At 37.2% G+C, this 240,590-nt stretch overlaps 1 protein-coding gene and 1 pseudogene across 1 annotated transcript; one reads left to right on the forward strand and one right to left on the reverse strand.

Annotated features, from left to right (window-relative positions):
* Positions 1 to 47,562: 47,562 nt before the first annotated feature.
* Positions 47,563 to 209,287, reverse strand: LOC140695203 (thrombospondin type-1 domain-containing protein 7B-like). The gene is given in 11 exon segments (XM_072958061.1): positions 47,563 to 47,704; positions 49,437 to 49,716; positions 55,942 to 56,136; positions 142,069 to 142,172; positions 146,225 to 146,354; positions 171,993 to 172,105; positions 179,672 to 179,905; positions 181,519 to 181,564; positions 181,567 to 181,710; positions 182,826 to 182,985; positions 209,222 to 209,287. Coding segments are annotated over 11 exon segments (1,614 nt in total).
* On the forward strand, positions 138,897 to 140,186 carry LOC140695192 (apolipoprotein E-like; annotated as a pseudogene).
* Positions 209,288 to 240,590: the final 31,303 nt, after the last annotated feature.

Raw genomic sequence — 240,590 nt, forward strand, 5'->3', positions numbered from 1 at the left:
GATCTGAGTTATATCACCAGGGATGAAGATCCGGCTCCCTGCATCAACAGAATTGTTGGCCGAGGGTGAGCAGCATCCCAAATAAACAGTAGAAAGAGGTTATGAATATCAGTTACAGCCTTGGGATTCAGTTGCTGCAGCAGAGAAAGTAACAGTGAATATAAGAAACCAGAGAGAACGTTAGATAAATGTGAGTAATACACGAGCAATGGTATCACCTATAAACATTTGGAGATTACAGCATTGGCAGAGGCAAACTTACATGTTCTGTATCCAATATTGTTTTATTTCCTTTATTTTCTGAACCCAGTCTCCAAACTTCCTGGCAGTTAGATGAAGTGACAGGGTCACAGACAATGGGATGTAAATAAAAGTTACGTTCACCTGGTCCTTGATAGTATTCCATGCATTTATTCAGACTCTCCTCCCTTGACATTATGACCTAAAAGCTGCGTGCCTGATTTCAGAGCCCCCAAATAAAGGAAAGTTCCTTAACTGGCATTATTTTATTAAGTCAATAATAATTTATTACTGTATGAAGCCACTGAAAGTTCAAGGTTAATTTGTTACCACAACATTGCATAGCTTAACATGACTAATAATCATTAAAAAGAAGAAGAAAGAGAAGAGGGAGGAGGAGGGGGAGGAGGAGGAGGAGAAATGCCTCAGGAGATGCACTTAATAGAATGAACACATCAGTAAATTTAAAGGGGCAATAGAAAATTGACCTAAGGGATTCTCTCAAATTGAAATGCAAAAGGACAAAGATGTATGATGTAAAGGAAAGAGTTACAATATACAGATAATTAATCCAGCATTTCCAACAACGTTTAATGGGTAATTAAGGGGAAAGAATGGAGATCAAAAGTCTACAAAAATCAAAGGAAAAAAAAAGAGAAATTTCTCTGCTCAAGGCTGCTGCAAGTCTGCCAATACAAAAGGGCCACAGAATGACAAATACATTGTATCTTAACTATCTAGCTATACTAGAGATGAGGTTCATTTAGATTTCATGACTGACTTGTTCCTTTTTAAAAAGGTATCATAAAAGGGTGACTATGCAAAGGGACAATGTTTATCAAAAGATAATAATGGAATAAGTACAGAAAAAGGAGGAATGTGAGGTTATTGAGCAAGGAAGAGAACATACAGATTCCGGTGGGATTTCTAGTACTAGAGATTTGGCTATATTATGTTTTCTGTCCTTAAAAACCAAAGAAATTTCTTTTTACCTTTCCTTCAGTTTGTCTATTTAGGGTTCTCTCTGCCTTGCAACAAAAGAGAAATATCTAAAATAAACAGTATTTATCAATTTGATCTTTAGCTAACTCTCTGCAGTCTTGTATCCTGTAACTTCAGTACTTCTCTCCATTTTTATTCCTAGAACTTCACCATTTTCCTAGAACATCAAATCCTTTACTAAATACTCGCTTTTGTCTGCCTAAAAATGCCTTTTTCTCTTTCTCTACCAGGCAAATTAATATTTACTCTTTAAGACTCAGATCAATTATATCCAAGCTCTGTGAAATTTTTTCCAATGCCATAATGGAGACTTACTCATCCTCTCCTTATATTTGATGGCCTCATGTTCACATATTTGTCAAACTTCACTGGGTGGTGATGCATTAATTTTGTTACATGTTTGTCTTGCCCATTAGATTTTCAGTCCTTGAGCACAGGGCCCATGCCTTGTTCACTGATGTATATATTCAATGCCTTTTACAATGGAGGGTGTACAGTTCTTGCTCAGTAAATGAACAATACAAGAGATAGCCCTGATCACCTTAAACAGCAAAAGAAATTGTTCACGTTCAGTTATTTTATTATGGCGCACCAATCACAAAATACCAAACTAAGAATGGTGGGTTTTCAATGTTGTGAGACTGATGAAATAATAAAATGCTTTCACTTTAATTTTATTTTTATTCATTTATTCATTTAGCTTGATACTCTGAGCAAATGAAAGCATTTGAGGTCAAGAATGCTGAGAGGACCATTAATTCAACAACCACCAAGGCATATGACAGCCCTCAAGGCAATTTAAGATCTGCTAATCTCACCAGCTGCTTCTGGAAGAGTCTGCCAAGTAGTTAAACGCTGTGGAAAGCAATTGTTCCCCATATGACATCTGTGATTTCAGGTGGGGTACAGTGTTCCCTTGTGACTAGACCAGGGACAAAGACATTCTTTTTACTGTTTTCTTCAATGTTTGGACAGAAAGCACATTATTGAAAATACTTCTTATCCCCCTTACTTAGAACAGCAATCCTGGCTGCACTGCCTTCGTGCACATAATAATTAAGAGAAAATTATAGATGGCACACGTATCTATTCTTGAGGAGGACAAAGGGCACTGTCTGTGTTTGCATTTCACTGCAGTTTTAATCTGCCATAGAGATGTTTTCCCAGTTAGCAGCTTATGGACGTGTAAGCTAATCACACTCATGTGCGTGCATACACTCACAAACACAGACCATCTTTTTGGTTTGAATTCTACATTATGTTACTGGAATGAAGAAAAGATTTTCTACAATTACATGGTTGTAAGCACTTATTTAAGGTCTTTTATTTGTCCTAAAAAAAACAGGCTGATTAAAAATCCAGTATAGAATCATTGCTCTTTTTTTATAAATATGCAATATTTTGTTTAAAGTGTTTTGTATTTCATTTAGAATATTTTTAGAATATTGATTTAAACTTAAACATATAGACATAAATTGCATTCCCAGGCATTTCAAATTGCTGTTTTGAATTGAGTTTTCCAAATAGACTGTTCAGCCAGTTACAGCTTAGTTTTAGAAAAGAGAGCAGAATTATGATGAATTATGTTGAAAAATGTTACATTGGTTTTTGGGTGACCTCTAAAACTAAAATTGCTTTTCATGCATTTCTTCTCACTCATCAAAGATGTTTTATTATATTATTTCTATTTTTGTTGTGATGTAATGTACATAGAGTAAAATTCACCCTTTTTAGTACAATGATATGATATTGACAAATGACTACACTCATGTAACTACTAGTGCAATCAAAATGCAGACTAGTTTAGTTTCATTGCCTCAAATAATGTGTCCATGCTTCTTTGAAGTCAAACCCTAACACCACCCTAGCCACAGAAAGCAATGATCTGTTTTCTCTCTGTATATTTGTCTCTTTAGAATGGAATGAAAATAAAATTGTTTTAGTATATACCCTTTCCCTTCTGCCTTCTTGTACTGAGTATATAGTGAATGTGAGCTTCATCCATGTTGTTGAGTGTATCAGAATGTTACTGAGTCCAAACTCATTCTGCTGCCTGATAACAGGCCAATAAATTGGGAGATGAGATGTTGAGGCAAGGAATAGCAACATTATTTGGAAAGCTGGCAGGCTGAGAGCATGGCAGACTAATTAATGTCTTGGAGAATCATCCTACACCAGTCAGATTACAGGCTTCTTTTATACAAAAAAAAAAAAAGCAGGGAGGATGTATGGTTGATTGTTGCAAACTTCTTGCTGCAGGAATTGTTTGTTCTTGGAATCCTTTGTTCTTCCAGCTGTCCAGGTTGTTCAGGTCATGGTGTTCCTGTAAAACCTCCAACAAAGCAAAAGTTATTCTCTATTTTGCAACTTGCCATCTCTATGTAAGTGCAGCAGTGCTAACATCCTTAAAGGTCAGAGCCCCAAGAATAGGCTCTCCTATTGATTTCAGGCAAAAGGCAACATTGTTTCACAAAAGGAGCAGAGCTGGCAAGGCTAAGCCTGGAAAACAGGGCACAGTGATTAAAACTAAAGGAACAGATCCAATATGGAGTCAAATTTATTCTCCTCTATTACAAGAATTGTGTTTCCTTCTGTTGTTAACCTCTATTCCATTATATGGAAGTGTCACAATTTGTTTATCTATTTACTATATAATGGATGTTTATGCTGTTTCTAGTTTGGGGTAGTTATGAATAAAAACCACTATAAAGATTTACATCTAGGATATTGTGTAAATAAAAGTGTTAATTTCTCATGGGTAAATACTTACGAGTGAGATCGTTCAGTTGTATTGTAAGTGTACATTTAATTTTATAATATTTAATTTTATAAGAAATAGGCAAATTGTCTTTCCAGGCACATGTCACCTGGTCTGCTTGCCCGGTCCTGATCGTTCTGGTGAGCACCCATGGAAGGCTTCTGAAGAGGGGCTTGTGACTGTGAACAAAATATCTGTGTGTCTGTAGCTTCCAAGAGTTATATTCTCTCATGGTTTTTTGTTAACCTGCACTCTGCCTTTACACATGTGTTAAAAATGTATCTGAATTCTCACTACTTCTGATAGCACCTGGAGTACTTTCCTCCATGCTCAGTCACAGGTAATCCTGGGCTCATGTCCTATCTCTTCCAGGAAAGTCTTACCTTTAGATTTCAAGTCTACTTCATGGCTATGCAACATCAGCTTTCTGATTGGTTTAAGAAACCTTGTGATATTTGCAGTCTGTTTTGTTGTTGTTGTTTTTAGAGTGGAAACAATGCTTCTTCCAGTTTTTTCTGTCCTTGGAGGGAGCTTAACTGAACTCAGCTTTTTAATGAGACCAAATCATAATTTCTGATGCTCTATAAGCACATTTACATAAATAATTTTCAGGTAAGGGAGCTGTCTGGTGAAGGTGAGCCTTGGTAGAAATGCATGGAATATTTTAAATGTAAATTGATTTCTTTAGCTTAGTCATCTTGGAAATCTAAGAAGAATCCTCTGGAGTCGAAGTGAAGTTTTACAAAACATAGTAATATAATAAAAGAATGGCTACCATGATCATTGTACATTCACATCATGAAGACAGAACTGCATATAAAATGGTCACATATATTTAGCCAGTAGGACTTGTTTTAAAAAGATGGTGAGGAAAGTCTATCCTTGCACTGAACTTGTTGGTTCCTGGTCGTGTTATCAGTTGTGCATGATCACTTGCTTTCTCTTTTCCTTCCATATCATTTGCTCAATTCAACATCCAAGTTCTTCTGCTGAACAGCAGACTTGGAAGAGAAACCCCTTTCTTAATCTATTGTCTCTCTGGTACTCTCTACTAACAAAGCATGCCATCTGCCACAGGAGAAACATCTACAGGGTCCAGATATATTATTTCAGAGCAGTCATTTAAGGGTGGTTTGCAGCAGAGAGGCAATGCACTGATAACAAGAATATTACATTTTAATGTCTCCCAAGAAAAATGCATCTGGAAAAAAAACACTGTCAGCCATCTGGTCTAGTGAGAGCCACACATTTTGCACTACATGCACTTGCTATTCTAACTATTTGCCAATAATAAGGGGAAAGAAAGAGACAACAAAGAGGAAACATTCAAAAGCATCCCAGAGCTGGTTATGTCAGTGCTTTCAATTTGTGAAATCTCACCAAGCTGTAAAGTCAAGTTTTATGCACTTGTCTTATCATTTCTATATTTCAATAATGACTTTTAAAGTAAGACATATATGTGGCAAAGTTTAATTTCTGATTATGTAGCACTCCATAGAATTCATGTATTTAGCTCTATTGGCACATGGATTTCTTTATATTTCAATTGCCAATTCAATTGCAATGACTCTGAATTGAACATAATTGTATTTCCAGGCTCCCAATAAAGATTTTTTTTTTAAATTGAAGTATGAGTGTATTTTGGAAGGAAAGACTTGTCAATCATGAAAAATATGTGTTTTCTTTGACTTCTTAGAGGTTCCTAGGTTGCCTCTAACTGAAAGTTATAGCCATTATAAATGCGATCAGGAAGCTAGTAATTATTGTATGGTAATTACTTTATGGTAAAAAACCAAATGACCCTCATTACATTCTCTAAGTTCTTTTATTTTAAACTGAAGTATTTTTGACTTACAATATATTAGTTCAGGTGTACAGCATGGAAATTCTATATTTTTATAGATTTTACTGCATACAAAGCTGTTATAAAATAGTGACTATTTTCCTTGTGCTATCCATTAGGTCTTTTTGTATCTTGTTTTATGCATAGTAGCTTGTATTCCATAATCCTTTATAATAGCTTTGCCCCACCCCACACCCCTCTCTCCTGACAACCAACAGTCCATTCTCTGTATCTGTGAGTCTGTTTCTGCTTTGTTATATCTGTTCCATTATTATTGTTGTTGTTGTTGTTGTTATTATTATTATTATTACTATTATTATTATTATTACTGTCTTCACCATTCAGTGGAGAATCAGTCCCTGTCTTAGAAGACATGTCTTCAACAGTGTTATTAACAAGTGAATCACCTTTTGTGGTAGGCTAATTTGATTCATGGTCTCATTAATTCTTTTCTAAATCCTGTCATTTTCTTTGTAATTTTCTGCTCTTCTCTTTGACAATGGACTTTTCTACATTTCAAGCTCTGGTCAAAGCAATGTTAACAAGTGTGATATAAGCTGAAAATTCATTGAAGATAGAAGAGTGCACTTTGGCTTGTCCTGTTCATGACATGACCTCCTCTCTCTTGAATCCTCACCATCAACCTGAGAATGAGCTGAGACTAGCTTCCTGGCAGCTAAGAGACCGCATCAAGCAGGGTTGTCACCCCAGCTAAAGCCAGCCAAGTCTGGTCATTCACTACTAACCCATAAGCTTATTATACAGGAGAGAGAACCTTTAGCAGTGTCAGTCCAACTCAATTCAGATTAGCAAGACCTCCAAACTGAATCAAAACCTTGCAAAAAATAACAGGTAGATGTGATTTTTAAGTCACTATATTTGGTATGTCATGGGAAAATATCTACATAGCATAACTTTTCACTTCTGGCAGAAGTTTTCTCTCTCACTCAATATTTTAAAATTTAAAAAATTGTTTTTTTATTTCCTTAGGAAATATTATTCATAGGACTCCTCTTGAGTTTTATGCATTGACAAGGAATTAAGAACCAGAAAAAGCAGTGATATTCTTACACAAGATGGTCATGTGCATTTATTATAGTTAGAAAACATTTTTCTTCATACCAGCAAGAGAAATTGTGAATCTAAATTTCACTATAACTAAGATACAGAATATTATGTACTATGAACTTGTAGGGTTCCTTGGGAAGAGTTAAAAATTTAAAGTTAAAATCTACAAGTGTTGAGTCCACCAAATGAGAGAATTGATTAGAAAATAATAATGGTTTTTATTAATTACTTTTGGACCTAGAGATGATCATATTATCTGAAGTCAGAGAAAATCAAATATCATATTATATGCTGAATCTAAAAATGATACAAATGAACATATTTACAAAACTGAACCAGACTTAGAGACATAGAAAACAAACTATGGTTACAAAAGGGGAAAAGGCAGCAGAGGGATAAATTAGGAGTCTGGGATCAACAGACATGCAAGGTATAGCACAGGGAACTATATTCAATATCTTGTAATAACCAATAATGGGAAGGAGTTTGAAAAATTATATATATATATATATATACTAAATCACTATGCTTTACAATTGAAATTAACACAATATTGTTAATCAACTATACCTTAATTTAAAAAAATTAAATAAAGCCAGCAACCTCTCAGTGCTGGTCATTGGCAAAACAAAAACAAACAAACAAAAAAACAAAAAAGACAATACTGGTGATCTGATTCCCTCATTAAGAGATGTTGCAAGAGTTAAGTGAATTTTTTTCAAAATTATTTAGAAGTATTTTACAATAAAAATGTGATACTTGAATAAGTGTAGGCCTAATCATTGTTACACCAAGTGTGCATGAACACATAGGTTATTAATTAAAACAGGGCAAATTTAATGACTGACAACTAGGGCAATAATGATGAACAGCTGCCCAAACCAAACTGTCCCAAGTCCTGAATCATTGTGAAACCTCAGGGAAACAACCTGTGACTTGATGACTGGCCAATAAATATAATTTATGTGAGAAATATATTACTATATTTTATGAAGATTTGTGTGTGTGTGTCACTCGGTGATGCCACATGTTGGGCTCAGCTGTGATTCATGGGTCAAGAGAGAATGGGGAGCGTTGTTCTGTTAATTGCACACACAACAGCTAAAATATACATCATATTCCAAAACAATGACTTTTTTTTATTTTTATGCTGTCTGTCTGTTTTGGAGATAAGAATAAACAAGAATTTTAAAAATGAAGAACACTCAAAATATTCTCTAAGACTATTTTTTTGAGAAATTTTTGTTGAGCACCTCTTCTTTACCAGCTACTATGAGTCACAAGCAAAAAATGCCTAACTCTCCTTGCAGAAGTTGGATGGGAAGAAATAATATCCTTTTAACTAATCACAAAGAAAAAGTTATAATTGATGTTGAGGACCTGAAAAAAGCCATCTGATTCTTATTCTACTTCTAGTCTTAAGTAATTTCAACTCTCCAATTTTATGTTTGCTTATATAGCTAAGAAGATATTTACAGTATTCTTGAATGATGATTATTTATCATTTCTAAATGTTTTTTTGACCTATCCTTTCTGCTTCTTTGAGCTACATTGGATGATATTATCTACCCACATGTGCACAATAATTTTCCCATGAAAATTAAGCTTCTTAGAGAAAATCTATTGTTGCTTGGGTTAACTTTACACCACTTCAGATCCAATTATTTATTTAGGCCATTAAGTGTTTGAAAAAGAAAGACTTAGATTTGAAACCCAATTTGGTCACTGACTGGTTTCAAAAAATTGGAGAAAATTATTTCCTTTCTCTCTCAGCTTTGATTTCCATACGTACAAAATTGGAATTAAAACATTTGCTCACTTTATCTCACAGATAGGTGTAAGAAGAACATGAAATGCAGCTTCAGAAAGAAATTAGTAAATTACAATGAAACGTGAAGCATATTCCCTTAATGATAAGGAATTAAAAGTTCATACATTGACATATCTGATTTCTCATGCATTGGAGATTTCTAAATGGGAGTAAACCTGTTAGGGTTGTAAGGATGAAAGTTTTATAATTACTTTTAGCCATTCATTCCAATATCACATCCGTGTATTCTTTGTGAGGTTAGTAAATTTAAGATGTTCTGGGTTCCCTTATAAGTGAAGCTGCATATTCTTGCTTTCTCAGGGAAGGACTACTTTTCTAAGGGTCTCTTTCATTTTGGCTGTGAGGGATCAGACAGCTTCATTGTTCAGATGATAGATTAACATTCAGAGAAAAATAGGAAGGCAAAGAATAACTGGAAATCAAACTATTTTCACAATTTGGAAAATTTATGCACATTTCTAAAATCACGAAAAATCATACAGTAAAAAGTCATGACTATAAATCTTAAAAAAGTAATCTAGTGGGTTTCCAGACTTTATATTATACTGCCTTTCTAGGAAATCATTAGTACATATCACTAAAATATTATAATGCCTTTCAAGGAAATCATTAGTACATATCACTAAAAAATATTTTATACCTTAGGTTAATAGTTATAAGGGGGGAGACATATGGTACAATAAAAGAAAATGTCATGAGTGATTTTTTTTCTGAGAGTTTTAAATTTTATATCAAAAAAGAATATCTGATTGCCTCTCCACTTTTATCTCCTGCCATCAGGCTTGGCCCAGAGAGGCCTCATCTAGACCCTCCAGCAGCCCAGGATCCTTGGTATCTTTTGGTCCACATATATGTGACCTGGGATACACTTTTCAGAATATCTCCTATGCATCCTTGAGACATTAAGTCTTTTCTGGGATAACATAAATTAGGTCCCCTTTGTAAAATCTATCACTTGACATGTTGTTAATAATAATAATAATAATAATAATAATAATAATAATAATAATAATAATAATAATAATAAAAAATAAAAGTCCTGTGTTTGTGGTGAACATGAGGTTGTAACATTCTGCTGAATACCATACTCACGGTTATATATTTATAGTTGTATAATGGTATATTTTTGCTGAATATCTTTCAGGTTAAGAAATATTATGTTGCTTTAATATCCTTAAATCAAATCACTTGTATATTAACACCTCTTCCTTATGTGGTGAGAAATATTTATTCTATTCAGCCCAGTTACTCAATGAGGAGAAGTTTCCTCCTCACTGGCATTTTTACATTTGACCCTTGGGGACTTTCACTGGCTGGTATGTTAGACAATGCACTCCCCTACACACAGACTCCCTCCCTGACATGATCTATTCAGCACATAATCTTAGGTCTCTGTTCACTTTGAAAGCATCCAAACTAGTTGGCTAATGTTCTATCACTACTATCATTCACATAGACAGAATTGAGGTTGTCAGGCTCCAGGCCAAAAACCTATGTCTAATTTAAGTCCAACCATAGGCAATTGCAAAGGATTTACTTGAGGAAACTCACAGGGGAAAGCTGCTCAGCCCACACAGTCTCAGTGCCCAGCCAATGAATTGCAGTCTCAGAACCCAAGGCCCCTAGTCATGCATGCCTTTACACTTACCTCATTTCCTGGCCCAGGCCCTCCTCTTGGAGGCTTCATCATCAGGGTCTTACTGCAGGGGAAGCTCTCAGGCACCTCTGCCCAGATAACCTTATCAGGGACCCTTGAAAATATTTTTCTCCATGCTATCCTTGCCCTTACCCAATGGCTCCCCACAGACCTCAGGTCCAACGTGAGAGGAGCATTCGGTTTGGGGGCTCCCTGGAAAGTAAGACAAATATTTTCACTGATCCACCTGACCATTGTCTTGCACAATATCCTGGGGGAAAGTGAACCACCATGGGAGCTTACACTTTTTCCTGTTTAACCTCTAACTGTGTCATCTCAGCAAGTGATAGAAGGCTTGACTGTTACATTCATCTGGACTTTTGTCTTGATCAACTACTTCAACATCAGACAACTTATATCTCTTTAGCTCAGAAAGCTCTGGGCAAGGTCCAGAGACGGTGCACAGCAACAAATGATGCACAGCAACAAATGAAGTGTGTAGTAATAGAGCCAGAGCTTAGGAAAATACTCTATGAGCATCATCATTTTCGGCCATACAGCTGTCTTTCATTTATACCCTTTTTGCCTTTACACATTTTGAAATACTGTAATTCTAAAATTTAAATATTAAAATTAGTTTCTCACCATTGTCCTTTTAAGTCCAGAATAGCCACAATTCCCAGGACACAATGCTTATCTGACTTTGAGGAGGGTTACCATGGTCTCTCACTCTTTGCTGTGTAGGATACAGTTGTAAAAATAAAATAGAAATTAAAATTTATTAAACTATCCTGTCAAATGTGTGATAGGAAAATCTTCTTTCTATGTTATCCTTCCAAGTCTTAATCTCTCCAGTATCTTAAGTCAATTGCTCTCTTTCTGGGTCACACCTGCTTCTCTTTCCTGTGTGTTTAATATTTATGCTAGTGGGTTTTTGACAGCATTATCCCTTATGATCTTCCCCTCCCCTCTACTCCTCTTCTCTTTCCTTATTTTTGGGGTTTGTGTTTTGCAATTGTACTTTGTTTGTTTGTTTGTTTGTTTGTTTATGCATGTATGCTTTCTGATGGAAAGGATAGTTCACCAACTTCTGGCCACTCTGCATTGTTACATAGTGTGAGAAGTTAATGACAATACAATGGGAAAATGGAGAATGTGCACACAATCAGAAAAGTGAATCTTTTGTCACTCTTTTTGTCATGCTTTATTCCTTTTGACACTATATTTTTTATATTCTGGAATTTGCCATGCATCAATGTTTCATGCAGATTGATTGGGTGGGAGCAGTACAGGGAAAAAGACACCATTTGTACTCTTGACTCATACAGCATGGTTCCTTGACTCTGTTGAGAAATTCCAGATCTTTTTTAAAATATAAATATTTTTCCCTAAGGGAAAAACTAGATTTTAAAAGGAATAAAATCAGAAGAATATATGTCCTATGGAAAAACATGACTGGCAGCTTCAGGTTTAAAACAAGAAAGAAAAGAAAATTATAGAACAAAATATATGGTTATCCTTTTTTTTTTCTAAAACTGAGTTTCATACTTGTTTCTATTTATTTACAATCCCCAAGTTTGAAATGGATAATAAAACTAGTCTCTTAAAATATTAATTCTCAAATAGATTTTTTAATATTTTAAAGAAGAAAATATTTTGAGTTTATTCCTTTAATAAACTTACAACAATTTTTGAATGTCTTAAAAATAGCTTTCTAATGCATCTGAAACTATATACAACATCAGACATGTTATTAGGATCTGGTAGTATAATATCAATAGATGAGAAAGTGCATCTGCAACCATTCTTGTCTTCCTTTATGAGTATGGAAATAAAATACTGTCAAATATCTCTTTTCAATTATCCATTTTCAAATATCCATTGTCAATTGCTCAAACTTTTGACATTTTCTGGGGATTTTTTGACTTGTAATAAATCACAATTGTATCAGATCCAAATTTTTTAAAAAGCAACTTCCTTAGAAAAGAGTGTTCCCAAATTTGTATTAAAACCAGATAAATTAAACTGCCTTTTTTTTCTTTGATGTAGGGCAGCTCTCATAGGGTATTATGTCCCTTTGGAGAATTACTGAGGAACAACACTGATAGAAATTGAATACTGTTTGGAAGAAATCTGTGAGAATCAGATTTGTAAGAGGACAATAAAACATGTTTTACTGCTGCATTATTCACTAACCGTTTGGTTAAAAGTGACATTGACTCAAACTAGTTTAAGCCATAAAAGATTACTTATCAGTCCATACATTGAGAAGGATAGATACTGTGATAAGGGAAATAAGAATTACCATGGTTCTTAGTGAACTGAAAAAAAAATTAATGAGAGACAGAAAGTGTGATATAAGCAAGATGTTTATTAGTAAAGTAAAAAGGTACTAAAAGAGAGTACACTCCTGAGAATTGGGAGCAGGCCAACCGAGGGGAGAAGTGTTTATTTAAGGTGAGAATGGATTCCAGGCTTCAAATATGTCACTAGCAACTTGTATCATTTTCTGCATCTCGTTTCTGACTTCTTTCTGAGACACCCTCTCTTCATTTTTATGAATGCTTCTCATAGGGTTCCAGTTTAACAAGGAACTTATTTTTCAGGACCTCACATGTAGAGAGAACCCCCTTTCCAAATTCCACCTTGAAAATCCATATATGTCTACTTCTACCACACAGAAAAAAGAATCAATCAAGATAAATCAAATTAATCAAGCAATCAGGCAAGCAAACAATCACAATTCTGTCTTGCTTAACTTAAACCACATAATCATCCTTAAACCAATTGCAACCTGTGGAAGATACATTCTAACAGAAATGTTGGTCTCTGTGTTTTGCAGTGACTGCTTCTTGACAAATTATCAAAACTTTAGTTGTGAAAATTCATTTTGCTTGTTGGTTCTGTGGGTCAGTGATTCAGACAGGAAATGGTGGGGAAGCCTTGTCTGCTTCACTTGACATCTGCCAGGGCATCTCAGAGGCAGGGGTCTGAAGTAATCTGAAGTCTCTCTCACTCATATGTCTGCAGATTGAAGTTAGAGGGAGTTGGACAGCTTAGGGACAGAATAGAAAGGGATCCTACGGCATCTCTCTCTTACTCCATGTGGTCTCATCACCTGACATCAGTATGAAGCTTAGGGTAATCAGGCTTTTAATGTGTCAGCTCAAAAGTTCCAGAACAAGAGATCCAGGTGGAAGGAAGCTGCGTTTCCTTTTTCTTAGAGTCAGAAGTTATACAATGTAACTTCTGACACATTATATTCATTAGAAGTGAGTCAATAAACCAGTCCATATTCCAAAGACTCATATATCTTGTGAGAATTTGAGAACATGTTTGAAACAACCTCAATGTGCCTAATTTCAGGAATGGTAAGTGACACATTTTGATAGAAATTTCCACAAAGTAGAAGAATAGATAACCAAAAAAAAAAAAGGGGGTGTATATGTTTGTTACAACCATGTAAGAAATAAATACATAGTAATCACAATCAATTTTAGTTTTAATAGCCCAATATGCTATAGATATTATCTTATTAATTATAATTTGCTATTACAGTTCTAATAAATTTAACAATTATTTATATCATCTATGAATTATCACTAAGCCTTGTTCATTGTTAGACATTTTAATCAATCTCTATTTATGAGTATTAATTTTCATTTTTCTATCAATTGGTTAAAATAGATCTTTATGATTTTTTTTTTAGGCAAAGTAAACAGGTTCAAATTCTTCTTGAGTCCTGTTTACTTTAAGTGGATTTTATCTTGAAAAGGAATATCTGATCATAAGCTTTTATTTTCAACATTAAACTATGGATGATGCTGTGAGTTTGTTTTTTCTTCTATCATTTTGTGTTTCAAAAGAAAATGTGAGGAATATGAGTTTGTTTATATGCTATTTTTAGTATGAAGCTAACCTTTATCTTTGACTTTTCTGTTATATATTTTATGGGATGAATTTCCTTCATCTCTCCTCTGTGTTTACATGTAGGTGTCTTAAGAATTATATTACATGTACCATAGTGAGCATTTCATTACACATGCAATGATTTTTAAACATTTTTATTTGTCTAGAAAACATATCCACACTATAATTTTGGCTACCACTTCTTCCCTTTTTGTTCTGTTCTATCAGTAATCACCTGTAATCTGCATTTTAGAATCACCAGTTTACAGCTTCTATAGATACTTGCATCTTTTTTCTGTTAATTTCATCTTGTCCTTTGAATTCAGGGAAACCTTTTCAAATTGTTCCCCATGTCACTTAATCCATAACATTCTTCTGAGAATTCAAAACAATTTCCCAAACATTTTCCAAATTATGGAATAGGTCATTTTCAGAATTAATATCCTCCTTTAAGTGTTTTGTATTTTGTTCAATATATTTGATTCTGTACTATACTTTCATGGCTCACAAGTTGTTAGTAATTATGTTCAAGAGGTGGGTTATGTTAACTTGATCTCTATTCTTCTGACAGTGCCACACCATCTTGAATAATGTAATTTACAGAAAGTTTTGAAATTGGGAAATGTGAGTCTTCTACCTTTGTTTATCTTTTCCATTTTTGTGGTATCCTGGACCCTTGAATTTCCATATCAATTTTACAGTCAGTTTATCAATTTCTGTGAAAAAGTTAGGTAGAATTTCAATAGGGAATTCACTGAATCTAAATCAGTCTGGGAACTACTGATGCTTCAAAAATATTGTTTGCTAATTTATGAATATGATATCCCTTTCCACTTATGTAAGTTTATCTTAATTTCTTTAAAAGAGGTTTTACAGTTTTCAGTGTAAAAGTCTTGTTGTTCTTTTGATAAATAGATTTTAAACATTTTATCCTTTTATATGCAAGATCATAAATGTATGGAATTTGTCCACTGCTATTGTATAGAATTTCGACTAATATTTTATACTGTATTTGATATCCAACAAACTTGCTAAACTCATTTGTTACTTCTAATTGTGTTTCAATGTGTGTGAAATCCTTTGTAATATCTGTATCCACTCACATGTCATCTATAAGTATATGGAAACATTTTTATATTTGACAAGGCATAACTCTCATGTTTTCCTTTAGTTCATGAAACATGATTTACTTTAGTTCTTGGGAGATATTTGTAGAAGTTGATATAAAGTCTTTGTAAAGTGTATCCCACATCGAAGTTTTCTCAGGGACAGTTTCCTTATTCTTTTTTTTCCTTATTGTGTAGCATAGTTTTGTGATTCTTTGCATGTCTCATAAACTTGTTTTTTTTTAAACTGAACATTTAAAGTAATATAATGTGACAATTGTGGAAATAAGATTTTTGTCTTACTGCTTTTTTTTTTTGGTACATTTCCTGAACAAATCTATGAAGTCTGTGTTCTATATCACTTGTCAGCAGAACTATCTCTTTTGTTAGCTTAGCGGTCACCTAATAACTTCACACATTTTACTTAAATGTGATGTTCCAATAAGTCTCCTGGATATTGCTGAGGGGTTTTATCTGCATGTTAGACACATCTTTAATGCTCCTTCAGTTTACAGCTATGCTTCATCTCTCACTTTGGAGTTTCAATATCAGCCAGAAGTGAAATATTAAAACCTTCTCAGTTCCCCCTGGGCTTAAAAACTGCCCTATACATGACCTTCCACATTCTCAGGAATATATCAAAGCTATTTAAAACCCCCTATGGATGTCCTAATTTCCAATTTTTTCCTTTTAAGTCTTTTGGTCATCTTCCCATTTGCCCCAGTTGTTGTTATTGGCTCAAGCAGTTGTGGTACTAAACAATTATGGCTGATGATTTTTAACACGTGTCCTGGAGTAAAAATTTCCACTCTACATTCTGACTCATATCAAATAAAAAGAAGCTGTTGAATTTGGGTTTACAGCAGGCTGCCATGCCAAATAATAATAAACTATCTGTAGGAATGAGACTCTATGGGGTAGTCCAAATCTATTCTTCCCTATTGGGACACCAACTTCAGAAAGTGCTTCATATTTGTTTATATTTAAATAGATACATAAAAGTACTTAAAGATTATTATCCTATTAATGCAGTGAACAGAGGGTAGCTATTTTAAGATTGTAAATGATATATAACTTTCTGTAAAAGTTAAATGTATTAGAAAATTTTATATGGATATTCTTGGTACTAGTTTCAGGTATGCAGCATAATGATTCAGTATTTTTGCAGATTTTATTCCAGTATAAGTTATTACAAAATATTAGATATAATTCCCCATGTTATAGAGTAAATGCTTATTGCTCATCTATTTTATATATTGTAGTTTACATTTGCTCATTCCATATTTTCTTAAGATTAACAATAAGACCAGGTCACCCATTTCATCATAACTTCAGTGAAGTTTAAATTATAATTCCTGACAAATTATTTTTAGTAAATACTCAACATACATACACAAGAGCATCTATTTAATAATAGTTCAATCATTTAAAAAAAAAAACCTGGAAGTCTTTTCCTACCTGAGAAGATGTCATATTTTAAAGAAATAAAACAATGTAGTATAAACATCACAGTCAACAAATCAGCTTCTTGGAATAAAATGGAAATTTTTAAAATAGAAATAAGACGCATTTGAATGAATCTATTCTGTGATAAAAGTATCACAAAAATTGGACATAGTGCAGCTTGTTTAAGGGAAGGTATTGGAAAAACTGAATCACAGAGAAGATTATAACTTTTGATCTCTACATATCAAGATACACAAAGACCTATATGGAATAGTAAAATTGTAAAAGTAATAGACTGAAACCAAGGAAGCTATATGCAACATTGTGTTCAGTAAGGGATTTTAATAAAACATTTGAAAGCACATATACAAGGCCAGAATTTAAAAATTCTGGTTCAGTATTGGCAAATTTAATATTGTTCAATCAAAGGCACAATTGAAAAATAAGCTGAGATGATAGAGAAATGAAGGTATTTGCAAAATTAGTATCTGAAAAATACTTCACATCTACACTATACAAGTTTATATCAACATAATAAAAAAGAATAGAGACCAAATGCAAAGAAGACAAATCTCACTAATAAGCAAAGAGGGAACTCTGTACATATTCTGTACATGATATGTCCTTTAGTGTATATTTTCAAGATGTTTATTACAGCATTCTATGTGAAAGCAAACAATTGGAACCATCCTTGTTAGTGATTACTAAAAATAACAATGCAAATGTAGGATATTTGTAATACATACGATGCCATAATAGATAGCAAAGCAGATATGTATAAACTAGAGATCTTCAGAGCATTTTGATGAATCTTAAAACATGAAGTTGAGTAAAAACAAGAAGAAAAATAAAATGTCATTGTATTATCATTTCTCAATCCCATTTATGCATGTAAACAATGAAGATATGCAAGAAAAATACATTATACTTAAAAGGATACATAATATTCAACATATGTGTGTAGACACATATATTCAATTATTCATGCCCAAAGCATTAGAATATCTCTGTTGGGGGAACTGGGGATATTGAAAGCATGTAGAAAGAAGAATTGGGAAATATGTACTTAATTCTTGTATTACAAGTCTGCAATAGTGAGAGGAAAAACAAAAATACAGCTATTCTAACCTAATGGGTAATACTTAAATCTTAACCTGTGATACACTGGTTTTATACTTTACCTCCTACAATCTTTTTTCACAATCAAACTATTATTTATATAACAAATAAATGTTAATTTCCTGGATGCTGATGCCCAATATCTTGGGTGTGTTTTCCTATAATATCAAGATAATAAAGAAACCTAATTCATTGTGCTGTTTTAAAGATTACATGATTTAATATGTGAAAATATTTATAACAATGTTTGAGACATATTAAAAGCTCAGCAAAATTGCCTTCTTGAAATATTTGATTGTTTATATGTATTTAAACAAAATTTTAAAATAAATAAAAATATATGTATACTATACTATGTACAATTTTTAGAATAAATGATATTGCAATGTTATTTCATCATTATTAAGTGATTAGAAATCTGAATTCAGTATTGTTTCACTTACTTCTAAGGCTTACTGATAGTCTCAATTTTGAACTTGCTCTTTGAAAAATTTGAGTCTTATAGTTAAATATGACTATATACATAATATATTTAATATATGAAATATTTGTAATTAAATGTATATATACTCATTTAAATAAAAAGGTAACTGATTAGATCACACAGCAGAAAACCTTAAAGAGACCTGGATTCTTTTGAATGTTAATTTCCACATTCACACATCCTCAGAAATTTTGCTTTATTTCTGTGTATTCTGTGATGTTTTGGGCATTTTTTTCCTCTGTGAGTCACTTTCATCATTAGGACAGCTCATCTGATGAGTAAAATATACATAGGTGTTCCTAAAATCCCTATGCTACTCCAACCAGCCCAATATTCTGTTGTTGTCAAGGAGTTAGACAGAGCTTCTTTCCTTACTGCCTTAGCTAAGTGTTCTCAATGTCACATGCCCTGGATTAGATTTTATGGTCATCTCAGAACTAAATTCTGTGGCTAGGAGAATGGGAGTCCTTCACGGAGCTTAAGATTAATCATTCCCATCAAACTCAAGGAGAGAGTGGAATGGAAATGCCATTTCACAAAAGAAAAGCTGAGTGCTCTAGTTAGAATTCTAGGGAGTGAGTCTTAAGTAAAGAACCAACAAATAGAACCTTTAAAAATGAATACACAATAGTTCTATACATTCCCTCTGGAGTGTTCTTCTTCTTCTATTTTTCTTATTATAAAGGAATATTCAAGATGTGTATTTCCATTTAATCTGTTTTCCTCATGTTTTTAAAGACTTTCCCAATATATCTAAGTTCTTGGCTTCTCCTTATGACATTTCAGATATTGACAAATCCATTGGTTTCATTTTTTTCATATTGTTTGTGGAGTATTTAGAGGCTCTGCTGTAACAGGCAAAAAAAGAAGAAGAAGCACATATATTTTCCTGAAAAAAAATCTGTCCTACAAAGATATTCAATGTTGTATTTCTTTGTTATTCTTTAGCTTTAGATGAACAAAACCAAGTGCATATAGTTTGATGAAGTCTAACTGAAATTATCATGGTCAAGCTAAAGGATATAGGTTGGTTGCATATTCAGTTTTCCCTACAGTGCAAGCATAAAATCACTGATGCTGACACTCTGAAAAGGCCTATCAACATGATGCTGGAGATGTGCCTGGTGAGGGAACCAGGAAAATTTCAGAGGATGTACTATGCTTTTCTTTAGAGGCATGATATATATTTGAGAATGCTTTCAGAGAATTTGTATAAAGAAAGAAATGAGTGTAGGGTTTTTCTCTCTCACCTATAGGTGTCAGATTGCAGAAAAAACACAAGCAAAAAGCCTCACATTTGGAGAATTGAAAGATTGTTTAGATAAAATTAAATATAACAACATAAGTAACCATAATAAATTTATCTCTGACCACTGAATGGCAAGGATTATATTTTATCCAAGAAACTTGGATTTTTTTCATAATTAGTCTAAGCTGCAAGTAAATATTTTACTTGATGTTGCAACATGTACCATGAAAATCACTAATTCAGCTTGTTTTGCTCCTTTCACAAAGTATTTAATAAATAAAGAAGGTACAAAAATTAGAGGAGCATATATCAGTACTGCAAATTTTGCTGTTTGAAAATAAAAGTTAGAATATATTAAGGTACAGATTTTAAGCCTTAGGCCATAGTTTATAAAATTCAAGAGTTAGATACAAACCTTCTACATCCCAGAAACAATATTGTAAGGCAATAAAGTCCATCAGGGAATTTTCTAGAGAATCAAGCACAACAGGCCGGTACATATTGTTGGATTTCAAATAACAGAAGACTCCAAAACAATTTGCATTTAACTGTATGTATATTATTTGTATACAGGATATTAAGAGACAGGACATCATGAAACTGTATTTGTTGACATGCAGTGACATCAACAAAGACCCAGTTCTTCTCATTTTTCTTCTCTGCCATCCTGAGGGTGTTTGATTTGTCGAGCCCTCAGATGAGGCTAATGGCTGATGAACAGGAAGGAAGTTGCTGCATACTGGTGTAGCTAAGGTGGGTAAATTCATCCTGCAGTAAAAATTTATTTTTCTGAAGACAAAGTCATTGAATTTATCTAGAACAAAGTCCACAAGCTGGGATTAATAGCCCAGTGGCCTGCATTATCAAAAACTCATGAAAATGATCCCATAGTGCCTTTCACAGCCAAATAAGCAGATGAAAGTCTGGTCTAGACTAAGAATATCAATGAGATTTGTGTCCTGAATGGGTGAATTTTTTTTCTGCACCCAGCAGGGATTCCTAATCAATTGAGAATTTTCTTAATAAATCTGAATAAGAATAATAACCTTTCTCATCTAGTGTGATATTGGAGGTCATGAATGTGATCATTCTTTGATTCCTATGTGTTCAATTCTGCTTTACAGATTTTTTGGTTGGCAAATTTTTGAAGCTGGCTTTACTTGTTTTTGTCTGGGATTAATTTTTCAAATGTCAAATCTGTGAGTAAATTTTAATCTATTTTGCTGATAGAAAATTTTACTTATTTTATATGTCTTGATGATTTCATTAGAAATGTAGAAGACTAAGCCTGTGGGTGTGAAAACACATCTGATTTCAATATGTTTTACTCTTTACATGATACCATGTGAAGGTTTCATTTTATGCATATGGACATTAATACATTAAAAACATTTTGCATTAATATGAATATTTTGATCAGCTGTTTTATCTTAAATTACTTTATAGAAAAAATGAACTGTCATTGATTGTAGTACTATAGGATATGTAATTATTGCTATTCATATAATTCATTAGGAGGAAAAGATAACAAATTATTTTGATGAGTCTCCCAGACATAAATTTGTTTCAATCTACAAACTCATGTATGTTTTTGTGGTATATCCAAATTAAATTGTCACTCTCTGATATTCTCAGAATTGTTCTTTCTTGTAAAGTAATAAATATAGCACATAGATCAAAACAATTTCTTTACTCAAGTGTTATAGCACTTCCAGGAAATTATTAACACTTCCGGCAAACCTTCTACTTATGATTTTAAAAAACAATATTATTATTTTCCATTCAATATGGTAAACTCAGACATCACTGTATGATGATGTGCAGTAGAACCATGAGAAGCCACTTATCTAAAGAATCTTATTTAAAATATTTCATAATTATTTTATCCAAACAATTGCAGCTATCACTACATTAATGTACAAATGTTTAAAATAGTAAACTCTAGAGTAAAGTGCGTGGACTGAAATTCTGGCTCAGGCATGTTCTAGATATAATCAAGTAACTTAAATCCTTTATGTGTTAGTTTCCTTATCTGTAAAACTAAGGATTAAAATAGTACTTTCCAAATGAGTGATTATGGCAATTGACATTACAATACAGATAAAATGCTCATTGAAGGCATATTATTTTAATTATTAAATACATTTTCTTATCTTGAGTGTATGAGTATTTATGAAACATAGGATATATATTTGGTCTTTGCTGCCAATTTCTGACACAGAGCTTCTAAATCTCTTGTAACTTCTTGGATGATGAGAATATCTTTTGTTCTAATGAGTAAATTCTTGGTGGCTTTTGGATAGCTTCAGCATCAGAGCTGGTCGCCAGAAAGACCAAGCCATTATCAGAATTTTGGAACTTTCAGCCTCATCCCCTGATCTCCAGGGAGGAGAGATAGGCCAAAAATTAAGTTAATAATCAGTCATTTCTACCTGTACCTCAGCACCTCCCTGTGTCTCAGGGCTGAAAGCTTTTCCTTTTCTATGTGAAAAGAAGTGTTTCCTATGTTCTGTGCATTCTCTGAAAGGCAGAGAAGGGCTCCTTGTTTCGTTTTTTCTGGACCACTACTTATCATCTACTTCTAAGCAAAGATCACTCATGCTATTTAAACTTGAAAAGATTCAGTGCTACTATCTTTAAGGTGTTAATAAGAAAGAAAAAAAAAGAAAACAGACAAAGATGGAGAGGACAAAAGAGAAATAAGCAAAGAGAAGAAAAGGAAGGAAAGGAAAGGAAGCAAGAAAGAATGATATAGGGAAAATGATAGGCAACAAAATTAACATTTAACATTGTTTTGTTAGCTGAACTATAGAATATAGGATACAACAGAAACATCAGTATTCTTTGATATGACCCTTTAACATCAGATGAGAAAACTGAAGAACTGCTGTGCTTGGTATCCTTGAGTTCATTCATCAGTGCTTATTTAGTGCTAATAAAAGTCAGGCTTTGGTCTAGATGCTAGAACACAGCAGTAAATTAAAGAAAGTCCCTATTCTGGGGATCTTCTTAGCAGAATTAAGATTCTTGTTCTGATTTCCCAATTCCCAATTACTCTGCCTACCTCATTACACCCATGCCCTAGTGAAAGTGGCCTCAATGATGCCATGAGCCTGGTGTGTATATTTGGAAGAAGTGGCTACATTTATCATTTTAATATGCTAAGAATCTCTGGTCCTAAAAGTAATTATTTAAAACACCAAATTATTAATTAGAAAATTATTTCCATAACATGTATTCTACTGAATGTGTGCTGACCTCACTAAAAAAAGAATAAATGACTTGCGGTTGGTAGATAAAAGCAGCAAAGGGATCATTCTTAGAAAGTTACATTATTCTTTGTTTATGTTTCCAGTCTTTTAGTGTGCCAGTTAGTCTGGCAAACAAACAAGCAGCCCTTAAATACTGTTACAACACAGAAAACATGCTTAGAAAAAGATAAAGGCTATATTAGAGAGGATTTTAAAATACTTGGAAATATTGCATATGCAAAACAGATAGAGGATTTGCAGAAAATGCTACATTTTTACTTGTGTTGATTGGCATAGGTAGGGGAATGTAAATTGCTTGGGGTCCATCAAAACATGGCAGGTGACATAAAGATGCCCCATATGACATTGTACAAGCTAGACAATTTGTCACTAGAAACCTCTTTCCATTTTTGAGTGTGTCTTTGTTTGGAATCTTATTGTTGAATTATCACATTTTATAGTGCATTCAGTTTGCATTTATGTAAAAAATAAACATTATTCTGCAAAAAATGTTTTCTGAGAAGAGATTAAAAAAATGTTTAAGAGCTTTGTAGCAGGAAAGCGTAAATTGAACAGTCCTATGTCAGGAAGGTCTACAACCTTCTCCTGGTTTTACCTTCTTTTCTTCATATCAGAGTCTCTGCCTTTTCTTTTCACTTTTTACCCCCATGGGGAAATGTCTGTCTCTTTATCAAGGTCAAATTTAAATGTCAGCACATTGTGAGGCTGGTCTCACCTTCAGTTCTGTCTTTCTTTGGTCAATCTCTTCATTTCCTGCCATTCTGAATCCTTCACATTTACTTCCTATATAGTAGTTTAGAAAGATCAGTCCTGCAGTGTTGATAGGATTAGAGTAATGAGATGAGGAGGCAGGAACACTAGTTAAGAGTCTGATTGCATAATCCAAGTAAGGATTGATGCTGACCTGATATAAAGTAATGTGGTGGAGATGAACAGAAAACAATAAGACAGGTATTAGGAAATATAAAATAAAAATATGAAATTAAACAAAGTAAAGCACAAAACCAAAAAACAAAATAAAGGCAAAAACAGAAAACCAGATGAAATAAACTAACAAAAATCACTTGATTCATCAGACTAAAGAAAAACAGTAGAATAATTTGAGTGAATATATAATATATCATCTGAATCAGGAAACAGTTTAGGGTGAAAAGGAACACTATTGATAATTAAATCAAACAAGAAGCTTCTAACTACAGCAGGCTTGTGAAAACCTGGGCATCTGGTCACCCTGAGGATAATGGAATCATTGCTGAATTATACATTGAAATGTATTTAAATTCTTATCTTACTTAATCACTACTTTTCTGGGAAAATTTTTGAAAATTAGCTACATGATTTGAGGGTTAGTTTTATCTTGCCAAAATTGGTCTAGATGTACTGAAGAATGGTGGGTGAAAAGGACTAAATCTAAGCATCTAGCTATATTTCTAAGATTGTATGAAAACAAAGAGGATAAAAGCTCTCCTTCCTCTCCCTTCCTTCCCCACCCATCCTCCAACTCCTGAACACAGATAAGCAAACCAGACCTCCTCTGAAGAAGCCAGGTGCTCACCATGATCACATTGTCAAACCATGGGAAGATGTTACTCCTTGCTAACCACACTCTTGAATCAAATGATTAAGTTCCAAAACTTCAACATCGTGTTTTTACTGATGCTTTCAAAATGTGTATCTCCAATCTCAATATCTCCAATGAATGGAAGACAAAATATTTTATGGGGTACTCAACTCAAATTTTTGAAAACTAGCATGTATTTTGCACTTAAAAGATATCCAATTCAGATAGTAGATTTTCATCAATTACTTGATCTGTATTTAGATTTTATAAAATTTACAGTTCAGAAAGTAGAGTCACAACCTAAGTTGATCCAAATACAAGGAAAATTTTTCAGTGAGTTGAGTAGCACCTTTAAATTTAAGTTTAACTTCAGTAGATTAAATAAAATGTAAAATTTGGTCTCTGCTAAGTACCAGAGGCTACCATACAAAACAATGTAGGAAAAGCAGGTGTCTCAAAGTTACAGATTCACAAATTGCATGTTTACCCTACCCTCAAATCTGCTTCTCTCCTAGGCTTCCCAACTACACTACCTGGCACTGTCATTTACCTGTGGGCTAAGGTCAAAAAACTTGAAGTCAAACTTAACTCTAGGCTATTTCCACCCCTCATATCCAGTGTCCAGGAAATTGTGTTATAAATGTAAAAAAAAAAAAAAACTGACCACCATTCATCAGCTCTGCTGTTAAAGCTCAAATATTTATTGATTCTTCATCTTTCACTTTTAGTGCCTATATGCTATTTCCCAGGCTAACTAATCCTTTTCATCTGAATATGCTACTTATTTGCTCAGAGTTCCTCAAAATATTTTCATTACTCATAAAAAACATACTGCAATCAAAAGTCTGACATGATCTGGTCATCCTTGCTCTATTGACTCATCCACTATCTGCAGATCATCCAAGGTGTTTTCCTGATTATGCCCTGACCACAGGAAGCACATCCCACAGTAAGGCTTTATCTTTGCAGACTGCTTTGAAGTTATTTCTCATCTAGTTACTTGGCTAACTCCCTTATCTTCTCATTGAGGCTCTCCTATTTTTTTATTTTATTTCATTTTTTTAATTGAAGTATAGTCAGTTACAATGTATCAGTTTCTGGTGTACAGCATCATGTCCCAGTCATGCATGTATACATACCTATATTCTTTTTCATATTCTTTTCCATTAAAGGTTATTGCAAAATATTGAATATAGTTCCTTGTGCTATATAAAAGAAATCTGTTTTTAATCTATTTTTATATGTAATTGTTAACATTTGCAAATCTCAAACTTCCAAATTTATCCCTTCCTAACCCATTTCCCCCAGTAATCATAGGATTGTTTACTATGTCTGAAAATCTGTTTCTGTTTTGTAGATGAGACCATTAGTGCCCACTTTTTCCTTTTTCTTTTCTTTTCTTTTCTTTTTTCTTTTCTTTTTTTTTTTTTTTTAGATTCCTCATATGAGTAATATCAGATGGTATTTTTCTTTCTCTTTCTGGCTTACTTCACTTAGAATGACAATCTCCAGATCCATCCATGTTGCTGCAAAAGGTATTATTTTATTCTTTTTTTTTTAATCACTGAGTGGCATTCAATTGTATAAATATACCACAATTTCTTTATCCAGTCATCTATCAATGGACATTTAGGTTGCTTCCTTGTCTTGGCTATTGTATATATTGCTGCTATGAACATTGGGGTGCATGCCTCTATTTAATTAAATAAAAACTCTCACCTTTCAAATATTCATTCTATTTTCTTTTCACAAGTTACACTCTAATTTGTTTTCAGAACTCTTCTTACATGGAGAACTGTCACAGCATAGTGGTTAAGAGTACAGATTTTTTGGAGCCATATTTTCTGGGTTTTACTTTTTAGTAGTTATGTGACCTTGAGCAATTTTACCTTACCACTCTGTGTTCTGGTTTCCATAACCCTAAAAATGAGGCTAATAATAGTACCTTGATAGTGATAATGTTACTTTATCTAAGGGGCTTAAAACAGTGCCTGGCACATGGAAAATACCAAATATTAAGTTATATATTTATTTGTTATTATTTATTTCTCACATTAGAGTGAAAGATACATGAGAAGGGGCAATTTGTCAGTTTATTTACACAATCTTCCTAGATCCTAGAAAAAATGCCTGGCCTATACATGAATAGAAAGGCCAGAGTTAAAAAATATACATACAGATGCAAGAAGACATCAACAAATAATTATAATTAAATAAGATAATGCCCAGAAGAAATATTCAAACAGGGAATTGGGAGATGAGAGGATTAAAAAGAAAATCTATCTGTACTGTTTTGAATTAAATTAAATTGTTCTTTTAGTTTCACTCTTTTGTTAGCCATTTCTGCATCCATCCTTCATAACATTTTACATAGGTAAGGCTAACTTGCCTTGGCTTATCAACAGGGCAAATCATGTGACATCCAAGATGCTCCATTTGAAAGCATGCCATGTAATGCAATTAAGAGAGGACCATGTCAGTAAATAGGAACCTGGATTCATTTCTTTACTGTACCACCACAAGGGATTGATACTGCTTTGTGTCTCTCATCTTAGTTATCTCATGAATGGAACTGGATTAAATAGTTACTATTAACCTTCTAGCTTTCTAATTTGTTGCATTTTTGTGGTATGCTCTGACTTTTTCCTGAATGTTTTCTATCTTTGTCCTCTTTCTGTCCTCAATTGGCACCAGTAGAAGGCATCAAAGTAATTTTAATATCATGGTAAACAGAGCATAATTGCAAAAATAAACATAAGGCGCAAAATTATATGCTATACATGTGTACTCACTGATAGTTGAATGTTATGCTATTTGGATTAGCATGGGTAATAATTTCTTATCTTGCCCAACCAAATATGGTAATATGAATTGATGTTAATTGATAGCATAAAGCACATGAAAATGAAGCAGTAAATGTAAGTGAAATAGAGAAAAGAAGGGTACCAGATAAAATTACAAATGGACAAAATGAGGGCAAGCCATCATAATTTATATATTTCCAATGGCTTCAAATTCTTTCTTGTTTCACAAATTAACCAAAACTGCTTCCTGGTGAAATAAGAGAATGGAGAAAATCAACAAATATGTGTAATCCTGAATCTGATTTCCAAATGGGCATCTGATTCAGTGAGGATGTGTTGTCTTCAAGTTGTAGAAAATCTGAATAATTTTGGCTTCTACTGTAGGCACTTGTATGCTTTCCTTTAATAGAGATTTTAGAAAAAGAGAATCTCACAGAGGGTGCTCCAGTGATGGAATGATGGAATCCTTTTCAAGCATTCTGCTGACTAGTCTGGTTACTCCTCCATTCATCAGATGGTGCTGGGGATTCAGCATCACATCCTCAGTTAACAACATCTGAAAGAAGCAAGGAAGGAGCGTGTAGAGGAGATCTTTCTTACTACTCTCCCTTTTCATCAGGAAGAAATAATGTTCCCTGAAACACCAAGTATTTTCTCTTATGTTCTCTTTGAAGACAATCTCCAGCAAAATAAGCCAATTGGGCTGAATATTGGTCATTTCCTGAGTATAAGGTGTCATCTGAAAACACTGATATCCTTATTAAGTTTATTTGTGTTTTTTAACAGAGAAGTGGGAGGGAAAGACAGACTGTTGGGATCAAAGTGTGTTTGTTTATTTGTAGTTGTTCTTGCTTTTCACATGTCCTTTAATAGGTAATAGTTCTAAACAAGGTCTATATTATTTTGGGCCTTGTATAAGATTGTTCTTCATTTCTTTAACTTTTATTTTAATATGATTTGCCCCTCAGGCTGAATATCCCCACCGCCTTCCCAGGAGCAGGAGGTGAAAAGATGGAGTCCTTTTTTTGGAGTTTTGCTGTATATTTTTGTATAAGTAAAGCTGATAAACACACATGGGAACATTTCTGGACCTACTCTGTGTTGGTGCACTTAATGATTTTTAGATTTTTAAGTATCACAACTGCTGACTTCCATTGATCTTCACAAAATGAAAAATAGAAATAAGTTGTGAACAAATCACTCATAAACTCTTTAGCCACAGTTGAATCAATCATTTCCTTGTGATGGAATTTTGGGAAAAGAGGGTTACAAATAAAGCAAAGTCCCTACTGGGAGAGTTTCAACCACAAAAACAACAAAACAAGTGTTAGATATGACACTGTCTTCTTAAGAAGGAGCCCTTAACATTGGCCAGTGTATGATTTTTGTGTGTTAGTGTGTGAGTGTATGTGTGTCTGCATGTGTGTGTATGGACTAAATTATTAAATATCAGGGATGCTGTTAATTCTTAGGATTATTTGCATTATTAGGAATAAAGAAGTATTCCATAAGGGCAAAGCATTTGCCATAATTTTTTGTGTCCTTTATTATAGTATTTTAATAATTTTTCAGAAAACTAAATACCTATATATTTTAATTAATTATATAATTTCTTGTAACTTCATAAATAGTAACTATATAATTTATTAAAATAATACTTATAATAACTTATTAGAAAATTTTAAGGTGCTCAAATGTTTTATTATTGTGATATATAACAGAAATATATGAGAAATTATCATTTAATATATTAAAAAATCAAATAAGGATAAAAATTAAAATAAATTCTTAAATGCTAAGTAGTACACAAATTTCATGTTGTCATGGTAACCTAAATATCAGAGATCAACTGGAGTGTCAGAATGGCAGACAGCTTTAATACATTTGTTTTAGAATTTTTGCCTCATGTAGTGATATTTTATGCATTTAACTACATTTTCATTCATGTATTATCATCTAATGAGTAATATAAATGACTCAATGAACCAAATATGTTACTGTAGAAAATATAATTTTAAAAGACGTGAAATCAAAGCGAATATTGTACAAGTACCATAAATGCAGACTTCCTTCTCGTCGCACATTAAATAAATATTATTATATAAATTCTCTCAGTACAATGATTTTCAAACAGAATAACACATATTCAGCTCTTAAAATCATCTTTATATGAGTGCCCTGTTTTCCTGTGGAGTTTCAAGTTAAGTGACCATTTCTTCCTCTTTTGCTGTTGTCAATCAGGCACTTATTCAAAACATAGAGCTTACACAGACATTGTCAAATGAAGAGCCAATCCGAAGGAAAACAAAGAAAAATAATTATCACGGACATCCTTTGAAAGCAGAATCTAAATAGCTGAAACTAATGCCAAGTAAATTCAAGGGGTTTTTTATTAGTTTTTTCTCTCTCTCTCATTACTGCTGTGTTTCCTCTGATAGCAAAATTCTTTTCAAAACTGCTATATAATTTTAGTTTTATTGAAAAGTCTCCAATTGATTCTAAATATATGAGAATTTAAATCAACCTATCTGAGACAAGCCTTTGGGGGCAGGAAAACGGACATTTCTGCCTCGAGGTCTTGAAGGTTTTTACGAGTGACAAGATGACAAATGCTAAGGTCATTGTCCTGGATGAGCATATCAGTGATTTGATATATGACAATCCGTTTTGAACAACTTGTTTGGGATATTGAGATTGAATGCTATTGCATCTATGTGATTGAAATTTTATTAAATTTTATTCTCCACCCCCCATATTCACAATCAAATAACAGGGGAAATATTAAATCAGTGGTTATAGATTATTTCATTATGTTTCATTGATGGATTTCAGAAAAACACATAATCCTGATACTTATCACAATTAAGTCTCGATAAATACTCTATCCTTGTTCACACTTTAGGGAAAAATATATCAAAGTATTGTGAGAGAAGTCCTTAGTGTTTATGAATACTAGCTTTACAATTGGTAGCCTCCACACCAGTGTTTGTATTTTAGTGCCAGCCTAGCAGTTTGTCCTAGGATTTAAATTTCCTAATGTCCAAAATTACTAATTTTTTGGCTTCAATCACCAAATATGTACTGATGTATCTCTCATCTTTATTTCCAGATTAAAGAATCTTTGCATTCATCTTAATTTAATGTTGTTAAAATAAAAAGCAAGGTGAGTTTTTAGATTTACCAAATTCTCTGTAACTCACAGGTTACATTTTAGTGGGTCATTTTAGGATAAAGTATAAGAGACTTTGTTCCATTCTAAAGAATGTGTTATTAACCCTTTAAAATAATAGAAAAATTTTAGTCTTTTCTCTTTAGAGCTTGAACTGAATGTAGGCATTAAGAAATAAAGAAATTGTGGTAACAATAGAAGTTACACATAGAAAAGTAAAGAAAATGATCACTTTTAATTCCTAATTTTAATGACTTTGATAATGATAATAACATCAAACTATAGTATAAAAGTCTAGATGTTCTAATAACTTAATGTATTTTATCCTTTTAAGCCTCCCTGATAATTCCATGAGCTAGGTTTCATTATTAATCCAATTTAACAATCAGGAAAACAGAAATTAAGAGTTTAAGTTACTTGTACAAGATCACACTACTTATAAATGACAAACTTAGTATTAGAGCCAAAGGAGACCCGGCTTTTTACACTACGTTGATACTTCTTTCTCATAAATTTCAGTCTTCTTTGGTGTCCAAACATCACAAATTTCTCCCTGCTTCTTCTTAGTCTATCCATTGTTTTTATCCTGCTACCTTTTGAATATATATGAACCAGAGCTTAGTTCTAAGATTTTATATTCTCACCTTGTACCTAGTTAACTTGTTAATGTAACTAGAGTAATTTACTTCACAAGACAGCAATCTTTTGGAGATTAAGACATTTTTACTCCATATTACTCGGTGGCTGCTGGAGGCATCTTGCCAATGATATTAAATCTTAAATGCGATTGAGCTCTGCAGTCATCACATAAGGTAATACAGGCAGACTTCCAAGTTTTCATGCTGTTGGGTGTAAGCCTCCTGGGAACCATGTGATAGCTCTGCCTTGTTTGCCATCAAGTAGAATCTCATACAAATCAAATCCTTCTTGCATTTCATCCAAGAAAATTTGCAAAGATTTGTATGCAAAAATCCTTCCCTTTAATGTATCAAGCTTGTAAATATCTGGTGAACATGTTTGATGGCAAGCTGTTTTCCAAGGCAGGGCAAACTTCTTCCATGAGGAAAATTCATTTTTCAAAAAAAAAAAAGCATAAAGCAATAAAAAAGATCAACTTATATCACCTTTAACAAATGGATCTAGGGGACTTAAAATTTTTCCTGAATGTTTTTCCTTTGATGAATGTGGTTAAATTGTATATCATATCTAAGGACAAAATGATGAGTTTTCATTCTTTGATTTACTAAGGCCTCTCATCTGCTTCTGCTCTCCAACACACACTCCACTTTCCCCTTCACAGGATAGTAGGGAAGAGAGTTCTGGATTTAGAAATAAGAGATCATGGAGTAATAGTACTATTTAAAAAAAAAGATCAACAATCGCTTAGGCTCCTACATATGGATATGTGTAATGCAGTCTTTCTTATACGCATAATGTGTTTTAAAAATAAGATACCACGTGGATAGTTCACACATAAAAAAGGTAGTCCTCTATATAAGTTTACAAATATATATAATGGATATTTTGTGTGTTTGCTTGTGGATGTGAAACTAAGTAAATGTATTCATATACACACATATATACACATACATATATATACACATATACATATATATATTTATATACACACATACACACATATATATATATATATTCAGTGCTGTTCCAGAAGGTGATTATTACCTACATCTTTCAGACATACTGGAGGTACAAATACACTAATAAAAATTTTTCAAAGACATTAATCCATGCATAAAGTCTCTATCAGTTATCTATTTGCTTAGTTTCATCATTTATATTATAGCGGGCCTCATGATGTTAGATATGAATGCAATATGGTCAATTATGTCAGGCCCCAGGTTGTTAAACACTCCCATTGAGCTGGTAATCTTTTCAGAAAATTGCATTGTCATAATACTTGTTAACCACAAGCAAATATTAAGAACTTACTACTTCATTGTGCATTGCTAAATGCAGGATAATTAGTTGAAGGGTTTTGTGACTTACAGAAGCAAAGTCCGTGATCTCTCTGGTATCATAGACACAGTTACATAACAACCTTAGGAAACAGAGATAGGAAATGTTAATTAAAAATGAATATTTGGATAAGTACTAGAACAATATAAAACAGACATCCAGGAAGCTTTTCAGATAGAAACACCAGAGAAGAATGCCATAGAGGTTTGAAAGATTTTGAAAAAATTGGTAAAGTGAGCTGGGAATTAGACATATATTTTTAAAGGAGGAAGGGATATTGATTTGGAATTGGATCAAACATCTACTTTCTTTATGCGATTTAAAGGACTTTTCAAACATTTCTTCTTCAATGATTTGATGAACTCAACAACCACAAAACTAGTTTCAATTAATTCCTGTTAATCCACTGAAGAACTTCGTTCTAACTCAACCATCCACATATATATGAGTTTTAAGTTGTTATTAGCTTGTACTAGCAACCATCACCCATAGCTAAATAAATAATTGTACAACTATTTAGATGTCACAATTTACAATATTTTCACTCTTACATTTGAACCTCAATATAATGTGAGTTAAGGAGGACATGGTATATATTTTTTCAATTTTGCAGATGAGAAAAATGAACATGGCATCTTGAACCAGATATACTCGATTTCAAATTCTGGCTTTATAACTTACCATCAATTTGCATTTCCATGCATTCTTCAGTATTTTTTAAATAAAATGTTTTGAACAGTTAAATTAAATAGGGGAAGTAAAGCTGTTAGTACAGTCTAACAGATTAAGAAATGGTAGTTATTTTGTTTTAAATTTAAAGCGAACATTTTCTCACTCTGTCAAGTTGAATGCTAAATCTCAATCATTCAGGTAATTTAGAATTTTTACATACTAGACAGGGTATTCATAATTATTCATGCAATTTAACTTTTAAACCCTGAACTGTATGTTTTGGCACATATTCTATTCCATATGTAATGACAAAGATATGTGAGTCCCAGTCATTAAGTGGAGTTAGGTGAGGCAGAAAGGAGAAATGACACTGATAAATAATTCCAGGCCATTTCTGTGAACCACAGATGTTTACATCAAGCTATTAATACTTTCATAATTCACAATAGATTAATTTATTGTGGGTTGCCACCTCCAGCTCTTTTATAAATCAAATTTTTAAAATTGTATTTAATAAATCACTTTCATTTTCTAAAAATATGTAAAAAACTTAGCTGTCATATTAACATATATTGTGAGTCCACAAAGGAAGATTTTTTGAACTCTAACTCCCATAAAACAGAAAGAGATTTCATATATTGAAATACAGACAGCCTTTGAAAACATTTGTACATCATTATCAGATAATAAGTTTAAGGCAGATGTCATCTTTTCATCTTTATCAATCTGATCAAGTTTGTCCAAATATTGGTCAAAAGAGGAATCTGAGTCTATAATCTTATTCCAGTCTCCTGCCCCGACAAAGGTTTAGTTTATTTTCTTTAGAGACCTCTGTTGGAGGTACATATTTCTTGTTAACTACCTTCTTTCATATATGTATTCTCTTCTCTCACATTTTATGATTATAGTTTTCATATTATCTTTAAAAATATGAGCAGATTATTCAGAATGATTTTGTAATCAAGTAAGTTAATTATTCATACTTGACCCTAACTACAAGGAAATCTATAAACTAAAAAGGCTGTTAAATAATTGATTTCCTGTCTTGTTTTAAGCGAGTTGCTCAAACTGTGATTGTTAATTTTGCTGGAAATTTCAATTTAATCGCCTCTAAGACAGTATGCAGTTATTTTACTAGGTTCTTCTCTCCCCATTATAAATTTTTAAAACAATTTTCTAAATGTATTATTGATGAACTTTACCTACCTATCTGTCTATCTATCCCTTCCCTTCCTCAGGATTTAACTAATTTCTCATCTCCACTCTTCTGCTTATCTGTTGTGGACTGAATTGTGTCTTTCTAAATTTCATATGATGTCATATGATGTCCTAACCCCCAATGTAATTGTGGCCATACATAGGACATTTATGAGGTAATTAGTTAAATTAAGTCATTAGGGTAGGACCCTAATCCCACAGGACTTCTGTCTTTATCAAAAGAGGAAAAGATACCTGGTCTCTCTCCATGTACATATGAAAAAGGGGACATATGAAGACACAGAGAGCAGATCATCATCTACAAGGCAGAAAGAGAGGTCTCCCAGAGACCAGCCTGTTGGCAACTAGATATCAGACTGCCAGCCTCCAGAATGGTATGGAAATAAGTGTGCCTGTTGTTTAAGCCACCCAATATGTGGTATCTTGTTATACCAGCCTGAGCAGGCTCATCCTAAGCCACTAATTTCTACCACCCTTTCAGATATCTGTGTAAATATCACCTTTTCCAAAGCCCTTTCTATCACATCCGTTTTCATCAACACCACATTACTAGACTTGCTGCATTTTTATATGTTCTAGCTCATACTGTTTTGGATTTCTGTCACCTGTGACTGATTTAGAGGCTTCTTAAGTTTAGAGACTGTTTCCCACCAATTAGACATCCTTAAGACCTATCACAGGGAGTGGTGAATGTTAGGCTACAAGAAATATTTGTTGAAGTGCATTTTTGGAGACATATCAGTACCTGGAAGGCTAGCTACCATAAAGATGTCAAACAATTGTACATGTTCAATTTAACTTGAATTGTAATTCTAAAGACCTTTTTTATGTGGTAAAATCATGGGGTTCTTCCCTGCAGTGAAGTAAAATATCTACCAATGAAAGTATTAATTATATTATGCTATATCAACTCAATAGACAAAACTATTTAAGATTTCTTATTTACAAGATTATCTTATGTTATCTACCAATAGATACAGTTTCACTTTTCTCTTTTAAATCTAGATTATTTATCTTTCTTGTCTGCCTTAGCTAGAACTTCCATTAGAGTGCTGATTAGTAGTAAAAAGTAGACATCCTTGATTTATTCCTGACCTTAGGGAGACTGAATTATTTTTTAAGGCAATATAGGCAGGGAGTTATTTTGAATTTCATAAGATATCTATGTGTTTGACTCAAAGGAAAAAAAAAGAGTATCGGACATTAATTCCTTTAAAAAATCAGTTTCAGAGTTCTGTTTACTTTCTGATTTAGAGTAACATATCCCATTTTTTATTTCAGTTAGGTTAAAATAAAATTATACATGGATTTCATTATGGACCCACAATTTCTCCAAAGAAAGGTTACAACACAGAGCCTTTTCTAGAAAGGTGCTCCAATCCAATCCACAGGTACTAGGCTATAAGGCTTAGCCATGCCTTCTCTCACTGTCCACCTCTAATCTCCAAGAGAGAAGTCTTTATCCCATATTTGGACATAATTCTGGAAAAGAAACACAGACTATATGAAACTATTTGACCCATTGATGTCCTGAAGTTTTTGTTTTAATGCAATTCCAAAAACTACAGTACGGTCTGACTCAGAAAGGGAAGATAATCCCAAATTCGGAAGTCCCTGAAACTGTCCTGCATATTAGACTGAATATCTCCAATGAGTATTACTTATTTATCTTTATATACTTTTACATACTCTAATGGAAACCAGATGTTCCTTTGATGTTTGTTAAACAGAATAAATGAATACATAAACAAGTGAGTCACCGTTCCCAACGTATCCCTTTCCTAGGTGAGTTCCTGGAATAGGACTTCCTGAGACAGTTTCAGAAGCAGAACCCTCTCTTCAAATGAAACCTTATCCATAAGCCTTTGTCTCTGGCAATTGTTAAGAAGGTCAAAATTGGAACATAAAATATAAGAAATAAACAAGATAAAGCTAATATATGCCCTAAAGACAAGGGGATACTCTGAACCCTAATAAAAAAAAGAAAGGAAATACTGATTCCATATATTGTTCAAATGAATAACTAAAAGCCATATTTGCTTTCTTTGTTACATTTTAGACATTATGACATTTTGCCTCATAACTTTCCAGATTATGATATCAATTGTCCACATAAATCCCCTTGTGTAGACAGCACATATATGAAGACATAAAGAAAGTAACACTATGTGTGCCTCTAATACTTGAGAACTTTCCAATTCTTTTTCATTTGGGTATCTTTAAAAAGTTTAGGTTCAAAAATAGAACAGCCTTCACATATTATGGTATGCTAAATAATGATCCCCAAAGATATCTGGTCCCCAAAGCTATTCTAATCTCTGGAACCTCTGAATGTTAACTTCTGTGAAAAAAGAGACTTCGCAGTTGTGATTAAGTTCAGGATATTGAGGTGGGAAGATTACCCGGGATTATGAGCGCAAGCTGGGCCACCCTAAGTGTCCTTAGGAGGGGGAAACCAGGAGCACTGGCCCAGAACTGACACCAATGAAGGTAAAGACACTGAAGCAAGAAACTATGCCACTGGCTCTGAAGACACAGCAAGAGGCCATGAGTCCAGGACTGCAGCTCTAGAATCCAGAAAAAGCCCAGGAGACAGATTCCTCTCTAGAGCTTTTGAAGGAAACATGGCTCTGTCTACACCTTCATTTTGACCAGATGAAACCATTTGTGGACTTCTGTCCTTTAGAACTGTGAGAGGATACATATTATTTTAAGCCACCAAGTTTACGGCTTTGTTATAGCAATCATAAGAAACTAAGACATATATGTCCATTACAATTCTTTATACACAAGCACAAATTCCTATTCTGTGTTTCGCTAACAATTATTGAGTAAGTTTGATGTGCTTACTCTTTACCAGATGTTTGTGATGACACAATGATGCAGTAGACACCGTCCTCCCCTCAAAGATCACATACCCCTCTGGCAGGACAGACTAGCAAGAAGGTAGGTAAACTATGAGAAGTGCTAAGACTGGGGACCTGTATCTTGTTAATGGACACAAAGCAGATATACTCAATTCCTAGTAGTTCCTAGGGGTTGGGGGAGAGCTGACTGGCAAGTATGCCTGAAGTTTCCCAGAAAAGCTGACATTTCTACCCTAAGTCCTGAAAAGTTATTAGGAATCAACTAGAGAATTAGGTTGCAAGGGGGAAAAAATAAAGTCACAGCAGGATTACAGTGTCCAGGTGGAGAAGGCAAAAGCCTCATAAGAGTGTGTGTTATGTACTGAGATATGCAAGAGCCCGAGGTGGGTGGGAAGGAAGAAGGAATTTCAGGGGTAAACAAAGGGTAAAAGCATGAAGGCCCCTCAATGCCGTGCTAAGGGGCCCGGGCAATGGTTGATATTAACAATTTAAAACGTACAAGAGTTACAGTCAGATGGGCCTTTGGAAAGATTGCTCTCATTGAAATGGGACAGAAGGGTGATGAAAGGAAGGGCTGAGTGAGGACAATGGAAAGGCCCCCACTGCAGTGGACCTAAGGGAAAGGTGAGAAAAGTCTGAGCACATGAGGGAGAGCCCCTGGGATGGAGAAAAGCCCCTGAGGTGGATAGAAAACATCTCTAAAGGAGTGACATCACATGAATTTTTTTCCAGCAACATTTACATGAAACACAAATGAAAAACAAAGGAAGCAAAATCTCAACATGAGAGAACAAACATATTCATCTTGTCAAACTGAAATTTCTTTGCCCCAGAGTAGGCACTATGATTCTCCTCAATTGGTGATTTGAAGAGCTTATCAACATCCCAGGAAACATAAAGGTGCAGAAGATTTAGGAAACAGGTCATTTGGCAAAAATTTCAGATCACTGAAGGGTTTCCATATCTTTCTGCAAGAGATATAATTATTTAATCCTCCTGTGCAGTGGATTTATGAAGAGAGTTCAAAATAGTTTAAAAGTTTGTGTAATCTTTGACATGCACAAGTCTTTGCCAGGACACTTCATAAAATGCTCTCTTAACTAACTCAGTTCATAAAGATGTAAATTTCAGTCTCCTATCTTGGCCACAATAAACTTGTCCATACACAGTTGTGATAAATCTTTCAATAATGCAAAATTCAATACATACACAGAAAATATAAACTTTCTAAAGGGTATTAAGATTAAATTCACATTTTTCCAGTAACTGCAAATATGTGAAATATTATATTTTGAATCAAATATTCTTTAGTTTATTTTGCTTTGTCTGCTATCCATACCTTCTTATATATGACAGCAAAGTAATGAAACTGCTGTACTAGAGTTATGCATCTGCAAATACCAAGTTATTTCTCAATGAAATATTAATGAAGATAATTAATTGCCTATCAAAAGCAGTAATAATTTATGTGGGACCAGATATGAAACAGATTACACTTTGACTTTATAATCTGATGAATTAAAGTTTTATTCACATAGTTATCACTGGATCACTAGAAAAATTGGTTTTTCTGTATTTTTCCATTCTTTCAGAAAAACACTCCTTGTCCACCAGTAGCAGTACAATTTCATTTCCTCTAATCCCAAACTGTATATCAAGGGCAACATAGAACCAAATATTCTGCAGTGTCTGCCTGACCATGTACTGTACAACTCAATTCTCTCTGGGTCTGCATTCATTACACACATCTGTTCTACCCAGAGAGCTGTAACACACACACACACACACACACACACACACACACACACACACAAATTCAGAACTTCTATCTAGGCATGCATGTTGATTCTTGCTGTATCTAAACTAGTCTTTCATTCATTCAGCCAACATTTACTGATTGCCTGTGATGGGCCAGACCCTGTGTTAGGCACTGGGATGGAGAAATAAATCTGATTCTGTACTGGATTTCAATGAACAACCAGATGAGTAATAGAGCTATAAAGATACAAGGGGATTTAAAAAAAAAAAAAGGTCAATGAAGTCATAAGGAAAAGCATGAGGAATAATGGGAACCCTCAGAGATGATCCCTTCACCCACCCTCCAAGTGGAAATAGGGGAAATGCCTCTCGAATCACGCATCACCTGGTCCTATCCCCCCAAACGAGGGGTCTCACAAAAGGAAAGTAAAGAGCATGTCGGGCAGACTCCATAATTATGTAGCCCCTTTGGTGTCCTATGAAGGGTGTGAAGAAGAGACCAGGAAAAACTGCCAACAGAACCATAGCATGGCGGCACTAGCCTTTACATATGGTGGCTGATGGCTCTCGGCATAATAGCTATCAGGTTGGTAGGTCAAGATGCTACTGTAACATCTACCACTGGGTGCAGCAGTAGCAAGAGAAAAGAAAAAAGTTTGAGAAAGACTTAGGCTGCAAAATTACTAAGACCTGATGATACAGTCATGTATTCAGAAATACGTTTTGAATACCTACTAACTTTCAGGCACCATTCTAGGTGCTGTGAATACAGTTGAAAAAAATTAAAAATATAAGCAGTTCTTTGTTTCTTGGCAATTTACCATCCAATCATAGAAGGGAGACAATCAGCATATATTTAATGTAAATACATAATATTTTAGTTGGTGATTAAATACTACAAAGAAAGATAAAGGCTGGGAATTGTGAGAGGAAGTGATGAAGTGAAACAATTCATTAGGGGACTTTGGGAAAGACTTGCTATGAGCAGAAACCTGGATGAAGGGAGGGAAAGGAAGAGAGAAGAATGGAGTGTTTTGGGTGTGACCAAAAAACAAATCACTGGGCTAAGAGACATAGTTGGAAGTAACTCACCTCAGGTATCTTTATTTGGGCACATGCTATGGTGTTGCCTGAAATAGGTAATCAGAGTCAACATCCAGCCTGTTGTCAATACAGTGGGGGAGCAGACTGAACACTGACACTAGGCAGTCACGGGACTCAAGAGGAGAAAACAGTTGCTGATGGGATCCAGATACAAACTGCATTCTTAAGTTTTTTTCTTTTTGTTTTTTAAACCAAGTGTAATTTTAATACATGTCTCCTCAGTGATATTCCTCAAGACAAAAAGACCTGGCTAAGATCATCTGTGGTTTGAATCTTCTATGAAAGCCATTAGTATTGATAATTCAGAATTTACTCAATCGTGTTGTGCACAGTTGTATGTACCACCAAGGGACACACAGGACACCTCAGCATGAGGAATAATTACCCCATGAGGAAATCTCGATGCTACAATCTGGGGGAATCCCATTTGTGCCTTCCAAATGCAGATGGAAGGTAACACTCATGCTACAGCTTAAAAGGGTAAATAAAGTAGTTTTCCAGATCGAGGTCACTGCTCTCTGCTTCAGTTTGTCCATGATGAAAACAGAATTCTTATGGAACTCATGGAAAATTTAAAAGTGTCTGTTAGTGATCATTGAAAGATCTTTTTTTTTTAACTTGATAGATGGATATGTCTCTTATCCTTAGAAGTGATACAATGTGCTATTTTCACTTATTATCTTTTTTGAAAACAGTGCTATAAAAATATCTTAACACAAATACATTAAAAGTTATATACATCTCTGATGAATCTTGATCAATGTATTGTTTTCATATGGTAAAAATCTCTTAGAATCTCTAGCAGCTTTTGCATTGCTCTGTTAACTGGTTCTATTTCCAGTGCCAATTCTTCCTTGAGAACATTTTCTTTTCTAACCTGAAATGATTATTTTTAAAATTTTTTGTGAGTGGGGTAAAGTAATTAGGTTTATTTATTTTTAGAAGTACCAGGGACTGAGCCACCCAGGACCTTGTGCTTGCTAAGCATGCACTTTACCACTTGAGCTACACTCTCCCCAAAACTGAAATGATTATTTCTAAATTAAACACACACATACACACACAAACATCTGAAAAATTAGAGATGAGTGATAGAATTGACAAAAGTATTCCAAATAAAAGTCACCTTTTCAATATATTTTCTATCTCCAAATTTTATCTTAAAACTGTTTCCCCTATTTCTTTATTGTTGCCATCCTAAGTCTGATCTAAAATCATGTCTTCCCTTGGTTATTTCAACAGTCTCCCAATAGCATCCTTGACCCTTTGAAGCCAGTCGATACACACTATTCTATAGTGATTTTTATAAACACTTAAATTGAATCACATTACCTACAACTCTTCCCATCCCCTTCCCCTTGAATTAGATCCAGACTCCTTGCTTTGTTCCATAAGATTCTGCCTACTTCAACATCATTTCAAACAACTCTCCTCACTCCCTAGTATTCAAACCACAGAGCTTCCTTTGCTTTTGGCCAGTATTTCTTTCCTGCCTTACATCATCTGGACATGTGTGTCCCACTAGCTGAAATTACCTTGTGTGTATTTCTCACATAGTTGTCACCTACTTACTCTTCACATCTCAAATTTGTGTTGCTTTACTGAAGACTCCCCTAAAGTCTCCAGATTTTCTATTGATCATCCTAAGGGCTAACCAAGACTTGAAATCCTTTTTATTCATTTGTTTTGCTTCTATATTCCACTAGAAAATGAACTGCCCAAGTCCCTTATTTCCCCATAATTGTATGCCCAAATCAGAAGAGGACTAGGAATACAGCAGGTGTTCAATACATAGGTGTGATCAAATGAATAAATAAACCAAGATGCAGGTGACATCAGATACATGGTGGGGCAAGGCATTCCTTCTCTTCCCTTTTTGTAATAACTAACTAGACACCCATAACCAAACAAAAGTAACTCTACTATTACACCAAGGGACCTGGAGATTTCTAGTCCACCTGGTCATCCAAACATAAACAAAGGGGATGTCAGTGGGGGTTGTGAACACAAAGGAGTTGGAAAAAGCTGCCATACTTCCACTCACCGAGATCAGAAAAGAAAGAACAAGGAGAGGGCAAAACTGGGCACATACTCATGGACAGGAGAATGTTTGGAAGTACAGGCTTCCTAGGGGAGATTCCTGAATGCCACTGGAATGGAATAGAGAACAGTTCAGTTGCAGAGGAATGGGAGAAAATTTCTGAGGTGCTTCTCCCTCTCCAGTGTGACGCAGCAAGGGCTAAGTTTCTGGAAGTGGCAGTAGCTACCTCTCCAGCAGAAGAGGTTAAAGAGTATTGATCTCTTTCATAGAGGGAGTGGTAACCACAAAGCAAAAATCTAGAGTAGATTCACAAAAACATCAAAAAGGGCCAGAGAAAACATCATCATGGAAAACCACCAATTTACAAAGACAGGTAAAAGAGTAAAATAATGGGCATACAGAACAACCAGAAGGCAAACAAGATGACAGTAGCAGATCCTTACATTTAAATGTAAGTGAACTGAATTCACCAAACAGCAAAGAATATCTGAATGGATTGAAAAAAAAGGGTCCAATTATATGATGCCTACGGGAGACTCATTTCAGTTCTAAAGACACATGGAGGCTCAAAGTAAAAGGATAGAATAAAACATTCCATGCAGGTGGAAACCAAAAGAAAGCAGACATAGCCATACTTATCAGACAAAATAGACTTCAAGCCAAAAATGAACACAAATAAGGTCATTATATAATAATAAAGGAGTCTCTCTCTCCCTCTCTATATAGGTAGATACATATTATTATACCATATATATATTATCATATCTCATATATACATATACATACATGTATACATACATACATTATACACACACACACACACACACATATATATATATAAACAATCATGACTACATACACACCCAGCCTTAGGGCACCTAAATATATTAAGTACTAACATATCTGAAGGGAGACATATACAACAATAGTATACCTCTGTCAGCAATAGAGATCACCCAGACAAAACTGATGCAGAAATGTTGGAACTGAACCATACTTTAGACCAAATGGACTTAACAGATGTATATAGAGTATCCATTCAACAGCAGCAGAGAATACATTCTTTCAAGTGCTCACAGAATATTCTCCAGATTAGATTATGATAAGACTTATCTTGTGTCCTAGCAAATTTAAGACTGAAATCACATCAGCCATCTTTTCTGACCACAATGGTATGAACCTAGAAATCAACAAGACAATCTACAATGATGTGGAAACTAAACACACTTCTAAACAACCAATGGGCAAATAATGAAAACAGAAATAAATTATCTTGAAACAAAAAGGAAAGAAAACATCAAATCCTAGGTGATATTGCAAAAAACAGCTCTTGGAGGAAAGTTTACAGTAATAAGTGGCTATGTTAAGAAATTAGAAGTCTGAACTACCTAACTTTATACTTCAAGAAACCACAAGAATAAATTCAGCCCAAAGTTAGAAGAAAGCAAATAAAGATAAGGGAGAAAATAAATTAAAAAATCAGAGAAACAAAAGAAATGATCGATGAAATTAAGCTGGATATTCAAAAAGATGAACAAAATTGACAAACTCTCAGCTAGACTCAAAAAACAGAAGACTCAAAATTAGAAATGAAAGAGGAGACATTACAACTGATACTACAGAAATGTAAAGGATAATAAAAGACTACTATGAACTGCTATATGCCAGCAAGTCAGATAACCTGAAAGAAAAAGATAAATTTCTAGAAACACGCAGCCAACCAAGACTGAATATGGAAGAACAGAAAATCTAAAGAGACCAATAATGAATATGGAGACAATTTATAACCAAAAACCTCCCAAAGCAGTAAACTACATAACCAGATGGCTCTATGTGTGAATTCTATCAAACATCTGAAGAATTTATGCCAACCCTTCCCATACTTTTCCAAAAAACTCAAGCGAAGGGAACACTTTCAAATTCATTCTACAAGGGCAGCATTACCCAGATACCTAAATTAAATATGGCCACTAAAAAACCCCCCAAAACTATACACCAATACTACTGACAAACATAAATACAAAAAAATCAATATTAGTAAACTGAATTGAACACATTAAAAGGATTACACACCATGATAAGTAGGATTTATCCCTGAGATGCAATATGCAAATTGATAAATGTTTTACATCTCATTAACAGAATGAAAGAAAATATTTTCACATTTCCTTCCACGATAAAACCCTGAAGAGATTGCATATAAAAGGAACATACCTCAACATAACAAAAGCCATCTGTGACAAACCCAGACTTAATATTATACTCAACAGTGAAACACTGAAAGGTTTTCCTCTAAGATTAGGAACAAAACAAGGTTGCCCATTCTCACCACTCTTATTTAACACAGCATTAGAAGTCCTAGCTAGAGAAATTAGGCAAGACAAGGCAATAAAATATATCCAAGTCAGGATGGAAGAAGCAAAACTCTCTACTTGCAGATGATATGGTTTTGTATACAGAAAATCCCAAAGATTTAACCAAAAAACTGTTGGAACTAATCAATGATTTCAGTAAAGTTTAAGGATATAAAATCAACAAAAAGAAATCAGTTGTACTTCTACTCACTAGTAATGAAACATCTGAAAAAATAAAGAAAACTATCCCATTCACAATAGCATCAAAACCAATAAAATACCTGAGGATAAATTTAACCAAGGAAGTGAAAGATCTGTACAATGAAAACCACGATACTTCACTGAAAGAAGTTAAAGAAGACATAACAAATGGAAAGATATCTTGTATTCATGGATAAAAAGGATTTATATTGTTAAAAAATCCATATCACCCAAAGCCATCTGCAGACTCAACACAATGTCTATCAAAGTTCCAATGGCATTCTTCACAGAAATAGAAAAAACAAATGCTAAAATTTGTATGGAATAATACATATTTAGCTAAATAGATAAAGAAATCCTGAGAAAGAACAAAGCTGCAGGTATCACATTTTCCGATTTTACACTGCATTATAAAGCTATAGTACTTCAAGTATGGTACTACCATAAAAATAGACAAATGGAACAGATTAGAGATTTCAGAAGTAAACTCCAACACATTCAGTCAACTAATATTTGTTTAATATTAGTTAAGGAGCCAGGGACCACCTGATGGGGAAATGATAGTCTTTCCAACAAATGGTACTCAGAAAGCTGCATAAACACTTATAGAACAATTAAATTGAATCCCTATCTTACCCTACTCATGAAAATTAACTTGAAATGGACAAAGCCCAAACACAAGACCTGATACCATAAAACTGCTAGAAGAAAATGCAGAAAAGAAGCTGTTCAACAGTTATCTTGGATTGGAAGAATTAATATTGTTAAAATAGCCATAATACCCAAAGGAATCTACAGATTTAATGTGATCCCTATCAAGTTACTCAGGATATTTTTCAAGAACTAGAACAAATCATGCTAAAATTTAAATGAAATCACAAAAGACCCAGAATTGCCAAAGCAATACTGAAGAAAAAGAATGAAGCTGGAGGAATAATCCCCCCACACTTCAGACAATACTACAGAGCTACAGTAATCAGAACAGAATAGTATTGGTACAAAAACAGACATACGGATCAATGGAATAGAATAGCCCAGAAATAAACTCACAGACTTTTGGTCAGTTTTTTTTTTAATACAAAGGAGGCATGAACATACAATGGAGTAAAGACAGTCTCTTGACCAAACGGTGCTGGGAAAACTGGACAGCTGTGTGGAAATTAATGAAGTTAGAATACTCCCTCACCCCATACACACACACACACACACAAACTCAAAATGGCTTAAAGACTTAAACATAAGACAAGACACTATAAACCTCTTAGAAGAAAACATAGGCCAAAACATTAGCTGACATTAATCTTAGCAATGTTGTCCTAGGGCAGTCTACCCAGGCAATAGAAACAAAAGCAAAAACAAACAAATAGGACCTAATTAAACTTATGAGCTTTTGCAGAGCAAAGGAAACCATAAGTAAAACAAAAAGACAACATATGGAATGGGAGAAAATATTTGCAGAAGATGAGACTTGTCTAGAGCTTAATTTCCAGAATATATAAGCAGCTCATACAACTTAAAAACAAACAACCCAATACAAAAAATGGGCAGAAGATCTAAACATGCAATTCTCCAAGGAAGACAAACAAATGGCCAATAGGCACATGAAAAAATGCTCAATATAACTAATTATTGGAGAAATGCAAGTCAAAACTACAATGAGACTACCTCACACCAGTCAGAATGGCCATCATTCAAAAGTCCACAAATGATGAATGCTGGAGAGGCTGTGGAGAAAATGGAGCCCTCCTACACTGTTTGTGGGAATGTAGTTTGGTGCAGCCATTATGGAAAACAGTATGGAGATTCCTCAAAAGACTAAAAATAGATTTACCATATTATCCAGCAGTCCCACTCCAGGGCATATATCCAGAGGGAACCTTAATTCAAAAAGATACATGCACCCAAATGTTCATAGCAGCACTATTTACAATAGCCAACACACAGAAACAACCTAAATGTCCATCAACAATAACTGGATAAAGAAGCTGTGATAGATTTATATAATGGAATACTGCTCAGCCATAAAAAAAATAATAAAATAATGCCATTTGCAGCAACATGGATAAACCTGCAGATTGTCATTCTAAGTGAAACAAGCCAGAAAAGAGAAAGAAAAATACCATATGATATTACTTTTATGTGGAATCATAAAAAAAAAGAGACAAACTTATTTGCAAAACAGAAACAGACTCACAGACATAGAAAACAAACTTACGGTTAACAGGGGGAGAAAAGGGTGGGAAGGGATAAATTAGGAGTTTAAGATTTGCAGACACTAATATATATAAAATAGATAAACAACAAATTTATACTGTATAGCACAGGGGACTATATTCAATATCTTGTAACTTATGGTCAAAAAGAATATGAAAACAAATACATGTATGTGCATGTATGACTGAAACATTATGGTGTACACCAGAAATTGATACACTGTAAACTGACTATACTTCAATTAAAAAATAAGGAAGACTATTAAACAAAACAAACAAACAACAACAAAAAAACCAATGGTCTTGGCGATGACTTTTTGGTTATGACACCAAAAACATAAATGATAAAAGTAAAAATTGACAAATAGAATCACATCAAACTTAAGATTTTGCACAGCAATAGAAACAACTAACAAAGTGAATAAGCAACCTCTAGAATGGGAGGAAACTTTTGCAAACCATATATTAGATAAGAGGTTAATATCCAAGATATATAAAGAATGTATACAACTCAATAACAAAAAACAAACAATCCAATTAAACACTAAGCAGAGGACCAAAATAGACTTTCTGAAGAAAACATCCAAATGGCCAAGTAGTGCATGAAAAGATTCTCAACACCACCAATCATCAAGGAAATGCAAGTCAAAACCACATGGGCTATCTTATGACCCCGTTAGTATAGTAATCATCAAGAAGACTAGAGACAACAAGTATTGATGTGGGTGTAGAGAAAGGCAATCCCTGCACACTGTTGGTCAAATGTAAATTGGTGCGGCTACTATGTAAAATACGCAGATTCCTCAAAAAAGTAAAAACAGAACTACCATATGATTCAACAATTCTACTTCTGTGTATACATCCCCCAAAAGTGAAAACAAGATATCAAAGAGATGCAGGCATTCCCATGTTTACTGCTGCATTATTCACAATAGCCAAGATACAAAAACAATCTATGTGTCCATCAATAGATGAATGGATAAAGATGTAGAGTATATACATGATGAAATATTATTTAGCCATGAAAAAGACATTCTGCCACTTGTGAACATATGAAAGATCTTCAGGATATTATATGAAGTGAGATACATTAGTCAGAGAAAGACAAATACTGTGTTATCTCACTCATAACTCATATCACTGTTACATCATACTCATACATGGAATCTAAAAAAGCCAAACTCATAAAAGCAGAGTAAGAGGGGTTTCCAGGGAATGGGAGTGAAGGGATTTACAGGGATAGGATAGTTATTTAATGATACAAATTTGGAATTAGCAGAAAATAAGTCCTAGAGATCTAATGCACAGTACAGTGAATATGGACAACAATATTGTGTTATAATCAAACTTGCTAAGAGACTAGAATTATTCCAGCCACTAAAAGGGAATGGTAATTATGCAGTGTTACAGGTAATAATTTTCACTATAATCACAATCACATTACAACCTACAAATGTACAGAATTAACATGTCATACACCTTAAATGTATGCAATGCTATAAGTCAAATATATTTTAAGACAAAAATTTTAAAAATAAACTAATATGTACATTAAAGGTGAAAAAAAGATTTGAGTTGACCAACTTTGGCCTCTGTAAAATGGGTCCATTACCTGCTTACGATGTGTTTAATGTTTCTGAAAGTAAAATTACTGAATAAAATTCTCTAGACTAACTGAGTAAGCAGAGCAACAACCATACTAATTAAAAAATCATTAAACCTTAAATTGCATTCCTATAAATATCCTAAGCAAAATGAGCTGTTACACTGGCAATAAAGAATAAAGATGAACTATCATTTAGTCGACTTGTGTGTAAAAACTGAATTCAATTTGCCATTTCTGGCATTATTGAGAAAGTTTATTAGAATACAAGACCTTGATGACAGAGACAAAAATCTACTTTTTTTTTAAGAGTTTGTCACTCAAACATCAATTCTCTCTATCCATACCTTCTGTAAAATCCCTAACTTGTTTAGTTTTTTTAAAAAGGTAATTAAAAACCAAAAAATAGGGGAGGAAATTCATAAGCCGCATTGTAATCATTAATCTCAGCCTCTTCCATCAGTGTTTACCCTGACCATATTTAACCATCATTCTTTTCTCTGTTCAACAATATCTTTTAAATCATCCCAAGGTTCCCCATCCCCTCCCCCCAAAAACAGTCTTCACCCAGATTAACATCATAAAAACATTTCCAGATTGCCTAATTTCTTTTCTACAGTTCTAGTCTATTAATTTGGGTGTACTTATATACTGCACTGTAAAACATTTAAAATTAAACTTATTCTTTGGTATTCTGTCCACATCTTTAGAAGAAATCCAAGGCCTGATGCCTTCTAAATATATGACCAGAGCACCAATAAAGCATAAAATATATTTGTTTGTACTAGACTTTGGCTTTCTCGGAGAAGAGTGAGATATGGATATGTGCATTTCATACGCCCATATTGTATGAGAGGCAGTGTGTTCTTGCCAGAGGAGAAGGGAAACATTACTAAGAAACAAAGCTACTAATTCTAGACCTGGGACAAACCTCCCCATCTCCTTACCAGAGCTGTTGCAGTGGGCGGGGTCAACCAGCCTTCCATGTTTATCAGAGTAGGTCATTGCTCGGAAGCGCACGCCTTTTCCACATTCTTTGCTGTCTCCTTGAACCCGCAGTCCTCTGTGAGGCTCCCTTCTGCCTTCAGGAAGAAGGAAATCTGGCCAATTACCATAAGGTTGAGATATAAACACATCACAAGGACATGGTTCTGTTTCCACCAGAGGGTACAGGTAAGCATCTTGACATTTCTCCTTCTTCCTGCTTTTGCCTGTTCCAACAAGAGACATTCATGTATTAATTTCACATCTGCTGTTTTGTTAAAAGTCACTTACATTGTATTAAAAGCTATTAGACTATTAGTTCGTAATAAAGTTTTTTCACTCTTTTTTTCCACACGGAAGTAAATCCTAGGACAATGGAAGCAGGTCCCAGAGCATCTGTGAAATTAAAATTTATTTGGGAAAAAAGTTTCATGTTGAATACTGGCAGAAAATACTTAGAAGATGTTTGCTATGGTGGCTCAGCAACTAGAAAAGGTCTTGGTTGATTTATTTACTATCAATTTCCCTATGATTTACTGATAAAAACAGATTGATTACCTTGTCTCCATTTTCTTGAAATTAATGGTCGCCAGGGAAACCAACAAAATATTGTAAATATTAACTCCTTCTGTGTTTAGTCAAGTAGCTTTTTAAAGAGTTTATGTATTCAAAGAACAAAATGGTATCCTCCCAGACAATGGCCCTGGAGTCAGGCTGGGTGTCACATGGGGTGGTGGGCAAAGTGGAACTTATTTTGGCTCCTGCTGTTGGGCAGCTCACAAATGCTGCCAGAAACAACAGATTGCAATAAATGCTCAAATCACATTGGATAATTTAATCTGAGAAAAAGGGTATGCCTTCCACTTTGAGAGACCTTTTTATCTCAAATATTTTAGAATATGACCTTACCTTGCCAACTGACTTTGATGGACCTTTTTGCTGTAATACTAACTTTGAGTAATGACAATGCAAAGTCATTTTTCAAAGCTGTGAGTTCTTGCTAATCATGTTCAATGGATTCCAAGACAGCCTGCAACTTGACTCAACTTAGCTACTAACACAGTTCCTCTAGATTTTTTAAAGGATTTCCTAGATCTAATAATTTTACTTTGTTTCTTCATTAGTAGGTCATTAGCTAGAGCCTTGGCTCTGATTGTGTGGGGGGGAGGGAGAGAAGGTGGCTTTATTAGTCTATTTTCAGTTTTTATGGCTGTTTTGGAAATGCTGGATACAAGCTGATGCATAGACTACTTTCACTGGCAGATGGTTTACATTACACACAAGTCTACAGTTGTCACCTGGACACTTGGCTCTATGTCTTCTGTGATGCTTATGGTCACAATAAATGCAGGACCTGAAATGACCTTGTGAAAGCTCAGCCACACCAGTGTCCTGCTGGGAGGAGTTATTCACTTACCTCTATTATCAGTGACACTTACTGAGAATAAGTTTGAGAGGCACAGCTTCTACCACAGCTGGGGAATGTACCGGTTGAGAGATCTGTCAGTGGGTGGGGAATGGCTCCTTATCAGCATTTAACCTGCCCAAGTCTCTGGTGCTTTCTGAATTCCCATAAGGTACTGTTATCTCCATCTCTTCCATTTCTGCTCTCTCAACACATGTAACCCTAGATTCTAAGTCTACCTATTCCTTTAAACTACTTCCTCTCACCAAAGTAATAAAACAAACCAAGCCCTGAACTATCTTTTCTTATCTTTTAGACTTGATCATTCAGTGATAGCTGTGAGTACTGACTGCATCATCATCCTTGAAATAACCTTTCCAAGTTTCATCATACCTTAACTTTTTGTCCCTTGCCCCTACCCCACACCCCTACCATCTCTCTGGGCACATCTTTATTTGCTTGTTGCAATCTCCCACCCTACCTCTCTTAACTGATGGGCTTCCTCAGGGGACTGCCCTAGATTCTCTTTTCTGATCCTACACTTTCACCCACACACAGAGTTTAAGTAATCGTCTATATGCCTTTGATCCCTAATTATTACCTTCAGCCCAGATTTTTTTACTCAAGCTCTGAGCCAGACTGGAAAACTACACTAAAGGACCAGTCAAACTCAATGTGACAAAACCCACCCTTCTGAACATCACAACTTTTCTCTCTCCTTCTGTGTTTCCCAGTTCTAACAATATGGCCAGGTCAAAAAATGGAGTGTCACACTTGAAACATATCTCTATCTTTTAATGACAAAAATAATTTCAAATACCTAAATATCTCCTGAATCAGCCCATTGTATCCACTCTGACTGATACCACCCATATTTAGCCCACCTGCAAATCCCCAGCTTAAATCACTACAATGGCTCCTTCCAAGATGTCACTGCCACCACAACCCCCTCCCTCCCTTCCAACTATTCCCCACACTGCAGCCAGGACCAACCTACAAATTTGGAAGTCTGATGACAACACCCATCTATTTAGAACTACGGTTCATGGAATGAAGTCTAGACTCCTCAGCCTGGTCATCAAGGCTCCAAAGGATCTGGGCTTATTAGTATCTGCCTCCTGCCTGTGCTGCACCACTCTGCCTCCAGCAGGTTACAAACTAGCATCTTTTAGCTCCTAGAAGCCACTCATCTAACTTCTGGCCTTTGTATGTTCTACTCCAGAAACTTACCAGTTCTATCCTCCCTCCATAGCCTAGCTAATGACTGCTTGCCCTTTAGGTCCAGAATAAGAGATTAGTCCCTCCAGAAAGTCATCCTTGAACACACTCTTCATCTCAGCCCTAGAAGAGGTGTTCTTCTGTACTTGTGTATCCTGTGGTAGGCAGAGTAATGGCTCTCCAGCAATGTTTACATCCTAATCCCTGAAACAGGTGAAAGTGCTACTTTAGACAGCAAAAAGAACTTTGTAGATGTGACTAAGAGTATGGATTTTGGGGTAAAGAGATTATTCTGGATTATTCAGGTGGGTCCAACATAATCACAGGATCTTAAATTCAGAGAACATTTCCTGGCCTCCAGTAGAGGGTCAGAGGGAATATGACCAGGAAAGAACAACCCAACAGATGCAATGTTACTGAATTTCAGGACTTGGAAGGGAGCCATGAGCCAAGGAATGTAAGTAGCCTCTAGAAGGTGGAAAAGAAAACCCTTTCCCCTAGAGTTTCAGGAAAAAAATGCTATCCTGCCAATCTTTTGCTTATAGGCATTAAAACTTATGTCTGACTTCAGACCTTCAGAAATCTAAGATAATAAATCTGTGTTGTCTTAAGCCACCAAATTTGTGGTAATTTGTTACAAAAGCAATAAAAAAGACTCACACAGCACCCTGTAACAGCTACTGTAGCAGGTACTACACTGTACTGTGACTTCTGTAGCAAAATTCTTATCTCCCATTAGCCTGTAAGCTCTTAAATCAGGGTCATGTCTATCTATTCCCTTGTAATGCCTAGAGCAATAAGTGGTAAGCAAAAATTGTTCCTTGATTAATTGAGGAAAGTTTTTAAGAAAGAAGGAAAAAGGAGGAAGAAAGAAAAGAGAGTAGAAAGAAATAAAGAAAACATCCACATACAGGGTAACCAAAAGTTACTGGCAGAGCAAATATTCTGCACATATATACACTGTCTCTGTATTTGTAATATCCTTCTTAATCACATGGCATTGCTGTTTGAAGAATTTGAGCAAATCAGTTAATGAAGAGATGGTTCTCATAATAAGAAACAAGTTACCAGTAGTTTGCTTTGATTACATTCAAGTCATAATCAGCATTGAACTCTGGATTCAGAACCAGCTAATACTTTAAAAAAATTTTTAAATCAATCCCTACTACAGCTCTAAAGATATTTTTCCCCTTAAATCAGAGAAATTTATAACTGATTCCACAAAAACAAAACAAAAAACTACAATATTTAATGGGTATTAGTTATCCAATTATTTTTGGAAAAAAATTATGAATAACCTAGACAGACCTCCTATTTGATGGGCTGATTATTTACAGTACTGTATAGACAACAGCTTTAATTATCACTGAATCTAAAACTGTGATTTTCTTCTTTACGTACAATGCAGAACACCCAGATATTCAATTAAAACCTCTGGTTAACAAAAATGGAAAAAAGAAACAAACAGCCTAGATGGCCCCCTGTACAATGGGAGGCCTGTATTTATGTCTGTATGTTGCCGTGTGTGTGACTGTGTAGAAGAGAGAGTCACACTGCCTTGCAATCTAAGCCCAGGCCTTTCACTATCATTCGTGTTAGACACCGCTTATTAAGTTTACTACCAAATTACATGGGGAAAATCAAAACACAAGCATTAGTATCACATCAAATAAAGCTTGAGAAGCACACATTTTCCACTGCTTGTTTTTCCACCAATGACACTGCAAACAATGAAGAGTAAAGAGCATTTTACTCTCCGCCCAAATCTACAAAGGTTAACTCAATGCAGTGGCTGACTGACAGTGAACTCACTGTTTCAGGCAGAGGAAATTAAAGACAGTAACAGGATCCTCTGTGCTTTAGATAAACACTCTTAGCTTATTAGGCGCATTTCAGGAAGAAGTGTAATTACCCCCTCTTCTTGCATCTTCCCACACACGGAAAAACATCACGATCTTTAGCTTGATCATTCCTGTTCTTTGTGACCAGCAGTAAGTTTTCATCAAGATGTATGCTAATGCATGTATTCCCCAAAAACAAAATTGCAAGCTAGCCTTCCCCCATACCTGTTTGGAGCAGTTCCTCAGAGCTATCTGAGAGGCTGTCTCCAGGTCTAGAGTCCTCAGTAAGACCTTGCATAAACCTTAACTCACAACTCTTACACTGTGCATTTTCCTCTCAATCAACAGCACTAGATAATTCATTTGATTCTATTTTTAAAACAACTCTTATATCTCATGAAAACAGCCAGTTGTTTAGGTGTCATCCAGATATTAAGACATGCAAAGATCAATTAGCTAGGCAAAAGCACAGCAGTTAATAACCTAGAAAAGAAATTCTAAATAGTCTTTAGCATGAGTAATTCTTGGGATAGAGTTTGCAGAAAAAAGTATAATCGTTTGCCAACATTTACATTAAAAGTTATGCTAAATAAAAGTCCAATCCATTACATTTTTGACCATTCATAACACAAACTGCACTGGTTGTAAAATGAATAAATATCCTAGGATTTTCAGTATTTTTCATTCTCAGTTTGCACGTACAAAGTATCACCACCAATTAAAAACTTTCTTTCCTCTTAAAGGAAATTCTCTCTCATCTCAAAGTTACAAAGAGAGTTGCTAGGATAATGACTTTTGAAGCATTATGTATGAACACGTAAACCAAGCTCCATTAAATTGTGCCTGAAGTTGGAATTATGCCTGTCATATATATTCTATACCAGTATATTGTTTCTCTATAAGAAATCTGTTTTATCTGAGAAACATAAGCAATATTGCATAAAATTATATATGAATAAATTTTTATAGAAGAGAGATCAAACTATAACTTATTTTATTTGATGTTTCCATTTGTGATTATGTTTCACCTGTACTTACAAATGGGATCCTGATGTGGGTGCAGAAATCCTGTTAAAGGCTCTCATGGATTATGTCAATCCATTAGAGTGAGTCAAATTTAAAACAATCTTGTGTGTAATGCATTCCAACAAAAGGGGTCTTGAAACAAGAGAATTAGCTCACGAATTGCTCATGAGAACAAATGTCATCTGTGCTTAATTCTTCAATGTCAACCCTAACTTTATTATCCCAATTGTTATTTTGGCATCTTTCCTTGGGTTCTTCACTCCCTGAATTAAGTTTTCTGCTTATATGAAAAAAACATACAATGAAGAGAAGTTCTGGCATATTTATTTAGACAAGAAGTAAGATAAATTATTGTATCAATTATCTGCATATTATAGGCACAATTTCTCTAGGACCTTGATTAAACTATTCATTGCTTTAATTTCCATTAAATTTCAAGGATGTAAATAAAATCATTAATTAATATATATCACCAAAATGGAATTTATTTATGCAATTAATTTTTTGCCTTCCCCTACTAAAATTTTAAAATATCCAGTTACTTAAAAGGTAATAGTAAAAGATGAAGACATGAATGAGATCTGCCTGTAATGTTATTTACAAATCCGGGGCTGCTTCCAAGCTGGCTGAGATCCTGGCATGAAAACGACACCAGATAATTTGCCATTAACTACTCCCAGAAAGTTGCTGGGTATATTGCCATTTATGACTATAAAGATTATAATGCTGTGTAGAGAGTAACTTTAGAGCTATAGAATGATTCACATCTTTCATTTGTTTCACAAGCATTTAACTGAGTATGTACTATGTAGTAGGTACCAACCACAGGCAAAGAGGATGCACAATGGCAGGGAGGGACGGGGAGAGGGAGAGACCTGATACAATTTCCTGCCCTTCTGGAACTTGATAGGTTCAGGAGAGCATCACTTGTCTGAAGACAAAGAGTGAGAGGCACACCCTACCTGTGAGCTGGCGCCGTCTACTTCGAGTTGTTTCACAATTCGTGGAGCAGGGCGTAAACTTGGACCAAGCACTGAAGGTGCAGTCATCACGACATGGGACCGTACACTCCTGCACAAGGGGAGGCATGCCATTTGTCTGCCTGAGGCATTCCATCATTTCTGCTGACTGGTTGTTATCAGAGACACATGAGACAGCTAAAAAAACAGAGACAAACATTTGTTATTATTTTAATTAAATCAGTCTGCTGCTGGTTCTTTGACAAAATAGCAGAATTTCCCAACATTTGAAGAATTTGGTTATCACAGTGATTGCAAAAGGTGTTCAACATAGCTAACCTTATTCATCTCTGGAAATTAAATGTTTATTGTTGCCAGTGGAGGTTTTTGAGAATTCAATTGGTTTCATTATTAATACAAATCCTGCATTGACAGCAACCAAAGTAACATTTAGTAATTTACTGTATGTCCCACTTTGAGCATCTGATCTCTAGAGGAGATATAAACCTAGAAAAACAGAATCTGTAAAACAGTAATATAAAGACCAAAAAGGACAAAACCATCAAAAAATCATTAAAAATTTTCCTAGATTTGATCTTTTTGTTTAGTTGTTGAAGTGGCACTTATGGAAGTGGTCCTATTTTAATTTCACAGTCAGTATTTAAAAAGGAATTTCTGCTCTCTACAAGTAACCTTCTTCCTTACTAACATTTCAGGGTCAGTGAGAAATTCTAAATCATTTTTTTTCAACTACAAGCTAGTCTATCCAGATAATCCCCACTACAAATATTCTACCAACTGCAGACAATTCTTCCACGTTTCTCACATACATTTTCAACTAGGACGTCTCTAGTCATACCATGAAGTAATTAATAATCTCAAGATAAAACATTTATGAGATTTTACTTGATTTTTTGGGCTAATGAAATTTACTTTATTCAATTATGAATGGATAATATTTTTGTGAATCTTTTACTCACCCTTATTATGGACTCTAAGGATGTATCTTTATTTTCTAGACCAGCACGCTTCAACCTTGGCACTACTGACATTTTAGATTAAATAGTTTCTTTTTGTTGGTCCAAGAGTCTTGTGCATTGTAAGATATTGAGCAGCATTTCTGGCCTTCACCCATGAGTTGCCAATAACACACACACCCTCCCAATTTTGGAAACCAAAAATGACTCCAGGCATTGCCAAATATCAGCCCTAGTAGAAAAATACACTTCTAAGCCAATTCCTAACCAAAAACGTCTATGAGAATATATTCAATGGTGTAAATTCAGACCTACTATGTCAGCATCTCCGGGGGAGAAGTCCAGGAATATTTTTGTCTTTAAGTGTCAAAGGTGGTGCTGACCCAGTCTGCCCACTGACTGGCCACACCTGGCATGATGCCTCTGGATGTGGTATATGTTAATGGCTATTTGCTGAGATCATCATCTTAAAGAAACCAAAGTTTAGGGTCATTTTATTATAGCTCTATAAAATCTACCAAGATACAAGGAATAAAGAGACCACAGCTTTGGATCAATATTGTTAAGAACTCTTTACATAAGCCTCTCTAATACAGGATAAGTGTACATAGGGGCCTTCAGTTGCCCATTACTCTTATATTCTGAATTCCTTTCTTTATTCTGAACACAACAGAGAACAAGTCAATCTGAATCCCATCCATCCAGCCAGCCATTTACTTATTATTTATGAACTGGTGAAAGCCAATCGTACTGAATGATTTAGGACCTAGGAATTAGCTGAGATCACAATGGAGGCACATACAATACTTCCCAGTTTGTACATCTGCTCTGTGGCAGGTGGAGCTATTCATTCATTTTGAATAATTTTTTGTTTTTATTTTTATCCACATCCTAGGAATAAAATTTACTGCATATCAAGCCAACATCACCTGCATTTTCTTTGTTGGGAATATTATAGCCATTAATGATAAATATAGCAATATATTTTCTTAACTAGGATACAAGCAAATGTTATTTGAATTTCATATTGAGAACACTAATTTGGAGTCAATTTAGGGGACTTTTATTGTGCCAAGTTTATTTTTTCCCAAGATGACAATACACTAAATAACACGAAGAGAAATTTTAAATACTTTCAAAAAATACTGCCATTTGAAATTTAACATCTATGAATACACAAATGAAGAGCTTTTTTCCAATGATAATAAAATATTAACTTTCTATAATTTCATTTGAGTAAGTTTAAAATTTGAAAGCTATGATAAACATTCAATGATATTCTGAAGTTCTACAAACCATATAAATTAGAATGTACTGGGTTTATTTAAGTCCATATTGAACTATTTTGCATAAGAAATTAAGAATAGCTTCAGCACATGACAGAAATCACAGATACTGCTGTCACATGGCATGAATGCAAATTCCAACTCAAAACATCTGGGAATTATATGAACTAAGTTATTTAAATTCTTTATGCTTTAGTCTCCTCATCTTTAAAATGACTATAACAAGGGCATATGCAACAAAGTGTGAGAATTCTCGTAACAGTGCCTCACACCCACTAAGGGCCAAATAAATGCTATTATTATCCTTTATATTTGTTTTAAATCAAGCTGATAGTTCTAGCAGGTACACACACACTCTTGCTCGCCACACCACATTTCTTCCTTGGCCATCCTCAGAATCTGAAGGATAAAGATGAAAAGAAAACTGAGGGAATCTTCACCTGATTGCCTACTACACTTAAAATCACCCTTAGTCAACTCATATATTAGATACACCCTCAAAACTTTCACTGCATTAACAGGACTATGCAGAGCAAATCTGAGCCATCACTCCTACACAGACTTATACACTAGTCTAATGGAGACACTTGAGGATTCTAAGGGCCACAGAATACATTCAAAGTTGTAGCATGAAGTCTGATCCATATTACTCTGAAGACCAGTATCTCTAGGATCATTTATCTCAAGGGTTAGTAGTAACTGACAAGCTACAGAGCATGCAATCATCAGTTTAGGCCAGGCCCTGTGGTTTTCAATTTCTTCAAGTTCAAGATTCTAATTTCTTTTCACAAGCAAAAAGAACCACTAGAAATAAAAACATGAACAAGTTAAATAAAATGATTTCCTTCTTGGGACTGATTCGAGTATAAAAGGAATCATTGAATATACATTTATTGAATTGTACTAAAGGGGAGGCAAAAAATGAAGAAAGCACAAGTGAGAGGTAGGCAGGACTAGAAACCCAGCTGAGGAAAGGAGACAGATACACATACAAAGGAAATGAGAAGACATTTAGAGTCAGTGGGAATACACCCATTCACAGTTCCCCTCCACTGGGCAACTCATGGGCAAAGGATATTTTTAAAATGTTACTTTTAACCTACAATATAGTTCTGGGGCCAATATTAAATGTGTATTAACTCCATCAGTTAGATAACTTCTTTTGAGGACTAAATCAGAGGTGGCAGGTAGACTGTACCACCAAATTGTGGGGCTGGTGTCTAACAGAACTAAGGATGGCTTTTATATTTTTATTGTTGTTACCTTGGGCAAATTATGTAAATTCTCTGAAGGTAATTCATTCATCCATACCATGGGAATGATAACATCTACATCAGATGATAAACTGATGCCGATGAAGTGCTTAGCACAGAACTAAGCACTTGGTACATGTTTCTGGAGAGCTACCTATTACTTTGAAGAAGGCTAGTGGAAATGAAACCTAAGACGTGGTTGGAAAGAGGATTCCACCATCACTCGTCTTAGGTCAGGAAGAATTTTCCAAATCCCACCAAACTCTCTTGACCCTTAAAAAGTGTGACTGGACCCTCCCTTAAATTATAATGTCGCTGCAGCCTCTTCCAAAGACTGTGTGGCCCTCCCTGGGATATTGTGTTTTATTTCCAAGTGAAGCTCTGTGCACTGTGTTTAATGTCTATAAAAATGAGGCTACAATGTAAGCTCCCATATAAAATCACAACTCCAGGAAAAGTCAGAAACAGAAATCTAGGGTCTGCTGGAAATTCTTTTCAGAGGCAGCAAGATCAAAATACTTTCATAGAGTTTAATGGGAAAAGAGTGAAGATTTGTGTCAGAGTGCTGTCCATATTTACACCTCACTTACTGAGGTGGTCATATCCCACAGAAACAGGTGCCATGCCCCTCTCTGCTAAAATATACTGAATTCATGAGAATTTTAACACCTAAGTAGTATTTAGGGGTATATATCAAAGCTTTTCAGACCATTAGAACCATTTCAGTTTCATTACTGATCAGAAGAACAATGAACATAAGGCAGAAAAAATAGCTTATGCCTCGGGATTGAGAACAGAACTTCTTAATGTCACTTACTTCCCTGGTGGCCTAGACTTTAGACCACTTATACACATTGATCCTTATTAACTACATCTTCTGCCCTAATACTTACTGAAATTGACCTACTTTTTCATTCATCCATTTCTCCATCCACTCACTTGGTCCCAAAAAATATAAAGAACTAGGAATAATTATAAAAACATCCTGTGTGTGTACACAGATATGCATGTACATACAAATAATTCAGTTTCTGAGAAGCTACATTAGCGGCAGTAACAGGCAGGTAAATAGAAAATAGTAGCATAATACTACAGTTTACCTACTGGCGATAACCAATCGGGAAGTCCTGGTTTACCAAAGTAGGTACCTCAGTCTTGAAAAGATGTGTAAGAGGCAGACAGGAAAAACAAGCCATTACAGAGAATGTACCCATAAGACATCTGCTTTTTAGTTGAACTCTGATTTCCAGATCTTCCGGCTCATAGCATATCACTTACAAGTCATAATCTTAAGAGTTCTCTTTTGGTGCTTTTATGTATTGAAAGTGCTGTACCACACTAGTGAGAAAGGTGCTTTCCATCAGGCAAGGAAGAGGCATTTACTGCTGGCCATGCCTGTCATGTATTTCTACCTGTGGTGAATCGTTCAAGAGCAGTGGCAATTCAGAGATTATATTTTATTTACTAAACCTGAAATGTTGTCATCTTCACTAGAGTAAAGCTGTACTCCCATGTAAAAATCAGCTCAGAGAGCTGCAGAACATTCTCATCGTGCTTTGTTTGAAACTCACCTAAGCTCAGAGTAGCTGCCTGCAACAGCAGGGTCTTCTCATTAAGGGAGAGTCACCACGTAGGTGGGTCCAGTGATCTGGAGCTCTCCAGCAGCCTCTGTGATGCCTCGGGTCCCATTTTTCTATTCATAGTGTCTAGCAATGTATGTAACATATAGAATTGAGTTCAGCATTATCTTCCTCTCAATCAAGACACAGCCTGAGCAAAAATCACCCAAGAAGGAAAACAAGTTACTAATTGCTTTCCCTTGTTACCTGATTCTTTTCAATTCTAGCAGCATGAAAAGGAATGGCCTGGGAGAAAATGTAAAATTATCTGAGAATTTAGCAAAATAAATATAGCAAAGATGTGTATGAATTCTGAGTGTGTCTCAGAGTTAATTTTTTGAATACAGCAGCTTTTATGTGGGATAGTTAGGCAGCCTTCTTAGCCTTTAATGATGACTGAAATCAGCAGATTATTAACCACTACTAAATGGCTAGTCTTTCTGGCCCCATCACCTCTCAACTCTGATAGTCACACATGCCATGGTAAGTTTGTCTTCTTTTCAGTTATGATGTGAAAAGGGCAGGGTTTACTGGCCTTATGATAAGAAATGATAATGTTCTATCTGGAAAGATGAAATAAATGATAGAGCCCAGATCTGCTTATGTTTATCTCCTTCACCAAGGACACCCGCATCACTTTCCTGAAGTCACTTCTTACAGATTTCAACTCTAATAGTTGACAAAAAAGGGCAAAAAGAATTTCTTTCAAGAGGTCATGATTTCCAGGAAATAAGGGTGAGATGCTAGGAAAAATAGAAGGGCTCCATTAGCTTGCTGTCCTACAATCGGGAACTGCTTCAGTTCAGATACAGAGCTCAAGGGACATGCACCTCCAGGAGCAGGGAGGTGAGGGTTAGTTGGGGAGGGGGGCAGCAACTGCTAGATCAACATGCAGACAATGTGCTCTACAGGGCAGACCTTGCACTAGTGGTCTGGGCTACCCAGATGAAAGAAATCTGGAAATAAAAGTACCCTACACCTAGGGTCCCACAAGAACATAACTCCAGGGGCCTCAGACACTAGGCAGTCAGGAGCTTTCCTGGACCATGGAGACGCATGAAGAATGAGTAGGATGCACCCAGCCCAGATGGAGCCCGGCCAGGTGCTTGGCACACCTTATGCCTGTGCAGAGGAACAAACAATGATACAGGCTAGCTTCCTGCCCTTGCTATGCACATTCTAAGATCCTTAGATAAGGCTCATAACACTTGCAATTACACATTCCACATCTGTGTAGCAAGGTCACTAGTTCAATGATACAATGCAGGTTGCCAACATGTGTGGAGACCACAAACCACATGTTTTATTTCATGATTGCCAAAAGTCACTTCAGATTAAAACCTCTGTAAATATAAAACAACATCTGTGGACCTTTAGGTCAAACCCTGTAAACCATCAGCCTTTTTCTTCTGAGTGAACCTTAGAAAATGTATAATACCTTGAATTTTGAAAATTTTTTTAGTAATCAGATTTCAAATAAACCAGTTTGGTTATTATATTTAAAAAAAATAGGAGGCCACAAACCACATGTGGAAAGAGAGAGAAGTTATAATTGAAATGCACAAACGTGTAATAGATCAGTTCTACTCTGCCTTAATGTATCCGTCTTCATGACTGGGAACATTAGGGTCCAGTAAAAACTCTGGGATGACCTGGAGTTTCAGGCTGAAATGGGGCAGTGTAAGGGTTGTGGGCCCGGGTCTCTTGCCGTCCACCTTCTCATCTCACTCCCAGCTGGATTCTACCCCTGGAGGGACGTCCCTGCACTTAGGAGTGGGCGCTACAGTCTGTCCCCCAAAGCTCAATTCATGAATCAGTCACTCCTGTCCACCCCACAGGTCTAGGATATACAGAGAGGCAGTGCAAGTCTTCCTCTGAAGGCAAACTCAGAAGACAGGGCCGGGCCCTGCAAGTCCTTAAAGCTAGCTCAGGGCCATTGGTTTGGCAGGGGATTCTGGGGTCCTGACAATTGGGCAGAGTTTAAATAAGTGAATGGATGGGGAAGCATGGGGTCCTGTGGGGCTCCTCACCTGTGGGAAGGAACAGGCTGGAAGAAGGCCAGAGGAAGGACTCCTAAGGTCTAGAGGCCAGGGCAGGGCAGGGCAGCCCCCTCCACCTCCCTTCAGCCCAAGGCTAAGGGGGGAGAGCTGCACACCATTCCAATTACTTCATTAGAAACAGGTGTCACCCTCCTTAGGCACTCCCTTCCTAGCAGGTAATCAGGAAAGGTACAAATGCCAACTAAAATGTATCTCAGTTTTGGCCATTTTGATGAGTTTCCTTCCTATTTAATTATTTTTGGGTAAATCTGGGTGCCTGCAGCAGCCAGCAAGGGTCTCAGATCTGCATAAGGCTTTTCAGAAGTGCTCTGGGTCTTTGCTAGCATCTGCAGGAAGAGTGGCCACCAGCGAAGTCTCAACTCAGGCTGATGACTCACGCTCAGCCCGGTCAGAGACTGTCCTCTAGCTGATGAGGTCTCAGCCCACACTGGTACCTGCTGGTGTGGAAGATCCTGGGGGACCATGGGACTAGAGCCCTGGGAGAGACAGGGCAGGTTCTCAGGTGAGACCTGCCAGCACCGGCAGCTGCCACGCCCCTTTCTCTCTGGAGCACAGGAAACTCAGGAAGCACCTGGGGAGGCACTAAGGCCCTCCTTCTGGAATGGCATTCCCGGAGGGCATCTCTTCCCAGAGTCCCAAACAGGACACAGAGTAGAAAACCTTCAGCTTTCCTCTTTTTTCCTTAGCCAAACTCTCCACCCCTACATCAGCCCTGAGTCAGGGAAAACCATGACACGGGTTCCTTCTAATCTACTTTCATCTCCCCTCTTTTTCTACCCACCACCTACCTTGGCAGGAGGAGAGCTTTTCATTCTTTCTGACTGATACTTTCCCTGCACAAAGTCCATCTCCCATCTGAAGTGGCATTTGTCTCCTCCCTTTCCCTGAAGCCATAATGGCAGACAGGATGCAGAGAAAGCTGATTGGATCAAGGATACAAATTAAAAAGCATTTAAAAAATACGAAGCCTGACATACACAAGCCGAGGCCCTAGTGAACTAAGCCTGTGACGGGCTGGTGTATGGATGTGTCTCCTAGTAAGAGAGGATGCATATGAAGGCACCCCTAAATACAACAGATGGACTCTCTGAAGCCCCACCATGAAGGAGGAGGCAGGGGCTGCTGCACAACACACATTTGGGAGAGGTGAGGGTCAAGCGCTGAGGGGCCAAGATGCTGTAGAGGACAGCCAGACGCCATCTGGCCTTTAGTTTCAGGAAAGTCCCACGAGATGGTCTGTTTGTTTGTAAATATTAATTGGTTTCCAGGGTATTACTGCTTTTCTGTTGCCTCTGTATCAAATTAGCAAAAATTTAGCACCTTAAAAGAAAAGAAACATTTTTCTTTCAATTCCAGGTGTTAGAAGTCTGAAAACAGGTTCACCAGGCTCCAGTCAAAATGTCTGCAGGACTGGTTCTTCTAGAGGCTCCAGGGAGGTGCAGGTACCTTGCCCGTTGCAGCTTCTGAGGCCTCCGACTTCCTGCACTCCTAGCGCCTCCCTCCGACTTCACAGCCAAGGGAAGCACTACCCACCTCTCCACCTCCTCCTTACTTCCGGCTTCACAGCACTTCCGGCCTCCCTCTTATAAGGGACCCACATTGGACCCACCTGGGTAATCCCGGGTGCTTACCTCCCCCACCTCAATCTCCTTAACTTAATCCATTACACCTGCGAGGTCCCTTTTGCCAAGTAAGGTAAGATATTCACAGATTTTGAGCATTAGGACTTGGGCCAGCCTACAGCACAGGGCAAAAGTACTTCTTCCTAGCTCTCAGGCACTGCCTCATCCACTGGAGTGAGAACCTAGCCCACCTCATCTGCTTCCAATAAGAAAAACAGAGTTGACACAATCAGGTTTACCGTGACTTCCCCATTCCCAGCTCCTACAGCTGGTTGGTTTTCTTTTGTTTTTTAAGTTTTCTATTTATTTATTTACTTACTTATTTATGGAAGTATAGTTTGTTTACAAAGCTGTGTTAATTTTTGGTGTAAAAAATACATATATTTTTATGGAGGTACTGGGAATTAAACCCAGGCAGGACTTCTACCCACCCCCCTCCCACCCTCGCCATTCCTATTAATTCCTTCATTTGTCAATAACCTGCCTGGCTTCCCTCAGTCACTCTAAGTCACAATTACTCTCCCCATGTTCTGTTGCATGTCCTGAGTAAAAATAAGCAGACTTATTTCTTATTCAAGATGAAACATGAGTAAGAATGTCTATCTATGCTAAACAAAAGTGAAGTGCATTTCAGTGACAAAGACCAGTATTTGGGTCAGTCTGAGCCATGCAATATGTAATGCCACTTTCCCCGCATCCAACTAGAATGCTTCGACTGTCAGCTTCATGAATGCATGAAGGGACAGTCTTTTCAGAGAGATACACAAAATTGAAGAGAGCGTGAGAACAGCTAGAAGGAATTGGAAGTTCTATGTCCTAGAAAAGAAGGCTGCCTCTAACCTCTCATTCACAGCAAGCATATCTTGGAGACCCTGCTCTGACCTGTCCACCGTAGTGACAATAGCCCTGAGGCACTCCCACAGGCCACCCCAGGCTTGTGAGCCAAAAGCTGACCAAGGTTGGGGTGCATTCAATGTAGGCTCTCAGATGCTGTGTAGACTAGTCTTCCCAGCTTGTCTGGGCCTAGTTACCCTGTCCATGGAGGAGAGGGAAGGACCACTCTAATCCTTCCCCCAGGTGGCCAGCACTGGTGCGGGGCAGGGCCAGGAGCCCCAGCAGCATAGGTGGGGACAGGGAAGGAGGCCACCTAGCATCGCATTTCCCAGGCACAGAGACTGGGGCCCCCTGCCATCCTGACCAAGCTAACCTGTCCACTCAAGGACCAAGCCCAGGCCCTTCCCCTTTGGATGTCCATCACCTGAGCTCTGCCAATGCCAACCAACCACGGTAACTGCTCTAATCCTCTCAGTGGACACCCTAGCAATTCCATTTCAGGGACAATTATATGCAATAGAAAAGACATTTTCACCTGTCATTATCCAAATGAGTCAATTTAGAAGTAAAAGCCAGTTTTGGCCATATTCCCAGGGTTTTCCTTTCCCCCTTGTATTTTTTTTCCTCTCCTGATGCAGAGCACAGTGTGAAAGCACAGTATTTGGAGGTCTCATTCTTCAAAACTCCCATTTGAATAAAATATGTGCTTATGATTACATGCTGAAAGACATATATGCAAATTTTGAGTGGAATAGCGTGAGTGGTGAAAACTGAATTAAACAATAAACCCATAACTACTTGTTAGGGTGCTTTAATTGACTCATAAGTACAATATGCAATGTTGCGTGGCTGCAGGAGCCCAATTATAAGCTTGCTTATGGAAAGATACAACTCATTTTGCATGTTGGAAACATATTCCCCAATTATTGTTGTTGCCCTCTCAGAAAAAAAAGGCATTTCAAATAAATAAGAAATGCTTAGTAAGCAAATAATGTATACTTAGTCCCTTGGTAAGCTTGGAACACTTTATCTAGCTTCTAATACAAGATCAGGAAATAAATAGTTAAAAATGCCCATTCACTTTATTCTGAGGTATTTTTTAAAGCCCCGGAGCTCTCTGTGTTCACAGCTAACCGAAGAAATATACCTCGATACGGCTATTGGCTTCAAAGGATTTGTCCCCTAACTGAAAAACACCAGGAAGTAATAAAGATTTCAGGAAAAAAATAAATAAAATTACAAATGATTCATAAATTATATCAGAAACAAAAAAAGAAACCAAACAAGAGAATAGCTAATACAGGTGAGAGTCACAAAGAAGGAAGAAGGGAGATCTTGTAACTCTGACTGCTAACCTGGTGTGGCAGATTCCAGAAGGGAAAGTCAGGAATTGTGATCAAGTTACCCAGCCATGGTTGGAAGCAAAGTAATCACACTCAGCTGTGGGCCTTGGGGAGTGGGTGGTGGGAGTGGGAAAGACAGAAGGTCCAATTTGACTACCTGGTAAAATCAGGAAATCGGGAGGTTCTAGACCAAGAGTGTGAGCTCCTTTAAAAACTCAAGTGGAGAAGGAGTCGTCAGTGGGAATCCTGCACCTAATGAAGAAAAGCATTTAATTGCTTTACTCTAGGATACAGGGTAGCCTGACCACAATGTCTGCATGAATACAAGGGTCCTGGAGCAGCTTTAGACCCCCAGTGGCCTCCATTAGCCACAGTGAAAGCATGCCAAATCAAGATTTAAGTACAGAGAGTAGCTCACTTGTTGACAAAGCTGCATGACAGGTCTCTTAATCCCCAACCAGACCAAAAAATATATACACCCTGAATAGAAAGATCAGGCGATGCAAACTCAGCTTTAAAAGTTCTTAGCCTTTCCTTCCATTTAGACTGCCTCCTATCGACAAATACTAAAACCTGTATTGAAGAAAGCCACTTATAAATGCATATAAATCATCACATTCAGCAAGACATTTGGTAGCCATCACTCTAAATTAAGCCATGACAGTGACTCTGAAGGAGCCATCACTGCAACCAAGGTTTTTATACATCAGTGATTCTCTCCCTGATTTTACAACACCCTAGAGTAACTGCATTTATCTCAGCTGACTTTCTTCCATTAAAAATAACTCAGTGGGGAATGACTGCTCATAGTAGAGTGTTTCTTTAGGGGCTGATGAAAATGTTTGAAATTAGACTGTGATGATGCTTGCACAACTCTGTAAACATACTAAAAACTATCACATTGCACACTTTAAAGAGTGAATTTTATCTCAATGAAGCTAGTAAAAACATTTCATCCTTTAAATATTCTGACTCTCAAATAAATAAAAACAATTTTAGAAGAAGAGTTCAAAAAGCATGTCACAAACTTGTGTCAATTAGATGCTGTGTTTCCAGAAATCCTGAGAATTATAGGCATTTACCAGCTGGTGAAGAAATTATTCTCCTGAAAGTTATGCCCAGAACCATTTACATTAACTTTTACAAATAATTAGTAATAAAATTAAGATTTTAATTTTAATGCAGTTCTTTTCTCAAGATTCTGACCTGTAATCTGTTTATTTTTTATATCTTGTTATTTATTTTATAATCATATTTAACATTATGAATTTTATGTATGCTATGATTCTCATCTGCAAAATGGGTATAATATAATCATGATGCATATTATTATTATAGGATAATAATATAACAGTAATAATAAGGTAAGAGGTGTCAATAAATATAGGTTTAAGAGGATCAAATAAGATAATATATGTGAAAGAAATAAACAAACATAAAGCGCTTATATTTTTAATTAATGTCATTCACAATAATGAAATGTTTCTTTTTTATTGAAGTATAGTCAGTTTATAATTTTGTGTTAATTTCTGATGTACAGTGTAGTGATTCATTTATACATTATATATATATATTCCTTTTAATACTCCTTTTTCATTATAGGTCATTACAAGGTACTGAATATAGTTCCCTGTGCTACACAGTAGGACCTTACTGTTTATCTACTTTATATATAGTAGTTAGTATCTGCAAATTCCAAATCCCTAATTTATCCCTACCCCCCTCCTTTTCCCACCTTGGTAACCATAAGTTTATTTTCTATGTCTGAAATTTATTTTTAAATTTTGTCCTACATTAAGAAAAATAAAGAAGACATTTGCCTAGACTGACTTACCAAGTTGGGATTCTACAGAACACAATTTCGAGGATATAGTCAGTTGAAATATGAAACATAACAGACGAATATCAGACAGAATTTCTGCCCTAAGAGGCTCATAATCTGCACAGAATACTCAACTTTCAGCATGTGGGGAAAAAATCCACTAAATACATAAATATCTATGAACCACCTGCATTTAGATGTATTCAGAATGCACATAAGCATTGCATGGTGGTTAGAGTTAGGTTCTTCACATGTTATAAAACTCTGTTGGGTAGGAAATCATGTAACTGCCCTTATAAGCTAACTCCTCTTCTTTTTCTGACTTCTTTCTGTGTCATGGCCTCGTTAGAGGAGTAAACTACCGATGAGGATATGCTCTAGCACGTCCAAGTTGTATTTCTCACAGCCACTAAAAAGACATCAGATCTGATTCCTTCAGAAATATCTCCCACATCTAAATTCAGCATCTTATGCCAAATGAAGTCCTCGAGTCAAACTGGATGAAAATGTTTTTGGCATTGCTTTTATATATCTGGGGAAAAAATTCATAAACACTTCTTTCTCAAAAAATATTGTCTCTAGGCAATAAGCTAGAGGCTTTATGCTCCTCTGGTCCCTATTTTATGTACCTGTACAAGGGGAAGGTGTATTTGGCAGGTATGAAAGAATAAATATGCTAATTCACACACAGCATGTGGAAAGTGATTTATTCCATTTTTAAAGGAATATGGCAGTATTTACATAAGTTTCACCTGTATCTCTGCTAACAGCTGTTGTGCAACCAAATTCCAAATCAGGAGAAAAAATGGGCTGGATATTTTTTAACAGTTGCTCTGGGTTTGACAGATGGATGGTGTTTAGTTACCTGCTGCACTTCTCACAAAGGCACAGGGAAGACTGGGGTCAAATCACTGCAGCAAGTAATTATAGATTTTTTTTCAAAAATGTACTTACTCTCAGAGTATAAGAGGTAAGAGTCTAAAAAGCCTTTGTAAAACAAGAATTTTAACTATACCTGCCATGAAATAAGCTATCTTGATAATGAGTGCTGTATTATTAATCAGGAGGCTAAACTTCATGTCATAAAATCATTCCAGTAACAGTAACTAAGTAACCAATGAGACGTGAAACTCCCATTAGAAATAATTTGGTGTTCTCTATTGAAAATCAACTTCAAAGACCCAGGATATTAATTATTGCATTGCTACAGAGAAACAACAAATCAGCCCAATGTCCACATTTATCTTCCCCTCTTACCAAGCACACTGCATTTTCTCATGGATCTATCTACTTAAGGCATCTTCGAAGGAGCTCTCCTTATTCCACGCCTGATTTCCTCTTTGTAGATCACCATGGGTACTCATGCTTCACATGAAACCATAATCACTGCCATTATAATAAATTGCCTGTTATGTACAAAGCTGATGTCATGTCAAGAAGACATTTGTTTTCATTTTCTTGGGTCTCCTCCCACATAGACGCTGCCAAGATGCTGCTGAAATTATGTTTATTCATTCCCATTTCCACTTTGGTCCCTCAGGAAACCATGCATTTGCTACATCCTTTATGAAAAACAAATTTGTTACACTAGTATCTCAAACTGAATAAAACCCCATAATACAAGTCTGAATAATGGTGGATTCAGAGGATTCTACGCATGGTAAATATTCACTGGTCATACAACTTCGTTTCTCCCCCAAGACTTAGAGAAGAACGACTCACTTCACATAGTATGTAGATGGATTCCTGAAAAGCTGTATGCAAGAAACACAAAGGAAATGAACCTAACAGGGAAGCCTGCTATGTACAGAAAGGCTTTCTACCCAGAATAATGCTGCTTAACCTCAAAGATTCATTTTTCAGTGTAAACAAACAATATTGTGCTTATGTGAAGTTGAATTTGTTTAAAGTGATATATATCCCCAAACCAAATGCCTCCAATTTCTTATGTGTAATTGTTTTACCTGCTAAAAGTAGCTGAATTAAGATTAAAGCTGAAAAAAATGACACAAATGAACTTATTTACAAAACAGAGACAAACTCACAGGCATAGAAAACAAACTTAAGGTTACCAGGTGAGTAATAGAGGTGAGGAGGGATAAATTGGGAGTTTGGGATTTGCAGATACTAACTACTACATATAAAATAGATAAACAAAAGGGTCCTACTGTATAGCCCAGGGAACTATGTTAGTACCTTGTAATGGCCTACAATGAAAAATAATATTAAAAGGAATATATATATATGTGTGTGTGTGCATATATATATATATATATATATATATATATATATATATATATATGAATCACTATGCTGTACACCAGAAATTAACACAAAATTGTAAACCAACCATACTTCAATAAAAAAAAAAGATTAAAACTGTCTTCCGTGTCTTACCAGTGATGACTGAAGTCAGGAACTTGATCTATTTTTATCTTTAAGCACTGAAAAATAATTAATGTTAAGGTGACTAGCAACATTCAATTCACACCTTTAACTACTTTGAGGAAGTATTGGCCTCCTGCATGATTTGAACCACCAAGGCCAACTGGGCACTGTAACCAGATCATCTCCTGACAATACATTGTTTTACAGATTTGCTTCAAGTCCTCACAGTGCCCAAGTGGAACTGGTTATTTCAGCCAGAGTTCCATGGCAATAACCAGGACCCATGCACAATCCGCGAAGGCAACATGGCAAGTCGGGAGAATGAAGCCTGGATCTGGCCCTTCCTGTAACAGCTGCATGACCCAGTGGGCTAGGCTCATTGACACGCAAATGTATTTATATGCAAAATGAAGGAGATGGACTAGGATGATCTGGTCCATCCCTTCCAGCTCTAATACTCCTTGTTTATATTATGCGTACAAGCATGTATAATGCATTCTGGTGTGTATTGTTACAATCCATGATTCTACTGAGAATTTGCAAGACTAGCATAGCCAGCTGGTACTAAAGCAAGCATTTATGTGTAATTGTTTTTATTTCCCTTAGTGACATGTTGTTAAATACACACAGCATCCTAAAATATAATGGAAGACATTCTATAATTTTGGTAAAAACAAATCCCACACTTCATGCAGAAAGGCATTTTATATAACAAATATAAACTAGCTGGACTTTCAGGTAAAGAGGACAGAGTGGAAACTGGAATATACTTCTACTCTCTTCTAATTCTTCATTAAAACTCTGTGAACCCTTAACACATTAAGAGAATGGGAAAGAACAGGATGGTGTCGTGATTTTGGAAGCTGTAAATCCACGGACAAGACGTAAAGGATTAAACAGACTGAAGAAAATATTAAATTCTAAAGTGGAATCAACAAAATCCAAGGATTAATCTGACTTACATCATAGGAACTCTGGAGGTAGGATTGAACAGGGGGAAATGGGTATGCTTGAAAAATCAGAAATTGCCCAAACTGTCTGTGTAAGTGTCAGATCCCCAGCTCACTCTCTCTTGTGCCACACTGCAAGGATACTGACTTCCCCTACCCACCCTTTGCAAAAAACTGGTAGTTAAAAAAGGTATAACATAGGCTCAAAGGGGTGGAAGAGGCAAAGGTCTAGTTGAGAAGATTATTTAATCACAGTCCTACTGAATACTGTAAACCCTCACATTCTTCCTAACTCAGCTCCCAGAACACTGACAAGTAAGTCTTCCTCCTGCAGGTAACCAATTTGGAAGTCTTCTCTAGGAAAAACAAAGCACAAAGGGAAAGGTTTAACTGTTGGCACGAGAATTTTCCCAACTGAACAGCCCAGTTCTATGGGCACCCAAATTCATGGAACTCAACTTTATCACCTCTAATGATAAGCAGAAAACCAAGGATTACCAGGTATCTGAAGCAAATGGCATGAAAAACAGAGTAACCAATAAAAGCCATGAGGAAAAAAAATTTGGACAGATTGTAAGGGGAAGAAAACTGAGAACAAAAGGACTATCATTATAATATTTCAACCATGACTGGAAGTGAATATTTTGAAAAAAAAAGTTTAACAAATATTTTGTATATAAATTAAAACAAAGTAGCCCAAAGTAGCAGAAACTTAAAAAGAAACTCAATAAAGTGTAAAATTAAGTTCAGAAAAATCTTCTTCAAAAGTAGAGTAAAAAGACAAACAGATGGGAACTAGGAGAAAAAAGATTTAGAAAACCTAACCAGGAGGTCTAATGTCTGGATTTTAGGAGTTTCAGAGCTAGGGAACAAAAAAGGTAGGGGTGCAAATCATTAAAAAACATTCAAGAAAATATCAAGAACATAGTTTTCCAAGTCAAAAGATAATACTGAATGCCTAGTAAACACAATTAATATAGATCCATCTGAGGGTACATTGTCGTGAAATTTTAGAACAATGTAGAACAAGATCTCAAAAGCTTCAAATTCCTTGCTTCTACTAAAATCTAGAAGGAAAATATCTAAATATTCTGATGGAAAAGTGTTTCCAAATCAGAATTTGTTACCTCACCTATGGAAGTGTGAGAACAGAATGAAGGCGTTTTCAAGACATTCACGGTTATGAAGACTTTACCTCCAAATCCTTTCTCAGGAAACTAGAGGATGAATTTCACTAAAAGAAGAGAGTAAATGAAGAAAAAGCAGAGGCGACAGTGAAAAGAGAGGATGATACTGAAGAGAGGTCCCATGGTGACAGATTGGCACTAAACACAGCAACTGAGTCGAGGCTGGATAGGTCAGAAAGAGTCATGAGATTTTTTCTGAAATATGAAATGGATGGATCTGATTATCTAGTGAAAACACTTAATCAGTGGAAAGTTTGCTTTTTTTTTCCCAGTGCTGAGAAGATGACAAAGAAAAATAATCTAGAAAATTAATAACACCAGGGATAATAAAATGTTACATGACAGATCATTGTAGGAATGATTATTGTAGTTTACTTACACATGTTAAGGCTTTCAAAAACACTTACACAGTCATGCTAATATAAACACTGAACATACTGACCTAACAAAATTACGTAATAACTATTAGGGGTAACTAGGTACCTGCCTAGTGAGGGTAGGTGAGACAAGAGAGCTACATCCTTATAATTTACAGCAGGGAGGGGATGCTTAATGCTTAAGTCTGCAAATAGATGCAGCCACAAACTAAACACAATTTTTGGGCAATATAGTTGAGAAAACAACATATTAAGCTAAAATAAATTAAAGTGGTTGACTCTGAAGAGGGGCAAATGGAGGCAAACCTCATAGAATTATTTAAACTTTTTATTTTTGTTGTAGAACTATTTGATCCTTTAAATTATGGGCATGTATACACTTGATAAAGATTACAATTAAAATGAGTGAATGAATAAAACAGATTAAATCTAACATCTTTAAAATACTCTCACAAGTATATAAAATCGTATATTAAATCAAGTATATGATATACTGGATCATGTATCATAAATATGTTCCTTATAGGCAAACCTTTACCAATTTGCCTCCTTTTGCCAATAAAATACAATGGAACACAATTCTATACTTTGGTACTCTAGTATTCCATCTATTTATTTATTCTCTTTCTTAACAAAAACAACAGAACAAAAAAGTGGCAGATATTTTTTTGCTTCTGACTTTGTGAAAATAACAAAACAGGTAGTCATTTCATTTATTAATGGCTTACTATGTGCCAGATGTTCTATTAAGCATTATGAAGTAAAAACATAAAAATGAAATCCTGTCCTTGGCCTGTGACAGCTTAAGCGGTTTGTTGGGAAGAAGGTTGGTTAGATGGGTGATGTAATTTACTTTTAACTTCCAAAGGAGAAACTACAACAGGATGCAGAGAAAACTGTTGATAACAGAGGTCAAAATGATGAAGATGGAATGCAATGGTTATTAGCTCATAATGAGAGAAGAGCCAGCAGGAACACCAAAGCCTACAAAAGAGAATAATTATTACTGAGCTGCCTGGAAAGGCAAAGGTAGCTGCTTACGAAGAAATAATTGGTTCACTTTCTTATTTAGAACTCTCCTGCCTTTTTCAGGCCATGCAACCCCTGACCATTACTTGCTTAAAAATCACATAATCTCAGATTTTATTTTCATGCTCCTATTTCTCTTTCTGGGAGAGTAGCTTTAATTTCTGTAACCCTTTAATTTCACAAGTTACAAAGAAATAGTCCAGTGCAAATCCAAGGCACTGGACACAGATTCCTCTGTTGATGGCATCCTGTCCTCCTCCAAACTGTTGTGTGTGACAGCAAATGATGCCAGAAATCAACTTGAGAGACAGCTGGCCACAATTAACAAAGCCAAACCAATGTAATCTCATTCTTTTCTCAGCCAAGACAAACTCATTAGTGACTCTGAGGTATCTGCTTCTTTCCAAACTGTGCAACCTTTTGGGGAAAAGAAATGCAAATGGGCAATATTGTCTGAAGTTGTTTCAAAACAAAACACAACAAAACAAAAACTGGGAAGGGATAATGGGCAAATGCAAACCAAAACATCAGAGAAAGCACCTGGTGGCCTGGGTGCGAAAATGATAAAATATTCTTAAAATACTTAACTTGAACACATTTAGATATTGCTAATATTCAAGTTTCCTGGTAGCCTATTTTCTTGGAAAAGTGGAATCACTGTAAAAGAAACCAAGAGGACTCGGTATTTATAACAAAACAAGAATGAGTTTGAAAAATTCCAAGCAGAGTTCTAATAAATGTCTGTTATTTAAATAAGACTAATGATTACACGATGATAGTCTTTTGAGGTCAGAGTTTCCAATGCAAATAACAAAATTAACACATTTTCTGAGTAGGTAAGAATTGGGAATCAATGAAATAGGATAGAAATAAACACATATCTAATGATGGATATGGAAATTTAGCTTCCTTATAAGTTACTTTCCTAGTGGTGGAAATTTTGACTACATCTGTTTTTTTTAACAGTGAAATGCTCCTGGCTCCGTCACATTCATTTCCGATGGTCTAAATTAGCACAGTAAAAATGTATCTGGAATGAAACCCTGACATCATTTGAATATGACATCATTGATGAAGTGACTTTGCACTAAAATCAGCTTAGTTGATAGGATAGCCTTTCACAAATAATTAAATGTAAGCTAGCTGAAACATTCAGAATTAATTTAACTAATACCCTCTTTACTGATAACATAATTTTCATGTGGCTAGGAGAAACCCAAAGGGTTAAATAAATGCCTAAGCTACTGATCCACATTTATTTTTTAAGAGAAAAGAGGGAGCAAGGAAGAGGAAAAATGGCATAGTCTTTGAGTAAGAAACCTTAGAAGAACATTCCATAACTGTCTTTTAATCTGGAGATTTGATTAACTTTTATATAACTTTTCTTTTATACATCCTAAATTCATCCCGCTTTCATTTAGGAAGATAGTTCCTTTTTCTTTCTGTAACAGACAGAAAGCAGGGAGCTCACCTTCTCTGCATAATCTCAGAGAGAGGAAAGTGTTTCTTCCTTCTCAACCGTCCACCATCAAAGGAAAATGATGCGATGAGTCCTTTAAGCCTGAAGTGCACAGCCCACCCCTTCCAGCACTTTCAGGCAGATGCACTGAGTGGGCCATGCTACGGACTGCATGTTTGTGTTCCCTAAAATTCATATGTTGAAGATCTAACCCCCAATATGATGGAATTTGGTAATGAGATCACTGGGGGATGATCAGGGTTAGATGGTTAGATTACATCATAAGGATGAGCCCTCATGATGGAATAAATTGCCTTATAATAAGAGGAAGAGAGAAAGAACTATCTCCCCCCATGTACATCCCCAGGAAAGACCATGAGAGGACACGGTTGTAAGGTGGCATGTGCATGCCAGAAAGACAGCCCACACCAGAACCTGATCCTGCTGGCATCCTGATCCCATGCCTCCAATCTCCAGAACTGTGAGAAAATGCACTTCTGTTGTTTAAGACCCCCAGTCTACAGCATTTTGCTCTGACAGCCGGAGCTTACTAATGCAAGTTAAACGTATTACAGAATTTTAAAGCTGGAAAGGTACTCAGAGGTGATTGATACCAAGGGTTCAAATTGGTGGCCTTTTGAATTAGCCTACAGACTTGCTTTGTAGGTGTTCATAGAATTAAAAAAAATACTTAAAAATACTTTTGGGGTGATAACTGCAATTTACACAAGCCTCATCAGTGTCCATTGCATTATTTTGCCCTAATAACACCTTTGTGTAATTTGATTCATTTTTGTGACTCTGGTTACTGCTTATACCTCTCCTTTTTTCTTTTTTTTTCTTTTCAGTTTTATTAGGTAGAATTATTACAGTTTGACTGCACATATAATTTATATTGCATATAAATACAAATATACAATATACTGCATATTTTTTAGTTTATATATGTTTCTAAGAACAGATTAGAGCTTTAGCTTTTTAAATTTACACAGTCATCAAAGGAATAAAGCCAACCACAAAAAAAAAATCCCAACAGAATGAGGTAATCCAATCATAAACGACAGTCAAATGTGCTCACACATTTTCAAGACATCAGTTATCTAAGTTACAAACAATAAGTAGCTCATTTGTGTCCTTTTTCTTTTAGAGTCCACATATAAGTGATGTCATATGGCACTTTTCTTTCTCTTTCTGGCCCACTTCACTTAGAATGATGATAATACCTCTCCTTTGCACATGAAGAAAATAGAGTTCAGAGATGTAAGGTGACTTGCTCAAGCTGAGGCAAGCATTTAAAGTGGAAAAATGAGTCTAGAACCCAGATCTCTTGATAAGCTATCTGGCTTTCTACTCCACGGCCTGCCTGAGCTATATGTTAGCTAACCACGGCACCAGGACATAAGACGAGCAAGTAATACGGCTACCTGAAGCATGGATGCTGAGGGAAAATATCAAGCAAAAAGGGAAATAAAATGGTCATTTATTTTATCTCTTCATCTGCCCAGATAGATAAATTCTGAAAAAGTACATAGTAACTTTGAAAATGAAATAACATAATTTGGTAATAAAAGGGCAAGACAAAAATTCTCATACTTTATTCCTTGAAGTAGCTCTGTTAATATTGACTTCAGAAAGAATTTAAAGGTCTTTTGGTAGGAACATGTAATAGAGATAAGATAAAAATATAATAGAGCAAAGGAAGTAACATAAAAAGTAAAAATAATTATGGAAATTCTATATTTTAATATAGAGTGAGTAAACCTATTAAAATGTTTATATTTGAATCTACATTATTTAAGTCCCCATAAAATTTTAAAGAAGTATTGTAATCAATGTTCAAAAAAGTTTTTCTAACACAACCTGTGTGCTATACCTCCTTTTGATATTTCTTCTCCTCAAAACATTCTATTGATAAACAACCAGTAAAGTAAAAACAGTAGAAAACCTAGACATTTATAGCCTTTTCTTTCAACTGTTGAAAGATCTGATAAAGGCAAAAAATCAAAGGATTATTCCCTAGATAATAGGCCCTTGAATTTTTCTCCATAAATGTGTATATCAGTAAAAATGAAATGTAACATTTGTGTGATGTGACAGTTTACCAAGAAATTTTCATACATATTATTTGACTTGCTCCCACCCCCCAATTCTGGAAAACAGATGAGGCAGGGAATTATCTCCATTTCAGAGAAGAGAAAACTGAGGCTCACAGACACTAGACCTCGTGTCCAACACAGACGGCCACAAAGCCACATTTTCTGCAGTCTTTCAATTCCACATTTCACACTTTAGGAGTTAATGTTTCTAAGGACACTGTTACATTCATTAAAAAAGTTCACAGACATCAGCATGTCCTTGCTGGGCAAGTCAACTTCTAGCACTGATTACCTAAACTTAAAAAATGTGGCAGTTACTCAGTTCATGTAGCCCTGCTAGATATATTTTAAGCCCACTTTTATCTATATCCATAACTGGATCTCACATTAAGGTTCCTATATTACAAGTGAATCACCTCTTCATTGATTTATTCATTATTTCAATACAAATAGTTTGTCTTGGGAGCTTATAAGTGTCTGTGAGTGCAGGGTCAGAGGGCTGTAGGGTTATAGGAAGATAAGTCTAGAAGGAACCCCACCATCTACACTGGACCTTACAGCAGAGCAGGAGAGATGCCAAACACACATCCAAAGTAGCACCTGGCACATGACCTGTTTGTCTAGAAGTTCACGGAGCCCAGGAGGAGACTGAACGTTCCTGCACGTGTCTAGGGTTATAACAGCCCATGGCTTATTACTCCTCTTTAAAATGTAGATCTGGAGTCCACTCAGACCAGAGGCCCACGGTAGCACCCTGCCCCTCGGCCCTCCCGCCCTCCTTCAAAGAGCCTACCCTGAAAGCACCACCCCGCCCTTTGGTGGCTTTCCTTGCTAGTGACATGGTTTAAACCCCCACTTAATCCCTCTACATTTCACCTCCTTCTCCACTGCTCTGATGTCTTGACGCTGACTCCACTTCACTTTAATTTAGCTCTCCTGCCATTTTTAGATAAAGCAAGTTTTTCTGTGTCCTGGTGCTAAGCCCCTCCAAGGCTTTTCTTTCAAGTGCAACCTGCCAAAGTTCCAGTCCAGCCCACCCTGAAGTTGCCCCCACCTCCAAAGTGAGAGATGTCTGAGATGCCTGGAGGAAGCAGGACCAGGAGGGGTGCCTTCAATTTTGTCTGGTAACATGCAGAGGGAGGAGATCCTACAGAGAAAGAATGGTGTGGCTAATTAGCCCTCCTTGGATGAAAACCTAAAGCCCATATGGGAAATAAGACAATAAAATTAAGCACGTGTAACACCGTGGGAGGCCCCGGGTACCCTCTTAAGGGCTCTTGTCTCTATAGGTAAATAGGGATCTGTGAAACTTGGTTTGTGTGCTTTTGGCAGAGGAATATGTGTTTTAGGATATGTGATAAATGTCCGTGAGTAAAAGCCTTCTTTGAAAACAGCTACGGGCGCCAGACAATCCACAAATCCATGCATTGACAACCAATGACACTGATTAAAATGGTTTATGAAAGATGACATCCATGTTGTGATGCCTGGAAAGTCACTGAAGCCCTGCTGAAAGAGTCACCCACTGAGTAAAATATTTACTAAGCACCTTCTAAATCCAAGATGCTGTGTTTGGCACGGAAGGTTTCTGAAGTATGACAGATGGCTTCTGCTCTCAATGAATGGGTCTATACACAATTCCTGATTTCTCACACTTCCTGAACCTTCCTGTGGTGACAAGTGACACCAAAAGCAGAATGAGCATAGGAAGTCACTGCAGCTGCCAGGAAGGCTCCTTGTCTGAGAGCCACTCACCCGAAAGCCTTTCTCTTGTTTCCTGGGACATTATCTTTCATAAATCAATAACAGGTTGGTGCTGTTTAAGAGATTTTTTCAAATTAACTTGGAATATTTATAGCCACTCTTAAATAAACATTTTTTTCTAGTTGTACAAAGTTGACATCTAAATCATCTACTGTGTGCAAATTAAATCAGCCCTTAATCATGACCAAAAATGCTCTTGCAGATGCTATTACATGAGATGGAAAAGTCAGGTCTGTTTAAACCATTTTATAAAACCAGAGAAAGAGAAATAAGGTTCTCATTAGAGCCTTGGCTACCAGTTTTTAAAATGCATCTTTTCCAGGGAACACTGTCTATAAGGAAATTCCAGTGGGAATCTCAGAATTCCTTTTAGGTTAAAAAAAAAAAACAACTGACTAAAGAGTCTTCCAACCTGAAAAAGAAGCTTGCTTTACTAGTCCTGAGTTATTTGAAATAAGCAGCAACTCAGATTGGTGCCTGAGGGCATGAATGCTCATTTAGGCAAAAAATAAAATCACCATTAAAAAGGGAAAGTATCAGGGCAAAGGCACAAGAGAACAAATGGAGATAATTTGCTCTGAAATGTGAAAAAGTGGTAAGATTAAAAGGCATACTTGGAAGGAAAGTATTTGAAACACAGGGTAAAGCCTCACTTTCCATTTGAAATGTTCTAACAAGTGTAAGAGTGAGCTGCAGGGTAAATTATCATTAGCGCTCTTCCCACAGTTATGACATGTGCTATTGTAATTTTATCACTATTATTTGCCGCAGCCTACAACACTGTTGATCAATGTCTTGACACATGAGGATAAAAGATTACAGAGTGGGTTAGCAATGCCAGAGCTGGCACTAGTCCTCAAAAGAGAGACAAATTAGAATACCCATTTTCTCCAAATACATTTTCCAAACAGGAATTTTTTCCAGTGGTTTCATTTAAAGTAAGTCCAGATGGCCTTCAAACTGGCAAATGCAACTAGGAAGAAGAGGTAACTTACTAAACAACTCCTAAGGTGTTGAGGGCCCAACCTTTTTTTTAAGGACTAGGTGATGTATTAGAGCAGACAGGTAGCTAGATATGAGCAGAGAAAGGGGAACATGGGGCAAATGACAGGAAACCATACATCTTGTGAACAACAGAGGTCCCTGGGCAGAGAGAGAAAAGCAAGAATCCCTGGACTGAGAAGAAACCACACATTTTGGGATGACAGGTGGCCTGGAGGCAGACAAAGAAAGGTGAGAAAAGACAGGGGTCTCCGGTGTCTGAATGTGACCTTTTACACATTATGCCCTCATTACAATAAAATTACTTTTGCAGATTAGAAGTACCCATCATGCACTGACACCATGACATTTCCGATCCAGACTAAATAAGGACAAAAACCCTTCCTCCCCTCAGGAAGGTGGAGCTGGGATGAAAATTAGGGAATACAAGCCAAAACCCCTCCCATTCATTTTTACACCCTATGTAACCAACTTGTCAAAGAAGCTCAGCGCACCTGCTCACCTGAGCCTGCCTTCCCTCCCCTTGGGAATGAACTATCTATCCCTTAAAAAAATCCTCACTTCAATTTTCTTGTCCTCTGTGTCTCATCTCTGAATTCTCACTGTGATGAGATAAGAAACTACTCTCCCAGAACAGATGTACAATATTAAGTAAGTTTCAGGTGTACAAGCTAGTGATACACAATTTTTAAAAGTTATACTCCATTTATAGGTATTATAAAATATTAGCTATGTTCCCTGTGTTGTATTATACATCCTCCTAGCTTATTTATTTTATACATTGTAATTTGTATCTCTTAAACCTCTACTCCTATCTTGCCCTTCCCTCTTCCCACTGTAACTACTAGTTTGTTCTCTAGATCTGTGAGTATGTTTTCTTTGTTGTTATATTCACTAGTTTATTTTTTTAGATTCCACGTGTAAGTGATATCATTCAGTATTGTTTTCTCTGACTTGTTTCACTTAGCACAGTATCTCTATTTCCATCCATGTTGTTGCATACGACAAAATTTCATTCTTTTTAATGATGACTGAGCAGTATTCCATTGTATATACATATATGTACACACAGATACATTAGTTTATCCATTCATCTCTTGATGAATACTTAGGTTGCTTCCATATCTTGGCAAATGTAAATAATCCTGCAATGAATATTGGGATTCAAGTATCTTTCTGAATTAGTGTATTCTTTTTGTTTTTGGATAAATACCCAAGAATGGATTTACTGGATCATATGGTATTTCTATTTTTAGCTATTTAAGGACTCCCCATGCTGTTCTCCACAGTGGCTGCATCAATTTACATTCCCACCAACAGGGTACAAAGGTTGCCTTTCCTCCACATCCTCACCAACTCCCTCGAGGAGTATCAGGCTTCCTCAAGAGATAGCAGGAGCCTTCCAAGAGGGCATGCTCCAGTGGGCAAACACTTACCAAATCTATGTGTCATCTTTACAGATGTCCTGTTAGCCAAAGTGAGTCACATGAGCAAGCACAGAATCAACATGTGTCCCAAGGACACAGGTTACCAGGCTGTAAGATTCATTAGGAGTTATTAATGTACTATTCTAGCACTGATACTTTTTGGACTTGAAATAAGCTTTCCTTCAAAAGGGTGAGTAAATGAGTAAATAGCCTTGTGAGGATCCTAAAGAAATGACATTTGATGCTTGCTGTTTGAGGATTTAAAGGGAAAAGACATCTAATCTCTAAGTTTGATTCCTATAGAGAGAAGAGGGGGGCAAAATTCTACCCATGAATTGATGGATCATGAACTCAGTTCTGAATAGACACCTTAGGCCAGGTACAGCTCTGAGGTGTGGATATGTGAGAAATATAAAAGTACTGAGCATAAAGATATGCAAAATTGGTAACTCACCACAGTGTTCCCTTGGCCAAAATTCACACTAGGGGTTGTAGAACTGTCTTCACACTTAAGAACCGTGGTAGCTCAGTGATACTCAGTGATACACAGGACCCCCCCAACCCACATTAGCCTTCAAGGACAACTCCCTGCATCACTGAGAAGCCACGCCTGCAGTGGACTTCACAGATGCCTGTTCTCTCCCTGCTTGGATGAACATGACAGGCTGCCACCTCTATAATTTTCAGGAAAGAATAAGTTAAAGCAGATGGGCAAAAAAGCAGGGTGTTGACTTTAGAGTGCTTACTATATGCCCGGAACTATTCTACACACTGCAGTTGGATTCTATTATCATTTCCATTTTACAGAGAAGGAAACAGAGGCAAGAAAATCATGCTGATTTTAAAAAGCATTCATGAATTGGGAACTGTCTATTAGTATGCTTTAACCTTAACCATATTTCTGCTCCCTTCACAGATACCTGTGTCTGTGCAAAGATACACTTATTTTTCTTGACAGAAAACTATTATTTCTTATACTTCTCATCATGTCTGGAGATACTTTTAGAAGAACACGTAGGTGTTAAAATATATCTTTACAAAAGAAACCCTTAATTCCTGTGGAAACATTTCTCTCTCTCTCTCTTTTTTTAATGAAGTATAGTCAGTAACAACATCAATTTCAGGTGTACAGCACAATGTCCCAGTCATATATATACATACATACATATATTTGTTTTCATATCCTTTTTCTTTAAAGGTTATTACAAGATATTGAATATAGTTCCCTGTGCTATACAGAAGAAATCTGGCTTTTTAAAAATCTGTCTTACAGAAATATTTCTGCTTATGAGTGTGTCATTTACTTCATGTAAAAGAAATATCAATCACATAAGATGACTTATTGGTAACACAATTCTGATTGGCTATTCTGATCTTCTGGCTTTTCAGTATTTAAATGGCCATCACATTTCACAGTTACAGTTGATGGCTACTAGTTTATTTTTATTGCTCTGTCTCCAGAAAAACAACAACAACAACAACAAAAAAAATCCCCCCCCAAAAAACCTTACATATAAAAACACAAGGCACTTAAAAAGCTTTAAAGTTTGTGACTCTTAAGAAAGAATAAATATTTGAGGCCTGAAATTCATTCATGACTACTCCTTTCAGAAACCATCAAACACTCAAATCATTCCAAATAAATCTATTAAATATACTGACAGTGGGTGCTTCCTAATTTTTTTTAATTTTGTTGTTTACTTTGCCATTTCCTTGCTCGACTGCAGTAGTCCCTTGCTATTTTTTTTATTTAACAGTTATTTCCAGTCTCTCATAACATCTACTTCAAGTCTCACTGTTAATTTCAGGCAAAATAAAAATGCATTTAGAATATTCCCTTTTGATTAGATGATCAAGACACAGAAAAAATGATGGCTCAGATACCCAGAAGGACCTAAAATTCAAACTTCAGTCAAAATAGGACTGAGTTTATGAGCTGTTTTCTGCACAAAAATAGTCCCACCTTGATTCTAAATTTCATAACTACCAAAAAAAATTCAAGATTACCGTGGATTTCATAATAGAATCTATAACCATAAAGGCAATTGCTAAATAGTCACAAGCGATGATAAAACTTGATGCAAAACTCTTAACCTGAGACTATTTCCTATCTGCCAGATGTACCTTATATTATTTAAAAAGGAAAAGGTATAAAATGAGTTAATTATAGTAAAATCTATAACAGAAAGAATCTAAATGCAACAGTATGTTATTTTTATATTGCTTAGCAGAGGACTTCACTATATGAGTATTAAAGAAAAACCCATCCTTTTGGCTAAACTATGAATATGATTACAAGTTACTGCTTCTTTCCAGCAGTCAAGGTACATGGTATTTAATCAATTTCCTTTTCCTCTTAAAAGAGAGACTTTTTAAAGTTAACATACACCAGAAATTGACACATTGTAATTGACCATACTTCGACAAAAAATAATAAAAATAAAAAATAAAATTAAAGGTAACATGCCATGCATTATACATTTACTAGAATTGAGATGTTCAGAGTAAGGAGTTCTTTTCTGACTGCATTAATTATATTCACGTATTCAACATCCACGGTCTATGAGGCCACAGGAATGCAAAGAGAAGTAAGATACTTATCCAGCCCTTAAGAAGCTCATGATCTCATGGGAAAGATAAATACATAAACAAAGAACTATAATAACAATGTAATGAAATATTTCAGAGGCAACATGCACATAATTGTTTGGAAGCAGAAGGGAGAGAAGTACTAGCTTTGCCTTTAGGGCCAGCCATGAAGTTACAAGCAGGATTAGTCTGAGACAGAGAAGAAAGATCAGACATCAGACCCAGCTGGGGGCTGGAAAAGCAGACCATATGGCAGCGAGATGGCCCTTCTCTAATAAAAAGTGACACAGAAATTGATTTAAATGTGTTGTATTTTTTCCCTGTAGCTACAGCCTACTAATTCTTCCAAAATATACTCTACCTCTTTTGCAACGATGTGCAGAATCTCCTGCAGTATGTAAATTAAGGATTCTGAAAGGTTGAATTGAAGGAAGGTTTCTATGTGGTTAAGGCTTCTGTTTTATTTGGCCAAAGAAAGCATAAGATCCTTTTATTCATATGTATTAACTTATAAGACTTTACCTAGAAAAATGAATAGGTGGATTCAAATGCTAAAGAGTACCAGGCTTGAAGACAAACTACCTAACCTACAATGGGTTCTAGGAGGTCTGGAGGAATGAATCCTCACTCCTGTGATTCTTTCAGGGAAATCCATGGCCCTGTCCAGAGCTACCACCTGCTCTGGACACACTCTAGCTTTTGAGGAAAAGAAGTGTGGTTGGATAGGGCGGTGAAGGATACACAGGGAGGCTGGGCACACACATCATTGTCCATAGCTGAATACTTGACCTAGTGGAGAATGGAGACAAAGCTTCACCACCAATCAAACACCAACAGCAACAGGAAGGAGCGGACAATACTGCTGCTAACTGACACAAGCTGCAAAACTCTCCAGTGAGACTGTCCGCATCTCCCTAAGTTAGCACTCCACTGTCCTCACTACTCAGTTCCCTTCTGACCACTTTTCTTACTCTCCACATCTCCACCTGCTCCTGACTTCTTTCCAAGTCTGCAGCTCTGTCTTTCCAAAATTGAAAGTCTGACTGAGTCAGTCACTGACTAGTACAGAGCATCTGCATTGAACAAAATTCCAGAACTAGGCCAATTAATAGTTATTTAGTGTCTTTTATGGACAATTCACCATTTCTATGGGATTCCAGGGGACAGATACTAGGAGATGATAATTAGAGTTTATTCTGCTATCAAAAGAGCTAGGGAAAATGCATACCAAACCCACCTCTTGGAAATTCACAATATGGACTGATATATGAAGGCTCTAAAACGTTTCAGACCAAACAAACCTCTTTAACTCTGTTTAATTGTTAAATAAATCTGCTTTAAAGATAAGGCCTTTTTGTCTTGAACATGTTGTATCCCTCTGAACATTTAGAAGTACTTCCATAAACAGCTTAACCTTAAGTTTAGGAAACACTGCTTTCATTGGCTCCAACTAAAACACTGAGATCCGCTTCCATGAGTTGTGGGCAGTGCCAGAGACACATGACACTTACTCAGCAATTTACATGTCGGGACCCACTGGTGGACACTGGCCTCAAAAAAGGGCTGTGGTCATGGCGGGAATTTTGAATCCTGTAGATCCCACTCTAGGTAAACCTCATCAACCAGGAGACAGTAACTTTTGGAACAAAACTGGTTAAAGACTCTCTAAGGCTGAAAGGATTCAATCACTCAATTCAGGAGCCAGCTCAGCTTCCTGAGGTCCCCATAAAACCAAACTGTTTTTGAGTGAGAAGAGTGACAAGTTTTTGTCCCTCCTTACAAAGAGACCCATTCAAACACGTAGACTTTCAGAAGCAACTGTGGTTCAACCCACGTGATCCATCTGTTCCTTAACTTCCTTTGGATCATGCTGGCAGGTGAGAAAAGAGAGAGAAGAGTCTCTGTTTTGTCCTGACTAGTATTGAGAATTCATCTTCCTTTGTAATTATATGAAATACTTTTTCTCCTCTTCTTTTTTTTCTCTTTTTTAGGTAAAGTGTTGCTTTGAAGATAGAATAAATGATGCAACCATTTAGTGCTTTGTGGTTTGAGGGAGAATTACAAGAAAACTAACAGGATTATTAAAAGGCCATCCTTAAATAAAACTTGCAGTTGGCAAAATTTATCCCCATGCTTTGCCCGTGTCCTCACTGTCTTAGCTACACCAGGGTCTTCCCTCTACTGCCCATGTGTTCAGTGTTCTCAGGCTGCAAGTTACCCAGAGTCCCGTGCTGTTAATCTTCCACTTTCCCTCTATGTCCTAAACTCAATCAAGACTAACTTATCTGATGCCTTGTTCTATCAGCACTCTGTTTTCTACTTAGCTGGAGACCATCCGTAGTAAAAATGTCCACTAAAGTGATAATCTACCTTGCTTATGCATAGTTGGGTAGACTTTAATTTTTGCTAACAAATAAACTGAAGCTTTAGAGGCCATGACTTGCCTGAAGCCTCAGAAATATTGTATGTGTCCTGCTGAAAATACAATACTTCACTGGATGATGATTAAAAAACAATCTATCAAATGTACAACTTTGATGTTCAGCATTAAACATACTTTGTTAATTACTTATGTAAGTTATTAAATGACACCCAAATTCATACCATGTTCTGCCATCTGACTTTCAATGCTGGAGTTCCTTGAGGCTTGGTCTTAAGCCTTCACCTCTTCTCAGCTAATGTAGTCTGTCTCTTAGTCTAGACGATCTCATTCAGTCCCAAGGATTCAACTGCCATTGGTGACACCAGGGATTACCAGGCTTGAATCTGTAAATCAGTCCTTTCCATTTAGCCCCACTTGTCTAAGAGTCATCTCCTCCAGGGTATATTTTCCATGCAGCCCATGCAAACATGACATGTCCAGAGTTTTATCAATGACCTTCTCTATATCTTCCTGCACTCCAAAGGCTAACTCATTAGTGGTGTCACCATCAATGCTGTCCTTGCTCAAGCCAGAAACCTGAGTGTTGTCCCGAATACTTCTCTTCTTTTTACTCCCCTCTTCCATTAATCTTGGGTATTCTACCTTTTAATGATCTCTGCAGCACACCCTTTTCTTTCCATCTCCACTGGCATCTTGATAATCAAAGCCACTATCATGTCTTCACTGGATTATGAAACTTGTCCTCCACCTGGTCTCCCTTATTCCAGTCTTCTATCCTCCCAACTCATTTTCCACATTACTTCTAGAGTTATCTTCTGAAAGCATATATCTAATCATGCCACTCTCCAGACTAACACTCTGCAGTGGTCCCACTGCTTTCATCATAAAGTCTAAGTACATGACCATAGTTCATATGCTCCTGTATGACCTTCCTTCCCTCCCTTCTGATGTAGCTTTACTTCAGACAGTCTCAATCTCTATGTCTAGCTATAATTTAGCCACAATAGGTCTAGTTCAATGATTCCCATGCACTGAACAACTTCCTTACATGTAGATGGACATATAATATTTCCTTTGTTGGCAATTTCCTGACCAATCAAGTTCCCTTTATCCAGACTCAACATTACTAAACTCACTCATTTCACTCTGAACTTTTCCTTTATAACACTTACCAGAATAAGAATGGCTTATTTAAAATATCTATTTGTTTGGTACATAATTGCATCATTAAGTTAAAAGATCCAGAAGGGTAACACTGCAGGCGCCACATTCTCCATTCTACCCTTGGTACACAGTAGGTTATCAAACAGCACTTCTGTTTTTAAATAATTAATGAGAATACCTAATATTTCAGAGATTGTTTTAGTGTCATTTGAAGCAATATCACTCTTTCCAGCCTCTGTGTTTGCCCTAGGAAGTGTATGCGAAACTCAGTCTAGCAAATTATGATTAACCATTGCTACACCTTATTATTTATCTCAAAATTAGTAGACAAGATAGATACCCTTAAAATGACACTTCTCCCTCTTTATCTCTGGTAGTTCTTTTAATGTTATAACTTTACCACATTACAGTTCTTGTTGGCTGATCACTGAGCAAGAGTTTGAAAAAGCATGGACTCATTTTAAAAATGAGAGACTAGGAATTTGAAATAACCATCACAAGAACTACCTGGGTATTCAAGAGTCAAAGACAAATGGTCTCAATATAATGGTGAACACAGTAGGCAACAACAATAGCCTACTTTGAAACTATAACCAGAAGCAGGGTTTGCAATAACTATAAGTGGGTCAGACAGCTTTGCCCCTCTGGCATAAGTTTTTAAGGCGATTGAAAGGTTCATGATTTAAAGATAGAACTTTCTAAAATATAACAAATTTATAGCTATCACCTGGCACATTATTTAACAAATTGCCAAGGATTTTCACGAAATTTGTACAGGCCAGGCATGATTCTTACAGCACTGGGGTACTGTGTCCCACCCAGCTGGCTTTAATCAGCTGAAACTGAATGCAATCAGTATCACAAATTAATAATATTCCTTTTCATGATCATTTTCTTCCACGAAGAAATGACAAATGGGTAAAAATGCTGTTAAAAAATCACAAATAATGCCTCCATAGGAAACATGTTAGTTGGATTTGCAGATTCCCGTGATTACTTATGCTTGATTTCCCAAAGCAACAGACTTGAACACATGCTTCTGAAGCCATTTTCCATTTTGATCAGAGTCAAATAAAGGGTTTTGCCAGGGGACAAAATGTATCGCCAACTGTACCTAAATGTATCCGGGTCTGTGGAAGTAGTTACACACACACACACACACACACACACACACACACACACACACTCTCTCACGTTCAGGAAATCACAATTTTAGCTGGCCAGAAAACTATTTCATAATTATTTTATACTGCTATTGAGTTTTTGGAAAAATTCAGATTTATTATCACTTTCTAAAACCACAAGAAATGTAAAGAATAATATTCTGTAGCCAGGGAAATGCTATCTAAATGCACAGATTTCTAAACTTTCAAGACAATAGGAATGAAAAAACACAGCATTTAGATTCCAGTGCCTTGACTCTGACCTTGATTAAGTCAAACTTTTGTGCTCCACCACTCCTTAAGTAAAACTGAAAAGGTAAAAAGGAAAACAAAAAGAAAGAAAGAAAGAAAAAACGTGTTCACAGAAACAGGATAATGAAGTATTCTACCCAGCTCGTGAAATATGATCACTGGTTCATATAGACACTTTGATTTAATGTGCATAGGCAGACAATTCAAAAACTATGACTGGGCCCTTATGTGACACACAGGCTCGCTACAAAACTTGAATCACTCATATGTTTATCTCATAAAGCACAGGCTGGTACAACATAAGGGCATTTCTAGCTTACTCCATGGAGGCATAATCTGTAACTGTTTAAAATGATAAAAGGCTAACAAAATGGACTGAACACTTGTATCGAGGGCATATGATTAACAGCACTCAGGAAATCAAAAACTAGAGAAAACGCAAGCATGAGCAGGAGTCTGAACATCTGGCCTTGCAGATACAGATACTGTCACCAGGCATTCATTGGCGAACAATTGCTTTTTAGTTCCTAAATCATGCTTGGCTTTTGATACTACCTAGTATAACCTAAATTTAGATCGTCTCTTGGTGATGCTTTAATCATATCTTTTATTGAGTGTCTACAGCAATAAGATATCCATGAAATTTTACATCTGGTTCTTTCACAATACCTTTCTTCACATGAGATCCTTTAAGATGGGCCAAATGCCTGCATATAGACGTTTCCATATTGCTGAATGCATGCAAACAAAATGATTAATGGTCCAATTTAAGTGCAGCTACTGTGAAACTCTGGCCTAGATTCCTCTAGTCATGCTACGTTTTTCATTTTTGTGGGGTTTTTTGAAAATGAATCCCCTACAACTCAACAACAAAAAGAACAAATGACTTGATTAAAAAATGGGTAAAGGATTTGAATAGACATTTCTCTAAAGAAGATTCATAAAAGGTCAACAAACCTATCAAAAGATATTCAACATCACTAGCAATCAGGGATATGTAAATCAAAACCACAATGAGATATCACCTCACACTCATTAAGATGGCCACTATCAAAAAATGAAACAAAACAGAACAGTAAAACAGAAGACAAAAAACAAGTCGGTGAGGATGTGCAGAAACTGGAAACCGTGTGCACTGTTGGCCGGGATGTAAAATGGTGCATCCAATTCAGAAAAAAGTATGGTGATTGCTCAGAAAATTAAAGATAGAATTACTATATGATCCCACAGTCCCATGTCTGGATCTATATCCAAAAATAACTAAAAACAGGATCTTGAAGAGATTTTTGCACACCTATGTTCACTGCAGAACCTTTCACAATAGCCATGATGTACAAATGACCTAAATGTTCATCACGAGAGGAACAGATAAAGGAAATGTAGCATATACACACAATGGAACATCATTCAGCCTTAAAAAAGAAGGAAATCTGGTCACATGCCTCAGCATGAATGAACTTTGAGGACATCAGGCTATGTCACCTAAGTCACAGTAAGACAAACACTGCATGACTCCACTTAGACGAGGTATCTAAAGTAGCCAAACTTAGGAACAGGAAGCAGAATGGTGGCTGCCAGGAGCTGGGGGAGGGGACACCGGGCATAATGTTCTGGATGGGCAGGATGACAGGTTCTAGAGATCTGCCGCCCAACAGTGTACACAGTTAACACTCTACACCGTGTGCTTAAAAATGTTTAAGATAGCAAATTTCATGTTATGTGTTTCTTACCAAAATAAAAAACACCCTCAGAACAAAGATAAATGGGGTAAGGGAAGGTCCACGAGCAGAACAGCAGCTGACAGCACCCCACCCTTACACAGAAGTAAAGGGGCAAGTTCCCCATCCCACTCTTCCCACCACACTAAGCAACCCAGGACACTTCATCAAGGGCGAGACACAGGAGTTAATTAAATTTAGAAAAAGAATGTCTTGTTTAGATTTTTTTGTCTTATACTGTTTCCTACTCTTTTTTTCCTTTCTATCATTTATTTATTTTGTATCAGCTGAATTGCTTCCATCCCAGATCTTGTTCCTAATCGCACAAATTTAGCCAGTACATGGAATCTACATGCCCCCTCTGACCCCTCCCCTGGTCTAGATTAGCTGTTGTCTACGCTTCATGCACTGCCAGTTTTCCTTGTCTTTTCTTAACTGCTCTTCTCAGTGACTGTTCCAACTTCTTGGGTTCCATATTCTCTCTCTCTCTCTCCCCAGCCTGTCTCTCCTTAAATTTTCATCTACATTCTTGATTGAGCATATCCTTAACAGCATTGATTCTTACATCCCATTATTTTCCTAAATTATTTTTTCTACATTCTGAGGCACATCTTTTCATTTTTCACAGCGAGGTCTGTGTCTTTCTAGATGCATTACATATTCCTGCATGTCTACTTTTTTTCAAGTTTTATTTTCTCTTCACACATGAATAGAATAGTGGGATCTGGCATTAAATTCTAGGTAGCAGGTTGTCTCTCCCTAGCTGTCGGAGGTACTGTTCCATTAACTTTTGTGGAGCCAGAATGCTGAATCAGAAAACCAGCAACACAATCTGCTTTGTCACAGTCTGCTTCCTCAATGAACTGCTTTTTGTAGAAGATTCTTCCATTTATTGAGTTTTCTCCCTTGCTTTGGTATTGGCATCTGAAATGTTGGATGACTAATGACTTACTAGCATTTGTTTATAGTTGAGATTTTCTGTTAGATTCTGATGTATCAGGACACACAGCGTGTCTGAGGGTGGAGATGAGAGAAGGCAAGAAATAGCTTCCGGGGTTTGTATTCACGTCTGTTTTCAGAAGGAGGGAGTCGGGGGCTGAATATGGAGTCAAAGACGACCCTGGGGTCAGTCTCTGCACAGGAGACTACCTGCTTCACTTGGGTATCACCATCCTGTCCTTCCCATTTAAGCGACCACGTGTCAGGCTCCATCTCCTAACATGTACTGCCCCACCACTGTTTGACCTAGGCTGGAGTAGGGAGATTAGCAAGAGTCAATGGCTAATGATAACTACCCTCCCTTCTTTTTGTGCTTGGACACCCCCAACCCAGCAACGCCTCTTCTGTCCTTTACACCCACTCTTTCCAGGCATGGTGCACTCTTGCAAAGGCAGCACTTAATTTGCATGCAATAACTAGAGAAAAAAGTTCTTCCCAACCCGTGATGTTTCCTCCACAGGAAGGAAGTTTCAGTAGCTGTTAACACTTCTGATCTGTCTCTTCCTTTTCATCATCCCTCCCCTGGAAGGGAGGAAACTGACTGGGGCATCTGGAATAATGTGGGCATACAAAACCCAGCACCTTACTTTGTTTTCATCATTCCAAAGTGGGCCTGCCTGCAGAGGTCATGAGGGGTTCTCTGCTCAGCCAGACTGGATGTTACAAGGGCAGCAACCACATCTCTAAATGTGGGAAGGTCTTCCCCAGCCTGTGTTGCCATGGCTGGCTGGAAAGTCTGTTTCATTCTCACATTCAGAAACTCATTTGTCCCTAGATGTAAGTTTAACAAGTGAAATATTTAATCCTGAGTCTTAGCCCATTGTTTTCTCTTTTTTCTTTTTCTCAATTGTTTCAGGACTCAAGGAGTAAAGCGGAACACTATTCATCAAGCACTTCAAAACTGAACATGTGTATTTGAGACCATTGCTTCCATCAACAATCTAATCTTCCGTTTCAGCAATTTCTGGTCCCCCCAGGAGTCAATGTATTGCAAAAGAATGAAGTCATGTGTTAGTTCAATTATCTTTTCTATCCTTTCTCAGGATTAAGTGTGGGAGTGGTGCACTAGAGTATGTGCTCAGCCTAAGACCTGGAAACATATCCTTTCTTCTAAAAATAAATAAATATCTAGTCTAGCCCAGAGGTTCTCAAGTGAGGGTCACTGTGCTTCCCTAGGTAGAATTTTAAAATGAGAAGCATTGTGCTTGTCACAGTTAACTAGGTGGCATTTGGAATCTAGGGACAGAGGAGCTAAACATTTTGCATTTCCCATTTCAAAACAATCCTATGATGTAATTATTAGACCTTTATCCTAGATGAAAGAAAACCGGGGTTTCAGAAGACTCAACCACCTGCCAAATATTGCCTGGTTGGTTAGTAGAGAACCTGGGATAAAATCCCAGGGCTGTCTGATATTAAAAAACAAACAAACAACCTATTCTCTTCCTTCAGGTCACTGCTGCCTCTCTACATTGTTAAATTAAGGAGCGAGAAAAGAGCTAAAGAGGGAGGTATGGCAGGAAGGGGCCCCATGTCTATGTAAGTGAAAAACAGTGAGCCTTTCCGCCTGTCCCACACCTCACAAAGCCACCTAATAAAAGTCTTATGGTGGCTTCATCCCCATGATGGTCCCCGCTCCTAGAGTCACTTCATGATAATCACTTGGCTCAAAGCATTTTCCTTCATTACTCTCATTGAGAGACCTATTTATTAACAATGGCTGCCTTATAAATCTCCCCCAAACCTCAAACCACAAGTGAAGAGCCCTTCCTTTGGTTTATAATTCAATTTAGAAATTAGGGCATCCACTTTAACCCCAGCTCCCAAGCCCTCCCTTCGCAGTCCTGTGCTGTCTCTCTACTGCATCCTTTCCTGTATTCCCAAGTACGGCAAGGCAGACTTCCTCTGGCTATTTTTACTCTTCCTTCTCTCCCGGCATGCAGTCGAGCATTAAGGAGCTTGTGTGCATTTGCCCTTCTCCAGTTATTTTTGCCTCTACTGCAAAAAAACCTGCTCCAGCGATTGCTGGATGGACTGGATGCCCGCCATCTGACAGGAACAGTTGTGCTTACCTGTTTGAACAGAAGGACCACATGTCTAACAGCACAGGACTTTGATTGATCACACAGTTCTTGGAAGAAAAGTACCAGTGGTCAGTCCTTAATTTGTCTTCAAAAGATATTTATCAGGAAGAAAAAGTTTGTCCTTTGTCAGTTTTTAAGAGACAGTTTGGGCTGGTACTTCCTTATGTTACAGAGAAATAGATTGTAAGTTCCTCGAGAGTATGCCACCTGTGACTACATACAAGTAGGTGGCTACAGAATCACAGAAAAGATAACTTCCTGATGCTAAGGGACCTTGATAAAATTGCTAAAGAATAAACATCAACAGACACGACTGAATTATTTTCTCCTGTCCTCCTTTCCATCCATCCCCCTCTGTCAGTTAATTATTTCACGATGTGCAGCACACCTAGAAGCTTTGTGAATTACTTCAGTGATGAGGTTCTGGTGAGTCAGATTCAAAACCTCCTTCTATGCAGCACTTATATCACAACCTAAGCAGAGTTTTGATTTCAATGAAGCACTGTTGACTGTCACGTTAAATTAATCTTGTTAATTAAAAATACATAGGGGTTTTAGTATTTCTGGTATATAACTTGAATTACTGTCTAATTCAGAAGTCCTGTAAGCATAGAGAATATCTTCTTATGGAAATATGAATATATAGGCATATTATGTAAAAAGGAATATGTAGACATAAAAATGACATTAAAATTAAACTAATTTAAATCAAAACCAGGTATGTATGGTAACTAGTCTCCAAGGTGCCATCATTAATTTTTTCTCTCCATTTCGTGTAGGCCATTCCCCTACTGAGGGCCTCCCAACTTCCCAAACTTGAACCCACTGGCCCATAACTGCTTTCGTCAATAGAATATGGTGGAAGTCATGATGCGTGACTTCTGAGGCTAGGTTTCTCAGAGCCTGGTAGCTTCTACTTGGATCTCTTGGGGCATTTTCTCTGGCAGAAGCTACCAGAGGTAGAAAAACATCAGACAAAACCAATCATGGTATATAAGATGTTCAACTATGTTGAGACTCCCATAATCTGAAGAAGCCTAACTAGCCATTGGAAGGAACGATGTGGAGAAAGACCTGAGAAGTCCCCACCTTTTCCAATTTTTGGCCAGGTTTCAAACACATAAGGATGGAGCCTTCAGCAGTCTTAGCAGTTGTCTGTCTGCAACTGTTTGAGGGATCCCAAGTGAAAGACATCAAATTCAGATAGCCCATCCCCAGAAGCATGAGAGATAATAATATAATGCTGTTTTAAGCCATTATGGATTTGTCACACAGCATTAAATAAGCAAAACAGCATCCATATGTTCTTTTCCCTCTTTAGAAAAACATTAATATATTTGGAGCCAACTTGAAGGAGTTCCCAATGGCCACATCTGAGACAATCTGAGCAACAAAATAATGATAGTAATGGATTATAACTCACTGACTAATACAACTATCCATGAGTCCATACTGATATAAATAATTGAATAAATAAATTGATGGGGAAGAGACAGTTCTTCCTATCAGTACTATTCAAATGAATAAATATAGTTAGGATGATGGAAAATCACCACTTGGCAAATATTACATTTGTAATTTTTGCTACTAAGAAGCTTTGATGGCTTCTAAAATTAACAGACAATAGAATGATGAGAAATAGGATAATAACTTTCCACAAAAACATATACTACTTACAAAAGAAAAACAGCCACTTCACAGTGGAGAAACCTGCCAGGTACCACGTTAGCAAAGTGGTGAGAATGTATCTGTAATAAGACATGTGGACATCAGATATCTCTGATTTGATGCTGTTTTTGCCAAAAAGGTATAACCTCAATCTCATCATGAGAAAAATGTCAGACAAACCCAATCTGGAACACATACTGTAAAAATAAGTGATGAGTGATCTTCACAACTGTCAGGGTCACCAGAGAGAAAGACTGAAGGACTATCTCAGATGGAGGGAACAGAGAATGAACTAAAGTGAAATGCCATGTGGAATCCTGGATTGACTCTGAAACAGGAAAAATAAACAAAACAAAAAATGAAATCCATGGGATATCTGGTGAAATTTGAGTAAGGTCTTAAGATTACTAATAATATCATATCAACACTACTTTCCTGGTTTAGATTACTATGATATTATTACATGTAAGATGTTAACAAAAAGGAACACTGGGGATACAAAAATCAATGTATGATTTTGTAACTTTTCGGTAGGTCAAAATTGTCTTAAATTGAAAGTAAATATCAATACATCACAAAATTAGGGTGAAGAAGGACTGGGTGTGACCTCAAAGTTGCTTCATTTTATTCTTGAAGTGGGGTGGGTATAGCTCAGTGGTAGAGAGCATGCACAGAGTGTATCTTTGGCTGTTACTTGTATACTGCAACACTCTGCCCCACCGCTCATAGCAGGTTGAACAAAGAGTTGACAGGTAACTAAAGTTTTGTGGGTTGAAGTGGATTCAGATGCCAGCGTCCAGTTTCAGCAGAGCTTCCAAAGGTAATGAAAGTAGAGGATGGAGAGGAAGCAGATCATTTACTAGCTTTTCCTTCTTCCACTCTTTACATTTCAGCCTTGACAGGCAGTTTTATTAACATCAGACATTATAATATTAAAGTATAAATAGCCCCCAAATATTTAAAGTCACCTTGAATATTTTCAATGAGCTCATCATCATGATTAACTGCTCCCCTGACACATTAGTGTTGATAACTGAGAACTTTCTTCTACTGTCTCAAGAAAGCAACACTGAACTTCTAAAGACCAACAAACTTTGATACGTTATACTTTTTTCATACTCCTCTAATCAGTAAGCAACTGTGTTCTTTGAAAGTTAAGGCTATTAAATAATACTCATTAACGGTTCACTAGTGGAATATCTTACCACCAGAATGAAGTCCTTATGTAAATTAAGAAAATACATAAATAAATAAAGCAGCAGAAATAAACAAACTGCTAAACTTGAAAAGAAAAACAAACATTTTAAATTTGACAGGGCAATATTCTTCATTTAAAACCCAAGAAAATTTTCTCTGAAGTTGCTTTAGTTGAATCCTAATCACCATTCTCTGTGTAGGTAAATTCACCTAAAGTCAATATTCTGGCCTTTCTTAGGCTTTTGCTATCTTAAAACACCAGCACTGGGTCTATTTACTCAAAGTGCACTGAAGGGCAATAATTACAACTCAAGAACATCTTACTATCCTCTCTGTCCTTAATCTGGTTCCTATCTGTCTAACTAACGTAATACACGCCAAACAGTATTTCTCTTCCTCGCCCAATATTATCACCAACTGCTGCTGATTTATTTAGAGGCTGTGAGAATGGGTTATTCACTTTGGCAGGAAAATTCAATGTGCATAAGGGAAAAAAAAAGACTCTTTCCAAGAGGGGAGGTTAAAAGAAAGGCTAAAATAAAACTCCTTGCAAAAGGGGAGAAATAAATTCAGCAAGAATTGATGCATTGGTTGCTAAAATGTTGGTCTATGGACCCTTCATGAAAATGGCAGAAGGATGAAGATCAGATGTTTCCAGAGCCCATGGAAGGCACTTCCTCCCTTGGCCATCTATTATTGACAGCCAGTGCTTCGGTTACCCTATCTGTGAGCACTCAAAAAAACCCAACGCTAGGCAATTCTTGGCTTAAGTAGGATCAAGACAGAGTTTCTAACATACGAATGGCTTCATTCTGAAAGTTCATATGTTATGATAAACTCAATTTGAATCTCCAAATAACTACTGTATTCATCTATATAAATAAATAAATCCTGGGATACATGATAGAAATCTAGTTAACCCAAGTTTAAGTGTATTTAACTGTCTTCTGTAACACAATCTATATGGGAACAATGCATTCAGACGTAACTTTGGAATGCCAGGAGTACATGTTCTTGCCAGACGTCCTGCTGGCTCAGTCATCACAGGAGAGCTGGGGGCATAGGAAGGGATGAAAGCATTTGTGGGAGGCATGCTAGCAATTAATACTGGGCTGAAGAGTCAGGAAGAGTTTGGCACAAGACATGGAGTATGACAGAAAGGCTTGGGAGTGAAGAAAAAGACAGGCAGTGTTTACCCTCCCCCTCCCAGCCTTGCCCTTCTCTCTCTGCATCCACATTCCATCTCTCCTGGAGCTGATGCTGGGCTGGATAATCTGAGGAGGGAAAGAAAGAAGAATGACGGTGGAATAAAATGTAACAAACGTTCTTCTCACTTTCTCTCCTTCTCCTTCGGCCCCTAGCATTGCAATAGAAAAGGGATGGTGCAGAGCAACGTACAGGTCAGATTTGTATGGCATGCCTGTTTTATAAATTGCAAAAAATTGATTGGAATGCAGTCACATCCATCAATCCACATGTGGTCTACAGTTGTTTCTGTGCTAAATGGAAAAGTTGAATAGTTATGAGAGAAGACATCTGGTCCACAAAATCAAAAATATCTACTATCTGGAGTTTTACGGAAAAGGTTTGCTGACTCCTAGTTTAGACCCATACTGGAGAATGGTTTTAGGGATTAAGAAAAGTCATATCAAGGGAGAGAACTTTGCCATCCAACCTTGCTACTTCACCCCATCATCACGACACTGTCCTGATACAGGCTACCATGACACTGGGATTATGCAATGAAGGAGACCAGGGAGACTGAGGGATCGGGGTAATACAGGGTGATAAGCATGGGTATAAAGTGCAGAATGAAGGAGAGAAAGTACCTGGAAGATCAGAAGGAAATGGAGTCTCTTTTGCTATCCAAGGAGAGCTACCTTTCTTACCAAAGGTCAAATGGAGACTCTTTTGAACTCTTGTCTATCTAGTTGTCGTCTATGCTATGAAATTTTAGATGTTTGTCTATTTTCTGGCTCTTTTTAATCCATGTGGGGATCTTATTTTCCCAGCTAGGCAGCAACTTCTTTAATGTGCAAGAACTCTGTGTCTTTTCTGCCTTCCATGGTGTTTGGCAGTCTAGGCACAGGCTAACATAATCAAGAGTGGCTGATTGATGGTTTAGGTCCAGAAGCTATTTATTCATGCAGAAGGGCTCAGAGACAAGAAAATACAAGGTTTAATTTAGTCATGTGAGCATCCTTGAAAATTCTGAGAACGTACAGATTAAAGTATTCTTTTGTATAAATCCTCTCTAAATTTTCCTGAATTTCAAGAAATTTCAACTGGGAAAAAATGTATGCTTATTAAAGATTTTTGTTTCTTATCCATTTTATGAAATTCATCCTGAAAATGTTGAAATTTGAGCATCGCTTTTGTCTTTCAATATTGGCTCTCCATTGCATGCTTGTTCTGCCAACACTCATGACGCTCTGTGTGGTTACAGGCTGAAGAAAAGACCCCCTGGAGACATTTCAATGATGAAAGAAAGCCAGTTAAAAGAGAGCCAGACAGTAGACAAAATCCAAAATTTTACAGCACAGACAACTAGGCAGAAGCAGCAAAAATTCCAAACCTCAAAATTTAAAGCTTAGACAACTAAAGAAAAGAGAGCCAGAAATAATGTTCCATTCCTAATGTCTAATGGCGCCAAAGAACTTCAAAAAAATTCCAATAAAAGACTACATTTTTAACATCATACTGACAGAGCATTTGGCTAGCTTGCTATAAATTTCATTTAAGGGAAATTAGAATGTTGATTAATGCAATATTAACAGAGAGCCAAATATAATAATAATAGCACATTACTGGCAATAAGTGTATTGACACATTATCTAATCTTTACAATCACCATGTGTCACATTATTAGCTCTGTTGGAAACTGAGTCTATGAATGATTATGTAAACTGATCAAGGTTACACAGGTAGATAGCAAGGAAGCCAAGACTGGAATTCCAGTCTGCCTGATAGCAAAAATCAGATCTCACGCCTGCTATCCTCTACTATCCTTCCATGGGTGGTTATTTATTTACAGACACATAAACTAGAGTTTGTAAGCATGATACTAGATACTGGGAAATCAGGAATAGGCACTAGGGACATGAATTTACCATTTAGTTATCACAGGGTTTATAATCTGGTCATCACATCATTCATTAAAGAGTCAGTATTAATCAACTAATCACACAGGTTAATAAATGAAAGTTGTGATATGTGCTACGAAGACATGATATGTCAGAGAAAGATCTTAGCAGTCTAGGGGACAGAGAAGTTTTCACCAACCTAGGACAGTATTTTGGGAAGAAGGGCTGGAGGCTGAAGACAGTATTATATATTCTAGGAACTGAGAAGACATCGGTATGATTGGAGCACGGAGTCGGAGGGAGGAAAGGATTTCCAGGTTTGGAAAAGAGCACTGACATACATGCCTTTGCCAACCACGTGAGGACCGTGCCTTTGTCCTTAGAGTAAAGGAAAATCACTGAAGGGTTTGGGGCCAGCAATGATAGCATTTAAGACACCATCTGAGCAGCAGAGCAGAGTGTGGACTGAAAGGCCGATCTGAACCAGGGCAGTGGTGGTGGGGAGGGAGAGCTCTTAGAAGGCAGATGTGTGGGAACTTGCGGGGTGCTGGGCTGGAGATGATGGGGGAGAGACGTTCAGGATGACTCCTAAACTCTCAGCTTGGGTTAACCTTCTTCTCAGCTCACATAACTGTTTCCTCTACCACACAGACCCTCCCAGTATTTCTCTGGGCAACTTATGGTGAACTGATGCACTTGGTTTCCTTAGTTCTTGTATGTGTATGACTGTATGACTCCATGAACATCTAACTCATTCTGCTGCTCAGGAAACCTCTCTGAGTCATGAGGATTTGGGAAGAGCTGTGGAGAAAAGAAAATGAGTCAGGCATCACTGGAGAGTAACCTACTAAGACCCCTTTTCAAAGGAAGAAATATAATCACTACTAGTATATGTTTCGCTACCATGTTTTCTTGATGCACATTTTCGATTGATAATAAAAACATTTTGATTTTGTTTGTTTGTCACAATAAAATAAAAATAATATCATTGTCAGTGTCCCATTTAATCCTTGTCTTATATGAAATTGCAGAAGTGTTCTCCATGAAAGTCAATACGATTAAGACTTAGAGGAAGAGGGCAATCAAACCCTGCTGCTACTGGAAAGCGGCTACTGCATTTGGTTATGAACATTTTTCTGTCTAATTTTTAGTAGAGAATATGGGTAAAAAAATCAATGAATAAAAATCAGACTTTTTACCCCAAATGTTTTAAAAAATATCCATTCTCTTTAATTGATAGATACATGTTTTTCTCAGGGTAAGACATCAAATCTTATACAACCATGTCCCACTTATGAAAAGGAAGCAGTGAAAAATGCCAATTACTTCTAAATAGCTAATTAGGAAGCAAAGATCCCCATTTCAATAAGGGAAAGACGTTGCGAGAGCTTTGAAATTTTTTTTTTTTTGCCTCAGTGGTGTCTTGAAAATTCATCCAGCTGAGGAAAAAATGTCAACTTGGACTATCTGCTTTCCAAAATGTCAGCATATCTTTCACAAAAAGGCCTCTGAAGAATTGGGAAACTCCAAAGGCCACATCTGTAGAATCTGACAGCTTTTGATTGAAATAAATAATGCTGTTTAGCTATTGTGCTATAAAGAAATACATGTGTAGGACGAGAAATGATCATTATTTCCAGTATCTAACAATCCTGAAATTGTTGCTTGAAAGCATCTTTTTACTATATCTAGCTTTAGGTATTTCCAAGCCAGAGCTCACTTAAAGTGACAGGCTGAACATAATGGTCTCACTCATATTTATCAATCTACCCACAATAAGCTGGCAATAAATATTTAATAATGGAGAAAGGGAGAGGTGAAAGGAAGGGCATGGGGCTGGGAACCACATACAAAGGGAGTAAAGAGAAGGTAAGAAGAGAGAGGGTGGAAGGGAAGGACAGATGGAGGAGACTGAAGGTAGAGGTGGAGAAGAGAAAATGAAGGAGGAGGAGGGAGAGTAGAGTCAGGTGAAGGAAGAGGAGAAAGACATCACTGGAAAAGCATCAGCCAGAGATTGGGCTAACTAATTATAGCAAGGCGACACTGTGACTTTCCACTCCTTGGTATCACACTGTAAGTAAAAAATCCACTATGATGAGATACTTCTGATATTAACAGTAACAAATCAAAACTAGCCTATTAAATCCTGAATCCAAGGATAGTTGGTAGGGGCCAATGCTCTTGGGCAAGACTGATAAGAAGGAAGAGGTGGACAATATTCAGCAGAAGTCACTGAATATCTCGGGAGTGGCAGTGGCCCGGGGTTACCAGCCCCTCGCCTGGCTGGACTGTCCCAGCTCTCCCTGATGCTTGCTTGCTCTTTAAAACAGGGACCTCAGTAGGCAACAGGCAAATAGTGCCAAAAGGACACTCAGCGTTCATTTGGCAATGGCCAATTCTTTACTAGCCACTAGAGGAAGGAAGGATGACTTAGTCAAATAGAAATAAAGCCACTTAATGTGTGGATAAACGTGTTTTCCAGGAAAGAATCAACAATGTAAGTGTTCCAGCATTGACCCACAGAGAGATTTTATGCTTTTATTATTTTCTTCCTTGAACATTCATCACAAAACATATTTAATCATGCTTGCTATGTGTAGGAGCCTGCTCTCTGGCTTATTCTCTTAGAAAGTCTTGTGTTGACAGAGAAAAAGGACACGTGGAGACATACAAGTTAAGACACTGACAAACAGCTTTGTAAACTACATTTTTTTAGCTGCAAGTATCAAGCAGGTGTGTGTTCTTATGACCTTCTTCTATTGATTTGTGCTGGTTTACTTGCTAGTTTGTGAAGACTCAAGTCATTTTCATTTTCATCAACTATTTGGTTTCTAAAGAAAGTTCATTCCAGGGTCTTCTATTCATTTTGATTATCTCCAAAAAGCTCTGCATTTGATAGGCCTGAAAGCAGTGCCTTGGACTAACCAGCAATTTTTCTTACTAAGAAGGACAGTACAGGAGAAACTGTAGGGGTGACTTTGGATGGATTTCATGATTTAAAAAAATTTAAAAAATAGAGCACTGTTCCCTGTCAATCATTTAATGTAAATGGTCCTGTATAACTTGCTATGAAGTTTCTTTAGTTAAGTTTACATTGAGCATCAACTACATGCCTGGCCAAGAAGCAGCTCGTTCACTTACTGTAATAATGCTGTTTGGTTTTTATGTATTATGTATTCACTCTTCCCCTTCTTCCTGATGGAACCCTAGCTTTCCTTTGAGTATCTATCCCTCCCCACTATGATCATGTGCCTCAGAAGAGTTAAGGCCCACACTAGTGCCAAAGGAAGGCTTGAAGCGTCTGAATTTGTTCTTGAACTATTAATTGGATTGAGAACTCAAGTAAAACAGTTCTTGATATTCCCTTACTAACCAGATTGGCTCTGGAATGGGCTTGCAACCCAAGCTAAGTCAGCGAAACATGGGGAAGATTTTCTAGGGCTTCTAGGAAAAATGCTCCCTTGCACTTAAGAGAGGACACTGGGAAGATATGTCTCTTCTCTTTGGACGGCACGGCAACAGATGGATGTTAAGTCTGGAATTGTACAGTCATGGAGAAGCCAGTAAGTGAAGACTGCAATGAACAAAGTCAAGACATTCAGAAAAATATGAAGCAGACACAAATCTTGACATCTGGATAGTAGGATAATTTGAACTGATTTTGCAGCAAAAGAAAAATCCTTTCAAATACAATTATTGCATTTCATTATCAAATATAAAAAGTATTATTCCCATTTTAGAGATATTAAGCTTAGCTAACATGTGTTGAGTGCCAGATACTGTGCTAGTTTTTTTTGGAGATAATCTCACTAAGCTCTCACACAATCATCTGAGATTGTCTCTCTCCATTTTGAAGATTATGAAACTGATGAAGGATATGTAATACCACCATAGTCAGGCAACTAGTGAAGGAAAAAATTGTGCAGGTCTGATGAACCCCACCACCAGGTTTCCTTCTGCAATTTCACTTTGTTGGGCACAAGGACTTTTGATCTGCTTTCACTGCTGTCCTTGCTCTTTTCCATGGAAAGCAAAAATGGGGAATTAAAAAAAAATTCATGGATAAAAAGCAAGACAAAGCAAAGGTCAAATGCTTGACTTCTCTTCAGTTTAGAGCTTTCTTTGTCCCTGCCCCAGACATGGACCTGATTTTTAAAAAAATAAATAAAAATAAAAGAGGAGGTGGAGAAGACAGCAAGAATTCAGAGATGATTTCTCATTAACCAGCATCTGCTTGTCAACTGACAACTTCTTTCCCCAGCAACAAAATCTTGAATAGACACACCACTTAAAGCCAACACCTATGGCAAAACCACAGACTGGAATAGAAATAAAACCACTGACTTTGAGGAAATCTGTCATACCATATCATAAAAACCAAGCAACCAGTGGAATGCAGTTGACTATGAGATGGAGTGGGCTGCCCTCTGTTCACAAGGAAGAGGCATGTACTGATCAAGCTGACTCAGGTCTGAGACTTTCTTCCTCCTGCAAGAAAGCTCCCCAGAAAAGGGCCAGCAATATGGAGCTTTGCTTTTGCTCTGGCTCCATTTTAATTCATCTTCTTGGTTCTGTCTTTGAACTAGTCCCATCCTGCCCTTATACTCTTGATTTAATTCATATTTCCCTTGGTTTAAACAAAACAATAATGTTTGAACTTTTGTTATTCTACAAGACTACACATTTGTTTTCTTATATTTGTCCACTGCTAACAAAGGGAGAAAAACTTCACTTCACGAATCAATATGAATTGGTAGCAATCTCTCCAAAAAGTCTACCAGTAATCATGTCACTTATTTCCCTTTTAACTGTAATCATTTTGAGGGTAGGAACTCTAGAGATAAATTTCTCTTTTTATTATTTCAAAATAAAATTTAAAGCAATGAAAGAGTGGGCTCTAAAATATTTAGTAATTTCTAATAAAATTTAAAGCAATGAAAGAGTGGGCTCTAAAATATTTAGTAATTTCTCACTGAATGGGATAAACATGATGGATTTCATTAATTATTGGCTGACTGAGTTTTTCTCCTCAGGAATATTAATCCTAGCATGGTAAATACAACCAAGTGATAACATCATTTGCTTATATTTTTATCCATTAACTGAAGAAACATTTATTGAGTGCCAACTGTGTGTCCAACTACACACGGCTTAAGGGCTGTGTGTGTTAAAGGGGCTGATTTTGCCTCAGGGTGTTTAGGACACAGAGAAGTAATTTCAAAATTGTAAAGCAGTGTGATGAGTGAAAGAAAAATAGCATTATGTGTCAATTTTCCAGTGCAAACTCTCAAACACATTACATTCCTGAGAGTTTTGACAACAGGGGAAAAGATAAAACTCAGTCAAAAATGATGATGTCTCTTTGGGCCACTCACTGCTATGAGCCTCAGAGAGTGATGTATTTTCCTACTTAAAATTCACTTGCAAAATGATTATGACCCAGGGAAAACATGGAAATAAATGAAAGGTATTACTGCTGACTATAATGCAGCATTTTGCTTTGCCAGAACTGGACCATTTATTCTTGTCAAATAGAATCTCATTCATCTTCCTAAATTTTCTCCTATGAAAAGATGAATATTCATCTGTGAAATTTATGTAATTAATATCTTTCAAAATTATCAATTCACTACTGTGTGTCTACAGTTTGGCTTGGAGATCAATTTGTCATCAGGTTTCCAGTCAAATTCATTCATATAAGCCAGAGACGAAACACTCACCTAGTCACCACTACTTCATCAAAACTGCTCCCCTCCCTCCCTCAACAGTTAATAAGTGTCAAGAGATGCCAGCCCAGACCTGTGTGCAACTAAAATTCTCCCCTTCTCACCACACACTCCCTTCCAGCAAAATCAGTGAAGAACAGACACTTTAATTCATTCTTTTGACTGAAAATAAGAGAGGTCCTTAGTATATTTCAGTGGGGAGGGGGAGAGTGCTATCAGATTATTTTGTCAGGCAAAAATTCAATCCCCATGTACTGAATTCCTGTGCATTCATGGGAACACAAGAGGGCACTCTGAACACCAAGCTTCCAGTGCAAGAATAACACTGGAGTCCACGGTAGCTAGAAGGTTGGACTGTTTGTTCCCTTGCTCATGGGCTGAACAGCATTTCTGTCATGCCACCTCTGCCTCTGCATTAATATTTGCTCCAGTCTACTCCTTTCTCTGTCAGCTGTACTGTGTTTTTTTTTTGTTTGTTTGTTTTTGGTGGGTTTTTTTTTTGGTCTTCTATTTTATAGATGATATTTAATCCCATGGTTTCTGTTCACTCAGTTTTTCTCATTCAAAATTTCCTATTGAACATGATCCATCATGGTCTCTTTGGCTTCTTCCTCATCACATGCCTCGAGTTGCTTCTAAATCATGTGTATAAGAGTGTGTTGACTGGCTGAAGCCAATGAGCTTTTCTAGGAGTCAGGAACCTGGAGCCAAAGAGTAACAAAAGCAGCTGAAGGGCTGCCCTTTCAAGAGGAGCTCTGCCATGACCTTCCTTTACAGAATCTGTGTGAGTGTCAGCCAATATACTTGATGTGACTGTGACAGAGATGACAAAACACCCCCTCCTCTGGGTCCAACTCCCACATCAGCTCAAACTAGGTTTCTATGCCCTGTGATGTACAGCCATGTGCCAAGTCTGGAAATCAGAACGGTTTCGGGCTCTTCTTGAGAATTTCTTCTAACCATCTAAATTTATCATGGCCATCCCTGAGGCTATGGTTAATCAATGTCTGATCAAATCTCAACGCAAGGTCAAAATGATTTTTCTCACCTTTTGTCAAAGATTTGTCAACTACAATTCATGAAGAGAAGAAGGGCAAAGTTAAGGACACCAACTCTGGAGTAAAACTGCATGAGAGTGAATCCTGATTCCACATTTTCTTGATGAATGAGCCTGGCAAATTTAATTTCTCTGAGATTTAGTTTCCTCATCCATAAAATGCATGCAATATAACAGTACTCACCTTACAGGATTTCTTGAGTACTAAATACACCAATCCATATAGAACAGAGCCAGAAAGTAACTTTTGTTCACTATTAATGTTAGTATATGCCAGGCTCCCTGCTACATGCGCTATGCTTACAACTGCATTTAAATCATCATAACATCTCTACTTGGAAAGTGTTACTGCCTATCTTTGACAGAGAAAGTGGTAGATCTGGGACTGGAATTCAAGTTTGCACAGGAACTTCCAGTCTAGTGATTTGCAACTTTATAAAAGCTTCTACTCAAAAAAAAAATCAAGATTAGGGTTTAAATTATGATCCAACACCAGGGAGGAAAAGGGAACTGAGTTTTGGAGTGAGCAAATGAATTTTTAAAGGTTCAAAATTATATTCCCACAGTGGTGTTTCACACTTGGCTACCTTACTGCTCTACACTCTTAAAACCCTGCTTAATTCAACATGTGAGGAGTGTTGGCCATGCATATGCAGCCACAGTGCAGAGGCTTGCAGTGCATAAAAAGCATCTGCTTCCCTATAACATCTCAATGAATCATTGTGACAAACAGATATAAAGCCAATGCATTTCACTGTATAGCTGATGCCACTTTTCTGCTCACAAGGCACAGAAGTTAATTATTATGAAAAGATGTGCTTAGATTGGACAAGAATTTATACTCCATGAAATTCAGCATGGACTAAAACAACACAATCTGGTGGGTAGATTTGTATTTCTTGATGGCTGCTGAAAGGGACGCACTGCTCACCAACTGAATGCCCTTGAGGGCTCGCTTTTCCTGCTGCCAACCACTTCACATGCATTTCACTCCAGGAGAGTCCACTTTACACACACTGCCACATTGCCTCACTCTTAAGGCACCTGTGATTGGTTGGCTCAGCCAGTGGCAGGACAGACTAAAGAAGCCAAGATTATGAGTATCTTCCCCATCTGGGGTGTCAAATTGATGCAGTATCTCACCCCTTCTGGAGCAGGTGATCAGATAAGAAACTTGTAGATTCAGTAGCACAAACAAAACACTTCTATAAATAGTTCAGAGTGGCTGTGCACAAAGTACAAAGTACAAAGCACGCAAACTCAATCATTGACTAGTTAATTCATCCATTCAAAAGATGCTTGTTTTGAATTTATCCTGTTCAATAAATGACCTATTCACCACTTAGTTCATGGCTACTCAAAGGTGAATGAAAACTTTTCCTTCTCTACACAGTACAGAATTCTACCTCTAAGAGACACAATGCTCCAAAGCACAGTATACGTTAAGTGTTAAAAAAATGAAAAGAATAATTCTCATAAGACTAATGAAGATAAGGATGAGGAAAAATTCTATAATTTGAGTGTTAAATGTGGGTTGACATCTTTGTGAAGACCTTATGTAACTAACCTCATTTAATCTCATAGCTTCTTTATGGCATGGGTACTGTTATGGTTATTTTTAAAGACAAGAAACATGAGGGTTAAAGAAATTCAGTAACATGTCTAAGGCTCATGAAAGCTCGAAGTCAGAGAGCCTGGATGAGAGCCCAAACACATTTTCTTGTGGGGCCCTAGGAAGCAAGAGAAAAGGAGGAATAATTCTGCTGTCTTGGAAGCTGGGAAGACTTCACAGAACAAGTGCCATCCGCTCTGGACTTTGAGGATAAGTAGGATTTCATCAGGCAAAGAAGAAGGGAAAGAGTATTCAAGGCAAAGCCAGGTGTAGAGAAAAATGAATGAATTACCTCTAATTTTGTCATACTTCCTTCTAGCTCACCTTTATGAGCAATTCATTTTATTTATACATAAGTGTATATTTATACATAAGTATATACATATACATAATATATATCTGTATGTATATTATATAATACATAAAATCCTTCCATTTATCATGAAAGCATGACCTTGGGCATTTGGAAAAAGTTACAACTCAAACATTACTCCAAGCATTACAGACAAATTCAATATGGTCTAGATATATAGAGAGTAACTCAAAATGAAGGACAAATTCTTCATCTAATGTTATTTCCTTAATCAAAGACTAATAAATCTTACTGAAGTTTTGTGATTTCAAAATTTTTAAAATTTCCAATAAACTTGGATGATTCTTTTTGGAGAAAAGGGTCACTTTTTTAGTATAAGTATGATACAGTAGTCAAAAAATGTTGAACAGTACTGGGCTATGTAACAAAACACATGGATACGTATAGAAAACTACATGATATCAGAATATATGATGATTATAATCTAATCTAATTTTATCTTTAAACTTATATGAAATCATATGCAAAATATGGGTACTATGACCAGAAAAAACAAAAAGGAAGAGTCTATATGGGAGTCTCTGTCAGATAGGAATTGTATTCTGCTGCTAATAACAGAAGTCCAACTACAGCAGTTTGAATTAATTAAATTCTCTTCCTAGTTTATTCTCTCTTATAAAACAAATCCAGTGATAAGTGGTCCACGGTTGCTAGAGCAGCTCCCTGAGGCTCTTTCTGTCTTTCTGCTCTGTAATTCTTGGTGCATGCCCTCCATCCTCTAGGGCACAGCATGGCAGCTGGAGTTCTGACAGTCTCATCTATGAGCCAAGCAAGATGAGGGGCAAGTCGAGCCAGCCCCATTTAGTGATATTTCCCAGAAGCCTTACCCAGTACTTTCTGCTTATAATTCACTTGATAACTCTAGCTTTGAAGCTTCTTGCGGGAAGCCTGGGAAACAATGATTTTTTTAAAAAACCAGGAACCCCTAAAAATGTCAAGATCTGTTATTAGGGAAAAAGGAGAGAATTAAAATTGCGCAGGCAGCTAGAAGTCTCCACCATACTATCAGATGAGAAATCCAAACTGTTAAATGAGAAGACAGCAGCAATAGCAGTGACAGCATCTTTGCAGCACTTCACACTTTCTGAAGTGTTTTTGCAGTCCACACAATGTTGAACAACACAAAGCAGTTTAAAGCAACGACCCCGATTAAAGCAGCCTGAGCATGCAGATACTAACATACAGAAAGTGTCACTGAGGGATTCCTAATGAGAAGTAATTTTTTCTGCCAAATGTGTTCTAACATGACTCAGTCCTCTAAAATAAGTAGTCCAGTGGTTGTATTTCATAAGATGCCTCTATAAGCAGGCAACTGCAGAAAACACAGTCACAACATATTACGAAAAAGGTTTACATGTAATAGACTTCTTATATAATCATCAATAAACACTATCTGAACACCTTGCATTCATAAAGAATACTCTATTTTATCTATGAAACTACTTGAAATAACTGCTCATCAATGTTTGGGTAAAATAAAAATAGGTCAGAAAACTACTCTGTAGGACAGAGTCATTTTTTGGATAAAAATAATACCTGATCAATTCTTTGCAAAGATTAAGGAACAGAAAAAAAATCATGAAATACAGAAAAGGTGTGTGTCAACATCACATGGGAAAAACTGTCAACTGCATTCAAGGACCAGCGTAACACTCTGAATAACAATTACATTTACAAATTATTTCAATTTATACGTGAAATTCTATAGACTACTCCCCCTATGGTTTTACTTTTACTCTTGAAATACAAATTATGTCAGAACCTGTCAAGCCAGAAAATTAAGCAGCCTTAATTATCCACTGGGAGTAATACATTTATATAATGCTAACAACACTTGATGATTATAATTCTGCTTCTTTTACTGGCCTACTCTCTCCACCTCTCCTTCTCCTCAAGTTATGAAATATACAAATCTGATCAGTTTTTCACAGCAACTAGTCCTGATTTAGATGACTGACTTCTGTGAACCTAGATTTTTTTTTTCCAACAGTTTGGGAAACATTATATAAAAAATTGGGGGAAGGGAAATAAACCCAATAGGGAAAATGCTACAGTAGTTTCTTAATTTCTTTTTCTTTCTTTTTCTTTTTTTTCTTTTTTTTTGGCTAAGTGTCAGAGGTTATTCTTAGCATGGAAATGAAGACTGGCATTCTGTTAAGATAAATCATTTAACCTTCACCATGTCCTACTGCTTCTTAGTTTTAAGGATTCATTTGAAGCCACCATTTAAGCTATCTTTTTTTCCACAAAGGCAGCCTATGCAAACACTAGAACTTCTAACATACCTACGATAATATACATCTTGCTGAACTGCCAATTTATTTTCACCAGATTTACCCTCTGAAGTAGTAAATTTAACCCAAGTAATAATCTGACATGATATCAAAGTCTATGGAATGCACACAAAATTAAGTTAAAAATCAAAATAAAAATTTACTAAAGGATTCAAAATGCACACGAAGAACAAATATATAAAATTCTGAAAATATTGTACTATGCAAACAATTTGTCCTAGTAGACGTTAAAACAAATTACAACACTAGGAATATTACAACAGTGGAATTACTAGTGTGTGAATAGGTGGATCAAAGAAAGAAAATAGGGCTCAGAAACAGACCCTAACAAGAAATTTTGATAGGCAGGTTTTCAAATTGTACAGTGGTTGGAGGTAACTGGTTGGCTACTTGGGAAATAAAACATTCAATCTCTATCTCAATCTTTCACCCAAATGTATTCTAGTACAACATAATAATTAAACATTTTAATGTAACAGAAAAAGAAAGTATAAATGGATATTCCCATAATCTTGGGTAGAGGAACTTCTCTAATTATAACAACAAATTTAAAAACTGAAGAGTGATAGATACTCCACCAAAAATGTTTAAAAAATTAAGAATATCAATTCCTGAACCCTGCCCAATAATTTTTAAAAGCACATTTTAAAAAGTCCTATAAATGAAGTTAAAAGCAAATATCAAGTTGGGAATATATTTTTGAAATACGGTGCAAATAAAGCCTTCCCATTCATATTATATCAAATAACTCTTTCAAGTTATAGGGAAAGACAAAAAGACAAAGGGCCATTCTAAAAATAGACAAAGAAATTTGAGCAGCAATGTTCACAAAGGAATATATTTGACTAAGAACTACTAGCAATCAAAGAGATACAGGTACAAAAACAAGTTATCACTTAACAACTAGAACTGACAAATATGAAACATCTTGGCTAGACCTACTATTAGCTGAAGGGGTAAAGAATAGACACAGAAATTTTTAAAGATACATGTTCTCTGACTCAGCACTTCTAGAGGTAAGTCCTAAAGTTAAAAGTGCACAAAAGTTGTAGTGAATGTTGTTTCTAACAGAGAAATACATTCACATCTGTCAGTAATAAATTTGTTACCACAAAATGGAACATTCATATAATCATTAGCTTTGTAATGTGGACAGATAACGTTGCCTGCCATATCAGTAAACAAAGGATGCTGGCCTCCTGACACCATCAGCCACTGCAGCCGCCCTAAAACTGTGCACCTTGAGGGGATTCAGGATGGAGAAAAGCAAGAAACTGGCCCTAGAGAATTAAGGTGCTGATCAAAGGAATGATTTCACTGAGCCCAGACTCTTGCACCTTCCCATCCATAGAAAAGTGCTAAATTCATTAACTTGAAATGTCTGTTTTTCCATTAATTAACAGTAATCTTTTGATGTTCCAACTACTGGTTTTTGTTGGAAAAAATCCTGTATATCTTGGCACCTCCTTTACCTCTGCAGAGCAGTCCCTCAGAGCTATGTGAGAGGCTGCCTCCCAGACTTGAGTCATAAGAAAGTCTGCCAAATAAAACATAATTCTCAGCTTACAGGTTGTGCATTTTTTTTTTAGTCAACAGCATTCATAATAAAAGACTCCTAGAAAGGTCTACCTCTAGTAGGAACTAGTAAGAAGGAAAAATGCAGGTAAGTTTCCATGTATGTATGTATAAAAAGATGTTTGGAAGTTTGTCACTAAAATGTAAATAGTGGTTTCCTCAGGTGATTTTTATTATATTATTTTTTACAGAATTCTGAAAAACAAGGGAATTTTTTCCAATGTATGTAACTTTTTAATCATAAGGCAAATTATATTTTGGAAACTAATTATATAAATATATAAAACAAACCATAAAAACAAAAAAGAAGACGCTTGTCTGAAACTTGTAACTGGACAACTATGTGTTAATGTGTGCTAATGGACAATTTAGGGATAGGATAAATCAAATATTGGTAATGATTCTGAATGAAATCTAAAGTAGGTCTTCTTAAATGTGGCATGTGATATCTAAAGGCACTCCATCACTTATAAAGCCCCTAGGAGACAAGAGGGAAGGGGGCAGGGCACAGCCATTGAAGACCCCTTACCTCCTGCCCAAGATGGTGGAGGATCTGACTTCCAGTGGGCCTTGAACCTCATTATACACTCACTACAATGTATCAGCCGAATGGCACACCCACAGGCACCATGGCAGTCCTAAGACTAACCATAAGACGCCAAAAGGTGGGCAGGGCCCAATTCCTGGTAATCCTCATCCTTTCTCCAAAATAGTTGGAATAATCTTCCCACTTGTTAGCATATGCAATTGCCAAGCTCATAAAAACAAAACACCCCCACACCCCGTGGCCTCTTGTCTTTTGAGATGGCCCACATACTGCCTATGGAGTGTGTATCTCTCCAAATAAACTTGCTTTCTTTTGAATTCCTTTCTGCATAAAGCCAAGGACCCTCAGTTGGTGGGGCACATCCCAGGGACTTGCCCAAGACCTGGGACATGAACATCCCCTTGCATCCCATTTTCCTGCAACACCTATATAACTTCAAAGTAGAGAATCAGTTCTGCTGGATCTCTACTCACAGATGAAAGAAGCTTAAGCAGAAAATAAGCTGGTCTGGAACTTGATCAGGAAACTCAGAGCCACCACACACTGAATCACCGCACACTGTTTGAAAAGGCTCGCTCTCTTCCTCCTGGTGATCTTTTCTGCTTGAAGCTCAGATAGAGCAGGGGCATCTCCATGGCAGCTGGGACTGTGGCTTGAGTTTGTGCAAATGTGATGTGTGCAATGTCAATTACTTAGGGGTAAGTAAGAGAAACAAGAGGGTGTTAACTGAACACCTGGAGGAAAGGATTATGGGAAGCCTCTACTCTTTCCCCTACAGTGCATCACAAATGCTTATCAGATGAAACAGCAAGGATAGAATGATTAAGAACTTGTAAGACAGGAAATACTGCCCTATTTGCACCCCTACCTTCCAGAAGAATCCTTCCCTCCTGCTGGCAGGTGACAGCAGCTCCTGTGAGTGAGCTCTAAGACTTCCTCCCTCATCAGAAAGTCTCCAGAGAGGGACATCCCTGCTGGTCAGATTCTGGTGTCCTCTGACTGACAAGGACACCAAAGTCAAGAATGATAAGTCCTAACATACATGCTAATCCTACAATTCACTCTGAGACAAATTTCATTATGTTTGTGCAACATAAATCCAATTTATGCCTAACAGTGTCCAAGCTGCCCACAGAATAGTAAAATCATTTTCAGTGCTTTATGACCATTGTTCTTTACCTTTTATGAAAATACCTGCATGACTTCCTAGGAGAGAAAGCCTGTAGGATTTTTTTAGGAATATGTTTCATATTTGACATTTGAGCTTGCCATTTTCACACTCTAATAAATAATGCTGCGATTTATCCAGAGCATTCTCACCACTATTCTAGCATCATGTCTTCGAAAGGTAAGTGAATACCACCTTTGGATTCAGGATGAAGTAGAAATTGATATTGATTCAGAGCTTCCTCTCATTCTTGAGTTGTCAACACACATTCCTAGGAAGATCAGTGTCTCTTTTGTTCTTCACTTGCTTGTGGTCACCTCCCCATGCCCCTCGTAGTGGGGTTCTGGGAGTTACCTTGACTGAAGGTGGTTTATGCTAGGAGGGCTGAAAAAGGAGCCTCTCACAGGTCTGCTGGGAGTACCAACATCAAAGGTATTAGGACTAAAAAGTCAACTTGAACTCTTCATCTGTTAAGAAATTGTGTGTTGTTAAACCTGAAAGAAGGACTAATCCCAAAACAATCCTTCCTTTCCAAGGGAGTACACCAATTTGTAAAGCTGCTGCAGAAGCCCACATTTCAAACTAGTCCTTCAAAGCAAATATAAATGAACAATGAAGAATCCCAAGACATATGAGGGAAACCAAGATGAGAAGAGATAATGCAGATTACAGAAAGGAATTTAAGGTAATCCTGTTCTCAAAGATTTAAAAGGGCATTACATTACTTATTTTAAGAGGCTGGTACTTCAAAATTTTGTTATGTGCCATCTATCATTCATCTACCCACCTACATACCCTACCTATGTATTAGAGCAGGCAGATAGCTAGATATGAGTAGAGAAAGGGGGATTCAGGACAAATGGCAGGAACTGGGCAGAAAGGAGGGGTACAGAACAAATGCAGGAAATCATACATCATGTAAGCATCAAGGGTCCCTGGGCAGAGAAAGAAAAGTAGGAACCTTGGGGCTGATAAGTGGTCACACTTTTGGGGGTGATAAGTGTCCTGAAGGCTGACAAAGAAAGGTGGGAAAAGGCAGGAAATCTCCAGTGTCTGAATGTGACCTTTTGCTCATTATGCCCTCATTTAAATAAAATTAGTCTCGAAGATTAGAAGTACTCATCATGCACCAACGCCATGACACTTCTAATCCAGACTAAATAAGGACAAAAATCCCTCCTCCCTTTGGGAAGGTGGAGTTGGGACAGAAAATTAGGGAATATGGCCCCAGACTCTTCCCATCCTAATGAATATTTCACCCATTCATTTTTACACTCTATGTAACCAACTTGCCAAAGAAACTCGGGGCAGCTGCTCACATGAGCCTGTCCGCTATCCCCTTGAGTGTACTATCCATCCCTTAATAAATCTTCACTTTACTTAACCTCCACATCTTGTCTCTAATTCTTTATGGGACGGGACAAGAACCTGGTTACAACTACTGGCAACATATCTACCTACCTATCTTCCTATCTCCTTACACATCTATGTCTTTCTGACACTTTTGGAAAATAGGGGCAATCAGAAAATAAGAAAATATTTGAATTAAAAAATTAGCATGATTGATACTTACAAATAGTCAATAAATGTTAAAAATAGAATTGACACGGCTGAAAACCATACCAGAGATCTGGACAATATATCTATTTTTTACTTCAAAGAGAAAAGAAAGAGACAGACAACAAGAGAAAAATTAAGGTGTAGAAGATGGAGATGGAAGATATCTATCTGTCTAAAGATACAAAAGAAAAAAAAAGAAAAGCAATTATACACACCATAAAACAGAATTCTTTACTACAGAGACATGTAAATTTTTAAATTCTGCCCACTAACTACAGAGAAAATATACAATATAGCAATATCTTATTTTGACAATAAATAACATAGATGAGGATAAGAATGAAGATAATAGTAATAATAAACACATTGGCAAACTCTGGTAAGAAGTTTGGGAAAAAAGGGAATAAAAGGGCACAAAAATAGGCTACCTAAAAAGGCGTGTGATGGTTTTGTATCATGTCAACTTGGCTAGTTTCTGAGAGACTTTAGTACATTTCCCCAGAATTTTTACTTGTACAATTCAGGCTACAGTGATGCATAAGGGAGATATTTCGTGGATTTGAAAGGAGGAAAAGCAGCTGTAGCATTTTGTAGCTCATATACATTGTTACTGACCTGCTGACTTGCTTCCTTGGCATGAAGCAGTAGCTAAGCCTACAACTGTTCTATCTCCCTCTGGATCCTCTTCTTAGTTTTTCTGGCCCCTAGGCCAAGTTGTGTGTTTAATTCTGACAAAAACAAAACAAAACAAGACCCCATCTAGCTTCTGCAAGATAACCTTATAACTAAGGTGAGAGATAGACCAGAGTTTCAATTCATCTTTCAAACAGGGCTCATGAGTTCCAGGCTACTTGTGATTTCTTCTTCCTGGGTGCCTACCTTGTAGACTTTAAGCTTCAGCATCAGATACTACCTTACAGAGACTGACTAACCAGTTTCCACAATTGTGTAAGCCAAGTCCCTTAATAGATCCATATTTCCTACAGATTCTGCTTTTCTGGTTGATCCTAGACTGATACAATACATGTCTGACTGGCACAAGACTTCTGACTCACCACATGGGAAAAATCATTTCAAAGCCAAAATTCCTATACTCTATAAAACTGTCATTTCAGTTTGAGGGGAAAATAAAATCCTTTTTGAACACATTAGATCTCAGAAAATTTACCACCTCAGGACTCCCAAAAATTAAGCCAAGCAAAATGAAATATAAATCCAAGAAAAACAAGGTAGAATTAAATCTAAGTTCAAATCTGAGTTTTATAATCATACAGCAGGTCTAGAAAGTCCCATGGATATGTGTTTACGAAGGCAGTATTCACCATTAAACGGACTGAATAATCAAAATCCTGAAAGTATAATTAAGATACACAGTTGTTAAGAAAAATGCATAACATAAACAAACAAACAAAAAAGAAAACTTTAGGAAAAGAAAAAAATCCTATGAAGAGCCATGGTTCATGGATGAAACAAGCTAAATGTGGTATGACTTGAAGCAATTAACAGTGTATACCGGAACGTTCTGGAAAAACAGCATACACATACCAGTGAAGAAACTGCAGAGATCTGGGGACTTACTGAGAATATAAAGTCATGTGATTTGTCATTTTTATTTAATCTATAAAAAGTACTAGTATAATAATTATCTCACGATGTACTATTTTTAATAATATTTTATTACTTAGAAGAATTTTGTCTTTAAATTAACCTTTCCATATTATTATTTCTATGAATAGATTTATATGTGAAATTTTTTTCTTGTTGTTAAAGTAAATGTAAGTTCCATTAGGCAAGGCTTCTACCTGTGCTGTAATGATTGCATCTACATTTTCTAACATAATGCCTAGCACACAGTACTTAATAGATATTTCTTGAATTATTTAATTAACTTTCAAAATTTAGGAAGATTTAGTTTGCTGCTTAGATGTCAGCAGTATAATTTGATTTTTAAGATACAGTTGATTAAGTATTATTAATGGAAATAAACATATGGCCATTAAGAAACAATTAAAATCATAACTCCAACTAATTAATGTTTCTCTGAATTTCTTTTGAACTTTAGATTAATTTTTGAGAACAAATTATTCCTTTCTTGAAATCAAAATAAAGTATTTGAATTACAGCAAATCTCTCATGTTTGTTTCTTTTCTGTTAAATTTATATGTAACATTTTTCAATAAAAATATTAATAGATTTTTTTCTAGGAAGTGAATTTAGAATAAAAGTATTTGCTGTGTATGATATAGAAATTTTTCCTTATTATCTTTTCTTACTGATAATATGCATCAATTTTTATAATCAGAGAAAACTTATATGTAATTTAAAAAACAAATGAGGAACTTCCATACATAATCATACATAAATGTACTTGTATTATTAATATTAAACAAAATTGCAAAGGTTGTAACACAGTACAAACCTATATTTTTAAAGTGTCTCTCTGTGTGTCTGTGTGGATATTTGTACGTATACTTCTGGACAGATACACACTAAGTTTCTTTTGAGTTTATTTGAGAAGTGAAATTGTGGTTGGAGGAATTGAAGGGGAAGGACTGTATTTATTTATATATTGTTTTTGTTTTCCTCTCTTCTTTAATGGTTATAACTTCATTTTTTCTTTAACACAGAAAAGAATACAGAAGTAAAGCTCGTCTCTTCTTGCCTTTAAGGACATTCTTCCAGCCGTTCTCTTCTCTTTGTCTATCACCAGTTTCTCTTTCCACTGAATCAATCTCTTCAGCTATTATGTTGCCAATATTAGAAACAAACAAAATAAATGAACAAACCCCACTTCTTTATTTCCTTCACATCAAAAGTTGTTGCGAGTTTTTAAAATTTTATTTCATTTTCCCCAGTCACTGTCTCCAACTATCTCTTGAACCCACTGTCATCATGCTCTTGCACCCCTCCCCACACCTTTATGTAACTGTTCCTGTCAAGATCAACAATGACCTCCACATTGTTAAACCTTGTGGACAATTCTCCAACCCACCTTACTTTTTTTTTTCAACAATACTTATCACAGTCAATCCCTCCTTCTCCTGAAATATTTCCTACTCTTGGTGTCCAAGACGCCACCCTCTCCTGGATTCCTCCTGTACCCTGATCTCTTTTCCTGTCTCCTTTTCTGGTTACTCCTCACTTCCCTAATCTCTTAGCCTTGGCTCAGTCCTTGGAATCCTTTGGTGATCTCATCCAGTTCCATGGTTTAAATATCAGCTATATGCTCATAACTTGCAAAGCTTTACTTCCAGTCATCCTAGGATAAGCTATCATTTACCCAATCCTTTTATAGACCCCCTACAACTCTGCTTTCAAAGCATATTCAAAATCTTATGATTGGACTAATCATAGTGTTTTGGTCAAAAGCATCACCCTCATTCCACACATCATTCCAGTAGCCTCCTAATTGGCTCCTTGCTTGGATCCACCCACTTATAGATTACTAACCACTCTACAGACACGTAAGTCAGATCCTATCAGTTTTCTGCGTGAGGACTTCAATGTCTGCCCATCCTGCTCAGAATAAAAATCAAAAGTCTCTTCATAAGTTTGTTTATGTCTGTGAGTCTGTTTCTGTTTTGTAGAGAGGTTCACTAGTGTCTTCTTTTTACTTTTTTTTTTAAATGACTCCACATAAGAGTGATATCATATGGTATCTTTCTTTCTCTTTCTGGCTTACCCGAGGGAAGGGGGTGGGAAGGGATAAACTGGGAGTTCGAGATTTGCAAAGATTAACTACTATACATAAAATAGATAAAAAACAAATTTATTCTGTATAGCACAGGGAACTATATTGTAGTAACCTATGATGAAAAAGAATATGAAAACAAATATACATATGTATATATATGACTGACACATTATGCTGTACACTAGAAATTGACACAACATTGTAAACTGACTATACTTCAATTTAAAAAAAAAGTTTCTTCCCAATTAGCTTCCTCTTCTCCAACATTCTGGCCTCCTTCCCCCCTTTTGTCCTCCTAGCTTTTTGGCTAAAATTTCAGTCTTTTGTTGTTCCCTGAATGCAGTAGGCTCTTTACTATCTCTGGACTTCAGTATTTCCCAGATATAAACATCATTCACTCTATACCCCCCTCCAAATCTTTGCTCAAATATCACTTTCTCAGCAAGAGCTTTCCCTGATTGACATACTTATAATTAAACCATTTTCTTCACCGAACTCCTGCATTCACTATCCCTCTGTCCTGATTCATATTTCTCCAGAACTTATCACCACCCGACATAAACCTTCAGTTAGTGGATAACTGAATTCCCTTCACCCTAAAAAAGTTCCAAGAGGTAACAGATCTTTGTTTTGCTTTGTGTTGTATACCAGAATCTAGAATTGGTGCTTATGACATAATAGGTGCCCATTAAATATTTGTTTTATTAATTAATATATAAATAAGTGAATGAATTAATAAATTTTTGTGCCTGAAAGAGCCAGAAGTGTGTCCTGAAAGCTGGGGTCCAGAGCCAGTTCCTGGAGGGTCAGGAAGAGAAAAGCAACCACAGCAGTTCCACAGGATGCTGCGGGCAGCTGGGTTAATGCCCGTGGTAAATGCTAACAGGCCAGCCATGAGGCCGTGCTGGGTGCAGTCATCTCTGTGAAGAACCAGGAGGAGGGATGTTTTCATATTGTTTTATGAATTATAAGAAAGGTTATAAATTCCAATTATGAAAAGGCTTTAGTTCTTTCGTCAGTGATGAGAACTGCAATTAAGAACTTCCTATCTGGTCCAGGTACTTGCTCTTTATTCTCCACACCGACTTCCAGTATGGTTTCTAGAGCTCTGAATCCTTTTCCTGCACATTCCCTGCTGTCTCTGTCCTCACTGGCCTGGTTGTCCTCTACTGTCCTCAGTCAATGCAAAAGCCCTTTCAATTTTTCTTCCCGTGTACATTTGTCTCACCATCTCTTACTTTTCCCATATTCTAGTATCAAATCAACTACCCAGCATTATAAGTACGAATGTTTTTTCTTGGCTGATTTCACTTTTCTTTTTTCCAGAATGTGCCTTCGATTATAAATATCCTCTCACAGATTTTTATAAATTTCCCATCTCTAGATTTTCAGGCAGGACAAATTACACATTGCGGACATCTTACTCCCTCTAGCCCACATAGAATTGGTAACAAATTTTGAAATTTCACTTTCCACATGGAAATGTCCTCATGAACAACAGTCAGATAGACACACACACACATACGCACTTATCCTGTAATTGCTGGACCAAGTTGTGTCACTAAAAACGTAGATTAGATGAAATGGAAGCATACACCATACAATTATAATTCAAGGAAAGAAGGAAGGAGGTCAGGCAAGCTTTTAAGTTTTCATAGCCTTGTGTAAATTATGAAATAACTCACCAGGTTAAGTTGTTCATCATAGCTGTTTAAATGATATTGCAATAATCAGTATGGATATTTTAGCTGGGATAGCCAACTATTTTTTTCTTTTTTTTTTTTGGTGTAGAAGCTCCAAGATGACAGGGGCAAGTAGGAAAAAGAAGCAATTAAAATAGAATTCAGTTTATAAATGCTAAGAGTGAGGTTCCTATTTGATTTCTCTTAGCACATAAAATGTAGAGGAACAATTTCATCCATGAAACAGATTTCTGAGAAATCATAATCAACCTTTATCTACTCCTATTCATTCCATAAAGCAGATAAAATATTTTTCATCACGCACATAACAGTGGGACACAGCAATGCTCTTGTAAAGAACACTGTTCAATACTTTATTGCCTGAGAGAACAGGTGTAAAAGATTGCATACAATATCATGTTTTATGGTAAAAACAATTGCTCAAAAATATAACAAATCTATAGAGAAAGTTTAAAGCATATCTATCATTCACTGTTGCCAAATCAATTTCCTATACTGAATAGAGAAAAACTTGTGATATAATAATAATTCAAACTTAAAAATATATGTAATGCTAAGGTTTCATAGCCAGTTAAGCTCACGAGTTTAGATATTTTTTAAAGTCTAATAAGGCTGTAATGTTTTTCAATAAAAGATGTTCCCCAAAATCCTTCTATAGATAAATAAAGTAGCTGATGGTTGCAGTATAATTTTACTACTTTGTAACTTTGCCTTCTGAGATCACTTGATCTGAAAAACCTAAATGCAACCTTTCAGTAGCACAAAGAGGAAATAAAATCAATAGCTCTTATAGTTCATCGTATATTTATACATGTTTAAATAAAGACTACAACAGATTAGTTCAGTACAACTGCTACAGAATATTTTCTGTGCTACAGAAGTTAGGCACTTTGGGTTCAGTTCAAGAGCGAGAGAGGAGAAAATGATGAATACCAGCTCCAAGGTCATGTAACGAGTCATGATGGAACTTGGCTTTCAATATTTAAGTTGCCTTATTTATGGAATCACATTTTAGTGACCAATTTAGTCCCTTTTAAATATCTGAGTATTTCTTACTTGAAACTTGTGGCTTTAAAAACATTTCAAATATGATCAGGTTGAACCCAGTATGTTTACCTAGAAAATATGCAGAAAGGCCAGGGAGAGGATGGTATGATGGTGCGGTCACCACATTAGGTATTTTCTGAGATCCCTTTCAACCCTCACATCTATAATTCTTTGGAAAAGGCAACAGATCTAAACAACAGTGCACAAATCTGAGCATGAAAAGAATAATAATAAAAACCATTCACTGGAGACAAAAATAGAAAAGACAAAGCAGTAAACATGAGCCAAGGAATCTATTACGCCAGTTATGAGGGAGTCAACTTGAAGTAGACAGGTTGTTTTTTGTTGTTTTGTTTATTTGTTGTCAAGGAGTAGCTGAGCATATCAGAATGGCCTGAGCAATGAGCAAGGAAGTCATAACATCCACAAATTCCTAGTCACCAGAGCTTGTGCTTAAGGCAGAGCTATGGTTAATTTTATGTGTCAACTTGACTGGGTCTCAGGGTCCCCAGATCTATGGTTAAATACTGTTCTGGGTGTGCATGTGAAGGTGTTCCTGGATGAGACTGAAATCTGTATTGGCAGACAGAGTAAAGCGGATTGCCCTCCCTGGTGTGAACAGCCTTCACCCAATCAGTCGAAAGCCTTTCTGAAAACAGAAAGACTGAGTAAGTGGGGACTTCTCCTGCCTGACTGCCTGAGCTAGAATGTTGTTTCTTTCTGGCCCTTCCTGGGTCTCAAGCCTCTGGTATTCAGATTCAAATTTACGCCATTAGCTCTTCCAGGTCTCCTCTGCTGACTGCACATCTTGGCACACATCAGCCTTGATAATCACGTGAATCAATTCCTTATAATCAATCAATCTTCTTCTCTCTCCCTCTCTGTCTCTATCTATATGGTTTTGTTTCCCCAGAAAATTTTTAGAAATACAGTACCCAAATGAGATGAGGCTCAGGTGAGAGGAGCCTTATTCGGCACCTGACAGCTCCTGCTTCTGTGCACCTACTGCCGACTATGATGATGGAAAGGGAATTAGGGAGGTTCTTCAAAATGGCTTCAATTTATCTGTCCATACATGTACAGAGTGTTTGCTTGTCAAAACTGTCATTTAGCATTCAACTGTAGCACTGGAGTTAATAGACCACTGCTGACTATGAGCTGCTGCACAAAATGATTTAAAATCCTCCAGGCATCATAAGTTTAGAGTCTATGGTAGCTACATGTCTTTTAATCACAATATCTGGAAGGGAGAAGGAAACCTTCTATAGCATTCCTGAGAGCCAGTAAACTAGTTTCAACAGCTTCATAAACGGTGCCTTATAAACTCACAGGCCAGTGCCTCACACTGTGGGGTACCTCTTTTGTGTAGAAAGCTGTATGCTAGCTGGGCAGCAAACTGAGTCACTGCAACAAAGAAAGGAATACCAGATAATTGTCAATAAATAAATAAAGGAAAGAAAGGTAATCTTTAAGTGTAGTAAGAGTCAAACTGAAGAAAGTCAGTAAAAATAATTCTAGTTTGACACAATACAAATGACAATAAATTTGCAAATAATATGGCACAAATTCTCTTCATAGTCTAGGTGCTTATGGGTCAATAGCAAATGTTTGGAAAAGTTTGTTATATGGAATATATGAAGAAAAAAAGTCATTTTAAACCCAAATGGATTTTTTTTTCTTCCAAAGACTCCTAATCTACTTATGACAGGAGGGTGATTGTATTAGACTTTTGATGTTCTGGGTTAACATACTGTACCATGACTTACTGACAGCCATAAAGCATGTATCATAAAAAAATCAAAGGAAGAACTCAAAGAAACAGGTTCTGGTACATCAATAAATTTGGGAAAATCAAAAGATAGAAGGAAGAACTCAACTGTAAGCGAGTGAAAGAAGTCAGGTCATGCAGGACTGGATTTACATAGCTTAATCTAGCTCAGCCAACAGAAGATAAAACATTTTGGGACTCCAGATATTAAAGGAAACAAACCAGCTAACAAGAACCTGATCACCTGAAAACGTGTAAGGGTAGAATTTGTACTAACAAAAAGGACTTTCTCACTGCACTAGGGCAAGGTGTTCCATTTAACACTGATACAGTTTTCAATGTCTGTTTGGCATCTGTGCTCTGTTTGAGGGATAAGAACATGATATGTAGCAAAGTTCAAAATTCCCAGGGGAATTTTATAAATGGAAAAGATACAAAGGGAAAAACAGATAGGCGTATTGTTTGTGTATATTAAACGTATTTTAGAGAAAAGGACAAATCTGTCATTCTAATATAGTATTATAAACTAGATAAAACAGAAGCATTTGTATTTATTCAGCTGACAGTTTGTGATGTTTATTTTGACTATTTCTTTAGCATGTGTTGCTATGATATTGCTGGATGTGCTAGCAGTTTAATTGGACAGACTCTGTTGCTTTTCTATAGTGACTCCAATGAGAAAATGGGAAGAAAATGGAGACAGTTAGAAACTCATCTGAGAAATTACATCTGAGAGGTGTGAGTAAATATCAGCCATGATACTAGGGGCAGAGAAGAGGGCATAAAGGAAACATGAAAGTAGTATGTTGATAATTAGTTAATATGGGTATATGTGTATGCAGGAATTCTAGTTTTGAAGCTCCTTCCAGAATAAAAAAGTAAAATGTCAGCATGAGTTAGAATTACAGTAAGAAAAGACATGCAACAAGTCACCAGTGCTCTAAATACTTACTGGATACCTAGAATGTGCCAGACACTATGTATGTACAGAGATGGATAAAACACAAGTTCACCCACCACTAGGAGACAGATAAGTAAACCAACAATTACAACCAGCAATAAAAGAGCCCAAAAGAAAGATGCCATGGGAGAAGAGAATCTCCTATCCTGAAGGCACCATAAAGAGTCTGAGCAAAGGAAAAAGAGTGGACACATGATCCAGGGAAAATTCAGTGTGTAGCTGAGTTAGGTACTGGAGTGGTAGAGTAAGTATGGTGAGAAATGAGATTAGGGGCCAGATTGTAAACAGCTATGTATGTCATGTTTTTGAAGTAAGCAGGGATATATTTAAAGTGTTAGATAATGCCATAATGAAATATGAATTCTAGAATAACCATTCAGAAATATCCAGCATAGATTTGGAGATTAATATAATACAGTTCAGAGATGGTAATGAGGCAGTGAACTAAACTGGCAGTAGGAAGAAGAGAGAGAAGATCACAGATTTGGGGGAGAATTTGGGATCTTATGCTTAATAAGATATAGTTGGTTAAGAATTGGGAAGATTACAGAATAATTTCACAGTGATACCATTCTTTTGAATATGGAATAGGAATAAGAAGTTGGGTGTACAGATGTATATCAGGCAGAGATTTAAAACTGCAATCGAGAGAACTAAGTCTGGTTAGCTTAAGCCGAAGAGACAGAGGAAGAGAGAGAGAGAAAGGTAGAGAAAGGAAGCATATGAGGAATTTTAAAAATCAGGAGAAAAAAATTATGATTTCACATCATAAAACAAAACCTAGGGCTGCTCTTAAGTCAGAATAGCAAGAAGATTCTATTGAAAACACCACAACTGGCCCATTCAACTTAATATTCAAAACCCAGGAGACTAGAGCCTTGATAACTGGCTGGGAAATCATGCCACCCACACTTTGGCAAAGATAGGGCAGGCGATTTGATTCAGAGTTTTGCCAACAAATAACAAAACTCACTGCTCACATTAGGTTGCTGGTGGGGATATGGAGTGCTAATGTACGAATTTAACCTGGAAGATGAAATAAATGAAGAGCAAGTTACGTTACACATACAAAGGCCAACGCAGGGACCATAATGAAGTCATGGTCTAGAGTCACGAGAGATAACTGGGATGGTGAAATTGCTGCTGGAATTTAGGGAAATGTGGGTCTTTATGCCCAGCAAATATGGGTAGTTAGCATGAGGGAATAAATAGCCTAATTTCAGAAACATTAGTAAAAGAAAACAGCTGTGGAGACAAAGTTCTTTTTTCTGGCAATATAATGAAGAAAAAGTACTTATTAAATACCAACTGTGTTAATGGCAGATTCAATTGTTACAATAACACCATACAAATTAAACCTAGCAGGTTCTAAAATATAAACACAGACTAAATAGCTCTTTACATGGCGTATGATTATATCATTCATGTCACTACAAAACCCAGACTTCCAAGGGTAGTTGCTGATAAGAAGACATAGGACTCAAATTTTCAGTCTACGCAAGTGTTTCATAGTTTAATTATGAGTTTGCAGTTTTGCAAATGTCATAGTACCATCCTCCTTCCCACTGTAAATTCTGAAGTGCTCCAGATCCACATATTGAAACAAATTCTTTATAGAATTACTCAGCACGACTCTGGCTTAAAATACTCTTGTAATGAATTTAGAGTTATGCATGCAGTTAACCAATTATTAACAATGAGCACAAATTGTAAGAAATATGTATATGGGAAGCATTCTGATTAGTTCTTTAAATAAAAAAGTATTTTAAAATTAACTCTGTTTAATCATGAGGAAGTGAAGCTAACAATACACTTCCAGTTCTAGAAGCAGGATTGCTTGATCTCAGCACTAGTGACATGCCAGAACGAGGCCAACTGTACCTCATGCTCCCCTATGGTGACCATCAAAAATGTCTCCAGTGTTGCCACATGTCCCGTGGGGAGCAGATGCACCGATGGTGAAAACCACTACTCTGGAGAAGTGAAGCAACACCTTTTGCTCACTGCTTCAGGGAAGTGGCCAGGTCCTCCCACTTGCACATAAATGCATGGAAAGACACCTACCTGCCTGATAACTATGCAAGTTCAGCTCATGGTCTTGACATCAGAGAATCAGCTTGTACAGTATTTTATCATTGCCTGATTATCTTTCACTAGAAATACACTTATGAAGTGACCTGTAACGTATGCACACTGTGGAGTAAAGCCGATTCAGCCCCCACTCTCTAGGAGGCTAAACTCTCACAAGCGCAGTTCCTTTTTCCATGACTTGATACAAGCTGTAGGGGTATATTTTTAAATAGTATTAATAAAATAGATAAAATATTTTACAACAGTAACTTTCATATGTCATAATTTCTGGTTGTCCCTTTACAGAATAAAATTATACATGCATTACGTGTACTTTGATTCATCACATTTGGCCAAAGTTCTGAACTTCCTATTCTGGTACACAGAGTAAGGATAATTATCACACAAAGATGCACTGAGCAACTATTATGTATATAGTATAGGGATATTTGGGAACACTGGTGATATAAAAATGAATACAGTGCATTCTGTGCATTTAGGAGCTGAAAATTATATTAAGGGGGTATTCAAGGTATAATATAATTATAAAACATTAAATATGCATATAGGGAGTGTACACTGAGAAGTGCTTAACTGTAACAGGAAGAATGGAACTATTTGAAGAAGCTTGTATCTGAGATGGGACCAGGAGGAGGGACAGAATCTCAAGTGCAGGAAGGTAAGAAGAGGATTTCCAAACTGAAAGAGAATCTTGAAACTCATGAGTGTCTTGTGGATCATGGTGGTACCTTGGCAGCGGCTAGTTGGTGGGCACTCTGAGAGACGATAGTGGGAAAAGGGAAACAGAACATGAGATTAGGAGGATATTTAGCGCATAGTAATGGCTTTAAATGGGAAGAGGTTAACCACTGAAAATTCTTTGGTAGGTAAGTGATAAAATCAGATGATTCATTCTACACAGATGGCCCTGGCTTCAGCACTTAACAATGGATTTGTAAGAAACGTGCCTGGAAACAAAGAGAACAGATGGGAGATTACCATGATAGCCAGGAAGACATGAACACTGGTCTATAAGAGAGGGAACAGACTCCAGGGCCTCATGAAGATGGAACTGACAGGATTTCATGGCTGACACTCTACTTGAGATCGAAGAATCAGGAAGGAAAATTCAGCGTCTCGTGGTAGAAAGTAAATTCATCTTTGGAAACAATTTTGAATTTGAATTTGAATTTGAACTATCAGTCTATTGTCTGTATGGTGATTAATGTTCAGCAGGTGAAAATCCTAACCTCTAGTTAAGAGAGATTTTTTTCCAAGAAATAAAGATGTAGTGATCATCTCTAGAGCTCAAATACTGGAAAAAGCTGGGGTTATTGGGAGAGACATTATAGATGAAGATGATAAAAGCAAACAGGAGAACTATGAAGGATGAGGCCATGTAAATGTAAGTGAAGGAAGAAAAGCCATGCTCAGTGACAGGGATATAAGCATTCAAGAGAGGCAGAGACACTCCAGGAGAAAATGGGACATGAGAGTGAAGGTGAGCACTTTCTAAATGAAAATGTACCTTTGTGAACAAAGTTGGAAAGTAAAAGGAAAATTACTTTTTTCCCTACCTGATCCCTTGAGAATTAAGAAACTTTCAGTGAGTCTTCTTATTTTCATGACAATATATTTGTTCACATACGTTCAGTAAGAATCTGTTCTTGAGACAGGATGCAATTAGAAACATTGGCTGTATTACCATGACTTTGACTGGAATATCGTATTTGAGAGAGATGCTCATAGACTCAGATATAACAACATGGCTTCAAGAAACTGCTTGGAAAAATCGACCTGGTACTTTGCTTACACGGTTTCAGCAAAGCAGTCTTAAAAAATAATGTATATGGTCAATCATTATTCTTGCTTCACTTGTAGAAATAATCAGGCAGAGCTTTATACAAACAAATTAGTTTTACTGTGATTATATTTGGTAAACAAATGGGGGTAACTATAGAGAGAAAAATCATGTTTGCACCTTCATAGGTATTAGATGCTAGTCCTGTTAATTACATCTGAGGTTTTGTTATATATCTGTAACCTTGGAACTTGAATTTTTCTAGTTTTCCCAAATATCTAGCTATGATTCACCAAACTAATGTTTCCAATTTTCTCCCACCCTTCTGATCTGGAATCACTAAGGACAAAGGCAAGCTTAGAGCCCCACTGGAAGGGACGTCACCAAGTACCCCTGGGCACTGACACTGCTGCCACACTACAAAGTACTGACACACATCTCACAGTTCAGGAGGACTCCACCCAACACCTGGTCCTGTACAAACGCTGGAGACACTGAATCACACTGACCAGGAAGAGACGGAGCTGATGTCAGTGTAGGTAGACTGCTTCCACCCAACATGCCAGACCAAGATTTCTCCTTTAATTAGGAGGTTGGGATTAGCAGACACAAACTATTACATATAAAATAGATAAACAGCAAGGTCCTACTGTACAGCACAGGGAACTACATTCAATACCTGTAATAACTTATAATGAAAAAGAATCTATATATATTATGTGTATATGTGTGTGTATGTGAATATATATAACACTGAATCAATATGCTGTGCAGCAGAAAGTAACACAGCGTTGTAAATCATTATATTTCAATGAAAAAATAAAAATAAATAAATAATAAAGACTTCCTCCTTTAGCTAAACATGAAAATCTTTCTTCTGTTCTCTCCCTCTCTCTGTCATTGTCCTGGGAAGATAATGCCCTCATTTCAATATTCCAGGCATTGCGAAGGGTGGGGGCAGGGAACCTCTAGAATTTAGGATGACTCTGTATTTCAGGTCAGGAGACTGTCTTCCCAAATGTGCTAAAAACATGACTGACCCCTGGCTTGGACAGGGAAACACAGCAGTCCCTGTGAATAAATCCAGTCCCTGTACTTCCGTAAGAGGAATGAGCTGGGCCCCGACAGATCTTGTCTTTGTCTGTGGTGGTTATCATTTGCCTTGGGCCTTTGAATGCTGAGAAGGCTGGAGCACAGCTGGGCTATGCCTCTTAGGCTGACTAACCATGCCCCTAATGGTTCTAGAAAAGGCCAGCCAGGAGGCATTCATGATTTGAGAACTGCTTGCTTTGGCAGGGCCCTGCTTCCCTGGTCAGGAGTTAATACAAATGAGGACACGATCAGGAACTTTTCCTTAACACTTGCAGACATCGCTGTCTGACAAAACTCCTTGGAATCTCAGGCCAAGCTTGTTTTTGAGAACAGGATAGCTTTTGATTGTCTTTTGGCTGAGCCAGGAGGTGCCTGTGTTGTGATGTACTTGCTGTACCTGGTGTGAGCTTCTGGGGAAGCTGAAACTCAGTCATGGAAGATCAATGACCGCTTAGCTTAAAAGGCTGACTCCTTCAACAGTGCTTTCCTTTGATTTGGGTCTTGGGGATCATGGCTCTGAAGCGCACTCCAAACATAGGGAGTTTTCCTGCTTTTAATAATCACAGTAGGCTCCCTGGCACACCGCATCCTTTCAAAAGTTTTAAATGTATATTTGTATGCACTGACCAGCAGGGAAATATCTCCCTAAGACTAGAACCTCAGAAAAGCAATGAGAATGACCAACTTAGAGATTGTGAATCTGAAGTTGTGGCCTGTAAATATCACAGGCGCTCAGCAAAATCATCAGGACTTACGATGACCACACTCGATAAAACTGCAAAGCAGTAGCTGAGAGTAATGCTAATGCCTTAAATTTTGATCGTCTTTCTCAGTTAGGCTGACAGTCTGATCAAAAGGGGGCACTGTTAAAGAGAAAAAACACAGGCCCAAAATAGTGCTACTTGTGCTAAATCCCATGATACCAAACCCAGGTTTAATACTTAACATGACTGCAGTTTCCACCTTCTTCTCCAGAAATGTACCAGTCTGGAATTTTCTGGCCTGCACCAGTGAAGTCATCTGCGACAAGGGCCCTCTCCACCCCCAGAGGAAGAAGAGGCAATCTTCATGAAAACACTCTGCCATCACCACCACCCCCTAAAAGAAGAGGAAGTCCTGGGCTCAAAATCCTTTCTTTTCTTTGGTTCATAGCTCCAGTGCCCCATCCCTCTTCCTGTATAAACTTGCCATGTTGTACCACCCCGGGGAGCACCCTCCTAGTTCCTAGATGGGAAGCTGCCCCATTCACAAACCACCTAATAAAGCCAATGTGATTATCAAATTTAGGATGCTATTTTTCAAGAATACTCAAATACTGTATTTCTCTCTCTTCCCATTTTTATGTCAGTTATTCATGTCAATTTTGTCAGATTTTTTGTGTCAAATGGTCCATTATCATTAGCCTAACACCACTGAATCTTTTCAGTTCTTCACTTTTCTTTTACTCTGTATACAAATGTAGCTATTAAGTGCCCCTTATTTTTCTCATAAAATTTCTTTCATGTATATCCCTTCTAATCCATTCCCAAAGGCACTACAGGTGTAGAGGCTCTGAAAACCCTTTGTGGTGTAATTACAAAGCCTTGGTGACCTCCTAACCTGACCTTCTTACTTTCCACTCCTACTTTCAGTATCTTGTTAGGAGGTTGATCATCCTATAACTTGACTGAGTTTAATTGGCTGTAATGGATTTTTAATTCTCATTCCTCATGAGTCTGGATTAAAAGATAGTGTCCCACCATGTGAATTCTCCAAAACATAACTGGCCTAAAAAGGAACTTGTTTTGCACCTTTTCGATCCCTTGGTGTATGCAAGGCTTTGGTTTCAGGAGCCTTATTTGGCACCTAAATCCACGGATGCTCAAGTCCCTCATATAAAATGGCACGGTAGAGTCGGCCCTCTGTATCTACCAGTTAAACCTACCAGTTGATGCCTAATCTGTGGATTCAACCAACCATGGATTGAAATTTGATTTGCAGTTGGCTGAATCCTTGGATATGAAACCCACGTATCCTGAGAGTCAACTGTGTGTGTGTGTGTGTGTGTGTGTGTGTGTGTGTGTGTGTGTGTATGGAAATCTGCATGTAAGTAGACCCCTGCAGTTCAAACCCATGTTGTTCAAGGGCAACCGTATTTAAATCCAGACCAGTGGTTTGTCTGTTTTGATGCCCCTCTGTTACTTTTTAGAGCCTCTCAAGTAAGTGTGGGCACCTTTTCCTCTTGCTGCTACTAGAGGAATGTTGAAGTTTCTGATTTCTTTAGAAATGCAAATAAAAATGTAAAAACATAACTCCTTCTGATACAATCCTAACATGGCTTGAGGGCTAAACAGAAATGAGTATGTTGACCTCAGTAACCTGAGAGCTAAGGGAAGCCAGGAGATTCGCATCTATTTGAAGACAGTGAATTCTGGTTCCTGACAAGAGAAGGACCATCCTATTACAGTTAGCACATTTTGCAGTAGACTTTGAAGTTCATATGAACATTCCTGAAGGGATGATGGTTCTGTAAGAACCATGCAGTCAGAAAAGAAAATTATTGCTCTTAGTTTAGCAAGTAACTGTATTCCTCAAATGAAAAAAAAATTACCCCCTACTCATCCCCACCCCTCTTTTCATCAGGGAAATGCCTGCTGGTGATGTGGCTGGGGTGAAGCTGGACTGAATGGTTACTTTTTGCTTTGCATTATAGCTTATTACGTGAAAAAACAGAGAGGCTGGCTCAAGACATCTCTGAATCTGCACTTAGTTAACATTATGCTACTAAAGCATCATGCCTTACATCAATCAACTCCTTTCATATTTATTTTTAATTTATAGCCAGTTTTTGAAAAATGTGCATATTCTACCCACAGCAACCAAGAATGCTGTAAAACTAATCCTACTCTAAAACATGCGAAGGAAATGAAAAATACCTCTCAGAATCATTATTCATTTGTTAAAATGCAATCTTTGCCATATATTCCACACTTGACTCTCTAAACCAATGCCTCAGGTATAAAACTTATTCTTTGGTTAAAATCCAAGGATTTTTTCACTTAGAGAATTGCCCTACACTGTCAATTTAATTACTTCACTCTAACCTGATTTTCCTTTTATTTTCATACTTTAAAAAATTATGTTTAGAAGAGATGTAAAGTTTCTTAAGATATTTATAATTAATCATTTTGGTATCAGGTCTGATTAGTAAGATAAATTAATAAAGATCATGATGACCTCCAGCTGGTTATTCTCATGCTGAAGTCAGACCTGAAACCAGGAAATCATTCCAAGGATGATCTTTAAGACAAAGAATACCGGAGTCTGATCATTTTTCCTATGAGATGAGCATGCAATTATCAAAAATGAAATCACATAAGTTATCGAAAATAGTCTCACTCATTGCCTAGATTGGACACCCCAGGATGTTGATTTGAGATCACAGGCGGTATCAAGTGGAATCACGCCCTTCCTTCTTGAAATGGGCAGGAAAGATATCCACAAATGTCTCTCCCCATTTAAGAAACAATTAATCTGTTGACAGAGTTCCCAGAGGGAGCTAGTGGTACTCCCCATTCTCTCCTGGAAACACCCACAGTTCATAGTTAATGTAGCTTGTTTTTGTTCAAGCTTTGAAGCAAATAAAAGATACTTTACTTTCTTTCCTGGCAAACCTTTCCTCGCCCCCCCACCACCAAATACAGAACAAACATAGAAATGACAGTGACTATCTTTGTCTTTGACTATGCTGTTCTGTCACAGTTAAATCCTATATATTTGTTTTCCTCTCTGGACCTACTGAAATGACTTCTATGTAGATGAACATGACGGACAATAAACTTGTGCAACTCATAAGATTAAATGAACATGACTGCCTCTATCTGGAGGATAAAAAGTCCAGTCACCCAGAGATATTTTCTTAAACTCTTAAAATGCAAGAATACTTGCAAGCTTAACTTCTTCCTACCTATTTCTAACTCCCTGCCTTTTAAAAATAAAAGTAATCCAGAACTTACTCTGCAAGTGGATTATTTTGCCCAGTATTTTTCTGGAAAAGCACTTTTAAATGGATTCCTTGATTAAGAGGTACAGACTGTCATCTATAAAGTAAATGTCATGGGGTCATAATGGACATGTAGGGAATGCAGTCAATAATGTTGCAACAACTCTGTACTGTGATGAATGGTAACCGGTCTTAGTGCTGTGATCATTTCACAGGGCATAAAAATATCAAATCACTATGTTGTACACCTGAAACTAATATAATAGTGTATGTTAATTATAACTCAATATAAAAAAAATAAAGGGCTCCCTTGAATGCAAAGAAAACACACAGAGTCCATCAGAACTATTGTATAAGAAGGCTATACCTCTCATGGTGACAAAAACCAATTAAGGAAGAACAAAAAGATTTGATAGAGATAACAGATCTCCCTCCTTCGGTCCACATAAACATTTTTCAGTGAGAACAAACCAAAAGAGAATTGAGGGTACTTCACAGGAGTCCAGGGTCTTTAAGGCAGCACACTTTCGATTTCCAATACCTACTCTGTATCCATTACGGTGCCATGGATGTCAAGTCTCTCTGCTATGATAGAGTGTATGCACAAACTTTTGAATGAGAAGAAAGTACTATCCTAAAGAAAAACACTGGCAAGTAGCCACTGTGAAGAGTAAAACAAGGAGCAGACCATATCAGCCCACAGACAAATCCAGTCCCCTTCCAGCAATGCCAGCATCCTCACTGTCCCCTGTCTCAGTACTGAAATTTTACCCTATTAAGGCCAGATACATCCGAGTGCATTAGCACTTGTTTCTTCCTCTTACATTTTCATTTGCCATAGAAGCTGAGCTACAATAGCTTCTTTGTTCAGATTAAACACAAGAAAACTGTGAAAAGACCCAGGTGTCCCTGAAGTATGAGGCAGCCAGGAAAACGGAACCCCAAATGCCCATTTCCTTGAACATGGTATAGATGTTTAATGACTACTGTTATCCTATCTGCCCTTCTATATTCTTTTACTTTTCTTCTTTTTTGATTAGAAGACTATTACATAAATGTATTCTTACTGCAAATCAATTAACCAGGTCAGCAATATAAAAACACAATGAGATAAAACAAGGAACGTTTCTATTGGGGGCAGTATTGTGGCTTAGAAATCATAAACGACTTTTGTAATGAAAAAGGGGAAAAAAAGCATTGGATAAAATATCTACCTTCTAAATGGATTGCTGAGATGACCCAGAGGAAAGGAAACTATAAAGCACAAACCAAAGAAAAAGCAGGGAATGCAAGGTAAACAGGAAGGACAACTTTTATCCCGCGGGTTTCTGTTAAATCTTGGAGACCCACTTTTCCACTTTCATGGCTTCAAGGCCTGCTATGGAGAATCTCATAAAAGACAGAATGCAAATGATGACCACACAGGCTGGCCCTTGGGTTATGGATGCACCGGAAATAGACATGCCAAGCAAAACATCTCGGCGAGGCCACTTGAATGGCTATGATTTAACACTGGGTGAAGAGGGGAAAAAAGTCTCTTGTAAGAATTTATAACCTCCGGCTGGCCTTTCCACGACTATATGGTCTGAGTTCATGCTCCCTCTGTGATTCAAAATATTCTCAAAGAGAAATTTAAATTGAAAGCGTTTCCAGACTGCTTGGGCTTCCACGGGACTGAAGAGTGTAAAAGCTGTCTGAGCAGTATGATAAAGCAGGGGAGGAAGGACTGAGGGTCTCATAATTCCTTCTTCAGACTTTCAACTGAACCTCCTGATTTCAGCCTGGCCCCTCGTCTCACCCTCCTCTGTCTCTTGTCTGAAATCCACCACCTCTCTGGTCTTATATCCAAGGAGAATAAACCTCCAGGCTCCTACAAGAGCAGGAAGAGGTAGGAGCCTGACTGTGCAGGGTGAAGGGCCAGGTATGGAGGGTGTCTCTGCCTTCCTCCCATCCACTACACACACACACACACACACACACACACACACACATGCACACACACACACAACCTTGCATAATTCCTTCTGCAGAACGTGATGCCTTTCTGGATTTGGCCAGACCACATCACCCTGTTTCTCTTCAGCCCCCATACCTTCACCTCTGCCAACACTTAGGTAAAATCCTGTTCTCCAAGGTACTTTATCTTGTATCTTCATCCACTTTCTACATCATACATTATGACTGAGGTTTTGGGAGCAATTTTATAAAGGGGAACTCACTGAACATTATTTTCCTTGCTGGTTTTGAAATAATTTTAGAGAAAAGACGAGTGTAGAAATGTCTTTGCTCCACTATCTTCAAACTGGAGACCGAACCTACTGCTTTAAAAGTGCAAATTTCCCCAAAACTAACTACTAGAAATTATCTAATATTGAAGTATAATTTGGGGAAAACTCAAGTAGGTACCTTGCCTAGTCTAAGGACTATCACAGCCTTCCAGTTAGACGCCGTTTAAACTGAGATCCAAAGTAGACTATGTCTAAGACAGTAAAAATAATTTACCATTTTGTGGTAAGATTCTATATAATTTGGGAGCAATGTGTCTGCAGAATGTACTAAATGGCTTTGTAATCAAAACCAACCATTATAATATTCTAGTATCATGGAGCATCGAAGTCTAGGTCACTAGACAGTGTTAAGTTCTGCCCGGTACAAAAGTGCCTTCTTTAAAGCACTTCATTCACGTACATCGTGCTGATCTAGATATTTTATAACAACTTTCCAACAGAAATCAGGCACAAGTCTTGTAATCACAAGATGGTATCATTACAACAATTTTCTGTCATAGGAAAATAAAATGTTTTCAGGAAGTGGTCCCTTCCATGAATTTACAGTCCCTGGTTAGCTTTGTAGCAGCCCTGAATCATACTACCTTGCAAATCAAATTTACACCTGCAAATGTTCTGACAGGGACATCATTTCCAAGATGTAACTATTATGGACCGAACTGTGATCCCTGAAATTCATATGCTGGAGCCCTGACCCCCAATACTAACATAGTTGGAGAAAATTAAGACTGCCAGAGGCAGTCTGCTTTCGGTGGGCAAGGCTAGCGATGCATCCTCACTGTCCTACCTCGAGGGGTCTATCAACTTTTCAGCCCTATTTCACATATTAGTTTGCAGGAATCTTGATCCATTTTCCATCAACAAGTTATCACACTGGCTCATTACCCTGGTGACATTATGCTGACTGGACCTAGTGAGAAAGACAAAACAGCTACTCTGGACTCACTGGCAAGACATTCTCATGGCCGAGCATAAGAAATAAATCTGAGAAAATTCAGGGGCACTCTACCCCAGTGAGATGTCTGAAGGCCCAGCGGTGTGAGGCATGCTGAAATCCCCCTTCTGAGGTGAAACATGCTGTTACTCCTGGACCCTCCTACAACCAAAACAGAGACACAGCCTCTATCAGATGTGCCTTTGCAGATTTTGGAGGCAATACAGTTCTCATCTGGGTGTGTTATTCCAGCCCATTTGCCAAGGGATCTGAAAAGCTGCTGGTTTTGAGCAGGACCCTAAACAAGAAAAGGGACTGGAACAGGTCTAGCACAGGCTGCTCTGCCACTCAGACCACGGGGTCCAACAGAGCCAGTGGTGCCTGGAGTGCCAGGTGGACATGGTGCTGTTTGGGGCCTTTGGCAGGTGCCCACAGGTGGACTGCAGGTCCTTGGACTGAGGAGCAGTGCCCCACTGTCCTCTGCAGACAGCTAGTCTCCACCTGAGAAACAGCTTTTGGCTACTGGGCGTCAGTAGAGACTGAATGCTGAGCTGTGGGCCACTAGACTTACCAGGCAACCTGAGCTGCCCGTCACGAACTGGGTGTTACCTGACCCATCAAATCATAAAGTGGGGCATCCACAACAGCACTCCAGCATCAGATGGAAGTGGTATGTACGTGTTCCAACCCATGGAGGCCCTGAAGGCACAGTAAGTTACAGGAAGGAGTGGCCCAGCTGCCTTCTATGCTCCCAGCTGCACCTACGTCCTCACAGGGAGTTTCCTACCTTCAGCTGACACAGGAAAAGAAGACGTGGGCCTTGTTTACAGACGGTGCTGCGTGACATGTCGGCACAACCCCTAAATGGACAGCTGCGGCACTAGGGCCCCTTTCTGAGACATCCCTGAGAGATGGAGGTGAAGGGAAGTCTCACCAGTGGACGGGACTTGAAGCAGTGTAACTGGCTGTTCACTTTGCCTGCAGGGAGAAATGGTCACATGTATGTTTACGTACCTATCCGCAGGCTGTGGCCAATGATTTTGCTGGTTGGTCAAGGACTGAGAAGGAACATAATTAATGACTAAAAATATAGATTTTTTTAAAACTACAGAAGGCTCTGTGGGTTGCGTTGGTGGTCACGCTCCTGGCCGGATGCCGGGCGGAGGTGGAGCCGGAGCCATAGGTGCAGCTGGGGCAGGAGCAGCCCGAATGGCAGGGCAGCCAGCCCTGGGAGCTGGCTCTGGGTCGTCTCTGGGATTACCTGCGCTGGGTGCAGACGCTGTCTGACCAGGTGCAGGAGGAGCTGCTCAGCACCCAGGTCACCCAGGAACTGACGGCGCTGATGGAGGAGACCATGAAGGAGGTGAAAGCCTACAAGGCGGAGCTGGAGGAGCAGCTGAGCCCTGTGGCCCAGTAAACCCGGGCCCGCCTGTCCAAGGAGCTGCAGGCGGCGCAGGCCCGGCTGGGCACAGACATGGAGGACTTGCGCAGCCGCCTGGCGCATTACCGCAACGAGGTGCAGGCCATGCTGGGCCAGACCACCGACGAGCTGCATAACCGCCTGGCCTCTCACATGCGGAAGCTGCGGAAGCGGCTGCTCCGCGACGCCGAGGACATGCAGAAACGCCTGGCCGTGTACCGGGCCGGGGCCGTCGAGGGCGCCGAGCACAGCGTGAGCGCCCTCCGCGAGCGCCTCGTGCCCCTGGTGGAGCAGGGCCGACTGGGGACCGCCACCACGAGCACCCTTGGCAGCCAGCCACTGCGGGAGCGCGCTGAGGCCTGGGGCCAGAAGCTGCGCGGGCGGCTGGAGGCGGTGGGCACCCGGGCCCAGGGCCGCCTGGACAAGATGCGCGAGCAGTTGGAGAAGATGCGCGCGAAGTTGGAGGAGTAGGCCAGCCAGATGTGCCTGCAGGCCGAGACCTTCCAGGCGCGCCTCAAGGGCTGGTTCCAGCCCCTGGTGGAAGACCTGCAGCGCCAGTGGGCCGGGCTGGTGGAGAAGGTGCAACAGTTGGCTGTGGGCACCACCCCCACACCTGCAGCCAGCAAGAATCAATGAGTGCCCGGGCATCCGCCTGGGGCGCCCCACTACTGCCCAGGTGCCCCCTGCCTCCCTCCAGCCTACGGGAGGCCCTGTCCCTGACCCAGCTGTCCTCCTGGTAGGCCCTAGCTTAATAAAGAGTTCATCAAGCTTCACCGCAAAAAAAAAAAAAAAAAATTAGAATATTGATGGCAAGGAAATTTAGGAAAGTGGTAGCTGGACAGACTTCTCTGAACAGGCAAAAATGTGAAAAATATCTGTGTGCCATGTGAATGCTCCCCAAAGGGTGACCTCAATTGAAGAAGATTTTAATAATCAAGTGGATAGGACAACCCAGGCTGTGGATAGCAGTCAGCCTCTGTCCTCAGCTATGCCATCGTCCAGCGAGCTCACGAACAAAGTGGCCCTGGTGGTAGAAATGAACTTTAGGCATGGGTTCAGTATCACTGACTTCCATTCACCAGGGAGACTCGGCCACAGCCACATCTGAGCACCCAGTCTGTGCAGCAGGGGCCAATGCTGAGTCCTCAAGATGGCACCGTTCCCCAAGGTGATCAGCCAGCTACATGGTGGCAGGTTGATTACATTATACAATTTCCAACATAGAAGGTGCCGTGTCCTGTTCTTACCAGAATAGGTACTTACTCAAATAGGATAAAAATTTGCCTTTCCTGCACGCAGTGCTTCTGCCAAAACTACCTACTACCCACGGACTTCCGTAATGCTTATCTACAGTCATGGCATTCCTCACCACGTTGCTTCTGATCAAGGAACTCACTTCACAGCAAGTGAGGTGCAGTGGGCCCAGGCTCATGGAATTTACTGCATCTTGAAGTAGTTGACTGGAGATAATGGTTAAAAGGTTTTTGGAGACTCATTTCAACACTGGTTAGGTGGCAATACCTTGCGGGGCTGGGGAGAAGTTTTCCAGAAGCATCCAGTATATGGTGTATTATTTTCTCCCAGAGCCAGGATTCACAGGTCTAGGAGCCCAGGGGTGGGAATGAGAATGGCACAACTCACTATTACTGCTAGTCACCCACTCGGAAGATTTCTGCTTCCTGTTTCTCGGCGATCTTAGGCTATGCTACTCTATGGGTCTTCTTTCCATTAGAAGGAATGCTTCCACTAAAAGACAACAACGATTCCACTGAACTGGAAGTTAAAACTGTCACCCACCCATGTCGGGCTCCTCATGTCTCTGAACCAACAAGGAAAGGAGTTATAGTGCTGGCTGGGGTAACTGATCCTAACTAACACAATGACCTATGCAGCAGGAAGGGAACAATTCTAAACATGCCTTTTAGGAGACTTATGAGACTGGTGGTATGCAGTTGGTCCTACAAGGTCTGATTTTGCTACATATATCCCTTTAGCAGCAGAGTATTGGATTTTAGAAAGAAAGCACTTCTTATCAAGCCTCATATCACTGGTATGAATGAAACAGAAAAGTGAGCTATCTGACGAGTCTCTGAGTGCTTTTCAGAGGTTTTGATATGCCACACCTTCTAGACATGGATGATAAAAGGCTTGTCTACCCAGATCCAGAAGCCTATTCACAATGCCTTCCGGAAATTTTAATAGTTCCTTTGTATGCATGTTACATACAAAACACAAAGTAAGTACCTCTATAACAATCAAGTTTAAGCCATGATTAGAATGATTAATTAGTTCATTCAACAAATATTTAAGAACGCCTAAGAAGTACAATATACATTATTGGGTCCAATCTTGACATTTCCTTCATTCCTCAGCTAATATTTGACATGCATTTGGAACATCAGCATCAGAATATGCTAATGGCTGAGAACAGATATTTGCTTCCACTGCATTAGTCCTTATGTGCACTAGCGAGTTATGGTGAAAAGATGGTCTAATAGCAGCATTTACTAATGCCAAACTTAAATTCAAACACGAGTAAGTATAAATAATCCAACCCAATATTATCACAACTTAACCAACCAGAAAAATAGAGCAACAGTTTATAAGAATAACATAATGTTGACTTACCTTTGAAGAGAAAAAACATTTTAAAGTTCCCTTACCTCTGGTTTGTACCCCCTTTCTGCAGGCATTGCTGGTGCCCATTATCCCCTGCCTGACCGACTTGGGCTCTAAGATACTGGAGCTCCATTTCTGTGGCTTCCACCTGTGATTACAAAGAACAGCAGACTAGACATTTCACCAGGGCAAACATATCAAAGAAAGACTTGAAACAGATGAACTGGAAATCCGAAAGCATAAAGAGTGAACTTCAATAAAGATGGAATTGAAACCAAATCTATAAAAATGGACACAAAAGGAAGTGCTGGCACACACTAGGGATGGCAGTAGGACCCTCTGCCCCAGATCCATGGTTGATGCAATCAATACTTTTTTTTTTAATGTGGATATTTTGCACACACATCTTAGTTTACGTAGCAAAGTGATCATAAAAAACATTTGACACACAGATCAAATCTAGAGGGCTTAGCTCTTTATGAACTTAACACTGTCTAAAGAAAAACAATAAAAGAAAATAAAAGAGAGAAAATCCCTATGTCTCACTGGAGCATGAGAGAATCAAGGTTTGAACATCTGAAAATTTGGGGTGCAAACCTTCACACGATCTTTTGCTTTAAATGCTTCATAAGTTGTTGCCTAGAACTTTGGGGTAACTCAGATATCTCAACAGATTATCAAGTCAAAGGGCAGTGGGGAACCATGGGGACCTATCTTATGTAATAGCTCATCTCGGGGAAGAGGAATGGATCTGTCTCTGAGGAATTACCCATATTTCTATTCCACAGAGGAAACAGTGTCTAAGGAATCCTTCTGGTTTTCCAGTATTTGTTTTTAAAGCCAACAAAATTCTCTATTTTTATGACCCACAGGACAGACTATGACCTGTGCCCTTAAACCTGTGTCTTCAGAATGTTTCAGAAAACTTGCACCTTAGATGGAAGGACAGATTCTACTTTTTCACTAAGGACATTTTTATACTTTTTTCACACGAGCCAATACCTCTGGTAAGAAATGCAACTTCAAAAAAATGAACAGAAACATGAAGTAAAAATATTATTGACCAGTTTTGCCAGATGAAAAAAAAATCTAGAGACCTTTTGTTTATCATTGTGCATACAATTAACACTACTGCATTGGATACTTGAAAATGGTTAAGATGGTAAATTATGCATTATGTGTTTTAAAAAAGAAGTCTCAGCAAAAGGAAAACAACGTATACTAGAGCACGAAGCAGGATTCCTTTGCTCAGGAAAAGTCACCTTAAAGGCCCCTCTTAGTTATGTGAATGTAGCTTCACACAAGACATGGAGATCGCTTGGCAGAGCCAGTCATTAACATCAGTGCTCACCACCACTTCTGCCCCACTTAGATTGAGTCTCAGGTTTCTTGGACAATTGGAGATAAGTGAGGCAGTGGCAGCAGATACAGATCATCTTGCAGAACCAAGCAAAGTACATTGAAATGTAAAAGTGAAAAACAAAAGGTATCACTGATCTCATTCAAATGGCCTCCATATTGTGAAGAATTGGGGTGAAATCAGGAAACAGCCAAATAGAAAAACATGTCACATTTAAGGAAACCACCTATTAATTTCAAGTAGTTACATGTTTCCTTCATAGATGCATAAACTCATTAAGTATAATTCCAAAACACAGAAACTGCACTGGTAAAGTGGTTTAATCCGGCTTTTCAACTTTTCATTCATTCAGATCCCTCAAGTTCACAAAAGGCTTTCTTAGACCAAAGTGAGACCAAGGAATTCATTCTAGTGAAGTGCGCTGCAGAGATTGAAATAGAAGGAAGAAATTTTCAGGACTCTCCTGCTAGACTCACAGTTTTAGAGTAAGACTGGGCTCAGAGAAGTGAAGTGACATGCCTGAGATTGCACGAGTCAGGGCCGGCCAGCTGTCAGTCCTAAGTCCCCAGGTGCTCAGCCACAGCCTCCTGGTGACACCTTCATGCCCAGTCTATACAGGGCTACATGGTGTCTTCCCTTTTGCTTATGTTAGGGTCCAGGCTAGGCCACCCCAAAATGTGCCTCAACTGCACGCTGATTATTCTGAATTAAAGTTATTTAAGAAATGACCAGTGCAGGAGGGACATCCTGACCTTCCTTTCTGTCTCCCTGAAAGCAGGAATTAAATTGCCCATATTAAAGGTGCCCTCCCTGCACCTGGAGGAACAAGGGCAAAGTTCTTCCAGAGTTGGGGTATTGGGGACTATACAAACCAACCTTCTTACTTCTTTAATTTACCACCCTAAGCCCAAACTCTGTTTAGATTCTTCACAGATTGAGCACCCAAAACCTACATTTCTTTGTCTTGTCAATTCTTCACAAATTTATTGTCTCTTTGTCTAAGGAGTATAAAAGCTGCCTGGTTTGGCCACTCCTTAGGTCTGATATCGCTGAGATCTCCATGCACATGAATTAAAATGTTTCTTTTTCTCTTGCCAATCTGTCTCATGCCAGTGTTATTATTAGTCCAACCACAAGAACTCAAGACAGGGTAGAGGGGGAACTTCTCCTCCCCAGCACTTACTAACTTTACATGCTGGGAAGTGCTCACATTCACAGGAAAATTTCTGTAGACATTTGGATTCAGCTTTAGTTCAGTAAACCTGTGAATATCTCACTTTAAGGGAGGAAGAGTGATGAATCAGAAGAAAATGATAAAGGTTTACATTAACTTGCCTTCCTAGCATACCAATGAGGGGAAAGCAAACCTAACTTGGCACCATATTGCTCAGAACGTAAGCATGCTTTACTAAGGGGCAGAGAATCATGCTGGTAACTTGGACACATACTAAACACATCTGGAGAAATGATACAATGATCCAGTCCATGCACAGTGGAACTGATTTCTGGGGTAAATGGCAAGAAGTCACTAGGGGAAACTAGTTCAAACATGAGTGGTTAAATTGAAGTACAACCGGAGAGTAAAGAAAGTAGACAACAGAAAGAGCTCACCAACAGTTTCTAGAATCTTCTCTGATTATAAGGGCACTGTGTTCATAAAAAAAAGTCTAATAATATTTTATTTGACTAATTGTTTTCAATGGGCTACTTTCCCTGAGAGCTCTTCTGCTGGGCTTGCAAGTTTCAATTATTTACATGTGGCATAAAAAGGTGGATACTGACAGTCTTCTTACAATGGCCCTGTGGTTGATGGAAAAGCTGGTCATCTGGGTTTATTCCAGGGTTTGTTCAACTCCTCTACAAACTGGTCATCAGATAGAAACAATGGGAGGAAAGAAGGATGAAACTGATAATAATTTGGACATCTTCAATGACATTCTAAACTTTAGTTGATGGAAATTCTTCTTGGAAACCACCCCCAAAAAAACAAAAGTAAATTAGCTGAGTAAATTAGCCCTTGAATTCCACAGCTTTAACATACAGTTTCTCAAATAATCAGGAGAAACATTAGACATTTTTGAAATCAGCAAATCCCAGTAGTGATTAAATTTAATCCAAAAGTACTTTAAAGTGATGTTTCAATCCAATGTTGAAAGAATGGAAGTTAATGACAAAGCACACAAAGGTATTGTGTTTATAAATAATAATCACCAACTTGCCAAAAGGGAACATATGTATTTTAAAAACTACTCATCTTCTTTCCTAAAAAAAAATATTATACATAACTTAAACTTTTTTCCTAAGATTTCTTAAAATATGTATATGATTAAAATTGAGAACCAAAACCATTTTTAAATTAAAATAAGCAACTATTAAAGAAGTTCAAATCTGTCCTTGGTTCTTGATTAAAAGCTTTAGGATGAGAACAACAGAATGAGGTAAGGTGTGTGTGTGTGCGCACGTGCGTGCATGTGTGTGTGCGTGTGTGTGTGCGTGTGTGCGTGTGTGTGTGTTTTCCAGGTAAGGACCTCATCCTGAATCTCTTTGGATTCTGATCCTGAAAATTAATTGCCTGGTGGCAGAACTCCAGCAGCTTAATTACAGTCAAACCATGGTTTTGTTTTGTTTTTTTCCTGTTAATTAGACTTTCATAGTCTTTACTCTCTCAAAATACATTCAAGATAAGAGGGTGATACAGTGAGGTACTTGACAATAAACAAGATTACCTCTTTTTATTTCTCACTATGAATATTTCATACATTAACCATATCTTGTGTGAAAGAAAATAGGTCATGAGTTATGCTGAGGTCTAAGGATTATTTTAGAAGGTGATTAATTACCGATACACGGGGCACAATGAGACATCTCCACACTCTCGCTCTTCGAATAAGGTATCTGGGCATTCTTGGCCTCCGTTGGCTGCTTCTTGGATGATAATCCTGTATCGAGACTGTTTTATGGTGGCATTTCCTAAAGTAAAGGAAAAATAAAATTATAGTGCTCTTTTATGTGAATGCAGAGAAAAATCCAGGGTGAGAGAGCAATTGAAAAAAGAAAAAAAAAGAATAGAAGAAAAAAGAGTAGGTGGGAAGGCTATCTGGGGAATGAGACTAACAAGCAAAGTCCAGGGATTAGGACTCAATCTCACTTCCGTGAGAAAGACACACCGCACTTAATAATTGTGATTTCAAACCTACGTGCTCTAAAATGCAAAAATTGTTTCCCACTGTCTTAATATATTTTAATTCTTATTTTTATTGAGGTGTAGTCGATTCACAGTGTTAGTTTCATGTGTACAGCAAAGCAATTCAATTATACACATACACACGTATATTTTTCAGATTCTTTTCCATTACGCACAGCTCATTACAAGAAATTGAATATAGTTCCCTGGACTGTACAGTAGGTCCTTGCTGTTTATTTTACATATGGTAATGTGTATCTATTAATTCCACTGCCTTATTATATTTTAAATTAATCAGAGTCTATATTACCTATGCCATAAAAGTTCTATGGCGTAGTCTGAGAGGCTCCATAAAGCCAGTTTGATCTCAAAACAACAGCTCAGGGGCCTGAAGTTTAACTATTAGCAATTCTTCCCCCTCAGGTAAGTCACTTTCTTCTTCAGGCTACTTTTTATTATGCAAACACTCTTATTAAAATTAATACATTAGTATCATATTTATTTATGGGGATTAGCTTATTAAATGTCTTATTCCTCATAACCGGAGGTAATATGTGTCTAACTGGCATTTAGAGAAGAGGCACTACGGTGAAGACAGGACAAAACATTGTCTACTTGGTGATTTTGCTGAGCAGCACAAGCGTCAATAGGCACCTCAACCTAAGGACAGCTGGTGTTCACTTTAACATGGAGGCGGTTCACTTCATCATCTTAGATCCTTCTGAGTCAACAAGAACAACAGAAACCCACCATGGTGCTTTGCAACTATTTTAATCTTTATGCGTAAGATACTGCACTTGATACACAGATACAAATTCTGGAACTTACAACTACTCAGAAAGTAGAGGTGTTAGACAGCTACACAACAAGTTATGAGACCCTACAGAGTGAGAATCGTTGGACAGTGGTGCAGTATTGGGAGAGGACAGAAGACAGCGTAATCATTTTTAACTCTGGAAACCAAAGACAGTTCCTGAAGGCAGATTTTATTCTGGGACTTGAAGGCTGAATAGGGTGGTTTCTTTTTTTTTAAAGGCTGAAGCCATTTCAGGTCAAGGAAATAGTTTGAGAAAAGGCACTGAGATGGAAGGGTTTGTGGACTTCACAGAGAAAGACACTGTGTTCGGGGGCAGAGTTGTGTATAAGGCTCATGCCAGCGCACTTCTGGGGGCTGGGGATGAGCACAGAGAGGGCTGTAAGGAATGTGGAGAGAAAGAAGCATAGGAGAAAACTGAATTAGTTTTTAGTTTTGAGACACATAATGGAACTACCCATATGAAGAGGAAAATTTCTAGAAATCCAGCAAACTAAGTGGACCAAATCAAAAGGGGAAAAAGGGGGCACTTTTATGAAAATTCTATATTCACATGGTTTTTAAACAATTTTTAGTGCAGAAAGACTTCCTACAGTGAGAATCAACTGACCTACAGCCCATTCCCTGTCCTCCTCCTCCCAGAACATTCTGAAATCTTTGTGCATTTAGTTCTTCTGTGGTTACCTCCAAATCGATAAATAATATGTTTATGTCATTTCTTCCTGATTTATTAACGTTCGACATTACCTATCGACCTTTCGCTATAATGGCTGAGTATTTATTTTGCACCACCTTTCAACGTTTTACAACTATATCACTATTTTTATGCCTCTCCTGGTTATTTACAGACTTAAATAACCTGTATACATTTTTTCCATCCCACTCCTCACTCCCACCCTCCATCAGACCAGCCACCATGGTTCTAAAGAGCCTTCCTGGGGAGACAAGCGTCCTCTTCTCTTGCCACCCACTTCCTGCTCCCTGTGCCGCACCCTCAGTTTCTCCATCTTTCAGTCTTTGTCCACTGACTCTACCATAAATAAGTTGAGATCTCTCATCCATGGATGGGCCTCTTCTTTTGTTTTTGATTAGGAATTGGGGCTCCTAAAATTAAATTCTACCATTTTAATGTGATTATGAGAAGGGGAGACCAACCCACTTTTATAACCTTGAACTATGAGTTAAGGAGATCTTTTCCATCTGCTCCTTTTTTTTTTCTCCTTTCTTTAACCTGCTTTATACCCAGAGATCTGACCATATAAGATATTTATTAGTGGCAGCCTTGTCCATTGGCTTCTGGCTGGCTTTGGCCAAAGGTGTTTTGGGGCATACAAAGGAAGGAAAAAAAGTTAACAAAGGACAGAGAGAGAGATGAGGGTATTTATTCCACAAGATTTAATCCTCGCAATCAACTCAAAGTTGGTTCCCTTGGTTCCCAAAGCCACAGTTCGTACAGAGTGCCACTGACCTACAGCCACTTTCTCTGAGTTCTACCTACTGCTCCCATCTCTGTCAACTTTCAGGCTCTGGACCATCACTAGCCAGGCCCCACTGTTTGTTTACATTAACCCTGTCCACTCCTCTGTAACAGTTCCTTCATTAAATTTTCCCCAGTTACCCAATTTGAGTGGCTACCTGTTTCCCACAGGGCATGCTTATAAAGTCAAAGGAGGGTTGCTACTATTTGACAGAGAGGAATGGTATAATCAGCCCCTTTTTGAATGTAGTTAAGGCCCAGTAAGGAGTAGAGAAAAGAAAGCTAAATAGAAAAAAAAGTGTAATTAAAACAGTTCTGCATAATAATATACAAGCTATCTTCATTTGGGTGGGGACATTGTGGGTAAATAATTATGCCTTTAGGAAAATGTATCTTCCCCCACTTTCAATTAATTCTAATTACATCGTACTTACTCTGATGATTATTGTTTATCCTTAGAATGTGTACATGAATGTGGGTTTCTCTGTGTGTGTATGTGTGAGAGAGAGAGAGAGAGAGAGAGTGAGTGTGCTTTGTCCAAGTGTAAGGAGACCAGAAATAAAGATTGAAGACATTAAAAAAATGAATGGGCTGACTTTACCCCACCCTGAGAGAGAACAGGGATCAATGCCTCTCCCTTCACAAGGCATGCACATACACACACACACACACATGCACGCGTGCACACACACACACCCCCCACCACACACATAGAGGTATTTGCTTTATAGTGTAATTCCATGTCAAATAATCTAAAGTTTTGGAAAAGGAGTTGCATTGATTATCATGCCCTAAAAATGTTCAGGTGAAGCTGAGAAGGATGGATTCTACAGGCAAACAAACTTTTAGAAATGAGGTCAGGTTTTCCCAGAGAGAAAACTGGTTAGCACTGTATGGGAATAAAGAAATATTTATGTCTTTGAAGAGAGAGAGAGAAACAAGGAAGGATCATAATACAGGGAAACACCACCAGATCTGTGAGATACCTGTTAAGAATTTCTCTTTGTAAGTGGTTGTGTCTGTGTTTCTTTTCCCCTAAACATTGAAATCTCATGAATTTTGCATTCAGTTTTAAAGGATTTTTCCCCTCCCTATAAATGAAAGTACCTCAAATTATGACCAAACTTACAGCAGTCAGTTATGCAGAACAGACATGATTTAGCTCATGTTATGGGAAATTCAAGGATAGGCAGTTTCTACACTTGGGATGAAGTCCATGGTCTTCTCACTTGACCTGTATTTGAAGGCAGCACATGGGTAGCAGTTCGGTATCACCAGGACAATAATTCCATAAATCCGAGAGGTAACCAGCAACAAAAGAAATGGATGCCTCTGACAGTACCAGCATCATAATTTGAACTCAGACAAGAGAAGTTGAGCAAAAGGCCAAGTGGAAGCTCTCAGGAAGTGATGTCCAACAAAGCTTCCCTTTCCCCTGAATATACAAGTAGAAAATGATTTCTGGGAAGGAAATATGGAAAGGCAAAGACAGTATTTTTGCAGGTGGAAAACACTCTATTAAATAAGTATGTAAAATATGTTAGAAATTTCCAGAATTATCACTTTAATCTATGTCACATCCACTTCTTGGCATTATGCATATGCTATCTCATTATTACAACACTTTATGAGATTGGCTCTTATTACTATTGTTGTTATTATTATTATTATACCCACTTTGCAGATCAGAAAATAGAGAGTATAAGAGGAAAATAATTTCCATAAAGTCATCTAGCTAGGATTAAAACAGCAGCTAAATCGATATCAAAACCCATGATTTTTCCATAAAAGAGACTTTACAGTAAGATGAAGAGAAAGAAAAGGGGCATTTCAGGGACGAGTTCACATCAGTGACTCTGCTATTCCCAGTGGATACTACTTCCTTCCTGCTGGCAGAAGGCCTTAACTGTCAATTAAAGCAATGTGTGTAGGGCTTTGTGAGTGAGGCTTCTGACCTCATTAGGTCTATGAAAAATAACAATAAATTAAAGTGCCTGTTTGCAAACAGAAATGACTGCTCAAGCATGATTATGGCTAATAAACAACTAATCTAAATTCAATTTTAACTTATGCACAATTTATAATTAGTAAGTCATCAGACATAATTAAACTTAAGTTAGTAATTGCAGTCCAAAGAAGTAACATTAAGCGAAGATGACAACTTAAAGACCAAGAGCCATATTTCACATGAGTGGACACAAACAGTGAGGGATATTTATAGACCCTCAGTAAAAGTCTATACCAGACTTTCCCCGGAAAGGTGGTAGCAAAGGTGGTGGAAATTAGCACATAAAGATGACCTCTGGGTGATTCATGGCCAGGTAAGCTGGGACACATTTCACTGAACTGAACAGACATGGCTATTGAGCCCTGACACCAGGGTTACTCAATTAATGATTTGAAGTAAAGAATTGACCCCCTAAGTTTCTAATTGATTTGAAATGTGAGAATAGGGTAAAAGCAAGTACAGCAAGTGAGAGCATGGTGAATGTGAGCCCTTGCTGACAGGGAGGCAGGGTTGGAGATGGATGCAAGAGGGAAGGCTCCTAAAGGCACATGGATATGACAAGTAGGTGCAGGATGGGGACATACTGGTCACACACAGAAGTTACTCCAACACCAATCTGCAGAATTCTGATGGTAGGTTTATAAAAAGTGACCGCGCTGGCTTTCCTCATTTCTCAAATGTCTCGGTTACTAACAGGTCTAATAGATTTCAGCCACCCATTCTGTCTTTTTTTTTCTGGTTTATTATTTTTTTAATTGAAGTGTAGTTGACTTACAATGTTAGTTGCCAGTGTACAGCAAAGTCATTCAGTTATACACATACATAAATATATATTTTCTTTTCAGATTCTTTTCCAATATATGTTATTACAAGAAATTGAATACAGTTCCCTGTGCTAAACAGTAGGTCCTTGCTGTTTATCTATTTTATATACAGTAACGTGTGTCTGTTAATCCCAAACTCCTAATTCATCCTCCTGCCCCCTTTCCCCTTTGATAACCATAGCTACTTTCATATGTCTGTGAGTCTACTTTTGGTTAGTAAATAGAATTTGTATCACTTTTTTTAGATTCCATATATAAGTGGTATCATATGAGATTTGTCTTTCTCTGTCTGACTTACTTCACGTAGTATAATAATCTCTAGGTCCATCCATGTTGCTGCAAATGGCTTTATTTAATTTTTTTTTTTTTACTTAGCCACCTATCTGCTTCAAGGCACCAACATCCTACCAGACTTTTCACTATGTCAATCTTAGCTCTCATGCAGTGTTCTTTCTTCCTCCCAACTTATAAGTCCAGTTCACCACTAAACAAACACAATCCAGATTCTGTTGATCATTCCTCTCTAATCCATCAATCCTGAAGCCAAAGGATGGCACCAATGATATTTTAAGATTCGTATCATGGAAACAACCACACATTAAATACTTTCTGGGGTTGAGCTGCAACACTAGTGCTTACTAGAGTTCAGACAATCCCTCTAATCATGCTAAGCCTTAGTTTCCTTGGCTGTAAAGTAGGCCAAATATACGTTTCTATTTCATATGATCATTTTGAGGATAAATGAGATACTGAATGAAAAGTATGTCCACACTGCCTGGGACAGGGAGTCTCCTCCAGCAGAGTAAGAATTCAAGAGACAAGGTGAGAAGACAGATTTTAAAAAATAGTAGGAGAAGAGCATCATTAGTTGAGGCTCTTTCTAAATAAAAGAAAAATGTGACAAAAATGGTCTTCCATTCAGTGCTGGATTTTACCTGTGTTCTGGAAATCTAAGAGTAGACCATGGGTGGCTTAAAATCATTCCATGTCTCTAGTAAATTAAACTCGAGCTGCAGTTAGCACCAGCCACCTTCTGGTATCATTGAAGAGGAACAGGTAGGGTCATCAAACATCCTGTTTCCTCAGGACAGTCCAGTTAATGCCTGTTTTCCTGGCTACAAGAGCTCATCTACTCACTTTCAGAAAGTCCTCAGTTTGTATGAAAAATTACATGATCACTCAGAAAAAAACCATCACCCCCATGATTGCAAGAAACAAGCACATTTTGTATCTCGCCTCAGCAGAAGGGTTGCATTTCGAATGTGTAGAAAAGGCAGGCTGCACTGCTGTTCTTAAAATTATCTATTTAATCTGATCATTGGGCCTTTTTATTTCTTGCCACAGAATTCTGCTTGAGATAGCAGTTCACACATCCAAAGAAAACTGCTTTGTGCCCCGAGCACACTTGCTTATGAATCTTTATGTTAAAAATGAAATGGAAAGAAAAAGATAGGGCTTGCCTCAAAATAATCAACCAGAGCTACTTTCTATGTGTTCTTACAATAAACACATCACAAAGATGCTACATAACTAAAGAGAACTGGCATTTAATCAAAGAGGAGCATGAATATGAGGTGAAAACAAGCTTCACTTGGCAAAAAATTCCACATGGTCATTAAGGAGTCTGTTTCTATGTTAATGCTACAGACAAAGATCCCAGTATGATGTTAGGCAGCCTGAGTTTCTTCAACATTAAATCCCCTAAAATGTAGATTCTCTCTCCTGATTAATTATACACAAGAGAATATCCCCTTTCTAGTTTATTTGCAACCATTTTTGAGATTCGGAGCTGATTTCCTTTGTAGAAAAAGTACAAAAACAGGATTCACCAGACCGACTATGTCCCACTTAAATTTGGAGAACCCAGACTCTGGGTTCTCAGAGGGAGGCAATGACCCGTACAGTGCTGTCACCATTGATAAATATTTATCAGGTGGCTGCTATATGGAAGAGACGCATGCAGTGCTGTGTGTTACACTGAAGCGTACATGCGTGCATTATTAAACCTCCCCAGTGAAGCAGAAGTGAAACACGATGGATGGAGAATAATGGGAGACGTTCTCCATAGTTTTATAAGCATTCAGAAATGATAATATGAACTTTGTATTTACTATCCAAAGGCCATCGAACCCGTACGTTCTCTCTTCACTCAAGGAGAAATGGAAGGCTTAAGTGGTGAAAAATGCAAAGCCCTAGAAGAACCACGAGGAGGAATTTTTCATATCCTTCCTTCCTCTTCATCTTGGTGTTCCCTGCAGAGAGCAGATACATCAAGGGCTGTCTCCTCCCCCCAAGTTCCCTCCCAGCTAGACCTCCAAGTCCTCCCAGATGAACATGGAGCCCATCCATATCCAGATGATATTAAACACAATTGCAAAGCTCTTCTGCTAAACTGTCCAGGATTGCTGAAAAAAGGCTCCAGGATACCCATATATATCTTTCATTTTGAAATGTTGCCTGAAAAAAATGTCTTCTACAGTCTTAACTTTTCATAATCATCATTCACTTAGCCACACAGGCCAAGTTCAGCAGCTCGGGCAATAGACAAGACCCCTAGGGCTCAGATTTTGAATCCAGCTCATTATCAAACTGCTATACTGCCGTGGGCAAAGCACTTAACCTTCTAGAGCTTCCATTTTCTTACTTGTCCTATGTGGGCAATAATGTCAAGCCAACTAACAGGACAGCTGTTAGGAATGAGATTTAAAGTGTTTTGCAAATCACATATATACATACTGTACTTCATGTAAGCCTTTACTATGGATTTCAAAAGAAGCAACTCACTTTTATATGTGCCACCTAGGATGACAGTTGAGCAAATAAGCATTTTTGTCCCTATGGTAGGCACAACATACTCACTGAAGCCTACACAACAGTTAAATTTCTAGAGACTATCTCCAATATCCTCTACTTCCTATTCTCAACCACTAATGCTCTTCAAACATTTCCAGTTTGGATAGCTAGCCTTACTGGCCTTTCCTCTCTTTAAATATCCCAACTAAGTCCCACACAGCTAATCTTGCTGTCTCCTCAATCCATGTGGTCCTTCACCCTGACTCTGTATTAGAATCTCAGAGGGTACATGTACAGACTCCTAAAGTCCCACAACCCAAAGAATTTAAATCAGAATCTCTGGTGGGTGGGGCCCAAGCATGGATCTATTTTAAAAATCTCCCTGGTAGGGAACCACTGACTTAGCACACTTAGAGCTAACATCTCATATTCATCCATATGTAAAACAGAAAAAGACAATGCAGCATGCTTAACCAAGCAACAGAAACAAATGAGCACCCACTAAATCGTTACTGCTCTCAACACATTTTATAAAACATGACCTGCCTTCAAGCTAAATACATCATATTGGGCATAATTGGAAATGTGTACTATAAAGGCGGACGGTTACCAACACTGTCTAAAATGGTGCATTGCACTTGTCTTTTCTTGCTGCCAGTGTGTGAGGAAATGACAGGGATTTATTCCCCCCACAACCTGACCCCTTTTCATTTTAGCAGATAAAATGTCTGGAGGCTGCCTGCTACAGCTTGCTGACATGTGGCACTCAGTCAGCATTAAGACTGAAATACACTGCCACACCATACTGCACTTTGTGCAGATGGGTTTGAGAAGGAGGCACAAATGTCATCTAAGATGCAAGTTCAAGATGTTGTCATCATTATTAGTCATGAATCCAGAACTATATGTTAGAAAAATCCTTTTAAATAATACATGTCTCCCTATCCTGTTAATGTTTCATGCTTTCGTGGGCACGAAAGGACAATACTCATGCCCAGGATCATGCTGACAGCTAGAGGACAGAAGGGCTTCTGAGTCAAGTTCATGGGCCATAGCAGAGTAAGGACTCAAGTTAGGGACAGAACCTTCACGGGTCGAAACTTCTGCTAGAAAGTCCAGAATCTCAGATCCTCATATCTTTTCACAAAGGAGTGAAGAACATCACTCACCCATTTGCTGTCTGGAGCCTGCAATGTTCCAAATGGATCAGCACTCATCAACGCTCAACCACAGAAATCCTGCTCTCTGCAATGTTCTGCAATGTCCCTTCCAGGATGTGTCTACATGTAAAGAAAGACTGGTTTACCTGAATGTAAGGTGTGTGGGGAATCTCTCAAATATTAATATCAGCTGTGATATTAAAATTTTTAGTTTGGGAATAAAGGTAAAAAAACTCAAAGGAAAATAACTCTGTGAAGGCAAACCAATTAAAATAAAGTTTTTCATTTTCAACTCTAAATTTTATCACAATCTAGACAAAGACTCTTAATTATCTCCTTTATGCATGAGGTTCATGTTATTACCCATCTTACTGTCTTCATTATTTTGTCACTAGCTTTTGAAATTCCTCTTTTGGCTTCGAGTGGATGTAATAAAATGACTTTTTTGAATCGGTGAATCTAGAACTCCAGGTTTGTGAACTTGGGAAAATTACTTATTTCCCGGTAAATAATTAGATCACCTTACTTGAGGACTTTGATGATGAAGAATTAAGTAAAGGGATGTAAAGTAGGTCATTCAGCATCTGGCATCTGGTAAGTATACAAAACTGCTAGCAGGCAGACAGGTTAGTGTGGGGAAGGGGGTAAGCACATTCTTCTTCTCCTTTATCCAGATAACCCCTAAGCTTCCTTTGAGACTGAACAGAGGGTCCCCTCTTTCAAGAAGTCTTTCCCATCCCACCCTCAGCCAAGGAGCCCTCCCCTTATGCTTCCAAGCCTCCACCAGATCCACACTGTATCCTACTGTCTTCTTGTCTCAGAAAGAGACAAGCAGAAATCTTCCAAACAGCGAGTCTCTCCAGGTCTTAGTACCAAGGAGACAACTAATGAATGACTGTTGACTAAATAAAAGGATGAATGAGTGAAAGTCCTGACTGCATGAACATACAAACACTGACCAAATACTTATTTTCTTAAATGGGGAGTTGGGAGAGATGAGTTTCCACCCATGAGGCAGGGTACACATCTGGTGAAACTCTGTTAGCATAGAAAAAAATAGATTGCTGGAGAAGTTTGTTTTTTAGTTCTATGTAAAATGTTTATCTTTTATAACTTTGGAAATTTTCAAACATATCAAATAAACCCAATGTATCCATCCATCAGCTTCAACAATTACATGGCCAAGCCTGTTTGAACTATACACATACCCACCCACTCACACCCAATTATTTCAAAGAACATTCAGATATCACATAATTTCATCTGTAAATTTGTCAGGATAGGTTGATAAAAGATAAGGTTTGTTTTCTAAACATAACCATAGAAACTATCATACATAGAAATACTACTATCAATTATCCTAAAATACTTATAAATACCCAATGGTCACTGGGTTACAATTTGGGTACCAATTGGCAATTGGGTTACAATTGGTTGCTATGTCCTACAGGATCCTCCTCCTTTTCTTCCTGTCTCCTTTGCAATTCTCATTGGAATACTTTTAAAACATTTCATAAATGCACTGCTAAAAATACAACACTAAGGAAAATTTTTGGAGCACTGGCTTTTGGAGAAAATTCTCCATTGCTGGTGGTAAGATCCTGGCTTTTAATGAAGACGGTAAATCAGGAAACAAGTGATAAAGCCTGTGGCCAGTGCACAGGGCCAGGTTTGGTCAGAGACACCCCCCCTTCACACACACACACACACACACACACACACGAAGCCTAACTCCCTTAGTGCGTGGACTAGAAAGTCACATGATCTGACAGAGAGACAGAGTTGGGATGCTTGTCTATCTTGGCCTTCACTGCCAAAGGAATAAACAAAAAAAAAATCACCAGAGATTTCCTAATCACATGCCTTCTATTAATACTTGGGTGCAGCTGGAATTTTCATTACTCCATCTAGTAGGATACCCAAGACATAACTGTTTATAAAAAGGAGTTCTTGATTACTCTGGAAGAGGAATTTGAAATTCTCAAAGGAGGAGACACTGTTTTGGAAATTGAGAATACATCAAAACACAAGAAAACACTATCCCTGCACTCATACACTTTACATTCTAACAGAGGCAGAAAGATAATTAAAAATAGTATCAGCTATTTAGTGTTTTGTATGTCAGTTAAATGCTGTGCAAAGCCCCAAAACAAAACAGAACAAAACAAAATGCAGAAGGGAGGGCTAGGTAATGCATGCATGTGGGGGGCAGGAGGGATGGGTGTAATAAACTTCAAAGCCTCAATGAGAAAGAATATTTGAACCAGAACATGAAGGAGGTCAGGGATCACCTATATAATAACCTGGGGAAGAGAATTCTAGGCAGAGTGAATAATATTTGTAAAAGGCCCAAAGTCAAATTCTAGAAAGAGCAAGGGAGACAAGCGTGGCTAGATCATTGGGCATCCTGGGGTGCATAGAGAAGACAGAAAAGGAGGTCAGTGTCTCCACGTGGGAAAAGTCATTTGATTCCTATCTAATATCATACATATAATGAATTATTAAAGGCACAAGTCAACTTTTCCAAAGAAAAAGATAGGGTACAAGCTTTCTGTATTTAGCATAGGAAAAATATCTAAAAGCACAAAAATAAAAATCATAAAGTAAATGATCAGTAAATTCAACTATGTTGAAACGGAGCATCTCTGCTCACTGAATGACAAACCTCACCCTGAATGGTAAAGTTTGTACTATATTAAACAGCCAGATTCACGCTCCAGAATATAATCTCCAAAACAATAAGAAACAAGACCCGAGCACTTACAGTGTTTCAGTCGCTTGCCAAGTGTTTTCCATGCATCTATCCAGTCCTCCTAACAATCCTAAAACCCAGTTACTCTCATCATTCCTATTTTGCAGGTCAGAGAATGGAGGCACAGAGAGCTTTTGTGCCTTGTCCAAGATGCCACTGAAGTGATAGAGAAGACTTGAAACCCAAGCAGTCTGGGTCCGGAGCATGTGTCCTCACCTGCTGCTCTGCTTTGCTGCCCTGGCCCCCACCCCCACCACTGCCTTGTTCCTATTTCTTCTGATCCTTGAATGCTCTCAGCCAAGTGTAAGAACTGCGATCCAATACAATGCTAATCCAATCATCTGGGTTAGTGTCTTAGCCACAGGATATGACAACTGTTCCCAGGAAGCAAATGTCAAAGTTAGGATTCTGGCCCCTAGAGAAAGCCAATGAGGACAGAACCAGCATCCTGGGCATATGATCCATGTGGGTTCACGCAGGCTCAGTGGGGCTCTGACTTAATGTTCTGTTGCAGCTTAAAAATCTTGGTAATTTTTGAGCCAGGCACTCACAATTTCATTTTGCACTGGGCCCTGCAGATTATACTGCTGATCCTGATAAGAACAGACACTGATAACGTGGTGAGTTAGTGAGAACCTCTTTGTCTTTGGGTTCATTTTACTCCTTGGAAGCACACACACTCAGGTGACCAGGAAGGATTTGCTCCATCCTGGATCCATTCTGCCCATTGCTTACTGTGTGTTTCTCTCTTTGCCCTGAAATCCCTTGAGCCAGAGAGAGGGTTTATATAATCACCCAGTTATGAGACCTCCAGTGGATGGGCGGAGAACTCAGTACATATCAGGTCATGAAGACACACTATGAAACAACGTCGAGTTATGGAAATTTAGACACTTACTTATAATTCTCATTTACTTTTATTCAAGAAAGCAGATTCTCTTCATTTCTTGGTCAGATAATTGAACAGCCTCATACTTCTTTCCAACGGGTTCCAGCGCTGTCTAACCTCATTATTTTCTGTACTATTTTTTTCTCCTGAAACACAAGTCTGATTCTATCACACTCATGCTGAAAATTTAAATTGTCTATCAGAATTTCAGATAATGTCCAAACTTCTCAGAGTGCATAATCTCTTCATGAGCTGGCTCCTGTGTGTCTTTCTAACCCTATTTCTTATCTCTCCCCCATATGCCTTGTGCATCCTAAGTATCACAGGCTGCCTGTAATTAGTTGAATCAAAATGGATACTCGCACCGCCAAGCCTCTTTACAAGCATGGCCTTCTCCATCTTTAAGTTACTTGGACCCCATGTACTTGGAAACTCCCGATCCACCAAATCCTGCCTCCTCTAACCGCTTACCTACAGCGAGACATCCTCCTTTGGCTGCTTAATACCCTGTGCACATTCCTGCTCTAGAAAGAATACACTTACACACTTGAATCCCCTAATGAAAAGCCACTTGATTAAAGTAACCTCATCTTATTCATCTTCATGTTCCCAGTGGTCGGCACAAAATTCGGTACAGTAAGCCCTATGCAAAGCTCTACTCAATGACTGACATGTTCATCCATTGTCATCCCTTCAGTAACCATTTAGGCACTACTGCATGGCAACCACTATTCAGCACATCTAAAGGCACAGTGCCAGTTACATTCCAGCTGGGAGACTGGGCAGTGCCAGGAGGAAACCAGCACAGTGATAAGCAAGAAAGAGAAGCGGAAGGAGGTGACATCTTAAGGTGGTCAGAGAATGACTCTTTGAGGTATGACATCTGAACAGAAAACAAAGTCCTGATCAAAAGGCACCCAATCAAAAGCTTGGGAGAAGAACACTTCTGGGAGGAGGAGCAGCAAGTGAAAAATCTGAGCAAGATAGAACGAGCTTGGTCAGAAAGGAGGCCAGCAGAGCTAGAGGAAAGGAAGAGACAGAGGGTGGCAGGACTGAGTTCACAAGTTGCTTGGCCAGAGACTGTCAGGAGGCAGCCCTCCTGATGGTTCCTGCCACGTGAGTGGAGACGCATTTCCTCCGCCTTCATCATCCCTGGACTCCACCGCCTCCCTCACTTGTGGTCCAGGAAGGACAAGTGACACCTAAATCATGACTTTGGGAGAAGGGAGTGGACATACTTTCCCTTCTTTATCTTCTCTTTCTCCAGGACACATCTGCTCCGAGGATGCAACATATTCTGATCTGTTTGCAGCCACGCTCATTCAAGGTTTTAGTCATCCAGCAAGGCCTGTGACCAGGTAGCTAAGTCTGTCTAATTCTGGGGGTGAGAATCAGCTGATATTTTGATCTCCCTCTGCTTTGATGTACTCAATTGTCACCGAATTTGGGTGATGGGTGGGAAATGGGTAGGAAAAGACAGACTTCCTCAAAGTCTAAGACCCTGTGTGTGCTGGTTGGTCATGTTATTTCAGATTCCATGCAATGTATCACAATATAAATTTACTAAACTCTGACTATTGTTCTGCTAGTAGAAAGTCTCTCTCTCTCTCTCCCTTTTTCCCCACACATATGCACACACACACTTAAGTATCTTTTGTTTATAAAATTAATTTTCACGGCTTGAGCTTGAGTACTCATGGATCATACAACTTAGAAGGAACAAACTAAGAAATGAAGGACAAACAGGGTGTGATCACACTGAGCTAGCCTCTTCTTGTAGGAAAAGAAAACTCGAGGAAGCAAGCTGTCTTATGATGCTCCATGTTATATTTATCCTAAGATAAGCATACAGAGTCTCAGAGAGGTTAACTGAATTTCAGAACACAGCTAAGAAGTGGCAATGCCAGGAGTCCACCATAAGGGTGTTAAGATTCTAAAGGTCACGCTCCTTCCACTACACATAAACAAATTAGAGAGAAGCTCAAGACAGAATAGAATTAAATGCTAAATGGGATGCAATCAAGCATATCAGCTTCAAAATTGTTGGAGTCATTCAGCAGTGGCAGAGGTATCATTGGCTCAAACTAGACATGAACATAGACTTTCATTTGCTTTTCCAGATTAAAGAAGTTATTAATAAAAAAAAATCTTGTGACTGAATTCATGCAGTCTACACTCCTACTTTCGTTACCATCTATAAGGTCTCAAATAAAGTTATGATAAGGGTACTTTAGATGTCAGAGCAAACGAAATTTAACTTGGAAAGATCTCAAATAACAGAGAATTTGTCATTCCTAGCATACTTATTTTGGGATATTTTCTTCCTTATCAATGAAAATAAGTCATTCAGTAGCTGCTCTCTCTGAAACATCTCCATGTAGTAACTTAATTTTGAAGAAACTTCAAGAGATTAGTAGGATATCCAGTGACAATCTTTCTATTAGGGAGCACTTATAAGTTGTTTATCTAAGCTGTCAGCAATCTACTTCATTTTCAGCATGGATTTTAATATCTTTCTGATTTGCTACCATACATAAATTATTTGATGTTCTTATAAAACCTGTAGTTCCAAAGTGACATATTAAGATCCCAACATGTAACACCACCTCTAACCCAAAGCTTTGTTTTAGTAACACAAATTAAATAGTTTATAAATCCACCATCATATTAACTAATCAAATGCATCAGAAACTTCCTAAAACCACTCTCTGATTTAAAATCACATTAAAATTGGAGCAATGCCAAGGAAGTGAAAAGGAATTAATTTCTTCTTTTTAATTGCAGAAAATTATTTAATTAACCTAAAGTAACACCCCAGCTAAATCAAAACTAATTTATTCTATGTCTTTGTAAAAAGTACACTGAAAGGCTAAAAGTAAACCCCTAATTAGAATGAGTACCTTGGTTTTTGAAAGGCAACTCATTCACCTCTATAAGCAAATAAGGATTATAGTATGTCGCAGTGTATTGCATGCAGAGATTTCTAGAGATAGGAGAAAGAAACCAGCCAGAAGTAGAAACATTTTGAAAAGAAAGAGCATTTACATTCAAAGAAACTTAGATTTTTGCCACCAAGACTAAGAATAAATCATTAGAACTATCCATGTGAGCCACGGGGTTTATTTATGCTAATGTGGCCTGACTGTTGAATGACGCAGATTAACAGTGCTTTAAAGCAACTTTTAGATAAAAACTAGAAGGGAACACAGTGGATTTTAGGTGTAAGAGACAGAACCCCATGCTTCAAATCTACATTTGTTTATTTTGATTGCTTGTTTATTTATTTGATTTTTTTAAGACAGCCAAGACAATATTGTTCATGATAGATTTTTGGTTTTTTTGGAGGGGGTTTGCAGAAGAGGCAATTTGATTTATTTATTTATTTATTTATTTATTTTAATGGAGGTACTGGGGATTGAACCCAGAACCTCATGCATGCTAAGCATGTGCTCTAACACTTGAGCTATACCCTCTCCCCTATGACAGACTATTGACAGGAATGACAGCACAGGCACTTTGATACAAATTCCAGTGCACACAGACTCCACTTTTTGTTTGAAGTAAAACCTCTGGCCCAGATCATGCACAGGGTGACTGCCTTCTTTTTCCTCACAGTGTCTGTTCTACCTGAAGTGTCACACCACTGCCTTCCTATTCCCTGGAGCTTCATTTCCCTTTTCTATCTTTCTGTTTAATTGACAATAGCACTCTTCCTAAACCTAAGCTCTTGTGGTGGAAGGATGCTGGCAGCTTCTGCCACACCTCCTATAGTTCAGCACCTTGACGGACTGATGGGAACAGAGGGAGGAAGGAGGTCAGGTTCTGAGTTCTCTCCCAGATTGCTGAGCAAGGGTGTCCTGGGGAGGTCAAGAGCCACTGCCTTGACCAGAGCGGAAGGCCCCCACAGTCAGTTCCCGCTGCTTTCTGCACCACTGCCCGTCACCTCCAGATGGGTCCTGACCTGAGGGGCTGATCCCTGGGCTGCTGAGTGACTGAAGGACCTGACCCAAACCCGGCCACCAGACTTTACTTGGTAAGTTGAATAAAGATCCCCAAAGGAAAGGAAGTTTCCGCCGGTGTTGGGTTCTTGACGTAAAAAGTTTGTAGATTTCGGACTAGACAGCCATTGCTGCGCCCCATTTCTGCTGGTTATAAGAGCAGAGATTCAAAGGAAGCCCATTAGAAGGGGCAGGGCAGCAGGTGCACAGAGAGAAGCAGAGATGGGAGGAACCACACTGGCTCTGAGAGCCGGAGGGAGAAGCCTCAGTTTCTGCTTAACTTTCTAGTTCCCATATGCCCGCAAACTGTCTTTTCCTTATTTTTGGACATCTGTGAGATTTCCTGCTATAACCTCCCAACAAGCCCCTTTTTACTTAATGTAGCTTTGTAAGCTTTGTAAAAAGACCTTTGATCCTTAAAAGCCAAAACAGACTTGGTTAGAACAATATAATAGACACACATTACACATTTCTCAAAGAATCCATTGGCACATCATTAAATTAAAATTTTCTACAGTTCAGTGGTTCTCAAACTTTAATGTGTCTTAGAATTCCTAAGGCAATTTGTTTAAAAACGCAGATTTGGAGGCTCTGATCCTGACTTCAAAATCAGAATCTCTTAGGGTTTTAACAAGAATCCCAGTTAATTCTGAGCTGGAAGCCTATGGGCCACACATTCAGAAAATTGCTTAAACTAGTCTAAGTTTTACCCTTGGATCAATCTAGGCCACTGAAAAACTGCATGTGACCAGAATTTTGGATTTCAACATTATACCCTTTAATTGTATATTAAAAACTCCAGGAAACCCATCATTGCATTCGCTACAGATATACGGCCTCAGTTGTGAGTGCTGTTGCAATGTGGAGCTCTGGTAGGAACTGCCTTTCAGGAATTAACAATTGAATAGTCTTTGTTTCCCATACAATACTTATACGACTTCACTGAAATATTAATAACCAAACTGACTGGATGAATGAATGAATGAATGAATGAATGAATGAATGAATGAAAGCAATGGAATGTGTTTCCCTTTTAACCACATTTGCCAGGAAACCAGAGACAAATGTGAATCTCTAAGTCCCACATCTTCTACTGCCAGCGTCATAGTGTGATGTGGAGGAAATTTAGTTGTAAAGGCAGATCCTCTTCCCTTTCAGCAGTTTGTTAGGTGTGCTTAAGCAAGTAGGTTCTAACTGGCATCCATTTTGTCTGACACAACTTCACTGAATTCTATTCTGTCTAAAGTTCATTACTAGGCACTTCGGGGAATGAAAACTGAAAAGGTGTTAGCCCTCCAGGACTTTGTGTTTTTACAGAGAGACACAAAACACATTAACCAATAGCTAGACTGCAAGCCATTCAGAAAGGGTTATGAGACTCTAGAGTGAGAAGTGGTTATTTCTAGCAGGAGGATCAGGATCAGCTCTGCAGAGGAGGCAAGGATTTTACATCTAATAAGATGGGCAACCAGCAATGGTGAGGAGAAAGACATTCCAGACAGAGAGGAATTCTGATTCTGCCTTCCTACCTTTTCTCCTAGCTTCCTGAATTCCACAAAGCACATATTGTACTTTGTAACTGTATATTCATTTAGGTAATTCTGTGTTCAATGCCTCTGTCTTCCTCCACTGGCCAGCATTCTCCCCTATGGAGGGCTTAGTGTGTTCCCCCACCACTCTGCACATATACACACGGTACCCAGCACAGTGCCTGAAACACAGTGAGTGTTCAGCAAATATTAACTGCTGAAGGAGTGGTTAAGAGCTTAGGATTCCACGTGCTTTTGCCATTCATTAGTTTTGCAACCTTGGGACCCAGAACTAAGCCTCTATTTCCTTGTATGGAAGATGAGATTATATAGTCCTTTTCAAATAGAGTTAACAATTAAATAGGACAACACATATCAATAAATTATAGACTGCTTCCGTGTCAACCACTGTATGGACTAATATTTGCTCTGAAGTCGGGGGGGTAGGTAACAGCATTTATATTTCTGCCCTCTGAGGACCAGGTCTCCTTATAACCCACCAGTGCTCTTGCACGTCTGAATGGTCATCAGGTTATCATGAAATGTTCTAAATTTCCTTTCTTTTTGCCAAATCTGATTTCTTGGCCAAATCAAAGCCACCTCATACTGGGTTTTAATAGAGATGGGCAGAAGGTGCCAACTTTAAAGGGAAAAAAAAACCACATGGAAGGAAAACATTGAAAGAAATTAAGAGAATTTCATCTTTTTTTTTTTGTCCTATGTATGAATTGAAGGCAAGTATCTTTTACAGATTTTATCAACAAAAGCCTTCAGTTTGGAAGAGGTATGGGTGAGAACTGTAATTTCTACCAGCCCAAGTGTTTTTCATTTCTCCCACTAAATTTTCAGGAATATTTATTGAGTACTGAGGCAATGTGGTGATCTATGGGCTATAAATCATACACTAAAGGGGGCCCATGCCCCCAGTGGAGCCTGTGAAAACAAAGGCACCTGTCCTCTGCATGTTAGGCTGTGCTTGGGATGAATATGTGAGATACACATCTTATTTTACTTAGTTGTTTTTTGAACACCTGGTAATAAAAATCATCCAAAATTTATAGAGGTTGTAACTTAAATTTAGATTAAGTCACTTTCTCAAGGAAAGTCACTAGATCATTATATCGCCTTCAACACCATTTGGGGGGCTGGTGCTCCAGGCCCCACATCCTGATACTCAAACACTTTAAACTCTCCAGTATTTGGATGTAAACTATACTCCACTCTCCACTTCCCAGGTGGACAAAAGTACAGATGGGCCTGTGTGGAGAAGGAGGGGTCCACATGTCCTTGAAAGGGTTAAGTACAGAGAGAGGCTGATGCCAGTCTGCCTTTGAGTGGGAGAAATTCTGAAATCCAGAATAAGTGATTTTGAACCGATCTGACATTCTGAATGACCAATACCTTTCCCCCTAATTGGCCTGGATGTGCTGAACAATCTGTTAATGCTTTGGCTTCACCTAAATGGAAGCAAGACCTTTCAGAGTTAGAACTGGTCACGCAAAAGATGTGGATTTCATTTACTCATTCATTCAATGACAATTACTGAATGTCCATTATGTGCCAGACATGGTGCTAAGCACTAGATGTTCGTTAGTGAAAGCAGAAGATCTCTGCCCTGTAGACTCTGTAATCTGTTCAAGAAAAATACACACATGGAAACAAGTCTCATAAGACCAGTACATGGACAACTAGCAACTGCAAGATACCAACACAATAGAGGACAAGTTCCCTGACCTTAAGGCTCTTAAATCATCACCATCATCGTCTTAACATAATAATAATTTTCTTGTACTTGGCATCCTGCTATGTGTCCCATTCTCACTGAATCCTTATAATTCACTATGAATTGGGTGCTTTTATTAGCCATTTTAAAAAGAAGGAGGAAACTGAAACACAACATTTAAAGTGAGTCTCAAGGGACTTGTATGGCAAAGATGGGATCTGCACCGAGGTAGTCTCGCTTGAGATTCCATGTTCTTCATCACAATAGCACACCACTCGGGCATTAAAAAAACATTATTGTCTTTGATACTGGAAGCTCATGGTGTAACTCCAGGACCTTTGACACAGGAGCAAAGGATCCCACCAGATGAAGTTTCCTACCAATTCTCAACAGCAGTTTGCCTTTGGCCTTCCTGTTACCATGATGCTGCTCTGCAGCCTGCCCTTAGAGATGAAAGTTAAAGGAACTCGATCAGCCTTAAATTATTAAGAATGACAAATAATTCATCATTAGCTCCATGGTTTCTAGCAATTTACAAGAAGAACTATTTTGAATATACCACATTTTATCTAATAAAGTGTCTAATAACTTTTCCTCTTTACGTATTTTTCCCTTCTAGGGAAGTGGTATACATATCTGGGAACCATTACAAAGTATCCACTGGCAATGAAAAGGGGGATAAGGGTATACAAACAAAACATGAGTGATCACGAATTGATGATAATTTTTACTTGGTGATGGTTACATAGGAGTGTGTTCTATTAATCATTAATATTTTTACATTAGTATCGTAGTATTTGATGTATGCCTGGAATTTGTATTATTAAACCTTGACAATATAAAGTGAGCCTATTTAAAGACAGCCTGAGAGAAATCTTGGAAAGTCAGTACTCATTTGTGACTTTAAGGTAAAAACACTAGATGTCATAGTTATGAGATCAGCAGCCAAGATAATTAATTTCCAATACTAATGAGGCAAACAATTATCAGCAATCTCCTAGAGGAGGCTAAAATGCACGTGAGGATATCTTGTAAATTATGAAGCACTAAATGAGTGTTTCTCTTGCCTGCTGACTTGTAAGAGTCACTTCTGGTGAGTTTTAATATTGCAAATGTCCCTCCAACATGAAGAGACTCTAACATGGGATGAGGTGAGTCTGGGACATCTGTGCACTGAAAAAACTCCATGATTCTGAGAAACTCTACAATTAAAAAACTGTTGCCATTATTAAGCAAACAACACTGGATACTTATGCAGGCATTTGACTCACAGGTTGAAGGAAGATTAGAGAAAATAGCAAGAACATCACCAAAAAATGGTTCTTGGCCATTTGACTGATTTCTTACTGGGGCTTACAAATTGGAGAGTCCACCACAGGGCCACAGCTGGAGAGTTATCTGATTTGCTTAGAGGAATGTGGGTCTACCATTAATCCTTTAAAGAGAGACTCAGATGAAGAGGAGTAAGAAGACAGAAAGCTGGCTATGAGCTAGAGACTGTTCATGGCTTGAGAACACTTTTAAGGGGTAAGGATTTTGATCATGAACCCAGCCAGGACCAAATAAAACCTGATACAACTCATCCATTGCTAAGACACAAGTCACTCCTGGTACCCTCTGCCCCTGGGAACCACCTTGGCTTTTTGAGAGCTTTAGAACGGATCTGGTTTTGGATTCACATAATCAAGTGATTCCCTGATCATAAAAAAATACTATAAAGTCATAATGCCTTGGAGGAGGACCCACTGGGGATTAGGAATGCAAACTCATCACAACTTTGATGAATCAACCCAAAACCACAGCTGCAGAAAGAGATCCTCCCTTCTCTTTAGTGGGGGGGGGTGCCACCTGCTCAGGCCCACCCTTCTCTTGATCTCTCTGTCTGGGTTAAACCATTTCCCTCCACCCCACACCCCACCCTACCTGTGTCCCCACATGCTGGTCTGCCCCTAGTCCATGCTTTTCACTTTGTAACTTTGACAATGTCATTGCCTTGTTCACAAATGTCTAACTAACCCCACCCCAAACTGGAGCTTTGTAATCTACACACAGTTGTCACCTGGGAGCCTGGAGAAAGGTATAATGCCAAATTCTGTCCAGGACTACTAAATTAGAACCTGCATTTTAATAAGATCCCCCGGGGACTTATAGCAGCATTTAAATATGAGAAGTACTGCTTTAAAATGCTATTTCCCAAATTATCTTTTGAAGGACAGTCTCAAAAACAGAGAATCAACTGCCTGGATTCAAAGCCACACTTTTCTCCCTCATTAGAGGACATCTGTCCATTCAAAAATACTGAGTGACAGCTCTGCCCCATGCTATCCTGGGCTTACAGGACTTAGTGATAAAGATGACACAAGTGGTCCCCGCATTTGTGCACTTACAATCTAGGAAAGGTGACATTAACAAGGGAGGATATGTATGGGAGTGTCAGAAAGGGGGTGTGTAGGACGCTGTGGAATGACCCAGTTAGTGAGGCGACTAGGGGAAGAGGGGCAAACGTAGTCTGAAAGATGAGCACATTGTTCCCAGAGAAAGGCTGCTACAGCAGGTCCCTGCGGACGTACAGGTTGAGGGTGCAGGAAGGAAGGGCAACTTAACACAGCCAGCCTCACACCAGGCAGGTGCAATGGCCTGCCAGGTGCCTACCCAATGCAAGGCAATGAGTGCTCTAAGTATTTCCCTTATGCATAGGTGTGGTTATTAACCCTGTTTTACAGATGAGGAAACTGAGACACAGAGAGAGTAAGTAATGCATCCACTGTCACACAGCAAACCTTGGAGCTCAATCCTGGCTGTTTGGCTCCAGTGTCTGTGTTCTCAGCCATCACACTCTACAATGCTGGAGCAAGAAGCTGAAAAACAGGCTGTATGTCCAGAGTTCAAGCAGTGTTTGCTCATGGATCTATGATCCACTTTTATTTTAAGGGGGGGAGTACATCCCCCTTCAGGGACGGCTTCTTACAACACACATTTTGGGAAACAGCCCACAGTTACTGAACCTGAATTTCTAGCCATGTAGCCCAAAGTCTGCATTTTAACAACGCTTCCACATGATTCAGAAGCAATAAAGCCTGAGAACCATAGGATTAGAGCTACCATTTCCTCCAATAATCTCCTCCCTCTCATAGTCTTCCCTAACGAACCCATGGTTATTTAATAATATATTGGTCCCCGAGTATAAACTAGACATGTGGGTGAATAGGATGGAAGCAGAAGACTGGAAGAAATCTAAAAATTGAATTTATGCTCTGCCAGGTCCCCTGACTGCCAGGGTGTGAAGAGAATCATCTAGGTTTGAAAAACTGGAGGCAAAAAGAGACCACAGAGGCTTAGAACTATTTTCACTACAATGCCAACCATTTAAATAACTAATTGAATCTCTGAAAATGGGAGTAAGAGCTAAAACTGCTGGAAGAGCAGTTATCTCGCATGGCCTGTGATCCCTCCATCCTTAGGCGGCACTGGACGAAGACGCTCACACAGCAGAGGGAATTTTCCTGAATGTAGATGCATACAATAGCGGTAGCTGAAGTAATCTCTGGCCACTGGGGCACATGGGCTCAACAAAACTAATATGCCTTCTTAGGTGTCAGGGGACCCTGACAGCTCAAAACACCAATATCTGGCTGCCAGCATGGGTATTCTTTTTAATTCAGTCCTTTCCTCTCTTAAAACCATTTAACAGAGGCATTATGCTAATCCCCTATGAGGAAGAAATGAAAAGAAACAGCTGAACTTCAATAAACCTCTATTAGCATAGATTATTTGATCTTCTTGCATTTTTCCTATATATATCTTTAAGAGCTTGAATGTTTTTCAGATAAGTGACTACAAAAATTTCAAAAGCCAATCTCCTCCTTCAAATGGTTCAGAATAGAGATCACAGCTTTTCCATCCCACTCTGTCTGGAAACGACCTTCCCCAGGTGACTCAACAAATCCTGTTCCTCCGGCTCAATTACTCTGAATTTTCATTCTGGAAAATAAGTGCTGGAGGGTTTCCAGAAGAGACTGCTATCTCCACCCCTCAAAAGATCAGATAAACATTCCACTGTATTGTCAAAGTTCTTCTGTATTCAGTACATTTATTTCTGATTCCATCCACAGGCAAAGTTCACTGGATGCTACTATGTTAATTCTAGGGCAGAGGGTCATTTAAGAAGAGGAAATGGCACAGTTAGAAAACCTTCATACAGGCACCCCCCAAACCCATTGCAATCTAAGACACTGATTGATGATATTCTTCAAAAGCAGTCACTACCAGCACCCCCCACCCCCGTCCATCAATGAGAAGGGCTTTGAAGCAGCAGACAGGTCTATGTCAATGCTGGCCACATTGTCATGTCACTCCCATGAAGATGTGTGAGTCAGAGAGCCTTTGGGGGATCCTAGATGCACAGAGCCAGAATTTTCCAAGGAGAGGAGTTCAGTGCTCTCGATCTCTGGGATGGGTTCTCTCTTCAAAGAGCCACATGCTTTCCTCTCCTGGAGATCTTCCAGGGGGCTAGAGCAGCGATGCACTGAGAGCCACGCCCTGCCCGAGTACACGGCTGTCCAGACAAGGCCAGAGGGGTGTGGATGTGAGTAAGTTTGCTTCGAGCAGTAGGGTTAATACTCTTTCCATCCTTCCCTTTCTTGGGTGTAACTTTTCTTACTACGGCAATGGTAAGATTCATAGAACCGAGGCTGGGGTCTGAGGCTAGGGGAGAGGGACCAAGTTATTAACTCTAGGTCTTAGGCCAAAACGGAGCTCTGGAACTAGTTCCTGTGTCTCCACCTGGACTACCTCATCAGGGGACTGAAATAAGTGGGGCGGAAATACTGGTTCTAAGAAAGTCATTTTATAAAAGTTTTCCTGTGTGTTTATTGGAACTTAGGTATTAAGCCTCCTGGATCACAGCCCTCCAAATACATCCAGAGGTACAGAGCATCACCATTAAAAGGAAAGAAGTACCTACCATATATTGCCAATTTCCTTACCTGTTCAATACTTTTTAATGTATCTGCCTCTTTTCTTCCACAGGCTGGAATATAAATTCATCAGTGACACATGCTTAGCGCTTAAGGCCCTATATTCTAATGAAGATGCCTGGAGTCAGGCTCTAAGTACAGGAGCCACAGATAAATGGGATGGTGTGGATGTCTGATGGGGGACCACGTGTGAATGGCTGATTGAAATGCCACAACGGGGTCAACAGAAGACGAATACTTCTGCAACACACACCCGAGGCACTACGACATGTAAAATTGATCATGTTTTCCCTGCCAAGTTCTGTGGGATCTGGAAATCTAAGACTTCATCTACAAATTTTACAACCTTTGTTCCCAGGGTGACATGCAATTGGAAAAGACAGGAGCTTCTGTTCCACAGTCTCTGGCATATTTATCAGTGGGGAAAGCAAGCAGGTGATCAGGAAGGAGAGAAAGCATGAAGGGAACAGCGTCCGCCTACCTGGCTGGCACAGCCTTGGGCAGGGCGTCCACTCGCTGAACATGGTCACGATACAGTCTTTCTTGCACAGGAGACAGGGGCGTACTGTTTTGGGCCGAGTAGATTCTGGGCATCTGCCAACATGAAGAGAATGCATCAGTGCCTCCTGGAGAAAGTAAGCAATTTAACACAGAACCATCGGATTTCAGAACTGAAATCACTGAGACCTTTTATAGAGAAGGGAGAGAGACCCAGGGAGGTGAAGTTATGTGCTGTGCCCAAGGCCTCACAGCCAGAGGGAGAGCCCGAAGCACACCTCACCTCTCTTGACCCACAAACCAAAATTCTTTTCACTAGACCAGAAGAAAAAAAAAATCCCTGAAGCTAATGTAAGACAGATGCCAAGTGAGTATCTCCCCGTCAGCATGAATTCAAGGAACACTTGATTTTTTTTCAGAATAGACAAGATTTAATTTTTTGAAAAGTGTTTTATTCAGGAATATATCAAATCAGTGATAGTGTACGAGGTGACACATGGGTATATTGGGAAACAAAAAACATTGACGACCATGCAAAAATACTGCACACCCCGATACTCAACACAGGTTTAGAATTACTTAAGTAATTGACAGGTGTCTCTTTAGAACACGTAAATTGATGAGCTGGAGTCAGTGAGACATAAGTGGAGTATGTTTGCTTGCAAAGAACAAATATACGGACTAGCATTGACAGGAGAAACATCTTAGTTCTGTTATGCTGCTGAGAATTAATGTACTGTTCATACTTAGGGGGACCGGAGTCAATGGACTCATCATTACTTGGAAGAACTGAAGTCTCAGAACATGGCAAACAAGATTCTGTTTTTATTTGCATGCTTGTTTGCTTATTTTCAAGAGTACAGAAGGCTAAAAACCACATTTATTATCTTCTAAAACAGTGCCATGCCAAAAGGAGAACAGAAAAGCACTCTGCAACATATGTCTGCATCTTTGAATTCTGTTTCCCGTTAAGCTTCCTATACAGCACAGAGATGCATTGCGTCTAAAGCTTAACAGCAGGAAGTCTGGTACTAGATGTCAGTGGTGAGTAAGTGCTTTGCCTACATTCTTTCATTTATCACTAATGACAGCAGTGAGAGGCATTATAATCTTCATTTTCAGATGATAAACTGAGGTGCTGAAATAATAAGTAATGGACCCAAAGCCACATGGAGACAGAACACTTGAGAAAAATAACGATCAGAAAAAGAAATCACCTGGCAAATTCAAATAGACAATTGAGACTTCCCAGTAGAAGAGAACAGAAAATTGAAGAAGTAAAAGTAACAAGGAAATCATGGATTCAAATATCGTAGAGCTGATGGAAGGCTGGCAATTCAGAGTGGAACGTCTACCAACTGTGCACAAAATGACCAGCGTGCAGACACAAAAACTGTCCAACTGGCAAAGAGCAAGCCAAGGTAAGAGGAGAGGTAACAATGGCTGGGGGAGGTGAGGGAGAAAGCCAGGTCACCTGACAAAAAAGGAGACTCTCACTGAGGCCAAATCTTGTCAAGGTACATAATTATAAAAATAAAAACCTATTCTTAGTTTTAAAACTTTAGAAGCAATACATAGACAAGACACGAATTTGGCTGTGAACAGAATGTACACAATATTTTTCTTGTCACCGTAAGGTGAAGACACAGTGAGCGCAAGATGGGAGGTGGCAGGGGAGGGAGGCTTGGATGTCCTCCTCCAACAAAGCAGGTCCTCAGAGAGCCAATACATATAAATGAAATGAGAAAGTTCTAAGTAAATTAATCAAAAATGCAAACATAACCAACCAACAGAGCACCAACCAAAGGAAGAGGAGTCAAGTCAGGAGAGGAGTGTAAACGGACATTTTAAATTGATCAGTGAAGAGATATATGAATGATACATGAAAACTACACCATTTAGAGTAAGGAGGTAAACATCGGAAAGGGGAGGGAGGATGAGGATATATCCTGGCGCTTGCCTGCACTGACATAAAGACACAGTGGAGACAGACAAGAAACTAGCAGAGTGGCTGCCAATGGCAGGACAGGAGGTGGGGAGGCGGGGGATGGGAGCAGAAGCGGTAGAAGGAAATTCATTGTCATATATTAGATGTCCCTTTGTATTTTGTTATAACTTGTGAACCACATGAAGGCATACCCAGCAAAAACAGAGAGAGAGAGAAGAGAGGGGAAGAAAAGAAATAACTATTAATAGTTAATAGAAACTACTAAAGTGGTTGTATTTGGGACGTGGGATGCTAAACGTAGTAGATTTCCATCCTCAGTCCCTCTATATTGTTTTACTTCCACTGTGGTGCTTATAACACTGTAATACTGATAAATTAAAGTGGAAATGTATATATGCACAGAAAAAACTGCTCAATAAATTGCTAGTGGTCTTATTAATAATCATCCATAATATACATAAAAACTACCTATTAAGTAGTTGAATTCAATGAATGCAACAATGGAATGAAAAAGTGTCTTTAGAGAAAATAGTATTTAAATAATACAAACTATTCTGGTATGGTAGACTTATGTCATCCTTTGACAGAGGTAGCAAAAAACACTAAACTCACTCCCAAGTCCTTTACTCATACCCTGAAGTCTACTAAAATTTAATTGAACTGCTCTTTATTCTGTCTGCTCTCCAATCTCTCCTGGTATGTGGCTGGAAATGGAAGGACAACTTCCGGTGTGCTCAGTGGGGCGGCAGGGCTAGGGGTGAACAGACCCAGCCAGGACCCACTCATATGTCCACAAAGAGCTCAGAAATGCCTGTGCTGCTGGCTTGGCTTCAGGTGCTCTGAAGAGAGTGGCTAAATCTGCAGGCACTTTGTTCACTTCCAGTTAGGAGCAGCTGTTCATCTTTTTTGGGAAACCAATATTGCTTATGTTTATTGACACTTTGTTAGCATCACACACCACAAACACTCAACAGGCCTAAGGTCAACTTCGTAACATGGTCCTCTTTCTCTGTGTTCTTCCCCTAAGTCCACCAGTGAGAAAGGTAAAATCCCCTCAAAGGCATATGTCAAACTCAGGTTAGACTGCTTTTATCAGGTTAGATGCCATGAACAGAAGGCTTTCCTGAAATGTGATTGCTGGTCTGAGAGGAGCCAAGTATTTTCTTGCCAGTGAAACTGTCTTTCTGTTCATTTTTTCAGCCAATAATGCAGACGTTTTCCTTAGAGGTTCAACTTCCTCTTCCTCCTATTTATATGCTGTCTAACCCCTTCAAGGACCATCTCATTTCCAATTTCATAAATTTCCTCTTAGTCTTCAAAAATATTCTCTTCGACCATTAGCAGCTTATGTATCCTCCACTTCTAAAAACTATAATGTTTATTCTCTGTATCGTTTATTGTCACTGAATAAGAAATAGCTTTTGACATCTTTGATGCTGCTGGTTTTCTGGGTATGTGTGTGCACAAGTGTGCATATATGTGCATACTTTGTACATACACTAATTTTGACGGTAGGATTCCATTTTATATCATAACTTAAAAATGCCAGAAGATCTTAATGCATTGTATATATTTAGTAACAGGAAGTGAGTGACTGAATAGTACTTATGCTGTTGGAGCCACAAGGCAAATCCCTGGGAATATTAGGCACATTTATCCAGCCATCTCTGAAACAAAACTGAAGCCTTAAAAACCAGGGAAACACACAGAGTCAGTTTTTAGTTAATAAACACATCATGGCTCCTTGCCTTTTGCCAAAATTCATACTTCCTACTCTCCTGTAACACTCTGATCCTTGATTGGAAGTACTTTTGATAAAAGGATGAGTACATTTCATTTCAACACATACACTTTCCTGGACTTGCACTGGAGTATTCCATGATGATTGCCTCTTGGCGTCCTATAGGTTTCAGTTCCTTATAATCACTGTGCTGAAATGCATCAAATTGAGCTACAGAGATCTGCCATTTTCCAGTTATGTGTCCACAATCATGGTGCAGACTCAGCACTCCAACCCCTTCCCTTGAGTAGTCCTCCAACCCAGGAACTGCCGTACCATCTCAACCTGCCAACTTTTTCAACAGGAAATGTGTAAACGGAGCTCTCAATTACTAGATCTCACAAAAGGGCCCATGTTTTCATGTTAATGGCAGAAAGTACCTTTTAGGACCTTTGGAAGGCTTTGAGTTGTGGGATTTTAATCTTAGTTATTATTTTTTGCACATTGCAACTGAAAAAAAAAATTGAGTAGTGAAACAAAACCAAACAAACGTCCCAAAATATCCCAACAAGCTCTCACTCTGTGTCAGTTGTGTCTTAGCTAGTCCTCATTTTCTTTTCTTTTTTTTTTAATGGAGGTATTGGAGACTGAACCTCATGCATGCTAAGTGCTAAGCACGTGCTCTGTCACTGAGCTATACCCACACCCCTAGTCCTCAATTTCTTATAAAATCAATTCTATTACACATACAATGGCAACCTATACAATTACGTGGAAACCAAAACACCACCCTAGGGAAGCAAGAACTTGCAAGGAATTCTGTACATCCCAGTGCAGTGGGTTTAGGGCTAGAGCACATGATGTTAGCCCATCCAGTCCATGGAGACATGCTTCTTTCTCTCTACCCTGAAGCCCACTCTTTCTTGAGGATATTTTCCTCTTCCCTTTCTATTGCCATCACCCCCACCCCCAGGATTTCACAAAAGGGAGGGGATTTTTTTCCACTACAATGGCTTTCACATCAAAAAGAGCAAAAGTGTATTTTTCTGAAACGACAGAGCAAAGGATACTTTCTACCGCTGATCTTCTATCTCACTATGTGCTCCACTGGATACTAGGTATTATTTTCTTAGCTCAATTAATCTCATTACCTCAAGAATTTTAATTAACTTTTCTTAAGTCAATGCAGGCTTCCCTTGTTGAGCAGGACTGTTTGGAGACATACAGTAAAAACTAAAACTAGGTTGTTAAGTCTCCAGCCTCATTAAAAGTGCAAAAAAAAAAAGTATGTGTGTGTGTGTGTGTTTTAGGGAAAACATATGTGCAATTAATTTTCTTGTGTTGGAAAATCAAGCAAAACTGGAGGTTATTCATTGTCATGATGATATTTTTAGTCTCACGTAAATTATCAAACAAATGCATATGCATTTGTGAATTGTGCTTTAAACTATAAACTGTTGGCCCTGTGATTTTTCTTCTGACAAAATATCATTAAGTTAACCTTTGAATAAGCTGATGGGCTTAGAGACTTTATAAAAAACTGTCATTATAGTAATCAGAAAGCCAGACAAGGAAATAGGGGTCTGTTTGAACATATAATCCAACTTTTCATGTCCAAATAGTGTTTGAAATGTGATGATAATGTCTTTGGTAGCTGTCGGTCTCAATTCTAATGCTCCATTGCTAAGACAAAAAAATAAACTGCATTCACATCAAGTAGATTTTTCCTGTTGTGGTTCAGAGGTGAAACATTACCTGGAAGAGAGCTCATACTTCAAGTATGCTCAATTTTCTCATCACTGTAAAGAATAATAGTTTGCTGCATTTCATGTAGCATCCATTCCTATATCTAAGCTATACTAATTTTTATTTGGATATTCAAGCTAATATGTCACGCATCTTTTTTTCAGCAGTTGGAAATTTACATGATAAAAATGAACACTATCAAGGCTGCAATCCGTCTCAAGATAAAAAGAGTTCTTTTGTCTGCTTGGTATCTTTATAAGCCTTTCAGAATTTTACCATAACCTCATGAATTTGATTATGTCCTGAACCAAATGATGTGCAAACGTTATTGTCCATGTTTGGCTAAAACTTTCACTGACTCGATTGATCCGCATGGTGTTTTGTTACCACCAGGTAAACTGAAACACACACTGGTGTAAACTGACATTCCAAAAAGTATCACAAGCAACTTAGAGTTAGATGCTAAAGCAGAAATAACATTTATGACTTAATAAGAGCAGAAGGACATACATACAATCTGCACATCACACTTCGTGTCAGTCCCCTTAGCCAAAATTTATCATGGTAGATTTTATCTTTTTCTATTTCACATTTTTATATTTTTAAATATTTTATATTTTTTCTTAAAGCAAAGGATAAACATCAGCTTCTTTAATCTTCTACAATTCATATCTGTTCCATGTCAAACCCTGTTACTTTCCTACACATAGGTCTGATTCATTCATAAATTCTAAAAACGTTTATGGACACTAACCACATGCCAGACACGGTGCTAAAATCTGTGGTGGCAACAGTGAAGATCATCCAACCCCAGCTTACTGAACGCCACATTTGGGAGGGGGGAGATTCAGTCTTCTTGACTATGCTTCACTTCCAGCCCTAGTTATCTTCTCTTGTATTTGCACAGCCATCTGCTCCTCAGATGCTCTAACACCACAGTATCTGGCCAGTCTGCCCTATTTCTGCCATCAGCAGCTCAGGTTCTATGACTTTCCTTATACACAACCCAAGCGGTTTCCATGGCAATGTGTCTAAGGCCCAGAGTCCGTCATCATGGTGCCCCAAGATGAGATTAATCAGGTGTCTGAGTTGCCCATGACAGCAACACAAACTGGATGGAAGCAGGCATGAGAGCAAATGTAGTTGCCCAGGTTGCCAGGAAAGGCAGCTCCCTCAGTGGGGATGGGACCAGGGCTGGATGCTGCCAGGATTTGTTCTGCTTCAGTTTCTGCTTCTTCCTGAGCATCAATTTTACTCTCTCCTCCTGCTTTTTCCATCAGGCGAGAGCACAGTCATGTCAACTCTCCACTCATACTCTCAAAGCATCAAGATCAGAAAGAAGAGAGGGTATCATTTTCCCAACTTAGAAATGCCTTGGGAAGAGCTCAAAGTTGCCTAGTTTGTGACCCTAGACCCAAGTTTGCACCAGCCCAGCCTGGGGACCCACACTGCCCCTGCGGCTGGAGTAGAGTCTTCCATCACTGGAAGGGGACTCATTCACATGTAGCCACTTGGAAATCTCTATGGCAGGCCAGTTACCCAGTCTCTGTACATGAGGCAGGTCCCTTACATTTTCTCTTCCAGGAGCCCTCCTGCATGGACTGCAGGAAGACTTATGTCTCCCCATTTGGTCTAAAGAAACTCCTCCAGCCAAGTGCTCTTTTTCCCTCCATCACTTGCAACTGTCCTGATCCTTGCTGATGTCTATATCCTAGTCCACATGTCCACATTCTCCTCCTTTTTTTTTAATTTACCTCTCCCTGTGCAGGGTATGGCATGCATGAGACTGTAAGCCTACTCAAGGGCAGGAATTAGTTGATTTAAAATGACCGTGTGGATTTACTCAGTGCAGACAAGAGCAGCGGGACCTAAAGAAGAGTGAACATAGCCCTGTATTTTCAAAGTGTGTGTGTAACCTACCTTCACATGGACCTTGTCTTTATGTGACTGAAAAAGAGTCAAAAATACTGATATCAGCTCTAGAAAATCTGGTTACTCAAAACGATTCAATATGGGTGGGCATTATATTTACTGTTATCCATTAATTAATGCACACATTACAACTTAGTAAATTGTCTACCTCTGGTTGAGGCATATTTTTTAAGTCCTGAAGAGTCAAACAAAGCAAAACAAAAATCTCTTACTCCAGCACAGATTGAGACATATTCAGGGCTTGAAAAATGCTTCTGACTGAAAATATTCAACTATGCCATAATCCTATGTACTTTCAATAAATTATCAATAATACCTTTTTGTCATCACCTGTCCCACATGACTCTTGACACAGAAGACCCTCCGTGTCTGAATGCCCATGCCACATGTCGCTTCTCCATTCCAGCCAATGGTTGCATTAAGGGCAGTTACCAATGTGTCTTCAGAACAGGGGCCCCACGGAGCTGTCTCCCAGTAGAGTTGCAGACAAGAATGGTCATTGCATGAACGATACTCGTGGAGGGCCTGACTAGGGGGGCATGGCTTTCCACTTGCAAACACCAAAATCAAACAGAATACACAGCGGGCACTGGTGTTATCGCCATGTGGCTGCTGTTGTTACTGTCGTTCTTGTTTTTTGTTGTTTTAACTGTTTAAATGGTCTAGAAAGAGGGCCTTTGTGAAACAACCTTTCATTGGCCTGAGCCAAGTCACTCCATTTCCAACTTGAAGGTCATGGTTCTTTCATCCTGAGGAACAACCTGAGAACAATACATTGCACCCTTCTCTCCCAAAGAACAGATAATGGTGCATGTCAATTAGATGTAAAAAATCAATTGATTCTACTTTCCACCTCTGAGTCATGCATTTCTGAGATAAACTCCAAAGAAATCTGCTTTTATCTTAATATTATTATGCCTACACAAATTAGTCAGTTAGCTATAGTAACCCATGACCTTGAAGTGGTATCAGGTCAAATACACACATACACACACATTACCTACATAAGCTCTTTCTTTCCTAAGAGACTATTATTTTCTCTCAGAGAACCACTTTAAGACCTCTATCCTCCATCAAGCAGTGCATTTTACTGCTATTTGAGAAATTGAGAAATCTCAAAGTTTGGCAGGAGAGAGCCCATCCTTAAACTCAGAAATAATACCAGGCAATGTGTTATCCACTGCCAGGCAGACCAGACAGATGTGCACCCTTACAATCCTGGGTGAGTCAGACAACCAAATTTCATGACTATCTTTTCTTTCCCATTTTTATATCCATGTAAAAACTGGTATTTACCTAAAGTCTTGACTTTTTTCCCCCTCCTCCTCCACTCTATAATGTTTTATTCAGTGGGCCAAATGCTGGAGAAGATCTATGACCTTGGTCTTGTTATTCTTGTTATTTCTTTTCCCCCATTAAATACTATTGACTTTTTCTCCCTCCAGAAGTATAACAGACAAGAAGAGAAAGCAAATGCACTTTAAGAATATGAAAATCTTCCTTCATCTTGACCCTGGCCCCATTTCTTAGGACCACAGAACAGAATCTTGTTTAAAAAGTTCCTCAAAGCCAGTAGCCATACTACTGTACAGTTCCAACTGAGCTGTAGGCACACAAAGCCGAGGGAGGACCTGAAAGAAATGACACATGTGTCTGGAGACTGAGACCATCGCTGTAAGTGATAGGAAGAGTAGCTCCTCTCATTTGCTCTGATGTCACCCATTTACATTCTCATAGTACCATTTTAGCTTCTTCAGAGCCATTTCCACAGCCTTCATCTTTCTCCCTCTCACCACAGGCTAGCCTGACAGAACAGGAGATGAGGGCACACAAATCAGGTAGCCTACCAATATCAGTGGTGGCTCTTGTTCAAGAAGCCATGTCTCTTAACTCCTAATTTGGAACTCATTTTACCAGACATATTCCAATTAGGTTCCCAATTGCATGAGCTATCTGAATTGGGAGGTATATCAACCCAGCTTTATTTTTTTTCCCAAAAAGTATTTCAAAAACTAACATCTGTCTGATTGCCACAGCCTGTATATAGGATGGGCTTAAGTAATTCATGTCGATATGGGAACCTGCAGAGGATCAAAGAGAAAAGGCACACCTGGAAAACAAACTGTTCATTTGGATGTAGGGAACAGAAGCCTTTCCTATTACTCACCTTCTCCAGCCAACGCCAGTATAGTCCTCGACCTGGTCTGTTTCCATCTGAGTTTTTATTTGAACAAGACTGGGAGCAGGATGACCACTCTGTCCACTCACTCACCACACAGTCCATTCGGCAGGGAATTTCACAAGCTATCTGTTCAGGAGGAGGAGATGCTGGACAGAGACTCCCCGATACATCTCCTGCAATCAACCAGATCAAGACAGATGCTGATGAATATAAAAACAAAGCCAGTCCAAGGAACTTTTAGGTTCATCACTGCCTGTTACTTCAGCTTAGCTCACAAGACGTCACCTGGTGTCTAAACCAATAAAGTACAGAAAAATGATTTTTTTAAGCCAGTCATAATATTTATGTCAAGAAAACCTGCCAGGAGAGAATTCGGCATTTAGAAAGGTAGATACAGCAGCAAAGCTGCCATTTGTCATCCTTCACAGGGACAAGTGGGCTTCTCCCAGGAACAGTTTAGCCATGGATGGCTGGAGACAGACAGGACTGACACGTATTGACAACCACATGTAACAAGTACATGGTTTTCTGCAAAATGGGAGTCAGAGTAGTCAGTTGGCCTGAAAACCACAGTATATGTTGAACAATCTATTCTACTCACTCCCCAAAATTATCAATCTAATTTTCTATTGAGTGATTTCACCTCCAAATATGTAACCTTAAGCAAGACTGTCACCACGATGATCCTTTTATGCTGTTTGTGCATAGTCATATATAATCCTAAACCACATGGAAATGAACCCATGGCTAAAATTATATAATGGGGGGAGGGTATAGCTCAAGTGGTAGAGTGCATGCTTAGCATGCACAAGGTCTTGGGTTCAGTCCCCAGTACCTCCCCCAATAAACAAACAAACAAACCTAATTACCACCCCAAAAAATAAAAATTAAAAATAAAACAAAATTATATAATGGATTTATACAAAAGTTGGAAGTTTCTCCTAATGCATTTACTATTCCCCTTTGAATGATGTGATGAATTATTCCAACCAAAGTATTTATATATATATAAATATTTATATATAATGTATATAAAAATAAATAAACATGTATTATATATAATAATATATAGCACATATTATATATATATTATATGTATATATAAAAAATGGGGGGATGGAGTTTTACAATTAACAGATGATAAGACTAAACTGATCATTTGTAAGTTGCTTTCCCGTATCTCAAATGATTACAATAAAAAATTTTTAAACTCTCTTTCAGGTTATTTATTCACTATTTTTAGAATTCAAATATTCCCCTTATAGATATTAATTCAACTCTTACTAACCCCTGCCCACCCCTACAGTTGCCACACAGAGACAGAAGACGTGAAGGAGAGCGACACCATTCATGGTTTGAAGAAATGCCGTGAAACGCGGAATGGCAACAACGGGGAGAGGCAGCTTTGTCCGTATGACTTTATGCCTGTGGAACTCTCCTGTCATAACCTGACACAAAAAATAACTGCAAAAAGGGACCAATACTTGTGCAGCATCTCTCCTGGGCCAGGCACTGTCCTTGTAAAATGCTCTTGGAGGCAGAAGTGACTCATCTTGTTTCGTAGATGATGAGTCAGTGGCTCTGGAAGGAAAACCTGCTCAGGGTCACACAGGCCTGAGTTGGGAATTAAATTGAAACTTTCTGACTCCAAAACTGAGTTTCCCCACTAACAATACTGGGTCTAATTCCAAGGGATGGATATTTCTTTTCAGAGGAAGTAAATAAAACAAGCTAACAGTGAGCCACACAGTCTGGGGGAGAAGACAGTCCCCTCCTAACATCTGCATTCATATTTGTAAATGAGGCCAGGCTCATTGCCCTTAAGGTACAAATAAAACTTTTCAAGCATATTATGAGAAGTAATAGAGATTCCAGCAGATAATCAAGCTGAAAGACCAGTTCCAACCATTCTCTTTTCAATCTCAATCTATTTTCAGGTTGAGTCCAAATTGTATAGGACATGCAAAGACACACACACACACACACACACACACACAAACACACCAATACAACTAAGGGGGGGTGCCTTCCCAAGTACTATGTGGAAAGGCCGAACAAAATGTACAGACTAGATTGTATCAAACTCCAGTTTCCACATTTGTGACTATTATGAGCAAAATTTTTATACAAAAAGACCTTGAAGCAGTTTCTTGCTAAGAACATTTTGAGGAATAGGAGATATTGGAAGAGTTCTTATTTTAAAAATTAGAAGGTGAGCTTAGAAGTACGGGTTAAAATAGTAAAATCAGTCTCACTACTGTAGAGCAGTGGATGTTGAAAATGCCAACTACTATGTAAACTTCCTGAGATAGAAATGGTATGTGGTGGTTTTTAACCTTATTTGACCAATGGCTACCTTTTAGGGAGAGCATCTCTCCCAGAAATGGTATTTTATTGATATGTTTTGAGAAAACCCTGCCTTCAAGAGTTATAAAATTATCAACTACTATTTCATGAGCACATACCAAGTCCAAGGCATATAATGGAATAAATACAAGTGAAGATATTATTATTCATCTCCCAGCTCATGATTAATAACAGAGATGAGCTATAAATACATAAAAATAACACCTAGTCCAAAAGTAAATTTCAAGCTGCAAATTGATGTTTTAAACAGAGACTGCTATGGTGGTTTAAGGAAGAGGAGGCTTTCTGAGGGACTAGCCTAAGAGCAGAAGGCTTTCAACAAGCAGAAGGAGCAAGGCTGAGAATCAGTGGCAACCAGGGAGGGCACTCCAGGCAATCCAAATGTCAACAAAGGTATAGTGATAGGAAAACACAAGGTATGTGGAAGACAGTTAATCCTGAAGCTGCAGGAGGAAGAGAGAAAGCCTGTATAGGAAGAGGTATCTGACATCAAATTTTGAAAAACTTAGACTGACACATGAATTTGGTTCTATTTCTGCCTTCCTTAAATTCCCAAATTTTCAGGTTTCCCATGACCCAAATTTAGCATCCTCCCCAGTCATCCATCATTCAGCACCCTTAGATTCACTTGGGGTGCTGGGATGATTTTTTTTAAAACTTAAGCTGTCCTATAAACTGATATACCCATTTCCACCATGCAGTTAAATGTCAATATTCCCACCAACATTCTGACAGCTTGTCTATACAGGCTAACTCAGAAGTGTGAGCACACAGATAAGATATTCTTCAGGGAAGCCAAGTGAACAGTCAACAAGCAAGCTCAGCAATTCATGCATGAGCTAGTGCATAAGACGTTTTGCTAAAGAAAAGTTGTACAATGGGATCCCAGCCACAGGTAGCCTAAGTATGTGAGGATGAATCCTAACACCACTGATCCTCTTGCGGGTTTCGCTTAACTTCTTCGAACCTCAGTTATCTCATTTGCAATAATGAGATAATAACATTAACCCTTCACAGATATTCTAAGGATGTGAAATCACTTATGCAACATACACAGCAGAAAGGCTGTCCAACAACACAGAGAGGATTCCATATAGAGACACAACCTTAAAAAATGATGTTTGCAAAGAGGTACACCACCAAAACCTAATGAAGTTCTTTATCTAAAAAATCTAAATATTTACGCCACAATCTTGGAAAGAGCCTGCTTTACCAAGCATAGATGTGTGCAAACAACTACCAACAGTGGCACAGATTGGTTCACACAATATATTAAGACTGTTTATAATTATCCAGATCATTTTATTTATATGTGGCTACTCTAAATGATTTAAGAGCCAAAAATAAAGCACTTGAGACTGAATAACCTCATCTGCCCATCCACATTGGTATAATTATCTTCCCATTGCACAGAGAGAACACGTTTCAAAACAGGATCATTTATACTTTCCTGTTTTCATTTTCGAGGCTGGATCAATGAGACCAACTAAAATCTCAGGCAAGCATGGAAAATAAAGCAGCACACGGCACAGAATCAAGTCATTAAAAGTGATTTTCACAAGCTCTCGTAATCTAATGTCATAATAAAACTGAATATATATAAGAGGCAAATTGAATTCATCTTCCAAGAAGACCCTAAAATTACTTCCAGTCCTCACCAAGCTCCCAGTGATGGATAATGACAAACGCCACTTTCTCTCCTCATGTAATAGATGTATTTAAACCATTTGTGATTTTGAAAATATGGGATATGGTGCTGCTCCAACCTTGTCACCTGGTACTTTTTAAATAATTTTAAATGGCAAAATCCACATTACATAAAATGAACCATTTTAGAGTAAACACTTCAGTGGCACTTAGTTAATCACAATGTTTTTGCAACTACCAACTCTATCTTGCTTCAAAACATTTTCACTACTCCAAAGTAAAAAAACTCTTCACCTGGGAGGGTAATAGCTTAGTGGTAGAGTGCATGCCTAGCAAGCAAGAGGTCCTGGGTTCAATCCCCTGTACCTCCATTAAAAAAAAAACAAAACAAAAACCCATTACCCATTGAACAGTTTCTCCCCATTAATTCCTCCCTCAGACTCTGGCAACCACCAATTTATGTTCTATCTCTACAGATTCATCTGTTCTGAATATTTTATATTAATGGAATCATATATGTTGTGATCTTTTGCATCTGGCTTTTTTCACTTAGCATAATACTCTGGAGGATGATTGATATTGTAGCATGCACCACTACTTCATTCCACTTATGATGGGGTAATATTCCACTGTATGTATTTCCATGATTTGTTTATCCATTCAAGGCGAGGAGCACCTTTTGGCTATTGTGAATAGTGCTGTAAGAACACGCTTAGACATGTATTTGTTTGAGTAGCTGTTTTAAATTATTTTCACTATATACTTAGGAGTAGAATTCTGGACATATATTCATCACTCAGTTTTGTTTGTGATTCTGTAGACATTGGCATTGACAGCCAGATGACTAGGTCTTGGCCATGGTTCACTCTACTTCTCTCATATTTGCCCATTCTTGGCTAAAAACAACAGTTCTTAGATGAGGGAAAGATTCTTGAACATCTGAATCAACTTGAAATTCCCCAAAAATGTTTTTATTCTAGTTCAAATGAATAGGCTACTTAAAGTAAAAATAATTCATGGCAGAATCTCTATGGCTATTGGTTAAGCAACCATGTAAATTTAACACTAATGTAGCCATCAGACTTCGGGCTTTCCACATCAAACTAATGTTTAAACCATACTTATACTATATCCTGTGGCATTCTTTCTTTAATAATCCTAAAGAACTAGAATTTAATATTATAAGCTACCATCTATCTTTTATAACAATACAACAAACAACTATCATTCTTAGTTTTCTGACTTTACACCATTTATCCAAAAGAGAAAAGATATAGACAAAATAGGAAAAGAAAGAGAAACTCAGATATCCACGAATCCACAGTCTGATTTTAAAAGTTGACCAGCATTCAGTCATTACACAAACTTCAAACTACCTTACTCTTCCCAAAATAACACAATTTTGGTGCTTTATTGAGATTTCCTCTTGTATTCTATCACACTATCTATGGAGAATAATGAAACAGTTATTGAAAATACTATGCATGTCATAAAATTTTATGTCCTATTTAAATTTCAGAAAACAATGTCAATAAACCTTGATTAAATTCTTGCCAACAGCTGAGTAAAATGTCAGTGGACAGTGCATAGCAAATTTACTGGAATTTGTATACATTTAATTCCATTTTTTTAATTTATCTGTTATCTCCTTAAAGGCAAGTAGCCCCTGGTCACTTCTGGACTGGGACCCTAATCAGCTCAGGAAATGTTTATATTTCAAACCAACAAAATATGAAACAGAAGTAAGGGCTAAATAGAAGCTGTGTGCCACAACGCCATGGCAGCATTGCAATTAATGCTTCTGCTGGCTAAGTTTACAGTATGAAGTTTATTTGTCTATCTAGCTTGCACATACAGAAAGGCAGATAAAGAAACTTGATGTTAAGTATCATCATATTCATAATAACCAAAACAACAACTGCAATAAAATAAAATTAAGATCAGCATCTGATATCTGGGAAAGCACAGAGTGTGCTATACTCTGCGCAAACCACACGGTTTACTGAATATTCATATTGACATCATTAGTTAGTCACTATCGTTACACCTGAGGTCCTGAATTTGCACCTCTTGGCAGGAGATGTTAGCTATCTTGATAGTGGTAGTGGTTTCATTGGTGTATGCACCTATTAAAATCCATCAAATTGTACACCTGAAAAGTGTGTAGTTTACTGTACAGGAATCATACCACAATAAAGGTGTTAAAAAAAGTAAAATATAAAAAAGTATTTTTTAATTAAGAAAAAACACTTGGTCAAAAGTCATAATGGCTTTTAAGTGTCTGAGCTGGAACTGGAAAATCTACCTGCTGGACATTACAAGCCATATTCTTATCCATTTACTGTATTGCCTACTGGTTCATCTCTTACCTACGTCTTTCTTGTTACATTACTTTTAGCTGATGTCAAACCATAAAGAAGGGATTCTACACAATTCATTCTCAGATAGTCGGTAAATTTAGTATTGGAATAAGTAAGTACAAGGGAGGGAGCAGCTTGATTATCTGGGAATTACATCATAAGACAAGACTGAATAAGGCAATACTTTTCAAAAATGAAAGTTAAACAGATGAAGAAGATTCCAAATGGAGCATTGGAAGGACAAGATAGAACACAAGGCCAAACAGGAACAGGAAAGTATGGACATTCAGCAAAAACACACAATGCATGATCACACAAATACAAGCTCAAAATACAGTCATGATGTAACGATGCTCAGAAAGAGAAAAACAATAAAACTCTAACAGCTGATACAAGAAGAAGAGAATGTAAGAATAAAGACTAAATAAAATAAGCATGAAGAAAATGACAAACAAATGTTCCTAACAAATATTAGGAAAATAGTTTACATAAGAAATAGCAATAGCAAGAGAAAGAAAAATACCATATGAGCTCGCTCATATGTGGAATCTAAAATTAAAAAAAATAAAGAAAAGAAAATGAAAGAATTATACACAGAAAATTATAAACCATTTAAAAAATGGAAAGATATTCGATGCTCTTGGATTGGAAGAATCAATGTTGTTAAAATGGTCACACTGCCCAAGGCAATCTACAGATTTAATGCAATCCCTATCCAATTACCCAGGACATATTTCACAGAACTAGAACAAATCATAATAAAATTTATATGGAACCATCAAAGACCGAGAATTGCTAAAGCATTACTGAAGAGAAAGAAAGAGGCTGGAGGAATAACTCTCCCAGACTTCAGACAATACTATAGAGCTACAGTCATCAAGACAGCATGGTATCAGTACCAAAACTGACATATAGACCAATGGAACAGAATAGAGAGCCCAGAGATGAATCCACAAACTTTTGGTCAACTCATCTTCGACAAAGGAGGCAAGAATATACAATGGAATAAAGACAGTCTCTTCAGCAAATGGTGTTGGGAAAACTGGACAGCAGCATGTAAAACAATGAGGCTAGAACACACCCTTACACCATATACAAAAATCAACTCAAAATGGATTAAAGACTTAAACATAAGACAAGATACAATAAACCTCCTAGAGGAAAACATAGGCAAAACATTATCTGACATACATTTCAAAAATTTTCTCCTAGAAGAAATAAAAGCAAGAATAAACAAATGGGACCTAATGAAACTTACAAGCTTCTGCAGAGCAAAGGAAACCAGAAATAAAACAAGAAGAAAACCTACGGAATGGGAGAAAATTTTTGCAAGTGAAACTGACAAAGGCTTGATCTCCAAAATATATAAGCAGCTCATACGACTCAATAAGAAAAAAATAAACAACCCAATCCAAAAATGGGCAGAAGACATAAACAAGCAATTCTCCAAGGAAAACATACAAATGATCAAAAAACACATGAAAAAATGTTCAATATCACTAATTATCAGAGAAATGCAAATCAAAACTACAATGAGGTATCACCTCACACCAGTCAGAATGGCTGTCATTCAAAAATCCAAAAATGACAAATGCTGGAGAGGCTGTGGAGAAAGGGGAACCCTCCTACACTGCTGGTGGGAATGCAGTTTGGTGCAGCCACTATGGAAAACAGTGTGGCGATTCCTCAAAAGACTAGGAATAGACTTACCATATGACACAGGAATCCCACTCCTGGGCTTGTACCCAGAAGGAAATCTACTTCAGGACGACACCTGCACCCCAATGTTCATAGCAGCACTATTTACAATAGCCAAAACATGGAAACAACCTAAATGTCCATCAACAGGTGACTGGATAAAGAAGATGTGGTATATTTATACAATGGAATACTACTCAGCCATAAAAACCGACAACATAATGCCATTTGCAGCAACATGGATGCTCCCAGAGAATGTCATTCTAAGTGAAGTAAGCCAGAAAGAGAAAAAAAAAATACCATATGAGATCGCTCATATGTGGAATCTAAAAAACAAAAACAAACAAACAAACAAAAACAAAGCATAAATACAGGACAGAAATAGACTCATGGACAGAGAATACAGACTTGTGGTTACTGGGGTGGGGGGCGGGGTAGAGGGTGGGAAGGGATAGACTGGGGTTTCAAAATTGTAGAATAGATAAACAAGATTACACTGTATAGCACAGGGAAATATACACAAAATGTTATGATAAATCACAGAGAAAAAAATGTGACAATGAGTGTGTATATGTCCATGAATGACTGAAAAATTGTACTGAACACTGGAATTTGACACAACACTGTAAAATGATTATGAATCAATAAAAAATGTTAAAAAATCAAAAAAAAAAGAAAAAGACAAATGAACATTAGTACAAAACTGAAACAGACTCATAGACATAGAATACAAACTTGTGGTTGCCAGGAGGGAGGGAGATGGGAAGGGACAGACTGGGATTTTGAAATTTGTAGATACTGACAGGTATATATAGAATAGATAAACAAGATTATACTGTATAGCACAGGGAAATATATACAAGATCTTGTGGTAACTCATGGTGGAAAAGAATGCGACAATGAATATACGTATGTTCATGTGTAACTGAAAAATTGTGCCCTACGCTGGAAATTGACACAACATTGTAAACTGACTATAACTCAATAAAATAAAATCTAAAAAAATAGCAACAGCTTAAAATAGGGAATCAGTATTTCCAAGGTAAACATGTCCACAAAGGCCAGAAGTTAGCTGAAATTCCATCTGATGGCTGGTGAGCTGTTTGTTCAGAAGCCGGTCTGACTGAGCAGGTATATGAGCTCCTCAGCATCTCGGAATATAACAGCAGCAGCTAACACTGTGATCACTGAGAATGTATCCAGCAGAATGTTACAGTTTATATGTATTTATGAACTCATTTAATCCTCAAAGCATCAATAACAGTAAACATGTACATTAATCAATGTTTGTTACTCTAAGTGACTTACATATACCAACTCATTTAAATGTCATGGCAGTGCTATGAGGTAAGATCTACCATTATGCTCATTATGCATATGAGAAAACTGAGTCTTAGATTTGTGAAATTACCCATACAAAGACAAACACAGGTAAAATGGTAGAGCTTGAATTTGGACCTGGGCAACCTAGTGCTAACAGCCCATTTCTTAAACACAATCCTTTATCGACAGGCATATCTTCTACTCACTGTCAGGACAATTTATATGCTTGGCTACACAAAACCTTATCTGTGGAGAATCAGTCAAGTGTAAAGCATCCCAACACCTTTAGCTCATGAATTCTGTGTGTTACTCAGGTGTGAGAAGATGCGAAAGGGCAGAAACAGTGTACGATTTACGAGCAAATTACAATTGCTTAAAAACACATGCACATAAAATCTAACAAAATGTCTTAGTGTTGAAACATCACATTTCCTTGGCCTCAGTCACATATTCCAGAGGGAAGTAACTGCTATTTTATGAATGTGTAAAAGGTTTAAAAATTACTCATTTTGACCTAGGTTTGAAAAAACAGAGACTGTTTGTATAGTTCTGTTTTTTGACACCTACCAAAATGTGGCCTTAAAAAGTTAGTTTTTTTCCTGTAAATGATATCAAATTGCTCACAAGCCCCAATTTCTGGTTGGTGGCCAGGGCCAGATGGGAGTTGGGGAAGGGACAGAAATATATCCATTTAAAGTAACTTAGCACCTCATGATCCAACTAAATCTTTTCAAAGGTAACTCGGTCTCAGTTTTTCTATATTTCTCCCTCTCTCCTTCTTCCTTTCTCTCTGGGTGGCAGCTGAATGTAACACACACCCATGTTGTTGCTCACTCTCCTTTGAAATTTGCTGGTTCCCTACTGAGCTATTCCCATCAACTTGGTCTTTGTGGATCATCATCTAGTCTTTGATGATTCACCTGCATCCACTGCTAATTTCTAGGGTTCCTGTCACAGCTTCTGATTTTCTAGTTCAGGTACTTGATACTCACGTAGAGCTGACTCCAAGCTACTTCCAGTTTCCTGGGGCAGTCAGTACCTCCACGTCCCACAGTGGAGCATGATAAACCCCCAGGTTACAGATAAACTGGGGAGACCAGGTTGGGAGGGTGCTGGGCAGCTAGCTCAGACCCACTCTGTGCCTAAACACAGCACACCCATGTGTCACTATTTCAGCCCCATCTCTTTATGTTGGGGTGCAAGGAACCCTGTGTATAATCTCGTCCCACAATCTCAAACCAGGAATGAAATACTGGCCACTCTGCTTTGCTTTTCCTTTAACCTATCTGAAATGTCCAGAGGTTTCATTTCTTCAGTCCCATATTTCATCTGCAGAATGAGAGGGGCCAAGGATCCTCATGTCCACATGCCGCTTCTCAATCTTCTCCCTAGGTCCCCCCTTTCTGATCCAGGAAACTGGCCAATGCAGGATTCTGGCTTATGCTAAAACTGTATTCTGAGTCATCTGGCCTCTCATTCTCCTATCTGGAGGGAGCTATCTGGGATTTACAAAACACTTTCCTCCCATATGCCTGGCTCTTACATATGAAAGTCTGCTTTTCAGGGTTACTGTTTCTGAAAATGAGCTTCAAGATTTCATTTTTGAGCACTGACTTGTTCTGTCTGTTTGCATCTGAGGCATAATAAACTTAATGTTTTTGTACACAGTGGATTGCTCAGAAATTTGGTGGGGTGGTAGGTGGGGGAGGTGGTAAGAAGGTCTTGTCCAAGAAGGCACAGAGCAAACACTGAAAAAAGCACACTGATATAGCTCAAAACACGATTTGAGGGTATCTGCTTAGTGTGGAAACCGTGTTTCTCATGAGAATTTAACAGAGAAACTGTATAATTTTTAAAAGTGAATCTGGAATGACAATAATGAAATAAATGTCCTTTGTAATGCAAGACATGCTTCCTCAAAAGGGAAAAAATCTTTTGAGTAAATAAACAGTGCATTATAATAGACAGAATATTTGACGAGGAGTTGGGATTTGAGTTCTGCCTTTGATACTTACCAAAATGTGACCCTGGAACATTATTAAGCTGTTTTAGGCTTCGGATGCCTTGTATAAGCAGGAGGTGGGGCACTACTATCATCTCCAATTACATTATCGGTTCTGATTCGAGATCAAAGAGGCTAATGTAAAATAATATTTTGGAAATTGCAAAGCACCTTTATATATAATGTAGCTTTTTATTACTGGTGGAAATAAGGATAAAGGGCATTCCAAATAGAAAAATGATTTGAATCAAAGATACTATATTCTCCATCCTAATTTTGCCTTTGCTCGAAAAATAAGAGGAATTGAAATGATTATAAAGGCAGAGATATTACTCTTCTCACCTGTCTACCTATCCAGCTATATATTGAGCTAATAGGAAGAGGACTTGGACCAGATTGAATATGTGGTATACCTTTAGAAAGTACAAGTTTCAAGTTGTCTAAAAGTTTTCAAATATTTGAAAATCAGTATTTTAAGTTAAACTGGGGAAATCAACAGAGTAAAATGATAATATATCAGTAAAGAATAATCATTCCTCTCTATAATTAACCTTCAGGAACATAATTTTAATGCCTATAAATGGGAAATATAATTTACTTAACTACCTCACTTTAATTGCACAATTAAAATGTTTTCAATTTCCCTGTGATGAGTAATACAGCAAAGAACACTCTTGACCATATCGTTGATTGCTTTCCTAAGAATAAATTTCTAGAGATGGAAAATCCTAGTCAAGGAATGTGAACTACATTAAAGTTCTTGTATGGAAAATAATCTCAATTTCCTTTTTTTTTGTTATTTATCATCACCCTTGATTTAAATTTATTTTTAAGTTACATACAATAAAATGCACTCTTCGGGTGCTACAGTTCCATGGGTTTTGGCAAATGCATTGAGCCTGCATCCACTACCAAAACCATGAGACAGAACAATTCTGTCACCACAAATATTTCTCTGTGCTGTCCTCTTTGGACTCAACCCCTACCTGCCCCAGCCCCTCAGTCTTAACCCCTAGAAAATCCTGATCCATTCTGTCTCTACAGTTTTGCTTTTTCTCCCCTAGAGTGTCACCAAAATGGAATTCCACAGCCTGTGTTGCTGCATATGTCAATAATTCCTTCCATTTTTGTTGTTGTTGAGTATTACTCCACTGCATGGATAGAACACATTTTGTGTATTCTCCTACTGAAGAACATCTGGGTTGTTTCCACGTATTGGTGATTCTGAATAAAGCTGATACACAGGTTCTTGTGTAAATATAACTTTTAATTTACTTTGGGTAAATAATTAGGAGGGTGATTGTTGAGTCATCTGTAAGTGTAGATTTTATAGGACACTTTCAAACTGTTTTCCAAAGTGGTCACACCATATTTCATTTCATCAACGATGTGTGGGCTTTCTGGTTGTTCTGCCTTGTTACCAGCAGTAATTCGGTATGTATGTATGTATGTATGTATGTATGTATGTATGTATGTATGTATTTACCTATTTATCTATCTATCTATTTATTTATTTATATTTATTTAGAGGTACTGGAGATTGAACCCAGGACCTCATGCATGCTAAGCACGTGCTGTACCACTGAGCTATAACTTCCTCCCCAATTTTCATCATACTTACGGTGAATAGTGGTAATACTCCATAATTTTTATTTTCACTTTCCAAATTACTAATGATGTTGAACCTCTTTTCATGCTCTTACTTGTCATTTCTACATCTCTGTTGGTAAAGTGTCTATGCAAATCTTTGACTCAATTTTCAAACTGGACTGTGTTATGAATCGAATGTTTGTGTCTCTCCAAAATCATATACTGAAACCTCAACCCATTATGTGGTGGTATTTGGAGAGGGGGCCTTTGGGAAGTGACTAGGTTCAGACAAGGTCATAAGAGTGGGGGTCTCATTGTCAGATTAGCGTCCTTATAAGAAAAGGAAGAAAAACACGCAGCAAGAATGGAGCTGTCTACAAGCCAAGAAGCAGTCCCTCACCAGACAACAATCTATAGGCACCTTGATTTTGCACTTCAAAAACATTTTGAAATAAACGTCTGTTGTAAAAGCCACCCAGTCTACTTATTTTGTTGCAGTAGCCAGAGCTAAAACAGGTTGTTTGTTTTCATAGTATTGAGTTTTGAGAGTTCTTCATATATTCTAGTTACAAGTTCTTTGTCAGACTTGTGATATACAAATACATGCTCATGGTCTGTGTGGTTTTTTGCATTTTCTTCAGAGTATTTTTTTGCAAAGCAAAGTTTTTCATTTTTAATTAAACTTTTAATTTAAGTCCAATCTGTCAACTTTTCCTTTATGGGTTGTGCTTTGACGCCATATCCAGTTTGCTTTGAAAAAATACAAATTTTCAGGAAGGAATAGAAAATGTATTGTCTGTTGCAGACAAAAACTGAGTTGAAACTTACATAGTAGGCCCTAAAATTTCATAATTTTGGATAGAGTGAACTCTTTAACTAGCGTGTCCCACTCTCTAACACTAATACAAGGTTTCAAATATGGAAGCATAGTTTTTCCACGGCAAATATTTACTGATGTAACAGCTGAAAGTCCAGCATTATAACTACCGACAATATGTGTGATGCAGTAATTAATAGCTTCTGGGTAAAACAACACTTATGAGGTATCCAAGCAGTTTGATGCACAATCTCCAAAGATGGAATTTTGCCTTTTATAATATTGCATCAAACACTGAGCACAATGCCTGGTGCATAGTAGGTCTCAGCAAATTCTGGCTGAAGAAATAAATGAGAAGAGGAAGATGTTACATTGATGTAAGGTAGAAACTGTAGCTTATGCTTTTGTAGTATGCATCCCAGCCCCAGTGTAGTATGCCCCGACAGACATCCGTGATGAAACCATAGAGATGTCAGGCACTAACTGGGAAACAGGTCAGGTTTCTGACCTCAACAGTAACTCAGAGACAGTATCGCATAATGGATTCCGGAGACAGATGGCCCCGGTTCAAATCCTTACTCTGACATTTGTTTGCTAATACTTGACCGTTCTGTGCCTCAGTGTCCTCATCTGTACAACAGGGACTTATATTTCTTAGGGGACTGTTCTGAAAACAGTACCTTCTTCATAGCACTCCTATTCTCCTAGGTTATTTAAAAAATACAATCAGTTGATATACGTAAAGCTCTAAGATGGGAGCCTGCCACATAATAATTAATATTATTAGGTAGTAATGTGTTGAAAGTTACAGACCACAGTAAACAATTTTCAATCCAACAAATTTTTAAGCTTAAGCCTCTGGGAAGGCTGTCTGTCTAAATCACATGCCTGCTACTGTGGGAACTATGACACTGTCAGTTTTTCCCTTCAAACCCTGTGCTATTTGTGATCCTAGAAGAACATGTAGAGTTCACCAATATCTTCTAAGCATTTTTGTACTCAGGAAGAATTCTACAAAAGCAGAACTTTTTTTTTTAAAGCAGTCAAATATCCCTGATTGTGTAATTCTCATAGGAAGGCCATACCATTCCCCTTTAAAAGCACCATTGATGCCTTTTTCCTATGCTTCATCCCCTGGCTATTAAAGTATTCCTATTCTATTTTACAGAACATGGCAGGGGTCTAATGATTACTTCTGTACCAGATTGAAGAACTATAATAAAACACTAAGCCACAAATCCACGCTGAAGGTTTGCAGTGCTGAACTAGTGGAGAATTATACTCTATCATTTTCTCATTGAAATGCTGCAAACTAATTAAGACTCTAAAATGAAGACGGTATACTACTTTCCCAATTCTTTTCATAAACTCAGTTCAGACATAGGATCACAGTATCATAGACCAGAGGGCATATAAACTGATTCTCAGAATATGTCTCATTATCTATCAGAAAATGAGGTCCAAACAGCATTTAAAAACTTAGTTCTGTCTTTTCTCAAACCAGGCAAATGAGAAAAATAGAATCTCCAAATAAAAATTAAGTGGATGATAATTAGAAAAACAGGATGGTGAAAGAATAAATGCTGAAGGTTTTATTAAAGTCATAGTGATGTCAGGTGGACATCTGTAAGTATACTAAATAAAAATGTTTTCACTTAGATTAATTACATAGATGATATGAGATCCAAGAATATATAGATTTCCACTATAATAATTTTTACCTTCTATACCTCACCAGTATTGTCTTAAGACTGATGTTGATGCCTTCTAGCAATTAAAGGAATTCTAAAGTAGAATAAACCTTATCTCTGGATATATGTCCAGGAGTGGGACTGCTGGATCATATGGCAAGTCTATTCTTAGTCTTTTGAAGAATCTCCATACTGTTTTCCATAATGGCTGTACCAAAGTACATTCCCATCAACAGTGTAGGAGGGTTCCCTTTTCTCCACACCCTCTCCATCATTTCTCATTTGATACATGCACCCCAATGTTCATAGCAACATTATTTACAATAGCTAAGACATAGGAGCAACCTAAATGTCCATCAACAGATGAATGGAAAAAGAAGTTGTGGAATTTTTATACAACGGAATACTACTCAGCCATAAAAAATGATAAAACAATGCCATTTGCAGCAACATGGATGGACCTGGAGATTGTCATTCTAAGTGAAGCAAGCCAGAAAGAGAAAGAAAAATACAATATTATATCACTTATATATGGAATCTAAAGAAAAAAAGACAAATGAACTTATTTATAAAACAGAGACAGACTCACATACATAGAAAACAAATTTATGGTTACTGGGGGGGAAGAGGGTGGTAAGGGATAAATTGAGAGTTCAAGATTTGCAGATACTAACTAATATATATAAAATAGATAAAAAACAAGTTCATACTGTATAGCACAGGGAACTATATTCAGTATCTTGTAGTAACTTACAGTGAAAAAGAATATGAAAACAAATATATGTATGTTCATATATGACTGAAGCATTGTGCTGTATGACAGAAACTGACACATTGTAAACAGACTATACCTCAATAAAAAAAGTAAAAAAAAAAAGAATAAACCCTCTCTCTACTTGTATGTCTTCATAAAACTGATCTATAATTATAATGATAATTCAATTGGCACTACTATTTTTCCAGCCAATCTCAAATAGTCCAAAAAATCAATAAACTTGATTTATAAGTAAGGTTTAAAATATCAAAATAAAATGTATGCTGAAATATTTCAAAATCTAAGGAGTAAACTCAAGCAAACGTTTCAAAACTCCAAACCTCACTTTATACTACTGCCAAATTCTCCTTAATATTCCATAAGGGTAATTGTGCCATTTGATTCAAGCTGTATGCTCAGAGTAATAAATGATGAATACAGACATTTGAAATCTTTGAAATTCATGTACTGCTTTTTCTTCTGCACTGAGCCCCAAAAGAATCACGTTCTTATTTCATGAAATAAATATTATTTTATTGGATGTCTGCTTTACTTAAGAGGTCAAATCCTTAATTACATCATTAATAATTATGTTGAGATTTATTGCCTACAAGGCACGGTTTCTTTGGAAGCAATTAAAGAACATTAAATATTTCAGATCATTTATGTAAATCTAACTGGCCCCACTGGTTAGAAGAATAATTTTCTAATCCTTTGAGGCGGTTAAAATAGCACTTATTAGGTTATTTGTAATGTAAATAGGCACTTTTTTTCCTGAGACATAATAAATGGAAGGAAACATCCACTTAATAAATTTAAGATTGTATAATATCTTAAGTTTTTAACCCATTATATTGCTTACTTGCCAGAGACACAATGTATTTTTGAATCCCCAGTGCCTAGAATAGTACCTCATTCATGATAAATATTCAACAAATGGTAATTGAACTAAAGTAGAAGTGAGCTGAACAGATGTTTTAGGCTCTGAGATATTTCTAGCATTCATAGGGGTAGCACAAATTGAGAACATTTTTAAATGCTTAGGAATGGTCCAACACAAATATATCTCATCTAGGTCCTATTACTATGAGTTAAAACACTAATTTAGAGGCAGACAGACCTGGGTATGAATTCTAACTTGTCCTGAATAGTTGTGTGTCACTCTGTAAGTTATTTCAATTTTCTACATAATGGCTCCCTTATCTAAATACGTGAATAAGAATTCCTACCATTATTTCACAGGAGTTACATGATAATTAAATGAATTAATTAAAGTAACAGGTGCATAAGAAGTGCTCCATATGTGTTGGTGGTGATGATAATAATGATGATGCATATCTACCAACCTCCCCTAATGTCTTTAGATTTTGCATAAGTTCACTGTAGATATAAGGGAATGTGTGAAAGACTATTCTAGCATAGGAGAGGAGTTAGGAAGAATGTAGAAAATAATGGATCTACCAAAAGGCATTTATGCAAAGATATGCAAGGCACCATCTGATTTGTCAGTTTGGTTGCTTTGGCAGCAGATTTGCCTATCCATGATTTTTATTTTGCTTGGGGTAATATTCCATTAGCATATATTTCAGCAGGGAGCGACCCTAAGAAACAATACTGAATGGCAAGAGAAAAGTGTCAAAAAGAAAAGTCTGCAACAGGGGTTCTCATTTAGGTAATCAGAAATGACTGAAAGTGCCAAGAGGGAGGATAGCAGAATATTCAAAAAAGAATCAAGTTTCCATTATACATAGCTCTCGGAAGATACGGGAACAAACCTGCTCTGAGGTATTTGGGGGAGGAAACCTAGACAATGCCATTTGAGCACCCTTAAGCTACAAACACTGCCACTGGCAGTCTGGGCATCTGATGCATTACTCTGCTTACAGAACCAGCCTCATGTGACTTTCCAATCTAGTTTGCAAAGATCAGCCAAAGCTCGGGAAACCACATTTTCTTTCCCTGTGAAATTCACAAACTGTGAAAGCTTAACCACCAACCTGTCTTATACATCAAGCAAAAGCTGAGATGACTTACAAGATCTTTGCTAAGCATGCCAAACTCATTTTTGGACATCTGGGTACCATGGGGCACTCGTGCCCAACTCAAAAGTAATTATACATTGTTTACCATCAAGCTGTGACAGAGGTTCCTCTAATTTCATACAAATGAAACTTCAGCAACATGGAAAGGGAAATCTGTTCTGTTTCCCTCATTAATTGCTTTACCTACATCTCAAGTCTGTAAAAAAAAAATGACTCACTCTTCCAAACTGATGTGTGGAAATGGAAGAAAAGTATGTGTGATAATTTACCTCAAAATACAAAAAGTGCCAATGTTAGAGTAGGCAATACTGTTTCTCTAACTCCAAAAAGATCTTCAGCTGTCTTATTATTCGCTTATTATAATGGAAGAGAATAGCCTGACAACTGATTTTGGCAGAAGTTATTATATGTATGTGTGCAAAGGAATAAGTATGTAAATAGAGAAAAATGTAAAACTTCCAATGTTAATCTATATTTTAATAATCAAGCATATCTTGACAAGCTTTCAAATACAGAATGCATGAAATTCATAAAATATATATGAGCGTGATTGCATTACTTTTTCTAATTTATTTTCCCCCTCAATGAAAATTCTGCCTTTGAATTCTTTTTTATTATGCCTTTTATTCAATTGAATACCCATGCATAAAATACAATAAACCTTTGCTAATTTCATAAAATATTGAACCACTGAAAATGCAAATGGAATTTCATTATCTTTATGTGCTTCTGGGCCTATCTCACAGTTTAATCTAAAAACCTAGTTAAGGAATGCATGATTTCTTAGACACTTATCCTGATAAATTACTTTCAGTACCTTTGAGAAGAAATATTCAAACAAAACTCAGAAATAGCATTTCCACTTGTTTAAAAGTAGTCAAAGCACTCATTCACAAAGATCAGGAGATTAAAGAAGACAACAAATGTGGCCAATGTCTCAACATTGTCTCAACAACTTCCAAAACAAGTATGTCTCTCACCCTCTCACAAGGTTTAGAACTAAACCAAAATCTTGTAAGAAAGTAAAGACCCCTTCTAGGGGGTCATATCTTTATCAAGTCAGTGTTTTAAAACTTACTGTATTGTTCTGATTTCCTAATCTACATAACTCCTTCTGCTGAAGGCATATGGCATTTCTCCCGGCCAGCAGTCTCCTCCATACATTACAGAAAACAAACACCTTGTTCCAAATGATCCCTCTCTCTGTGGGGACTTTGACTATTCATTTTCAGAATCTGTATAACCTTCCTTGAAATCTGCGGTGCTTGTAGAAGAAGCTGAGGATAGTCTTTCTTAAAATGCTTACATATCTCTTTATCTTCTACCAAAGGCATGGCTTTTAAAACTCAAATATTTATTAATACCATGCTAGAGATTCTTATTAAAATTCATATTCTTATTTTAATAGGTCCATTTCCATTTGTTCCCTGGTCCTTGAAGTCAGCAACCTTAGATGCTAAACTTAAGAACCATGGTAAACAGAAGGAAAATCCAGATAAAAGTACATAAATTAACACTGTAACAATGTTAAGTACTTATTTCCCCAAAATGAAACCAGCTTCTATGGGAAAAACACATATACTGCCATTAATACATAAAATCTATGGGATGAGGTTATCAGCTAGAATCACAGGTTTTATTTGTTTCTTTCCTTCCCACTGGAAACATACTGACATATGAATTCTCATAATAGTATAAATATTATTACTATTAATACTATTGTTGTTATTATTAACAGATTCTGAATTTTACTACAAAGGAAACAGTTTAAAAATTCTTTTAGTTTTCAATGTTAGATTAGAATCAGTATTTTCCTTTCTCTATTATGTTAACTTGATTTTCCATATAATCTAGGAAGCATCCTATTAAAAAAAAGACTTAATGTCATTTGCTAAAGGGTGTATGTAATACACAATATAAACATGTTTCCTTACATGTATATCAGATGCACCTACATTTATGCCAATCATAAGAACTATACACAACAAGAATATCTTTTTTTAAAAAAAAAGCTATGTTTGTACATCATTTGTTTAATTAAGACATTATACTTTGGTGAAATGTGTGAGCAAATAAAACTGGCTCAGGACTTTGGTTTAACCTCAGTTTTAAATTTTTTCTGCTTTACTGGAAAAGAAGATGAGACTTTTGGGTACACATTTAGAAGTTAAAAAGGCAATCTTATTTAATTTTAAACACCATTAAATTTAATTTAATAGACATTAAAACATAAACAGAACTTGAATTCACAGCTTCAGTATATTACAACTCCACCCTAATGCAACAAGTGGATCCTAAAAATTTTACTTGCATAAAACATAGTATTGAGTTATTATGAAGTTAAGGGAACACCTGGAATGAGCCTGAGGCATCACCTGTGTGTTCCTGTGGATCCAGTCCTGCCTGTCTTTTGTCATCACCTGGTGGCTGCTGTCCACTTTGGTTTAAAAGAGAAAGGGAACAATTCCAGTTCTGAAGCCTGGCTGAGGTTTCCAGAATCAAGATCAAAATTCCAAAATGGGCATGTAGCTTTTTGAATTAGAGCTTCCTCCAGATATACGCCCTGGAGAGGGACTGCTGGATTGTATGGTAAGTCTATTTTTAGTCTTTTGAGAAATCTCCACACTGTTCTCCATAATGGCTGCACCATCTACATTCCCACCAGCAGTGTAGGGGAGTTCCCTTTTCTCCACACCCTCTCCAGCATTTATCGTTTGTGGACTTTTTAATGATGGCCATCCTGACTAGTGTGAGGTGACACCTCGTAGTTTTGATTTGCATTTCTCTGATAATTAATGACATTGAGCATTTTTTCATGTGCCTATTGGACATCTGTGCACCCCAATGTTCACAGCAACACTATTTACAATAGTCAAATATCCACTGACAAATGACTGGATAAAGAAGTTTTAGTATATTTACACAATGGAATACTACTCAGCCATCAAAAACTAATAAAATCACACCATTTGCAGCAACATGGATGTCCCTGAAGAATGTCATTCTAAGTGAAGTAAGCCAGAAAGAGAAAGAAAAATACCATGATATCACTCATATGTGGAATCTAAATAAAAGGAAAAAAGAAGACACTAATGAACTCATCTACAAAACAGAAACAAACTCACAGACGTAGTAAACAATCTTATGGTTACCAGGGGAAAGGGGGTGGAAAGGGATAAATATGGGAGTTTGAGATTTGAAAATGTTAGTCACTATATAAAAAAATAGATTAAAAAACCCAAATTCTCCTGTATAGCACTGGGGACTATGTTCAATATTATACTAACCTTTAATGATAAAGAATATGAAAATGAATATATGTATGTATATGCATAACTGAAATATTGTGCTGTACACCAGAAACTGACACATTGTAATGGACTGTACTTCAATTTAAAAAAATTAAGGTTAAAATTTAAAAAATCCCAAAATGATTTTCTTAGTATTGGCTTCTCAGCCCAACCCAATCTAGCTAGGAGAATACTGGGGATGAAGGGGGCAACTCTCTGATTCTCCATTTGAATTTTTTTAGTATCAGTAGATAATGATACATGTTCTATATAACAGTAGTATGATCTGTCATATACAATAACAGATAATCACACAGATATTAAATAGATCATCTGTTAGTATACTGCCATACAATACTATCATATGTGATCATCTGCTATTATATATGCCAGATCATACCATTAACTGCATTACAGTATAATACAAAGTGCATTATATATGATATATAACCTTATATAAACTTAATGCTAAAATCTAAAGATATTTTATCATATACAACCTTTATATTATATAGGTTAGACTTATAATATTAACTAAGACCTAAGATATTATATATTATAAATTATATATATATCATATATTATATGATATACTATATATTATAATTTTATATATAATTATCTGCTAATTTAGTAAAAATTCAAGTGGAAGGAGAGAGCTGGTGCTATACATCAGCAGACACACTGAAGATGTGTCAGATATGTATCTGATAACTGACTGATATCTATCCATCTGTCTGTCTGTCAATCATTGGAATATAAATAGTAAAAGTAGTCACAGAAAATTTTGACAGAATTTATGTGCTGTGTCAAAGAAAAAAACAGAGATGGACGGTAGTCAAAATGGTTAAAAAAATATGTATCTTATTCAGGACTCTTGCAACTGGGAAAAAGAGACTTCAGTATAGAACTGGACTCAATTCTAAAATAAGGAAAAGTGGGGATTTATAGCCAAGGAGCAGAGTAGGGAGCTGGTGGATGGAAAATTACTAAGAGGGTAGTGTAATTCTTGATAAAATGATCTAAGAGGATTCTTGCTGAAGGTGGGCCAGGATGATCAGGTAGCCCCTGGGTGATGATGAAGGGTGAGGAATTTGGTCAGATACTAAGGGTGATCAGAAATCAAGGGTGGGGCTTCTCTCTAAACTGACTTAGTAGAATCTCTGCTAAAGCTGGATGCCACAGGACAGAGATGAAAGCTTGAGGAGGGGCCCAGCTGAGCAGAGAGTTCAGAGGAGTCTGACCAAAGTCTGGTCAAGGAGAGAATCTGTCAGCCCCTGATACGCCAACACTTCTCAGTGTACTCAGAAATATCTCAGAGTCTCCTTCAGAAGCAGGCTTTCAAAGATACTACATATCTGATGAGCTTTCCCTGTAACTCTTGTTTTTAAGCATAGAGATACTAGCTTACAGAATTAAGGACAATTTCTGTTCAGGCAGATGCCATTATCTGGACCTGAGTTGAGTTACATTCCTGTCCTGGAACCTTTATTTAGGGATCAACTATCAAGGAAAGTATTCTAATTCTTATTTTGAGTCCTTAGACAGGATTTTATATAATTTGCTGTTCTTTCTCAGGTCTTTTCTTCATAACATTTTAGTTTTGTCCCTGGAGCTGTCCTCAAAGCTTACTGCATCATTTTACATATTAAACATATTCAATACTCATCTTAAAAATGCTTTATATCCATGAATGACTAGAGACTGCCTGGAGCTACATAATTTCTGAGCTAAAAGTCTCAGGACAAAAATGACATTCTTTTCATAGTAAAGAAAATGCCAGCTTAGAGATGGGGCCTACCTTAAAGCATTAGCTATTAGCATATCAGCTCTCAGTGTAGTCCACTTTCAAAGCCAATGGTCTCAACCCAGACCACGTCTTAATTTCCCTTAAAACTGCACTACATACTATTTCTTTTGGTCACATTTTCAATTACCTGGGTTTGACAGAAATCTTGAGAAATCAAATGGGCTAATTTTCAAGCATTCTCAAATCTCATCAACTCTTGGTAAAGAGTTTCCTTGTCTAGGGTTTTCACAATTCTAATAAGAATACCTGATTCTGTACCATTTCTGTGTCTCTGAAATGCTAGAGGATATGTGTCTTTGAAAATAAAACAAAAAGTTTACTCATGACAAAATGAATCCAGGAAAAGACATCGATAAAACTATGGTATCTGACAAAAACAAACATAAGGTAAAAACTGACCAGGATCTAGACCGTAAAACCCAAAGTGGCACCTTTTTATACAAAACGCAGCTTTTAAAAATATTTAGTAAAACAAATATTTTAAAAATTGTTGACTTTTAAAGAACACATTAGAAAACATCACTACAAATACTGTTTTGGTTTTATATTCTTTTATGTTTGCATTCATGTCAGAATATCCCTTTCCTTTATTAATCTCCGTGATGACAGAATCTGTTTCTATTTTTCTCAGCATGGTATCCTCACTCCTTAGACTGAATCTAGCACAGAATGTGAATTCAATAAATACGTGCTGAATGAATGAATGTTGGCCTACCGAGAAAGGCTGATTTCTGCCCCCAGGTTTACTGAGGTATAATTGAGATATAACATTGTGTTAGTTTAAAGTGTAAAATGTGACGATTTGATACACATATATTAGTGATGGTGAGAACATTTAAGATCTATTCTTAGCACTTTTCAAGTATGCAATACAGTACAGTTAACTGTAGTCACCATGCTGTACATTATGTCACCACAACCTATTCATCTTGTAACTAAATTTTGCAGACTTTGAGCAATATCTCATCATTTCCCCCACCCCCAGGCCTGTCAATCACCATTCTATTCTCTGTTACTTACTATGAGTCTGATTTCTAGAATCCATATATAAGTGAAATCCTATTGTATTTGTTGTTCTCCATCTGAGAGACAAATTCTCTTATTTCCTCTAGCAGAATACCCTCAGAATCCATCAATCTTGTCACAAATGGCAGGATTTTCTTTTTATGGCTCAAATAATATTCCATTGTACGTATATACCACATTTTCTGTCTCTGTCAATAGACAGGTTGTTTCCATGTCTATTATTGTGAGTAATGCTGTAATGAACATGGGGGTGCAGGTATCTCTCTGAGATAATAATTCATTTCTTTTGGATATATTCCCAGAAGAGGAATCATATGGTAGTTCCACCTCTAATTTTTTGAGAAACCGTCACACTGTTTTTGATAGTGGCTGTACCAATTTACATTCCCAAAAACAGTGCACAAAGTTCCAATTTCTCCTCACCAATACTTGTTACCTCTTGTCTTTTGGGTGACAGCCATTCTAAGGCAATATCTCATTGTGGTTTTAATTTACATCTCCCTGATAATTACTGAAGTTTAACATCTTTTCATGTATCTGCTGGCCATGTATATGTCTTCTTTGGGAAAATGTCCATTTAAATTATCTGTCCATTTTTAGGGGGGCTATTTGGCTTTTTCTTTTTGTTATTGAGTTGTATGAGTTTCTTATATATCTTGGATATTAACCCCTTATCAGATAAATGATTTGCAATTTTTTTCCATTCCGTATGTTGCCTTTTCATTGTGTGGATTGTTTCTTTTGCCGGGCAGAGACCTTTTAGTTTGATATAGCCTCACTCGCTGATTTTTGCCTTTGTTGCTTTTACTTCTGGTGTGATTTCCAAAAAAATCACTGCCAAGACCCATGTCAAAGAGCTTTTTCCCATGTTCTCTTCCAGTTTTTTAGTTTCAGGTCTTAATTTTAAGTTCTTAACCTTACTTTGAGTTACTTTTTGTGAGTGGTGTAAGATAAGGATCCAATTTCATCCTTTCACATGTGAATATCCAGTTTTCTCAACACCATTTATTGAAGACTATCCTTTCCTCGTTGAGTCTTCCTGGGTCTCTTGTCAAATACAAGATGACCACATAAGGGTTTATTTCTGGGCTCTCAACTGTCTTTCCTTGTTCTCCTTGTGTCTGTTTTCATGCTAGTATCATACTGATCTGATTACTACAGTTTGTAATATAGTCCAGAATCAGGAGGTATGACTTCATCACTGTTCTTTCTCAAGATTGCTTTGGCTATTTGCGGTCTTGTTTGGTTCCATACAAATTGTAGGATTGTTTCTCCAGTGAAATTTTGATAGAGATTACATTGAATCTATAGATGACTTTAGATGGACATTTTGATAACATTAACTCTTATTTCTGATCCATGAACACAGGATATCTTCCCATTTCTTTCATTGACATCTTATAGTTTCAATGTACAGATATTTTTCCTCCATGGTTAAATTTATTCTTGAGTATTTTTTGTTTGTTTCAGATGCTATTGTAATGAAACTGTTTTCTTTGTTTATTTTTAAGATCGTTCATCGGTAGAGTATAGAAATGGAACTGATTTTTATACATTGATTTTGTAGCCTGAAACTTTACTGATTTTATGTATTATTGATAAGCAGTCCCCTCACCCCAAGTGGCAACCTAAGGATTTTCTACATATAAACTCATGTCATCTGCAAAGACAGACAATTTTACTTCATTTTTTCCAATCTGGATGCCTTAAAGCTGATTTTCAATCCTTGATTTCCTTTTTTTTAACCTGGTAAATAGGCAGGAAATCATGTAAATACCACAAAAGACACTTTGAATTAACAACCATAATTTCAATGACAAAAACAACAGCAACACCACACCCCCCAAAAAAAACTCATGGAGACTTCACTGTTTATAAAGTCATTTCCCACATCGTGTGTCAGACATTCCTCACCATAGGTATTAGCAGAGATATTAATACTGATCTTATTTTGGCAAGTAATCTGAGGTACAAGAAGATTTATTGTATTGTCCCATGTCAGCTAACACATGGTGGAGCCGTAACTCAAATATAAGTCTTTCTACTAATATCATTTATAAATTCTAGACTAAAAGTTCACCTAAATAAGGGCACATGATTATAATATTAAAATAGATAGTTTAAAATGAAAATTAAATGATTATATATGCTTCCTAAATGATTGAGCATTGTACATTATTTTTCATTTAAAATACTGCCTATATTGCAAAAATCTTGAGATTGAGACATTTAGAGCACAACTATGGCATTACTTTGTGTGTGTGTGTGTGTGTTGTGAATGTAGGATAGAGTCAGGTTGAGGTCACAGACAAACAAAATGAGTTAATAGTTTTAAATGGGCTACTTCCCATTGTTCAATGTCAAATTTTATGAACAAAAATATCAAACAGTTGGACCATAAAATACTCTTCCTCATGGCTAATATCTATTCCTGTTTATGTACATTCTCACCTCCTGAGTTAATGTGAAAGATATTTGAGGTCACTGGCTACCTTTGAAACACTGAATGCCTGGGAAGTATCTTGCCGTAATAGGTTCTTAATGAATGTTCACCTTCACAAACTGCTGAATTTCAGACCAAAAAAAAAAAGCCAAAAAATATAGCTGAGAAAGAATAGTTAATGTTCCTACAATCAACAGGATCAAATCTCAAAAGAAACAACTATAATATGAATAAATTCTCTTTTCTTCCCCAAATGAATTATTGTTTTCACAACCCTTCAAAATGAATAAAAGATAGATAAGGAGATCAAAAGCCATCTGACATCCCAAAGTCTGATGTACCTAGAGGCCTAAGTACTATCTTCTGAAACAACTATTTTAAAAACTTCAACTTTTGAGAAGAGGCAAGATAGCGGAGTAGAAGTACGCTCGTAAGTCACCCTCTCCCACAAATACAACTAGACCCACATCTACAGACCCACTCAGCCAACCAGAGCACCTGTGAAACTCCGACAGAACATCGCCCTCTTCAAAAGATAAAGACGCCAAAAATCTGGTAGGAGAAAAGGAAAAAAGAAAGAACAAAAGGCAAAGCAGCACGGGACAGGTCCCATGGGGAGGGAGCGGCAGAGGACTGGCGCTCACTCGCTGGGTCTCCCCTCTCCACCTGAGAGGCCAGCGGGATGGAGGGGGAGCCTCTGAGGCTTGGATCTGTACAGAGCAGCCCATGTCTGACAGAACAAAGTTAAACAGGCACAGAGCGTCCCCCCGACACCCAGCCTGAGACACGGGCCGGCAGCGGCAGGCAGGGCCAGGCTGCACAACCTGGGCAGATGACGGGGGTGGCTGCACTGAGGCAGCTCCAGGGGACAGCAAGGGGCTGGACGCCATGGTTGTGGGTGTACAGGGCAGAACAACCTGGGCCCTCCATAAAACAGCAAGGTTGATGTGCGCTCAGGGGAAGGGTGCATACCCTCATCTCTGAACATCCGCGGAAACTTTTCAGGGGAAGAGAGGTGGGGCCCAGGCACAGCCGCCATATTCTCCAGCGCTGAGCACCCAGGCGGGGGCAGGGGCGAAACGTGCATCCGCACCGAAGGGCTCAGAAGCCTCAAGGGCCAGACTGAGACGGGCCTATAGCTAGGGGCAGACAGGATCCTTCCATCCTGGTCCCTCAGAGAACTTGCTCCAAAAAGAAAAACAAGGAGCTGGGTCTTGGCTCGAGTAGGGATGAGGCTGCCAGTCGGTCTTCCCTGAGCCCACCCACGGAGCGCCGGCCAGGGCGGAGTGCCAACCAGGACGGAACACACAGCCGCACAGAGCAGCGGAGCTACCCGCGGCGCAGGCAGACGGAGAGCGGGTTCCCCCGTCGGGCAGGAACACAGCCCCTGACCGAGGTGCTGGGAGGGGGCACGACCCGCCCTCCTACCTGGCCAGTCTGCAACATCTGACTGTGGCATCCGGAGGGGCAGTGACCCGCCCTCCCGCAGCAGAGGAGAGCTGCATCTGACCCCGTGTTAGGAGGAGGCGCGATCTGCTAGCCGACAGGTGCTGGGAGCAGCACACAAGAGGGCGCCAATGGAGGGCCTATGAAAACAAGCTGAGCTTCCAAAACAGGACGAAGACAGAAGGACTTCACATTAAAAGCACACACACTCCAGGAGAACATTGAAAACCCCCTTTTCTTTAAATTTTATTTGTTTTTTTGTTTATTTTTTGTTTTTATTTAAATCTGTTTTTACCTGTTTTATTTTGAATTACTCTCTTAATTTTTACTTCTTAATACATTTCTACTTCTCTTGGGTTTTGATGTCCTCTTATTGATTAGACACAGGCTTCAAACACATATATTCATCTCCCCACCCTTTTTTTTTTTTAAAGGTTTTAAAAGGACTTCTCCACCCGATTAATACTCTGCTTCAACCCGCTCTTCTATTATTCATTATACATTGTTTTCAAACCCTCTTTCTCACTTCTTTTAAAAATCTTTCTTTCTCTCATTCTTTTCTCTTTTTTTTCTTTTTTCTTTTTTCTTTTTTTCCTAAGTTCTATTCCTAAATAGGCATTAGATAGATAAAATCCTTAAGATCCAAAATAGACAACTGATACTCCATAAACCACAGTGCCAGAGAGGTATGAGCAAGATGAAGAAGCAGAGAAACCTTTCCCAATTAAAAGAACAAGAGGAATCCCCTGAAAGAAAGCTCAATGAAGTAGACATCGATAGCCTACTAGATCAAGATTTCAAAAAAGGAGTGATCAAATTGCTGAAGGAATTAAAAGAGATAATGCTTAGAGAAATAAAATATGTCAAAAATGAAATTGAAGCTATAAAGAAGAGCCAAGCAAAATGGGAAAACTCATTGACACAGATGAGGAATGATCTAACAGCTGTGCAATGCCAACTAGTTAATGCAGAGGAACGAATTAGTGATCTAGAAGACAGGGCAACAGAAAGCACCCATTCAGAAGAAGTACTACAAGATAAGCAAATAAAAAATAATGATAATAGCATAAGGGACCTATGGGATAATATAAAGCATCCCAATCTTCGCATAATAGGGGTCCCAGAAGGGGAAGAAGGATCAAAGGGAATTGAAAAGGTTTTTGAAGAAATCATGACTGAAAACTTCCCAAACTTAAAGAAGGAATCAGATATACAAGTACAGGAAGCTCAGAGGGTCCCAAACAGGAAGAACCCAAATAGACCCACACCAAGACATATCATAATAAAGATGGCCAGAGTCAAGGATAAAGAAATGATTCTAAAGGCAGCAAGAGAAAAGCAAAGAGTGAACTACAAGGGAACCCCCATAAGGCTTTCAGCTGATTTCTCTACACAAACACTACAGGCCAGAAGGGAGTGGCAAGATATATTCAAAGCCCTGAATGAAAAAAAGATGCAGCCTAGGATACTTTATCCAGCAAGGCTATCCTTTAGGATAGAAGGAGAAATAAAGAGTTTCACAGGCAAAAAAAGCTGCAGGAGTTTAGCAACACTAAACCCATGCTAAAAGAAATATTGAAAGGGCTATTCTAAATAGAAAAGCAGCAGGATGCTACAGAAATGAGAAACGTACAACTGGAAAGGTGATAACTCATGAATTACAAATAAAGAAAACACGAAATTATAAAAGAAGACATACAAATCACTGAGAGTGGGAGAGGGAGGCAGGGAAATATAGAATTTTTTTTCTTTCTTTTTTAAATTTTTTTAACAGTAGGATGGGTTTGAGATCATGTTATTATCAGTTTACTAAAAACGGGTATAGGTTAATAGACTTACAAAAAAGGGTAACCACAAGTCAAAAATTTACAAGGGAGTCACAAAAATTAAATAAAATCTTTCTCTCTCTTAATACAAAGGAAAATTACCAAACCACAAAAGGAAGAAGAAAGGAACAAAGAGGATATACCAATTCAACTGCAAAGATAAGTTCAAAATGGCAATAAACACACATCTATCATTAATTACTGTAAATGTTAATGGACTAAATGCTCCAGTCAAAAGACATAGGGTGGCAGACTGGATAATAAAGCAAGAACCTTCAATATGCTGCATACAAGAGACCCACTTTAGGGAGAAGGACACATATAGATTGAGAGTGAAAGGATGGAAAAGGATATTCCATGCAAATGGAAAAGCCAAAAAAGCAGGTGTTGCAGTACTGATTTCAGACAAAATAGACTTTAAAACAAAGGCCATAAAGAAAGATAAAGAAGGACATTTTATAATGATTAAAGGAGTGATACAAGATGAAGATATTACACTCGTTAATATATATGCACCCAATATAGGAGCACCTAAGTACATACAAGAATTACTAACAGAGATAAAGGGCGATATTGATGGGAATACAATCATAGTTGGAGATTTTAACACTGCATTAACATCACTAGACAGATCTTCCAGACAGAAAATAAACAAGGCAAGAGAGAAATTAAATACTACAATAGAAAAACTAGATTTGGTGGATATTTTCAGAGCTTTACACCCACAAAAATTAGAATATACATTCTTTTCAAGTGCACATGGAACATTTTCCAGGATTGATCATGTAATTGGACACAAAAGAAACCTCGACAAATTTAAGAAGATAGAAATTATCTCAAGCATCTTTACTGACCACAATGCCATGAAACTGGAAATCAACAACAGAGAAACAAAGGAGAAAAAAAGAAAAGCATGGAGATTAAACAAAATGTTATTGAAAAAACAATGGATCAATGAGGAAATCAAAGCTGAAATTAAAAAATACCTTGAGACAAGTGATAATGAAAGCACAACCACTCAAAACCTATGGGACACAGCAAAGGCAGTGCTAAGAGGGAAGTTTATAGTGATACAGGCCTTTCTCAAAAAAGAAGAACAATCTCAAATAAACAAGTTAACCCACCACCTAAATCAATTAGAAAAAGAAGAACAAAAAGCCCCAAAAAGCAGCAGAAGGAAGGAAATAATAAAGATCAGAGAGGAATTAAATACAATAGAGATTAACAAGACCATAAAAAAAATCAACCAAACCAAAAGTTGGTTTTTTGAAAAAGTAAATAAAATCGACAAACCTCTGGCCAAACTCACAAAGAAGAAAAAAGAGAGAGCACAAATTAGCAAAATAAGAAAGGAAAATGGAGAAACTACAACAAACAAAATAGAAATACAGAATATCATACGAGAATATTATGAAAAACTATATGGAACCAAACTGGATAACCTAGAGGAGATGGACAAGTTTCTGGAAACATACTGTCCACCAAAACTGAATCAAGAAGAAACTGAACACTTGAACAACCCGATCACTAGAAAGGAAATAGAAATAGCAATTAAAAACCTCCCTACAAATAAAAGTCCAGGACCGGACGGCTTCACCGGGGAATTCTACCAAACATACAAAGAAGAACTCATACCAGTCCTTTTCAAACTCTTCCAGACGATTGAAAAGGAGGGAATACTCCCAAACTCATTCTATGAAGCCACCATCACCCTGACACCAAAACCAGGCAAAGACACTCCAAAAAAAGAGAATTATAGGCCAATATCACTGATGAACATAGACGCCAAAATCCTCACCAAAATTTTAGCAAATAGAATCCAACAACACATAAAAAAGATTATACATCATGACCAAGTGGGGTTCATCCCAGGGACTCAAGGCTGGTTCAACATACGCAAATCAATCAATGTAATACATCACATCAACAAGAGAAAGGACAAAAACCACATGATCTTCTCAATCGATGCAGAAAAAGCATTTGATAAAATTCAACACCCATTTATGATAAAAACTCTCGCCAAAGTGGGTATACAGGGAACATATCTCAACATAATAAAAGCTATATATGACAAACCTATAGCCAGCATAGTTCTCAATGGTGAAAAACTCAAAAGCTTCCCACTAAAATCTGGGACAAGACAAGGATGCCCACTATCACCACTCCTTTTCAATATAGTCCTGGAAGTCCTAGCCACAGCAATCAGGCAAGAGAAAGAAATAAAAGGGATCCAAATTGGAAAAGAAGAGGTAAAAGTGTCATTATATGCTGACGACATGTTACTATATATAGAAAACCCTAAAAGGTCCACACAAAAGCTACTAGAGCTCATCGAAGAATTCAGCAAGGCAGCAGGTTACAAAATTAATGTTCAAAAATCAGTTGCCTTTCTTTACACTAATGATAAATCAACAGAAAAAGAAAGTAAAGAAACAATCCCCTTTAAAATAGCACCCAAAGTAATAAAATATCTGGGAATAAATCTAACCAAGGAGATGAATGAATTATACACAGAAAACTATAAACCATTGATGAAGGAAATTAAAGAAGACTTTAAAAAATGGAAAGATATTCCATGCTCTTGGAATGGAAGAATCAATATTGTTAAAATGGTCACAATGCCCAAGGCAATCTACAGATTTAATGCAATCCCTATCCAATTACCCAGGACATATTTCACAGAACTAGAACAAATCATAATAAAATTTATATGGAACCATCAAAGACCTAGAATTGCTAAAGCATTACTGAAGAGAAAGAAAGAGGCTGGAGGAATAACTCTCCCAGACTTCAGACAATACTATAGAGCTACAGTCATCAAGACAGCATAGTATTGGTACCAAAACAGACATATAGACCAATGGAATAGAATAGAGAGCCCAGAGATGAACCCACAAACTTTTGGTCAACTCATCTTCGACAAAGGAGGCAAGAATATACAATGGAATAAAGACAGTCTCTTCAGTAAATGGTGTTGGGAAAACTGGACAGCAGCATGTAAAACAATGAAGCTAGAACACACCCTTACACCATATACAAAAATCAACTCAAAATGGATTATAGACTTAAACATAAGACAAGATACAATAAACCTCCTAGAGGAAAACATAGGCAAAACATTATCTGACATACATTTCAAAAATTTTCTCCTAGAAGAAGTAAAAGCAAGAATAAACAAATGGGACCTAATGAAACTTACAAGCTTCTGCAGAGCAAAGGAAACCAGAAATAAAACAAGAAGAAAACCTACGGAATGGGAGAAAATTTTTGCAAGTGAAACCGACAAAGGCTTGATCTCCAAAATATATAAGCAGCTCATACGACTCAATAAGAAAAAAATAAACAACCCAATCCAAAAATGGGCAGAAGACATAAACAAGCAATTCTCCAAGGAAGACATACAAATGATCAAAAAACACATGAAAAAATGTTCAATATCACTAATTATCAGAGAAATGCAAATCAAAACTACAATGAGGTATCACCTCACACCAGTCAGAATGGCCGTCATTCAAAAATCCAAAAATGACAAATGCTGGAGAGGCTGTGGAGAAAGTGGAACCCTTCTACACTGCTGGTGGGAATGCAGTTTGGTGCAGCCACTATGGAAAACAGTGTGGCGATTCCTCAAAAGACTAGGAATAGACTTACCATATGACCCAGGAATCCCACTCCTGGGCTTGTACCCAGAAGGAAATCTACTTCAGGATGACACCTGCACCCCAATGTTCATAGCAGCACTATTTAAAATAGCCAAAACATGGAAACAACCTAAATGTCCATCAACAGGTGACTGGATAAAGAAGATGTGGTATATTTATACAATGGAATACTACTCAGCCATAAAGACTGACAACATAATGCCATTTGCAGCAACATGGATGCTCCTAGAGAATGTCATTCTAAGTGAAGTAAGCCAGAAAGAGAAAGAATAATACCATATGAGATCGGTCATATGTGGAATCTAAAAAACAAAAACAAACAAACAAACAAAAACAAAGCATAAATACAGGACAGAAATAGACTCATGGACAGAGAATACAGACTTGTGGTTACAGGGGGGCGGGGTAGAGGGTGGGAAGGGATAGACAGGGATTTCAAAATTGTAGAACAGATAAACAAGATTACACTATATATCACAGGGAAATATACACAAAATGTTATGATAAATCACAGAGAAAAAAATGTGACAGTGAGTATGTATATGTCCATGAATGACTGAAAAATTGTGCTGAACACTGGAATTTGACACAACACTTTAAAATGATTATGAATCAATAAAAATGTAAAAGAAAAAAAAAAACTCGTGTGTTACCCAAGTTGTAAATGAATCATTTCCTTGTGATGTCAGGAATCTTGGGGGTCCATAAAAGAAATTTTTTTAGTGTCTATCAGAGTACACTACAAAACAAATATCATTAAGCATATGGAAAGCAATATAATGTTCCTGCTTTTTGAGAAGACTTAGAAAAAACACTCATTTAATAAGATCCTCGCACTGAACATTATACTAAGATATGTGTAGCTTAATTGGATTAAATTTAAGCCTTTTTTAAGTTGTAATTTAAATTATGCTTTTATGTTAACTTTTTAAAAAATCTATTTATGTGTATTTCTGAAACTTATTTGGATGGACATTTAATTATATCATATTTACTCCTCTCGTTCTTTCTAACATAGAATCTAAAATAGATTGAGGGTTGTTTATCATCTGAAAGTTAAAACTCAAACTATAGATGACTCTTAGCTCCTTATGCTGTTCATTTTTTCCTCCATTGTGTACTGGGCAAATGCTGTAGTTATTAATAATCTTTTCCATTGTCTCATGGAAAGAGCGAAAAGAAACAGAAATGGGATAGGAGAAATTAGCCTAAAGCATAGACTTTAAGAAGAAATAAATGTGAAAGCTGTTATTGCAATTTTGCAGTTGGATAACTATTGTATGAAGTGACAGAAAATCAATTTTTATAGAAGTTTTATACCATTAAATGTATATTTAATTTTTTTCTTGAAATTCTTGTTTTTGGTTTTGTTACTTACAGATCAAAATTTAAAATGAGTGCTTTTTGTTATTTTTCTTCTCCATGAAAGTCATTTTGATAATTAGTCCATTTATTACTGCGTTCCTTGATTTTAAGTTATTTCTGCTTCTTCATTATCTTGATTACATTATCTTATACAGTGACCCAAAAAAACTGCTGTTACCCCTTTTATTCACTGATTGATAAGGCAGTGAATATAGTTAGCAGAAATTTTGTAAAAACTGAAGTGTCTCATGTATGTGGAAGAATTTAATTTGATTTTTCTGGGAATCTATATCCTGACATTGATGCTGTCATTCAAAACTGCTTTAAGCATTGCTTTCTAAATTCTTACATTTATTCAACAAATATTGAATACATATAACACATCAGAATGTCCTTAGTCAAAAGGATATAATTTTTAACACAAAATATGCTTCCCTCCATGAAGCTTGTATTATAGCATCCTCTATCCTTCTGATTATGGTATTTCTCTTGATTCTTTCTCAATCTATGCATTCATCTTTTTAACAAATATTTATGGTGTTCTTATGTGCTTGGCTTTGTTCTACATGTTTGGTACATAATGGTGAGATGATTACTATCTTCGTGTTTTTTAAATTAGAACGGGGAAATGAATATTATATAATAAAGGCAGACCTGAATACAAAATAATGAGATTTTAAGCACTAAGAAAGAGACAAATTCTCTGTAGGAAAACAATCTGGGTAGCAGATTCTTGTATAGAATATGTAGCCCATCATTGTCCTTAAAAGAAGTAAATCAACCTGAGAGCTGAGTGAAGAGAAGGAAATAGCCATGCCCAAGAATTCAAATTCATGTTTTTCTGATAGAATATCATCACATTAAGTACTGAGATTGGTAAAAGTCACAGTTGTCAGTACACCAGAGTCCAGTGCAACTGAAATTCACTGAATAAATGGAGAGAAAGGTATTAGAAGATGCTGGGTGGTGACCATGATGCTGAAGATCAAGAAGGTGTTTTTTGGAAATATAATTATCAGGAATGGTGATATTTTTTTATGTGAGGACTAAGGAATACAGAAGTATCAAGGATGACCCCTTAAATCTGAGCTTAAGCAGCAAAACAGGGGACATAGTTTATGGAAGGAATGAGATGAGTTTGCGAAATGTGTTAGAGACACCTTTTCTGGCATTAAAGCAGAGATGGCAGGTGGAAAGCTGAGTGTAGGTGAAACTTCAGAGGAGGTGAACAGATTGAAGTTAGAGATATAATGAGATATGTCTTGGGCTGATATTATAAGTCATAAAAACAGGTTCCCCAAAGAATTTCTAGAGAAGATACTTCAAGCATAGATTCAATAGCAAGGTTTGAGTAGAGGAATAAAATATGGGAGCATGCACTAGGAAATGGAGATACAGAAAAAATAGAACAAAGCTTTGATTTCTAGGGGATTAAGGTCAAGCTGAAGAGATAAACAAGTATCTGAATAGTTATATGATAAAGGTATGTACTAGCTACTAACGGAGTACAATGGAAGAAACATTTAATTCTTCTGGGGGTAGTTCAGAGGAGAGTTACAGTAGGATAATATGGAGCAATTCTGAAAAATCTTCAAAATAAATAACAAGCTAATAGGACACAGGGAAGAACATTCTGCACAAAGGTTTTGAGATTAAAAAAATTAAAAGCATTTGAACATTTGTAAATATTTCAGCTTAATTACATGGTTATATCTTGTTTCACAGTTCAAGATTTAGGTTAACCTTCACTGATGTATATTTTCACATTTATTTTACATTCCTGTAGTAATTAACAAATCATATTGCATTTGCCCTCTCATTGTCTGTATTAATATTTTCTCTCCTGACTTGTCTCTAATCTGCACACTAAAAAGAGGAGCAGAATGACTGAAAAATTGTGCTGAACGCTGGAATTTGACACAACATTGTAAAATGATTATAAATCAATAAAAATGTTAAATAAATAAATAAATAAATAAATAAATAAATAAATAAATAAATAAAAAGAGCATAATTCCTTCTTATAAGCAAATGCTCATGCAGTTCTATGGAAATATCAGATGGTCTACAAATGTATCATTTTCTAAACAACTGTATTCTTGTCCCTTTGTCCTTGGTGGAGATGGAGGAAAAACTTTTAATTAGTGTGAAAACCAAAATAACTGTATCCAAAATATTACAACATATCATTCTAGCCTATCCGTGATGCCCTGATGTAAGTAAAACAATTCAGTGATCTGAAATTAACCTGTAATTAAAGTGTTGAGAATTAATCAGTAAAATTTAGGTTTTATTAAATTCAAACACACTCAAAATTGAATCAATTTATTAAGTTTATTTATTTCCCAGTCCCCAACAGACACAATGATACCAACATATAACAAGTTCAGATATAAAAACAGCTCCACTATTCCACTTACAGAAGTGAGACTACAACTTCCCAACTAGAATAAGGTACACTCTAAATGCAAATTAAAAGCAAGACAAGACAGTCTAAATCGGAGATCCGCTTGATGTTGGTGAGAATGCCTTGAAATATTGTTCTTGATCTATATGCAAAATTATTGGGACACAGACTTGTCAAAAAAGAGTACAAAGTTCAATTTAACCAATCCATCTTGTGCAGATTTTCCCTTCAATCAGTGCAAGTTTAAAATGTATAAATTATTTTGATCAGAATTCAGCAATAAAATCTTAACTCAAAAACAAAAACAACAGAAGTGTCTTGTTCACACAATGCCTGTGTGTCTTTGAAAAAAGAAAACTACCTGGAAGCAATCCTCTCTGTACCTCTCTGTCAATTTTGATTAACAGATTCCCTCACCTTGACTTGGAGCAACTCTCTTAGAACCATAAATTGTGAAAATGAATTGCACATTAAAGGTTCTGGCAACCAAGGACCTTGAGTTTTCCAAATAATGTTTTTCAAGACATTTAACTAAATGCAACTATTGTGTAAGGAGATGGCAGTTGTCAATATGAACACTTCAATAGAGTAGAAGAAGTCATGTTGAATTTTTTGTATTCAATTATTCATTCTATGTTATATGATAACACATAATCTATCAATTATTTGTTAACTATCACAATTAAATTTGTCAGAATTTTTGGTAAAACCACTACCAAAAACAGCAATGACTAAACATGCTTTTATAAGGATCAAGCATCCAATGCTGTTTAACACATGATCCATTAGAACCTCTCTTTTCAAATCCTGGAGTTCTTTGACAGGTGGAAAAAATGTAAATACTGTATACGTTACAGAAGAGATCTTACAAAATTCTATCAATAAATATCCACAAAACTATTGCATGTCACTGTTAAAATTCAATTTCACTATTCTGTTGAAAAAATTCCATTGGTTACATATCTCATTTAAGTGTTGGAAAGAATCCTCAGTGACTTCTAAGAAATGATGGACAATCTGAATTAAATCGCTAATTAACTTAAAATCAAAACTATAAGTTACATATTTGATAAAAGTAATCTATATGTGTGCTTTTCACACTAATATAATGTAGAATAAGATGGCTATAATTGTGGATGACTGGATCTACAGAGGTAGTAAAATGGTCCTGCTAGCTAGTAAATCTGATTATTAAAATCAGGAAGGAATAAGAAGAAAGTAGGGAAGAGAGGGAGAGAAGAAGATGAGAGGGAGTCTAAGAGAAAAAGGAGGGAAGGAAGGAAAGATTTGTAGTCAAATTGTTACATGTCAGGCCCTAAAATAAATTCTTTCCTTAATTCTCCAACACTGGTTCTATTGTCCCCAGAATTTAGTTTAGCTTTTTTTTCCCAAGGTGAAAACATCAAGGTTTAAGAATATTAAATAAACTTTTTGTGAGCACATAAATAATGAAGGAAGAAACAGGACTTTAAACTATTGACTTTTTATTATATCTGGACAACAAAATTTACTTAAACATAGACTGATTAAACAAATATTTACTACTATTTATTTTTATCATTTACCTACTTTCCTGTAACTATGATAATCACCAGCAAAAACTAAGGATATAATGTCTCTTTATTTCACCATTGTAACAGGAGAAATAGAAAAAATATTTCCTATACAAAACATTTGATTTTAAGATATTTTTTACTCAGCATGCTGAAGATAAATTCAATTAATGGTAGTTAAAATTAATCAGCAAGAAATTGAATGGGACAAAGGGCCTAATTGTTCCTTAAAATATTTATTTCACAGTCTGTTCTAGATGTCATTTTTTATGACGTCTTGTTGAGATATCTCTTAATAATAAAAATAGTTACTTTTTTGAGATACACTTTTGAAAGGTTGTGATAATATAATACAAATAGAATTATTGCTGTTTTACTTAACTTGCATAAATGCAAATTCTGAAACACAAGCATAATGTCAGCTTTGTTTCTCAGTAAAAAATTAAACTATACTAAATTAAACGATGCTAAAGGGAAGTGCTTGGCTAAGGCAGTTTGGCCATCTCAATAAATGACCATCATTTATGCAGTTTGCTCTTTCCCCTGCAATGCTTTTGCATGTTAAATTAAAATTGATATGAGTGAAAGGATATGAAATCTCTACCAACAAATTAGAAAGAAAAATAACACACTAACTTAAAATATACTTCAGCTACCTGTCATGAGCAAATTTTAAAAAGCCTTAATGGAAAGAAGTGCAGTAGTTCATAATATCAGTACTTGCTTCTATAGATGATTCAGCTTATTTGAGTCTTAAAAAGGACTTAGATATATTTTTATATTCATATCTGACTGCTATGTGGTTTTCCTGTGGGATAAGGTGAATTATTTCCATTTAATAACTTTAGAAACAAAAGATAGGATATTTCCATAATAAATTTTAGATGTTGGTATTTAAAATAGCACCTTTGGCCATAGCTTGACCTCATATTTTGTTTCTCTTTTTTTATATTAATCTTAAATCATCAATTGCAAAATTTTGTGCATGATATTTCTTGTGAATAATTAAAATGGGTCAAATCAAGGAATTGTATTTGACTTCTTTAGGGCAGAAAACTGGGAGAAAAAGTTAAGAAATTCTACCAATTTACCAGAGATTGCTCTGCAAGGCTGACTGCAGGAGACTTTCAACTGCTTACCCGTGCAAGGGTTTATCAGTAAACTGACAATTTCAACTGTCTGTATTTACAAGTTCCTGCTGTTCAACATCAATAAACTCACTGACAGAATTCATACAATTCAGCCACACAGCCAAGCACTGACTGCAACTGCAAGGAATGCCTTTGAAAAATTGAGATCAAAGATTGAAAACTTGCACTTTTAAGTGTAGATCTATTCACATTCTTTATGACTCTTTTGGGAAGCACAGCAGAGGACAGTCATATAACTGCTATGCACTTACAGTTGGTGTTATTTGTTAAGAAACTGTATGGCAATTAGAAACCAGAAAAGGGATTGACAAGATGACAGAGTAGAAGGACACATGGCCCACCCTGTCCCATGAACACACCAAAAATTATATACAAATACAGAACAATTCACACAAAATAACTCCTGAAATTTGACATAATTTCTCTTACATTTGAAATAAAAGGAAAGCCCCACAAAACCAGGTAGAGGAAAAAAGTGAAAGAAAAAGGAAATTGGTGCATGATATGCTTCACAGAAAGAGAGCAGCATAGAAAGAAAAGTGCCCTTACCCTGGGAAGCTCCCTGTCCAGCAAGGAGATCCACAGGGAAAGAACAGGAGCTTCGGAGGTTTAGAGGAGGCAACAACAGCAGCTTAGCAGAAAGAACTAAGAGAAACCAGCAGTGAGAGTCACTTTGAATCCTAGCCTAAGATGCATGCCAGTGGCGACAGGCTAGGCTGGGCTGCTGGAACTCAGGCTTCCACGGATCAGCCTGGGGAGAGGACTGGGGTTGACTGCACACAGGCAGCCTCAGGAGCCTGGAGTGTGGTGCGGGCTGTGGCTAGAAGAGAGTGCAAATCAATCTGGGTCCCTCCATAGAAAGCACCATTGCATGTGGGATGAGGGGTGCATTGCAACCTTCATAGCTGCCATCTCTACTACTGCACAGGGTGTTACTCTGCACCAATGTTGATGAGCATTCCTGTGAGAAGAGTGGTAGGGTTCAGTCACAACCATCTTCTCAGCTTGCTCTGGAGCGGTACAACTGCTGGTGCTCGTCTTCTGGGCAGAGGAGGGGCTGAAACATGAACCGTTACTCAGGGGCCCTGCAACATCACAGGCAAGACTGTCATTCTAGTCCCAGGCAGAGGTGGTGGATTTGCTCTTCTGGTGCCTTTGTGGAACTGTGCCTCTAAGACAAATGAGTGGAGATTTGGTGCACTTTGGGGATGGGTTTGGCATCAACAGTAGGTCTGTGTACCCTGCTTTTGATTTGTGGTTACCCTGTTTTTTAATTATGTTAGCCCATTAGTATATCTATTTGCTTTAGAGTGGTAGTCATAAAGGCTCTAACACATCCTATGAAGAATGCAAAGAAAATTTACATTTGGTTTCACTGGGGAATTCTACCAAACATACAAAGAAGAACTCATATTGATCCTTCTCAAACTCTTCCAAAAGATTGAAGAGGAGGGAATACTACCAAACTCATTCTACAAACACACCATCACCCCAATATCAAAATCAGGTAAATATACTACCAAAAAATAAAATTATAGGCCAATAACATTGATGAACATAGATGCAAAAATCCCTCACAAAATATTAGCAAACAGACTCCAACGACACATAAAAAGATCATACACAATGATCAAGTTGGATTCATCACAGGGATGGTTCAATATACACAAATCAAACAATGTGATACACCACATCAACAAAAGAAAGGACAAAAATCACATGATCATCTCAATAGATGCAGAAAAAGCATTTGATAACATTCAAAAATTATTTATGATAAGAATTCTTACCTAAGTGGGCATAGAAGGAACATATCTCAACATAATGAAAGCTATTTATAACAAACCCACAGCCAGCATAATACTCAACAGTGAAAAGGTGAAAACCTTCCCTCTAAAATCTGGAACAAGACAAAGATGCCCATTCTCATCACTTCTATTCAACAGAGTAGTGGAAGTACTGGCCACAGCAATTAGACAAGAAAAAGAAATAAAAGGAATCTAAATTCAAAGAGAAGTAAAACTGTCACTAAATGTGGATTATATGATACTATATTAGAAAACCTTAAAGGCTCTACACTAAAACTAATAAAGCTGATAAAAAATTTGGCAAGGTAGCAGGATACAAGATTAACATAGACAAGTCAGTTGCATTTCTTCACACTAACAATGAAATATCAGAAAAGGAAAATAAAGAAACAATCTCTTTTAAAATCTCATCCAATTAAAAAAAAATTCTTGGGAATAAATCTGACTAAGGAGGGGAAAGATTTGTATCAGGAGAACTACAAAACATTAATTAAGGAAATTAAAGATAACTCAAAGAAATAGAAAGATATACCATGGTCTTGGATTGGAGGAATTAATATTGTTAAAGTGGTCACACTAGCAAAAGCAATCATTAAAAAGTCCATGAATGATAAACGCAAGAGAGAGTGTGGAGAAAAGGGAGCCCTCACACTCTGCTGGTGAGAATGCAGTTTGGTACAGCTATTATGGAAAACAGTATGGAGATTCCTTAACAAAAACTAAAAATAAAGTTACAATATGATCCAGCAATCCCACTCCTGGGCATATATCTGGAGATAACTCTAATTCAAAAAGATACATGCACCCCAGTGTTCATAGCAGCACTATATACAGGTAGCCAAGACATGGAAGCAGCCTAAGTGTCCATTGACAGATGGCTGGATAAAGAAACTGTGGAATATTTACACAATGGAAAACTACTCAGCCATAAAAAGAATAAAAGAATGTCACTTGCAGCAATATGGATGGACCTGGAGGTTATCATTCTAAGTGAAGTAAGCCAGAAAGAAAAAAAAATTTTATGTGGTATCACTCATATGTGGAAACTAAAATAAATTAAAAATAAAGACACAAATGAACTTCTTTACAAAGCAGAAATAGACTCACAGACATAGAAAGTAAACTTATGGTTACTAGGGTGAAAGGAGGTGGGAATGAATAATTTAGGAGTTTGTAGATATATGTACTATTATATATATAATAGATAAGCAACAAGCTTCTTCTCTATAGCACAGGGAAGTATATTCAGTATTTTGTAGCAACCTAAAATGAAAAATAATATGAAAACAAATATATGTATGAATACATATATGACAGAAACATTATGCTGTGCACCAGAAATTGACACAACTTTGTAAACTGACTTTACTTCAGTTGAAAGAAAGAAAGAAAGAAAGAAAAGAAAGAAAGAAAGAAAGAAAGAAAGAAAGAAAGAAAGAAAGAAAGAAAGACAGAAAGAAAGAAAGAAATTAAAAAATTTAAAAAGGAAAAAGAAGGCCAACAAAAATCGTAAACAAAAAAGAGGAAAATTGGATTGGATTGTTTCAAAGTACCCCTTTATCTTATTATTTATAATTTAGTCAGTCCTCTATTCAACCATATATCAGTTGGTTATTGCCCCTGACCGTCACTGACCTACTTTCTCTCTCTATCATCCTACTTATTCCAAATATTTCATATAAATGGAATCCAATATGTGGCTTTTTGTTTATAACTCCTTTCACTTAGCATAATCAGAACTTCATTCTTTTTATGGCCAAATAATGTTGTATTCTATGGATATACCATATTTTATTTACCCAATTACTTATTGGTAGACTTTGGCTTGTTTTCATTTTGGGGCTATCATGCATATTGATGCTGTGAATATTTGTGTACAAATTTTTGAACGTATTTTTAAAATTTTCTTGGGCATAACAGTGGAGTTGTCGGATCATATGATAATTCTTTCTTTAACTTTTTGAAGAACTAGCTGCCTTACAAATTGGCTTCACTATTTTACATCCCCCCGACTCTAAGCAATGTATGTTTACAATTTCTTCACATTCTTTCCTGTTATTGCTTGTCTTTTATTTTTTTTAAATGATAACCATCTTGGTAGGTGTGAAGTGGTACCTAAAATTGTATTAACTTTCTTAGCATTTACAAACTAAGTGATATATGGGTAGATATGAAACTAGATTCATAGGGACATAATTAGATACATGATAGAAGAAGGTATACAGGAATATCTCAAAGATATTTCATGTTCAATTCCAGACAACTACAATAAAGCACATATCACAGTAAAATGAGCCACATAATTTTTTTGGTTTCCAAGTTCATATAAAATTTATGTTATACTACACTATAGTCTATTTAGCTTGCAATAGCATTATATATAAAAAGCAATACACATACCTTAATTAAAAATACTTTAAAAACTGTTAGCCATCATCTGAGCCTTCAATGAGTCATAATTTTTTTACTGGTGGAGGGTCTTTCCTCGATGCTGACAGATCAGGCTAGCAGTTGCTGAAAGTTGAGATGTCTGGCAATTTATTAAAATAACAATAAATAATAATTGATAGTGAAATGTTGATTGATTCCTCTTTCACTTGAACACTTAGAGGCCACTGTAGGTTTATCAACTCATCTAATTTAAATATTATTGTGTCTCAGGGAATAGTGAGGCCCAAGAAAAGAAAAAGAAGGGGGAACAGTCAAGTCAATGGAGCAGTCAGAACACACACAGCATCTGTGAATCTGGTTTTCATCTCATGTGGGTGGGGTTCATGGCACCCTGAAACAATTACAATAGTAACATCAAAGATCACAGGTCACCATAACAAATATAATAATAATGAAATAGTTTGAAATACTTGTAAAATTACCAAAGTGTGACAGAGAGATACAATGTGGAAAAATGGCAGTAATAGAGTTGCCAGAGACCAGGTTGCCACAAACTTTCAACTTGTAAGGAAAAAACTCAATATCTGCAAATTACAGTTAAGTGAAACACAATAAAATAAGATATACCTGCATATAGAAACTTCCAAGCCAATTATGCAAATTCATGTTTTTTTTCTGAGAAAAAGCATAGTCACAAGGTCAGATACTCTTTTGTGAGAGGAATGACCCTTTTGAAGTCACCGGCATTGACTGCTTTTTGAAGGATGAACACTATTCACACAGAGTGAGAAGAGAGAGAAAACTCTTCAAATTGAATATTTAAAGTAACATTTTGGGATGGCAAATTGTACAGGGTATCATTGTGAAACACTGGGTAGATCTACTTTGCTTGAGCAGACAGTTTTACAATTGAAGAAAATAAACCTGGAAAAACATATAACCATTACAACTAAAATAAGGCAACATAAATAATTAGAATAATTACACACATTCAATATTTTGAAACAATGCAAGATGATGATATGTTTAAGTGGCATCATGAGTGAAACATCATAATTAACATGACTGTGCACTGAAATTTTCATAAGATTTTCAGAAAGGGATAGTATTTGGATGGACATAGACACAACCATGTTTGGTACAATAGCAGAAGGAAGTATTGAGAATTAGATAAGAGATGAACAAAGCTGTGCCTGCTATTCATTTCTCCCACAAGCCTTGTGCTGTACCATGATATCCCACTGAATCTGGGCTTTCTGAGGCCCTAGAGCTAAGATTGCTTCTGATCTCCATGTATTTCTATTCTTTTGAACCAAATTTGGCTACTAGTTACATTATGTTTATATAAACAAAGTGTTTTATGTGAGGATATTAATTAGCTATGTCAGCACTGGACTTCACCCTGCAGGTCTACAAGCCCTGTACTTGCCCAGCTTCAAGACCTGAGAAAAAGCCCAGAGTCAGCAACAGAGATAATCAATAGTTTAATGATTAGGGTGAACTTGCACATCTGAAGCAAAGTCCTGGAGCTACATCCTGCCATGTGTGGGAGCTGGAGGGCAGGACATTATGGCAGTCTTTGCTCCTGGTGGGGAAGAAGAGGTTACCAGTTATAGGGGAGTTGATGTCAGGTTGGCTTATTGGTTACCAGGGTAATCAGCAGAGGTTCATGCCTCTTACCACCCCTATGATAAGCATATTGGTGAGTTCTGATCTAAATTTAGAACAGTCATTAGCTGGGGCCTGGGGCAAATATGAAGGAAGATCAGTCATGTGAGTTGTGTGTAGGTGAAGCAAGCACAAGGCACGCAGGGGATGTATAGAGAGCAGCCATCTTGAGTTGCCTGACCATACAGCCACCATCAGAGGTACATGTTATTTATTGACTGAAAATAAAGAATCACGGAGTAGTGACATCAGAATTCCCATGCTCTCTTAAGGTTATAATTGCTTGTTCTCACTGTATGGGCAGAAACCTTGCCCCCAAGTTTCTGTTGAAACTCAGGTTTCAGGGAAGTGTCTTCCAGAATAATGTCCCTTGTATACAGGAGATGGAACTGGAAATTAAGAGAATGGTTAGGATATTAGAAAACTAGACAAAATGATGACAAAGGGATGGCTATCCATTCAGAGGAGAACATAAAAAAAGAGAGGGGAGAATGGCAATCTGATAGTGGACACTTAAAATAACCAACGTCAGAAAACAACCTTTGGGAGGACATTTTACTTTTCAATAGTAGGAAATCACCAAAAAGGAAATCATAAAGTTGGCTTGGAATGTGTGCCATCATCCTAAATAGTCTTAAGACATATGATGTGATATGTCGAGTTCTCTGGTGAGTGGAGTGATTAAGCTGTAATGACAGCTCCACAGGGCACAATGTCAGGAACCAGTCCTGTTGCTTTTCTGTTGAGGAGGGCAGTAGGGTGGAGGTGGGATTCCATTTTCAAGTTCTTTCAATATGCTGGTCCTCAAGGCAGTGCATATGTATCCGGGGCAGCTGAAAAGAAGAAGGATGAAGAAGGGCATTGAAATCCTTTAAAATTGTACTCAAAGAACAAGTAACACTTACTTTTATATGTGGCTGACTACAATTTAGTCACTAAATCTAGCTACAAGTCATGCTGGGAAATGTTCCTAGATAAGTACAACTATCATTTCTACCCAGGAAAGGAGCAGCAGACATTGAATGATAGATAACTGGCAGTCTGGCCCACATCCTTAAAAAAAGAATCAGTGTAAATCCTCTTATAAACCTGTAGTTTTATGACTCTCAACCCTTGTCTCACAGAAAAGGAAAGTTAGTTTCAGAATCTAGAGTAAGCATTTGTGTCCTGCCTTCCTCTGCTCTAACTTCACTTGCTCTCAGTAAGTCAGCTGCTCATTCAGAGGAGAAACTATCAGATGCCAAAAGCAAAATTGATCTATTGCAAAAGAGATGAAGTGTGTTCTAAAGAAACTTTAGACACTGCTAAGTCCTCGACACTGAAGGCCTTCAGGATGTTATGTGATTGTTATAATTATTTTTGGTTCCTTTAAGTCTGTGCTTAGAGCATGGGACAGGTAGCTCTATTTCATTTTAAATATATTTGGATGATGCTATTCATTGAGTAAATGTTGATCGGACATAATGCGTATGAAGATCTGTGTTAGTCCTGATATTTCCATTAGGAGAGAATGAAATATACATAAAATTGTGATGTGTTACAGACACCCAGACACCCATAGTACAATGAGAAGATGACAAGTATTTAAACTACCAGCATGAACAGCTTTACCACACATACACATGCCACATATAGAATATGTTATGTTATACATGCTATAACATGTATGCTACATAATATAATATACTATAGTGTATTATACTATACACTTTACTGTAGAGGTGAGTAATACATTCTTCCCATTTTCCAGGAGTTAAATCCTTAGTAACTTTCATTCAAAGGGAAAGTAGAAGAAGAAATGTTTCCACTTGTTTTGGGAAAGAGACAACATGTAAATATACTCAATCAATAAGACAAATGAGTTGAGGGTACTTCTTTTTTTATGTGTTCCTCAATACATGTACTTTCTTGTAGAAGTGTACTTGAGCATTTTGATCACTAACATGTACACATCATGAAGATGCTGGGTGAAGATGAGTGTTTCAATAGGAAACTCCATAGCATACTCAACTGGAGAATTCTGCCACTGGCTAGAATGACAGATTCAGTGTAAATGTCTAAGTACAGCACTAAGAAGATTTAAGTTTCCCTTTTGTATGTGAAATACTGAGGTCATGCTCCTTACATGCAGCTTGCTTGCGGGGTAATTGGAGTAGGTGATCAGGGCAATCACACTACCTGTGGATGGCTGGAGGGGATGGTGGGCACAGAATGCTCTGGAATATGACACGATAGATTTCTACTCCTCTTACAATGTGCACCCCCCCAAAAATAAGCTACTTTTTAGTATTTTTATATACATATACATATATATAATATTATTATATATAGATATATATAATATATCTCCTTATTTAGTTTAATTCAATTAAACTTTTGGATAAATTATGCAGTCTTATAGTCTGTCAGACAACATGATGTTACAGGTAAATAGAATATAAATTTTACACATTTTAATTCACTGTATAGAAAAGAGCACTTTAAGATGAGAAAATTCACAATTTCAAAATTTTCATATCAATCTTTAAAGGGCACTATCTGCTTTTAGTTTGGGGAAGCACAAACCGAGTGCTTTTGTGATTGAAACAACATTGTGGTTTCCCATTTTCTCTATGGCATCATTGTCATTACTCACATCAAATTTAATCAATCCATCTTATTAGTGTTTTATGATTTTAAAAAGGATATAAAATTACATTTTATTGAATCATAAATGTGAGTATAATAGCTATTAATATTTCCTGTGGGTTGATGTCCATGCACCAGAATGCATTTGTACTATTTTATTAAATTCAAAAATGTTTCTGTTTTTGCTGCCCATTTGGTTTGCACATTCTGTGTCTTAGTGATGTTCACAAAGTTTTCTTAAGATTTGTTTCTGCCATTACCACAATACAACACATTTTTATAGTAATACATTCCTTTAGTATTTTAAGACAAAAAGTTGTACTATTTTGGAAAGATTGTTATGTTTCTAACAATCCTTCCTATGCTCTGGCAATCAGAGGAAGTCAAATTCTGCATTTTCTAAATGTTTATAAAAGCTTTATAGCTAGACAGAATAAAATGATGCTGACAATATAAAAAATAATATACACATATAATATTTTGATAAAAAGTGCATTTAGACCACATTATAATATTTAATTTTCATAACATTCTGGTACAGGAATGCTATTATCTACAATTGAAGAGAAGTGAGTCCAAGAGAGGTCAGTAAACATGTTCAAATTTGCACAGTTTAGATTTCAGATCCAGAACCACACAGTGAATCTTGTGACTCCAAATCTCTTACTCATTCTGCTAGACCATGCTACTTCCAGAAATAGATCCAGGCAGCCCAGGTCTACCTCCACAGGATACTTTCTCAAAAGAAATTTCAACGAAGGCAAAATTAATTAAAAAAAATGAACATCTATCTTTTTCTCATATTTAATTCAAGATCAATCTCCCTCTTCTAAATATGTCTTTATATTTGACCTTCACTTCAAATCCAAGTGCCTTTTTAAATGAGTTTAAATTTATTGTCTCTAGTTTATCTTTTAAACTAAGTAAATGATTTTCAACATCAGCCTCTACCACCAATTGAAACTGGTTAGTAAAAATGACTTTCCTTGTGATCATATTTTTTAAATTTTGTTTTGATGGGGGAGATATTTATTTATTTGTTTATCTATCTATCTATTTATCATTTGTTTGTTTGTTTGTTTCTTTAAATGAAGATACTGGGGATTGAACCCAGGACCCTGTGTATACTAAGCATGCACTCTACCACTGAGCTAGAATTTTGTTGTAGAATGAACTGTGTCCCTGTATAATTTGTATGCTGAAGTCTAAAGCTTGGCTGCCTCAGAATGTGACCTTATATGGAATAGAGCTGTTGAAGGTGTGATTAGTGAAGATGAAATCATGCTGGACTAGTGTGGGCCTCTAACCTAATATGACCGAAGTCCCTGTGAAAAGGGAATATTAGAGCATGGATACACATGGACACAGGGACAATGCCACGTGAAAATGAAGGTAGAGATTGGGGAAATGCTTCTTCACACCAAGGAATGCTAAGGACTGCCAGAAAACCACCAGAAACTAGGGGAGAAACCCTAGAAGGAATCAGCCACACTAAAACCTAGATCTCAGACTTTTAGCATCCTAATCAATAAATTGCTACTTAAGCCACTTAGTTTGTGGTATTTTGCAGGCCTCATCGGTTAATATATAGCCTTTTCTTTTCTTTATCAAATCCACTATTCTTTCCACGCTCTTTCATCTTTATAATGATTCTTTAAGAGTCTCTAAAAAATTTGGATTTACCATCCACTCTAATGCCTAAAATGCTGGTCTACTTGAGGATCGTCCTTTATATACAGTTTTAGAATAATATCAATATCTGTGGTTTAATCTAATACTCATTTATATACCGAAATTGCATGTGTCTTCTAAAATCAGGCACATATTACCCAATATATCTAAAACTGAATTCACTACACTTGGTGCATTTCCCTATTTTGTTATCTCTTCCCCACTCTCTCTATTGCTGTAAGTCACTCCTTTGACTCAGTTACTCCAGCAAGAATTTTGAATGAAGGTCAATCTATATATGTCAACTTCATGTCCTACTTTTAAATAGTACATAAGCCCATCAATTCTATCTCCTTAATAATTCTTGAATAAATCCAGCTTTTTATAACCCTTTACATTCTCTCCTGGTCAACTACAGTACTTTCCTACCTAGCATTTCTGACTTCTGCCTTATGTACTTCCCCAAATTCATTCCTTGAAAGTTGTTCTGTTTGAAGACCCATTCTGTTCTGAAAGATATAACATAGTGTATTGTGACTTTTTAAATTTACTTTTCATTTAACTCAGGAATAATTGACAAAAATTGAAATTGTGATTCTTAATACACATTAATGAGAATAACAGTTTTTAGATGCAGTTCATTTATGCAAAACATCTATCTATTTTTGGCATCTAGGTTTCTTTAATCTTAATGCATTTTGATTTCCATTCTTTGTAATGATGAAACATTGCAGATTTAAATAAATTTACATCAATGTTTTATTATCTGTTAAGTTTAAAACACCATAAACAAAACCTCTTTTTTCCCTGTCTACTTCACCTTCAAACCTCCTGCCCCTCTCCAAACACATGCACACACACACACACACACAAAGTCATCACTCTCTTTTTTTTTCATTTGTGTCAGCAACATGCCATGGATATAGCAAACATATTTCTTGGTTGGTCTTTTTGTGAGTCTGAATGAGGTTCTTGTGCATCTGTAGGTGATTAAAAGGAAATTTTTGATTTCATAGAAATGTGGTAAAATGCTTTGGAAAGTCTTTTAAAATAGCATTTCTAAACTTGAAGTGGAATTTTGACATTTTGGCATTTAGCATTTTAACTTTTATCCATTTATTAGGCAATTTAATGTGTTTTTGTCACCTGGCCTTTTCTGTCTTATTCATATATTTCCAGATGGTACAAATTTCTTCCCCAAAGAAAGTTCATAATGGCAAGAATGTTAGTTATATTCTTGATTTTGTGTTCTGTAAGGTTTTATTGAACCATACAATTCTAATAGCATCTTTTTTTCTGTTTTGGTGGAAATGGGAGAATAAAAAATCATTTGTATCATTATAAGTCAAATACTACTTTCTTTCAATAATTAAATATTTTAAGTGAACTTATCTATTAACAGTTTCACTTTTTAATTTTTTCTTGTTCATTTCCCTCCATGAAAATCCCTAATTTTAAGCACAGTAAGCAAAATTTCCTTGGGTGACTAGTTCATAGAAATTGGAAAATACATTTGCTCAGGCAATAAGCGCTTTACTATATCAACATATTTCTGCCATGCTTATAAAATCATTAATCTTGCACCTTTGGGAAGATTTTAATTAATTACAAAATGTCAATTAATTGATGGAGTAAAATGAGCAAAGGTAACATGGAACAGAGTTAGCAATATACAAAAGAGTTGGATATCTTCAGTCTATGCTTGATAGAAAGTTCTAATTTCCCTATCTTGAGAACAAAGGACACTGGACTTAGACATCTGTTTCCAATTTTGCTGTTAAGGAGATTTGGGCCCAGGAAGGTCATTTAAATGATGGACATTTCTTTTCTCATAAATGAAAGGACAGGACCAGAGTACGTAATTTCTAAAATTCTTTTCAACTCTAATATTTTATTTCTTTGTCAAAATCTATCAGCCTCAGTGATACATGTTGTCAAATACTAGAGCTATAGAAAATGATGATGATGATAATGATGATTTTGATAATGTCTAATATTATTGAGTGCTATATGCCTGCATTTGATTCCCTAATTTTCCTAAGAGTGGGATATTACTGTCTTCAATTTTATTAATGAGAAAATTGAGGAAGAGATAATTTAACTCATATGCCCAATATCATAAAGCCCTATGCCAAAGTCAATTATTTCAAATATTAAGCTTTATGGAAAAAATATTATCAGTGTTCATTAGTATCCTTTCTGTGCACCAGCAAGACTGTATTATTTATCCACTTGAAGATAATTAAGGTCATGTAACTAGCTTTGTCCAATGGCCATGAGTCAAATTTACATGAATAAGTTTTGGCATAAAGCATGGAAAAACCAGCAATGGCTCTGCAGGTGCCTCTTTTTCTGAGATGCCCATCAGGAGGCAGTAAGCTCCATATGATGTTGCTTCAAGACGGTGGTATTTTCCTTGTTCTGAATCACTGAGTTGTTGGTTTTGGAACAGTTCATCTTGCTTCTTATCTGGATACAGACTTTGCTAGAGTAAATTCTAAATCTTTGTTGTTTAATTCACTGAAATTTGGGGATATATATATGTGTGTGTGTGTGTGTGTGTGTATACATACACACACATACATACACACACACACACATATGAGGATATCTAGCCTATACACAAAATCAGGATATTTTTATCTTAAATGAAAGTTAAGGGCATGAAGCTTTGAAAGTTTTCCATGTTATCAATTATACCAGTATTTTCTGATATAACCAGCAACCTGGTAGTTAGCGTTGGCTACCATGAAAACATCCTTAAGCATGAATTATTCTCTCCTGCTAGATTATCTCCTTTTTTCTCACTTCTGTCTCTCTTGAAACCTCTTATTCCTTGCCCCCAAATTTTTAGTAAATACATAACCTAACAACTCCTACTTTTTTTTTTGGAAATATTCTTTCTTTCAAGATTGAGAAATAGTAAGAAATATTTGATTTTCAATACTGACATTTAATAGCAGTGTGATCTCATCAAAATTATGTCTCAGTCAGATTCAATCTGAAAATGAAAACAAATATGAGTATTATGTAATAAAGAGTTAGATATGTGATAGCTCTTCCCCAAATTGTGTGTATTGCTGGGGTCATAAATTTCTAAAAGGGAGAATTGGAGGATCAGAGAAAAGACAATAACCAACCCTTTTAAATAAAGCAGTTTGGGCTGCCCAAGTGGGTCTGCAAAGGAGACCTGGTGGAAAAGATTATGGAAAGCTGCTGTCTCCACTTATTTGTTGGGTCTCAGTGGCTCTTGGTCAGTAACATTTTCATTTGGGAAAATGATGTTGGTGTGGAGCCAAAGACAGCAAGAACTAGCTAGAATCCACATGTATCTTTTGTTTGTTACTCGTACCTCTAAAATAACAGATTTCAGATGAGCTGCTTTATTTTCCCCTTCCAAAATTTGTAAAAAGAATTTTTATTTGGGCCAGTTAACAAAGTATCATACAGGATAGGGGATTCTTGTAAACTATCCTAGCTTAGCCAAGATGACAGTGCAAAAAATTGCTGCAAGTCAATTAATTTTCCTGTACTTTAATTTCTTTATTTCTAAAATGTTTGATTTTGCTTCAGCAACTCAGTGTCATAGTTGTTGGAATCACATGTGAATATACACTGAAAATTAGGATAATGATAAAAATTATTATTGTTCCAAAGTAATTGTGATAACATATTTTAAAACGATTTACCTAAACACATCAATCTGTGAAATTAAATATTTAATACATTTTAAAAATAGAAGCCTCTTGAAACAGTGTGGGCTTAACTTGTCTTGTGTATATCTGCTTGTTCTATAGGCTATGATTGTAGATTTCAAATTTTTACAGTGCAGTACACAAAATTTACATAAAAATTTCAATAATCATCTGTTAACTAAATCCTTACTTGTGACTTCTAATATAATATATTAATAATTTAATGTTCATGACACATACAAAGAGGTGGATAGCTTACAAATTCTATTACATGGAATTCTGAAGTTTATGTACTACCAAGAAAATTATAAATATAGATTAGAATCTTATGTAACTGCTGCTCTGATAAAATTAGTTGGAAGAAAATTCAGTGTTTTGAGTTTTTAATAGTTATTATTTTTAATACTTATTTACTTCAATTTTAGCTAATGAACAGTGGAAACCAACACACATTTAAGCCAGTAATTTCTACTTCTAGCAAGAAACACATAGGAACTGTGTATAAATAAATGCAAATGCCATTAATATATAGATTTTTAAAGTTCTACTATATTTTTCTTGGAAATGAAGTGAAATTTCAAAATTATCGTTCTTAATTCTATCATTTGATAGATAAAAATACAAAATTACCCAGATAAAGTAAGAAATATTATATAGATCATAAATAAACTTTTTGTATAATTACTGAACATTTCATGTGCCTGTTTTATTTTATTATTGTTTTTTGTAATACAACTGACTACTTAAATCAACCACTGTGGTATATATTTTACCAATTGTGCACATATTTCTATGATTCAGTCTTACAAATGTTGATTATGGTGTGTTCCAAATTCATTTGGGTTTGCAAACCTAATCATAACTAAAACAACTGAGGAATTAGAAATTCATTTTAAACAAAAATCAAAGGAGACTTTGCAAGAGACTATCCCAATCAAACCTATGGCCCTATTGCAGAAAACAGATTTTAAAGAAATCTGGGCTAGGCCTTGTTATGTACATGGTATATAGACTGAGGTTCAAACCACAGTGCCTGATGTTGGGAGTATGTGGTCTTATTAAGATAGTGAAAGACATGTAGTCAGTAGTTACAGAACAGTGCAAGTATTTGACAATGACTGTTTCATAGGAGAGGCAGTGAAGAATTGATTTCTGTGTTTTCATCAGAGACATAGAGTTCAAAACAATGACTTTGGTCCTAAACTTAGGAGATTTTATACTACAATAAGTAGTAGTAAGGAGGATGTGTGGATATATTGTGTTGTGCGTGTTGGGGCACACACACACATGCCTGTTTTGGGCAAAGATAATGTGTTTTTGGCAGGGTTAGCTCATTTAGCCGATACTAAAAAAAAAGGGGGGACATAGATCCCAAGTGACTGTGATTTTTACTACTAATAATTATAAAGAAAAACACTGGCAAAATAAGTATAAATTACAGAATTTTTCTAGTTTTTTATTTTTTTAACATTTTTTATTAATTTATAATCATTTTACAATGTTGTGTCAAATTTCAGTGTTCAGCACAATTTTTCAGTCATTCATGGACATATACACACTCATTGTCACATTTTTTTCTCTGTGAGTTATCATAAAATTTTCTGTATATTTCCCTGTGCTATAAAGTATAATCTTGTTTATCTATTCTACAATTTTAAAATACCAGTCTATCCCTTCCCACCCTCCACCTCCCTGGTAACCACAAGTCTGTATTCTCTGTCTGTGAGTCTATTTCTGTCCTGTTTGGTGCAGCCACTATGGAAAACAATGTGGAGATTCCTCAAAAGACTAGGAATAGACTTACCATATGACCCAGGAATCCCACTCGTGGGCTTGTATCCAGAAGGAAATCTACTTCAGGATGACACTTGCACCCCAATGTTCATAGCAGCACTATTTACAATAGTCAAAACATGGAAACAGCCTAAATGTCCAACAACAGGTGACTGGATAAAGAAGATGTGGTATATTTATACAATGGAATTCTATTCAGCCATAAAAACCGACAACATAATGCCATTTGCAGGAACATGGTTGCTCCTGGAGAATGTCATTCTAAGTGAAGTAAGCCAGAAAGAGAAAGAAAAATACCATATGAGATCGCTCATATGTGGAATCTAAATCACAAAAACAAAAACAAACAAACAAATAAAAACAAAGAATTTTTCTAGTTTTTAAATCCAAAGTCTGTTTATTTTTTCAAGCAACTGTTATACTCACTGAAGGGGAATAACAGTTCCTGCCTTTTACAGTGAAGGAATAAAGAGTATTCATGATGTGACTTTTCATTAAAATATGAAATTTTCCATCCTAAGGTCCTAGAAAATTAGTTATTCTACCCTGATCAAAAATGGTCCTCTGGGCATTGACTCATATGGGGTAATTTAATGGAATTTCACATTCTGTAATCGAGACTATATGTTCATCTAATGATGCCACGCATATTTTAAAAACCCCTCAATACTGAAGTTTCAGTCTCTTGTCATGATTGTTTATATCTCTCAGTTGATTAGTGATTCTAAATGACAATGCAAATCAAAAAGAATTTTCATATTGTGTTTATACCATTGGTGAAAATCTAATTAAATATCTAATAATTAATGCAACTCCTTCCAGGAGAGTTAATACATCAGAGAATGTCAATGGGGAATATCCAGTGGGAATATTACCTTCATTGTTGTGTTTCTTATTGTAAATTGAGTGAATTATAGTGTATATTATATTTTATATGCATATTTTTTAAAAACTGCGTGGGCAAGACAATCCAGTTCTTGGTACAATAATGTAACTTTCTTTTAGTTGGACATTATTATATTGATAACATGTCTATGTGTCTGACACCAGGTCACCCAGCCAGCTAGTCAGTAAACATTTAAAGAGTGCCTAATATGACCAGCACTGTGTTAAATGTCAGTGATATAGAAAGTGTTATTATAGAGACCTTTTTCTAAAAAAGATCTTTTTTAAAATTACTAACCATTATAATTAATCATCTAATTTTCAGTGGGGAACTTTTGAGTGGAGGTCAGAGAAGGTTATCATGCATATTAGAATATCCTTTGGCATTATATTTTCACGTGAGGAGTATTCATTTTCTCCTCCATTTGGGCTTGAACTTGTAACTTGCTTTGGCCCGTAGGCTATCAGCAGATATGATGTGATGCAAGCCAAGGCTTGAAATGTGCTTATGCACTGGGCTTTCTCTCTTGTACTCTACCTCTACCATGAAGACATGCTGAGTAGGCTGATTGGTCTCAAACAAATCAAAGGCACTTAAGATTAGACCTGAACTGAACCCATGTCCTCGAACTAAACAAAAGTGATGGCAACAGAGGTCTCAGCAGAGCTGGCCCAGTGGGTCAGCAGTTTGAGGTAGAACCCCAGTGGAACAATTAGTCAGTGCATAAGAATATTTATCTTTATAAGCCTCTAAGTTTTGGGATGTTTTGTTGCAGACCCATAGCTGACAGACACAAATGAATCTGTGTTTTATAGTGATTGCAATAACAGGTATGTTTTTCTTTTTAGATCTTGTATTTAAAAATATTTACAGGAGTATAAATATGTGTTCTCGGTTTTAAGGAAACAGAGGCTTCATCATTATTTAACTATAATTTAAGAACCAAGCAACAAAGGCAGAAACAGTGAAAACATCAATGGTATAAATGTAATAATATGAATGATTGTATTCTACCAAATGTATCCATGACAATTTCTTAAGTGATTATCAAAGTATAGGCAAATTATTCTCCTCAGAAGGCCCTGTAAGCTCCCTGTGTAGTTAACCAGTTTACATAAACATGGAAGACAGTGATGGAGTTGCTTCTTGATTTAAGAAAAAAAGTTGTGTCAGTGTCTTTAGGTAATTTTCATCTGAGTTGGCTCAAAAAATGACAAATAGGCAACATAAATATAAAAATTCTAGGCCATTAAGAGAAAGAAATATATGCTAGACTTAAAGCCATTAATATGTAATTGTTAACTCCTTAAAATAAAGCACACTCTTATTTTATATTATACACCTCTAATCCTTAGAGCTATGTCTTTCATGATGTTGGTATATCATGTATGAGCAATAAATAGTATTATGTGATTAAAACAATGATCACAGATAAATATATTGCTAATGAAAAGTTAAATGTTTAGGGACCTTTGTATTGTTAGTCCTTGTATAATGTACTAAATTTACTAAAACAACCTTTTCATGTACATATGTACATTAATAATAGAAAGTCATTTGGCATAAATTAACTGTGTATGTTCAGTGATTATAGTCACACCTCAAATCTCTGGAAGCAGTTATTTGGTACACTTTGACATGGACCCTTTTAAAATTAGATTAAATTGTTAGTAACTCTAAAATCTCTGACAAGAATATGCTCCTTCCAGCACATTTTATATAAATATAAAATTAAAGGAAGGATGTACCCTCCTGTGAGAAAAGCAAATGTAAATATCCAGTTATGTGGATTAGGTGAAGCAAGGACCTAGTGCTCACTTTACATAGTTTTATAGTGGGCGTTTTTTCACCATGACTCTTTCATCACAGGGTGACTAAATGTGACTTGTTCATAACTCACAATTTAAATAGTTTGAGCTCATGTACCCCTTAAGAAAAAAGTGAGATTCAGCATTGCATATTTAATTCTTAAAGTGTAAACTGTCTCATATTTACTATCACACAAAATAACAGAACAAAAATAAGTAAATACAGTAGAAAAATATGAATCTGTAGGCAAAATTGACCTGTAAAAATAAATGGGATTATTCCAACAATGCAAATTAGTTTGCCTGTATACAATAAATTAATGTAGTATGGCACATTAATAGATTACAAAACTACAAGGGGAAAAGCAATTGATCATTTCAGAAGATGCAGAGAAAGAGCGTGATTAAAGTCCAATACTAGTCCTGATAAAAAG

The sequence above is a fragment of the Vicugna pacos genome, unplaced genomic scaffold (assembly GCF_048564905.1).
Source record: "Vicugna pacos unplaced genomic scaffold, VicPac4 scaffold_190, whole genome shotgun sequence".
Lineage (NCBI taxonomy): Eukaryota > Metazoa > Chordata > Mammalia > Artiodactyla > Camelidae > Vicugna > Vicugna pacos.